This window comes from Lepisma saccharinum, chromosome 1 (assembly GCF_977018435.1).
Source record: "Lepisma saccharinum chromosome 1, izLepSacc3.1, whole genome shotgun sequence".
Lineage (NCBI taxonomy): Eukaryota > Metazoa > Arthropoda > Insecta > Zygentoma > Lepismatidae > Lepisma > Lepisma saccharinum.
This window is the reverse complement of record NC_139229.1, coordinates 95307946-95533464: the sequence shown is the minus strand read 5'-3', so window position 1 is coordinate 95533464 and position 225519 is coordinate 95307946. Positions and strand designations below refer to the sequence as shown.

Genomic DNA, 225519 nt, shown 5'->3' with positions numbered 1-225519 from the left:
AAGATGCCCTTTTTTTTTTTTTTTTGCTTATAATATAGTCCATCCACAATATGATTAACCATTTAGATTAAGTTCATGTTCTACACTAATTTGACGCAGAAAGAAGCAATAATTCGAGCCAACGAAGTAACCTGAAGAAGGGAGCAGTCGACTCCCGAAACATTGTTTTGTAAATGGAACATACTCACATAACGTAAGTAAACTGCATTTGGTATTTTATTAAATACTTATTGTTTCATTTAGATTAAGTTTGATCTGTTATGTTGAAGTTGCTCCAGCGGCTGAGTGGGTTGACTCATGATCTCATCACCAAAGATTCCAGTTCCAGGTTTGAGTCCAATCCTGGCCATAGCTACTTTGGCTATTTGCAATGAAGGTGAGTGATGATTAGACGAAATTGATGAAAGGCCACTTTCAAAGAGACAACCTAAGCCTGGAGTCAAACTGTAACACCGAATCGGCCTCAACATGCTTGACCAAAACTAGCAGTCGGTCATGAATTAGCTAAGAGCAAATGCAACCAGTGTCGAGTACATGAATCTGCTATTGTCTGATATCTCCACCCCTCCCTAATGCAGTGGCATATCTAGGAATTTTGTAAGGACATAGCTTGTTGCTTTTTTTCAGTAGACATTGACAGAATTTCCCAATTTCTGTCTGACTTTTTCTTTAAAATTGGATCAAAGTGAGGAAACATAAGACATACCAACCCTCCAACAAATAAATAGTTTTTGGTGTGGGTAAATTCAACATGTTTCTCATGATCCATAATGTGGAAACACCCATTTCAATCAAATATGGATATGCAGGGACGTTGTTAAGGGAGACGTAGCTCTGGATTTTTTTCTTTCAGTATCTTACGGGAAATTTTACTTTGATGACAAATGAGGCAAAATAGGTCTTCAGTAAAGTTTGCTTACAGTTTGAAACACTGCTCTTGAATTTTGCCTGCCATGAATCTCAAGCAAGACCTGTCTTTCTACTAATTTTAATGGAACTTACTCGTTCAATGCAGAAACAGATGCATTTGCAGGAGATGCCGCTGATGATTTTATGGCCTGTCTTGTTCAGGGAAGTCTCAGACCTATGCACTTTCCCTCCTTGCACAGCAGGTCGAGAATTATCTTGAGATTGCAATCACTCCTTCTGGAGTCCCTTGGAAATTATTCTCATTCCTGTCTCAGGAATGATAATAGTTTCAAAAGTATTTGTTAATGTTGCTGCTTTTCACAGTGGTTGCCTAGGGCAAGGATATTCCCATGCTTTTGAAATGGCAGTAGATGGCCCTCAATGTGTCTTTTCCTGCTCCCAGTAGAATGAACAACACTCTGCCAGGAGGTTCTCTCAGAATTCAGATTCACATGCATCATTGATTGATTGATTTTATTAGCACCAATTCAACTTTTACAAAAGTTTGGAATTGTTACATTGTACATGTACAAGTACATTACATCTATAAAACTGCAGACATAGTACTAATAATATACGAGGGCCATTTTTCTTGTAGTGGCAACACTGTTGGTATGCGCATGTCAGTTGTTGCTGTGACAAAAGACAATCGGGTCTTATTTAGTCTTGTATTACGGATCATGTGTAGGTATTTGGTGCTGAATAGTACTGTTGTGTGGTAGTTAGAAGGCGTTAAAGTGAAGTGTGTGTATAATACCACCCTGAACAATGTTCACGCGTAAAGAATATTCATCAAATTTCAGGTTTCACATGGAAGGAATGCATGGCAAATTCACAAATTCGATTATCACAGTTGGCAATTGGAAGGTAACGCATTTCTTGCTTGCATTATTGCCACTAACGAGACATGGACCAGATCGTATGAGCCAAAATTGGAGAGGCAGTCAAATGAGTGGCATCATCCTGCTTCACCACGTCCAAAAAAAGTCAGACAGGAACCAGTGAATTTGAAGGTGGTGATGATTGTGGCATATGACCATAAAGGGGTTATCCTTGCACATAGTGTTTGACAAGGTGTTACAGTGAATGCAGACTATAATGTCAGTTACCTTTGTGACAATTTGCATCCTGCTTTTAGGCGTAAAAGACCACATCTCCTGAAATCAGGACCCATCATTCTCCACAATAATGCAAGATGTCATACAGTACAAGTGGTGCAGAATGTACTGCAACAATGGGGTTGGGAGGTGTTGGAGCACCCACCTTATTCTCCTGACATGAGTCCCTGCGTTTTTGATTTGTTTCCCAAGATGAAGGAACTGCTGAGGGGGAAACGCTTTCCAGACATCCAGAGCATCATTTAGCCACAGGCCAGTCTCTGCGGGCACTGGCACGAACGGGAGCTATCAATGGCATCCAAGGACTGCCAGATGTTTTGAAAAGTTTTCATGCAGCAGCAGGAGATTACATTGAAGGATTGTAAATGTTTCCAGGTATGTATCTTCTTTCATGTATCTTTCTCATACTTGCCACTACAAGAAAAATGGCCCTCTCAAAATACAAGAGATGAAATAAATGCATGCTGAATGTTTTATTTGCTTTGAGCGACAATTTGGCTAAAATTTAGTTTCTATAGTCAGTGTTTGCCTCATCTATATTATAAATATGTTGAGCATCAAATAGTCACCTATACTTACATCTAGATAAATGGAATCAAACTACAATCAAAGTTACAGAGAAGAAATAAAAATAAATACCTAATGATAGGGCAGGTTAATTTCTTATCTTATTGTTATTTCTGCCACTCAACGGATTTGATGTATTCTTGTACTCTGTAAAAACAAGGTTCTTTTTTAATCTTTATAGATGTAACTTGTACAGGACTGGCAATGAATTTATGTATTTAATGTATTTGGTAACACATTAAATAAACATTTCCAACTATATGTTGGAAACTATAGCTATATATATAACCACCACATATTCCTGGACTTATATAGATGATTATTAAACTTATTTTGTAGCTAATAATAGTTACATGATGTAACCATAAAGAAAATTACTTCCCGAGCTTTTGTGTTGATGTTTGCCTGTGTAAGGGATGAAAATCTCAATCTTTTGAAGTGTTGGTGTACTCTGCTTCTGCCACTTCAAGAGAACATAGGAGGCCTCCCCATCCTTTTGCACACATTTTGGGTGCTATACTTTGCACCTATCTCAGTGTATGGGTGTCTGGGGTTGCAGGCTATTTGAAATTATCTCCAGTGAGAATTACCAACCTCAGAATGTTGAAACATTACATGCATGCAAAGAAATATTTTGCTTGTCTTCTAGATCTTACGCTCAGGGGTGCCCACAGAGGGGGATTATGGTGCAAGATGTGTCATCGAGATTTTTGGGGGAGATTTTTTCCCTTCAAGTAATATAAAATTCAACATTTGTATAATTCTCCAAAATATATGTAAATAATTTTACACCTTAAATGCACCATATTTAACCCATTAGATGAAAAAAATGAAGTGATTGAGGGTATTATCGAAGGAGGGGGGGGGGATATCCAACTCTTACATATTAGGCCTTAATTGCAGCAGCATATACTCTGGGTCATCTAGTTAATCGCAGATGACCCGGCTGTATTTCTTTTTTTTAAAAATATATATATATACATTTCTTCGCAATATTCTTCCAAACCAAATCCCATGCATACATTTATTTGCTTCCAGCGTGCGAATGCTTCCAACCGTTTGCTGCTGAATGACCGGGAACCTTTCTCCAGCTGGTAAAATGACCAGGGAATCTCACCCTGACTACATTCCTCCCGCTTCCCTTACAACCCTTGGTGAGGAGGGAGGAAAGAGGGGGAGGAAACACTTAAGTAGAGGCAAGTATTTTAGGAGATTCTCTTCTCTGGACTTCAGAAAGTTTATTCAGAGGGGAGCTTCTTTATCTGTACCTTCGGGGTGCAAGGGGTGATTATTTCACGTAATACACCCAATTGTCAACCTCACTTCCACGTAGTACACCCTGGACTGCTTTTTGCAGACTAACGAGTCTCTGGCGACTGACCCTATGGCCAGTATAATTCTGTATGTTGTCCCTATATGTGCTCAGTTCCTCTTTACAGCCTCAGCTTTTAACCGGTCAGAATATTTTAAGATTTTAGTTATGCAACGTTGCAACTATGTTATTTGTTATAGTAAGGGGCTGGACTCCGCATAACATGACGGGTGCAAAATAGTCTAAGTGCTGACGCACCCAAAAATTATAAATTTCAAATTCAATCAAATTATCTGTACCTTCCGTTACCCCTGTTGAGACCTCCCATTTATACAGAAATCTGTGACTTTGATGTCATTATGCAAATACCCTCCGCATCTGCATCAAAGGTCAACAGCTCCAAAGTTTTGGAAACAAGGGGAGTTTCATTGTGTCTGCCGGGGAGTGGAATGTACGGTAGGTACTACGATTGAATATTGTCCATCTTTTCTTGTGTAATATAAATATATTAGCATTTGGTAGGTTAGTTGCGTGTTACTCACAAATCCAAAATATAAAAAAGGAAAGTTAAAAATTGTACTTACGTTTGCGAGTATATGTTCCTACTGTAGAACGACGTTTCAGAGATAGACTATCTCCTTCCTCAGGTTCATATAAAAAACTAGGTACTTGGCATAGTACTGCGTCAAAAATGTAATATGAGGATAGTGGTTAAGGGTTGGTTAAGATACATTTAAAAACATTATGTTTTTGCTATTAGAAGTACATAAAAAGCGTGTCGTTCCCTAAAAAGACTTGTACTATAAACCTATTCACAGGTATAAAAGTTAAAAAAGTTAAAAATCTAAAAAACCTGCATGAATCACTATGCTACTTGCAGGTTTGGCCATTCCTACCCAACTGTGCATCCCAATCTGCATGAAGGTCAATTCTCCAGGAATGCCTCCCCTTCCCTTAGCTTTGGAAAAAACGAGAATGGGTATCAAATATTATGGGAGATACGTTGATGATATTTTGATTATAGAGCTTTGGAAAAAACGAGAATGGGTATCAAATATTATGGGAGATACGTTGATGATATTTTGATTATAGGAAAGGGGGTAGCACTGAATAAGGTATTTGAAGAATTAGAAAAAACAAGACGTTGTGGCACAACATACAGCTCCAACATGTCGATGTACGTTCTTGCATTAACTGTAGGCTCCGCAAAGAAAAATGGGCCTAAAACCCTGTCCTTCAACAATCCACACCACACAGTCACTTTCGGAGAGTCACGTTCCCACTCCATCACTACGAGGGTGATCTCACTTCCCCATATGCGGCAATTGTGCATGTTTACCTTGCCGGAAGTGTGAAATGTAGCCTCGTCCGAGAAACAGATGAAATCGAGGAATGCCTCGTTTTCATCAATTTTTGCCAGAATTGTATCCGCAAAGTTCTTCCGTCGTGGCATGTCCTCGGGCTTGATTTTGTGACGAAGCTGCATTTTGTACACCCGTAGGCGCAACCTTTTATGGACGGCATCGTGTACTATCGAACGAGGTAACTGTAACTGCCTACTTGCTTGTCGGATTGACTTACGAGGGTTCTGCTGGAAGGACGCTCGTATTAATTCAACAGTAGCCTCTGGAACTGCATGCTTAGCATGGCGGTCCGACATCAAAAGCAAACTTCCAGTTTCCTTAAGCTGCTTGTCCCACTTCTTGATTGAAATGTAACTGGGAACATCGTCGGTTGGTCGCAGTCCATATTCACGCCGAAAACGACGTTGTACCAGTGCAACAGACTTTAATTCCGCGAGAGAAAGCACACAAAACACCTTCTGCTATGGAGTCCACATAGTGTTGCCAATCTCCGAGTGCAGGATTTCCCTTTTACCAGTGTAACATTTCCCTTTTTCGACCTAAATTTCCCTCGTTTTTCAAAACACATCTGAAGCTGTATCTTTGTATTACTATAACTGTTAATCAGGACCGTATATAAGGGGGTTTAGTGGGTTCAAACCCCCCATTGAATAAAATACTATAAACTGATCATAGTTTCATAATATAATTATCCTAAAATAAACATTTGAATTTTAAAATAAAACACTAATATATTGAAAAAATCCCCAAAACAAAAAAAAATTCGTCTGTGGCGGAATGGTTGTCGGACTTTGAAACCCACTCATTGTCAAAGCTTAGCTAGGGGCCTGCTGTTAATATTTTTCTTTTGACGCCTGTTTTGCCTGAGGAACAAACTTTATTATTATTATTATTAAATGTTTATGAAAATCATAAAAGTTTGAAGTAATACGAATTTTTTTTACATGTTTCCCAGATATCTTTTCATCCGCAGATAAGTCCCCACGACGTTTTCTAACCTTTTTGGGAGTTGCAGGTAGCTTCCTATCAGTCACCTCTTCCATTCTCCTTGCAACGACACAGGACACACAAAGTCACACACACAGCCACTAATACACGTTCTGAAATGATGGATGGAACAAGGAAAGAAGTTGAAAATCCCGTCCCAAATTCTTTCCAGGTGCAGCGCGGCTCGTGCCTTGAAGCCTTCCTAGGAAACGCGACAAATATAAGATTGATTGATTGATTTAGTTTATTTTACTTCGCGTTTTGTGCCTCTTGGCTAATTTGCGAAGATGGGGATGAGTGATGAAATGATGAAATTGGTGAATGGACATTCACAAACAACCAAGCCCGAGCGGGATTCGAACCCGGGACCCCTTGGCGTCGCAGCTCGATGTGCTAACCACTCGACCACAGGGTCCGGCGTGACAAATATAAGACTGACCGGTCAAGGTCATCTATAACAGGGGTAAACAAAGTTTACTGAAAAGTGTCACTGTTGCTAACTATTCATTTGGAAAAGTAAACGCTGAAAAAAATATTTTCGAACTTTTTAAAAGAATGAATCGAAAATGTGAGTTTAAGTTTCCCTGTTTTATTTTTAGCTATTTTTCATTTAATTTCCCTTTTCACCCTCAAATTTCCGTGCCGAGGGAAATTTCCCTGCTTTTGGCGTCACTGCTACTGACGCGCGCGTTTACGTGAAAAAAGCAGTTACGTGCAGTTACGCGCACGCGGTACCAACTGCCGCAAGTTACGTAAAAAAAAACATTTTGAGTTAACATACTTGTAGAAGCAAACCGCCAATAAATATCTCAATTACTTCTCAAGTTATTAATTTTTCTGTTATTATACTTCTAAGATGGACACCCTGTATTTGGATGTTTTTCTTGGATGTGTTGCTATGAACTTTGAATTGCTTAAATTTTTGTTTCCCAAGTCTACCTTTTGGTAATAGTGATTCATGTGGTAGAGAGAGGGAGTGAATATTCGATTTTTCTTTCTTAGCGTTGCTTTTCTGCCACTTCTAATTAGCTAATCGCAACAATGAGTGATGACGTGAAATTGATGAAGAGACACTCGTAAATAGTGCCGCAACCACATGGGGCCAGAGGGCATTGCCCCCCTCCATAGGCGTAGCTAGAACTTTATATTTGGGTGTGCACAAAGAAAAAAAATGAGGTCTTTTACCTTTTTAATAGCATATTTTGCAACACAATCACTTGGCTCTTTAACTGCACTGATGTTTGTAAAGGAATATAAATTCACTAAATTACAGTGTTGAAAATTTCTGAATATATGTAGTAGAAAAAAATCAAATTGCATAGAAATTACACACACACAAAATGTTCATAAATGTTACAAACAAATACATCAAAATACACGTCATCTATAACAAGAGACGTCTGTCAAAAGGTACAATGTTCTTAAACTCATCAATAACTTCATTTACATCAATAGACTAAGCTTTTTCCTGTTCCACAAATAGCAAGAGCAGGGCTTCCAATCTATCCTGCTTCTGAGTTGCTCTTAATTTTGTTTTAACTTGGATAAGATTGGAGAAAGCTCTCTCACACGTGCAGCTTGTGACAGGTATAGAAGAAAAGCGCTGTAGTACAGAGTAGAATGCAGTAAATATCTTCTTTCTCCAATGACATAAAAAAATCGAAAAACTATAGACACTCGTTTCATCAGCGATAATGCACACGTTTGTACCAAGTAATGATATTTTCAACTTCTTACAAACTGCCGCTTATTTTCTCTCTTATTGAAATATCTGTATTTAATTCTCTTTGATAAAGCAGCCCATTAGGGTGTGCCTAGGCACACCCGGCACACCCCGTAGCTACGCCTATACCCCCCCCCCCACACACACACACCGACCTTGGACGGATGTCCATTCTAGGGGAAGCAAACATTGAAGTAAAAAGACAAAGACTAGGAGAATCTAAGAATAGCAGAACAATTGGATACTCATGATGGAATTAGTTTCTACGTGTTCCTTGCATTTTTCTTTCAGACGGCGAAGGGGACTTGTAAGGGGCACAGAGGGGGAATTGCCCCCTTCGATTTCAAATTTTATACAAATAAAAATACATTTCGTAAAATTTTCTTGCTCGTTTCGCTCGCAATGTCTGCTGTTCTTCTAGTCCAAGTTCAGAGTTATAGCTATGGGGCGGCGGGAATCAGCCCTGGGAGCTAAACGATCTATATGAAAAAAAAATGTCAAAGAGAATGCCATGGCGCCCCGTAAAATTATTTGCGCCATATTAAAACAATTTCTTTCTATGAAATTTAATATGAAATATTAATGATGACACTGCAATCCAAGAAGTCATTGATCAATCAAGGGATTCCTATTTGTTTGTCAGGTGTCAAAACATGTATTTCAACTATAATATAATATGCAATTCGCACAATATTTTGCAAAATTGTTAACGTAACCAGTAGGCAAACATTGTCTGTAGTGATGCAAGAGTCTCCCCTTTGAAGGAAATAAGAGTCCGTGGTGGACTAAGGGACCCATGTTATAATGTCTTAGCAAGTACAAAAAAATGTATTACAATTTTTTAGACAATTAATCAAAGTGTAGATAATTTGTAATCATTATTATTTAATTAATTCCATTTTTCTTGCATAACACAACACAATTGTGTTGTTGGATTCTCGTTAGATTCCTATGAGCATAAAAATCTTGCATACTGGAAACTAGAGGGAAACATTATTAAGCATGATTTATAAAGGACTTCCTTAATCAGTTCTGCAGAGAAGCCCAAAGCTGTTGGTACATATTAATCGTCTATTAACATTATCGACCTGTAAATATTAAGTATATACAGTCGCTATTAGCCTATTTATGTTAAACTTTATATTCTTTGGCAATCTGAAAAGGTCATTATCGAAATATTGCTATTTGATGTTGCTCGAAGTTTTTTTTGTTTGTTGTTGTTTCTGTTACTTATCTTTTTTTGGGGGGGCAAGTGCCTCTGTGTACCCTGCTATATCTGCCAATGCGACACGATATATAAAAAATTTGCCCCCTCTAGGATTGACTTCGCACCCCCTACAAAGAATTCCTGTCTATGGGCCTGGCTGGCGGCGAGTTCTTTGAAACAGGAACCGTATTATATTATCGCCCTGAGTTTAAGATTTTCTAGCTAGGGTTCTGTAATGTCTCCAAAAACAATAATTCAATCGGTCATACGACTGGAACATGTATGTTATTTCGTTTGTCTAGGTTGTATTTTCTATCTTTATCTTAAGTTGTGTAACGATTTGTGTTAAATACTCAAACTGTGAGCATTATAAACCCACTTACAAACATTATTTATATGCATATTCACATATATTAATTCACTACATTTAACCAAACAATGTGCTAGTTTAAATTTTTCGAAAATCAAAAAATTAAAAAATATGGAAAGTTTAACATGGTATTTCATTCAAATAGACATCAATTATTACGTATTCAATCAAAATTATTTTGGGGAGATTATGATGACCGATTTTAGGGGCGGTCTTGAGTGATGGGCACCCCTGTTTAGGGAGGACGAAAGGATCAAGTATTGTGTTCAGTAAAGCTAAGAAAAAAATTACTTTCGGTAGACACGTAATTAATTACTTTGTGGGGATTACGGTATGGTTTGAGGGCGCGAAAGATATGATTTGGGGGGTGGGGATGGCCACTCCTGCTTACGCTTTATATAGATGTAACTTTGCAGGCATAACTCCCAAGCATGTTTATTTGAATTGTTTCCTAGCAATGAACTGTTCAGATAACTCCTTATGATCATTCGTTTCCTAGCAACAGACTCCAAATTTGTTTACTTGAATTGTTTACTAGCAATGAACTGTAAATATAACTCCTCATGATCATTTGTTTCCTAGCAACAGACTCCCACAACAATGAACCGTTAAGATAACTCCTTATGATCATTCGTTTCCTAGCAACAGACTCCCAATTTATTTACTTGAGTCGTTTCCCAGCAATGGACTGTTAAGATAACTCCTTATGATCATTCGTTTCCTAGCAACAGACTCCCAACTTGTTTATTTGAATTGTTTCCTAGCAATGAACTGTTAAGATAACGCCTTATAATGATTCGTTTCCTAGCAACAGACTCCAAATATATTTACTTTGGAGTTTGTTGCTAGGAAGCGAATGATTAGCCATGGGAAGCGCGCATGCTTGATTAAGGTAATTTTTAAGTTGTTTTCTTCAACATAAATAACTTTTTCGAAATCCAAACAGTGCTCATTACTTTAAGGGAGGTTCAAATTTCGTGTGACAATGATTGCCAAAATTCTACGATAATTAGTCTTCATGCTAGGAGAATTTGAAAATAAAAATCCTAAAACAATCGGAACAATTACCCTCGTTAGGGTGTACCTCCTGCAACAATTCATATACCTTCTTATTTCGTTTCTTGTTATTTTTGTAATTTGGCAATTTCTCCAGTGAGCTTGTTACGGCCAAATACGTATGACTTTATTTTATTTTTGTTATTTAACTTCCCTTTTCTGCCACTTGTGGCTAATCGCGACGAAGAGGATAAGTGATGATATGATGAAACTGATGAAGAGGCACTCACAAAGGACACTCATGCTCAAGCCGGGATTCGAACCCAGGACCCCTGGCATCGGAGCGCGTTGCGATAACCACTGTCACTGAGTAGGCTCAAATACAGTGCGTTCGTTTTGGCTTTGGGCCGAGATAGCGCGTGAGATGGCGCAGATGCCCGCATTTTCGTCAGCTTGTTTACGCACATATCTTTAGCAGTAGACAATTATATTTACATTGCATAACGAGTAATAACCTGTGTTATAAGAATTGGTCATAGTTGTTCACGCGTTTTCTGGGCCCAGAGCAAAAACGAACGCACCGTACTTCTGGTTTCACGTGATGGGAAAATATAATGTTGAGAAGGGGAGACTGAGTGTATGACCACATGATACGGTCAGCATTGTATCTCTATAATTTGACTAATAGCCTATAATAATTTTGTAGAAATACACACAATGTGTGCATTAGCCGACCGTTTAGCATACCGTGCTACGATGCCAGGGGTTCTGGGTTCGATTGCCGGCATGAGTGTTCTTTAAGTGTTTCTTTATCAATTTCATCATATCATTACTCATTCTCATCATCGCGATTAGTGAAAAGTGGCAGAACAGCGATGCTAAATAACAAAAATCAAATCAAATGTGTATTGATTCCCCATTATGCATAGTAAGGCTAATCGGGACTGGACCTACAGTTTAAAGTGGGATCCGAGCCACAATGTGCTTCCACCGGGTATCGAACCCGGCAGGGCCGCATTTACGTGCAGGATATCTAGGCTGCAGCCTATGGGCCCGCACCACAAAATAAAAAAAACTTTACAAATTTTAATTTTGAATAAACAAAATTAAAAATGTATTTGTTTTAATACTGTTGTGCGTCATAAAAGACGTTTTTGACTTTTTGGAAGCACTTTACAACTTCAACTAACAAACCCATTCGCGTGTCAAAAAGGACAACTACAACACGTTGGTCATGCCGAGTAGATGCTACAAGAGCCCTCTTGCGAGGCTATTAAGACAAAAAATTCACTTTTTGAAATTTCGGAGGACAAAGAAGATTCAAGACAATCACGTGTTACTGCCCTAAGTTTGCAAAATGTCAAAGATGGAAACTGGCCTCTACACAGCATTTTGGGATGATATCTTGGGACACGTAAACAAAACTAGTGAAATTCTGCAGAATCCTAGATTGGACGTGAACACGTCCGCCTCAGCACTGACATCGCTAACAAGCTTCATAGGAACAAAAAACGGGATAGCTTTGAAGAATATGAAGTGAAAGCTGCTGAGTTAGCTGATTGCACTGAGTATGAGAGTGAAAGTGAAACACAGAGCAAGAGCAAAATAAACGTGCGTTTGGCACCTCTTGACTGTGTCCAAGCACCAGAAGTTGAGCTAACCCCATCAGAAAAATTTCGAACCCAAAGTGTCCTTCCTGTCATACATCAATTTGAATCTTCATTGCGGCAGAGGCTGGAGGCATACAAACTGGTTGATACCCGTTTTGGGTTTCTCAATAAGTTGGATACACTTACTAATGAAGAGATGATTGCAGCAGCTCAAAACTTAGTAGAAACATAAAACAATGACTTTAGACGATCAATTGGGAAATGAACTGATTCAGTTCAAGGCTTTTCGTGACGAGTTTCAAAAAGATGAGGAAAATGAAAAAGTCATTAGTCAGGAGAGGTGGATGTATAAACTCTTTCTAGAAAAAAAAAACATCAAAGATTGTTTTCCTAATATCGAGGTCGCTCTAAGAATGTACCTGTCACTTATGGTCACAAGCAGCAGTAGAGAAAGGTCATTTTGAAAATTGAAGTTGATCAAAAACAGGCTTCGAACCTCCATGTTAGAAGACAGGCTCAACGTTTTGGCTTTGCTCAGCACTGAAAGTGATATTTTAAGACAACTAAGTTATGAAGATATTATAAGTAGCTTCATTATTATGAAGAGCAGGCGCAAACCAATTAGCCACTAAGATTATTTGACACTTTCATTTTAAGTCTGATTTTTTGGGAAAGTATACTGTATTTGAATTAAATATAAGTAAAATTTCCTTGTTTGTTACATTCCTTGTTTTTATCTTGCATTTGCCTTAACATATTTACTTAAAATTACAATACGTTATTTTTTTAAATTAAAATATTGTTTTCAATTTAAATATTAATTTCAAAAAAATCCCCCGGTAGGTTCCCCCCACAGGTTCAGTCTAGGGGACTACAGATCCTAAATACGGCCCTGGAACCCGGGACCTCTTGAAATCAAATATGTATCTTAGCACAATTTTGCTAACTTGGTTAGTCTTTTTGTGCATATCTTGAGTAATATGAGATCGAAATGTACTGTAAACATGGCCTCTACTTAACGTTTCATGAAACTTAACGTAGCCCTATAGTGTGTGAGAATTTTGGGCCTACAGCACTGGGATTAATGCTTAAAGAAATTAACGCTGACATTGTATATTTTTGAAAGTCTTACTTTATATTAATATTTTTGAAAGTCTTACTTTATATTAATATTTTTGAAAGTCTTACTTTATATTAATCTGAATGGCATGAACAGGGAGGCGGGAAATTTTGCCACTAGGCTATAGTCTAGGGGGCGCAAGCCGGAGCCTCGCCGCACAAAAATGAGACGCTAAAGGAGCAGAATTGACAAAAGTCCAGTGGCGTGCCCAGGATTTTCGAAGGGGAGGGGGTTATGTATACTTTCTCTTGGGGGTCAGCCCTCATTTTGTCATATTTTCCTACCTTTGACGGTTTTTTTAGGAATACTGGGCGAAATTGGGGGGTTATAACCCCCATCAACCCCCCTTGGGCACGTCACTGCAAAAGTCCAACTATTAAAATCCCTTAATATTGTGCTAATAGCAAAATAAAATAACATGACGTCTTTTTACTTCCTTATTTCATGAAAGAAGAAAGAAGTTTCTTTTTAGCGTTTACGTAACTTCTTACATCACAATCCTATTTTCAGAGGTCACCTAACAATGCTCGAATATAAACAAATATTCTAGGAAGAGACGAATGTAAAGAAAACATTTTGAATGCCAACAATTTAAAGTGAAGTGGAAGGCTATTGAAGGTTAAAATGAGCTTCCGTCTTTCTCAGTTAGCGGGCAGTGTGGCTACCGTAATGTAGTGTCGGTTTCTTTCCTTTGGTGCGTGTGCGGTATTAGTGTTGTGTGGCGAAATTAATAGTGTAAGTGGAGCTTATAAACAAAAACTAAGTTTAATGAATAATTTTCAATCAGATGTGTTTATATTTTAAAGTTTACAAGTGTTATTCATACAGAGCATACAATTAGTGGAAGTGAAGTAACATGATAACAAAACTGTTGTTCATAATAATAATAATAATAATAATAGTAATAATGTTGGCAGGGGGCCCAAAACATAGCCCAAATTTCATAACCCCCCCCCCTCTCATGAAGGAAAAAGTAATGTATTAGGCTACTGCTGTCGTTGATTTAAGTCCACTTTATGCACAGTAAGGCTAATCGGAGACTGGACCTATAGTTTAAAGTGTGATCCGAACCACTATGTGCCTCCACAGGGCATCGAATCCGGGAGTAATGTATTAGGCATTACGGCAGTAAGATATAAATAATATCGAAAGGTGATTATGCTTGAATATAAATATTCAAGCTCAGGATGTACGTATATATAAAAAGTTAAATTAAATAAACATAATGCTTATCTGTAAATCACATAATTTAATTTATCATTCTACACGGATCGAGTTTTCAAATTTTCCCTCGCAAATTCAAAACCCTCTTACTTCTGAAGGATGAAAAATTATTGGTTAACAAATATTGTGCTAAATGCTAGATTCGTAACATTCCGCGAAAAAAAAAATGAAATGCATTACGCTGAACACTACAATTAGCTTCACTGGTCAACATGAGAGACAAAACCTAAATTCCAGACAAACAAGAAAGGGAAGCTTGAAAGCAACGAACCAACACCCAAAAGGCTTGTTGTGTTCTGCGAAGACCGCAGCCTATTTTCTCCCTGTATCCCAAGACACCAGGAAGCAAACGCAGTTATGGTAGGCATAGTATGAATAATACGTGGAGTGAAATGGGGGCGGTGCAGGGTCCGAAATCCTGGGGGTCAGGGGGGATTTCCCCCCGGCCTCCACCAACAATCTTGGCCTTAAAAATTCCCCCCACCAAAAATTTTCGGGGGCAGAGTTTTTGTTATAAGAAACAAGAGATAAGCAATTACTTTTGACTTCAAATATACTTTACTAAGAATAATATCGAAAACACACAAAAAGTAGTGTGGTTTAGAGTTTTGAATGCTCTCTCTCTTTCTCATTACCAGATTTACATCAATACGCATAATAAAAGTAATACAATAACAACTATGGAATCTAATTAATTCATATTAACATAAAGCAAAAACTAAATTAAAGCTTAGAAAAAAACACTTCAACTATTTCCTAATGTAAACAGTTAGTGAAGGATTAGTTTGGTACTTTATAAATATCTGCTATGTATAAAAGAAACAAATTAATTTCTTTATATGCATTTAATAATAATAATAATAATAATAATAAATTTTAATTATTTATTATTATTATTATTCTTACATTTAATAACAAATATGCATATCGTATAATTTATAAATATGGGTGGGGGTGAGTTTGTACATTAAGATCCCCCCCCCTCAAACCAATCTTCAATGATTTCACATTCTGGGGCGGTGGATCAAGATTTCGGGGCAGTTTATGTATTTGGCTGATTATATTATCTATACGTTCATCCTTTCACCAGATACAGTGATTCACCAGATTTAGAAAAAGGGTCCAGTGAGGTCCCCCTCTCCCTGTGCTTTTCTACCACGTTTGGCTGAGGGTGACTGATAAGCTGAAATGACAATCACAAACGCACAAGAACATGTAACAACCTAAATCTCTCAGAGATTATTACTTGCTGAGATTCCAGACGCCATAGTCTCGCCAGTCTGCAACAATGCACTTTTGAGATTTTGTTAAAAGTTCACTTTATGCACAGAAAGCCTAATCGGGACTGGATTTACAGTTTAAAGTGGGATCCGATCAACTGTGGAATGTGCCTCCACCGAGAATCGGACCCTGGACCCATTGATTACAAGGCGGTGACGTTACCACTACGCCATCGGACAACAATGCTGTTGTACAGGGTGTACTGCGTGGAGGGGAGGTTGACATTTGGGTACGTCTCAGTCGCTACAATTCTCGAAGGGATCTATTCTCTTATTCTATTTGTTCTTATTTCACGCCGGTTTTCTATATCTTGGGTTAATCGCGACAATGATAAACTGATAAAATGGATGACGGGACAAATGCATGCCTTCTCAAGGGTTCGAACCCAGGACCTCTGACTTCGCAGCACTGGTCATTTCGACATTGGCTGGTCCCATTCTCGTATAGATTTTTAAACTCTGATTAAAAAGCTCTGTCTCTAGAGCATAGGGCTCCACACATTCTCGATCTCTGTCATATTAGGAATATTATCTACGGTAAGGTAAGTGCGAAGGCGAAAGGGGGCGCCGAACGAACCAAAACGAGAAAAATTTGGGAGAGACTAAACACTCCGTCCTATTCGAGGGCGGCGGAAAATGCAAAAGGAAAATTTCGTGAGAAAAATAAAATGAATGTAATTTAAACTATAAAGAGAGGTACATATTATTACATAACATGAATTATATTAAATTTAATTACACTTGGAAACGGTCACGGACACTTCTGGCCTGTAACACCTCCATTTACTTTCAATGGTGTCATTACAAGCCAGGAGTGTACGTGACTGTACTTGGTAATGATGAATATGAGGAGAAACTTTAGAAGATTTGAACCCAGATTCTCTGGTTTCGGAGCTCGCTTGTTCACCCCAGGATTATGGAGGTCAATCTAATATTTAACATTTTTGCAATGCAACATTGGAATTTGTATAATTTGTATTTACTCCCATATTTTAATTTCCAATTTTGTCGTGTGCAACGTAATAACAACGTGAATCCATCCAGTGGCCTACCCGCACCAGAAAGTCTGGTACCGCCACTATGCAATATTAGATTCATACTATTGTCAATTTGCAAAGAGACAATTGAAAAAAACGTGTTCCTATTCGCAATGTTAGTGTTTCTGCAACACTTGCATCAGGTAATTGAGTATGATTTGTTCATAATGATATGAAAGCCAGGAAGTGTGTGTTCTTGATTGATGAAATTACGCTCATTACGAAGCATAAAAAATACTCTCAGTATTGATGAGTAATATCAGTTATTAAATAATAGTTAGTTTTTGTGTTTTATTATACTTGAAGCAGTTGAATCATTGGTGCCCTGTTTGAAATTGTATTAACGGTTCACTGTGTACCGTAATATTCAACCCCGTTCTTTGAAAAATTCCTATTTATAAAAAAATACATATGCAGAATTACCAATGGATGGAACAAAAATTTCTTAATTAATGAATGTGATACGAAGCCAATAACTTTAACTCCACCACGACCTGCAGAGAGAGACCACGGGTTCTTTATTGTCGCCACTGATAAGTGATAATAACATGTATATTTCGCAAGCACAGTTGCACTGGAATACGTGGATCGACTTTTAAAAACGCATAAAAGAGAACAGCAGTAACCTTGCCCATTCGTTTCCTAGCAACATACTCCCAATTTGTTTACTTGAGCAGTTTCCCAGCAATGAATTGTTAAGATAACTCCTTATGATCATTCGGGTAACAGTTCGTTATATCGGAGAGACAGTTCTTCATTTTTACACAAGAAACTACTTACGGAAATGAGTTTCTCGAAGATTTCTAACGTTCGTCGAGTATTTTCTTTCATCGTGGAATCTATTTGACCGGGAAATCATGTATTTTGCAAGAGAAATGTCTCACCGACGCACAATTGCCATTGCTTTCCTACGTGAACTGGATGCTCCATACGTTTGATGACGGAACCCCCTGTCAGTGTCTCCAACCCCCCTTTTTTTTAACTATGCTTGCCTAACATAACCTAACCTTATCGGGAATGGTTCGTGGGGCTATCCATCAGCTACCCGTGCATAATGTGCAATTTGCACACGTGACGAACACGGTAGTCGGTATTTTTCTGTGAATAAGGTTGGAAACACTGCATACCGACAACGCTAGTCAACGTGTGCCAGCCATATTGTGTGTTAGGGAAGCGAAAAAAAGGAATATCAAAAACTACTCTCTATGTGAAAAATTGTGTTTGTTTTAGTGTAAAAAGCATAATGGCACCTTCAACTATGTTCCGCAATACAAAATTCGTGTCTCCGATATAACGTACTGTTATCATATCATTCGTTTCCTAGCAACAGGCTCCCAACTTGTTTATTGGAATTGTTTCCCAACAATGAACTGTGAAGATGTATATTTATTTAACTCCTAGGACCCGAGGAAGAAAGAAATAAGAAAGATTTTTTATAATTCTTCAAGTGTAACAGTTTTTTTTTTAGCAAAATACGTCTGGACGCTCTTTTATGGGGTAGACATTAGACCCACTAATGTGTCTCACATTGGAAATGAATATTTTTTTTTAGTTTTAACCCAACCCCCCTACCTCGTGGTCATCTATAAAAATTAAATTATCGGATGGTCAACTTTTCGATTCTGTCCCCCAAAGCTCGGCCCCAAGTTTCACCCATCTCCCCTTTCGTATGTGTTTTATGCAGCTGTTCCACATTTATGGACCATCCTGTATATTTTTTTGTATATTACACATGGAACATTCGGTCCCGTGTGTGTTCAATAACTTAATCATTCATGTGCACTAAGATGAACAACAGCAAGGAATTTTGAAAAATATTCGAAAGACTTTAGTTTTGTAAGCACACTCAAGAAGATTAATGCCCCAGTGGCCATCTCGAACAATATGCTTTTCGTATTCTTCATGCATGGGTCAATTATTAGAAATCTGCAATATGCCACAGCGCGATAAAGGCTAAATGTCCTAATAGCACATGATCATAATTTTGGATTTCAGAATTAAAAATACTTTCAGATTTTTAGAATTAAAAATACATTCAGATTTCATAATTCAACCTCAAATGCATTTCAGCTACCTCTCTGAAGGTAACATGCCTACAACGGTCACAAATAAGGGTATAATTTTCGAATGCGGATCATCTAAATAACATGTATTCAAAATATATTCCTGACGACGTTAGTCCCAGTCCATAGCTATGTCTCACATTTTAATGAATAGAAATTTTGGGAATTTTAAATAAATTCAATTCCGGTCCAGGAGAGAAAATCGGCAAGCGTAAATGGGTTCTTGTGGGAATATCAAACTTCCGATGGAATAGGAAAAAATATCAACGGGAAGAGGGCAGTTTGAAGATGCATTTGACCAGCGGAAAAATCGGAACTTACATTTGATTAGCCGTAAATAGATGTTGAAGTTCATTCCCCATAAGGAATACGCTTCCACTTGCTACATGGGAAGAAATTCATACTCTTGCATACACCCAGCTTTTTTTTGTTTTTTTTTAGTGGCAGTGCCCATTCGGGAGATATTGAAATAAATGCACAACTGGAGCGTAACTAACTCCTCATCTTAAATATGATAATTTGCTAACGTATACCTGAAGATTTTGTATAGATTCACATAGAGATTTCAAATTTTAAAAAAATGGATGGGGCCTCGGATTCGAATCTCGCCCAGGGCCTCGTGATATGTTGATACGCCACTGTCGGCAAGTATGTTATGTCTGTGGGACTTAGTTATTGCCTGTCCAAGTGATTGTCATTTCTGCTGATCAGCTTTCATCCTCATCTTTGATACTAGCCAAACATGGTATAAAAGCACAATATAAAACAATCACATCATTCAATCAATCCAGACCTAGAAGAAAAAGGAACTTGCTCTGTGACTGTTTAGTCTTCATTTGAGATTTTTTTAAGTCCGCTTGTAAGCACAGATCGGGACTGGACCTGCAGTTTAAAGTAGGATCCGAACCACTATGTGCCCGGGACCTCTTGATTACAAGGCGAAGACGACGACGTTACCATTACAGCATCGTCTCGTTGAAGATAAGATAGCCAGTGGCGTGCCCAGGATATTGGAAAGGAGGGGGATACGTATATGTTTTTAGCAGTTCACCTTCATTTTTTTCCATCTTCTTGTGCCTTTGACGTTCTTTTTCTTAAGGAATATTGGGCCAAAGGGAGAGGGGTTATGACCCCCGCCAACCCCTTTTCCCTTGAGCACGCCACTGAAGATAGCAAATGTGAAAACTAGCGCTAAAATTGAAATTGGTTGCCCATGGGACTTATTCAGACATGTCAAAGGAATATCTGTCTATTTGTAGATGCATTTGTGCGCAGCGTCACCGAAAACACGTTTTTTTTTAAAAAAAGTGAGAATCATTGAACTTAAGACCTTCTGTAAACAAAAGCACGTGTACCCTAACAGTGTTGCAAACTTATGGAAAAAAAATAATCCACATAGCCTACAAGGTGTAAAAACATTCCATTTGTCAACAGATGCGGAATAAGCAGTGTATCACTGAGTGATGACCTGTTGTTGAAAGTTATTGAATGTATGTTAAAAAAAAAGTTAAAAAAATGTACATCTTGCCTGGTGGCCGATTTTCAGACTCATTACCGAAGTTCCCTGTCTCGAATCCCGGCATGGGTGTTATTTGTGAGTATCCCTTCATCAATTTCATCTGACGAGCACTCATTCTCATCGTCGGGATTAGCCAAAAGTGGAAGAAAAGCAACGGTAAATTAAAATAAAAAAATGTACATCTTATCCCCCAGAGGTAAGACGATTCCGTACCAAAGGATTAATTTTCTCTCATATTTTACTAAAAAAAACCCTTGCTAGAAGAATGTGACACATGAGATAAATTACGTTTTGAAACCGGGGTTTCTTCATTAAATTTATTTGATGTTGGAAAGTGTTATGATTTATTATTATAGATAATGAAAGTAAGCCAATACATATGATTTGATTGACTAAATTAATAATTATGCAGCAATGACACCAAGGGAAACTAAAACGGCAACTTAGAGAAGCATAAAAGTGGGGAAAGAAGACTGTAGAATACAGAAATATTTTGAGGCAGTCACATTTTATTGTGTGGCCGCGGTGGCTCAGTCGGTGTCGACCTCCGTGGCGGAGTGGTTAGCACAGCGCGCTACAACGCCAGGGGTTCCGGGTTCGATCCCCGGCCGGTTCAAATCCGGTAACTTTTCTAACGTTGGAAGCGGTTCCGGTGCCCACCCAGCGTCGAATGACATGGGTACCTGAGGGAAACCCTGGGGGGGTAAAGGCGGTCAGGGGCGTGATGCTGATCACATCACCCCCACTCACGACCGGATCAAAAAAGTGTGGGGGCGTTACCCCCACACTCCCTATACGCCTTCATGGCGTGGTGCCAAGCACAGGGGAGCACTTTACCTTTGTTTTTTATCACATTTTATTGTACGCTACATATAAAATAAAATGCATATTTGGGGGTGAATTTTTAAATATTGTCACATTTTTCTTCTCTCTTGTTGTGAGGTGTTCATTTTACATCAACCTCCCTCACCCTACGGCCTGCCCTCCTTCACCCGCAAAAGTATTCTGGAGTGTGAGGATGTCACCATCCTGATGGTAAACACCTCTGGATTATAGATCGACTCCTGTGTCCCACCCCCTTCCCCATCCCCGGAGGATCGTCACTGACAATGTGAAATCACACTATCATATGCCGACAATCGACATACCACTTCCGTTTCTGTACTTAGTGAGAAGTATTGTAGTTGGCAACAGCCTAATAACGGATTTCTTCCGCATCATGTAGTCCGTCCTATGAAAGTACGGTAATGGAAGAAAAACGTGTAAATTACATTGGATTATACATTTTAAAATATATTTTCATTAAAGGTTTCTGTTTATAATAATAATACGTGATTATTGTATAAATTACAATCGATCACGTGAACAGCAAGAAAATAGCGCCAGTTTCGAACATGGCGACTTCCATGCGTGCAGGAAGGTCTCCCGTGTTTTCAGAGTAGTCTTTCAGAGTAGTCTTTCGGAAATACAGCCGTTTGAAAAGTGGCAAGAAGCAGGTTGTTCTTAACGTTTATGTGACGTTGTGTCGGTGCTATCCTGAGCAAGCAGTGAAGTTTGTGTCCAAGTGTAATTGTGTGTCTGCGTCTTTGTGTTTTCGGTGTGGTGAAAGAAAGGAAAACGACCGGTCAAGTTGTGAGTCCCGCGAAAAAAACACGTTGTTGCTCGTATAAGCAAGTACACCGATTTTGAGATAAGCGCAATACAATGCGAGGTGCTTTCGTATTCTTTCAATCAAAGAGCCGTCCTGTCCACTGTGGAGAAGATGTTGATAGTGATGATTGATGACGATCTCCCCAATTTTAGCAGTCGACGTTAAATCGCCTCTTGTGCCACGTTGAGTTCCTTTTTGGCAAACAAATTTGACAGACCGTACTTTGACAGGATGATGTCTAGCGCCGAAAATGCCTCAAGTTCAAAAAGGAAGTACTGAATGAAGGTAAGAAAATACATTACTTGCATGAGACGTGCGTAAATAATGTGCTTATTATCGTCTTCTTGTTTTGTAGTGTACAAGAAACCGAGAGAAAGATAAACAATCTATTTTTATTCCCCGGCTTATCTTTGTTTAGCTTCTGCTAAAACTGGCGGTATATTTGTTGCACAAAGGAGAAAACAATACTCTACATGTCAACAATGTTGGGCAATAATTTGGTGGAAATAAAACCAAAAGGCTTGAATTACTGAAACGAATCTCTCTCTCTCTCTCTCTTGTATAACTTTGGCACTGTCATACTGAGAGAGAGGAGGGGGGAAGGGGGATCTGTTAACCCATGTCAGCTAAATATAACTTTTGGCTTAGAAAAATATGTTCATTCTTGAACAAGATCACGTATTTAAACACTTGTAGAAAATGTATTATACTTCAATGTGTAGATTATCAGTTAAAATAAGAATACGTTTTTCCATGTTACGTAAAATTAAAGGTTGCGAGTGAGCAGCATATGATGGCCGCACCATTCACGAACAGCTGGCGCGGAGTGATACGTTACTCAAAGTGAGACGGTTGTTTACAGAAGGTCGGAAGGTTCGTGATTCTTACTTTAGTTTGTTTTTAAACGTTTTTTGCTTTATAAGTCTGTATATTAGACGGGAACGAGACAGGAGACCGAGGACGAGAAGGGATTCCTCGTTCAAGATTTGATTGAATTTTTGTTATTTAGCGTCGCTTTTCTTCCACTTGTGGCTAATCGCGACGACGAGGATGATGAAACTGATGAAGGGACACTCACAAAGAACACCCATGCCCATACTGGGATTCCAACCCGGGACCCTTGGCATCGTAGCACGCTGTGCTAACCACTCCGCCACGGATATGCTTTTTCGTTCAGGAAACGAGACATTGGGCCCGTTCCGAAAGTCGCACGAGTTTAACGCGTTAAACGAGTTACGGTAACTGGCTGTCCCATAAGTGCTTCCGTGGGTTTCGTGAATTTCATTATGCTGTCCCAAAAGTCGTATTCCTTGCGTATCGTGCAAGAACGAGATTCGCCAAACGCACGGGCCAGGAAGCTGGTTTGTTCGGTGAGAATCGTCTGCTGCCTGCAGACAACGCGCGCGCTGATGGATTCAAACTGCACTAGTTCGGAAAATGTATTATAATTTTAACAGATAGCGATATGAAGCAACATGCACAAGATGAGTAGGCTATGTCTTAACTGTTGTTAGAATGTGATTAAAATGAGTAACAGTGTCCACAGTAGTTTATTTTTGCGATAAGGACATTCCTGCCGCTGGATACCATGTGGAAACTTTCTCTAAACAAAACGCTGCGCTTGCGCTTTCGCCTAGCATAAGTCTGTAGGATAACTGGTTTCACCAGATTCACGAGCCCTGTTATTTTCGTTGAATGCGTTCGTTTCGTTAAGATTTCAGAACGCACCCATGGTCTTTGTCTTTTCGTTCTTGCGTCATTTGAAAAGGCTTCAGCATCCAGAGGAGGAGGGAGTAGAATCTGTTTCACCCCCCCCCCCACACACACACACGCACAGATAATTACTTCACACAAGAAAATCTCAACTGCATCCAGGCATGCGTCTAGAACTCTAGAACTATATTTCGGGAGAGGTCCGAACCAATTTATCTCCTCATAATAACGTTTATAATTAATATGTTCATAAGATTCATATTTCTATTAATAATTATTATTATTACATGAACATGTAAAAAGATGGTTTCAGAATAGAGACATCAACAGCACTCATTTTGTAGCTTATGCCTAGTTAAGATCATTAAAAATCTAAAACAGCTGTCCTAGCAAATAAATCAATGTCATGAATTATTATTTATTGCATACCAAAAATGGTTGTGCCCGCCTCCGTGGTCGAGTGGTAACTAAGCACAGCGCACTACGACGCCAGGGTTCCTGGGTTCGAATACCGGCCTAGGCATGGGAGTTCTTTGTGAGTGTCCCTCGTCCCAATTATCATATTATCACTCATCTTCGCGATTAGCCAAAAGTGGCAGAAGAGCGAAGTAAAGTAAACGAAATAAATCAATCAAATCACCAGAGGTAGTTACCCTCTAGAGGACGACCCTGACGAGGGAAGACCTCACCCTCCAACGACTTGTGAGGGTGAGAGAGGTTAAACGAAAATGACCACCTTCTTCCCATCGTAACGATTAACCAAAATACGCAGAAAAGCGACGCCAAACAACAAAAATACATAATGGTTGTTAGGTCCAGAAGTACATAAAAATTTTCGTAGACACTAGTCAACGCAAAGCCGTATGATCACAATCTCGTCCTTGTCTTTATGTAAGTTCTGCGGAAATAATGAATGAACTTCATATTACACAAGAATTTTGCTTATTAAACTTTAGACTCGGTAAGTCTTTCGGGGGAGGGGAGACCCCACTGCACTCTTCTTCTAAATACGGCCTTCATTTAACTGTATCTGGTAAAAGGATGAACGCATTGATAAGAGGCCAAACATAGATATCGCCCTGAAATCTTGAACCACAGTCCCAATTTCACGCATTATTCATAGGTCTCTCGATGACAACCGCGTTTGCTTCCTGGCGTCTTGGGATGCCGGGAGAGAATAGACCGCGCAAAGGCGAGTTTCGAATCGGTCTTCTCAGAACGAAACAAATCTGTCTGGCGTTGGGGGTTCATTGCTTGAAATGAATTCATTTCAAGCTTCCCTTTCTTGTTTGCCTGGAATTTAGGTTGTGTGTTCAGCGTAATGAATTTGATATTTTTTTGTTTCGCAGAATGTTACGAATTAGCACAATGTTTGTTAAACAATTATTCAAGGGCGCCCGCAGGATTTTTTCTCGGGGGGGGGGGGGGGCAGAGTCAACTTTTATCATTATTATTACTCCTATTACTTTTGTTGTTGTTATTATTATTATTATTACTGCTTTTACTTTTGTTGTTATTATTGTTATTACTACAACTACTGTTTTTTTTAAAATTGCATAATTTGAAATTTCTATATTCTGTATATCTGCATAACTTATGCATAACTGTACACTTAACATGAATTCTTGCAGGACAAAAAGCTTTTTTTATAGTTAAATCAGTGTAAAATATACTAAGCTTAAATGTAATCCTACTTCAATAATAATAATAATAATAATAACAATTGCTGTAACTTGTAAGTCTCAAAAACAATATATTTTGTTGTAAAATATCGCTACAATTTCACTATTCGAATTTCATTAACAATTTCCATAAATCTCTGGGGAGGCAAGTACTCCCCCTGCACCCCTCCCCTGCGGGTGCCCTTGCAACAATTTTTCATCCTTCAGTACGAAAACGTTTCAAATTTATATCTTTAATATTTCTATTCAAGCACAATCAATCACCTTTCGATATTATTCATATCTTACTGCTGTAATGCCTAATACATTATTTTCTCCTTCTCATTCACATAATAGAGTAGGAGTTTATTCCTGTGCTGTAGTGCAAAAAAAATTCACAGACTATACTTAAAAGTTTCATGAAACGTTAAGTATAAACCATGTTTGCGGCAACATTAGATCCCATAATACTAAAGACGTGCACAAAAACACCAAACAGACTAGTAAAATTCTGCTATAATGCACATTTGATTTAATTTTTATTATTAGCGTAGCTAATAATCTGTGATCGGCTAATATACGCATTGTGTGCATTTCTAAAAATTATTATAATACTGAAACTTGCCGACTCGTATCATTTACTCACACCCTCTGTCTCCCTTTCTCAACATTATTTCCCATCACCTGAAACCAGAAGTATTTGAGGCGAGTTATCACAGCGTGCTACGACACCATGGGTCCCGGGTTCGAACCCCGGCTTGAGCATGAGTGTACTTTGCGAGTGTCCCTTCATCAGTTTCATCATATCATCACTCATACTCGTCGTCTCGATTAGCCACAAGTGTCAGAAAAGGGACGCTAAGTAACAAAAATCAAATCGGAAGTATTTAGCCGTAATAAGCTCACTGGAGAAATGGCCAAACTACAAAAATAAAATAAATAAAATAAGAATGTATGCAAATTTTAGCAGAAAGTACATTATAATGAGTAAGCTTAACCAAAGGGTATACGGCGTCTACACCGTAAATACCCACGACTACAGCATTTATTATTATATGTACCTAGGTATTTATCTCTCTCTGTGCGCGCGAGCATATTATCAGACAGGTGTTTCAACGGAAAATATTTCACAGAATCGTATTTTCTTAAATCAAATTGAAGGAGGCGTCTATAGCACTTTGTTTTGGCTACCGCGACAGTCGAATGAGAATGGCAAACCACCAACTTGCAGCTGGGTAAGAAAATCACACGGTTCCTACACGGCCGATAGGAAGTCAAACTTGGCATTCAGTTTGCTTCAGGCGGAAAACCACATCGGCTACTCTCAGTGGCGTAGCGCAGTTCTCAGAGGCCCCCCCCCTTGCAAGTAATATATATATATATATATATATATATATATATATATATATATAAAGCGATGATGTCACGTACAATAGTCAGTTAATCCCCTTCACTTGTACAGTGGGATCCTTAAGTATTACCAAGCAAATTGTTCATCACCACGTTTACTTCCTTTGTTTTATGTAATGAGAGCTTCAAGAACTGACACAAAACACCAAACAATCTGCTTAGAACCTCTGAACCAGTATACGTAAAAATACAGTTCTTAAAAATACGTAGGGTGAAGATAATAACCAACGAAAATAGTCATGGACAATTTGCTGAACAATACTTATGGATCCGACTGTACAGTCACTGACACTTCTGGGTTGTAACAATCCCATTAACATCCAAACTCAGAAGTGTCCATGACTGTACAAGAAATTAACTTTTAGCCCAAATACCCTGCCTTTCCATTTTTTGTTATCGACTTATACGAGTATATCAGTGTAGTAAGTAGCTTCTCGAAATTTAATCAGGATGGGCTGAATCTCTGAGAATAACTTTAAGAAGAAATTGGAAATATTTTCAACGCAGTGGCTCGTCCAGGATTCTCTTTTGGACGAGGGAAGAAGCTTCACGCAGCCAAATATATTTTGTTCGTGATCCTTTGTATTTTTTGCTTGAAACATTTTTTAAACAATAGGTTAGGCATAATGCACAGACATTAGAAAAAAATACTGGGCCTCTTCGATGGCGTAGTGGTAACATCTTAGTCTTTTAACCAAGGGGTCCCAGGTTCGAAAGCCGGTAGAGGCACATAGTATTTCGTATCCTACTTTAAATTATAGGTTCAGTCCCGATTAGTCTATCTGTGCATAAAGTGGACTTAAAACAACAATTCAAACAAAACTTAAAAAGAATGCTGTTTAAAGGATAGTAAACACTCTCTTTTGGACTTTGAGGTGTATGCGCCTTCCAGCCCCAAAAGCAACCCCCTGACTGCGCCAGGCCAATTTTCAACGTAAGAGTCGTTCACATTAGCCTTCTAATAATCATACTAATAAGCCATAATATACTCAAGCAAACTTATCATTTCAGTTATGGGTTTTTAACTGGACCTCTAAATTGTCAGTGGTGACCTAACATCACAAGGTCAATTGCAATCTGCTACGAAGCAATAGCAACGGACTCCAGTCTTGAAAGAGTCTGTCTCTGTGGTGGAGTGGTTAGCATAGCGCGCCACGACGCCGGGGGTCCCGGGTTCGAATCCCAGCCTGGGCATGGGTGTTATTTGTGAGTGTCCTTTCATCAATTTCATCTTATCATCAGTCTTATCTTCGAGATTAGCCAAAAAGTGGCAGAAATGCGAAGTAAAATAAACCAAATCAAAATTTAAAAAATCATAATCAAATCAAATCCAGTCTTGAGAGATAGATAATAAAGTGGCGATGGGGTTCTATTCACTGAAAAAAATTCACTCAATGAAATGCCGATTGGAAGGACTGGGCGCTCAAAAAGGTTGTTGCCACGCGGACACAAGTGTTTAATTTGGTGTTAGTGGACCTCAATATTTCGTGTCATTTCTTTTAGATAGACCACTGAACATAATATTTATTAGATATGTTTTCATGAAACAAGTACAGTGTTATTAATAGATCAGTGCTCGAAGTGTGTATGTGAAGGGGGAAGAACGCAGGGGGATGCTATTCCCAGCTAAGAAAAATTTCATAAACCATCCCCCAACAGCTAGGATAATTTGCATAAGCGTCCTCCTTCACCTACTGCATTGTCTTCAAGTTGATCTCAAATTTGAACAAGGAAATTCACAGCTAGGAATTTTCACTTCGAACTCTGCAGATCACAGAATCTTAACACATTGGGAAAGAACTGGTTCGACAGAAGTGTCCAGAAAAATGAACTTCACAAAACCCTCCAAAATAATGGTGACATTTAACTCATACGCTGTATACGTTACGTGACAGAAGAGGGGAAACTGGCCCTTTGGACAAAGAGATAATTGTCCATGGACTCTACCTCCTATACTCAGTTTTTAAGCCCCTTTCAAGTAAAACGTAACAAGTGTGGACAATGTGGGAAAATTTATCTCGATACTTATTTCCATATGAAAAGGCTTGGGGCACTCTTGAAAATATTTGGTGCGAAGTTACATTTTAAATATCACGTCTAAAAACTAATATATTAGTGGTAGAAAATCATGAATTACCAAGTTTGATTGTTATTGCACTGTACAGCAATTAAGGCATCGACTTGTTGAGCAACTGAATCTTTATACTGGATTCATAGACAATTGACACACTACACTAGTTTACGATAGCGTTACGTAGGGTAGCTATAAAGGTACGAGATGAGTGATTTTTCCTATCGATGGCCATCTGCGAGCAAGGAAGTTATTCTGCATTTCGGAGGGGACCCATGTGTCAAGTTGTCTGGGCCCCTCTGGGTTGTACAATACGATGCTTATTATAGCAGACGTCATGTGATACGTTACTGGGAACCCGATTTCTCTCTCGTATATAGATTTTTTCTAAGCGACACTTCTGTTTAATTACCGGGAGTACTTACATAAAATTTCGGAGAACAGGGAGAGAACATCGCGGGGCCCGTATACCTCAGGGCATTGCTGGACGCGCTGCTACGCCACTGGCTACTCTAGAACTTCTACCTGGCTGGTTGCACCCTAACTCGAACAATTCTTAGTAAAGGTGTAAGAAATAATAGCTATACACGAATCCCACAATTCTTAGTAAAGGTGTAAGAAATAATAGCTATACACGAATTCCGTCTATCACATGCAAGAAAACAAAATATAACTACATTATACATTTTACGTATAGCCTAACCTTTATCTTCGTCAAAGCCAGTTTCTTCGTGTATGTACGTACGCTATCACTATAACTTGAATAAAAACTTAAAATTATTTCAGATTAAACTACAAAAAACAACATGCCTTTGATCATTTGCCATTCGTAGATGCAGAGATTGAAAACATTTTTTTCACGTCTTTGTCAATTATGAAATTAATGCAGTCTTCATCCATCCGTGTGTTATCACCACATATCACAAAGGAAACGGTACTGCATCATACCTTGTCCATGAACATTTCACTGTTCCACGTCGATCTGATGTTGCTTGTAGCGGCGCAAGGGCTAGCAGTATGACGTAATCACGTGCAAATCGTGCAGTGTTGCTAACCGTAAACTGTCTTTCTGTCTAAATGGATTTTTTTTTGGATTTGATTTATTTTATTTTACTTCGCGTTTTGTGCCTCTTGGCTAATTTGCGAAGATGGGGATGAGTGATGAAAATGATAAATGGACATTCACACACAACCATGCCCGAGCGGGATTCGAACCCGGGACCCTTGCCGTCGCAGCGCGATGTGCTAACCACTCAGCCACAGGGTCCGGAATCTGTCTAAATGGATTGTTCACGTCATTCTCTAGAGATAGTATGTTAGGACAAGTACTTCGACAAATTGTTCATCACTGTTTCACCGCATTGCGACCGAACGAGTTGAGTGGTCGATTCACGATCTCACCACCGAAGGTTACAAGTTCGAGTCCGAGTTTGGTCATGGGCATTCATTTGTAAGTGTCGCTTCTTCAATGCCATCTAATTACCATTCATCCTTATCGCCGCGACTAGCCCGAAGTGGCAGAGAGGCAACGCAAAATAAAAATGCAATATATTTTTATTTTTTCACTCTTACGTCGTTGAACGAATGATGGAATTAGGTTATTGTATGTACATCGCTTTTCTGCAACTTTTGGCTAATTGCGAAGATTGAATTGTTGTTTTAAGCCCACTTTATGCACAGAAAGGCTAATCGGGACTGCGCCATCGGGGAGGCCCCTAATTGCGAAGATGAAGGTGAGTGATGATGTGATTAAAGTGATGAACGGACACTCACAAAGAACACCTATGCCCAGGCCGGGATTCGAACCCGAAAGCCCTGGCATCCTACCTCGCTGTCATAACCACTCCGCAACGGAGATGGGCTTTTTAACGTCGTATATGCGCTTCTAAGAAATTGAACTTCTACTGGTACAGGGGTACAACTTATGGGCCGTTTTGTTTCAAATAATTAATCTCATACTGCAGACAAATGAAAAAAATGTTTTCAATATTTTTCTTGGGGTTAAAGCCACATTTAGCATCGAAATTATTAAACTTATATGCGAAATTTTACGAATTTGTTGCATATATTTAGTCTGGAACAGGCTAAAAATCATCAAAGCATTAGCATTATGAATCAGATGGACTTGAATATTCAAATATTTTGAATTCAAGGTGAGAATTTAAACGGAAATATGTGTCAAGTTCGTAAAATGTTTGAAATGCATTACGTCATAACTAGAGCCCGGAAGTTTGGCAAAATGCCTCTTTTTATCTACTGCATATATTGATAATTTTTTTCTGGATATACGTTTCTTATGTTGTTTCGAATGTTTTGGAAGCCTTTTCATTTTGCCTATTTTGCCTATTTGGTACCCCACTGCCTATTTTTAATTATAATGCCTTTTTTTGCCTTTTTCAATGAAATATGACAATTTTTTTATAAAATGTGTATATAAATTATTTTTCTCCGAAAAAACGTTGTCGGCATTTATTTTTCTTCCGTTTATTATGTGAATAATTTTCGCTTTATTTAAGTAATATTGAACTCACGCATGTTTCAACATTGCTGAAGGAGAAAAGTGTGAGAAAAAAGTATTTCATGTTGAGTTAGGATATTGCCTTTCGGTTAACATTTCTTGTGCATGATTGACTGCTGAAGTGGACAGGTTGATTTCGAACACAAAGAAGATATTTCTGAAATCTCCCTCTCAAACCAGAAAATTTCAGGAAGTTGCGATTGAGCTTAGTTTACCTCCACAACCAGTCTTGACGAGATGGGCAGCTATATATTATGCTAACAACCTTCAAAAAATCAGTGAGGTGATCGATGCTCTTCCAGAAAATGAAGCGGCTTCAATTCGTGAAAGATAATTTTCTATTATGAAAAACATTCTCTCTGACAGACGACTAGCAATGAATGTTGAGAACTTAAAACGCACCTTGTAGTTATGTGCAATCAAGACGGGAAAAATTGAAATGCTCTTCCCAATTTTGATTTTAACATTTTGCCAGAAATTATGGATAAAAGTAAGCGACTTCCAAATGTGCCTTTTTTCGGTTTATTTTGCATTTTTTTCATTTTTAGTGCCTATTTTCCACATTATAAATGCCTTTTTGCCTGCCTATTTTAACGAAAATAAATGCCTGAACTTCCGGGCTCTAGTCATAACTAATTGTCAACATTCATTTCATTTCATTTTTGTTATCGAGAGTCGCTTTTCTGCAACTTTAGGCTAATCGCAACGATGAGGATGAGTGACGATATGATTAAATTGATGAAGAGACACAAAGAACAGTTATTTCCAGACCGGAATTCGAACCCGTTTCCCTTGGCTCGTAGGTCATAGCGCGCTTTGTTAACCACTCCCCAAGGATGTCGGCGTGAGTGATGTATTTAATTTTTGTGGCTGTGAATTCTCGTAATATTCTTAGACGTGTGTCTAAATTAACCGCTGTCTACATACACGACAAGATGATCCTGCAATCACTGGCTAATATTTCCTCTACAAATCCTAGATAATCCAGTGCACTAACGGTCTCCACGCGCGCGCGAGCACACACACACACGAGCTACCACAGGTAAAGCTAACTTTTCGATTTCGACCTCCCTTTTTAAACATTTTCCGTTGGGCCCCATGTATGTAACCTATATGTGTGGGTATATACATATCCCAATGGCAGTGGTAAAATCGTCTCTTGTAATCAAGGGTTCCGGATTCAATACCCAGTGGAGGTGTTCAGATCCCACGTTACACTGCAGAAATTTCCATATGGGGGTGTAAGTTCGTATTTAGGGGGTGAAAGTGTAAATTTAGTCAAAACAAACATAAATTGGGCTTTTGTGAAAATTTTAGGGGGGGGGTTGTTGGGGGCGTGTGCATAAATCACTGTTCTGTAGGTCCTGTCCAGATCAGCATATCTATGCATAAAAGTGGGCTTAAAACAAAACTCAACTCCAAACTAAACAAATCGTTGAAAATAGTTCTCTAAAACGATTAATCTTTGTGTGAGAAAAAAATCATACTCCTCTCGAAAACGATAGACTAATAATAAATCTCGCATATGGTTGCTCATGCACCTGGTGCAGTTGTGCTTTTATAACTTTAGACTAATCACGGTGATGAAAATGATCAATTAATGATTGGATGAAATTGATGGAGAGACACTGATACACACACAAAGAAATAGGAATGCCATAGCAGGGACTCGAACCTGGAACGTTCCAAAAAAGATTCTGGGTCTGTTCCTCAACTGTTGAGGTGGCATTTGATAAACTTGACAGTTCCTTCGTGAGGCATAGTCTCACGCAAGAAAACGTTCTCTCTTCTTAAGTCAGTACGTCGATAATAATGTAACAATGCCGGACGTTAAGAAGAAATATTATAAACTAGACATTACACATGCAGTTAGTTCATATTGATTTTTTACACCAATGCGTGCCACTCTATGAAGAAAGACCAGATCAATTCTGTAACCTTGAAGTAAATTGAACTTTCTCGAAACTATAAACATATAAAAAAATACAAAACAGTATGTTACGGGGCGTGTCGAAATGAATAATGTTCAGTCGCGAAGTGCGGTTGAAATAAGGAGACAAAAACATGGCACTGAAACATTACCTTCTCTACTGAATATCCTTACATTTTGGAAAAATAATTTGATCATCATTCTCTGTTTCAGGACCGTACCCAAAGGGGGGCATAGGGTCATTGCCCCCCCCTCGAGCCATGAAATGTTATAATGTGAACTTAAAAACCTACAAAAAAAAATTGACAAATTTTAACATTTTGTAAGAATATCGATTTTGTCCTTGAATGAATGGGTTGTTTGTGGAGAGAGGCCAGCTCCAGAAGATTGCAGTCTGCAACATTTGGTAGACGACTATATTTTTTTGTGACAATCCATTCTTTTTAATTCTATACCGACTTCTTTCGAACTGCAGTTGTGATACCAAAATGCCTCGGGGGTTTTTGAGGTTAACTTACATTCAAGCATGTTCTTCATTGTAAGAATTGTAAGAATCATTGCTAATACATATAATTTACTTTTACATAATTTTCTAAGCATAGAACTATAATGGCAGTGGCAGTTCAGAACAACTTAGGTGGGTGCGAGGCGTGGGGCATACAATATGCATGGGGCCGGTTCCTTAGTCTGAAGTGCAGGTGTCCTATATAATCACAACATCCACATTACTACAATTAATAAACAAATCATTTATATATTTCGTTGAACATGTTGAAGCAGGGACGTAGCTAGGTTGATCAGTTCGGGGGGGCCAAATCTGAAATTTGTTCCTATGTAAATATTTTCAGACAGTAAAGGTAAATAACTCTGTGTGTGTAATGTACACACACACACACACACATACATACACACACACACACACACACACACACACACATATATATATATATATATATAATATTATATTACATTATAATATTGCTACATATATAGTGCATTGGTATATTAAACTACTAAGAAGTGTATATAATATACGTATATGTGAATACTGGAGGTCAAATAAAAATTAGAGTTCAACAATTTTCAGGAAGCAAATCAATTTATGTAATTACTATTAAACTATTACTTTACAGTTTTCCTTAATATATTTTACTTTCTGCTTGTCTCAATGACAACCTCTTCTTTTTTATCGAAACTATATCCCCTGTGGAAGTGCTAAACTGATAAATTATTCTGTGTAGGATCTTTCCTATTCATTCTGGAGGATACCGGGATTTTTATTCACCTGTTCGAGCGACTCCGGTGCCCACCCAGCGTCGTACGTATAAAGTGGGTACATGGAGGAAACTCTGGCAGGTAAACGAGGCCAGGGACGTGGTGCTGATTGATCACATCACCTCCACCTTCGGCCGTGATCAAGAAAGTGTGGAGCCCTAACTACACACCCCTATACGCTTTCATGGCATAACGAAAAGCACAGGGGAGCACATTACTTTACTTTTTTCATTATTTGGTATCCAGTACGTCATCATTAACAAATCATATTACATACACGCACACGCCAACATATACACAGTTTTTTGGGGTAACAATTATAACTTGTTACTTAAGAGAAACGCTTATATTGAAAGCGAAGTGAACAAGAAAAATATTACTAATTTCATACCTTTCATTCTTTCAAACAGGCAATAACAAATACTTTCACGAGTCATCATGTAAGTAAACTGCTACATTTTCTTCGTCCTCTTGCATCTGCCCCTCCTCCCTCCCCAAGCCCTCCTACCTCCTCACTAAAGTTATTGCTTGCACCCTGGATAGAAGCAAAATCTAGCAGAATGAATCGAAAACAAAGGTTTACTGGGGAAGGGAAAATTTAACCGTATTTGCGTATTGCCTTACAGAAACGGTGCACTGAAATAGCAGGGGTACAATAACTCAACCCAGGGATAAGTCTTCCCTGCCATTTGGCAAGAAAGACCGCTCCCTGCAATTTGTCAGGTTCGACACAAAGGGGTCTAGTCATACAGTGACGACCACAGATTAGAAATAGGTCTCGCAGGAACATTTTATGAGGGCAGTTCAGAGAGTATTTGGGACGCAGTGCCGCCTTTGGTTGTCCGCAACCATCTCGCCAACATTTGTTGAACAAGCTTGTATTGTCTCCATTCAAGCTTTGTGCTGGTCTTAGGGCCGCCTGTCAAGATGTTGCTTTCCTGAAGAAAGAAGATCGCGTTTTATTCTAATTTCTTGGCCTTCCCGATGGCGCAGTGGTACCGTCGTTCCCTTGTAATTAAGGGGTCCCGGGTTCGATACCCGGTGGAGGCACATGATGGTTCGGATCCCACTTGAAACTGTAGGTCCAGTCCCGATTAACCTTACTGTGCACAAAGTGGTCTTAAAACAACTCAATCAATCAATCTTATTTCTGGCTGTGAATTTAGGCAGGGACGTAATTATAAGAATAATAGGACGTTATAAAAACATTAATAATAATAATAATAATAATGACGCTTTTAACATTGAAATTATTGTCAAATTTAAATTCTAGCACATTTAGTAGTATTCCAGCGCAAACAGCACTTTAAATTATGCGATTGATTTGTAACTCTCCTCTAGACACTAACGTGTGCAGGTTTTTTTTTAGAGGGGAGGGGGAGAGACAGTATAACATATTTCATAATTAACCACTTTTAAGCTTCCGTTTGAAAGTTGTTCAAAGACAGAAATTTCGGGAGAGTTATAGCCGCATCAGCTCCCCCATGTGTACACCAGTGCCTCGAGATGTAGTAGGAAAAATAGATGCGTGCCACTTTTTTTGCGGCAATTTCGAAAATTGTGCACCTCTTAACTTGCACCCTGCATTCTCGCAAAACGACGTTGATGGTTTGTGCAAGTATCATGCACAAAGACACTGAAGTAGGTGTTTTCACACTTTGTTTATTTCTGTCTTGAGTTCGTGTTATCAGTAGGGAGCGGGTTTATAATAGCCACAAAGCATGCTAAATAGACAGGTAATTTGGCGCCAAAAATGACAAAATTTGACAACTTCAAAAAGCACAAAAAATAGGTAGTAAATATCAACTTGTTATTACCTTTCTTTTTCAGTTTCACACCTATTTTTTTTATTCTACGTATATTATATTTTTTTAAATGTTGTGCCGATTTTCTGTTACTTTTAGTTAATCGCAATGTTGACGATCATGAATGGAAATTAATGAAGGAAAACTCACAAATCGCCATCACAATTATGATATGTAATATGCAGAATATTATTGGCGACTCAAATGTTCTGTTTCTTGTTGATGTTGTTTTTTAACATTCTCAAGAATAAATTCATGTTTTTGCTTTATATTGCATATTTATTATAACGTCACGTTTACCACGGCGGACCTCCTCGGTGTGGTTTACCACGTTGCCTTGTAACCAAAGAGTGTCAGGTTCAAGTCCCGATGGAGACACATTGCACAATGGGTCGGAGTCAAATTTAAATTCTAAATCCAGTTCCAATTAATCTATTTGAGCATAAAATGGACATTAAACTATTTTTGATTACGACGACAATGGGATCAGTTATTGTAATAGTGAAAGAAAATAATATCTCCTTCAGGATTCAAACCTCGGACTCAGTTTTACAGAAATTGTAATCTCTAGACCAGTGGTTCCCAAAGTGTGCGGCGCGGCGCCCTGGGGCGCCCTGGTAGGCGTACGGGGCCGCCGCGAGATGTTCCAATATTTTCACTAAAATTCAGTCATTGATATGATTGTTCCAAATACATGTTCTTGTTTAGAACATTTTACATAAAAAATGTTTCTGAATTTGAAAATAATGTTTATTTTTTAACTTAAGGAAAGCAACCTATGCACACTAACAGAGCGTTACAAGTGTTAGATAGGGCCTCCCCGGTGGCGTAGTGTTAGAGTTGCCACCTTGTAATAAAGGGGTCACGGGTTCGTTACCCGGTGCAGGCACATAGTGGTTCGGATCCCACTTTAAACTGTAGGTCCAGTTCCGATTAGTAAAGTAGTGTTTCATTTCCGATGTGCCACTGGTGCGACGATCATTATACAGTAAAACCTGTCTATCCCGGAACATGATGGTTCCGAGCAAAATTTTCCGTCTTAACAGTTTTCCTTCGTTTACAGGGTTGACTTTAAATACAGCATAGAGCGCTGCAGGAAATAATGGAAAGACAGATTTACATTTCGCATTACTTATAATGTAGAGTACTAGTGCATGTACGTACATGAATAAAATGCGATACAGCCGCAATAAGCATAGCAGAGATTACAATTATGTAACTACACAACATGTTGGTACACTTTTTACAGTATTGTAAGAACGTACAGTACGTACTTATGTATCTTTTCGAACCCGGGACCCCTGGCGTCGTAGCGCGATGTGCATAGAGGGAAAGAGAAAGATGGAATAAGAGAGGTGAAGAAAGATTGAGATAAAAGTGAAGAAAAAAGAAAGAAACAAAGAGAGATAACAAGAAAAATAGAAACATGCCGAAAGAACAGAGGAGAAATAGACAAAGAAAGGTAGAGAAAGAGGGTAAGAGATGAAAGAAAGAAACGGAATCGTAACAGCTATGAGTATTGTAGCGAATTCTTTCATATCGACAATGTTTCCGATAAGTGAGTGGCAACAGAGGCGTGTTCCACTTACAGTATTGTTTTCTTGCGAGCGAAAAAATAAAGGAAGAAATTTCCGTCTTACTGAGAATAAAAACATCTCGTTAGTCTTTAGTCTGTGTTCCGTTTCCCCGTTAAGGAGGTTTCCGCCTCAAGCAGGTCATTTTCAGGTATAAACTCGGTCCGTTCTGGGGACTTCTTTCTTTCTTTTTTCGTATTTACAGGTTTCCTTCTTATAGAGGTTCCGGGATATGCAGTTTTTACTATATATATTTCATTACAAAACTACAATATCTATCAAAGTGTCAACTTATAATAATAATGTCCAATAATGTTCTCTATCACAATTCTCCCGGTGTTTCTTGCTAGTGTTCCTTCATCAGGCCCATCATATCATCACTCATCCTCATCTTCGCGATTAGCTGGATGTGGTAGAAAATCGAAGTAAAATAAATCAAATCAAAATCATAATTCTCTTTTGTTTATTTTACACTGAAATTTGACTCTCTAGTGAATTTACATTGTTTCATTTGAAATGATATTTTCACTTCATGCTTTCATTCTATAATTAAAAGAATATTGTATTTTAACTATTCTTGCTCGGAAAAAAATTAACGTGATATTTATGTAGTGTTTTGTTTAGAAAATATCATTTCGGTATTTCTTTATATTTTTAAGAATGTCAAAACAATAAGTCAATGAAAATCAGATTAGTTGCTTTCTGGAAACACCAGTGTCCTTACATGCACAATAAACCACACACCCTTGCCCTGATGCGCGGTGCCTCGGGCACGTGCCCGAGTTGCCCCTTCTCCGTAGGGCAGCCTCTAGTTCGGAGGTACTGGTAAAAGAAAATTAAAGGAAATTTGAAAATATCGTTCATTTGAATGGACAGATCTACAGCAATAACAATATTATCACAATAAAAGTAAAGCAAGAAAGTATGAAATACTTGATTTATATTAATGAAAAGCAAAATTTAAAAATTTAAATAAAAACTTAAACATAATAAATGTATATTATAATAATTTTATACACACACACATACTATGTGTGTGTGTAAATTCATATCCCACCCTCCCCGAGTCTTCAATGATTTCCTACCCTGCATGAAAGCTAAGTAAAACAGCGGAAAGGAGACTCAATGCACTGACCACGTGTCACCTGGTGAAAAATCTCTGGCAGGCTGTTCTGCCCTGGTTTTTAGTATAGAAATAAAATTTCTCAAAAGTTGAGGTTAAATTCTTAAATAGATTGCGGAGAGCAGGGCCGGATCTAGTCATTTTGCCGCCCTGGTCGGTGGTGGCAGATGCCGCTCCCTTTCGACCCCCCCCCCTGTTATTACGCAGAAACGGGAAATTGAAAATCAATATATTCCTAAGTAAAACATCAAACTATAAAATAAATATTGAGACTTGTTATGCTATTTCAATACTATTAAGCACAAAAGGATATCTCGCTCGACCACACTTAAACTTTAAAAAATGCGACACTAATTTTGTATCATCTATTAATTATATTTTATGAAAATTCTCTCTCTCTCTCTCTCTTAAACGTATCTTAAATGTAACAAGTATTAGGAAAGAAATGAAGGCTTGACTTCATATGGTTACCGTTGTAGGTCTGTGATATATGATTGGATTTTAAAAATAATTACATGTAATATTCTCGGATCTCCCGCGTGGGTGATCTAAGGTCTGAATTCTTCCCTGCGTTGTTCCCGCATAAAGCGGCTCTGGGGTTCACCCAGTCTCAAATTAATGGGTACCTGTGGCAACCCTGGGAGGTAAAGGTGGCCCAAGAGTGGTGCTGATCACATCACCTCCAAATTGACGAGATCGAGAATGTGTGTGGCCCTACCCCTAAATGTGCCTTCACGACATGGTGCTAAATGCACAGGGAACTTTACTTTTGCATGTAATATTCTTTTTCGTACAATGTTGTCTTGTGTAAAATGGAAACAAGCGTGTTTCAGACATGATTGACCGAAGAAATAGTATTTTTATTACCCTTAATTTTTTTTGTTTTTTTTTTAAAAAAAAACTTTCTTTGCCACTTCCCTGGGTTACCGGCAAAGTTCATAAATTTCGAAGTGCAACATTCACATTAGGGATTCTTGTTGGGAAACCTGATGGTAAGAGACCTGTAGGAAGGCCAAGACGAAGATGGAGGGACAACGTTGAGATGGACCTAAAGGAAATCGGTAGGTATGGAAAAGAGTATATAGATCTTGCTCACGATAGGGACAGATGGAAGGCCTGTGTTGCTGCAGCCATGAACCTTCGGGTTTAAGAAGGGTAGAGAGTTAGTTAACATTCACATTGGGTGCAAAATCATGACCCTTTATCAGTTTAAGGTCTCCTTTGGTGTAATTGTTTTATTATAGCCGAAAGCACTTTTAGTTCATCTTTTAATTCAGTACTCAGTAGCCTTCATGTGTTAACATTCCGGCAAGTTTTCTACACTTTTCAGGCAAAAGATCAGATGACATGCCTTTATGCTTACTAATATCATAACACAAATTGAAAAATTCACTATGGTGTTGAAATTCATCAAATCTTTCTCTTAGAGCTAAAATAATCGTCTAGGACCTGGTAATAAAAATCCCCAGTCAACAAGGTAATGTTACCACAACGTTAGCCCCTAACATACCTAACGTTGTTACAACGTTGAATGTATGTTGATACAACGTTGTGAAAATGTTGCGTCAACTTTTAAGGGTCATTTATTTCAACGTTGCTGCAACGTTGGTTGACAACGTTGTCCCAACATATACTGAACATTATGTAGCAATGTTAGGTGTGTAAGGGGTTAACGTTGCCACAACTTTTTTGCAACTTTACCTTGCTGCCTGTGTAATTTATGAATATAACAATGCACATTTAAAATATGGTTATTTCACATGGTAAGCTATTAGCAATCTTGCCAAGCCATTTTTGTATATACTACATGTTTGCAACGTCACAGTTTCTCTTTACATATTATAGAACCTTTTCCTGCTCCACCAAAATAGACAATTGTTAGTCTGGAGATTTTCATGAATTAACAAATCTCTAACTACACCTGGTAATAGGTTTCTTTTTGCAGCACTTAGCTCCTGAATATATAGTCTGGGATAAAAATATTTATCATGGGAGTTTCACTTGTATTCAACATACTTCATTTTCTGATCTTCCTTACAACTTCAATATTCACACATCTTTCGAAGGATAATAAAACACATTTATTTCACTAATTACAATTGAAGTTATCCTTATTTGTGTTACTAAAAGTTATGTTTGTTTTGCATTTGAGTCGCACTGCCATCTAGTGTACGCTGTAGGAAATATAAGGTTTGGTGGTCAGTGCACATACAAATTCAGATTAAACAAAACACTCCGATCTGACGTTTGTGGCGCTTATGGTGGTGACCATCCAAACTAAAGCATATTCAGTGGAATGTTTTTTTTGTAACGTTGATGCAACGTTATCCCCTACATACAACATTCATCATAAATACAACAAGCATACAACGTTGTGGCAACGTTATCACAACATTGTTCCCCTACATACAACATTCATCATAAATACAACATACATACAATGTTGTGGCAACGTTATCACAACGTTGTTCCCTTACATACAACATTCATCATAAATACAACATACCTACAACGTTGTGGCAACTTTAGTGTGTTGACTGGGTCACCTTTGTACCGTTTTTGTAGATCCTCATGAGTTTCATCATACTGAAACTGATACTTCTTTCGATTTCGGCCCTGTACAGTGTTACCTATCTTTGGATCATCTAATCTAAATTCGATGCCAATTCTCTCTCATGAAACGGGGCTCACAGGTCGCCGCACCCAGATGCCTCCACAAGTGGAGGGAGGGAAGCCCTGCCAGGCTGCCAAGTGCAGTCTAAGAAACTGAAATTTCTCATCACTCCTGCTTTTTTCAAAGTGCTGATATGTTTCAAGAAATCATCTAACACATTGTATATTAATGTTTGGAAGACACTTGCTCATTACATTACGTGGATAACTAGTGAGCAAAAGAATGTAAAGCCACACAACTGGTTTACAATTACACTGTGCCTCATGTGCGACCATTTGGACAGTTTTTATTGTCACCAATTATTTGAAGGAGTGCATCATAGACCTCTCCCACTTGATATCTCAATGGAGTTAAGGCATCGAATTTGCTTTCCCAATTTGTGGCACTTGGTTTTAAAGTGAGACTACTGATAATAAACTGCTTGCCATTAAAAATGCAACACCCAGAAGGAGTAATCGGAATCGGACGAAATGTGCACAGTGTGTAGAGGAGAGGTGCAGAAGGAAATGATTAGGTGTTCAAGGCCGTCATGCATCATGTGCGCCTGCCATGCCATCTGGAAAGTGGTACCTGTAGCAGGTCAGATAGGTGAAGAAGAGCAGTGAAAGTGCATGGTCGTGAGTGTAGTGTGTTAAAATCGGTCAGCAATGCCACGTCGTCGAATACGGCAGCGATTCCAACAGGTTTCCCAGTTCAATCGCGGCCGAATTGTTGCATACCGTGAATGCGGATTATCCTACCGTGAGATCGGTGACCGTGTAGGACGGAATGCATCCACAGTGATCCGTGTATGGAACCAGTGGGTCCAGGAAGGCACTGTAGAGCGACATAGAGGTTCACAACTTCCACGTCGGACGACGGAAAGAGAGGACAGACGTCTGATACGCATGGCCCTTACAGACAGAACGGCCACGTCAACGAAGATTGCGCATGAAGTACGGGATGTTTTACAACATCCAGTGTCCCCACGAACCGTGCTTCATTGTTTGGCGAACCGGGGAATTTTTTCCCGGCGCCCACTGTTGCGGATTCCTCTGACGCTAGAGCATAGGCGTTAGCGTCTGAGATGGTACCAAGACCGTCGTGCATGGATGGCAGAGTGGAATGCTGTAGTGTTCTCTGATGAATCCCGCTTCTGTATACAACATCATGATGGACGTACACGCGTGTGGCGGCACCGTGGCACTAGGCTTCATGACGCCTGCATCATGCATCATCACACAGGGCCTTCATTGGGTATCATGGTATGGGGTGCCATCGGCATAGGTGTTTGTTCGCGTCTCGTACGCATTCAAGGGACATTGAACAGCCAACGGTACATCACACAGGTTCTCACCCCTGTTGCTGTCCCATTAATCCATGCACTGCATAATGCCACTTTTCAACAGGATAACGCGCGCCCCCATGTTGCAAGGAATGTCCTCGCATTTATGGAAGCTAACCACGTGCCCCTGCTTCCTTGGCCAGCACATTCGCCGGTTATGTCGCCAATTGAACATGTCTGGTCCATGGTGGGTCGCCGGCTGGCCCAACTCAGGTTTCCGGCACGTAATGTTGAAGACCTCTGGCATCGTGTGGAAGCCACTTGGGACGCCATACCGCAAGCAGACATCGATAGACTCATTCTGTCCATGCCTCGCCGTGTTGCAGCAGTTATTGCCGCCCGTGGAGGCTGTACATGCTACTAGCTCCTTGGGGTTATGCAACCATGTTCTACGTGTCACATGTCACACCACCGAGCTCTAACTGTAATCATTTTCTTATCTTATTATGAGCTACATATTTGCCAAGTTTCGTGTTTCTATCTCATTTCCTTCTGGGTGTTGCAATTTTAATGGCGAGCAGTGTATGTTCCTTCAAAACTGTGGGTTGGCATATATTAACTTCCAAGATATAATATAATATTGTAACTTTCAAGTTTTCAATAGGCTTACTTTTTTCCTCTTGAAATTTTGCTGCTCTGGGCAGTTTGCCCCCCCCCCTTCCCTCTTTCTGCCGGCCCTGGTGGAGAGCACCAAACATTATATTTTAGCTGTGACATACAAGGAGCGATACTTCTCTCCGACAGCAGATCCTCATTGAAGTAAATATAGACTGCACAATACCGGGCAAAATCTCCAGTTTTCATTCATTCATATATTGCCATCTTTTTTTTTTTTTTGACAATGTAGGGCACCACTTGACTTAAATAATAATACTGTTTACCCAGGGGTTCTGGGTTCGAATCCCAGTCTGGCTATTGGTGTTCTTTGTGAGTGTCCCATATTCTCATCTTCATGATTAGCTAAAAGTGGCAGAAGAGAGAAGTAACATAAACCAAATCAGCGAACAGTAACGATACTGATTACGAGCTAGTAAAAAGACTCTTGTGGATGCAGCTGTCGATTGTTGCAAACATCTTTCATAACAGGGATATTTCCTAGAAATCACTATTCATTCCTTTATTGGACCATATTCTGACTGGAATCCAATAACGTTTTCTGAAGAACATGCTTCACACTTTCAGCTTCAACTTCCCCACTATAGCAGTTCAATATTATAATGATGAGTTCTCAAAAGGAAGTGAAGACACTTACACAGAATGTCAATGATCCTTCCTTGGAGACAAGACAGACTGAGAATGTAGTGGTGACTGTTCTGAAAGAAGTGGTTAATACTCTTCCCTGCCCAAGACAGCTCTGGTTGCAGTGAGAAAATTTGATGTTCTCCATGTTCCTAATATTCCCCACCTTCAGGGCTGTAGTCGAGGGTATACAGCGATATACACCATATACCCTCTGGATAACCTTGCTCGTTAAGACAGGGTGGCTACTCTAGGAGCATAATAAAATTCAAGTATAATTCCCGGTTTTCAAGGCGAACTTTACAAAACTTCAAGGGCACAAGCAGGTGTTTTCTATAATTTCAAACTAAGGTTTTACCATCTCTCACCACACACATACACACACAAATACTTATATTAACAATATAAATGTTCTGTGAATCCAAAAATTCTAATTGAATTCAATTGAACGGTACAGTGGGATCCATGAGTATTACCGTGCAAATTGTCCACGACTATTTTCATTAATATTTCTCTTACATCCTGTGTGTTTTTAAGCGATGGATTTTATGTATGATGGTGCAGAAGTTCTGAACAGCTTGTATTGAGTTTTCTTTTAATTTTTGAAGCTCTTATTGAGTCAAATAAAGTGCACGAACATGGCAATGGACAATTTGCATGGTAATACTCATGGATCCCACTGTACATATATATAATTTAAGGTGCGGAGTTTACATTTGTCATTTCACATAGCTACCGAGATTATAAATACATCTACAAACACAAGTCACAAATGTTACAGGAAAAAGTAATCTACGAAAAATTGTTTATCCTATAAGAATTTCAAATTTACCTAATCAACTTCAAAATATTTATTTTGCAATAATCTTCCGTCCATCAGATAAATTGTTCGGCAAAGGACACTAACAAAGCAAAGGGATTGAGAGAATTCTGTTTTATTTTCCTTGATAAAAATAAAATCTCAACTGTGAAAAACTTGTCTCAGGTCGTTAATAAATAATGTATAAATTCAGTGGAATTGGAATTTTAAAAAGTTGCAAAACTTCACGTCTACAGAGAAAAATTCAAGCAGAATTCACGCACTTCATGCACAATTCCCAGAATTCATGGAATTCCCGGTGTGTAGCCACCCTGTTAGAGTATATCTTCTGCTACAATGTGTATATAACTTCTACTTTGATTTCGGTTATACTTTTATGTAGTTTGACCATTGCTACAGTGAGCTTATTCCGGTCACATACTTCTGGTTTCACGTGTCGAGAAGGCACACCAGTTGATCATTTTATGCCTGAGAAACATGCGAAGATATGACTGCAAAACCACCATGCTGCAAATGACACTAATTCAAGAGTTTGTGCAAAACATTCTAGTGACAAGTGTGGTGTATCAAAAGGGGCACTTTGGAATATTGTGGACAGGTAGAAACTAGCTTGAGAAGAAGACTTTATTGGTCACAATGTATGTAGTCTTCAAAGTATTTTTTTCATTATTAGTTTTATTAACAGTATACAAAGTGACATTTCACAAAGGCAATATCAACAAGAAAATCAAATACAATAACATGTTGTACTGTAGCCTATAAAATACTACTGAAGCCTTTATTACAGTCACACAATCATTAAATTACATGTTTCATATTTCTTATTTTATAAATGCCTTCCCTATTGTAATATGCCTCTCTATATGAATTTGAGTATATCATCATAGGTAGTCTGCCATCAATGGCATTTTATTTTGTACATGTTAATTGATTTCATCCATATATTTAATGGAAAAATTCCATTCGTTTTACAAAACTCAAGAGTATATAGGTTTTGAAATTTTTGGGACTACAGTGCCGACCACCTTTGACTGTTGACCACACGCCCTCCTGTGAGTGTTCCCACAGTAGAAAGGAGCTTTTCCACCCTCAGATATCTCAAACCCTGCTTAAGCTCATGCATGGGTGAAGAGCGGTTAACAGGCCTGGCTCTAGAATATATTTTGACATAATTCCAAGTGTTTTGCCAAAATACACAGAGGTTTACAAAGGCAAAGAAGAGATTGGACCATCTCTAGATGTAAGGCATTTCTTTTTTGTCTAGGACCTGAAATGTCATCTTTAAGTTGCATAGGCTCCACTAGCTTCTAATTATTGGGGGGAGCAATAATTAGGAGTTTCCTATTTTTTTTATTTTTGGGGATAAAGCAATGCTTCTTTAAGCAACATTGAAAACACACGTAAGTTAACCTAAACTGTTATTATCAGCATTTTCGTTATCATTATTACTATTAAAATCATAACAATATGCAATACCAACTGATACACTGAGTGTATAGAATCAAATATCACTTAAATGTGACAATGATCATAGAAATATACGTGTAAAAATCCGCCCTCGTAGTTTCAGCCCATAACCATCCATTTTATTATCATATGTCCCTATGTATTGGTAAGATAGATGCTTCAAAACTGTAATAATTAAGTTGTTCAAAATATATTTTAATCTTAGTGAGCAAGTATTCCACTCGATAATTATAATTATATGCTTCAATTCAAGATTTTCGATTTACAATATTTCAGAATTACATCAGAATAATAAATTACATATTTTATCACAAAATTAAGTTTTTTTTATGCAACCGGTGAAAAATTAAAACTCGAATTTTGCATAATTACACCACCTACTACACACACACTGCAAGTGCTCAATGTTGGCACCTTTTGTTACATGGCACACAGCCTGTACAATTCTGCATCTCAAGTTGATGGGGGGATCACTTCCAAATTCAAACAAAACAAAAGGTAGTAAAAAGTGTGAAACTACCCACTAAACTGGATAACCACCATGACTTCATTTTTATGTTTTACCTCCAGTAGGGGCATGCAAGCATTGACCCCTCTTTCAAGGGTGAGGCAGGTTCATTTGTAAACAATAACAATTGATATAACATTAAAAAAACTTTAATTTGTATTTTAGCATCAAATTAAAGACAATACAAGCAAAATTTCACGTGCCATATACGACTTTACCCAGTTCATATGTAGCATTTTTTATGTGGCTAGGTAGTTCCTTATGAAAATCGTAGCCAGTAATGTATCACGAAGAACATTTTCTTACAAAGAGAACTAGTTAATTTTATGCGATATATTCTTGCATCACCTTACACACTTTTCTGGTTCACTTACGAACATTTTACCGATTCAATATATCTATAAATATCTTACAATGTAGTGCAATATTGTGCCATATATATATACTAGGGCTGAACCGATACTCTCACAGATTCCTATCGGTAGGAATCTGTGCGATAGGAATCTGTGAGAGTATAGGTTCAGCCCTAGTTTATATCCATAAAAATTATAACCATATGGCACAATATTGCACTACATTGTAAGATATTTACAGATATATTGAACTGGTAAAATTATGAGTAATTTTACTGATATGCCTGTATAGGCCGATACTGATAGAGCACCAATTAATCTATTTATCTATTATCTACTAATTTATTTAACATCCGATCTCTCATTTCCCAAAATATGATTCAGTGTGGTACTTCAAGACATAAAAAAAAAGCTGTTGCGGCGACATGCCCCAATTTGCAGTGGAATGTTAATAACTCAGTAATGTAAAAGCTACATTAACTTCAAGGCCGATTAAGTAGTTTCCTATTGGTGCATAAAGTCATATTGTTGCTTTTATCTGGATACTATTTCTGAAGCTTTTTTACGTCCTCATTATGATGTATGCACTTTAGAGAATGAAACAGAAATTGCTCACACCAATGCAATAGCACTTAGCTGCTTCTACTATTAATAAAAAGAAGAGGAAAAAGAAAAAGGAAATTACTGCCTCTCTCGTGCATAACAAACGTGTGACTCTCGTGCATAACACACATGTGACAAGAATTGACACACTCCTGCCCGTAAACGACCATGATCGTTTTAAAGTATGTGCTTGTATTTGCCCATAAACGACTAAGGGAGACTTCACACCGAAGAAACATGCGATATGCAACACGCGACACGAGTGTTTCACACCGAAGAGACAAGATGCAAGTGGCAAGCGACACTTGGTTACTTTGCTCATGATGGTACCGATATAATTGCATTAATCAGTTTATTAGTCACCCGAAAATAACGTAACAAGAGACATTGTTACATGTAAATTGCGTTGTAAAATTTGTGCAAGTTATTGAAACTTGGGAGAGGCATGTTGTACACGAGAAAACTGAGAAATAATATGCACTGACCTCAAAATGTATATGCAAGAATTTTCAGCCTGAATAAAGCGAATACCTAAACACTCGAGAAATGGTTCTTAACCTTTGTGAAACCATGTCACGGTATTTTTTTTAAGTCAATGCCCTTAGGTGAAGAATTTTCCTAGTGAAGCTTTACAGTATTGAAGATTTTATGCATGAATTAACATGTACCTATGAAATTAAATATTGATAAATAAATTCTAGCATAATCATAAGAGTAATAATAGTTTGATTACGTGTGTAAGATTGTTGACAAATATAAAAATATTGAAGACAAAGTGGTAACGTCGTCTCCTTGTAATTAAGTGATCCCAGGTTCGATAACCGGGGAGGCACCGGGCAGATCCAGTTCTGATTAGTCTATTTGTGCATAAAATGGACTTAAAAAAACAAAAACTCACAACTCAAATATGATATTGGGATTATGATAGTCATCAAGTTTCAGCAGAATATTTTACAGGTCAGTATAGTTGATACGAGAGCATGGTATTGGGTCGCGGCCCGGTACTTTACCACGTTGACTAATATATTTTGGACTAAAGTGTCTCCATAAGCTAACTTTTTCAAATAAAAGCAGTCAGGTAAATGGCCAAAACACTGCCTCTTTTCACGATGTTGAAGGCAAATTACAGCCGATAGATAACTGCATCAAAAAAATTGATAAAGCGAAATGAACGTTGTGTTTAATCTTAAAACATTGTACATATCGATACTTTATTATATCAACAAATTAGAGGATCAAACATAATGCAGGTTGGGCTCTCTTCTAGAGTCTAAATACAGCTCATTGGAATGAAACATTCGCTGCGCATGCGCGAACAACAAACTGAAGCAACACAATGCACGGTATTGAGAAAACGGCACAGTCCGAGAGGCACGTAAAGCGACACGCGACACATGCATCTTGCCGTGTCTCTTCGGTTCGAAAGGTTGCATTGAATACCGAGTGTTGGCTTCCAAGCAACATGCATTTCGTGTTGCATGTCACATGTTTCTTCGGTGTGAATTCTCCCTAAGATTGTTTAGCTGTGGTGTCCATTTCTTCATTCCCCCCTCCTCCTGTGTTTATTGATTGGCAAATGAAAAGGGGTGCACCACGTGACTTTGGAGAGGAGATGCAATGCAATACCCAAGAGCATGTCCGGGGTACCAAATTACCAGGGGCTCCAGGGGGCCCAATTTGTTCCGATCCTTGGAGGACCCATGGGGTGTCATCAGTGGGGGACACCAGCAGGAACCCTGAAAGAGGTCAGGTTCCTATCCGCCAGGCTGAAAAAGTCAACAAGAAAATGCCATTTGCAGCCTCCAGGGTGTCATTTTGAAAATCTCAAAAATTTAAGATGGTGGCCTTGGATTCAGAAAATGCCTGGGCTGGCCATTTAAATTAACCTCCCAGAGCATGGCATGAATGTGTTATGAGCAGGGAAGAATGCTGCCTAAGGAAATAATTCATTATCAAATATAAATACTGGTTCCCATTAACATTTTACAAGCTAAAATAAAAATTACTCAATTTTTACTCAATTTCTAGAAAAAACTATACTACTGGTTCTAAAAATAAAGATCACATCCTTACAATCACATATAAAATTTATTTTCAAAAATTGAGCTGGTTATTCTTCAAATCACCCAAAGACAATTGCTCTTTGATTTCATGTATACTGAAGTACATATGCTGAAGACATGGTAATGCAAATCGTACCTCCATTGAGGTCAAAAAGGAAGTAAGAAAAAATATGATAGAAAACATAGATATCAAAAAGTAACATTGCAACTTTTCTATGTAAATGAATTATAGGACAGAGTTCAGCTTCATTTGAAATAACAGACTAACAACTTTTTTCTAGCAGAATCAGTTAGTGTTTTAATAATGAGACCAACAAAAAAAACCAAAATCACACAAAAAGACTAGATTGCGGTAAAAAATCATCATAGTTGCACAACAAGTAGATTCAACTTTATTTATTTCTCAGTTTCTTGTAGAAGTGCTATTGAATACCTTCATTTGGATATCAGTATACCAAAATTCATTAATTTATTTACTCCTATTAATGCAACTTAATTAATAATAGATACAGCTTAAGGAAAAAGAGATACAGTAAAACCTCGTTAGTCCAGACTAATGGGAGGATAAGTTGACCAGTTTAACGAAAGTCCAGATTAACTGAAATAACCTAAAAGAACAGTAGAAAGTGTGAGTTTATAGCAACAAAACACGTTTATTATGGTGTATTTAACCCTTTTGAGGTGGAGCCTCCAAATGACAAAAGTAACTGAAGGACGGTTGACGAATATTTCGGCAAACACATATCTTCATAATAAATGTTCGATAAACAGGAAACCGAATAATAAAAAAAAACTCTGAATCTTTTTGGCTTTAATCTCCAAGCATCCACCTCACATCTGCCGTAATCGCCGGGTAGACTCTGACATCACTGTCGTGTCGCCAGGCAGATTGTTAAAAGACACAACAAAAGCCCACGTGCTTTCAAGGCTTTAAAGGACTCAGTCTTTCAAGTTCTAAACAAGCGTCATTTCTATGCAGTAAATTTGGCTCTGGAAGGAAGAAAGGGATTAGAGCTTTCTTTGTCCTGTTTTTTCCATTTAGCAACAGGTGGGGAAGTGGGAGGGGGAGGAAGCCTTTCTGTATAGCATTATTCAAGAGTGCTTTTCGCAGCATCAGTGCCGCACAGGTGGCTACGGTCTTCCAGGGACGAGAGAGGTGTGGGTGAAATGTAATACACACTTGCAGGCAAGGAGTTTGGCTGCACAAATCATTCTCTTGTTATCGGGCTATGAACGTGAGTGCTTTTGAAACCTTGTCCTTAGAAGAAAGTCTTTTGTGATAGCATCTCTTCGGCCAGGATAAATTCGTGACTTGTTGGAGGAGGGGTTTGACATGGGGGATGAAACAGAAGTTGAAGATATACAGTGTGGTTCAGAAGATGATTGAGAAGAACCAGAAGAGGAAGGGGGGGGAAGATGAAGAATAATTAGAGAAGAATGAAGATAGTGGTGATGCGAGTGCAGTGCAGTGGAAAGAAGTGAAGAGGGGGGATAGACATCAGGGGGGAGGGGGGCAAATGTTCCTCCTTTCTCTGGACAGCCAGGTGTAAGAGTTCATGCCCTTGCGAACAATCCTACTCCTTTTCAAGCTTTCAGTTCGGATCGATGGGCAAATTTCTGATGAAGTTTCCGGTCAGTTGTGATAAACATTCTCCTTGACCTTGAGTTTTCTTCTTTTCTTTTTTTAAAAAAAATACTATTTGTATTATCATTCTGATACTATATATTCGCCATTACATAACTTGGGGCAATCAGCAACAAGTGGTGGTTTGCCCAGATCGATGAGTGCTACCGGATGGGAGCTAGCCAAACTTTGAAGAAAAATCAATTGAATTCCTCTTGCTTGTTGCTTCCAAAAATGGGTACACATAGACATGTTTACCTTACCAAACGAAAGCCTTGGAAATTCTGAATAAAACAAGCCCTCATTGGCATTTATCGTGTTATTAAACCTTTTAAAAAAAAACATTTTCCAACATGTTACATTTTGCTTAAAATGAGCCCCATCCTTGGGGAATTTCCATGCATGACGAATATTTCGTCATCCGCCTCGAAAGGGTTAAAGGGCATAGGCCTAAATACACTATACAGTACAGTACAGTACAGTACAATACAAAGTCTGCGGGAAACGGAATTTCATCAGTGGTTGACTGCCATTTCTTTGGGAAGTTCTCTTGTTGACTTCTAGCCACATTTTAAACCTTGCATTCTGCTTTTTTTTTTTTTGCTTTTTTTCTGTCCGGATTAAGGAAAGTCCGGCTTATCAGGGTCCAGATTAACGAGGTTTTACTTTATGTAAAATTATATATTGTTGAGCACAAGCAACATATCACAATCATTCATAGGACGCGTGCAATTAGAATTATTTTTTTTCTTGTTGAATTATATGTTGGTATGAATATAATCATTCTTTAAGGGAAAATTCACACCCAAGTGACAAGCAACAGACAGCATGTGTTGCTTGAAGATTTTACCAATTGAATGCAGGCTTGTGCAGCCTGCTATGCTACTACAGTGTGAAACCTTGCTGCTGATTGGCTCATTCCCAAGCGACATGCATGGCAGATCACTTCGGTCTGAAATCTCCCTTTATTAATGTTCACATTGCTTTAAATAGTCCAATGAAAGCAGAAAACAAAGTAACAATTTGAAAAAATATAATCAACATATCTATAATTATGAATATATAACAAATAATTTCTATTCATTTATCATTCAAAGTTTACAAATATCACAATATGTACAACATTTTTTGAAAGGTGATTACATGATTGCTAGACACGTACGACTAGAGAAAGATAATTCCCCATACAAACTCTTCTATTACATTTTTAGAAAATATCACACACTACCTACTAAATATACACACTACATTTTTCATATATATAGTAATTTAGTCAAACCCTGTGCTTGAAAACGTAACACAACAGGAGTGTTTATCAATACTTTCATTTTCTGCTAACAAAAATTGATAGGAAATGAGAATACAGTAGATCCAATATTGCTGGATTTTTAGGCCACTTGGGAATTTTGCTTCACCCTTCTTCCTATAAAAGACACTGCCATTCAAAATCAAATTTCTAACTTGATATTAACTTGTGATATGGCAGCCCTTCTAAATTCAAGTAACAATGTGTAACATCACATTTTATCCCTTAAATGCAAGCAGGAACACACGAACACAACTAGTTATTTTTGTCAATGCTGAGACAGGACATATTGTACCGGGACATGACATAATAATTCGTGAATTTGGAAGTATCCTGTACCTCAGTTAATACTCTATAGAGTTTCAAGAGTTTTATAGTGTGTAATAAGTAATTTTATTGTTGACCTAACCACATGATGCAATAGAGGTTAGGGAAGCCCCAAATATTTCAATGTACAGTTCTCTACACAGCTGTTCTTATCTACACCAGTTTTGCAAGTGATAAAACTTAAGTGTAAGAATTCTAATAGTGGCCAATATTTAGGTGCTGTTTGTAATCCTCAAGTGCTAGCTAGCATTGTCTTCAGAAGATGGTGGCAAGTAAAATTTTTCTTGAATAAAAGGTTTTTTGGTAATTTCTTCTCACTGCTTGAGCATATTAGACATTGTATAAGCACAACTTTATAGTTTGGTCTCTGAAGAACAAAACTGTATTCATAACTCTACTGTTCTTAATTTTTTCAAATATTAAATATTATTTAGAGCAATGACATTTACGATATATTGGGCACCCTCTTCTTCTTCTTTTTCTTTAAAAATATTCTCATAAAATAAAAGTGACGTGTGTTCAATTCTTTGTACAAGAGTTAAAAATATAGCAACCAAAATGTTGGTACAGTTTCCCATACTAAAATTGGGGTAATGTCTATTGGGAGAGAGGCAGCAATATTTTACAAAAGTAATTTTGGCCAACTATGAGTATAAACTTATAGCCTTTATCTATCGTGAAGAAAACGAGCCATCATTCATGAATCTACTGTGTTCATATTTTTGAGGTATTAAATTTTTAGATAAAGCAGTTCTTAATTTTAAATTTCATACTGAAAACAGTCCAGACATTGAGGCTAATAACACAGGAAATAACTTCAGCATCTAAGGTTTAAAGCTTCTTTATCTGACTGGGTAAGTTTATATTTATCAGAATTGTAAGTAACCTTTTTAAATTTATATATCACAGTACAAATATCACAATCAAAATCTGAGGCTAGGCGAGTTTCTTCATTAAGGTGGGAATGAAAGTCTGCTCGGGTGGCAGAGGGAACCCCCCCCCCATTTTTATTTTTTTCTCTTGGTAAATAAGGTATCATCCTAAATTATACCCATTAATTTCACATTTCACATGACATGTGCAGCAAGCGTATACACATAATGAATGTGTATGACTTAAGAATACAATTTGCCTAATTAAAATCTACTACACAACTTCACAAGTTGATTCATGAACCAAATAACACTGCACCAAGGAAACTGTTCTGTAGATGATGTTCTACATGGGATTTGCAGTTGGGAAGGGTTTATAGAAGATTGTATATTCAATATATTTGATTGAATTTTTTTAAAAAAAAAACCACTGTAAATTTTTTTTTAAAAAAATATTTACATAGTGATTTTTAAAAAGAACAATTTACATAGTGATTTTTTAAAAAAAGAACAGGTCAGTTGTGATGGAATCCAAATATTTTATCCTATCCACGTAAACCTAATCCTTGCCATCGACGAAGCTTCGTGGGCAACCGTGAAGCCGATAAACCGACCTGAAGAAGGGGACAGTGGTCCTTGAAACGTTGTCAATCACTCAACACATACTCACTGAACATAAGTAAAAATAAGTTATATTTTATTTTATTTATAGTACATAAAGTGAGTAAGTCGCACGTAAGCTGAAAAATTAAATGATTTTCAATTGAGTAATACTACAATCATCAAACCTGTGTTTTTACCCTGTAATCAACATACTGGTAGGCATGCAAGGTTAAACACTGTTTTCAGTCTCTCCTAATCACACTCATATTCAACACTATGCGTTGCTTCATCTTCCTACCACAAGAGATATGCAATAGCTTATTGATTGGGCCTTTCTCCAATTTCCATTTCATTTTACACCATTTTGCATGTAACAACACTGGTGATTTTCTACATAGTTTATTTGTGAAACCCAATAATCATTATGTACTAACGTTACGTACTAACAATATAGTAAAACCTTTGCTATTGAGGAGACTGTGCCTAAAGAATGTAGGGGGAATGCCTAAAAAAAAAAAAAGGACTTAAAAATATTATACCATCCATTACAATTAGGTACAGATGATATGATTCTGAACATCTGAAAGAACAAACTAGAGCTATACTACCCACACAATCCAAAGAAAAGACTGCAATATACAAATAATTGTTACAGATTACCGCTTAAAAGAATACACACAAGAAAAGCAATGCAACAATGAAAATTAAGAACATCATGTCATGTTTGTTTCATAGCTTCATCATTCACTCACAGTGGCTGGTAAGCTATTCCATCACGAGTGCTACTTACTGCAAATTCATATCTGTTCCAGGCCAAGCAGGACGTGTAGCTCCATCCATTTCAGGGCCGGCAAATCTGTTAGTATTCAAGAGCATGTGACTGCCTCCACCAATGACTGCATTACATTCGTTACACCGGGAAGTCACCACTGCTCCTCCGCAATTTCCTATAATATAAAAATGACCATTCGGACACTTGAACCAACGCCCTGCACCTTCCGTCGCACTCATTGCTTGGACAACCATCTGTTTCTCCTGCTCTGTAATGCCAGTTTTTACATCTCTTGCTAGATCTTGAATGAGCCTACTGACTCTGCCATCATTATCATATCTCCTAATGCTGAATATCAAGTCCTTACATTCTTCATACCTTCTCTTTATTCTAAAATCGCCACATGCTCCGATAAAATTAGGCCGACTCTGAATAATATACAGTTGAGAAATTCTGTGCAGACGTTTCAGTTCTTGATTAAAATCATCCAATTCTTGTGCACTTATGTGCGGTTGGTGTTGGTTCATAGTCTTCAATATTTTATTAACATGACAACTTAATTTTATTTCATTTCCTGATGTCAGCTTAGGGCGTGTATCTTCCATTAACTCACTCATTTTTGTCAGAATACTGCAGCGAACAACAAAGGTTTGAATACTCAGGTAGTCATGGAGAGGAATCTTTTTCCCAACACCACAATAAGAAGCCAGCACATCTATTGCCGTAGCATGAATCAAGGTTGACCCTGTAACAAAGAATGGAAGTCTTGAGCTTTGAACAATAGCAGAAGTTAAGATTAATGCAAGGAAATATACCAGACATTAAAAACAACTCAGTGTTTTTCCTGGAAGTTTGAAAAGTTTCGTTTCTTAAAAAGTTGCAGTATTTCACTGCATACTCATCGCAGATTCTATGCAAATTTTCTTTCTTGCTAAGAAAGTGAGCTGACCATCGTGTGAAGTTCTTATTTTTTAAAAAAAACCAGTTACAGGCATCAGAGGCCATCATGCATTGAATTAAATGAAAATAATTTCAAGATGGCATTATTTGTCACATTCTGGGTGACTGAAGGGCATACTCTACAGAAAAAAGATCCACTTTGGATAGGTCGTCATTATATTGGGTGGAAAGTCTGCAGGAGCATTATTCTTTTCAAATTTGGCTCCTCTAAAAAGCTTTCTGAATAAGGTTCCAGCCACTACCACAACCGATATCAATCAGGATAATAACTTTTTCATTAAAGAATAACAACTTATTCCAAGATTTATTCACATAAATAATTCCTAACACCACGTGCTGAACAATACACAGCACATTTATTTCTTGCCGTAAAAGAGGTTCAGTTTCTTTTCTAGCTAAAAACTGTTGGGTCACGTCCAGTGCTCAGTTGATGGGGAGCAATGTAAACGAGTCATTAATTCCTTAACATCGTTACTAGCAAAGGTGTATATTTTTTATGGAAACTAGTCCCTGTAATTGTGGTCTCACTTCTAAAAAGTCATTGACAAGAGTATTTAATTCACTTTTTAGGTCAGTCAATAATTTTAAGATACATGTGCTGTACGGTACTTCTTTTGTTCCTGTTTACAAAGAGATAAAAGAAACATGTGCAAAGATTTATGTACAATTAGTAAAACTGCAACAAAAACAAGTAATAATTATCTGTCCAAACACTATTTACTTTATAATAATGAGAAGTGCAATCATTACACATATAGTGTGCAATTCAGTATTTGTAATATGCTTTCGGTCTACAAGAATGGTAACTCACGAGTATTATTTTTTTTACAATTAACTACAACCACTTTATGCCAACTATACCCTTTGTGTATACACACTTTATTGTAAACACTGAAAAGGACAACCTATCAATATGCATATACCATGTTTCTGTATCAGAGTATAGTACCATCAGAAGTGTTGCTTTGAAAATCCCTCTATTGCAACTCTAACTTGATTTAAAAACAGCAACCCATGTTAGCAACATATAGTGGAACAGGTTCTTAAGGGGCCTATGGCTCAAGACATTAAGAGGCGGCACAAATTTGAACATTTCTTCTTAATTGCTGATAAGTATATTTCCTTTTCTTTATTAGCAAAAAAAAAAAAAGACTGTTACCAGCTTTTCTGGACTGTGAACATATTGGAAATTATAAACAATTCTTCATCTGTGAGTAATGTTCTCATATTCTCAATTGAATTTTGAAATGCTTTAAAGTAACATTCTAGATTGCCTGGTAGCAGTAACAGATAAGGCAATGATGCAGTAACATCTACAGCAGTATTGGGCCATGAAAAATGCACATTTGTGTGAAAATGGATTTAAATTAAAAAAGTGGGGATGAATTTCTCATGGTGTTGTGAATGCCTTACATGGGACTCCCTCATACTGTACTGAAGTCAGCAGAACATGTAAATGAGCTATATAAAATAGCTTATGCCACACATGATGTTCTCAGACCCAGGTTTCATACCTGGTGGAGCCACAATTTTGAAATAACTTTTCAGAAAGTGGAATTTAACACACTTGCAAATCATCCACAGATACTAAACATAAAATCCACAATGTACACCAACTTCTAACATGATCTAATTTAACATACATCAGCAGTTGACTAATTATACTTATAGTCATATGAGAACCAGGAGAAACTTCAAAAATGTAGTTTTCAGTTCAGTTCCTCTGAAAAGCTCTATTTCAAGTCAGATTGACATATCTCCATTTTTAATTCTTAGTAGTTAGGTGGAGTCACATATCTCCAATTTACGGACTCTCTTTAAATTGGAGCTACATCCCTCTGGTTCTCATGTGACTTTATATACAGGGTGAGGCAAAAGTTCGGCACCACCCTTTTAATTTGAAAACTACTTGACGGAGGACAATGAAATTTTGGATATGGGTAATTGAGGTGCGGCACACCAGATTGGGCTAGTGTGTATTATGGCAGTCATCTTGAAAGCCGCCATCTTGGAATTACATCCAGATTTTCAAATGGGAAGGGGGTTATGTAGCATATCATTTTACATGTGCATCTTCTCAGAAATATGAATATGCAGTTATTTTTCCCCTAACTTTATTTGGCGAGATATTTTCACAGTTGAAGTTCACATTTGGCGTAATGTAATGGGTTGGTATTTATTTGTTCCAGGTGATGTAAGATGGCTCTAACCCTCCAAGAATGGATCGAAATTGTTGTTATAAATGGGGAGCGCAGTGCCAGGGTCATTGCAGAAGATTTCAATGACCGGCATCCAGAGAGAGAAGACATCTCACATACCACAGTGTTGCGTGTAATCAGAAGTTTCAGGAAACGGGATCCGTGTGCGACAGAGAACGTAGTGAATGGCCGAGAACAGCTACTGACGAAGAAACAGTAATGGCAATCGTGGCATCCTTGGTCAAGAACCAGAAACGCAGTACCCGGCATTTGGTTTCAGTGTCAGGAGTCAGTCAGAGATCCATACTCCGTGTGTTGCATACTAACAAGTGGCATCCCTACAAAATTCAAATGCAGCAGTTCTTAACTGAGGATGACCCAGACAGGCAGTTACAGATTGCAGACTGGGCTTTGGCTCGTTACAACGAGGATCCCCAGTTCCCGAAAAATGTTCTGTTTAGCAATGAGGCCATATTCTTTGTGAACGGTGAGGTAAATAAGCAGAATCATTATTATTGGTCAGATACCAACCCATCGTGGACAGATCCTCTTAAGGAAGTAGTGTGGTGTGGGATATGGAACACCTGAATTGTGGGACCGGTCTTCACCCATGGCAATCTGATTGGGGACAGATATCTGAGTATTCTACAGGAAGATATGTTCCCCTCACTGATGAACCCAGATGGCAAATTACCAGCCTATTTCCAGCAGGACGGCGCACTACGCGTTGTGTGTCAGGCAGTGGTTGGATGAACAGCTCCCGGGTTACTGGCTTGGTCGGAGAGGGCCCGCTGAGTGGCCACTCCATTCTCCAGACCTTATGCCCCTTGACTTTTACCTTTGGAGTCATCTTAAAACCATAGTTTATCAAGAGAAAATCACTGATCTCGGACATCTCCAGCACCGGATCCAACAAGCATGCGACTCTGTCGACCCTGCAGTGTTATTGTGTGTACATGAGAACTGGTCTTACGTTGTGTGTAGCACAAAATGGGCAACACATAGAGCACACCTTGTAGGATGCCAAATGTGAAATTCAACTGTGAAAATATCCTCACCAAATAAAGTTAGGAGAAAAATAACTGCATATTCTTATTTCTGAGAAAACGCACATGTAAAATGTTATGCTACATAACCCCCTTCCCATTTGAAAATCTGAATGTAATTCCAAGATAGCGGCTTTCAAGATGGCAGTCATGATACACACTAGCCCGATCTGGGGTGCCGCCACCCCAATTACCCATATCTGAAATTTCATCGCCCTCCGTCAAGTAGTTTTCAAATTAAAAGGGTGGTGCCAGACTTTTGCTTGACCCTGTAGAATCAACCACTTGTATGTTTTTATTAGAATAGTGTGGATTTAGTAGTCAGCACAATTTTCACTTTAAAAACAACTCAAATTCATTAGCTCTCTGGGACATTTATATCATAATAATATTACTGATAGTTTCTGTTATCTAAAAGTAAAATTAATGCATGCATAGTTCTTTATACAAACATTAATGCATAGTTATGAGCATAAATAACTTAAGTTCAAATGCAAATCAAATAGAATAAGTTAATGCTGAATTTGAATGAACAACCCAATTCTTGCAGATAGGCAATAAATAAATAATGAAATGATTTTGCACAAATGTCAATGACATGAAATTTCTTTTCCAAATACAGTGGAACCTCGGTTTTTTGTTTTTCAGCCAACAAAGGTGAAAGAACTTAATATCCTGGAACATTTTATATCATTTTGCTCTATTAGGGCCATGTAGATTGAATGTATAACGCAGGAAAATGTAAAACTGTGAATGAAAAATCGGGGACCTACTGTATCAGTATTTTACTGTAGGGGGTTAAGGCAGATTAATCAGTACTCTACTGAATTGATACAGGCATACCAGCATATCAGTAAATTTTACTGATTCCATTTATATAAACAGTCTTAAAATTATTTTAAAACTATCTTATTTTAATTTAATGAATATATACTGGTCAAAAAAAGTTTTGCATATAACAACATTTTTATTTTCTGCATCACAGAAGCCACACATGTCGATACCTCCAACTAGGGCAATGAAAGTACAGAACACGAAACATAGTTAAAGAAAATTCTGAAAGATATAACCAAAGTAAGATGCAACCAAAAGATCACTAATTGCCAAGGTGAGTAAACCTAACAGAACCTCTCACCGTCTAGTCAGTAACGTGTGTGGCCTCCACGAACACTTAGACATTCTCGAACACGATGGGGCATGCTGAAAACTAGGTTATCCAATGCATGATGTGGAAGATTGTCCCATTCCTGAATGGCAGTGTGTATCAGATCACATAGGGTTTCTGGTGGGTGAGGGCGGTTTGTAATGGCACGTTATCGGGGGAGACTGCTGGCCAGTCCATCTGACGGGGATAACATGCCTTCAAAGGAAAAGGTCCATTGAATGGGCACGGTGAGGATGGGCATTATCATCCACCAACGTGAATCCTGCACCAACAACCTGCACAAATGCCCTAACTACGGGTCGAAGAACACTGTCCTCGTATGTCTGTGCATCCATAGTACCCTGAATGTGAACTAATGGCATCCAACGACCCAACACGATTCCTGCCCAGAAGTGCCGAACCACCCTGTTGCTGGAAGCGTTCCACCATGAACGATTCATTGAAACGCTTTCCATTTGCTCTCCAGACACGTATAGTGTTGTCATCGGGGTGCAGACTAATCCGTACTTCATCTGTAAACAGTGTTTGTGACCACAGTTCCCGGGTCTAGTTTTCATGTTGTCTAGCCCATCTTATGCGTAGTACCCTATGTCGTGCAGTGAGTCGATGTGTATGAATCCCTATATCGTGCAGTCGGTCGTTTTACGCCAACCCCTTACCCCACCCCCCAAATTGGGTGCCAGGGGTGTCTTGGAGTTTAACGGGATTAGGAGTGTCCCTATTCATCTTATCCACCCTGAAAACTATGGATTCCACATTAATATCAGTTGTTTTCAATTATTTTTACATGTGATCCCCTTCCCACCCTCACCCCTAGGGTGCCGAAGGTGTCTTGGGAGTTGAAAGGCATTCGGAGTGTCACTATTCATCTTAGCAACTGCAAAAACTATGGATTCCACACTAATCTTGGTTATTTTTGACATTTTAATTTTCACCCCCTCTCAACCCCCATCCCGATAGGTAATGAACTTGGAGTTGAACGGCATTAGGAGTGTCACTATTCATCTTAGCGACCCCGAAAACTATGTATTCCACTCTAATATTGGTAGTTTTTGATTATTTTTACATGTCACCCTCTCCCACACCCACCCATTGGGGTGCCAGGGGTGTCTTACCCCCACAGTATTTCTTTCGAGATTGCAAGTGATACGTGTTCCAAGTTTGGTAGAAATCGCTTCAGGCGTTCGAGAGTTATGCCGGAACAAACATATATGCACACATACATCCATTTTTATACAGGGTGACTTGTAATTAGATGTATTCCCTGAAAGGGGTTAAAGTAGAGACAATTTGCAATAAATTTGACCAAATGATACCCCGTCCGAAAATTAGTAGTTTTCGAGATAATCGAATTTCTATTGTTTTTTTTTAAAAAATGACAATTTTCCACATGAAAAGATGAATTGAGAAAAAGCAGCTCATTGTATGGCACATATTTCAGCATTTTCTGATAGCTTACAAATAAGTGGTTCGTTGAAAAAAAAAGTTTTTCCCAAATAACAATCACATGTAAGTAACGGGTGGGTCAAAACTTACAAGTGGTGATAAAAAAATACACTCTTAGTTTACTAGGTAACGTATTAATAATAAAAATAGTATGACACGAAGCGTACAAATTACTTCCTTGAGTCATCAGCTATCCAACAAGGTACAAATGTTGCTAACATTCACATTTGTGTACAAGAAATAATACTTCATTCATCTTCAAGTGAATGGAATCAATGAACAATACAATTAAAGAACATTATGCGTCCTGCTCAAAGTGGGCACCTCCGTTACAAATGCAGGCATGCAGATTATTACGGACATTTGGTCTCGTAACTCGTGATGTGATGGTGTCCTTAATGAGTTCACCAGTTGTTAAGAACCTCTCCCTGAGATATCCTTGAGAGTTTACCAGTGTCTTGTAAACTAAGTCTTTCATGTGGCTCCAAATGTAAAAGTCGCAAGGCGTCAAATCGATCGGGGGATCGAACTGGGCAGCCATCATGCTGGTAAATCACGTCACGTCTTGTAGCTAGAGGCACATCCTCCAACAACATTTCCATCCCGTTCCTCCATTTAAGATTTGGGGCAGGAAAAATGGCTCAATCAAATGATTGTTGGTGATGCCCATCCATACTTCTGCCTGGGCGTGCGACAGTGGCTGGATGACAATTACCCAAACAAACAGATTGGCCGAGGCAGGCCGATCCCCCGATTTGATGCTTTGAGACTTCTACATTTGGAGCCACATGGAAGACTTAGTTTACAAGACACCGGTAAACTCGCAAGAAGAGCTCAGGGAGAGGATCTTAACAGCTGGTCAACACATCAGGGACACAATCACATCACGAGTTACGAGACCAAATGTCCGTAATAACCTGTGTGCCTGCACTCGTAACGGAGGTGCCCACTTTGAGCAAGACGTATAATGTTCTTTGATTGTATTGTTCATTGATTCCATTCACTTGAAGATGAAGGAAGTATTATTTCTTGTACACAAATGTGAATGTTAGCAACATTTGTACCTTGTTGGATAGCTGATGACTCAAGGAAGTAATTTGTACGCTTCGTGTCATACCATTTTTGTTATTAATACGTTGCCTAGTAAACTAAGAGTGTATTTTTTTATCACCACTTGTAAGTTTTGACCCACCCGTTACTTACATGTGATTGTTATTTAGGAAAAACTTTTTTTTTTTCAACGAACCACTTATTTGTTAGCTATCAGAAAACGCTGAAATATGTGCCATACAATGAGCTGTTTTTTCTCAATTCATCTTTTCATGTGGAAAATTGTAATTTTTTAAAAAAGCTATAGAAATTTGATTATCTCGAAAACTACTAATTTTTGGACGGGGTATCATATGGTCAAATTTATTGCAAATTGTCTCTACTTTAACCCCTTTTAGGGAAAACATCTAATTACAAGTCAGCCTGTATATATAGAGATAATACATATAAAAAGGAGAATTATATACTCAATTAGAGGCTACTTGTAGAACTATCAGATCAATAAAATTATTGCCAATTGTACTGATCAACCATACACAACATGCCCTCACTGGTTGATACTTGTAGCGTATTTTCTTGTCCTACGTATTACCAAAAATCTGCTACATAGCTCTAGTGATGCTTCTCGACACATCTAGTTCATTTATTTTTCAATAGATGGCTCTGTTCTCACTGTCTTCTATTTTGACAGTTACCGCCTCAGACGGTGCTTTCTGTAACTAAAATTCGTGTGTGGTTTGTCTGCCCAATCTGGCCGACGAGAGCGTGAAAAATTGCACACTTGCTGCGGCTTCCCGCTGCATTGAGTTGCTTGGCGTACGTGACCTGTTCGGTCGAAATGTAAGACAAGGAAGAAGGAGGCCATTTTTGCTTTTTACAAAAGCACATGTATTGCAGGAACAATAAGTGGATTACAACTGCAAAATGGCAGGTTTGCTTGTCGTGAGTTTATACCAAAATACGCAGGATAGACTGGCATGTTAGGACTTCTATGTTTTTGGTGAACAGTGCAATCAAAATCCAGGTTAATCTCAGACGCGGCCACAGTTAGAACCTTTTTTTCTATTTGTGAAAGTACGTTAATGCAAAATTTAGTGACAGTATCGAACAGTGAATATTATTTCTCCTTGGACTTAATTATGTTTTCTTGAGATATCGGCAGCATGAGTTACATTGCATTCAATTAATCTTTACGTAACACAATTTTTAGTGCAGCACTTACAAAGAACGATTCGTCGCAACGCAATCAATTTAATAAGGCAGAAACCAGTTATCATCCGTTGAAACTAACGTTGAGAAGCGAGACCTTGTTCGTACCACCTTTGTTAATGGAACAGCCATTTAGCAAATTTGTAAAAATAACAAATGTTCTACAACCAGAAACAAAAAGGCAACCATAACTTCGCAAGGTGCCCACTTTATCCCTCGTAACCTTCCGAAAATACAGTAGCGTTAAAGAAAGCCGTAATACATGCAATAAGGTATGTTTCTAAAAATAAATGAGGTTCTTTAATTAAATATCTTATACGAGCCAAGCTATGTTTTTATGATGTACAGTAATTTAAATGATAATTATGCATGAGATCAAATTCCATTATAGTACAATGCATTTTTAGTATAAGAGGCAGTAACATTTTTGAAACTGAAATTACAGAGTTGTACATAAATTATCCGTTGTTCATTTTTTGTGTAAAGATACCAAAGCTATATGTATGCGTATGCAATTAAATGGGCATGCATTTAATGAATTATATAATGATGTACGAAGTACTGTTAGTTTGCGTGCTAGAATTGAAAGACTGTTATTTATCAATTAGAATTGAAAGACTGTTATTTATCAATCTACTATTGAAACACGATTGAATTGTGAATGAGCAATTGTAACTGTTATTTAACTCACGAATAAAAGAGACGTGTTTTTGTTAAATACTTGTCCGTAATTGAAGAACAATTAAGTTAAGACGGTTCCTAGCTAATGGTGAAGGTAGTATTAGTTGCATGCACTAATTTAGTGTTCATATTTTCAACGAATTCTTGTGCTTATTTAACAGAAGGAACGCACACACCATTCGTTCTCTTATTATTAAATAACGAATGCCAGAAAATATCTGTTATTTAACATTCTGTTTGACGAAGTGAACCAATTATTGTCATGGTGTTCTTGCTTACGCCCTCCGTGGTAGTGCGTCATTAAAATTACGCATGTTTCTAGGAATTGATGATGCATCCTATTTGTTTGCCATCATATTAGATAAATAAGAAGAGTACAGAGATCACCTAAATTAACGTAATTCAATATATCTACGAGTAACAGTTTTTTTGTTTGAAAGTCGACTTTGCGCTTACCTGCATGTCAACATCCTTTTCGTGACTTGACTTTATTTGTAATTTCATTGTCCTTCAAGGAAGTCCAATAATTTGAGATTGTCCAGTTAGGTTTATGAGCGCTATAACATCTTATGCCCTATAACATGTTTCCTTTCCAAATTCCCTGGGTGATACCTCAGGGTAGCTACGATTTTTTGATTATGAAATTCCCTGACTTTTCCAGGTTTTCCAGACCAGAAATGAAATTTTTCCAGACATGTTTGTTGTTATGATTTTTGCTTTTGAACCTCATGTTTTTCAATAAAATATGCAGGCACGTTAATTATTATGAATATGAATATACACAGTTATTAGCTGAAAATTTAATGTGATTAATACAATGCTATTCAATGAAAAAATAAAAACTATTGTACTTCCGCATTTTCACTAAGTCATTACAATTAAAGTCGTGTAAAAAAATCAATAAAAAAATGTGGCATATTTCAAAGCTGTACAATGTAACCTGTATACAACCTCAATTATATCAATAGAAATGAGAAACAACAGAAAATTAGGTCATATACCTTTAGAAAATATGCAACAAGTTTAATGATTATATTTTTAAATTTATTGAAAATAGTACATATTTCGGAAATTCAGAACATGAATGGGGCTGGTGACCAACCATACACCTAAAAAAAATATATACGTGGGCCATACTTTGGAATCAAATATCTGCATTATTTGAGTTTTCCACATGCTGGAACCAATTTTATATTACGGAAAACAAAGAAATCTGTCTATTAAAAGGTAACAGTTCCGAATGTTTTATGATTTTTCAAATTTTCCTAGCAGGAAGACTAATTATCATAGAATTTTGGCAATCATTGCGACACAAAATTTGAACCTTCCTTAAAATAAGGAGCACTGTTTGGATTCGAAAAAGTTATTTATGTTGAAAAAAAAACTTCAAAATGACCTTACGCAATCATACACACTTCCCACGGACAAGGTATTCTCCGGTTGACAAGCGACAGTAAGTATCGTAAACTAGTGGGAATGAATGTAGAAATAAATCGGAACCTTAGTAGAGTGCATTCAGGGTCTTTATTTTAATTCTAAGACAACCAAACCTGACCTTCCTAACCTAACCACAAAAGCATAACAGTTGGGCTGAAAAGTTCGTAGGCTAACATAGTAAAAAATATTTTTTTGACAAAATTCGATTTTATTATTCAATATAGTTGCCTTCGAGGGCGATACAACGATTATAGCGGTCATACAATTTTTCGATGCCATTTTTATAGTACGATTTCTCTTTAGCCTCAAAATAGGCCTCAGTTTCGGCGATTACCTCTTCATCAGTGCTAAATTTCTTTCCAGCGAGCATTCTTTTAAGGTCTGCAAACAGGAAAAAGTCACTGGGGGCCAGATCTGGAGAATATGGTGGATGGGGAAGCAATTCGAAGTCTAATTCATATAATTTTGCCATCGTTTTCATTGATTTGTGACATGGTGCATTGTCTTGATGAAACAGCACTTTTTTCTTCTTCAAATGGGGCCGTTTTTTTTCGTGATTTCATCCTTTAAACGCCACAACAACGCTATGTAATAATCGCTGTTGATGGCCTGGCCCTTTTTGAGGTAATCGATGAATATAATACCATGCGCATCCAAGAATACTGATGCCATAACCTTGCCAGCCGACTGTTGCGTCTTTCCACGCTTTGGATTCGGTTCATCACGTGCAGTCCACTCGGCTGACTGTCGATTGGACTCTGGAGTGTAGTTATGGAGCCATGTTTCATCCATTGTAATATATCGACGGAAAAATTCGTGTTTATTATGGTTGAATACCACTAAACAATGCTCCGAATCATCAAAACGTTGTTGCTTTTGATCGATTGTGAGCACGCGCGGCACCCATTTTGCACACAGCTTTCGCATGTTCAAATATTCATGCACAATATGTCCAACACGTTCCTTTGATATTTTTAAAGTCTCAGCTATCTCGATCAACTTCACTTTACGATCATTTAAAATTATTTTGTGGACTTTTGTAATGTTTTCGTCGGTAACAGCCTCTTTGGGGCGTCCACTGCGTACATCGTCTTCGATGCTCATTTCGCCTCGTTTAAATTTAGCAAACCACTTCTCAACGGTTGATTTTCCTTGTGCAGAGTCCGAATAATGTTTATCAAGCCAAGCCTTGGCTTCAACAGTATTTTTTTTCGCCAAAAAACAATGCTTTATTAACACACGAAATTCTTTTTTATCCATTTTTTCACAATAACAAAAGCTGCTTCGCTCACAATGCTATATCTCACGAACTAATTATCCGGCAGCTGTGAAATTTATACACGTATCTTTTGAAGGTTAGTACTAAGTAAGAATCACATGGATTTAATTCTAGTAACGCCATCTATGAGTCAGCCTATGAACTTTTCAGCCCAACTGTTATATTGACAAAATCTTAAGTAATCGCTAAAACTCTGCAGTATGTGTTAACAGACATACTAAATCGAAAACGAACCATGTAAAAGTTTAATTTGTAGCATGATGAAATCGTAATAAAACGAAAGGAGCTTGGGCCCATTTTCACCACTTTTCAGGATAATTTCATTCTACACGCAAAAAATACGTAAAATTACCATCGGCATCAAACCAACATTCCTAACCTAACAACGATGTGTGACCACTGTACGTTTAATTCCTCCAGTTTGCACTAGTTTTTTAAAAAATAAATTCGTTCTACATGCACAAAACACGTGCATATTCAAATAATGACGTCACTGATACTGCATAAAATCACTAATTTCTCGAGTGTAACACATCTCTACCATGTAAAAACTACGACAACGAGCAAATGAACTAGTTGATCAGGTTGCTTCTGAACGAGTCGCAAACGAAGAACTCAAATTCACAGAATGGGTTCATGGCGGGAACGAAGTAGTGAGTCCCTTTGTTTTTACTAGGTATCCGCACCCGTCCAGTGTGACGTCAACCACAGCCAGTTTACGTGAAATTCTGCTCTTCGAGGCAGAAAGTATTACATTGTGTTTGGTTCAAGGAGTATACAGTTATTGCAGATCCAAAACCAATGAACTGTCTGAACACCAACCTGCTCCGCTTCACGTATCAAAAGAGCCGAGTTCCGAACGGGTGTGTTCTTGCAGAAAGGAAATTTAATCACCACACACAAAGCTTAAGCAACATTTTCTCCGCAAGAAATTCTGAGGATGGCTGGTGCGTAGGATTCGTCTTGAGTAGCTTGTTCTCTAAGGAAAAATCTCACACCTCTCCAAATTCCGATCTTGAACAGGTTCACAAGAACAAGTCGCAAAATGAACGGATCCAAGATTCGAGAGTAATAAATATAGAATTGAAATGCAAAGGAACCATAATTTTGTAGGTAACAGACTAGAAGTCATAATGACGAGAGGAACAAGTTTCTGAACTGAATCTTTTGGGAGAACTGGAATCACAAGAACCAAATTCGGAAGTATAAATGAACCGTTCATTCATTTTGTAACTGGTTCTCCTGCAACTCCAAAATGCACGTAAATTCCAGAAAATATGCAAAATTCCCTGACTATTCCCTGACCAACCAAATTCCCTGACTTTTCCCTGTTTTCCAGTCGCGTAGCAACCCTGCACCTATGCTGCAACCTACCTGGATGTCACATACTGATAAAGAGTACCGATAAACCTATCCCATCCTTAAATAACAAGACTAAGAGATATCTTTATTTTTTGGTTGAAACATACTTTCCACCATGGCTATAAAATGTGATTTGCACTGAGGGTGTTTAGCAAATACTTATATCAGCTGGTCTCCCAACTGATTTCTCCTCATTACCATACAATATTTTCCACACAGTTCTACCAGAATTTAACATTATGAGCTGACCTTTCCAACTTTCCAACATGAGCAGGGACATTTTAATAGTAGTTCATATGCTGGAATGTTCCACGGTTTCCAGTCATCTCATGGTTAGCAGGTGTATTATCAGACTGAAGGCTATATCCTTGTCCGCCTATCACTGCATTGCATTCAAAACATCGAGCACGTACAACTGCCCCACCACAATTTCCTATCACATACAAATGACCATTTGGGCATTTGTACCACTGTCCTGTGCGTTCTGTAGCACTAATTGCCTCCACAATCATTCTTCTTTCTTGATCAACTCCTGAAGCTTGGATGCTCTTTGCTAGATCTTGTATCAGTGCACGTATTCTGTCATCATTTCCATATCTGTTAATACCAAATAGCAAGTCCTTACACTCCTCATACTTTGCATTCACGGTAGAAGCTAAGCGTGCATGGCTAAAAGCAGGCTTACTCAGAACAACATACAACTGGCTTATTCTCTGCATACGAGATAACTCTAGGTTAATATCATCCAGTTCTTGTGTGCTTATGTGTGGTTGGTGTTGGTTTATTATGGTCAAAATTCTGTTAATATGGCTCTTCAACTTCGTACTATATTCCAATGTTAATTTCAAAGCTGTATCCTTCATTAAATCATTTATATTTCTCAGAATAGTGCAACGGATAATAAAAGTCTCAATTGCCATGAAATCGTGCATAGGTTTCTTCTTTCCGACACCACAGTAAGAAGTCAAAAGATTTGCTGCAGTATTGTGTAGTAAGGTTGATCCTGGAACACAGAGTAAATTAGGAATTACATGGTTGGACAGTTGCACAATTGGCATAACTGAAGTTTGCATGCAATGTCAATTTCGCATTACTATTTGCCTAGATCTTACACTTATTCTAATACCACGTTTCGAGAGAGCACCTCTAATCTCATCTTCAGGTGAACAATTTATTTTTGCCAGTCGTGGGGATCAAACTAATCACAGACCTGATTTAACAATAATTCTGGTGCGCTAACCAACTACTTTATGGTGTGCCCAGATTTCTAAGAAGTAGTAAAATCACAGGTCTGTCCTTGGTTTGATCCTCACCACTGATGAAAAGAAATTGTTTATCTGAAGACATGAGAAGAGGTGCTCTCTCGATATGTAGTGTTAGAGTAAGTATAAGCAAAAAGGTACTAAACAATTGTCACTGACATTCAGAGAATAACTGAAATTTATCAAAAAATGAAATATAGTGTCTTGCTAAATTGGTTTAGATTAAAAAAAAATAGAGTGCAGGTATACATGCAGGTATTTGAGGTGACAATCACAATTGAAAATTTATAGTAGTACAAAAGAAGATTCTAGCCTCTTGAGAAAAGTCACTGGGAAAGAACGATGCTTTGAAGCCTGTAGTTCTTTCTCCTGCCAGCAGGTTTGATGACACTAGTTGGCATGAGCTTTCTTCCTTCAGATTATTTGGTGTGGGAGTGCAAGTTCCTCCATTGGCTACAGAAGGAACAACGATCACTTCAACTATAGGTTTTTTCTACTGTTACGGCAGCTGGTCCTTGTTCTGGCAAGGGAAGTGGGGAACGGGGATTATGGCTCAGACAACAGCAGTGGTGCTGAGAGACATGACGCGGCAGGAAGAAGTGAACCTCGTTCTACAGTCTGCTGCTTTTCTTATTGTGCTGGATAGGTTGCTTTTCCGCTCCCAACTTCCCTTCCAGATTAGGATCGGCTGCCGTAAGAGTAGAAAATACCTTTAGTGCCTGAGGAAGTTGCCAGAAATGCAGTGAAACTGATTATGCATCAAAATTCTATGTCAAACAATGAATAAGAAAATGTTGCGTAGAATAGATTATCTTCTTCCATGAACCTGCCAAACCGATATAACGCTATAATAATGCATAATGTAATTTTATGTACTGTAATTAAACCTGAAATTCAGTGCATTTTCTGCACAGAAATTGATTTCATTTTCCCTTTCAATTGCAATGACATGACTCCGGGAAGGAATAGGAGGAAAGGGAAAGGAGAGAAACAGTTTGCATTCATATACCCCTGGATATCACAAGCAAAAGCTCCAACTTAAATCAAACTACAAAATATATAAATAAATTGATTTGTATAAGGTTTAAACAAAGCATTAAACCAATGACAATAATCGCAATATGTTACACTTACTATTAAATCAGAGAGTCCAGCATGCAAGTGAACTCGAAAGTTTGAAATTTAAGCATAAGCTTTCTCTGGACATAGAATTAGGTATGATGACATCAACAAACAAGCATAAAGCAGCAATTTAACAATAACCTGACTGATTTCCTTGTACAGTCATCATTTGTCGTGTGAGAACCGAAAAGCCACAACTCCAATTTATCAAATTTACAGTGGAGTGGAAATAATGTACTCTTAGAAATATGTCAGATAAACAATATGGTAAATTGGAGATACATGACTTTAATGCTAAGGAGACGAAATGGATATACATCGATCAGACTCCAAATAGTTCTGCAAAAGAGATATGTTTAACAAAACCGAAAACCACATTTTTGGAATTACGTTTCTCTGGTTCTCACACTACAGGGCATACACAAAAGAATGGTGTGGTTATGAAAGTTAATTAAAATATAATTTCTCACTATATACAGGTACAACATACAGGGTGGCTCAATAAGTCACTTAACACCCTCCAGTACAAGTCCACTGCGGCATGGAACGTGAAAATGGCGATGACCAATCGTTGCCTGGCCAAGGGGGAACCACACTGATGTCACCCGCATGGTCGGCAGCCATCTTGAAATCAACTTCAGAAATTTAAATGGGAAGGGGGTCGTGCGACATATCAAAATGGGCTAGAATTTCACCAGGAAAACAACTGCCGACCATGCGGGTGACGTCAATGTGGTTCCCTCACGGCCAGGCAACGATTGGTCATAGCCATTTTCATGTTCCATGCTGCAGTGGCCTTGTACTGGGGGTGTTAAGTGGCTTATTGAGCCATAACTTTGTGGTAGTGTTAACTCTGCAACAATTAAAGTTAGGTGTAAACAAATGTCACAGTTGTTTTCCTGGTGAATTCTAGCCCACTTTGATATGTTGCACGACCCCCTTCCCATTTAAATTTCTGACGTTGATTTCAAGATGGCTGCCGACCATGCGGGTGACGTCAATGTGGTTCCCCCTTGGCCAGGCAACGATTGGTCATCGCCATTTTCACGTTCTATGCCGCAGTGGACTTGTACTGGGAGGTGTTAAGTGACTTATTGAGCCCCCCTGTACACTCAATGGAGGCAAGTTTCCAAGTTTCTCATGCGCTACCAAGAGTTTGCTTTTCATGCTTACTGAAGGGCCACGGGGGCAGTTTCCAAGATGGCATCGAAATTTGAGAAACAGGATGCTTGTGTAAAGGTGCTTATCAATCATGTTCTTCCACAACACTGGATAGGACGTGCTGCAAATGAACACAACCACCTTCTTCCTCAGCTACCCAGTTCGCGGGATATTATACCATGCCGTTTCTTTCTTTGGGGGTTCTTTAAAGACAGATTTTATGTATCACCATTGCCCACGTCCATCCATGAGCTTTGTGATCAGATAACGCATGCACTGCAGGCCATTGCAATGGATATGCTACACAGAGTCTGGGATGAATTTGTTTACTGTGTGAATGTGTTTTGTATGACCACCTGTGCACACATTGAAGGATTGTAATTAACGCATAAGGAACTTGGACAGTTGCCGCTGCTGATGGTGTATGTTGTGCCTGTGTAACGTGAGAAAAGTTTTTTATATTAACATTTGAAACCACCATTCTTTTGTGTACACCCTATATGATCTACAGTACTGGTTTGGCAAACAAAAAACTTATTATCAATCCACACCATTTTCTAATAGATAGTGGAAGCTACACCGCAAATATATAGATAAATAGTGCACACCAAGCAACAATGCAAAAATCCAAAAACTTTCCAAGTGTAAGAATAATGTACAGTGTCTAGTGTCACATATTTTCAGAGATCACAATACAGTAAACCCTCGTTAACACAAACTCGCTTAAGACGAACACTCAGTTAACATGAACAAAATGTTGGTCCCAGCAGGGATGTATTATATCTTGTAGAAAGTTTTATTGGTTAACTCGAATTTCGGTTACCACAAATTACGAACTGTTTTTTAGTCCGTTGTGACATTAGATCTCATTTAACATGAACTTTCAAAGTTTTTCATAATTTTTTTATGTTGTTCCTCTGTCGTTCCTCTGCTAGGTATGTAAGAAATTGCTCAACAATCTCTATCATCTTCTTATCAACAATCAACTTACACAGTATTGTAACCAACTGATTCAGATCAACAACGTGTTCAAATGTGTTTTTCTATTCATTAATACATAGCCAGTACGAGTAACATCAAGATTAAAACTTGGGTGCAATTGCTCTACAATCGCGATCATCACGCAACAATGAGCTTATATGTATTTAACCAACAAATTCAGTTGTGTGATCAGATGTGTTTTCTATTCTTTAAAACGTAGAAGACGGAAGCCCCAAGTAGGTGTGTGCTTGACGCGGTAAAAGCTATCACCGCATCCTGGGAATCTGTGTCATCACAACACATACAAAACTGTTTTTCCACAGGAAATGATCTGCGAGTACTTTTTTTAATAGTTAATTACTGTAGTACTGTGTTTTCTATGAAGACATACATAATACGTATTGTAAATGGTTAATGTGTAGAAAGAACTGTAGTGCAACAATATAATTTGAGTACCCGGTTAGCACGATTTTTTTTTAACACGAACTCTTTATTTTCTCGGTCCCTTGGGATTCATGTTAACGAGAGTTTACTGTATTGTGCAAATTGATGTTTACTCAGTGTCAGGTTTTCCAGCTATTAACTTTTATATATTGGTTGATTATCAATACCAGTAATATCAATATCAATGATAACACATCTAAATCTTCCCATCTGATGTTTCAGTTGTAGTTTTAGCTAGGAGAACAGAGAATCTTGTACTCTGGAGGAAGTGAAAATAGGAGTCCCATAATACAATGGAGATCTTCACTCTGCAGTCTGTAATTCTCAACCACACTCTCTTATTGTGAAGGTGGAACTTGGGAGGTGAATGCAAGATCTTACGAGGGTCACTATTTATATTTTGAGCCTTGGCAACACTGATTGAAGTTAGGCGCAATTTGACGTTTGCACGGAATCGTCTGGCATTATTTAACATAACATACTTCAAATGTTTTGTCAATAGCTTCATTTGTGTTGTTTATGTTGCCTTGGAGATTGCGCGACAACAATAAAATGGAATTAACTCGTACACATTTTCGTGCGATGATTTTTTACGATTTTCGACGTGGATTATCAAGACAAGATTGCATCGATCAACTTACTTCCACATTTGGCGATGAAGCCCCATCCTTTGCCACTGTGAAACGCTGGTATAACGAATTTAATCGTGGCCGCCATTCGCTCACTGACAAGATTCGCGAAGGTCGTCCAAAATCAGTTGTTGTTCAAGAAAACATTGATGCTGTGCAAAACCTAATACTGCAAGATCGTCATGTGACATACTGTGAGATTGAGGCAACCATAGGCATTAGTTCCACCAGCATATATAAAATATTACATGATCATTTAGCTGTGAGAAAGGTATGTTCTCGTTGGATCCCACACAATTTGACAAAAACTCAAAAAGACGCTCGCCTCAAATGGTGCAAACAAATGCTCAATAAATACAATCGTGGTGCTTCAAAAGACGTATATAAGATTGTAACAGGTGACGAATCATGGATATATGCATATGAGCCGGAACGTAAACAGCAGTCGACTGTATGGGTGTTTCAAGATGAACCCAATCCAACAAAAGTTGTTCGTGCTCGAAGCACATCGAAAACAAATGGTCGCCTGTTTTTTCGGGAAAACTGGTCATGTGGCAACTGTGCCTTTAGAGGAACGTAGAACGGTCAACTCTGAATGGTACACAACAATTTGTTTGCCAGAGGTCTTCGGTCAAATACGGAAAACAAACAATTGCCGTCGGATCATTCTTCATCAAGACAATGCCAGCTGTCACACATCTCGTCTAACAACCGACTTTATGAACAGTCAAAAAATCGAATTGATGGGTCATCCGCCGTACAGTACTGATTTCGCACCCAATGACTTCTTCTTGTTCCCGAATGTCAAGAATAAATTGCGTGGACAACGATTTTCGTCGGCGGAAGACGCCGTTGATGGGTTCAAAAACCATATTATGGAGGTGTCTCAAGATTGGAAAAACTGCTTTGACAAATGGTTCGAACGAATGCAAAAGTGTATTGACCATAAAGGAGAATACTTCGTAAAACAATAAAGCAGTTTTCAATGCCAAATTCCTGTTTTTTCATTGTTAGGCTCAAAATATAAATAGTGACCCTCGTATTACATGAACAATAAATACGTGGAACAACTAAAAATAAAGTAATCTTCCTGCCTTATACAACTTGCTGGTTAACAGTGTAGCGATGGTATAGAGATGATATGAGATAAGATGGCAGTGTCTCTGTTTTGTCTTGAGTTGGAAATGAGACTCTCATTCTCAGTTTTGTCTTAGACTTGAAGGGCAAGTGTAGATCTTGTCTCCTGTATAAATTTTGTAACGTTTTGCACCTTTTGGAACCAAGAACAGTTAGACAATGTAAAAGATGTGAAGTACAATTTGAGTTCGACTGTATTTAGATACATATACAAAAACAGGGCACATGTAATTATAAATAAGATTCCATCAACAGATTTTACAATGCAGTTTGAAATCACATTTCTGTTCTGTAGTAGAGTGGGATCCATAAGAATTACCAGGCATCACCATGTCTATTCTCTCCGCTTTATTCAATGAGAGTTTCAAGAATTGTAACAAAATGTCAAACGAACTGTTGACATCAGCATACATAAAAATCCATTCTTTAAAAACATGTAGGGTGCAAGAGGAAAAATAATGAAAACCAGCCGGGGCTCGTAACGGCCACTTGCGATCCTTTAGTTATTTTAACACAACTGTGGAGTATTTTTACGAAGTTTTTAACAGGCTGAGATTTTTAAGTTTGAATATGGCAGAGTTTTAGTAAGTGTTTTTAACCTTAACCCTTAACCAGATCCTCATTCAACACTTCTTTTATGCGGCACTATGCTCTGTGCCTGCAAACATCCACGAACCTGATGAAGGAGGCAGTCTGACCTCCGGAACGTTGTCCTAATAAGACTCCATACTCACTCACATAAGTAGTTAACCTTTAGTTGAAATTTGTCCCAGATATGGGACGAAAAAAGTAAGTGCCTTGTCGTAATTTGGTGCAGATATGCACCATGCAGCTTTAGATACAATTATCGAGGGTTTGCCACACTTATATTTGTATATTGAGGTGGGAACACTGACAGTGCTTTCCAGAACATATTTTGCAATCGTGTTTTCCAAACTTCCCCCTTCCAACATGACCATGTCACATGTTCCGAGTCCTGAGTTGACAGAGAAGCAATAAATGCTTCGTATTTATGACACTGTTTCCATTCAAGCTTAGATGCTGTGACTCACCACAGATAAGGCACACGGTCCTCTTTGTTCTTGAATTTTTGGAGCTTGCTTGCAACACGAAGTCCTGCTAAAGTGGGTGGGGGTAGGAGGGGGGTCAGATTTCTGTTACCTCTATGCTATAAATGGAATGCAGCTGGAAACTAGGAAGAAGCATGGACAAAACAAAGCCGGATTGAAAAGGCTCCCTCTGCACTTTTAGGAGAGGCCTCACCAGAATCGGTCTGAGCAGTGAATGTGGAAGACTGTGTTTTGTGTTTTTCTCATTTTGTGCTTCTTGGGCTGTATTGAACTTGTGTTCCCTGTGATTGTTTTTCATATGTGCTTCTGATTTTTTCGTCCGCACTTGCATCTTGTGTACTGTGCATCCATTTCTTTCCTGTTGACTCGGCTCTTTGTAGAAATATGTCCAGAAGGAAACGATTGTGCATTAGTGGGATCGGTGAGATCTTATATGATACGGACAATGAATGTGAGAGCATGGGATCAGATGTTGATGAAGATAATGACTTTGATGACGATGTTGATTTGGAGGCTGTATCTGATTCTTCTTCGGATGAAAATGAGGCTCCTCTCCCAACAGCATCATCATCGTCATCATCAACTTCGTCAACCTGGGGCCCGCGCACCGCTCATGTTCAGGGTCCAACCCCCTTACCCTTTACTGGCCAGCCCGGACCCAAGACATCAGATTTGACACCTGAATCTTCACCTTTTGATTCCTTCCGCCTATTATGGATGGATGCTCTTTTCAACATTCTTCTGGTAGAATCTAACAGATATTACCAGCAGTTTGTGGATAAGAATAATCCATCCAGGGTAGAGCCCCCCCATCACCCTTGGAGAATTATTCCTTTTCCTTGCCCTATGGATCTATTTTGGACACAACAAGCACGACTACATGGACTCTTACTGGCAAACAAATTCCTTTCACACACCTTGGGTCAGGCATGTTATGTCACGCAACCGTTTCCGACACATCCTTACTTTTTTGCACTTCACCAACAATTCTTCTACTCCTCAAGACAACACCGATTGCCTTTGGAAACTGCGACGTGTTCTGGAACATCTAAGACAACTTTACTTCGACTTGTATCATCCGACGGAACACGTAGCCATTGACGAGGCTATTGTTCTTTACAAGGGAAAGGTGCTCTTCAAGCAATATATCCCAAAGAAGCACAAGCGATTTGGCATAAAGCTGTACTTGCTTTGTGATGCTTTGCGATATACTGTTGGTTTGTTAGTTTACCTTGGAAAAGACAGAGCTAGACAGACACCAACCGTGACAGCCAGCCAGCCATGCCCTGGTCATGGAACTAAGTAAGAGAGTACAAGGAATTGGTCATACAATTTTTATGGACAATTACTTTACCTCTCCCGAACTTTTTGATGATCTCGCAACAAAGGGCACCCAATGTTGCGGGACTATCAATAAGAATCGGCGTTCCATGCCCAATGACTTGAAGACGGGCAAAACCAAACGTGGTGACCTGACAGCTCTACGTTGGCGCGACAAACGTGACGTCCTTGTGTTGACAAATTTCCACCCCCCCCCCTCCCCCACAAGGAAACTTCACTGACAACCACGGCAACCCGTTGAAGCCCCACATCATAATAGACTACAACAAACATATGGGTTACGTGGATAAGGCAGACAGAATGACATGTACATACCTGACTGACAGAAGGATGATAAAGTGGATCAACAAACTGTTTTTCTATCTCCTGAACCAAAGTATCCTCAATGCACATATCCTCCTCAACCAGGTCTCCCGGAGTCGCAGACATAGAGACTTCCGGATAGCTTTGTACAAAGAGCTGGTTTAGCGGGGATTTATGGAGCAGGCTGGTCCTTCTAGACCTTTGCTTGCTGATCATCCACCTCCCCAGATGGTAAGATTGGAAGCTTCTGCTAACAAACATTGGCCTAGAAAGACTAGTAACCGCATGAGATGCAAAGTGTGTTATAAGAAAAAAGTTCACCACCAGTCATACATTCAGTGCGAGGAGTGTAGAGTGCACCTGTGCCTTGATCCCTGTTTCAAGGAGTTCCACACGACACAATAGATGGTGAGTTCCTATTTATATAACCCTAATTATTTTCCTGTGTTATATCTAACTAACTACCTCTCGATCATGTCTCTTTTTCGAACGGTTTGAAAAATTTTGTAAACCACCATAGTATTTTAGTCATTGCATTGTTCCACATATTGCGACTTATTTCATTTTGTATGGCAGCTAGGAACATGAAACAAGTTTCATTCTGTTGCAAAAGGTCCATTCGACGAAAAAAAGGCAAAAGTTCGGGTTTTCTTACCAAAATAGCAGGAGAAGAGGGGGCAAACTCCATATTTTTATGTTTTTTTCAATGACATTTGGGGGATGCCGCCCTCGCCCATAACCCCTACCCCCCGCCCACAGTTGGGGCTTCCAAATTTTACATGGTTGCATGCGCTGATGTTCTAGCTGCAAAACAAAAGTTATCCGAAGTAAATTGGTCCCATAGTGTCAGAGTTATAACAATTTTATGAGTAATATGCAAATTGGCTATTTTTTGTAAAAAAACAGAGATTTACATTTTGGCTCATTATTCAAATTGTATTGCACCCACAAACATGACACAAGTTTCATTCTGTTGCAAAAGGTCCATTCGTTGAAAAAAGGCAAAAGTTCGGGTTTTCTTAAAAAAAATTACTGGAGAAGAGGGGGCAAATTCCACATTTTTATGTTTTATTTCATTGACATTCGGGCGATGCAAACCCCACCCATAACCCTCGCATGGTTGGGGCTTCAAATTTTACAAGGTTGCACATGCGCTGATGTTCTAGCTGCAAAACAAAAGTTATCCAAAGTAGATTGGTCTCCTAGTGCCAGAGTTATTACGATTTTTCTCCATTAAGTATACAAATTTAAATTTCGTGCTAAAAAGCCTCGGCAACACTGGGCTTACTTTCGTCAGACCCGCGCGGCGTACTAAAAGTTAAATTAATCAATACTATTTAACGTATTTATTTCCTTTAATAGTGAGTAACACAAACAAATCTACAATATGTTAATGAAAATAGTAATGGACAATTTGAATTTGAAACTGATTTTTTTGGGTGCATCAGCACTTGAAGGCTATTTTGCACCCGTCATGATATACAGGATCCAGCCCCTTATCTTACCTAAATTAACTGTAATGTAGTTTACTAAAATATTAAAACAGACTTTGGTTAAAAGCTGAGGCACATATGGACAAAACTAGTGTGCTGCAATGAGCATTTTTCACTCGAGCGGCAAATAGTTTGCACGGGTAATGCTGGATGGCACACACAATTGACAGTTGATCCACTTGAGCGAAAAATTACCACACGAATGAAATACATTCAAACTCTCGAACCCTATTAGTAAACGTATTTCCGTAATTTGTCTATGATATTGGGCCCTCAAATATGGATCGTATTCTTATTGGATTGGGTGTGTATTACTCACAATATAAAATATTAAAAAAAATATTTCTATTAAGGACACAATAAAAATATCACATAAAAGCTATTTTACTTACGTATTTGTGAGTCTACTCCTTGAGTTGGCTATGTTTCGGGGAAGCGACTGCCCCCTTCTTCAGGCGTTCTTTAAGCATGCAATACTGCCCCAAGATAATAGTATGAGCTTTGACGTTCTTAATTTATACCCCAGTGTTCCAAGAAATAAGGCAGCAGATTGTCTCCACCATTGGCTTATGGAAAAAGGTGTGGATGTTGTAACCTCATGGGATTTGTAAGATGGGCACAGTTAGTTACAGGGTACAACTATTTTAGTTTCAATAATAACATTTATTTACAGAGGGAAGGGTTAGCCATGAGGAATCCAGTTTCTGGGATCATTTCCAGTCTCTTTCTGCACTACATAGAAAGAGCAGCCTTGAATCAAATGGAAAATTAAATAAAGTTCTTTGGAAGGTATGTAGATGACATATTGGTAATAGGGGAAGAGAAAGGGCTAGAAAGATTATTTAACATCCTAGGCGAACAAGAAGACCGTATTAAATATACTAAAGAAGAAATGCATAATGGGGAAATTAGCTTTTTAGACCTAAAGATTGTTAATGAAAATAGCAAAATTAAAACTGGGGTATTCCACAAAGCACTTGCGGGAGAAATCTACATTAAAAAAGAATCAAAACGTGCAGGGAGAACAAAGAAAAATGTTTATCTGAATTTCTACATAAGAGCGAATAGATTGTGTAACCAGAAAGACACTTTGGCTTAAGAAGAAGAATGGATTTTTGAACATTGGCAAAAAGAATGGATATAACAATAATGAAATTAGGAAAATAAGAAAGAATGCCTACAAATTTTGCGAAAGGGAAAAAAGAGTAACATCTAAAGATGGGAAAATTGCAGTCAAAGAAAATGAAGCAGGGGAAGAAAACAAGAAACCTAAGTTCATAGGAATTCCTTACCTTAAAGATGTCTCAGAAAAAAATGAAAAAGTCTTAAAGGATTATAATATTAAAAGTGGAATGAAGCCCCTGAGAAATATTGAAAAGCACTTTTCAGAATATAAGAGGGCTGAAAAGGAAAAAGACGAAGATGCGAAAGGAGTGTACAGTATTAAATGTAACTGCGATAAGGAATACATCAGACAGATGGGGAGAAGCATGAAAATTCGATGGAAAGAACACGACAAAGACATCAAAGACAGGAATCCCAAAACTGAGCATGTCCTTGAAAACTCCCATAAAATCAAAGAAAAAGTTGTTATTAGAAGGGAAAATCACGCTATCAAAAGAAATGTGTATGAAGTAGCTAACATATGTAATGATAGGGACAATAAACTCAATCGGGAAGATGGAAATCTTGACGAAATTTGAATAAACCTATTTAAAAAATGGGAAAAAGGCCAAAAGAGGGAAGAAATAGGATTTCAGGTTACCCCGGAAGTGATTAGTGCCGTGCAGGAAGTGTGTAAATTTGACCCGGAAATAACGTAGTTAGAACAGAGGTGGAGACATGCTGTAGGGATATACACTGTGCTTCCTGCATTTCACACGGAACATCAGCTGATCAACACGCAGATGGGAGAGAGCACAGTTCCTGGATTTTTAACTTGTTTTTACTGCTTTTAATTAATTTTAAGGGAATTTATAGTGAACATGACAAGTTTTAAGGAAATGCAGGGTGAAAGGGATATAGTTTTTTCTGATATCTTTTCCCCAACCTTTCCTTGTATGATACAACGATGCGGCATGGCAGTATTGCATGCTTAAAGAACGCCTGAAGAAGGGGGCAGTCGCTTCCCCGAAACGTAGCTAACTCAAGGAGTAGACTCACAAATACATACGTAAAATAGCTTTTATATGATATTTTTATTGTCTGCTTAATAGAAATATTTTTTTAAAATATGGATCATGAAGTGAAATACGAAGTCAAATTAAAAAATAAGTGAACATAATCATCGTCTCCATGTTAAAATGCAGTTTTGTGTATCTTACCGAGATATGTGAAAATGAAATAGATGATTATGGGCTGAAACTACCAAGACTGACATTTTATGTTTCTACGATTATTGTCACATTGAAACGATGTTCGATTGAATGCTATAACTGCATTTTATTATTTCGCAGAATAATATTAGCCATTTCGGTATGTGAACAATGTTGTACACATACTTCTTGCACTGTGATACAATATTTGTAATTGCTGTCAGCAGTCCGTCAGCAAGTGTATCCATTTTACGTTTCGGTCTGTAGATATTGCATACTTTCATACGTGCTGTATTTGAGTCTTACATAATATACAAAATTATTATTTAGAATTGTAATTACATAGAGTGGTTTCCTTCCATGTATGGGCTTCAGGTTGACAGTGCTGCTTATTAGGCTTATTAGCCAATCATTCCACTACCGAGTGTGTTATGATCGAGTATAGCACGCTCGAGCGTGGGAGATTCGAACGAGTTTGAGCGAGCGAAAGTGATCTGATGCAGTACTCTAGACAAAACACAGATGCCAGTGTCTCGTTAGTCTGCACAATGCAGTCCAGGGTGTACTTTGTGGAAGTGAGGTTGACAATTGGGCATAGGTACTATGTGGAAATATAGCCCCTTACACCCCTAATGGACAATTCACGGAGCAATATTTACGCATCCCACTGTACAACAGAGTTATTTAGTTTCAGAATGCATTTCTTGAGACCTTTGTATCCAACTTTACTGAATCTCTCTAAGAGTGATACTTCCTGAAATAGTTTCGTAAATGTATCAATTGTTAACTTATGTAACAATATTCTGCAATGCACTTTTAAGAGTTGACAGCTGCAGTGAATGTGTAGAGCATCTGACTACCACATTGGGAGACCTGGGTTTGATTCTCAGCGTGAATGATCTTACGTGCAAATCTTTCTGACCAAGTCCTGCATAAAGCAGCTCTGGAGATTGTCCCGTCAGTAATCAAGGGGTACTGGGTAGAGCAAGAATGGTTAATTTGATTTGACTATTGTTAGCCTCAATTTTGTGCCACTTTTGATGAATCTAGGCAATGAGGATGAGTGTTGATATGATGAAATTGATGAAGAGACACTCGCAAAGAACATCAATGCCCAAGCCGGGATTTGAGCCTGGGACTCATGGCATCATAGCATGCTGTGCTAACCACTCATCCAAAGAGGTCAGCAAATTCACGTAGGTGTAGAATGCTACCCTCCAGCCCCTATATGTCTTCCTGCCTTGGTACAATGCACGAATGGTAATTAAACGTGAACATGTCATGTATATTTTGAACTGCTATATCTGCTGATATAACAATTAGTCTAATGTTATGCTAAAGCTAACTAGGTGAATATGTCCACCAAATTTATGTTACATTTCTTGCTCCACATGGAGGAATCTGAGCTACTGACCATTTGATTTTTTTTATTTGATTTGTTGCTTTAAGTCCACTTTATGCACAGAAAGTCTAATCGGGACTGGACCTACAGTTTAAAGTGGAATCCGAACCACTATGTGCCTCCACCAACTACTCACCATGCTTTATGCATTAATCTTAATGTGCAAAATGCAATTATATACAGTGCGTTTCTCTGTCCCTTGTGTGCCCGACGGCAGCCCGCTTCCAGCTGCTCAGACGGCAACACCCGTCAAATCGCGTGTGATATCTCCGCTATGGAAACCGCTAGCTTCAAAATGACTTCAAGTTCTCAGAATTACAGTTACAATAACATTCAAAATAAGCACATTAATTGTCACGGGGGATGTTGGAAATGTTGTCTTCATGCATCCACACATTTCTAGTATGGTTTTAGGAAATTTCGCGTAACTTTGGTAACAAGTGCTAAAAGGGCACTTTAGTTTCCTAACAGCTGCCAGAAAGGCAACTGAAAGACACAGCTTTGCACATAACCTGTGAATTTATTTCTTAACTCCATTCCATTTCAGTAACTTCGCGATCTCAGTTTCATCGTATTTTTAAAATGGTTACGTGTTACAAGTGTTCTTGTGATTTTCTATTGTTTTGTAAAGTGTTTGTTAAGTGTTTAGTCTTCCAAGTGTTATTTGTGTTTTGCTATAGTTTTATTAATGGCACATACGTACACATTACAACAAAAAAAATTATGTACGATTCGTATGTGATTACAAATTCTTGCAGGGACATTCGTAGACAATTTTCAACAGAATTCTCAGGTGTATCTGTTCCACACAGAAATACCGTGCGAAAACTTGTGAATAAATTCAGGGAAAAGCTAGAGCTGACCACGAAGTTGATTAGCATATAGGATTTGTAGTGATTCATGTCATAGGTTCGATCCCCACCATTGGCTAAAAGAACCTTGTTGGCCTTAAGATAAGAGAAGTGTTCTATTGAAACATACTGTTAGAATAAGCCTAAGTAGAAGCACTAGGACATGGATAATGTCCAATTAACATGGCATGTTAATGCTTCATCGGTCGCACCTGGAAAAGTAACATGATCAGTGTTACTGTGAGATACAAGTATGGCTTTACTAACATATACATGATTTACTTTTTAATTTTCACCTTATTTTATTTTAGTACTATATATAATGGTTCTTAAGCACCTTAAAAATATTTCTTTAGCACTACATATGCTCTTTATTGTCACCTTACAAACATTTATTTGTATTTATTTGTATGCAACACTCTGGCGTTCATCGCAATCGTCATCACATTCAAGTTCAGACCTGAATTACCTTCTCTTACCTCTGCATTAACATTATGACTGATGATATCGATCGTATTCATTGCATTCACCATCACTGATACAGAGCATGAAATGAAGGAGTTCAGCATTTTTTGGATCCTAACAGTAAATTCTACAACCTGAATGAAATCAGTTGCTCTGTTATCTCAGAGATACAAACAGCCTACTAAGCCCAGACACGAAGGGGCACCAGGAGGAGGCTGTGGTCATCTGTATTCAGACAAGGGGTGAAGAAGCCACTGAGAAGCTAAAACCTGCAAGCCTAATTGTTTGCAACAAAATAAACAATTTTAGTCGCATGTATCTCACAGATACGTAAGCAATGGAGGATTAATAAAGAACCACTTTCATTCATTCAGAGAATTGTTAAATAACTTCCTGATGAGAGAGAAGTTCTAACGTGAACAACCACCAAAAATATCCCAGTTTGTATTTATATCCACGTCCATGATCTCTAGCTCCATAGCACCAATCAATATGTGTTCCTTGTATTGTCAAACATTGTGTTTTAACGGCACAATAAGTGTCACCTTACAAGAACTGCTTTAATGTGAAAAAAGGATATTGTGTAGTCTGAAACGGTACCAATGTACCAGCCAATACCAGCAGTAACAGTTGGATTTTATTTACTGATACCAGCTCATAGGCAAACTCCATGGGGCTTGGGGGGGGGCTTCAGCCCCCCCCCCAAAGTTAACGATGTGGGGCAGAGACCCCCAAATTATTTTGCTTAAGAGGATTTAATGTATTATTTAATTCTCTTGTAAAGTTTACTCTTGCCTAATAAGAAAATAGCATTTAAATTTTTAGGTAACACAAAATATGATTAATAAGGTTAAAAATGTCCTACCTGTATCCTGAGGAATATCCACCAACATGCGTTGCAATTCCTTCTCCTTTTCTTCAATTCTACGCATCTCACCAAATATTTTCCTCTTGATTTTGTGCAAGTCTGAATATCCAGTTTTGATTATATTTCCGTAACGGAAGTTTCTGGTGATAATGGTATTACATTTTGGGCATCTTTTCATTGTTATTTCTTGGTCCCCTTCCCCAGTCTGTTGCAACCATTGTTCAAGTCCATTTGCTTCTATTGTATGTTCACAGTCTTCTAGGTACACAAATCTGTTAAAAAAATCAGATACATCATATAAAATATTAAATAGCAATAAGAAGTCAAATACTTTGCTCTCAAGTTTGAATATGTAGACAGACTAATATTAAATTTTTGCAATTATCAGATAAAATAAGGAGCCGCAGTGGTCCAGTTGGTAGGGCATAAGACTGCAACATGGGAGACACGGGTTCAATTCCTGGGGTGGGTGATCTAAGGTTGGAATTTTTCTGGCCTTGTCCAAGCTGCTCTGGGGCTCACCCAGCCTCAAATCAATGGGTAACTGGGGGGGGGGGGCAACCCTGGGGTGGGGGGGGGGTGAGGGCAGTCTGAGTGTGGTGCTGATTACATCACCTCATGGCCAAGATAAAGAATGTTGGGACCCACATCCCCTAAATGTGCCTTCATGGTATGGTGCTACATGCACGGGAAACTTTACCTTTACCTCTTTACCAGATAAAATATATCAATAACTGGTACTTTACCGATTCATTACAAAATTGCGAAATGTCCTATAAACAAGCATATTTGGGGCAGACACTTGTAAGGTGGTATAGAAGGGTGCAATATTTAACCCTCATTTGCAGGAGACCACAGATTGCAGGGACTCAACAATGGTCCTACAGTCATTGTAAATAATGTAAAGTGAGGGACTATTACTGGCAACAGTGCACCGATTCAGGTGCAAAGCATTTGTTGTTTCAGTCGCCTCTACAACAAAATTTATGCAAGAGAGGGAAAAAATATGAGTTTCATATGGTATGCTTGCAACACATGTGAATTATTCACGTTACAGGGCTTTAGATGGGGTTAGATGTTCATATTGTAGACTGTAGGGCAAGAGTGATGTCAACACGATCTTTGCTCAGTATGATACACATCAGTTCCAACTTGGCAGGAGGATTGCATCAACTCAGGTCTCCTTTTTAGTAACACTCTTCATCAACTGTAATTGTGTAGTGAACTGTATCAACCTGGAGCCAATAGAGTGGAACCAAAGTTTCTGTAATCCCTCGTATCTATCCTGTGCATCATTAAAAAAGTGTGGACCAAGACTTCGGCCATTTCTGTAATGGTATACCTATCTCCTGTTGACCACGTGAGTTATCCCTCCTTTTTCTTGCTTTCCAAGCTGTTTCGTTCACCACGCAAACTTGAACTTCCAGATGTTAGGCTTTCATGCGAGAGCAGGGAGCGAAGAGGCATGGTTCAGTGAAAGGTGGGGGAGGAGGCAGGGTACAGCTTGCATTTGTCGCACCTTCCTTGACGGACAGGAAGGAAAAACAGCACTTCTTGCATTCCCGGTAAAGATACAATGGGCTGATTCTTCTGCTTCAGGATCAGACAACAAGCGCACTGTTGCCAAACCGATTCTCGCTAAATAGTGCCTGCCATAGAATTTGGACAACGAAAGTTCGCCCTCCCCATTCCGAGTGGAAAATTGACAGGACTCGATCATCATTCGCTTCTTTGTCCACACAACTTCCTAGTTGACGGGAATGAAAAAGAAAAGTGAGAAGGGTGTTTGTTTGTGAAAAGTTTTCCTTTCTTCTTGTCTGCAGCAGTGGAATAGAAAAAAAAATTAGAAGGGTTTGCCAACCTCCATCCGATACTGAATAAGACCTGCACTTCTGTAATGGGAAGCCGTTTAGATTCCTACGGAAATAAGATTGGATCTAGTCAATTTCCCTGTAAATTATTTTTAATCTAAAGTTTTTCACGAATGCTAATGTCATTTGATCATCAGAATGAAGATGAAGCTAACTTGATTCTTTTTTCTATGGGTAGATGAGCGATATTTTACTCACTGACGGAAAAGACTGCCCCAAGCATGGTGCCGATTACGTTACCTCCAAATTGGCAGAGATCGAAGACTATGTGGGGATACCATAGGGGAGTTTGCTTTCTCATGCCCCCTATGGTATCATCACTAGTGTTGTAATTACTGAAAAGTGCCAAGCATTGCTGCCCCGATTTTCTTGCTCGTGTGGAAGTGAGCCCCCTTACACGAGTCATCTTAACCAATTAACATAAAGGTGAAAAGCAATGTCTCGTCTCTTTTCCTCTGACGTCTAAAATTACGCAGTTGCTCTTGAACCTGAATACACGCATTCAACGAACATAGCGTGCTGCAAGTAAAAAAGAAAAAAAGACTTGAGCCAGTTTCTCATTCTTTAATGCCATGCCTCGGAAATCTTGCTCCTATGTCTGAAGCATTGACATGACAACATGGGAGTGTGTCAAGCAGTGACCCTTCCTCCCCCCTCCCCCCATTCCTTTCTGCAACTTGGCCGGGCGGGAATGAGCCCACTTCTGATAAGATGGCATTCAGCTCCACCATCTGTCCGTCTCCCCCTTAACCTCCTGCCATTACAAACTGGTCGGAGGGGTGTCTGCGAGCAGCGGGCAGCTGGCAATTGGCGCCAATGTTTCGTCTCCTGGCTCCAGAGTTATGACTCATTCAGTATGGAGGGAAGAAAAATGGCAGTGTTTTGAATCTCGTCTCAGACGGTTGTTTTGCTTTGACGATTAGAAACACGAGCAGCAGACAAAATGCGAAAGTTAAAAAAAAGGACGAGATCATTTTATTTTTCTTGTTCTGCCTTCTGATAAAGGCCTTGAACACACAGAGCAGTGCAGGAAGGAAATGCACATGATGCTAAGAATGATATAATCGCCGTTGAACATTCATGTGCTGAAAATAAATCACGCAATATTAAAACGTTGACAAAAAATGTTATTTACAGGGTGGAAGGGGTGTTTGGCCTCCACAAGACTTCTAAATCCAATACTAAATCATCGATTAATATGGATGTAAATAACATTTAGTGGCATGCCCAAGAAGGGCATGATGGGGTCATAAACCCCCCCCCCCTGCCCTTGGCCAGTATTTCTGGAAAAAAAAAAAAGGAGAACGTCATAGGTAGGGAAAGATGGCAAAGTGAGGGCTGACTACTATAAAAAGTATATGTAACGCCATCACCCCTTTCGAAAATCCTGCATCCATCACAAAGATAAATTCTTGTGATGTCTAAAAATGCGTAAGTTTGACAAAGCTTGTTTTGTTCACTTCATGCTGTTGGGCTGATCGGGACTGGATACATACATATACAGCTCAAAGTGGAATCTGAACAATTCTGTATGTCTTCAGGACACTTTGATTACAGTATATAAAGATGATTGGCAGCCAGCAATACATGATCACCTACCCCTCCAATTACCCGGGACTTCTAAAAATAGCAACTAATTACCAGTTTACAGAGTAAATGGAGATCCCACACAATCAAATGCATAAACGGAACCTAATAGGCGGCATTTAGAAGCAGTCATCCACCGTTCCTACCCTACGAAAGTGGTCCCGTTAATCCGTCACTGACTTTCACAGTAGGTCCTGCTTTTTTTCTTAGAAATTCATAATCATACTTCTATCCTGTTGTTAAACAATTTTGGACATAATATAGCCCTAAAGAGTTGATTGTGTAGTCATTTCTTACTGACACTTGAGTATCACCCCTCCCACATGCTTTCCTGCTTTTTAAGTTTCCCACATTTTATGTTTTTTATTTACGGGCCCCTGAAAAATGTAAAATCGAGGTTTGACTGTAATAATAATAATAATAATAACTCCAAGCAGAGATCGATTGTTTCCTATTTTTGAAACAACCCTCTGATACAATACTGGAACGTAAGAGAACTGTACCACACTCTCCTAAATGAAGAACCTCAAATTAGAAACATTGTGCCACTTTTACTCCCTATGAACATGTTATTACTCATCTTACCCTTCATTCATTTCACAATCTTACCCCCAATACCCAGTCTGCATGCAAAGTCCTCCCACCTGCTAGGGAAATACATCATTAGTACAAAGGATAAACCATGCAACACTGATATATTTATGAGTCGAATGTTGTGAAAGGCAACAACGTCGTAAATTAAAAGGTTTATTACACAATATTACCAGTGTAAAACAATTAAAGAAAGTCAACCTGACCAACTTCAGTGGTCTTATTATGCACACGCGAGTTTAGCATAATGGTTGTCATTTAACGATACAAACTGGTATAGAGATTTTCTCACATAAACAGTGTAAGCATAAAAGGCTTAAACTCCAGCATTCTGTTACTGTTTAACAAATGTGTATAATTTAAAGAAAATATTAAAATAATGTTCTTATGCAATATTCGTCTACATTATTTTTTACAACAAATAATTTGTACTCGGATAAGTTTATTTCAAGAGTAACTTCTCTACTTCTTCGTACGTTGACAAAAAGATATCCACTTCCAGAAATGAGACAGCGACGAAATGCAGCATGTGGTGTTTATGTGGCAATTTCACATATTATACTTAAATGACATCATCATCTTGTCATGCACTGCTATTTTAGCAGACACCAAACTATAAGATTCTATGTGTGTATTGTTTAACGTTATGAATCAAAGATTATGTTGTAGCATGCTTAACGGCTACGTGTGGAGGAAATTCACTATAGCAGCCAGTTAGATACACTTGATTTCAATGGGTTGCATTGTAGAAAACGTAAACAGTACGTGACATCCGCCTTCAAACAAACATTCACATCATCTATACTTTTACCATGATAGACTGGATACTACTACATTTAGTTTCGCTTCAGATCGATGAATATGGATCGATACTTCCTCTCGATACTCCAAACACTGTAGTCCTTCGCCAAAAGCATTTACGTGATGTACCTTCCTCTTGGGAATCTGTACAGTCACCCATCCATTCAGGATCAACTCAACGGGAAATCATCTACTAACAATCTGCAATGTGTCGTAATCAACCCCTGCACACACATGCATCAGTTCTTTAACCCATTCGCATCATATGACGAGCAGGACTCTCATGAACCTGTTATGGCACATAAGTCGTATGACGAGCTCAGCTCACAATGTAACACTGCTTGATAGAAATGCACGTAGTTCAGTGTGTAGCTCATAGATGTCACTTGTATTCATTCTAAAACGAAGTCCAGATATGTGATGTTTGAAATTCCCTCAGTTTGGCGCCACTCAATGTGTTTGTGTGAAGAAAAAAAATGTTTCTTTATCCTATGCCGCTCTCCTCAGCTGCCATTATGGCATCAAAACAATCGTTTGTTGGTGATGAAGAGGGACTTAGAAATCTTCTACACAGTGTTTTAGATAGTTGTTCGGAGGACAGTGATGTGTGTGATGATGGAACAGGAGTCTGAAGTCAGTTTTGGTGCTACATCTAATAATTCTGATGGTGAAAGTAGTGGAGAATGTGACGTGAATAGTTGTGAATTGCCCGGCCCTTCATCAAAACGTGTTCGTGCTACAACACAGAAAACACAGAGCGACTGGAGTTGGGCAAAAACTGATAATAATCCTGTTGTCTACTTATTTAGTTCATATGTTGGTGTTTGTGAAGACTTGTTGCAGAAATATGAGACAGAGTTGCCAAATGAACTTTCAATATTTTTGGAATACATGGAACCTTTATTTGAGAATATTGCCAACAAGACAAATACTTACACAAGAAAACAATTGAACAATCCCATCAGAAAAAGTATCACACTTCAGAAGATGAAATAAAGACATATTTTGCATTAGTTATTCTCATGTCCCAGATGAGAAAATCAAATATTCAGTTGTTATTGATTTAGTTTATTTTACTTCGCGTTTTGTGCCTCTTGGCTAATTTGCGAAGATGGGGATGAGTGATGAAATTGATGAATGGACAGTCACAAACAACCAAGCCTGAGCGGGATTCGAACCCGGGACCCTTGCATCGCAGCCCGATGTGCTAACCACTCGGCCACAGGGTTTGTCAAATATTCAGTTGTACTGGAGCAAAAATAGGTGTATTGACATGCCCATTTTTCAGGAAACAATGAGTACGGAGAGGTTCAAACTAATTTCACGATTCTTACATTTCACCGATGATGCTGAATAAAATGACAAAGTAAAAAAAAATAGGCCTATAATACAACACTTTTCTGCCAAATTTTCTGAGTTACATTTTCCCTTCTCAGGACATAGCTCTCGATGAAAGTCTCATGAAATTCAGGGGTCGTCTTTCGTATGTACAGTGCAATAGGTCTAAACGTTCAAGTTTGGAATCAAATTTTAAAAAAATTGTAAATACAATTCAGGCTATTGCCTGTACTTCAAAATTTATGTGGGTTATGATGTGACAGATCCAAGTCTTCCAGCAAGTACCAATGTAGTATTCAACATGTGTGAACCATTGTTATGCTGAGGTCACACACTGTTTTTGGATAATGCGTATTCTTCTCCTGATCTATTTATAAGACTGACTGATAGGCAGACAAATGTAATCGGAACTGTTAGATACAATAGAAAAGATATGCTTCCTGATATCAATAATACTAAATTGAAACGTGGGGAGCATGAAGTATGGTCTGCCAAGAATATCTTGTGTGTGAAGCGTAGAGATAACAAGGATGTTTATTTTCTTTCCACTACACACAAATCAGCTGACATCACAGCCCCAGGCAAGTTGAGAAGGAAAAAGGGTCAAACACCAAGAGAAGAGGTCAAAAAACCCAAGTGTGCCCTTGAATACCAGAAAGGGATGGGAGGTGTTGATTTGCAAGACCTTGTTTCCCATCATGAGAAGGACAGTGAAGGGTATAGAAAGATATTTTTCTACCTTCTAGATATGTGTCTTTTCAATTCCTTCAATGTGTACCACAAAATTACTTCAAAGAAGACAGGCTACAGTCAAGGGCGCCGACTTGTCAAAATTATTGGGGGTGCTCTGATCACTGAAATAAATGAATGATGACTCACTCCCTCTCTTTTCTAAAATATAAAAAATACGCCTTCGTATAGCAGTTTTTAATCAGCTATTACATTCCTCATGCAAATGAAATGTAACATGAAAAACGTTTAGAAAATGTTTCAAAGTCTCTTTATGTCTATTGTGTCTGCTCATTTGTTTTTTAGATAACAATTAACATTTTTATTGAAAAGTATGTATTTACATTAAGAGACCAACCTAAAAGTTTTATGCCAACCTCGGTGGTCGAGCGTGTTGGGTGGTACTCAACCCGCTTTGATCCAGAGGTCTCGGGTTCGAGTCCCGGCGAGGGCATGGGCGTGTTTTAATGTCCGCAACAGACATGTGATGGGTTGCAAATAACCCATAAAATAAACAATATTTACAATATTTAACAGTTTTATTTAATTATTTACATAAATGCTAACACAAATCGCAGGAAAATGGTTTTACTTTTTTGTTCTTGCTACAATATTTTACTTTTTAAATTTAATTTTGCAATAATAAAAACAAATAGCATGTACACTAAGATATAAATTGACATACACAACAAAAACATATGAACATGATCTAAAAATAAAGCAAAAGTTGCTCTAGGCAGTGGGTTATTTTTTATGAACTCATTAACGAGCGGTCTCAGGTCCAAATTATCAAGCACAGTTTGATGTATGTGAAGTACCGCTAAGCTGCTTAGTCTCTTCTACCTTATTGTAGATCTCAAATATGTCTTTAGTCGTCTAATAACACTGAATGACCTTTCGGCTGTGGCTGTCGTCACTGGCACAGTGCGGAGGAGCATCATGAATTTGGCTCCTGGAGGGTGCTGTCTTCCAAAAGAATCTTCCTTATGTCACGCATGGTAGTTAGAACAACTTTCTTCTGTTTGTCGATATCACCAAGCATGGACATGTGTAAGGAGAGCCTATCGGCATCCAAATCTTGGCGAAAGAATTCTCGCGTTTGCTGAAACTTTGTTGTGCAACTGTTCACAGCTGAGATGCATTCTTTCTCTACGGCTGTTACTTTTTGTAGTCCTGTAGATTCATGTCCTTGTTTAACACATGATTTTGCTGTGTCACACACGTCAGTGTATATTGATTTATAATACTATTTTGGAGTGTAGAACTTGTGATGTTTGGCAGCATCAGGATTTTCAAGTCTCTTAGGGACCTGACGTTGCCGGGGCAATTCTGGCTCAACGAGGCTCGGTTTGCCCTCCGTGCATTTCAGCCAGAACTGCTCAAAACACATTCGCTTTTCTTGAAAGATGTCAGTCAAGTATTTTAGTTTTGATTCTACTTCTGTAGAACCAATGCATTGAGACTGAATCTTACAGTTTACCTCTTCTACAAGGCGCATCCAGAAAGTAAGTTTCCCTATTTTTTTAAAAAAAAAACAACAGCACAGTTTCAGGAAACCATTTATTGGCAACAGATACAGCAAAGGTTCAGCTATTTTTCAACATAGCAACCACCAGAATTGAGACACTTGTCGTATTGTGGTATCAACTTTTGGATCCCACTGTCGTAGAACTCTGCCGCCTGTGAATGGAACCAGCGTGTGACAGACGTCTTCAGCTCTTCGTCGTTGCCAAAATGCTCACCGGAGGACAGGAATTTCTTGAGGTGCAAGAAAACGTGAAAATCGCTGGGAGCCAGATCAGGACTGTAAGGTGGATGATCAAACAACTCCCAGCCAAATTCCGTCAAAACAGCTGCTGTGCGCCGAGCCGTATGTGGACGAGCATTGTCATGGAGGAGCACAACATCTGCAGTAAGCATGCCACGCCTCTTGTTTTGAATGGCACGTCGCAATTTCCTTAGTGTTTCACAGTAAAGGTCAGGGTTCACCGTTTCACCTCTGGGGAGGAAGTCAATGAACAAAATGCCCTTCCTGTCCCAAAACACGGTGCACATCACTTTCTGTACCGACAGCGTCTGTTTGAATTTCTTCTTGACCGGAGATCCACTATGCCGCCAATGCATTGACTGCTGCTTGGTTTCCGGGGTGAAGTGCGAAATCCACGTCTCATCGTCCGTGACGATCCTGTCGAGGAAATCATCGCCGTCATCATGGTACCATTGCAGGAATGTCAGTGCTGCTCCTGAACGTTTCATTTTGTGTTCGGGTGCCGACACCAGCGACGCACCATCTGCTTACTCATAATGTTCGGCCCATAGACCTCACAGAGCTGACGATGAAAGTCAATTGGCGCAATGCTTTGTGCATTCAGGAACTTTATCACCGACCGAACCTCGCATGCGGCGGGAGAAGGAATACGAGCTTCCATTTCGGACCACTGCTGCCTCGCTACTGGCATTCGGCGGGAGAAGGAATACGAGCTTCCACTTCGGACCACTGCTGCCTCGCTACTGGCGCCGGGCGGGATCTGTCCGCCTGGCATATGATTGATACGTCTTAGCTCTGCTGCGCATGCGCAATTTACACGGCTCATTATGTTTACTTTCACGGGAAAAAAATAGGGAAACTTACTTTCTGGATGCGCCTCGTATTTAACCCATCACATGGCAGTAGAGGGAGAGAAAGAAAATGTCTTGAAGTGAAGCATTGTCTCCAGATATCCAGCACATTTTAATGTTGCGTCAGTAGAATCCTCTTCAGAAAAATTCTCAAGAAAATTGAAGTTTTCATAGTTCCTTAAGATCTGTTGCATACTGGAGGCTCTCAACGTCCACCGACGAGGGAAAAGTGGTCGCAGTCCAGTATGGCCAGCCTTCTCATTCACATCAATATTATTCCTAAATATTTGCATTATTTTAGGGGATTCCCAAACAGTCTTTAACAAGTCGTTGGCTAAATTCATTATGTCTCTGATTAATATATGTATAATAGTAAATAATAATTATATACATACTTAGTATATAGTTATAAGTTATGTGTTTTGCTGTTTCCGGTCATAGCCCCCCAAAGTTGATGGTTTATCGGTCTCAGCCCCCACCCCCCCAAAGTTGATGGTATAGAACATTTCAAATGTGTATTTAAAGTTAAGTTCATGTGGCAAAATTCAGAGTAAACTTTACAAGTGAAGAAAAATAATACATTAGATCCTCTTAAGCAAAATTATTGGGGGGCTCTGCCCCCACATCATTAACATTGGGGGGGCTCGAGCCCCCCTAAGCCCCATGGAGTCGGCGCCTATGGCTACAGTGAATTCAGAATCAGCATTGAAAAGCAGCTCTTGTAGAATGTACATTTGCATTGTACGCTCTTCGAGGTCGACCTTCAGCCAGCAACACCCCCATGAGACTGCAAGCAAAAGCATGGGCCCACTTTCCAATGCATATTCCCCATACAGAGAAAAAAAAACCAAATGTAACCAGAAGGTGTTGTGTGCTACAGTAGGGGTAAAAGGAGCGAAAGTGTTTGGCAGTGCAAAACGTGTGGTGTTGATCTTCATTTAGAAGAATGTTTTGAGGTTTACCTCACTCAACAATCCTATTAGGAATAACAAGTTGGTAAGATCATGCTTTCAATACCATGAATGAAACATTTTAACTAACTAACTAACTCTCTAGCCTTCTTAAACCCGAAGGTTCATGGCTGCAGCAACACAGGCCTTCCATCTGTCCCTATCTTGAGCAAGATCTATACACTCTTTTCAATCCCTACCGATTTCCTTCAAATCCATCTCAACGTTTACCCTCCATCTTCGTCTTGGCCTTCTTACCATCAGGTTTCCCAACAAGAATCCTGTAAACTCCTCTTTCCTCTCCCATTCGTGCCACATGGCCTGCCCACCTAAGTCTTCTTGATTTAATTATTCTAATAATATCTGGACATGAGTACAAATTATGTAGTTCTAAATTATGTAACCTTCTCCACTCACCTGTCTCCTCATCCCTTTTAGGTCCAAATATGAAATGAAACATTTTAAAAAAGTAAAAATAATAATCAGTTGATTTTATATGATTTTATGTAGGTAATTTATTTTTGCACTCCAAACTGCTGCACTACGGAATTTAAATACAACTTCTTTGTCAACTCTGAAGGTATTTAAACATGATGTCAGTGGGTTAAAAACAGTAAAAATATGTTGTTACTCTCGATCACTCACAAAGTCATCCATTACTGGGAACCCTTTTCTTCGGACGTGCTTTACCTCACAAGTGTCACTCACAAAATTGTAACAACCAACAGAAAGGCCATAAACTTTCATGCATTATGTGAGCGTGTTGATGTAGAATTTCACAATTATACTTGAAAGAAACAAGCACACAAACTATTTTGTGGATCTGGATGCACTAAATTCTTGTAATCATCCGCCGAACTTGTCCCCCCCCCCCTTTCTTTTCCGCAGTAAGCATGGTTCAGCAACCAATGCACAGAAGAGTAGGCTGACTCTGTTACGAGTCAACCCCCCTTCTAAAAACTTTTTGCTAAAACTAGCAATGCACAGTGCACATAGTTTTGAAGAATAAACCAATAATGGCCAAAAGTGCACAGTGTTGCATCCTGCACAGATTAAATACTACAAAATTACTTTTCCATGCCGAATTCTCACACGAATAGGGATTTCTAAATTAGCCCCCGGAACGAGCATAAAATCTCCCGCACCATTCACGTGCTCCTAATAGCACAGAAATGTGCACTCGCAGCAAGCATTAACAATGCACGTCAGGGTCAATGATGATTTTGTCATACAAGTATGGCTGTTTATTAGCTTACAAAAGTTAGCATAGGAATTTATCAACTAAAAGTAGTCAGAAATTGCACTTAAGTGAAACAGTCAAAATTTGCATATTCGTGGTTTTGGTATTGATGCAATGATATATCTTCTTAAAAATCATATTTTCCGTTAAATTTTTTTCCTGACTTGAATTTTTTCTCAGTCCTGCCAAAAATGTTGGATTGGAAATTTAATGAACATGGTTTATTATTTCTGTACTTACTACAGACTTAAAATCTATTAAAAAGAACTCACCTGGCACCTTCTTCACCTTCATCTCCAAGTAGTTGAAATTCTGTAAGTTCTTCATTATCACACTCTCTACACAGAGGGGGGCAAGGTTCTCCACAAAAACCGACACAATCATGCTTGCATCTGAGCTTCTTTTTACATGGTTCATTGCATGGTGGCCTGTCACACTGCTCATAGCAGAATTTGGTGCATTCATGATGATTGCACTTCCACTCACACTTTTCCTGAAAGCAGTAATAAATGTATTTGCAGTAACTCTGTGTATGTTGTCATGGAAACAAACAAGCATCAAAACAATTGCTCCCTTCATCAAAAGACATTTATTTCTAGTTTAGTTTGATTAACTGTAGTTGATTAAAGATACAGTTATAACTAAAAATAATGTCTGATGAAGGGAGTATGTGTTCTCCTGAAACATCACAATGAAAAACTGTGTTTTTAAGCTTGCAATAACCTTAGATTTCAAGAGAAATAATTATATAATGCAAGCAATGCATACATACAAGAAAAATTAAAGATATAACTCTTGCACCTGTTAAAAGTTTCTTTTCATACAACAATTCATTTCTGCAATGGCCTCTCTACTAGGGGTGATCAAAAATATCAATTCCGGATAGTAAAAAATCTGGATTTGGCCATCCCTAGTCTCTAGGATATATGATACACTACAAGAAAATAGATTGTGGTAATTTGTGGAGCAATGATTGAAAAATTCACCTACCAAGTCAACTTCTTGAGATGTAAAGTCAAAAACTTATTAATCTTCCGTCCTCCACATCCTCATATTAACACAAATGTCCCGCATGCAGCACTTAGTGCCACTCCATCAAAACCAATGTTATTTACGTGAATTATTGATGCAAATCGATATTGATTTATACTGGAAATCAGGCGAAATATATATGAACGCAATCATGCACATTTCGGACATTTTTATTAGCTGTTTTAATAAAATTAAAAAAATGAGAAAAGTGTCTCAGAATTACAAGCTTACACTCTTGAACCAAACGCATCAAAATTTTATTCTATAAATAATAAAAAATTACCATTTAATGAAGGGACTAAAATATGAACTCACCATTCAAAAAATTTGCTGGGCTCAGAAAGGAATTATTTGTTCCAAAATTTTCAGTCAATATCTTACTGACTCGCAGTAAAGACAATCAAATGTTTTACAACTCAAGGAAACTTACAAAATATTTTTAAAATGTTCAAATCTCAACTCAATGTTTCTCCTACTTTTACGAGATATACATAAAAAAAGACATACTGACTAAAACCAATGGAACTGAACATTGTCACTTTAATACTGTTATTTTGACAACTCTTACATTTTGTATGGGTACTGCAATGGTTTCTGCATACAAATAATTTGTATATCGAACTTCGTACCGTTGTTCTATTCTTCTTATACCTGCCCAATTCATGGCTGGCGTGCTATGATTTAAGGTAGGAAACATTCCTCTGCATGGTACTGAGTGCTGCCAAAGGGGGACCGTTCCAGTACTATGTGGCAGCAATTAAAATGCTATTTCTTGGAAACTACATGTGAGATTTCAGTTCTGTCCTTTTGGTTCATTTGTGTGTGTATATATATGAAGGTATGTAATGACATACTTGAATTACAAAACAATATATCCACTGTTACTATTAACTTGGGGATGTTTGAAAAAGTCCTTTGTTTTCCTCTGAATATTATGGGATAGATCAAATGAAATGGGCTGTAACTCCTTAAACATGGTTTTTTGCTTATGTATTTTACTTTTGCATGTAATAATGAGAACAAAAGAACACTTTAACAACATGTGGCAATTAGGGATCCATTTTAAAAGGCCCAATTTTCAATCTTTTCTGAAAATGAAGACTTTCGAAAATGTTGTGTAATTTCCACTCCCCCCCAAAAAAAAATGGAAACAAGTATCATGCTTGCCTGCAAATTTGATCCATCTAGCACCCATAGAAGCGAAATTCTGGATTTTTTTCTGTAAGCTGGCAACACTGCCGCTTTTATACAATTACAGTATCAGGCTTTTTTTAATGCAACTCTATTGTTGTAGAAATGTACCATTGCTACATACTACAGTTTTCATTTACTTTGATCTTTTGTGGTAGCCACAGGGGTGTGTCGAACATCAAGTTTTGTATAAAAGTTTTATTTTTCTTCATCTTTTTCTTCCTTTCATTACCAGGATATACAATGTATAAATGTCACCTATGTTAGAAGTAATGTCAATCTAGAGGGACGATTATTTCATCTCCCAACGACAATTTCTTCTTGAGCAAGGTTTTTTTTTCTTTCCAGCAAGTTTTGAAAAGCACACACTTGAAAAGTTTCCATCCAATTAGGCTTTACAGATACACAAGAGTCTCTCTGCCAAAGGTTAATTCTAGATTTGCATTAGAAGTCTTTGATTCAGCATGATATGAAATATGGTCCTGTATTTTGAAGTCTCTAACTGGTGAACTTATTCCCTGCAGTATTATTCTATCCAAAAGGGCCAGAAGTGATATTGCTATCATAACCAGTGCACTTGTTATATATGTCCAAAATTTTGCGTTTGCACACAAAACATTTCTGATGCCCATTATCTCACTACAAGACCCATTTACCCTTGAATATGAGCAGTATAAAAGAAATAAAAATCTTGGAGTAAATACCAGGTGGTTATAATTAAACTGACGGTGTTCAGAGTGGTACAGCATGGGGTGTAATGAGCGTAGGAGTCTGAAACTTCATAGAATGCTAATGAAGCAATATATATATATATATATATATATTACTTCCAATTTCCACCACCAGGTTAACATATGGTGCTGTAACCAGTCAGAACATGGACATTTCCATAACTCTGACGTCAGTATGTTATTCCGACATCAGTGGCATTGCATAACCATTGTCTGAGCTCCCTGGTTGTTGTTCGTGACACTTGTGATGATTCCTTTTGTGATGTGAATGTTTGTTGAAATTTAAAAAGGTTGAATTTGTTCGTGTAAAACACAATCGCTATTCAGGGTGGCTACAAACAAGCAGAAATGAAATTCCCTGACTTTTCCAGGTTTTCCAGGACAAAATTTACATTTTTCCCTGACAATTACAAACTAAACAAAATCGATGTTTTTGCAAATGGAAATAATAAACTCATACAGATCCACGTATGGTTTTGTTAAGTACCAATATTATCTTCTACGAAATTGACTTAATTTCTCTAGTCTCTATGATTTGAATTCAAACTGCAAAATAGTGAAGTTGGAAAATTATTACAATTCACAAGCTACGGAAGGATTATGGAATTTTGTCATACGCAGTAAGTTTAAAATAAAATACTTGATTATTTTTAAAGTTACTACTAAATGAGATTAGAGTGAAGAGAGATTGATTAAGAAATACAATTTGTAATTTATCAGTCTCCTTATACATTCTCGGTATTATATGTTGATATTTTCACTGAGGTTTGGAACCCTCTGCTTTCAAGAATCATGAGTGCGGACTCTCTTTTCTCTGTAAAGCAAACAACTTAACTCTTGCATATAAGTGAAACAATTGAATGGAACAAAATAAAGTGTCATATTTCCTTACATTATCAATGGGATTTCTGCTTCAGTACAGTATATCCAAGTGAAGTACTCTGAAACTGACAACATGCAGTTATACCATTAATGCTGACGAAAAGGGTATGTAAGTATTAGAAATTTAACGCTAGGAATTTATAGAATTGCATTGTATAGGTACCTGATTTAGCTAACTACACTTAAAACAGGAAAACACTAATAATAAAAGCTTCTGAAAGTTCATATACGAGGGGCATCCTGAAAAAGAGCTCCAATGGTGCCTATACACAGCACTAGTGGTCGGAGAGTGACACACACACATGCAGGCAGGAAGAAGTGGCATGTAGCTGTAATCTGGTACAGTTGCAATGTAGCCGTTTTAGGACAGTTCTAGGTTAAAGATTGCAGCTCTCACACAGTCTCCCACCGACTGCGATGTAGCCTACATTGCATGCTCAGAATTTGGCACAGAGCCATGAGCAATTGTGTGAGGCGTGCTAACCGGGCGTCGTGAGTGATAGTATGGTCAGATGATGGTGCAGACAATTTACGGAAAGCCAATCGAATGTGCACAACCCCATACAGCTGAGTACACATGGGCCCTTTGCATCACTTCAGGTGAGAGATCTTGGACCACTCCCTGAACAGCCCTGGCCTTGAATGTACCGACTTTCATCTCTTTGCTTAACTGAAGAGGTTTCTGGCAGGGCAAGGATTTGACAGCTACACTGCGGTAGAGATAGTTCCAGTCTTTGCTGTCAGACACATATACCATGGACATACAAAATTTAGTGCCATGCTACGACAAATGCCAGAACAACGGTGGTGATTATGCCGAAAATTAGGTTAGGACTCACTGTTACGAATGCAATAAATTACAACTGATATAATTGTTTTATTTATACCTAATCGGCAGACTCTTTGATATTTTGTTATTTTTTTTTCAAATTGGTGTATTTTCTTATTTTTTATTTTTTACTATACGGTGTTATTTTTCCCAAAATTCACATTTTCATTTTAGCGCATTTTCTGGCAAATATCTGAATTATACCTTCATGGTGTTTTAAAGCTACTGTTTCAAATTGTAAGTCACATGGCTTACGCCTCTTCGTGAGAGTTTGATATCTTGAAAGTTATTTTGGGAAAGTTATTTTCCATACCCCTTTTTTTAATTTTAAGGTAAGAGTTTTAGATAATGGAATTTTCCCCGTATATACTGAAGGGTGGATAACGACCATAAGTGGCGACGCACCCAAAAAATTGAAATCAAACAATCTCACGTGACAGATACCGATATATTATGGCACCAAAAATTGGCATTATCTTTCTTTGACTTGTTAGTGTTACGTTTCCCAAAATTCGCATTTTTGTTTTAGAACATTTACCTGCCACATATACTGAAACTTAATACTCCATTGTGCTTTTAAACTATTATTTTAAATTGTAGGTCACATGGTCTTACGTATTTTCGTGACAGTTTGATATGTTGGAACAGGTTTTTGAGGAAGTAAAAGTAAAGTGCTCCCCTGCACTTTGCCATGAAGGTGTATAGGGGTGTGGAGTTAGGGTCCCACACTTTCTTGAACACGGCTGAAGGTGGGGGTGATGTGATCAGCATCACGCTCCTGGCTACATTTATCCCTCAAAGTTTCCTCAAGGTACTAGCTTCATATGATGCTGGGTGGGTGCCGGAGCAGTTTGAATAGGTGGAAAACATCCAGGTTCTCCCCTGCAGGGGATAAACTCCGGGTCTCTCGCATAGTAGTCAGATGCCCTAACGACTGAGCTCCATTATTTCTCGCTCAACAAATGCCGATGATGCGCACTTAGCTTGGTAATTCAAAACATATCTCGTGCGACAAATACGAAGATGTGGCTCTCGTGTGACAGTAGATACGCACTCGATCTCCTGTTAGAACCCTGCCACTTTGCTCTGTGATGCAAATGGTTTCGATAGAAGTTGAAAAAATCGTGGGAAATACATGATTTAATGTGGCTGTCGGAATTATTTCATGTACGTATAACTCTATAGTTTACTCTTGAGTAAAATGTTGGAAAACTTGCATGTTCTATGTACACAAACATGGCCTAGAAAAGACAAGAATGTTGGATTTCATGGAATTTGTCATTGTTTTAGGACATTTCTTTAAAAAACATCGCTAAAAATGCCAACAATTCGCATTTTATGCCAAATTCGCATTATTTCGATATTTCGAACGGGCAAAAAATGTGTCCAGACATCACTGCACATTCCTAAACATAACTTCGCAGCAATTATCAGTTTTCACGGTTTTGGCGTTTGCGGTTCCCTACTAATCGGAAATTACTTTCTGGCCACCCCTTGTATAAATCAGTAGATGGAAAGTGAAAATTTAGCAGGCTGGCAGAGAAAAGTTAATTCTTGAAGAAAGTGGTTTGCTTTTATGATTGAATGATTCTAGTAAATATGATATTAAAATATTTACGTATTTATTGTTAGTATTTTATTTCATAATATTGGACATGAACTTCACTCAGTGAGAGATTAATGACCATCTCTCAGGAGTTTAAACAGACAGGACAGAGAGTGGCGTTAATTTCATTGCAATACTAGTGTTGCAGTATATTTGAGGTTGCGAGCATGCACTTGCCAATTTTTATAACGTTCACCAATGCAGATTTATGTTTCACTTTTTCGTGATAGTATTCAATATATATCCCGTTTGGTTGGATTCTTCTTGATATCTAAAAATAGTGCAATGTCATTGTAAACGTATGTTAACTTGTGCGAAACCAGTAATACGTCAGGATGATGATGCTTACCTTCGTAAGCACTGCTACATTAAATAAGGTGAAGTGAGCCAGAAGAGTAATAACATTAATAACATTCCAGCAGCATATTTTCAGTCTAACGCTCTTCTTGTTTATGCATGCGATTTTTGTTAGATGTTGCAGTCCATGCAATTTCTGTTGCATGTTGTAGTGAGATACTTTGTCGGGTGGCGATATTCGACAAAAATACTATGTATCACTAGAACCTATTTTCTTTCCATGTTCCTTCAGTTTGCCCAACAAAATGCCTTACTATCGGACGGCGCCACCCGCTCTTATCCCCTCCATCTGTTGACAAGTCCCCCTTACTACTCCCATACAGACAAGAAAAAATGATAATTCAATGCATTTTCCACGTAATATTTAGAGGCTAAAATAAACCTTTACTCCCCCGATGATACTATATGGTATCATCAGAGTAAGGTCGTACTGCCTCGATGATACCATATGGTATCATCGTGCTGATTACGAAATGAATGTGCTTCTTGGACCTTTGTACTCTTATGTTTGGGTGGAAACTTTGACACAGGTCTGGAGAAACCCTGGGAAATTCATATTGATGACCAACCTCGCCCCTCTCCGCAACATATCAATGCCACATTTCCGAACAGAGTTTCACATTTTGGCTCATTATTCAACTTGTATGGCACCCAGGAACATGAAACATGTTTCAATCAATCTCTTTGGAAACGTCCATTCCTTGAAGAGAACACTAAGGTTTGCGCCTTCTCCCCAAAATAGCGGGAGAAGAGGGGCAAACTCCAGATTTTTATGTTGTTTTTTTTTTCATTGAAATTCGGTGGTCGCGCCCCCAGACCCCCTTCCTCGGTTCGGCGTTCTGAATAGTACACGGTTGCATGCTCTGATGTTTTAGCTGCAAAACAAAACTTATCCGAAGTAGATTGCTCCGATAGTGCCCAAGTTGTAACAATTTTCCTCCAAAAATGCAAATTACCAATTTTTCGTAAAAAAAACAATATCACATTTTGGTTTATTATTCAACTTGTATGGCACCCAAGAACATGAAATATGTTTCATTCTCTTGTGAAATGTCCATTCTTTGAAAAAAAATACAAAGTTCGCGCCTTCTCCCCAAAATAGTAGGAGAAGAGGGGGCAAAGTCCAGATTCTTATTTTTTTTTCCATTGAAATTCGGAGGTCGCGACTCCCAAACCCCCTTCCTCGGTTCGGCGTTCTGAGTTGTAGACGGTTGCATGTTATGATGTTTTAGCTGCAAAACAAAACTTATCCGAAGTAGATTGCTCACATAGTGACCGAGTTATAACAATTTTCCTTCAAAAATGCAAATTAACTATTTCGTAAAAAAAAAAATCACATCACACACAACCATTCTCATGCAAGATGGGGCAACACCACATGTTGCTCCCCAAGTGAAAGATTTGCTGCAAGAAACCTAAACTGATGGCCACATCATCTCTAGGCAATTTCCAGATGCGTGGCTTTCCAGGTCCCCCGACCTAAATTCATGTGACTTCTGGTTGTCTATCAGGGACATATTCAGTCTCTGCCTGATCTGAAGGCTAGCATACAATGATGTCGCTCAGATTTCACCAGACATGATGCGAGCAACTGTCGACCATGCAGTGTTACTGATGCAGCATGTTGGGAGGCCATATTGAACAGTTCTTGTAACCATAGTTCCTAATAAACGTGCTAGAACCACTGTTATCATGTGTTTGATCATTCCTGTCTTTTTCCTGTACCCATACCACATTCTGACTGCTTACAGCACCATATTTTAACCAGGTGGCGAGAATTGATTTTTTTTTTTTTTTTTGCATAATTCGCAATTGCATTGCTTCATTAGAATATCTACGAAGTTTCAGACTCATACACTCATTACAGCCCATGCTGTACCACTCTGAACATCGCCAGTTTAATTATAACCACCCAGTGTTTGTTAGTACCATTTTGAGTGTTTTAGTGTCAATAGTTCTTCAGATTGAACTGTATACATTAAGAGAGCTGAAATATTTATTCTGCATTTGGAAAAGCCATCAGTACCTTATCCTAAGGGCCACAGTCACATAGATTGATTGATTTAGTGTACTTTATTTTGCATTCTGGCCACATTTGGCGAATCATGAAGATGAGGATGAATGGTGATTTGCTAGATTGATTTCCTTTATTTTACTTCCCTTCTTGTGCCACTTTTGGCTAATTTGCAAAAATGGGAATGAGAGATGACATGGTGAAATTGATTGGTTGATTTGGTGTTTTAAGTCCACTTTATGCACAGTAAGGCTAATTGGGAATGGACCTACAGTTTAAAGTGTGATCCGAACCACTATGAGCCTCCACCGGGTATCGACCTGGGACCTCTTGATTACAAGGCAATGACGCTACCACTGCACCATGATGAATGGTCACTCACAAACATCCATGCACAGGCCAGGATTCGAACCCGGGACCCCTGGCGGCGTAACGTGATGTGATGGGATGGATGAAGGGACAATCACAAACATACATGGATGCAACACAAACCCCACAGACCTAGGTACAAGTCCAGGTGCAGAGCCTTGTTAGTCTGCAAAATGCAGTCCAGGATGTATCTACATGTACTATGAGGAAGAGAGGTTGACCTTTGGGTGTGACAGAGGGTCACCATTAGCACCCTGCCACAGGTCAAGTGGTCTTCTAACCAAGACTATCTAAATGGATTTCTTATACTAAACATGATAAATGTCACAATTGGCTGAAATTAAAGCATAGTTAGCTAATGTGAGTATACCTAGTTGTTGCTAATTATAAGTATCTGGTATTTTACCTTATAAAACAAATAACTGAAGTTTTTGCTTAAAAAGGTAAAGGTAAAGTGTTCCCCTGTGCTTAGCACCACGCCGTGAAGGCGTATAGGAGGTGTGGGGGTAACGCCCCACACTTTCTTGATCCGGTCGTGAGTAGGGGTGATGTGATCAGCACCACGCCCCTGACCGCCTTTACCCCCCAGGGTTTCCCCCAGGTACCCATGTTATTCGACGCTGGGTGGGCGCCGGGGCCGCTTCCAACCGTTAGATAAGTTCCCGGATTTGAACCGGCCGGGGATCGAACCCGGGACCTTGAGCATGGTAGTCATGCTTAATAAACTTATTGAGCAGTAGGAACTTGTAAACCATTGATAGCCAAGAATCAGGTACTTCGTGCAAATTAAAACTAGTAGTAAATATATTCGAGATGGGCCGATATTAAATTTTGGTCCAATACTGATAAAGTACTGATATAAAATTTACCGATGCCGATAACCGATATTCTACCGGTCCCATATAAAATTAGAAATGGTCCTTGAAGAACCTAAAAAGTTCATTTACCTAATTAATAAAGGTGACTGCAATGCAAAAGAAATTGCATATTTAGACATTTACTTTTTTAGAAAGTAGGGCATGGATATTATCCATAAAATTTACAACAAAATGGCAGAATTTTGCACTAAATTATCACATACTTATCGATATATCAGATCAGTAACATAATCGGTAATTTTACCGATAAACCGATATGCCTATATTGTCCGACACTGAAAGAGTACCGATTAATTGGTCCCATACCTAAAATATATAAAAGAAATAAAGATTGTAAAAAGAAAGGATGCTTGTAAACAGAAATCTCCTAATATGCAACAGAAGAAAATTATATAGTAAAAAAAGGTAAACTTAAAAATCATGCTCCATGGAATTTACTTTTTTAAGTGCAGTCAAGACTTGACCCTACAATCTTAAACCAATGAATTCCATGTACAACACTTGGAGTGTGTTATTTTTGTTATCTAAAATCCCTGATACGGTACTTACTTTGCATTCAACACAAGGTTGACCACACTTTCTTGGACAGCGTATGATTCTGTACTCATGCTGGCATGGTGATGGTTGCTTACATTTCCAATCTCTGCATCTTTTACGTCCATTGTAATGCCTGCATCTGTACTCACACTTTCTGTTGCATGGAGGACACACTTTTGCACATGGAACATTGCAACTGTAACAAAAGGATAGTTATATCTTCAACTTGAGAAATCAACAGAAAGGAAACCACATATGCAAATAATATTAGGAATGGGTCGATATGAAATTTTGGCGAATACCGATAAAGTTTTGATATAAAATTTGCTGATACCGATAACTGATATTCTACTAATCCGATACAAAGTTCCAAATGGTCCTGAAGACCACCTCCTTAATAATGCATGTTTGAGGTGACTGCAGTGCAAAAGATGTTTCATATTTAGACATTTACTTTTTCACAAGTAGGGCATGGAGATTATCCATAAAAATTAGGACAAAATGGCATAATTTTGCACTAAATTATAAGATATTTATAGATATATTGGATCGGTAAAATAACCAGAAATCTTACCAGTACACCAATATGCCTATATTGGCCAATACCAATAGTGTGTCGATTAATCTGTCCCATCCCTAAATAATATGAAAGGCTGAAGAATTTGGAACAATGGCAGACATGTATGTTCATGCTCCATGCTCATATTTTCTCTCTCTCTCTCTCTCTCTCTCTCTCTCTCTCTCTCACTCACTCACTCACTCACTCACTCACTCACTCATGCACTCTCATGATTTAACATGGTCTCTAGGGTACAAGCCAGTGAGTAGGGGATGAAATTTCAGCCCATTACTCTTTTGCCTTATTACCCATTCTAGAACTATATTAAAGCCAGACCAATCCCTCAACTTCAGTCCTTGAATTACTGCTACTTTATCTGTTAGTTCCTTCTGTATTTTAACTTGGCTTTTTGTTCCGGTTTGTAACGTATTACGATATTCTTAGTAAATATCTTTAATTTGTTACAACCTTTCCTTGTGTTGCATCTCAGATACATCTAGTTGCAGCCATGACAACTAGATGGCACTGATTCGAATCTCTTGTTTTGGTACTTGCTGCCGCCTAACGGTATTCCCGTAACTAAAAGTCTGCACATTGAAACAGCTGGATTTGCAATACCAGTAACATTCCTTCTTCAGACACGATCAGAACGGGAACAACGGGCTGCAAACGCTATGCCTCCGTGTTGCTTAAGTCATCCAGCAATAACAAAGCACAACTGCCACAGCATTAACTCGTAGTGGAAACCACGCCATATGCAATCTACATGCAATCTAAAGAAGCCACATGTGGAAGCGGTATTACGTCTACAATACGATAATACCAGTTGTGATTTGTGTGGCAACTTATTGTAATTGTACAGGTACGTCAAAACTTTGTATTTGAACAGTGCTACGATAAGACAAAATTCCTTCTTGTGAACAGTGAATTTTTGTGTGGCCAGTAACTTTATACTCGTTCGCATAAGATGAGAATCTGCTTAGTAAACAGGGAACTACGTTTATTAGCACCCGTATGAACAGTACTTTTGCGTTCCCATTAACTCGTGGTATATTACAATTATCAGCAAGACAAACTGATTTAACTTATTTCGCGATAAACTTTTAGTAGTTGGCGATATCGCCGGAGTCACGTTTGAAATAATACTGCAACTTTAATGATAAAAAGTGGAGACGAGAAAAAGAAAATTGAATTTATTATTTCCATTGAACTTTTGTTACGTGATCTGAAGTAATAGTAAACGGACAGACGACTTGAATCATTAGTGCTCGATTGCATTATAAAATTGTCTCATGTGTTGAAAATTCATTACCAAAAGCAACAACGTAATAAAGGTTTTTTTCTCTATCCTATGTTTTCCTACACTAGTAGCATTAAGAGTTTAGATGAAATTAAATGTTTGAAATGAGCAACAAATAGTTGCAGGAGTAAAGTCTCAAGGCAAGCCTAGATACATTAAGATAATAGTATTTACAAGATAAAAGACTTAAATTGCATTTTCTATTACGCATTCTAGTCATTCCAAGAAGTGTTATGAAACTAATGTCAATTTGTAGTGTCGTTATCACGTGTAGACCCTTTGTACATAAATTTTGTCCACGTGAACGCATATGAACCAAAGAATATTGTGTATTAAACAAACGTGATTTTTGACACACACACACACACACACACACACACACACACACACACACACACACACACACACACACACACACACACACACACACACACACACACACACACACACCCAGCCCCCCCCCTGTTTTCCCACCCTCCATTAAGAGGAAGCTGGACTTTTCACGCCAAAGCGAGGAAGTTTTAAAAGTGCTCTGATTGGACTGAGATTTTTACACGTAATAGAGCTACTCCCGAGGATAGCGGGAATCTGGGTGTGGCTGCTATACACTCCATGGAAGTTGAGATATTGACAAAGAATGGGCGGACAAGCACAGCACCCCCAAGAGAGGAAGGTGCAAACTTAAGAGTATTGCGAGGAATCGTTATTCATTTGTTATTTCTTAGGTCACACACTGCGTTGACGAAACGTTATGTAAGAGGAAGCCACAAGCACCAAACCCCGAAGCGAGGAACCAACTAAACACAATAGTGTTCGTAAAACGTGAATAGAGAGGAACTACATGATGATTGGCGGTTGATTCGAAGCGCGCGCTGGTGTTTGACGGTCATAACTCGGCCCCCATTGGCTGCGCCAGCTGTCAGTAATCTGCCGTCGATCACGCCGCAACCCAAGCACTGCCCTCCATACCAAATCATATGGGAATAAATGTTGCAACAATGTGCGAGAGCGTCTCCGCGCCAAAAGGGGTGGAACAAGCTGGTTTCGGATGGCTTAGTAACGGTGCAAGCGGTACGACAGGCGAGGAACGTACGGTGGCCATTTTATACCTCGCGCAATTAGTCGACGTAAGGTGAAAGGAAATAAATGCAGGCCCGTAGCTAGAGGGGGGCAGGGGGGCAACTGCTCCCCCTGCGAAATGTACAGAACACATTCCTACCTGGTATTCTCACTAATCTTTACAATTATATCCTGTATTACTCTAGAAACATAACAAAGACACTTATTGATTTTGTGATTTAATGAGGTGTGTGGGAAATAAAAGGAAATAAATGGGGAGCTGTATCTTAGGGAGATAGACTAAATTGTGGTAGAATGAAAAATTACTTTTATAAAAACAATATATTTGAATTTTCATCACATGGACTTGTTACTTGTTTGGGTTAGTTCTTAACACCGCTTTATGCACAGAAAGGCTAATCGGGACTGGACCTACAGTTTAAAGTGGAAATCGAACCACCTTGCAATGTGCATCTACCACCACCATTGCATGGCATCAGATACTATTATTTCGATGGATATTGTGATGCGTTGGAGGCTGATCGCTGTTAGTATTGTCAGTTGGGATGTCTAGATAAAACTGTTTTAAAATATATCTTAATTCTGGACATTTAAGCCATGGTTGAATTTTCTTCACTTCCATTGGAACAGCGTTAAGTCATGTTGATATTTACTTATATTGATTTATTTAACATAAAATATGTGTACCGTCACGTTGACCTAGAAGATGATCAGATGAGAGAATGAATGAAATGTATATATGAAATACAGGGTGTTCCATTCGGTCTCGGCCCAGGAGAATCCTGATTTCGGACAGAAACCTAATTTCGAATTTCTCTTTTTCTGCATAACCACTAACCATTTGTAAGCTGCCACTTAGAGCGATTTGATTCAAGATAGTTTTCAAATCCGAACCTGTGCATGTGAGCAATATTTTCAAGGGTTCGAGACAGTATAGCCCTGTGTCTGGGTATTACACAAACTCTTGTCGAACGATGGAGAGGTGGTCTCGACACATTGATTGATTGATTTGCTTCATTTTACTTCGTTTCTTGTGCCACTTTTGGCTCATTTGAGAATATAGGGATGAGTGATGATATGATGAAATTAATAAAAGTAAAACATTCTCCTAAAGCCGACGCCACCAAAATAATCCAGTCAAGGTCACACCATCTACCTACAGTTTTTTAATAAGCAACAATTTCAACTGAAAGATTTATACGCGATCAAATAGAACGTAAATTATAGCTGTTGTCTACTCTTACGGCGGACGATCTATATGCTGGCAAGAAAGGTGGGAAGCGAGGAAAATTCAGCAGACCAACCCGGCCACAGTGTATGCGCCTAGACTTACGACGTCGCGGAAGGAGGTGCTTCACGCACCTCATACTACAGCAGCTTAACACAAGGCTGCTGCGCAGTGTTGCCAACAACTTGAACGTAAAGTCGCTAAAAGTCCTTAGAAAATCCGCTAGAAAGTCGCTAAATGAAATGTAAATGCTCTAGAAAAAGTCGCTAAATCAAATGTACTTTTAAAAAATAGCAAAAAGGTGAAAAAATCTAGTACTTGCCTATAAAAATATTTCCTCGTTGCAAGAACGTTGTTTATTATTTATGTGCACTTGGTTTTATGCAGACGAATGCATGCTGCACTGCAGCTGTCACCAAACCTTTTCATACATAATTCGGACAAGTGATTCACGGTTAGCAAAGAACAGTGTTCGGCAACGAATAAAGCTAAACCAGCTTCAGCACTAGAAGTATTTAAATTTTCCGGTTTGAACTGTTTTTCTGCTGTTTTGCAGAACAGAAGTAACCAGATCTGACTTTATGTTTCTGTGTTTCCGAAAGTTTTTTTTCAGATCAGTAGCTTTGGCATACAGATAGTTCTACTTTGAAGTACTTACAGTACGCTTTCGCCGTGTCACTATCGACAGGGGCCAACCATTTGTAGAGTTTTCCCCATTCCTTCCGGTAATGTTGCTTGTATTGCAGTTTTCCCATACTGGACACTACCCTGTCCTGGCCTGCGCACAAATCCACACACGAACTTTATAATTTACACTAGCACTTCCTTTGTCACCATACACTACACAAAAAACTACAATCTGAACCCACGCACGACGCGACCGCGAAGTCAAACGTTCTGTTTTATAATAACTGAGCCACAACGGAGCCAGGAGGAGTATCGGATAACAATGAGCTGTGAGCAGTGATGTTTACAAACATCACAAACCTTACTGGAAAAGGGGATAGGCTTTGCTTCGGTTTCTCTTTGCGCATCAGAAGCGAATTGCGAGGGTGTTTATTTATTTAATAACTATGAAACGTATTTAGACGTACCTACGCATATATTTTGCGAATTCTCCAGATTAGTTGCTACAGAGCACACGAAGTAGCCAGAAAAGTCGCTCGTCACTTTTTCACGTCTTTTGTCGCCAACTAGCATTACAAATCCGCCAGGTTTAGCGACTTCTCGCTAGAGTTGACAACACTGCTGCTGCGTTTCTTATCGCGCTGGGTTGGTCGCTTCCCCGATCCCCACTTCTCTTGGCAGAATGTAGAGCGCCCGCCGTAACATTAGACAAGAACTATAACTTGCATTCTAATTGATCACCTATACACTTTCATTGACAAAAGTTTGTAATAAAATATTCAAATTAATTTTGAAAACAAATAGGCTACAACGTTATTAGCGTAAAATGTCAGCTATATTTTATGGTTCATTTCAACGAATTTTGCTGCGCATTGATCTTGCGCGCTCGCTACTTGTGGCTTTTGCCAGGCTTCATTTACTTACTGCGGATGCAAATATTTCCCGTAATTCTACAAAACATTATATTCGTCTCTTCCACAGTAATAATCAACACACTCACTCTCTCTCTATCTCGGTAACAACGGCGGCAGACGATTAGTCATCTAGGAGTGCGGAAGGGGTACGGAATGAAATGTATGGAGTACGATGTTAAAAATATAGAATGCATGAAACCTTTAGCCACTACATCAAATACTAATCAACTTTTAGTATGTTTCTATGAAAATATGTCAATGAAAGTGAAGACTTCTGTAGGAACTAACTTAATTTTTGTATATATGTGTTATTTAGCATCGCTTTTCTGCCACTTTAGACCAAACAGGAAGATGAGGATGAATGATGATTAGATGACATTGATGAAGGGGAACTCAAAGCCGGGGCTCTAACCATTAAACTTCAGTGACAATATCAAAAGTCCACCACTTATTGGACTGTGCCATCGAGGAGGCACTTAATTTTTGCAAGTTTTTTTTTGCTTTTTACCACAGCCAAAAACCACATGCTATGAAATTCGAAACGAACAAAGCTTGTTCAAGGCTGGCCATGGTATACTATATTGTGTACAACGCTATAAGTTACAATCATAAAGAACTAAGTGTTGTTTTTATCAACAATACTCAAAAAAGAAAATATACTCACACTAAGCTACAGGTAATTATCGAAAGCGACAAAAAAAGAAGAAACAATTCTTAACAACAATGCTGACGGAAAAGATACAGCAGCCGCTGATCTTTGTAGAGACCGCATTGAAGCAAATGTAGCTTTCTAAATTTTTCGTTGTCTGCAAGATTCTTGAAAATCTTATTAACCTTTGCAATGATTATTTTATTTTGCTTCCTAGTGTCCTTTCGGGACGCTTCACTTCCACCTGCTAATGTTCCACACGTAAGATGCTGCTCCTCAATCCTCAATACTCAGTGGCGACGACTGGGTTCCAAAACCAGGGGGCAAGATACCAAAACTGGGGGGGGGGGGCAAAAACAGTATATTTCCTTTTGTAGATAAGATTTAGCATAGTGTGAGGGCAAGATTGCGAGAAGTGAGGGGGCAACTGCCCCCCCTCGCCCCCTCCTAATCGCAGCTACTGTACTAATACTAAATAGATAACCAAATAGCGCTTTCACAAAACAACATCGAAAACGAAACCAACCGCAAACGTACGGTCACGGACACTTTATGATTTATTTGAAAGTCAATGGTATTGTTATAATCCAGAAGTGTCCCTGACTGTACAAGGTGCAAAGTGTCAACTGAGCAGCTTAGAACAAGCGAGGCAACCCTAGAGGGCCAGGGGTGTGGAGGAGGCAAGGGGATACTCTGAAAGCGAGTGTCCTTGACTAGACTATAATTGGCGTCAGCTTTAGTAAAGTGTAATATCACTCATTTAGAATTCATGAATACCTAAAAAAATAGTTGTTCAAACAATGATGAAGTAACTCTCTTTGTAAACAAGAATTACAGGCTGTATTATCGATGTATATAAATGCCTGAATTATTGACAATTCATTTATATTTTGCATGAAAAGTGTTCACAATTTAGATTCCCTGCTGTCAAAAACTCTTCGCCACAAAAAGGTAAAAAAGGTAAAGTGCTCCCCTGTGCTTAGCACCACGCCATGAAGGCGTATAGGGGGTGTGGGGGTAACGCCCCACACTTTCTTGATCCGGTCGTGAGTGGGGGTGATGTGATCAGCATTACGCCCCTGACCGCCTTTACCCCCAGGGTTTCCCCCAGGTTCCCATGTTATTCGACGCTGGGTGGGCGCCGGGGCCGCTTCCATCGTTAGAAAAGTTCCCGGATTTGAACCGGCAGGGGATCGAACCCGGGACCTTTAGCATGGTTGTCAGATGCGTTACCGACTGAGCCACCGCGCCACAAATAGGCACAACAAAAATGTTAATTAAATGAATTTCACTGTTTTAATGCGACGTAATACCCAGAAAAGAATATTCCCTCTTGTTTCTCTGCACCTGATTTTTATTTCACTAGCGTAATTGCTGCATATATCAGAGAAGTAGCCTCTTGATTTTTTTTCCAGAATAATACACGAGCTTAATACATCCCGTGGCGTAACAATTCTGCACATGGTCTACAAAGATGTCAACGGAAAGTTTAAAGCTTGATGAAAACCTTTTATAGGAGTGTCTTCTCGACATCTGCGACATCAAAGCGTTAAAAATGATAAATAGAAAAAAAAATCGACTTTGGTAGTTTTTGTTCCTTTTGTGCGGTCCTGGAAGACAATATGTGTAGTCATACTTAAAGCCCGCTTATTTCTCTTTCGGTGGAGCCCTATTTCAAAGCCGCGGGTTTAGCTGCTTGCACATAACGTCCATTCCAGTGATAACTTGCACTTCTCCAGCATTCAGCATCCCAAGTTGACCACCGCCTGGAATTTCAGGATGGGCTTCAGGACTGTTGATATGTTGTTTTGACATCAAATAGAACAGATGTATAAATTTTCAGATTCACACAATTTTTGCAAGATTAAAACCTAAATTGACGGTCTAAAATGGAAAGTTAGTCTCCTTGGATGCCCCAGTCGTTACAAAGCTATCAAGGAGCACTTATTGGCGCGAAAGAAGAATCCCTTTAATTTTATTTTTTATTTTGTGCGAGACATGAGAGTGTATACGTAGTTGTGTTTGTACCATTGTACACTCGTAAATGCATTCTCATCGTCACCCCAAGAGATAAAAAACAACGAAAATAACTGAAGAAAAAGAGAGTGAGTGTCGAGAAGTTTCGACCTTTACAATCGTTGAGGACACGGTGCAACCTAAAAAGATCAATATTGTTAATTGTGTACATTACCTTGTTTTTGCTGATCGCTGATTAAATTGTTTTTTACATACTTGTAAAATATTCATTGCATATTGAAAACACTTGTTTTGTAAAAATAAAACCAATCGAACGCAGGCTTAGGGTTGTCCGACCTGTGATTGCATGCTGTAACTGCTGTTGGCGTAAGTGAAGAGATTCCTTCCTAGAGTTTTCTCACTAGCCACTGGACTAACTGTGATCCTATATATTTTATACCCTTAGTCCCTTACCGTTGGAAAGAAGTATGCACACAAAATTACAAAGCAATTCGAACTTTCAGGATTCGTGATTTTGTTTATTTCCCTTCGCTCTTGTGCCAGGATGAGTGGCGATACAATTAAATTGATGAAGGGACACTCCTCACACACCCATGACGAGGCCGCGGGATTCGAAAGCCGAGACCCATGGCGACGTAGCGTGCTGTGCTAACCATCATCCGCCACGAAGGCCAGCCTTTCAGGATACGTCCATTACAGTGTGGCGAAGGGGTTTAAACTTTCACGTTTAAAGGTAGGTTCCTGTCGCCAGGAAAGAGATGAGCATTTAAGAAATGTTTTCTTTCACCCATCCTACTGGTATATATCATTGTTGCAGTTTAGTGTTGCTATGCGAAGGCAAACTTCCCTCAGGGCAGAAGAATTCAGACAAGATTTTAGGTGAAAAGGGGGCGGCGCCAGGGGTGCGCGAGTGAGTGCTTGCGCACCCTTTAATTTTCTTCCGCACCCCCTTCAGCACACCCTACGTTCAACTGATAACACTAACATTAATATGTAATATTATGTCATGTCATATTGAACGCCGAATGATAGGTTATTATTGTATGCAACAGGCAAGCACTGAAAGAGGTACCAATACTTTTCTGTACTTGCGGCAGAATTTGTAAAGATCAGCGGTCGTTTTTCTTCTTTCGTCAGCATTGTTGTTATCAATTTTTTCTTCTTTTGTTTCTTAAGTGGTCTGTTAGTGGTTTTTGATAATTGCCTATAGCTTAATGTGAGTTATGTTTTTTTTCTTTTTTGCATTGTTCATAAACTGTTTGTTTTCCGCCTACTTGTTCTTCCTTCCACTGGAGCAAAAAATTCAGGTGCTTTTAAAATATCACCTCACCAGGTCGTGCTCTGGAAATTATTTAATGCGAGTTGTAACATGAAGGGTAGTTTTCTTCTTAATACGTTCTATGTATTTGTTCCACGAAAAATGTCCAGTAAACGTACCATTTCAAGCTTTTTCAAAGACTGTTACGAAGAGGCCCAATGTTCACGAAGAAATTTTACAGTTCGTTGTTGGGGATAGTGCTGCGGATGGGATTTTAAAGATGACACAGTTCCTGTGCCCTTCGCGTTTTGTCTTGTGGCAGACGGTGCCTTCATTGGTTACATTGAGAAGGTTCAAAAATTGTCTTTTTAAGGGCAGGATGGATTTATTTTGTATTTCACTACTTTGTTCAACGTGTATCTGAATGTTTACACTGCATGGTATGACCACTTTCTTGGAGTAGAAGACTTAATACATATCATCATGGACGTCCAGGGGGAGGGCACAGGGTGGGGGGTAGCATCCCTGGAAAATGAATGTCAGTCTTAAGTTATATACTTCACACATATATTTTAATTTCACTCAGTAATTTATGTTAATCAGTAGCGGCGATTAGGGATGCAGTTGCCCTCCGCTTTTTGCTATTTTTGCCCCTGAACTGTGCTAAACCTTTATCTACCAAGGGAAAGTAAACTGTCCTTATCCCTCCCCTCCCCTCCACAGTATTGGCAACGGGCTCCCTCAGTTTTGACAGGTTGCATGCGTGTTTCATGTTTTCCTTATTTTCAGAATCGCACCCCCTAACTTTATTTCTGCAACCCTTCAGCAACCCTAGATGAATCATTCTGGCGCCGCCGTTGGTGAAAAGGAATCGAAACTGCAGAGATATTTGAAGATACAGTCGTTGCATATTAAAATCAAGCTGAATGGAGGCATGAATTATCAGTTTTTCATAATTACATATTTCAAACTTCTTACTTGGGAAAACCGTATTTTCTTCATAAAGTTTTGTGATCGTGTTTTAGTTTTTCCTTGGATAAATGGAAATTTTTCATAATGCAAAGGGAAATTATACTTTCCACTTTTTAAAACATTTGTTTGTTTTCTAAGTAACAATTTACGGAGTTCCGTGATTAATAATGTAATGAAATCCGATTGCTCGTGTTCCCATCATCGCGGTTATCAGCTTAAAATGAGTTTGAGTTTTTGTTTTCAGTCCACTTTATGCACAGAAAGTCTAATCAGGTCTAGTCTTACAGTTTAAAGTGGTATCCGAAACAGCATGTATCGAACTCAGAACCTCCTGATTACAAGGTGACGACGTTACCACTGCGCCATCGGGAGAGGTCTTGGCTTAAAATTCGAAAGATTCTTTGGTAAAGGAAACATTCTCTCTTTCAATTTTTCATGTCCATGCCTATGTGCGCAATTTAAATGTAAGTACAGAGAAGTTCCCAATGTTTCCTTTTCTCTCTACAAGCTACTCGTGAAGAAAAATATAAAAACCATTAACGTAAATAGTCATTTACAATTTTGAGAACGCTTTTACATGACTAATTGCATGATATGCTTACAAAATTTCAAGGTTGTATAAATCAGTTTGATTTATGTTAATTGTGTGATTGACAAAAATCAGTGTTTCATGTCAGTTTTAAAATAAAAGAAATATACAATAATGCACATAAGTAATTTGTGGATATCAGAATCACTTTTGGTGAAAATACATTAATTTCTTAATTTCAATAGTTTTTTACTTAAAGTAGGCTTAAAATCAAACTTAAACAAAGAAACAATTTCGAGGGAAAATTAAGTGGACAAATTATATGTACTCATGGAGTTAAATTCGTAAGAGTTATGAATGCAGCACTAGCCCCCCTCCCCCCCGCCTTCTCAACAGATGCATAAAATCAGCTTAAATGTGAACTCCTTGGCGTTGCAAGGTGTTTTTTCGTGAAACGTCCTCTCCCTAATTAATTAACTGCCATATTAATGCTAAACTTCGTCACACCTTTTGCACTACTCAAATACTCTGGGTTTTGAGATATTGCATGAAATAGAAAGACGCAAACATTTGCACCGCACCACAGTGACAATGATTCATGGCTTCCTTTGTAACTAGATTTCTCGGAGACATTAGCTGCCACACAACAATCGTAATATAACCCCCCACCTATGCTGTTATTGAAGAGTTTGGCTGGTTGTTTCCATCGCGGCTTCTCACCTTTGATCAAAGCCTTGCCGCCTGAAAGTCCCCCTCCCTTGTTTTATCTGATCAAGCTACAGCCAGGGCATTTGAAGCAGTGTTTGTTTTTCGTTACGTGTACTTCGTCTGTGGGCTGCATAGGAGTGCGCAGACACTCCGATTAAGGGGGAGGGGGGGCAAAAGCCTTGATGAAAATCCAGTCGGGGAAATTAAAACCTCATTCTATATCAAGGGTCCATAACCAGGTTTTTTAAGGGGTGGGGGAGATCCTAAAATGTGGAACAAAGAGAAGGGCCGAAAATGCAGTTGGATTAGTTGAGTTGGATTATTTTACGTCATTTTTCTGCCACTTTTGGCTAATCATGTAATCGTGACGATGCGGATGATTGATGATATGATGAAATTGATGAAAAACACTTACAAAGAACACTCATGTCCAGACCGGGATTCGAACCTGGCGTCAGAGCGTGATACGCTAGCCACTCTGCCACGGTGGTAGGCGAAAAGCTGTTGGAGTATTATAGCTCTTTTCAGTTCTTACGTCGTCCGCTCTAGAAGCTGGCAGGGGAAGTGGGGAGCGGGGAACGTGCCGCTGACCAACCAGAGAACAGACCACCTAGCGGTGGAGCCGAGAGTTACGCAGTTTCGGGAGGAAACTGCAGCGCTAACTTCGTTCTGCACGTTGCTGTGTTGCCAATTCACCGCGTTGCTGATGATATTTTGCCCCAGTGTTGATTCCTGTTTGTTATGAGCGGGATGTAGGAATAACATACGTCGGAGTAATTGTTGTCGCGTCGTGTGTTACCTAACTGCATTGTTTCTTCGATAAACGTGTATGTGGCATGTGATGTGACGTTTATTTGTACTCTCGTTGTTCCATAGGGAGCTTTGTGCTTATTAACGCAGTAAGCATAGGCGCCGACTTCATGGGGCTTTGGGGGCTTGAGACCCGCCAATGTTAACGATGGGGGGGGGGGGGCAGAGCCCCCCAAATAATTTTGCTTAAGAGTTCTAATGTATTATTTTGCTTCTCTTGTCAAGTTTACTCTGAATTGTGCCACATGAACTTAACTTAAAATACACATTTGAAATGTTCTAGACTAGACCATCACCTTTGGAGGGCTGAGACCGCTAAACCATCAACTTAGGGCGGGCTGTGACCAGAGAAAACAAAAACACATGACTTATTACTATATACTAAGTATATAATTATGAGTATTGTTAAAATTTTTACTAAAAAAAAGTTTCAAAAGACGATGTGCATGAACTAGGGTAGTGGATGGGACGTTCGGGCTACATGACATTCAGAACGAGATCATTGATATATTAGGAAGATCTGTTTTGCGCTCCTTGGTAGCAGATATTAAAAGTCGAGAATATTTTGCTATTATGGTTGACGAAACTTGTGACATATCCATCCGTTGACAATCAATATTCTGCATTCGAACTGTGAATAAAAATTTTGATATTTTTGAGGAATTCATGGGCTTTTATGAGATTCCGAACACTGAGGGCAAAACTTAAAAAAGGGAGAGAGTGAGTCATTGATTAATTTATTTCAGTGATCAGAGCCCCCCTAATAATTTTGACAAGTCGGCGCCCTGGCAGTAAGTATCGTACGATGGTGAACAGGAAAGAGGGTAGTTTATAGCCAAGGCAGGAAAATAATCAGTAGGGTTCATGGATATTATCAAAAGGAAGCAGAAAACAGTGGTCCCTTGGTAAGTGTGCACAAAGTGCAACAGAGTGTGTTGGAAGCTTTTGGAGTGAGTACGCGAACTGTGCAGCGTATTGTTAGGGAAGGCAAAGACAGTCTTGAGGCGTCGGGTTCCACGTCATTTGAATCACCGCACAAACGAATCAAAAGGAACAGTATCACAAAGACAATCGACGGTTGCGATAAAGATATAACAAGAAGAATTATCCTCGGGTATTATGTAAAGGGCGAATATCCAACACTGAACAAGTTTTCGTTGATTTGCATACACAAATAAGCTTTCAGTGGGGAGTTTCGTCGTTATGGAGGATACTGAAGTATATGGGGTTAAAGTACAAAAAGAGCAATGACGGTAGACGATTTCTGATGGAGAGAGCCGATATAGTTACAGCCAGAGTAACGTTTTTGCGAAAAATGGATCTTCTAAACAATAAGGAACCTTTGCCCTATATAGGTATTTCATTTAGATGAAACGTACATACATCAGAATTACGCTCCAACGAGAAACTGGCAAAATAAAGAGGGTACATGGGGTTTAATAGTGCCCGTGGGTAAAGGTGGGCGCATTATTGTTTGTCACGTAGGTTCCAGTCACACTGGTTTTCTACAGTAATGTAAATTAGTTTTCAGTGGTTTTTGCAGTTTTTAGATCCGCTTGACGAAAGGAACATCAAAGACGCAGTGATTGTAATGGACAATGCTAGCTACCATTCGGTACAGTTGGAAAGAATTCCTACAACGTATACACTTGATATCCCACACTTAACGGTATTCTACTGACCACAAGATGGGGATAATATGCATTCTCAGGCCATACGCGAACAATGGGACGTCTGTATTTCATGTTTCTTTCGATTTCAACTCCCTTTCCCGCTACTCTGGCAACGCTGCAGTCTCCCTCTCTAACCGGCCTGTCTCGTTGCGCTGGATAGGTCGTTTCCCCGCTCTCCACTTCCCCTGCCAGCTTCTTGAGCGCACGCCGTAACAACTGAAAAGAGCTATAGATGTGACCAGCAATGCTATGGTGGTATTGCAAGGAGATATATAATTGTAGAGTTGCAATTATGATCCAAAGTAACGGGAAAAAATTAAGTCATCTCCCAACCTGACAATAAACAGCACAGTCGCTCACATTCAAAGTCTGTCACACAGCGTACAACTGAGTGATTATTTTTGCACTCAATTCTCAGAAGTATTCTTATAGTACGTTCCTCCGCAAACTGTGTTTTCAATTTTCCATTAATTTTCTTACATCAGCACCATTGAACAACCATGATAATTCTAGGTTTTGATAATAATATATTTATAAATTTAATTATGCGCATTATAGTGGAACCACAAGCAAAAAAACCTGCGCAGAAGCACATCGCGCCGGCGGGTGCAAGAAAGAGCAGGGGGAAGCAACATTCGCGCTAGCTCACGTCAGCGTTGCCAGGCCTTTTGATTTCTCGGGAGAATTCCTTAATAAACTATTGCTATGGAACCTCCAACGGCCAGCTTAAAAACACGTTTCCTGCTCATCTTACTTGAACATGAAGGGGAGATGTGGAGTGGAACTCCACTTAGCCGTGAAAAGTGCTGTTTGAACTGTGAAATTATGTCAAACGCTACTCAATTGTGGTAGGACATTATTTTATTACTTGTAGTATATTACTATTTTAGATGGCTGTATTTTATCCCACCCTAAACTCTATTTCTATTTTAGTTATTTTACGTCGCTTTTGTGCCTCTACGGGTAAGTACGACAATATGGATGAATGAAAAACTAATATAATAGATGATGTGATACAAACACAGTGAAAGGTCCTTGCCTTACGAGGTAGAAACACTGACTTCTTAGCGTGGGCAAATTATGTTATACATGTATGTGTTTGTGGGTGTGTGTGTGTGTATATATCTAGGATGGTGGTACCCTAGCATAAGCGTTGATATCTTGAATTATTGAGGAAGACATGCTGTCTAATTCACCAAATATATTTCACATACGTAATGCATTTTCTCATTATGGTGCAGGACGCGTGCCCACCCCTATCGATAGCTGTACACCGAACACCAGCAGAAGGCAAACTGATTTGTTATTGTTAGCATTCGACTTGAAAGATTGTGGAAAATCGCCGACAACGAAAGGCGGCACGTTAGCTTCATCTGTGAACACAACTTTCTAACATTTCCTGTCATAAAAATTCCTCGCGATAATAGAGGCATCGCAAACCCCTTGTGTCGGTGCTGAGAAAGGGCAAATTTGAGGGTCTTTCCAGGCACCCTCTAACCGGAAAATGCGGAAGAGATGAAAGATGTTGGTCGGTTCACTCGGGCGGTTTACTTTCTTTTGTTTGAAACATGTCCACTCCTGAAATGGAGATCTTCGGTATATTTTCGCCAAACACAGGGTGCTGGGTTTAGCACCATTGTTACAAAAGTATCTGTGACGTTTACACCGTAAACAATGCGCGCCACTCGCCTTCACCCCCCCCCCCCCCCAGTGTGCACGACTATGCCGCCCCTCCGCCCCCAAGAACGTCCTTCATCCGCTACTATTAGATCAACGGATTTTGTAGCAGATCTTCTGGTTTCCCAAGGAACAATCTCCCAAATTTTTCAAATCTTACCTGGCAACACTGCGCCGAACACCGATAACGGCAGGGAAGTTGCGCGAACGCTTTGGACGGAAGGTTTTTTTCCTTGTGGTCGAGCTATAGCAATGATTCTTCAATGCCCTTATAATAATTAACAAAAATCAGTGTGTCTGAATGAAATTATGTGTGAAATACATATAATATAAGGTGGACAATCATTTTACAGTGGGGCGTTGGCCTGCCTTGCTCCTCTTTCCGGACGTCAATGGTGCCGGTGATTGGATGCCAAAACTTGGGGGTGCAAGGAAAGTTTACTTTCTCTTAGTAGACAAGGCTTAGCTCCAAGAGGCAATGTTCCGGGTGCAAAAAGTAGAGGGGCAACTGCCCCCTTGTCCACTAATCGTTGCCACTGATCTGCAGAATTTTAGAAAAAATAATGTACATGTCGCATTTGACGTAGTATCAGAATCATTCAACCACCTAAGTATGAAGGAGTGCTAAAAACAAGATATTTTCCGGAATGTTAATGACAATAAATTTGTTAGAGGATAAAGTGGGAAAGTCCAATTACATAGTAAATAACGTAATTGCTTGGAACTCTCATTGACATGAAGATATTTCATTTTTCTTTAGTAGTATAATATTGTCGATAAGATTCCTCTACACTAAATTTCTAATTGGCAGTATTAAGGGACAACTGCCCCTCCTATGGTGGGCTGTATTCTTGAGATTTGTTTTACAAATTTATACCACACATAACTAGGGCCCGGGACTTTATTGTTATAAGTTATAACATATTTTTTATTTGGCATCGAATCGAATACTCATCTACGCTTATCTGATGAAAATCAGCCGAAATAGACAAACTTGACAAGGCATATTTTAACATATTTTACCAATTTCGCGTCTTTACAACGTATTTCTTCAATTTTCTCATAAGAAGACATATTTCTGTATAATTTCGTAATTGTCTTGCACATAATCGGTTATTTTATAATTTATTCTTCGTACCTTTAACGCAACGGATAGTTTATATTATCGATGGAAGTATAATTAAATTAAGGACAAAGAAATTAAAAGAAGATGCGGTTTTTTTCTTTCCAACTAATACAGAACAATAATACCCCCACCCCGATTTTTTTTATCCTCGGCAGTTGATAGCCGTGCGAACATTATTGAGGAAAGAATGTACTCTGTCATTGTTGTGCATGCACAAGACTCACAGTAAACAAGTGTCAATTGTTCTCGTTTGTTTACCTTTTTCTCGCTTCTCACAACAATCAGTCAAAAGCAAAAATAGCATTCTGTACATTACAGCCCCTTCTCTATCGGCAATCGAGTACAGGAGTTTCAAGATATTTTTCGTTGGAGCCAGTGTGTATACCAGTGTCCTGCGTTGATATAGACAATTGGGGTAGCAATCAGTGGCGTGCCCAGGGAGGTTGTTGTGGGTCATAATCCCCCTCCCCCCTTTAGGGTCCAGTATTCCTAAAACTAGAACGTCAAAGAAAAGAAAGGATTGCAAAATGAGGAAGGACTACTGAAAAGAAGCGCGTGTTAATCCCACCCACTTTCGAAAATCCACATGTTGATTTGACTATTAAGCCAGAGATCCCGGGTTCGAACCCTTACTTTGCCATGGGTGTTATTTGTGTTTGTTCCATCATCAATTTTATCGTACCATCTTGACGATTAGCCAAAAGTGTAGGAAAAGCGAAGTAAAACAAACCAAATTAAACAATCAATCAATGATTTGATTTATGCTACTTAGCGTGGCTGTCACATTGGGTTAATCGCGAAGATGGTACAATACAATTAATGAAGAGACAAACACAAAAACCACACATGCCGATGTAGGGGTTCGAACCCGCCACTCCTGGTGTCATAGCGTGCAGTGATAACCACTCCCCCGCGGTTGGTTGATTTGGTGTTTAAGTCCACTTTATGTACATAAAAGCTAATCGGGACTGGACCCACAGTTTAAAGTGGGATCCGAACCACTATGTTCCTCCACCTGGTACCGATCCGGGGCACTTGCACTCCTCCACGGAGGTCCGCCGACAACAAGGATGAGTGGAAAGCTCTAACTATTCGGATACTTGGGTATCGGTAAAGCAAACTGTATATTTACTCAGTGGTACGTAAATTTCAATTGGATTTTTGAAACACCGTATTTGTATATGATTAACGTTTTTCCAAAAAAAATTGCATTGTTTGATTTCCCTAATTTCTCCATCTCACGATCTCGTCACTGAAGGATCCGGGCTCGAGCCCTGGCCTGTGCATGAGTGTTCCTTTGTAACCACTTCTCATCCGTTTAATTTAATCAACATTCATCGTCATGGCAGAAGTTAGGCAAAGTGATGGAAAACCAACGCTAAAGAAAGGAAAAGAAAATACAAATAATTTCCTCCCAGTGCATCTGCAGGGCACTGTGAAATCAGGAGTCCAGAGTTCTCTGTTTATGATTGTCCCTCGTGCAATCACTTCCATAAGCTCGTTAGCTACTTATCGCCATTAAATCTATACAGCTAGAAAAAATGATGGAAGGTGGCAAAAATTAAATATATTAGAGGGGATGAACAGTTAACAAAACATACTTTTTTGTAGTTTCTTCAAAAATATTCATTTATCTTTTTTAGTTCTGGGATACATTTTTCATTCCAAATTATTTCAGTATTCACTGCAGAGTACAACATCTACGAACAAGAATGCGCGCTCGTCACGGGTTCGAATCCCGGCCTGAATTGTTCTTTGTGAGGTCCCTTCATCAATTTCATTATATCATCACTCATCCTCATTTTCGCGATAACGAAATGTGGCAGAAAGGTGAAGTAAAATAAACCAAACCAACAACAACAATTAGAATGCAAGTTTACTTGCCCAAATTAATACATTCGTATTTATGATTGTTTAGCTTACCCATTTTTTATTGTAGGCCAAATTATTTGTATATTTAAATAAAACTCTACTAAAACGAAAGCGAGAGAGAGCGTGAGCAAATATTTGTTATTTAATCATTCTATATTCCATATTTGAAAAAAAGAAAAGAAACCATAACACTTTTGTCTTCACATAATACAAGTACGTTCCCATTCATATACAAATAAAACTACGTACATCCCATATTATACATAATACTAATACATATTGAACAACGTTTAAAAGGTTGTGTAAATACAGAGAACATAAGTACTGCAGAAAATTTTCCCGTGAGTTCTTTAGAGGATTTACAAAGGAATCGAAGGGAAACCAATCCCCTATCTGTCCTATAGGAGATAGACTAGAGGACCTGAAACCACGGACTTTCAACCATTGGAGAGGGCGGCGAGGGGGCAAGGGAGGTACAGGCAGAAATCTTGTCTTTCCCTTCGGCCGGTTGTCTATACCTGGATCTGGTAAGGCGGAAGAAGAGCCAGCTAGGGTATCCAGCCTTGCCAGCTGATCACAACGAGGGACTAGAAGCGCGTGTAAAGAAGTGTTGCATATGAACTGAGGCTTCAAGATAATAAATATTGTGATTTGAAAATAATTAGAGACGTGAGATTGATTGATCTATCTCTGCTAGACTAGCTACACCTCAGTGCACGTCACTGGTGTATACTCTGTCCTGGCTTAGAATAATTGTAGTGATCCTCACGATATTTCCTATATTTTCCCACCACATTCTTCGGTTAAAGGAATTCTGTCTTTATTTAATACCCCACCTTAATCCATCTTCTCCGAATTATGAGAAATTTAAAAGTACTGTTGTGCATATATTTAGTTTTACAGGGAATATTTCTGCATTTTCTAACATTTTACATTTTTTATGACATAATTACATACATATTTTACAGTATTATAGGACGTAAAGTCCTGGACCCTACACATAACACATGCCCTAAGCTCTTGTTCTCCCTTATTTGCATAATGACGATATGACCACGAGCAGTGTTAATAATATAGAACACTGACAAGTATCAAATTGAAAATCTAATAGATTATTATGAGCAGTAATTAAGTTGTGAGAATTCTTTAAGGGTATGCTGTAATTATGAAAATCTTTGTTTTGTTAAATGCTGGGACTTTATTTCTAAAATATAATATCAATACGAGACAAATTGCTGAGTGGTCTTGAGCTCCACAGTTGGCGCCACTGAGGTAAATCGTACCTGGGCAATTCCGTTGAAGATTTTTCACCTATTTGATGTTCTTACGTACGAGCAACACTCCAGTACAAAACAAATTTTCGTACATGTACGTTCAAAGGAAATAAAATCAGCTACTCAAAATTCATGGTAATGTAGTAAAAAGTCCTGGAAATATAGAAACTTTTTTTTTCATCTATCCTTTCATATCATATTTATCGAGAAGTTACCTCAAAGACACTGGGGTCACCTATCCAGAGGTAGCTTCTCTCACAGACCCCTTACAAAAGCACTGAACGGATCAATGCTCTTCTTCTTTTCATTTTCATATTATTTCCTAATTCCATCTACAAGAAAGAATGCTTTTAATCTTCTAGTGTCATTAGTGTGCCAGAGCAGGTGTTGGTTGGGCCATCCATACCTCTCATCCCTTTGCCACAGCATTCCTTTAAAATGAAGGCATCAGCCTCCCTTATGAAAATCCTTGACATACCACTCTATGGGGTACAGAAAAAGTTTGACAAGCAAACCCGTGAATTGCTTTAAAGAAAATGCAAGGGGGTGGGGGTCGAGATACATGTACATTTGATTCCAAAGTGAAGTTATTTATATTCAGACAGAAACACGTATATTGCTGGGTGGTTTATGCTTGATTGTTGTAATTTGTATTCTTCCGAGTTGCTGTTTTCCCTTTTTTAGCTTAATAGCGATGATTGGATGGAATTTATGATGAGGCATGCCGGAATTAGTACTAGACTCCTGTGTAATAGGTCGTGAGTTGATTACTGAAAATACTTCTCCACCAGAAGCGGTAAATCTACTATTGGAAAGGTTGACGTATCTTCATAAAAATACATTCACAGTACCATTTATACACGATTTGTATGTTATGAAACGAGTGAATTATGGACAAATAATGATTGCTTATTTAAATCATAGCTTAATCTTATGTACTCGAGGTGGACCAATCGTGAGGCTGTTACGCTGCCACGCGGGGCACACGGATTTGATTTCCAAGTTGGGCGATCTCCAAGTCAATGTTTGTGTCCGTTATATGCACAAATGGGTTATTCGAGACGGGGTTACAGTTTAAAGTGCTATCCCAACCACTGTGTGGCTCTATGGAGAATCGAGACGTATTTGTTCTGCTTGCAATTTTTAACCTGGCAGGACGCACGCTGTGTAATTTTAATTGTTTTAAAGCTTGTACTTAGTAATACCTTTATTGAGTAATTTAATTTTATTAATTTTGAACATTTGAATGGAATCACACAATTGATAAAAACGAGAAAAAAATAACATGTTGAAACACCAAACTGAAACGTGTGAGCATGCGTTGGGTTAAATTTATCCAGGCAGTTTCTAAGATCCTGCTAACTAACGAAGTAACTCAATGGGCCATATTATCGGTTAAGTCACTGGCAGACTGCTGCATTTGGAACGCTTTTTCTCCTTATGCTATACCATTCGAGCTAGATCGCAAGGCAGGGTCGGCTTTAGGGCGGTGCAAACGGTGCCACCGCACCGAGGAGGTATAGCTGTGGTGGCGCGTCAGTTAAGATTAATTTGAATATTGTGTTGCCTCTGCACTAAAACCATCCTTTCTGATATATTTTGCGATATGACGGAATACTTCCTAATTTCGCATGTCATATTTGTAGGAGACAGAGACAGACGCAAGGGGCTGATGGTATTGCAGCATCCCTAAATCCATGAACGAAAAAATAAAAATGTGGGAAATGTTTGAGAGATCATACGTATTTTTTTTGCTCACTACACTCGCAATACAAATGTTTCCAGACGGATCATACCAAGTTTATACTTAGGCCTATTACTTTGAAAATATTGGTGCATTATCAAACTAATGTTGTTTTTGGTTTGCAAATAAACATATTTGCCAAAAGAAAAAATCGTTCTTTTAGACATCATCAAATGTTTCTGCTTGGGGTCTCGGGTTTGATACGCGGTGGAGGCATAAAATGGCTCGAATCCCACTTCAAGCTGTAGGTCCAGTCCCAATTAGCCATACTGGTATAAAGTGGACTTAAAACACCAACTCAATAAATCAATCAAATGTTTCTTCTCTTAAAACTAATTCCGACAGAACTGGAAGATTTTTCTTCCTAAAATTGATGTGTGGCGCCGAATTCTTTTCTGATCGGGGCCCAGGAGTGCTCACAAGGGAGATTCATGGCGTGCCTGAGTCATGGGGATATTTAGGGGGACAAGATTCTATAGTTTAGCTACCAATTATACATATCTTCACACAAAAATGTGGGGATCGTTTCGTTTGATTCACTTGTTATTGATTTTTAGTTATGGTTGTTATTATGTACAGTTTTTCTACCTACCTGTGGGTGATCACGGCGATGGGATAGAAATGAAACACCCCCTCTTATGCCTTTAGAATCGGTTTGCAAGGGTGGGGGACATGCTGTTCTCATTAATACAAGGTTAGTGAAGCAAACAAACTAACAATGGCAGTGAGACTCAGCAGTTTTGTACGTTTTATGTTAGCAAACATGAAAGTGAGCCGTGCCTTTTCTTTCTTGTGTCTTTTAATTTCAACTGGATCCTGATATCCGGTTCTGATTTTCGGTTCCGGATACCCGATTTTTATTTTCATACCAGATCCGAATCAACAGTTCTAAATTCAGATGTAGATAATTATGCATCTCCCATTTTTTGTTGTATTTTCTTTATACTACTTACGATACTCGTACGTTATGCTTCTAAATTGAGCATAGAAATGAGAGAAGAGAAAATAGAGTTGTCATGGTTTTCTCTTCGTCCTATTGTTCGCAAAGTTAGCATATAATTACCGGGAAAAGCAACTTTAGAAGTAAATAATAAACCTGTTACATTTACGTACCTAAAAAGTAACAGAGTTGCAGTTATTCCCTTTGGAAGGTAACTTCGTTACAGTTAGGTACTCGATGAATGTAAGTATTAGTTGCAAACGGCGGCATTAGAAGTAACGAATGGAATTACTTTGAAGCACTGACCCATCTCCTATTATTTACTTACGTACATAGTCTAATCTTCACCTTCCCGTTGCAAATTTCAAACACTTCTGCCTTATAGTGTAAACTAACTAACTAACTCTCTAGCCTTCTTAAACCCGAAGGTTCATGGCTGCAGCAACACAGGCCTTCCATCTGTCCTCATCTTGAGCAAGATCTATATACTCTTTTCCATCCCTACCGATTTCCTTTAGGTCTATCTCAACGTTCTCCCTCCATCTTCGTCTTGGCCTTCCTACAGGTCTCTTACCATCAGGTTTCCCAACAAGAATCCAATAAACTCCTCTTTCCTCTCTTATAGTGTAAAAAATATAATAAAATTAAAGTTAAATTGTAAGCAAGAAATGCCATCTATCCCCACGTGAAATCACACATTCCAGTTTGGTACCTTTCTTGAGGTTACTTTTTAAAAATTGTAAATAAGCGAACATTACACAAGAATGAACCCACCACGACAACTAGCGCCCCCCCAATCTTACGACCCTTTGCCTCACAGAGGGTGGTATTGATTATTTTGGGCATCACTACTCGAGCAATATGGTTTACCATTGGATCTGATCCCAACAGATACATGATGCTACCATTGACGGAAGTTGAAAAACAAAATGGTTATGCAGTTAAACCTGAGTTATATGTATGTCAAGGTGAAGAGAAAATAATACGTATAACCATAGGCGCCGACTCCATAGGGCTTGTGGGGGGGGGCTTTAAGCCCCCCAATATTAACTATGTAGGGCAGAGCCCCCAAATAATTTTGCTTAAGAGGATCTAATGTATTATTTTGCTTCTCTTGTAAAGTTTACTCTGAATTGTGCCACATGAACTTAACTTCAAATAAACATTTAAAATTTTCTAGACCATCAACTTTGGGGGGGCTGAGACCGCTAAACCATCAACTCTGGGGAGGCTATGACCAGAGACAATCTGAGTATTGTTAAAATCTTTACTAAAAAGAGTTTCAAAAGACGATGTGCATGAACTAGGGTAGTGGATGGGACGTTCGGGCTACAAATGGCTCTCACATGACATTCAGAACGAGATCATTGATATATTAGGGAGATCTGTTTTGCGCTCCGTGGTAGCAGATATTAAAAGTCGGGAATATTTTGCTATTATCGTTGACGAAACTTGTGACATGTCCATCCGTGGTATATTAATATTCTGCAAAAAATTGATATTATTGAGGAATTCATGGGCTTTTATTAGGGGTGTGCGGGACGGGATCGGGACGGGAAAAAATTTCTATTTCCCGACTAGGTCGGGAAATTTTCGGGACAGGAAATGTTCGAAATTTCCGGAAGCTCTGAAAATCTCGAATTCTACACGTCATTTTCACTTTAAGTGATTTGTGGATTAAATACTAACAATTTACGATAAGTTCCAGAAATTGACAATGCAGAAAACGTTGAGAAATAACGACATTTTAAAATGAGCATTCGGTATTTCCCGACTGCTCGGGATCGGGACGAGAATTTTTTTCCCCGATCCCGGTCCCGACTTTTCAGAATCCCACACACCCCTAGCTTTTACGAGATTCCGAACGCTGAGGCCAAAACTTAAAAAAGGGAGAAAGTGAGTCATTCATTAATTTTTTTCAGTGATCAGAGCCCCTGCGTATAACTGAGAATTACATTCAAATCAGATTTACATAACACGCCATTATTAAAATAAGTGCATATATTTTGAGTTACAACATACAGTATAATACAGGTCATTTCTGTCATAAAGTGCTAAATTAACGAATTTAAAAGTTAACAGTTTGATTCTTAAGTACATTACATTTGCCACTTTAATAGTTTTATGTCGATTAGCGTCCACTTCCCGTATACAACTTACTTTCTGGTGAAGCATGTAACTTTTCCTCTCTCATGAATTTAATCATATCATCATTCATATTCATTGCTGCAATTAGCCAAAAGTGACAATAAGACGGTGTTAAATAACAAAAATAAAATAAAATCAAAACGAAAATAGATTAAAGAGAATTATGTAATATTTCAGGAAACATATAAGCAGCATGACTTTTTCTTTGCCAAAGAGGGGGGCGGGGTGTACTGGACCCTGTGCTCTTTTAGTTATAACTACAACCTTCCCCCCGTACGCATTCAAGGATGTCCTGATTTTCTGTTCAGAAAACCTGGTCAACCTAGTGTACGTACAAAATAAAATTGGTATCTTGTTCTGAACAACTGCGTCAAATCTCCTCTGATTTCATGCCGCGTGCCGCCTCTGTTTGTTGTCTTCTCTGTGACACCGCCGCGCCGCACTCCCCTTTCTCGCAATTCCAGACCGACCGCCGCCATATCCACCTATCCTGTTGGGTATTTGTGTTTTTGTGTGACATTGTTGTAGCTTGGTTAAGTACAAATCAACTGTATTTTATGTTATAGGTATAACACAGAATTACCTATAAATGCATTACGTACAAGTAAAGGTTAATTAACACGTTTTAACATTATATTTTCCCGAGACCTACAGTAATTGACGTATAAAACCGAATTACGCAGAACTGAGTTACGTATGAAGGAATGTGGATCGTGACGATACGTTCAGATTGGGTTCGATTGTTGGGCAGAGTAAAACACCCAAACAAACAGGCTGATGTAGAATAGGATATCATATTGTATCAACTTGATAATTAATAGTTAATTCAAATCACCAAATTTCGTACTTGTAACTAATAGTTTCGAAAATATCGCAACACCAAATATACCATGTGATATCGGTTTGGTGTTTGATTTCTTTTTTACTTAAACCTATCCAATCATTAATTTTACCTTTACACCAAGCACCATTAAAGTGTTTATCGAACCTATTGGTAAACAGCTAATAAACACAAGAAACCAACGAACACAATAAACAGCGTCTAAAATAGAGGAGTAGCATAACCAAAATCTCTCTCTTTTCTGTCCGGTTTAATTGATTGATTTGGTGTTTTAAGTCCACTTTATGCACAGTAAGGCTAATCGGGACTGAACCTACAGTTTAAAGTGGGATCCGAACCACTATGTGCCTTCACCGGGTATCGAACCCGGAACCCCTTGATTACAAGGCGACGACGTTTCTGTCCGGTTTAAGTACTAGGGTATAATAATCGAAGGTTGAAATATTCAGCTAATGAAGATTTTTCTTCTAATCTGGTAATTCGCTTTCTACTTTTCTAGTGATTAACATTTTATGTTGCAGTTGCAGGTGCATAAAAATACATGTTTGGTTGAAAATATATTTTAACGCCAAAAAGAAAACTTGTGAACTATCGGTCATTCGTAATGCGCCCCCATGGCCTCCCCGATGGTGCAGTGGTAGCGTCGTCGCCTTGTAATCAAGGGGTTCGGGGTTCGATACCCGGTGGAGGCACATAGTGGTTCGGATTCCACTTTAAACTGTAGGTCCAGTCCAGATTAGCCTTACTGTGCATAAAGTGGACTTAAAACACCAAATCAACCAACCAACGATTTGTGAAAGCTTTGATGAATTTACTTACTTTTATAGCTCGTAATGCAAGATAGTACAGTTATTCAAAATTTTCTTGTGAAGTAATACATTTCAAGCCCGATGAGACGCGGCAAGAAATTTAATAAAATTCCAGATTGTTTCTTGCAGACAACAGGAGCCTACTAGGCGTATGTCCACAATTTAGATGCGAAGAAAATCGTAAACATCAAGAAGTTTTAACTTGCATTTTGCTATTTATGGTCAAAATTATATGTATACTGGTTAATTGCGGCGATGAGGATGAACTATTAAATATGTGATAAAAGAAACACAATCTAAAGGCAGCCACACCCTGCCTGACCAAGATGAATATCATGACTCATTGAATTTGCTGTCAGAATTAGTAGGTCACTCCACTAGACACTAAATAACAAAAGGGGAAGTGAGTTACATTTTCCTTCAAAATTCTATTACTTTAAACAAGAAGAGTAAAGTTATATACACCTGTTTCTTCAATCTATTAATATTTCCAATATCAATTTTCAGAATTTTATGGAGTTGATTGTATCAATATATATTTCAATGCATAATAATTAGGATTATTAAAGTATAATGAAAGCGTTCGTTATAATTGAATTGAATTACATTTTAAAGTGGAATCCGAACAACTATGTGTTTCCACAGGGTATCGAACCCTGGACCCCCGATTACAAGGTGACGACGCTGCCACTACACCATCAGGGAGGCCCACACAGACCTATTATAAGTCTTGAAGTAAAAATCATATGTTGCAACAAAAGGAAAGAAGTTAATGACGAACTATGCATGCAAAAACAATAGTAATTTCTCATACGCACATTCTTCGTTTGGCAACTTCACTCATTGCCATACCATTTCTTCCCTCTAATCTCTTCAACGCTGTCACTTACATTGTACTTAATTCCTAGCCATACAAGCGATTACAGGATTATTGTGTTTCTGCACAGCAACAACAAGAGATGAGGGCCTTGGGGAATACTGCATACACTCAAAATGCCAAAACATAGATATCAACTGAGCAGACGGTCCCACGAATCACAACTGTTGCCACTTTCAGGTGAATGTGGAGGAGGGGATACAAATTATATACGTATACATACGTATATAAACACAACTGTTTATTATTATTATTATTTTATTTATTTGCTTACTTAAACGTCCTCGTTGTCTCCAACGGAGAGAAAACCACAACCGTAAATCTTGGTGCGTTGCCAGAATTAATTATATACAGAGCATTCCCTTATATTCGCTACGAGACTCGGCGGCAAGCGGCCCGGTAGCAGCGCTTGTCTTTCTCTGTGAACGGGGTCCGCGACAGTCGCTAGAGTCGGCTTTTAAAATTACAGTTTTCATATTGTGTACTAACCTTGACTACAGAAGGTGTTGAAAATGATGTCCCTCTGCTACAACACATTCCTGGCATCTCCGAAAGAAATTGGCATTTACACGTGCAAGTTCGTTTACTACTGTAATTCTCCCGATTTCTCGTACAATACTCTCTTTTAACTCACGGATGGTGTGCGGATTGTCTTTGTATACTTTATTTTTCAGATTTCCCAATTTTTCTTTCCACTTTTATTCAGAACTGACCCTGTTACTCTAAACTTTTTTACGAGGTTTAATATAGTGGTCCTATGTGGAAGGGGAACACCAGGAAATTTCGTTGCAAAACGTCGTCGCACTTCTCCACAATTCCTCTTTCCGAAGTAACACTCGACAACGTAAATTCTTTGTTGCAATGTAAATTTTGTTGTGCCATATTAAGCCACAATCTTCAACACACGGACACGACACAACACAACTTCCGAGGGAAGATTATACTGGCGTCAGTCTGCAACGTCAACAGAAAGGGAAGGAGAGCGAAGGCAGGGAGAGCGAAAAAAAACAGACTGTAGCGTGCGACTGTCGTGGACCCGTTCACTGGGAAAGACAAGCGCTGACGCCGGGCCGCTTGCCGCCGAGTCTCGTAGCGAATGTCGGGGAATGAATGCTCTGTAGAAGTGCTGAGATGGTGTGGAATGAAATTAAGGGGCGCGGTGTTGAAAATAAAGAAAACACGAAACATGCATGAATGTTTTAGCCACTAATTAAAATTCCAATAATATGCCAATGAAAGTGGATAAAACTAGCGAAAGGTGTCCCGGGTTCGATACCCGATGGAGGCACACAGTGGTTTGGATCCCACTTTAAACTATAGGTCCAGACTTACTGTGCATAAAGCGGACTTTAAAACTCCAACTGCTTCACTCTTGCTCGGTTTTAGTACAAGACATGTTTAGAAATTTGATTGATTGAGTTGGTGTTTAAGTTCACTTTGTGCACAGGAAGGCTAATCGTGACTGGACCTACAGTTTAAAGTGGGATCCGAACCACTATATGCCTCCACCGGGAATCGAACCCGGAACCCCTTGATTACAAGGCGACGATGCTACCACTGCGCCACCGGAGAGGCCAAAAATTTGAAAAGAACAGCTTGTTGAAGGGACGCCAATGTCACATGAAAAATTGGAAGATTTTTTCCAAGGAAGGGCAAGCAAGGTATTTTCCCACAGGATGGGAGGGAATATGTTTCAGAAAATTGATGACACATTTGACTTTTAAGCCCATAAAAAAATTGAAAATTAAGAATTATATTTACAACCTTTCTACCTGCATATTTAAATTTGATCACGATCGGACGATTTTTTAAAATTTATTGATTTCTTGTTTGGAAAAAGCAAAAAAACGGTAGTTTTTTTATTCTCAAGACGACTAAAAATCGAAAATAATTGGTTACTATAGCTTAACACAGAATTGAAACAGTCAAATTTTGATGTAACTCGTTTTTATTTAGGTCTACTGATTAATTTTTAATTGGAGTCCAAAACTCGAGTATACATAGCTTTTGATCCGATAGTAGGCAGACAACAAAAACGGTGTATCAACAATGTAAAGGATAACACAAAGCACCTGACATTGAGCTATAGGCATTTATCGACAAACACAGACTACTTGAAACATAAGAAGAAACAATTCTTAACAACAATGCTGACGAAAGAAAGACAGTGGCGGCTTGCCTTTATAAACTGCTGACAGTACAGGAAAGAAATCGGGGATCAGTGTTTGCCTGATGTAAACAATAACAGCGGTCTCACTTTAGAACGTAACATTCGGCGCTGAATATGACATGAGACAGCATGGCACTCGAAGAGTTGTTGTTGTTGAGTTGGTGTTTTAAGTCCACTTTATGCACAGTAACGCTAATCGGGACTGGACCTACAGTTTAAAGTGGGATCCGAAGCACTATGTGCCTCCACCGGGTATGGCACTCTAAGAGTTGGTGTTATTGGTTGAAAAATGGGTGCGGAAGAAAATTAAAGGGTGCGCAAACACTTCTTCGCACCTACCCCTGGCACTGACAAAGAAAGGGTAGTTCAGAATTGCCAAGCGTCTGGTCTGAACGTCTGACCACTCTCCCCCCACTTAAACAGGACAGGGAGGGGAAGGCGGGCGGCGTTTTCCTTTGGTTCGTTTTTTTTCAAGGGTAGCAAAATACTCATTGCAGTTCATTCCATCAATACTTGCCTCAGTAACATCTCTACAAGCAAAGGACAATCAAATCTCATACTCTATTAATTAAAGTAGTTAATATTATTATTATTAATATTAATATACATATTCAAACTTGCAAGCAAAAACGTAATTTCAATCAAGTTCAACGTAAGATTCTTTTTAAGTACACTTTATTCCTAGAAAGGGTAATCGGGATTGAACCTACAGTTTAAAGTGGGATCGGAACCACAAAGTGCCTCAACCGGGTAACGAAGTCTGGACCTCTTGATTACACTACGTCCTGGAGAGAGAGATTCTAAAATGGCAAACTTAGGTTTCTCAATGGGTTAACACTTGTATTGTAACTGTGAATAGTACAGAGTATACAGAATATGAGAATCGCCTTGTAAACTGGCGATATGCAGTGGAGGTGCACTATACACTGGTTCGAATATTATATTATATATATATTATATATTACATCTTATATATTATATGAATAACTTACTTTCTGTCCTCCAAAATCTGGGGGAGAGGTTAGTTCAGTGTAATACGACGCCAGGGTTTCCGGGTTTGATTCCCAGCCTGGGCATGAGTGTCCCTTCCTAAATTTCTTCTAATCACCACACATCCGCACCGTCGCGGTTAAATAAAATGGCAGAAAAGCGCCTCCTAATAAAATTATTGAACACTGTGAAAAAGTAATTCGCGGACTGTAATTTCTTTCTTAAAATGTGTCAGCCATAATTCTGTTTAATTACGTTGGTTTTATGAATAATTTTAAAAATATATTTTTTAAAAATTTATAAAGTGCTTATTTTTATTACAAAGCGAAATGAAATAGAATGTTTATGGATGAATGAGGAAAGAATCTGATTCCAATATTTCAACTGATTTCACAGTCGAATAATCATTACTGACTGAGGGAGCGTAGGGTGGCAGTTGTCCCTCACTTTTAGCCACTTTTGCTCCGCCCCTATGCTAAAGCTTATCTATAAAGGAAAAGTAAAGTTCCTTTGCCCAATCCAGTTTTGGAACCCAATCGCCGCCACTGTCGACAGCACGCCTTGCAACACACACCACCATCCTGAGCCCAAAGGAAATTTCCCCTCCTGGCCACCTTTAGTTTTCTTTGTTAGGCTGTGAAGTGGAAATGGAGACTTGCTACTCCTTGCCGCAGGCCTGTCTCTCATCCTTCCCTCATGTATATGCCAGTGGGCGATGCACTGACCATACGTAGGGGACGATTCGTTGCTGCCACTCGAGAAGAGGGAAAAAAAATGCCATATACTAAGTTAAATACAATTGAGTCGCCGTAGTTTTCTGGTTTTCGATATCATAGTCTGCTCCAATTGTTCTCACGGTGCCACTGGCGTAAGCAGGATTTTTGTTCTGGAGGGGCTGAAATTGTAAAGGTGTATAGTATATAGCTTTGTTCTAGAATTGTGGGATACCGAATAAAATATATAGGCTATCATACATTTTCAACTTTTCACTATTAAAACTGTACTCGAAGACAGAAATGGTTATCGGGTGTCATTTTAACTTTAAGGGAGGTTTGCGTTTACATCTTTCCTTTCTGTGAGTTCTTACAAATTTTCATTTAAAATTTGGATTTTCTTAAAATTTCTGGAGGGCAGTAGCCCCATCAGCGCCCCCTGCGTACGCCAGTGCAAGGTGCTATGCCCCACAGGAAATCGAAACCTTTATTGCTCGCACAAAGTCATGCGTGTCGTGTCGTTTCAGTTTGAAATCCCCATGTAACGTGCTTCTTGAAAACAAAAATTTTGAACTGAAGCGACACAAGCTGCATTTGTAGCTTGGACTGGACTATGTTCTCAATACGGTGCATCGTGTCACCTGTTTCTGTTGTTCCCGCATACGCAATGAATCTTTTGCATTAGATTGAAGGGTCTCGTGTCGCTTGTCGCTTGGGTGTGAAATCACCATGTCGCTCGGGCCGTGCATCAAATTGACTTGGTCTGTTCACTTGTGCGCGGTGTATGTGTTGCTTTAGTGAGCTTTTGCATGTCGCTCGAACTGGGCTCTTCTCTCATTGAGAGATTTCACATTGAAGAGACACGTGGTGCTTGAGAATCTCACCAGTCGAACTCAGTCTTCTGGGGCTACCGGTAAGGTGTGAAACGTTGATATTGATTGACTAGTTCCGAAGCGACATGTGTTGTGTGTCGCTTTGGTCTGAAAGCTGCTTGGCATCTTCGTGTTGCTTGTCGCCTGTAACTTTCAGACCGAAAGGTCAAGCAACACGTGGATTTCACTCCAAACTGCAAGTGCAAATGACATATATCGATTGGAAACGCGTCAATCCGCAGCAACGTTTCATAACGTAGCGGCAGGCATAATAGGGCTCAGAAACTTACGTTGGATTGGTGAAATCCTCAAACAACACCTGTCGCCTGTAGTGTTGCCCACGAGACGAGACTTTGGCCTGTCTCGTCTCGTTGAAGTCTCGTGGAAATGCTGTCTCGTCTCGAAAATATTCGTTTGCCTCGGGACACATGATCAATCTCGTCTCGTCTCGAATTTTTAAAAGCCTGTCCCGTCTCGTCCCGTGGGCAACACTAGTCGCCTGTAAGTTCGGTGTGAATTCTACCTTACTTTAGAGACATGTATTAAGAAAAATATTGAAATGTTAGTGAAGAACCTATTCTTATTAATGTTTAACTACGTATTTTGCCATTTTTGAACATATGCATCTGCATTCTAGTGACGAAAGAAACATTTTAAGGGTGGAAGGTATTTCGGGAAGGAGATTGAAGTCGTACTCTTAAATACGCCACTGTCACCACAGAGAAGGAGATGCAAATTTTTAACGAGTGGAGTAGACGGAGAAAACGAATAGTTAGATCACAATTAAGAACGTAAATATGTATGTTGTTTTTGTACTATACTGTCCTGTATCTGGCTTTTGTGCTTTAGTTAGATTAAGCGCAATCATTTCCAGTATTCTAGCATAGGAACTCTGGTTGAATATTTTGTTAATTAATACAAGAATAAATCCTACTAGTTTGCTTTCTTGATGAGGAAATACACAAGAATTTCCTACAATATTCTTTGCTCGCTCACACGCGCCCTCCGGCAGATTGCTACAATTCTTCGTTGATATATATCTTTTTCGAGAAATACGAGACATAATTGCCCAAGCTCAAACCGATATATTAAATACGGCTACTATCACACAACGAACCCTCTCAGAACGCAATCGTGAAGCGCCGTTAACATTTCTCATGTAGGCAATGATGTAGCAACGCTGCATTCTCCAGCGTTGCAACTTATGCAGCACTGCGAACAATGCAACGTTCAGAGCCGTCAGTGAAAAATGCTGAGTCATGTAAGTTGAGGGGGAGATCCGACAACGCTGTTCTCTGCAACCGCAGGCCCCACCCCCTACGATCTTCCTCGCTCCGCCTTGACGTCACCGCTGATGTAGTTCCGCAATTTTTCACACACTGCAGATGTCTCTGGCGTCGCACAAACGACACACACGTTGTGTGTAGGTGATAAGCACAGAGCCCCGTTGAGAGGAACCGATAAACACCTGATACACACGTACAGGCACAATGCCCCGAAAAGAGGAACCAGAAAAATGCACTGTTTTGTAGCATAACTCCGAGTACAATTGTCGGACATTGTTCTATCTTTTATCAAAATATAGATCTTGGTCCCCTTCGTCGATTAATTCCACGACATTAAATTTTCCTTTGCCGGTTCGGCCATAATATTAAATAATGTGCTTTCTCGTTCCGAGGAACCACCAAAATTACCTCGCAATAAAAAAGTCCCTCTTAATGCTGGTAATTTTTCTGATCTTGTTCCTCCTAATGACGGGTATACCAACGCGTGCGCGCGCACACACACACACACACACACACACACACACACACACACACACACACACACACACACACACACACACACACACACACACACACACACACACACACACACACACACACACACACACACGTGTGTGTATATATACACACACACACAGTGGAACCCCAATTTTACGTTTCCGGATTATACATTTTCCCGTTTAATATGTTCATCCAGTCAGGCCCCGGCAAAAGGCCATGTTAAATAATAGGACATTCACCTCGATTTTAAGTTCACTCTAACTCCCGTTTCCCGCTTTATATGTTTTCTGAGCCGTGACGATGTCTTAAAATTTGGCAGAAACCTGTTCTGTTGACTACGCGACTTCTCCCTTCTTTTTCTTGCTTTTGTAGCTGTTTAATTGACCACGCGACCTTGAACTTCCAGATGTTAGGCTTTCATGCGAGAGAAGGGAGCGAAGATGCATGGTCAATGGAAGGTGGGGGGGAGGCAGGGTACAACTTGCATTTGTCATACCTCCCTTGAGGGACATGAAGGGAAAACAGCACTTCATGCATTCCGCATTCCCTGTGAGGATGAAATGGGCCGATCCTTCTGCCGCAGGTTCAGACAACAAGCGCACTGTTGCCAAACCGATTCTCTCTAAATGCTGCCTTCCCTAGAGTTTGGACACAAGGTACGTGACTGGGGTGTCTTTGTTCTCCCTTCCCCTCCACAAAAACGCAAGTGGAAAATTGACGAGACTCAATCACCATTCGCTTCTTTGCCCACACATTTACTGAATCCTTCCTAGTTGATGGGAACAAAAAAAAAGAGGGGGGACTTGTTTCGTAAAAACAAAAACCGGATAACAACGGCAATTTTTCTTTAATGGAAATTAGTTTAGATTACTCAGGAAATATGATTGGATCTAGTTTGATTATTTTTAATCTGAAGTTTTTTCACAAAGGCTATATTATCTGGTTATCAGAATGAAGCTGAAAACTCACAAGCTAAAGTAATCATTTTTTCTATGGTCAGATAGGGCGATATTTTACTCACTGACGGAAAAATATTCATGTCAAATCATTTGTGTGTGGGGGGGGGGGGGGAGCGGGGCAAGGTTGGGATAAATGATTATTCTACGTGAGGCAGAGAATGTTTTCTCTATGCATAATAAACGAGGGGTGCGGCAATATTTTCTGGGAGCAGCCACATTTATTGCACATCTAAATGTCATTAAAATGTGTATTTGGGCCAAAAGAGCGATGGGGCTGCCCAAGCGTGGTGCTCATCACATCACCTTCAAATTGGCAAAAATAGAATATGTGGGGTAAAGGTGGCTGGAGCATGGTGTGTGAGATGATCACACCATCTCACACACCTACCTCTCTCTCTCTCTCTCTCTCTCTCTCTCTATATATATATATATATATATATATATATATATATATATATATATATATATATATATATATATATATATATACAGGGTGTACCAAAATGAATATCATGGTTTCAATGAAGAGGATCTTCTATCACATATACATTACAGAATGTTGCGAAGTGCATGGGAAACTTTACCTTCACCTTTTTCTCATTTGCGGGGATGACGGGGTGGGAGGGAGGCGTTTGCTCTCTCATGTCCCTATGGGATCATCACTAGTAGTGTTGGGCGATATGAGATATCAACTAGACGATATATCGTCATGATATTTTGGCGATATATCACGATATTTAGCTATATATCATCATGATTTTAGCAATATATATTGTTTGCTTTCTCATGCCCCTATGGTATCATCACTAGTAGTGTTGGGCAATATGCGATATCAACTAGACAATATATCGTCACTATATTTTGGTGATATATATAGTGTTGGCGATATATCACAATATTTTAGCGATATATTTCATGTTGGCAATATATCGTCAAGATTTTAGCAATATATATCGTGTCGGTGATACAGGGTGACAATTAATGAACTATATGAAATAAAACAGTCATAATTTCTGAACGGTTCGCGTGATGACGTCCAAACTGCGTGGCTGGCCACAGGGCATGATGGGAATTCGTATGGGTATGCGCACGCAACGTGTTGATGTCGGCCATTTGCAAGTGAAAATATCCTGGAGGAGTATTTTGGGGACCGCATTCTGGCTCTGGGGTACCCAGAGGCCACTGGAAGGGGGCTATGTTAAGGACAAGGTGTACAGAAATAATCCCAAAACCATTGCCGAGCTGAAAACTGCCATTCAGGAGGTCATCGATGTTTCGACACTTCAGCGGGTCATGCAGAATTTTGCTGTCCCTCTGCCCCACATCATCACCAGAGATGGCAGACATATCGAACATGTCATAACCTAAATCCAAATGTCTGTAGTGCCGTTTACATGTGCAATACAGTTTGTGTACTACGTGGTTTGTCACTAATTTCCGTTTTATTTCATATAGTTCATTAATTGTCACCTTGTATATCGTCATGATATTTTGGAAATATATATCATGTTGGAAATATATCATCATGATATTTTAGCAATATATATCGTGTCTGTGATATATCATCATGATATTTTAGCGATATATATATATCTCATGTTGGCGATATATCGTCATGAGATTTTAGCAACATATATCATGTCGGTGATATATTGTCCTGATATTTTGGTGATATATATCGTGTCAGTGATATATCATCATGATATTTGGTGATATATACAATGTCGGCAATATATCATCATATTTGGCGATATACATTCACAATATTTTAGCGATATATATCATATCAGTGATATATCATCACGATATTTTGCAATATATATCATGGAGACAATATATTGCCGATATAACGATATTTTCTTGAAGATATATCGCGATATCAAACTTCCGTTATCGTCCATCCCTAATCACTAGTCTTGTAATTACTGAAAAATGTCAAGTATTTCTGCCCAGATTTTCTTGCTCGTGTGGAAGTGAGCACCCTTACACGAGACATCTTAACCAATTACACGAGACATCTTAACCAATTAAAATAAAGGCGAATAGACTTTCCTCTTGCGACTAAAATTACGTAGTTGCTTTTCAACCTGAATACGCTCATTCAAAGAACATATTGTACTGCAAGTGGGAAGAAAAAAAAAAGATGCCCATCTTCCCCCCCATACGAGTTCATTACTCTGGCACTGTGCAGAGCTATGCAGTAATTGAAGGATTTAGCTCCTTTCTCATTCTTTAATGCCCCACGTCGGAAATCTTGCTCATATGTCAGAAGCATTGACATGACAACATGGGAGAGCTTCAATCAGTGATCCTTCTCCCCTCCCCCTCCCCCTCCTTCCATCTTTCTTCCTGCCTCCCTTTACAAACCGGTTCGACGGTGTGCCTGTGAGCAAAGTGCAGCTGCCAGAGCGACGACTCATCCACTCTGAAGGAAAGAAAAAGGTTGTTCTCCTTTGACGATAGGAAACAAGAGCACCAGATCAAAGCCAGGAGTTAAAAAAAAGAAACTTATTTTTTGCTTCTTGTTCTTCAATTTGATAAACACCTTGAACAGAGCAGTGCAGGAAGGAAATGCACATCATGCTAAGAATAATATAATCGTCGCTTATTATCGGAACGATTCATGTGCTGAAAATAAATCACACAATATTAAACATTGACGGGAAGACAAAAGAAAAAAAATGAAACACGTTATTTACGAGCAAACTATTGGTGGAAGAGGTGTTTGCCATCTCCAAGACTTCTAAATCCAATAATAAATTGTCCATTAACATGGATGTAAATAACAGTCAGTGGCGTGCCCAAAGGGGGTTGATGGGGGTCATAAACCCCCTCCATTTGGGCAGTATTTCTTAAAGAAAAACTTCCCCCTTTCGAAAATCTGCACGCGTCACTGATAATTTATTGCGACGTCTAAACATGAGTAAGTTTGACAAAGCTTGTTTTGTTCACTTCATGCTGTTGGGCTGATCGGGACTGGATACATCTACAGCTCAAAGTGGAATCTGAACCATTCTGCATGTCTTCAGGACACTTCGACTACAGTGTATAAAGATGATTGGCATCCAGCTATAAATGATCACCCCCCCCTCCAATTACCCGGGACTTCTAAAAATAGCAACTAATTACCAGTTTACAGAGTAAACGGAGATCTCACACAATCAAATGCATAAACTGAACCTAATAGGCGGCAGTTAGAAGCAGTCATCCACCGTTCCTACCCTCAAAAGTGGGTCCCGTTAATCAGTCATTGACTTTCACAGCACGTCTTGCTTTTTTCCTTAGAAATTCATTATTATACTTCTTTCCCGTTGTTAAATAATTTTTGATACAATATACCTCCTAAAAAGTAGATTGTGTAGTCCTTTCTTACTGACACTTGAGTTTCACCCCTCCCTTATGTTTTTCCGCTTTTTACGTATCCAGCATTTTACGTTTTTTTATTTACAGGCCCCTGAAAAACATATAATCAGGGTTTGACTGTATTTCATTTTGTTGAACCAAGATAATTCTAATTAGTCGATTGTTTGTTACTTGGGCACGTGCTGTGAAAAGGACTGATTTTATATTGAAGGAAGCTTAAATAAAAATGGCCCTATTATTGTCAAACGATTGTTGATTCCTTTGAACGAAATAACAAAAAGGAAATTTCTATAGTCGTTTTCACGTTCAGAAGACACAATGGGCTCTTATGGGCAATGCTTTTCTTAAGGGAAATACTAGCGCGCTGTTGTCAAATTTCTGGATTTACAAATTTAGCTTAAGTAAAATCGGTACCTGCAGTTTTGCAGGAAATTTTGTAGAGAATACGATGGTGAACACAAAAAACTGGTAACTTGCTTACATAATTTTAGATAAATTAAAAACGCAAATTTTCTGTGAAAACACAATTTTTACATTGTTTTCATTCCTAACGTTGAAACATGCCGTAAAATTGAAGCATTCATTATTAAAAAAATTGACACTGTTTTTTAATTGTCATAGGTGACGGTGGTACTCAGAATTTATCAATACTTTAAAGCATATTTGCATTAAAAAATATTCAAATAAAGTATGTGGAGATTTTTTATATTTGTGCAGTAGAAAATGTCGTCGCTGGCCATTTTTTGTTCTGTAATTCCAAGTAAAAACTTCCAGCGACAAAGTTGTGGAGAAAATAATGAAATTATTTTTTATAACCACTCAAAGGTTCCCAGAAATATTACTTCCATGCATTTGGAGTTTCTTTTTAACCCGAACCGCGCGCGAAGTAAGGAGACGTTGTCTGGCCATCTTGAGCTGACACCGCAGCATTCCGGCTAATCAACACCAAGTTTTCCAGTTATTTTATTTCTATTCAGTAAAAATATGAACTTCATGCAGTTTGTTATAATAGAATTGAAATTACTTAAATTTAATAATTGACAATTATTTCCAATGCTGCTGTTGTGAGCAACATTAGTGCTGTCGCAAATACACGTTGTTTTCGTTTACTGTCGACATTAATACTGAAATGAAGATCACCTTTCAGTTTCCAACGTACACATAAATTCATAGACACCATATTAACCTTTGAAAGGCTTTCCAACACGTGACAAAATATGGGGCTTCAAGATAGAAATATGACATGCCTTGCTTGAGTCATTCACGTCTTATCAGTTCACGTGGGCCATAACTCATTTGTTTGTTTTGGGTTGCAACTTGAATCTAACCCATGTGCCAGGTTCCCCTTACTTGAGTGAGAGATCTGCTTTGGTCTGTTTAAGACTTTTTCCCTCTCCCGAAAAAGTGTTTTCAGTTGTGTGAGCTCTGTGATTTTTACTTTTTTAAGTGATTTCTGAAGTGTCCTATTCGTGCATTACACTCGCGTGTGGATCATAGTAAAAAGGGTAACTGTAACGTTCACAGTATAATATTAATAATTACATATAATTATCATTATATATACAAAATATGTAACACCTTCATTGTGAAGGAAGGTCATCATTTCCCGGCGACATGAGCTAGCGCTGTATTGGCAACGGTGCGGTTTCTCCATAAGCGCCGTTGTCTCTTCTGAACGTGAAAACGACTCTAGATTAAGAATCTTAGTTCGGTTGAGGGCGTAGCTTGCATGCAGTATTGCTAGATCTATATTGTTCGGCTCACCTGAAAAATAAAGGAACGCACGCCCCATGTTAACCTAATTTTGGAGTGTAAATTCTAAATTAATGGTTCTTCAGTCCCTTGACTTAGGATATAAGTTGGATACTACTACATGTTTATTGATCACTAAGAAGATGTATGTAAACAAATGAATGTTAAAATCGTTAAGCTTGCTGCATTGTTATCTGTTATCTTGACGAGCAAGAAAAGCATTAACTACTCTTTGCGATTACACGTCCTTCCAATTAAATACATAAGTGAATGGCCAATCCCTGGGTTTACTTTGTTTATCCTTTTATGACTCGACTCATTTCTAGTTACGTGGTTATATGAAAGGAAGAAATATAATTTCTGAATGCACGATATTGGGTTCGGGTATCACCTAAAAACCCCTTTTGGCCCCTACGTCCGCTTCCTGTAACATCTTCCTCTGGGAAAAGATACTTGAACTTGGTCAGACGTTACCGTTATACCCATCTGATATATCTAAACACTTAATAGTCTGTAGTTTAGTGCAATTTTGTTATTATTTTTAGCATATAAACACCATGTACTATAGGAAATAAAGTACATGTCGAAATATAGAGGCAAAGGCCAAAAAAGAAAAAAAAACACTTATCACCCGGTTACATAAATTAATTATGTATTAATTATCCAAGTTACTTAAGGAGGTTAATAAATCAATAATGTTCTTCCAGGAACTTTACATTGGATCAGTAGATTATCAGTTATCAATTTCAGTCAATTTTATGTACCGTCATATTTCGGACTCTTTTTACAGTTTTTTTGTTACTGTTCACTAATGATGAGGGAATTGTACATAATTTTATTTTATTCGGATAGCTACATGTTTAAGGAGCATATTGAACATTGGAAAATGTACAGAGTAATTCACTATATGGTGTTAAAAAATGTTAAATTGTGTCCAAAGTTACTCCAGTAGGTGGGGTAATTTCGGACAGTTATTTGTTTCAGGAGTTTGTCCAAATTTATCCCGCGTATGAGGTTATTTTGGACTCAAAATTAGGAAAAAAAATATTATTCAACACTTTTCTTAAGGGTGAAATTTTTAATTTTGGGAATTTTATAACTCTTTACTATTTTTTTATTTGTTTCAAAACTGATCTTACAAAAATTTACATAAGAACAAAATGATAATACAATACATTTCTGTGTAGTTCAGTCTATATAGGAACAGTTAGATAACATCTTCATCAAAAATTAAAACTCCCTGTTTCTCCTTTGGTGCTGGTAGAATCTTGACAATCTGGTCCTTTGTTACTGTGTCCTCGTCCTCAACATTCGGAAACACAAACATTCTTCTACTTCCACTGTTCGATCACTAGAATTTTACAGTCATATCCCGTGCTCCTATGTCAACAGCAACGCCAACATACTGTCTTGTCTGTTACCTGTTTCCATGGTCATAATTGTAGTTCACTACAACAAAATTTTCTAAGTCAAGCACCGGTCCAGAAATTCCAGAATCTTCATTTAGTTCTCTCTCTTGATTTTCTGCCTCAATTTCCACAGGGTCATATTCTTGCTGCTTTTCTGTAGAAACTGCTTAATTTTCTGCCTGGTTCCTGGCAACTTGATTGTTATTGAAGTGGCAACCAAGGAGAGATATTGCCCCGCAGAAACGTTCAATTTGCGACGGCAAACTGTTGTCCTCTTACCAGAGCCGTAGCGTGCTTCAGATAGTAAAGCCTGGAAACTGGACGACCAGGATGTTTCTTTTTCACTTTTACCAGACGTTTCTGGAAATCTTTTGAGGATCCTCTGTGAGTCAAAAGGAATTTACCCAGTGCTGCTGAAGCCGCTCCTTACAATATCAGAGTTTTGTGCTTCGATTTTCTGTAGTTTCTTTCAGGTGGGCAGGAAAGGCATATCTAGAGATAGGCCCACATGTCAACATTTTCCAGGTCATCAGTACTTGTCTCCATGCTTTTTTAAGTGGCCCATAATAGCACACATGAATATGTGAAGAATATGTGTTGTTATTTGCTGTTAAAAAAAATGAAACAAATGTTGTCTTTTTAACATTCCTGGACCACTGATAAAGACACATGGCTGGACAAATTGTCTCCAATAATGACTTTATGTCCCTCCAGCTGTTTTAAATATGGCAGTGCTACCGTAAAGAACCAATCTTCAAAAAACGGAAGGTCAAACCACCCACTTTTGATTCTGTTGTATCTTGTACCAGGCTTGCCATGTGTCCCATAAATGTTCGACCTTGTACGAGACATATGGGGGAAGTAGCTTCCCATCGCCACTAACACAGATCATGAGCGAAATACTAGTCTTAGAAGGGTCTATTACCCTCTCTGCATGTTTTATGCCTTTCTTAACAATCACGCGTTTCTCTCCAGGGTCATCACACAGATTCGTTTCATCATAATTGATGACATTTTCAGGTGGGATGTTCTCTAAGGTATGTTGTACATGATTAAAAACTCTTGAACAGTCTCTCCAAACTGACCTCAGCACGAGCTCTCTTGATATTCTCAGACAGACGAACGGAAAGAACATTTGCATGTTCCTTCAAGAATGATCTTGCCCATTCGACGCCTGGCAGATTCTCATGAAATCGTTTCTCTTTTCTTCCCAACCTGTCCAGGTATCCTTTCACAATATAATGTAAATCACTTGAAGTGAGAGGGTAACCCCACTGTGCTGCCTTTAAGATTACCATGTATCAGCATTTCTTCTTCTTCAGGATCAAGAACAGATGGTGCTCCGATGGGTTTTGGGTTTGTTCGATTTACCTTATTTTCTAAGGTGCACCATGGTACATCAAAAACTCTTGAGGCCTTACGGTGACTTTTACTGCCGCATCTACAGTGCGTTCAATTTAAAAGCGGTATGGAGCACAAATATACAATATACACAATATACAAGTAAGATTCTTAAAGCAAATGTTGAAAATGATGACCTTGTTCTTGAATACACATGTTAACACGTTTTTCCATATTTCTTGCAACATTATGGAGGACATCTACAGTTATACTCCTAATTTCCTCAGTGATGTGGTGCCTCAGCTCTTCTAAGGTGCGTGGATTCTGCCTGTAGACTTTTTGCTTCAAACCCCCCCACAAGAAGTAGTCCGGACTTGAACAATCTGGGGATCTGGCAGGCCACAGTCCCTTTGAAATAATCCTGTGTCCAAAGAAATCTCTTAACACAGCCATAGTCTTATTGGAAGTATGCAGAGTTGCGCCGTCCTGTTGAAACCAGCACCGATGTTCCTCTGGTTCCAACATTGCAACAAACTGCATTATAATGTTTTGGTAAATTGGCCCTACCACTCGCCACCTGGATATGGCACACCAGACACCAACTTTCTGAGGGTGGAGGGGGAACTCCATAAAAAGATGGGGATTTTCAGAGCTCCATGTTCGATAATTTTGCGAAAACACGTAACCATTCAGGTGAAACCATGCTTCATCGGAAAAGAACACGTAGTCCAACACAGTGATGTCATTCCCAATGAAGTCCTTCAACCAATGACAGTAGTGCACACGATTAGGGTAGTCAATTTCTTTTAATTCTTGAAAAACTTGAATTCGATATGGATATAATTTCAACATTTTCCTCACTGCTGTATGGGCTGATCCTACGGACATTTGCATCTCCTGGCTTAGGCGTCGTAAAGGTTCGTGGGGAGATCTTGTCATTATTTCATTAACATTAGTCACTGCCTCTTGTTTTAGTACAGTCCTCCTATGTACCATGTACGTCGGTGTTTCACGTTACATACAGACCCTGTCTCATGGAATTTATTAACCATTTTCTGAATTGAACTTACAGTCGGAGCACACTTACGGAACATTCCGTGAATTTACTGCAGTTTTTTTTGAATGAATTTGTTCTGAAATATTGTTCAACAATAAAGGCACGTTCCTGAACACTAATGGCATCGTAGAGGGCAATTTCTCACTCACTCAACTCAACAAAGAACAAACACAACCCAGCAGTACAGCGGAACACCTGCAACTGACAATGCGTCCGTCCCCTCCCTCCCTCCTCATCACCTCCCCTTCCCTATTTTCCGCTACAATAAACTTTTCCTGTAACAATGGGCATAACGGAACGGACGGAACATAACGGACGACAACAACAAAAACAAGACTCAAATATACCTTACGTAACGCTTTTAAATTGAACGCACTGTACTTTATATTGTGCGTAGTTGCAGTGTATCTGCACTCCTAACTTTCTTTTATATGCACGCGGCATTGTCCGAAGTTACCACTGCATATTACACACTTCAGGAAAACTGTGTGCAGTGTGCGACCTAGAGCGTTGAATTCATCCAACTCTTCACAGTCACTTTTAAAATAAACAGGACAAATAAGAAACAACAATCATCAACACTCTGATTCGTTTGATTGACGTGCAGAAAAAGAAGTTTCCGCAAGAATTCAACAAGCCACAATAGAAACCGCTCTCAACGTGCATTGTTTTTTACTAACAATGGAAACACGTGGAAGCTGGTGAAAACACTCAATTTACATTCGAACAATGCAAGTGCGGTAATTCTAACTTCAAAACTTCAGGAATATCAACATAAAATGAAAAAAATGCCATTTTGTTCGAAATAACCCCCATCTGACGGTACATTATGAGTTATTCGTATCAGTAAATTTTATATTTGAACTTGATCTGGAAAAATTTCATATTGGTTCCTAGCAGGGGTTGAATTTTCAAATTCAGTTCTAAAATTATTCTTTTTTAATATTTCGAGTTCACTTATTGAAAATTCCATTACTTCTTTCTTTTCAAGTAACGAGTAGAATGAGTGTTTTTTAAATGTTTGCGCGTTTTCTGTATCACACGTATTATTAAAGCAGAATAATAAACAAGCAATTATATATTTTTTTCCACTCTTGCTACCAAATTTTAATATCTGAAGCGATATATGATAGTCGGCCATATATTAGAATTCAATGCATAATTTTCCATGCTGTTACGGGCCTCCCCCATGGTGCAGTGGTAGCATCGTCGCCTTGTAATCAAGGGGTCCCGGGGTCGATACCAGGTGGAGGCACATAGTGGTTCGGATCCCACTTTAAACTGTAGGTCCAGTCCCGATTAGCCTTCCTGTGCATAAAGTGGGACTTAAAAACACTAAATCAATCCAATCCAATCCATGCTGTTACGGTTGAGTCTTCTTTAAGAAGGTCACTTCGGGGCAAAAATTAATAATATCGCATTTCAAAATGCGTAGCTTTATCTTAGTTGGGTTCTTGGCTTTCTTAGGCTGTATTTGAAAGAAAGAAAAAAGCTGGGTTCTAAATATTTTTAGATTTGTCTACCCTGGTTCCTAGTATCAATTGAACACATCCACCGCTTTCTCTATTATCAGAGTAGAGAACTACTAAAAATAGAGAACATAGCTTACCTGTGCCCACAAATCAATGTTCTGCCACACTTCTCTTTACATGGCTGGTGTATGCGTCCCTGGAGACACTCGCCACATGTCCCTTGACAGAGATGTTCACATTCTAATTGTTTGTGACATGGAACCCTGCAGTGATCTAGCAATGCATCTGAATTTGGACTTAAACCTGAAAGTGAAGTGAAGAAAAAGAAGAAATTCAAATTGTCATACTTACAAAGAATGAAACAAAAATCTCAAATAAAAGATTGTTTTAAAAAACATATGTTTTAAAACATAGTGGTACTGCTGTCACCTTGTAATCAAGTGGAGACACATAGTGGTTCGGTTACAACTTTAAAACACCAGTTCTGATTAGCCTGTCTGTGCATAAAGTTTTGTTTCACACAAAAAAATCTGATAATATTGAAAGATTTATGTTGCTTTAGTTAGGAAACTACATTACGTCATTTTATATTCTCAAGTATAAGATAAATACAGCAAGTTGAAGTCTTTTCGAAATGCTCATCCACAATAAACATACACATGAAAAAATGTAAGTCAGAAACATGTATGGAATTTCTTACTAATGAAGGTGCTCATTTCTTGCACCTTTTTGAAAAATGAAAGGCTCTTGTTGAAGAACGAAAGCCAAAATCATGAACGTGTATCTTCAATTCATATGTTCTTGCAATTTAATGGCCAAATATTAAAATAAAATAAACTACTTGTGGACTTTGCAATTTTGTTATGTCCTTACTCACAATCTTACTGATGTTGTTTCTTATTTTTCTGTTAAATACTAACATTTTCACTTTTATTATCATCTCTATCTTTTCACCAATTTCTCCCCCTAACATTACCAAACAGGATTAGAAACGTCTAGTATAATAAAAGAAGAAGATACACACTTACCACTGGATACCTCATGGCAAAAGACTTCAACACCATGGCCACAGAGTGGTCGAACAGAGCTTGGTACCATTTCCTTGCACTGCTTTGTACAAGGGTCCCTACATGGTTTACCACATTTGTGACCACATTTTAAAGTTCTTTCACACACTTCCCTACAGTCTCCTCTCTTTGGTTCAAGGAAACACATCAACTCGATGCTGTGTCCACAGTCCGGTATCACTTTTGTAACTTTTACTGGACACCGAACACAGTTTTCATTGCATTTGAGGCGACATTTGTGTCCGCAAACCATGATTCTGTCGCATTTCCTCGTACAAACAATATTTTCCGGATTTACAGAGCACTGTACTTCATGTCGATGACCACAGGAGCGAACCTTTTTCACCTTGAACGTGCACATTCCGCATTGCTCCCAACAACTTTTGCTGCACCTGTGGTTCTCCTGGCATTTTGCATTGCTGCGGGCACACGGTTTGAGGCACTTGTAATTCAAATGATCAGGATCATCCTGGACGTGGCAGTTGTTCTCGCACGAGTGTCCACAAGGTAAGCGAAACTCGCACGGTACGGAACAGGGATACCTACGTGGATCCTCAAAGCAAGGCATCATGATCTTGTGTTCGCAATGTGGGATCTGCCTCTCAACCAACTCGCGGCACTCGTACGTATACGGGTCCACATGGCAAGGTAGAGTAGTCACATGTTGGCATGGAAGTTTCTTCAGCAATGGAACCATGCATTTTCCGCACGGTTGGTGGCAATTTTTCTCACATGTGTGCTCCAGCTCGCACATAATTTTGCCACACTTCTCAAAACACTTGTAGTTATTATGCTGTCGATTCACGACATGGCACGCCCACTTGCACTTGTGCCCGCATTGCAACATCTCGTCACAATTTTTCAAGCACCCACCTTCTGGGGACTTCTTTCTGAAGTCTTCTGCCGTCGCTACGTTGGTGAAAGTTGTCTGGTGGACTTGGCATTTCAGTGTCAAGTGCGTTCCAACAGCATTCTGAGCTTCCAGAGTTTCGTTTATTTTTTGCCACAGCTTGCTCTCTCTTACCAGCATGTTCATGCTTCCAATGATATAAAAACCTTTCCTTGCCCTAGAGAGTGCTACGCACACTCTATTCTCAATACTCAGGAAACCTATCCTTCCTTCCTCGTTGTTCCGCACCAAAGACAGAAGAATTATATCATTCTCCTCCCCCTGAAAGTTATCAACCACTATGATGCGAACACCTTCCAGTGAGGGATTTTTCTTCCTCAACTACAATTAGAAGAAAAGGAAGTCTTAACAATAAAAACAATTAAAAAACAAATCATGTAAGAAGTTAAAATAGAGAAGTTTAAATCAGACATGCTTGAATTAAACCTGATCCACGTCATTGTATTATTTATATTTCAGGATTCTAGTTCATTTTCGAAATGACTGTTCAATTGATTTTCATATTATGGGCATATTAATGTTAACACTCTTGACTATTTTTGCACATCAAACAATACGGGGATAAGCCCTTAAGGAGAAAAATAACATGTCTAATCAAATGTCCTCACTCAATTTTTAAAACTCTTTATTTCATGCCATTTCCAAGGATAAAATCCTCATACATATTAAAAAAAATACCCAGCACATACAAGGACAATATGCAACCCTATAGAGGATTATTCTGGTCATTGATCTAGGCATCAGAGCCTCGTTGACCTTCAAGAAGCAGTTATAGGGGTGTACTACAGGGAAACGAGGCTGAATTTTGGATGTCCTTAGAAAGAGTTACCCCTTACACCCTGCTTATTTTGGAAAAACAAATTGCCACCCTTTTTTAAGTTTTAAGGGCATGCGATACAATTTCCACGGGAGTCTTCCCAAGCCCTTCCGTCCATGGCAGTGTGCCAACTTAGCTCTCTTGGAGCCAGATCTGGTTCTTTCATACACTTTAGCCGGATCCTGTGGCCGAGTGGTTACCACATCGCGCTGCAATGCCAAGGGTCCCGGGTTAGAATCCCGCTCGGGCTTGGTTGTTTGCGAATGTCCATTCATCAATTTCATCACTCATCCCCATCTTCGCAAATTAGCCAAGAGGCACAAAACGCGAAGTAAAATAAACTAAATCAATCAATCAATCTTTCGCGCACTCGTTCGGCTGTAAACTGGGACGCCCACCCCCATGCCCAACTATGATGACATCTCTGGTTCCGACTCACATAGACCACCTTTCGTCATAATTACACATTTTGCACGTGACGTGATATTGTTATATTGGCCGCGTCGCCCCACTCTCTCTTATCTCCCCAGCTACTTCTTTATAGTGCAATGTTAGACGTGAAATTGACATAATATTGTCGTCAGGGAATTCCTTACTTTCGATTTCATACCACCATCGGTGGATTATTGAGATGGGCGATTCCGCCGGATCTAGATGTTGAAAAGTAAGAATAAATTGTCATCAATTTAGAGTTAACGATAATAGCAGTGCCCCACCCCTTTGACAACTAACATTACCCTAGAAGGCACTTTATCCAGCCATCGTAAATCTAGCTCCATGAGAGTCAGTTTTAACTCCATTTAAGGTGAAATTTAGTTATTTTATGCCCATCAGGTTTGGCAACACTGCGAGGAGGCAAGGGAAAAAGCATTGATCATATGGGAGTATGATTTGATTCATTCTCTTGTGAATATAAAACTTCCGATGGAATAGAAACAAATGTCAACGGGAAAAGGGCAGTTTGAAGATGAATTTCACCAGCGGAAAAGTCGAAACTTCCATTTCATTAGCCGTAACTTGATGTTGAAGTTGATTCCCCATAAGGAATACATGGGATTCCGAATATTATTATTAATCATATTTTTCAAACATCGTGTCCAGCTTAATAATCAACATAACAAAATGTTTGCACTTGCAACATGGAGAGAAATTCATACTCTTGGATACACCCAGGGTTTGTTTTAATAGCAGTGCCCATTCGGGCGATACTGAAATAAATGCACAATTGGTGTGTAATTGTATCTCCTCGCCTTAAAGGTAATTTTAATGAAAGTTGCCTGATAAAATGCACTTGCCATTCAAAGGAAAAAAAATTATAGTTTTGTCAACATTGGTGCAAAAAAACACAAAGACAAATAAACTGTAAACACATTTTTACACACAGCAATATCAAGATAAAGTGAAAATTAAGGCTGAGCCAACACCAATAGCAGCCAATATTTTTCCAAACTCTGCGAGTCTCATGGAGTTTGTCAAACTGGTGGGCAAAACTTCCACTGAGTCTCAAAATCCCGTGAAATTGTGCATTTTTCATTATTTTATACTAAATTGTGAGATTATATATAGATCTTGAGATTAAATGATTATCTTAGTAAAACAAAAGTAAAGTGCTCCCCTGTGCTTTGCACCACGCCATGAAGGCCCCACACTTTTTTGATCTCGGCTGAAGATGGGGGTGATGTGATCAGCACCATGCCCCTGGCTGCCTTTGCCCACCCCCCCACCAGTTTCCTTTAGGTACCCACTTTATACGATGCTGGGTGGGCACCGGAGCCGCTGGAACAGGTGGAAAAAGTCCCGGTTCTCCCCTGCTGGGGATCGAACCTGGGCATCTCGCATGATAGTCAGACATCCTAACGACTGAGCTACCGTGGCCCTAAATGTGTTTGAATGACTCACAGATGACTTTTGTCCCTGAATAATTTCAGTATGCTGATTCCAAAAAAGAAATCCATTTTTTCCCCATCACATCCACAGAAGAGTGCGCGTCTAATCTCCTGCATATGGCCTTGAAAGGCTGAACAGCACCAGCGAATCACAGACGTGCGGCGTTGCCTAGTTCCGTGCTCTCCGTGACAAGGAGTTTCGCTCAAACACGCTGTCTCTTTTCCGTGTAAGACATGGCACCGCTGCAGTGCGCTGCTATTGGCGATCGCCATATGCAGGAGATTTGATGCGCACTCTAATGCCCAAAATTAAAGCAACAAACAGAAATTCTTTCCCGTGTGTCCATTTGACCACATAATACGATCAGGTGATAGTAATATTTATGATGTTATAGACAACTGGTTTAAGATAGAAAATGAACAAACCTTAATGTGCCAGGATTCAGGGGTGCCAATCCCCCCCCCCAGGGCATCCCCCTCAAAATCATGTCATGCGTTCCCCCAAATCACATCATTCACGCCCATAAACCATATCATAATCCCCACAAAATATTTAATCACGACAGCGTGTCTACCGAAAGTAACTTTTTCCTTAGCTTTACTGAACATTATAATTGATCTGCCCCTCCTCCCTAAACAGTGGTGCCATCACTCAAGACCACCCCTAAAATCATTCATGATAATCGAGAATATCGCGTGGATCCCACTTTAAACTGTAAGTTCAGTCCCGATTAACCTTAGAGTGCATAAAGTGGACTTAAAACACCAAATCAATCAATCAATCAATCGAGAATATCGCTTGTCTTGTTATGCAGCTTTAGTATAAAAACTTCATATACATCTCATTAAAGTGCCAAACACACATTGTAGCAACAAATTATTGCGAGCAAAGAAAATTTTTACATCCATTTCTTTGCAGGCTTTGAAGAATATTAATTTAATGGGGTTTCAATACTTTCTTAAGATCCCGAGATATTTAGTCTTTTCCATTTCCAGCTTTTACTTTCGCACATTCGGGGTCGAAAACGTGTGGATGCCTTGTCGCTAAATACAAGTCACCAAAATGTAATATTCGAACTCTCTCTCCACTACAGAAATCCCTGATTTCACACTTTATCAAGAGCTTTCTATCTCCCGCTTTAAATTCCATACTCAATCCTACCACCAAAATTTCCATGCCAATTTTAGACTTACTGTTAATATTTAAGAGTAGATATTGCCTCCTCCAAAAAATTAATTCTCAGTCTCCACACCAGAATTTCCGCAACAGTCTAAGACAATAGTAATACACAAGAATTGGATACCACCCTCAATTTAATGCTCAATCCCCCTCTAACTAAAGTACTCGCCATAATCTACGACCTAGAGTTGGATACTGCCCCCCCCCCCAAGTTGAATTCAGAATCCCCCCTCAGAACCCACGTGTCTGAGTTGGGTTTGAGTTGGTGTTTTAAGTCCACTTTATGCACAGTAAGGCTAATCGGGACTGGACCTACAGTTTAAAGTGGGATCCGAACCACTTGTGCCTCCACCGGGTATCGAACCCGGGACCCCTTGATTACAAGGCAATGATGCTACCACTGCGCCATGGGGGAGGCCCGTGAACCCACGTGTCAATTAAGGCCTAACATATAGGAGTTTGATACCCCCCCCCCTCTTCGGTAATGCCCTAAACACTTTCATTTCTTCATCTAATGGATTAAATATGGTGCATTTAAGGTATAAAATTTTTACATATATTTTGGAAAAGATATAAATGTTGAATTTTATATTATTTGAAGGGAAAAAAATCCCCCCAAAAATATCGATGGCGCAACCTGCGCCATAAAACCCCCTGTGGGCACTCCTGCCAGGATTTATCAACAAAAAAATCACGATAGCAACAGGTTAAACTTGGCAAATTTATCAACCAAAAAAAATCACCTGTTTGTTGCTTCAATTTTGGACACTAGTGTAGTTTTTCAGAAAATAACAATATATTAAGTGCCTTTATATCACAATAAAATGTGTAGTTCCATGATTTGCTCTATAGATGGCTCTGTTTATTAATGATAGGATATCATATGCAGTTTCACAGGGTAGGTGGTGTAAAATTATTTTAATAAACATACATGCACCAACGGAAGATAAAGATGATAATAATAAAGATGATTTTTATACAGAGTTAGAACAGGTCTTTGATACATTTTCTCAGTATGATATGAAAATTCTGTTAGGTGACTGTAATGCACAGATTGGCAAAGAAGAGACATTTAAACCCACGATTGGTAAAGAAAGTCTTCATGAATTAAGTAATGATAATGGTATAAGATTGATTACTTTTGCAACCTCAAAGAATTTAATTGTGAAAAGTACCACTTTTAAACATAAAGATATCCATAAATATACCTGGTCTTCTCCAGATGGTAAAACTCATAATCAGATAGATCATATTCTCATTGATAAGAGAAAGCATGCTAGTATAATTGACGTTCGTACACATAGAGGTGCTGACTGTGCCAGTGACCATTATTTAGTAATTGCTAAATTAAGAGAAAGACTCTCAGTGATAAATCATAAGCAACAAAATCTAAAAGTTCTAAAATTTGATACAGGAAAGTTTACTGATGAAAGAATTAAGAAAGATTACCAAATTAAACTGTCAAATAGATTTGATGTTTTGCAGGATTTAAATGATGATGAAAATATAAATGAAACAGACGTAAATAAGAATTGGGAGCACATATGTAATGCAATAGAATCAGCAGCTAAAGAAAGTATAGGATACCATAAACCGAGAAAAAGAAAGCCATGGTTTGATAATGAATGTCATAATCTAATAGAAATAAGAAATCAGGCTAGACTTAGATGGTTAAATAACTCTGATGATACAAATCTAAACAATTATAATAGAATAAAGCGAGAAGTTAATCGCACGTTTAGAAGTAAAAAAAGAGATTACTTGAAAAGCAAAATTAATGAAATTGAAACAAACAGCAAAAATAAAAATATCAGAGATTTATATAAAGGTGTAAATGAGTTTAGAAAGGGGTGGCAGCCTAAAGTAAACTTGATAAAAGATAAAGACGGTGATTTTCTAGCTGACCAAAGCGATATTCTAAATAGATGGAAGAACTACTTTAATGACCTTTTAAATGTCCATGTAGGAGATAAATCAGAAGTAAAGGAAGTACACACAGCAGAACCTTTAGTTCCAGAACCTAACTTGACTGAAGTTAAAGATGCTATTAAAAGGCTAAAGAATAACAAAGCACCTGGCATTGATTTAATACCAGCTGAGTTAATTAAATATGGTGGAAATTCATTCATATGTCAAATTCATAAATTAATTTGTTTAATATGGAATAAAGAAGAAATCCCTCAACAGTGGAAAGAATCCATAATTGTTCCTGTGTTTAAAAAAGGTGATAAAATGAACAGCAATAATTACCGTGGAATTTCTCTACTCTCAACAACATATAAAATATTATCTAACATTCTTTTAACAAGACTAACCCCATATGCTAATGAAATTATAGGTGATTATCAATGTGGATTTAAACGTAACAGATCAACTACAGATCAAATTTTTCACATCAGACAGACACTTGAAAAAAAGTGGGAATATAATCAAAATGTCCATCAGCTATTCATTGATTTCAAAAAAGCATATGATTCGGTCAAAAGAGATAAATTATATAATATATTAGTAGAGTTTGGAATACCTAAGAAGCTTGTTAGTATGATAAAAGTATGCACCAGTGAAACAGAAAGTAAAATTCGTGTGGGTATTAATATGTCTGACAAATTTACAATTCATGATGGGTTAAAACAAGGAGATGCATTATCTCCATTGCTCTTTAATTTTGCCTTAGAATATGCTGTTAGGAAGGTAAAAGAAACTAAAGAAGGACTAAAATTAAATGGTGTGACTCAGTTGTTAGCATATGCAGATGATGTAGACTTACTGGGGGATGATGTGGATACAATTAAGAATAATGCTAAAATATTTTTCAAAACTGCTAAAGAGATAGGTTTGGAAGTTAACAAAGAGAAAAATAAATATATGCTTACAGGCTGAAACCAAGTGTTAGGTAATAATCAAAATCTAATTATTGATAACAACTCGTTTGAACCCGTTTCAAATTCAAATACTTAGGAGTAATATTAACAAATGAAAATTATATTAAAGAGGAAATAAAAAGTAGGCTTAATTCAGGAAATGCATGTTACTTCTCTCTTCATAAACTTTTGTCTGCTCGTTTAATATCTAAGAAACTAAAAGTTAAAATATACAAAACAGTAATTTTGCCTGTAGTATTATATGGATGTGAAACTTGGTCCCTTACATTGAAAGAGGAACATAAATTGATTGTATTTGAAAACAAGATCCTTAGGAAAATATTTGGACCTAAAAGGGATGAGGAGACAGGTGAGTGGAGAAGGTTACATAATTTAGAACTACATAATTTGTATTCATGTCCAGATATTACTAGAATAATTAATTCCATTTTCAAAATCCCTCATAAAAATTTCCCTCACAAAATGTCCAAAACTCAATGTTATAATGTAGTGGGTTCATTGAATTTAATGACGTGGAGAAAAATCCTGACGTAATGGGAAAAAAATTGTCATATCCGTCATCAGCATTCAAAATACTTCCATAATCGCCTATTTGTTTGTAAACATTCGAAATTGCCTTTGTCTAAATTTATTTTATTGCATTCTGTAATAGGCATAATGGAATGGCAAATATGATAATTTTGATTGTGAAATTGTGAAAAATCTTGACGTGATTGGTGAAAATTGATATTATGTGCATGATTAGCATTTAAAATACTTCCAGAATCACCTAATGGTTTGTAAACATTCGAAATTTCCTTTGTCTAAATTTATTTTATTGCGTTCTGTAATAGGCTTAACGGAATGGCAAATATGATAATTTTGATTGTGAAATTGTGAAAAATCCTGAAGTGATTGGAGAAAATTGATATCATGTCCATGATTAGCATGATTAGAATCACCTATTGGTTTGTAAACTTACGAAATTTTGCTTGCTTACATTTATTTGGTTGCGTTCTGTAATAGGCGTAATGGAATGGCAAATATGATAATTTTGATTGTGAAATTGTGAAAAATCCTGACGTGATGGGAAAAAGTGGATGTCATTTCCGTGATGAGCATTCCAAATACTTCCAGAATAACCTATTGATTTGAAATAATCTGATTTTTTTTTCAAAAATGCAGGGTGGTATCATCTTTGGCATTATACCATGGGAATATACCAGATGTAAATGTTCATAATTTCACATAAAATGATTATCTTATGTGAAATTATGAACATTTACAACTGGTATATTCCCATGGAATAATGCCAAAGGAAAAACTTCTACATTAGAATTTATAAATATTTTGAATTACTTTTGAATGGTTATAATTTTCAAGCACCAGTATCGGTGGAAGTTAGTCCAAGTATCAGGACTAGTACCGGTTCAAAATGGTATCAGCTAAGCCCCAATGGAATTCATTTTCATTTCGTAACGTACTCTGAGTACGTGGGATCGAACCAAGAACCTTCACCATTGAGGGGGGTGATGTAGCTCGCTTAATCATTCATCCTCCTCATTTGAGCACTCGCCCTTCAAGGTAAGCCTAATGGTAATGGGCGAGAGGTACTAACTACACACTTGGAAATGGCAAAACACAAGCTTTCGGATTTATACCTTCAAGTCTAGATCAACATGGTTGGAAGTAACAATACCTGTCTGTCTCTGATGATACAATTCCCCGCTGATAGCTGTTCATATCGAAACGTGTTCGATCGCTCAATCTCCTCAGTTCCTTCTTGTTCGGCGATTCCAGGCAAAAGACCCCACACCACACGTTGCTCTCTGTTTTGTTCTCCTTCCTCCTTCCCTGGTCGTTGCCCTGAAATACCAGCTGATCAGCACCTTAACTCCAATAGACCAGGAAGGATTTGTAAATTACTGATGTGACATTCTTTGAATGCCTGAGAGAGCAACGGCTGGCGACAGGGGTTATGAATTCAGGCTAGCTATAAATCTCAATTTAGAAGAGATTGATACGATTACCCCCTCTGGAAAAAATTTCCAGAATTGAAATTTATATTTAAGGTATCCATGTTGATCTATCCTTATAAATCGAAGTTTTTATTAAAAACATAGAAAAAATAAAAATGAAATAAAAACCATAGTTTCCGCCAAAACCGAAAAGAAAAAAAATAATGATAACAGAATAGTAATTGAGTAAAAACTTGGCGATACTTCAGACGCGAGAACTGGCCATAGGCATAAATGTACTGTCTGGTGTAACTGGCCGTAAGAAAAACAAATAACAAGCTCGCATCTTTGCTTAGTAAAAAAAAATAGCACAGTGCTTAACTTGCACTTTGATACTTGCTCACATAATCATGCATGGAATGAGCGTACCGTCAATTTTGTAATAGATGTGGAAGATTGACATGTGATGATCACTGACATAACTGACGTAATATGTTAAAGGTGTGGCCAAGCAACAATGATGACTGCTTATGACCTGAGGTCGCCAAAAGGGGGCGTGAACACACGTGTGCGTTAGTAGTCAACACAAGTGGACTCACACGACACATATTTTCACTTGAGTTAAAAAGTACCGTAAATTCGCGGATACACTACGTAGTGTTTGTATGTGTGTATAATAAATATATTTCCACTTGGGTTCTTCTTGTTTTATATTGCGATGCACACGCATTCACTGGAAGTGTTTGGAGTTGTCACGATAGTTCAGTGGATTGTTATCACTCTCGGCACTACTGGAATTACGGATGTAAGTATGAATTAATATTTGGAATCCATGAAGCACACATGTACACTTGGGGGAAACATGCCGTCGAGTTACTGTGAGACTTCCCTTTGTAGGCTGATGCACTTAGCAATTTTGCTTCGATGTTTTCTTTAAAGCTGGTAAGAAAACGATCGACAAGGGCATGTGTTAAAAGCACTGTTGATTAGTATTGTTCGGTGTACTTAATGATGAATAAACGACTTTTAAATATTTTCACATGGTACACTCCCGTGCAAAAGTTGCACAACTGGTTGCACACAGATTTTCATTTCAACGTTTCTTTCAAGGAACTAAGTGAGAAACGGTCGACAAAATTGTAGACACTGGCGAAACACGATTTTGTCATGCAGCATATTCACTTAAACCATGTAAAATTGCACCGTTGATAAGCATAGTTTGTGCATTTATGGAAAAGTGAATGAGACATGGGACGTTGAAACTCACTGAGTACACTCCTGTGCATGACGTTAAAGTAAAGTAAAGAGTACTTGCCATGTGCGTACTGCAGTAGAACGTTGACCGACACTGAAAAAAGATTGAGTGTTATTGAGCAAGAATTAACAGCAATTTTATATGCTTTCAAATCATTTAGATTTTATCTTGTTGGGCGCCATTTTGATTTATACACAGACAACACAGCAATTACGTACATTAGGACATCCCGTAATTTGAGCTCAAAGCTTCTTCGATGGAGCAACCTTTTGGAGGATTTTTCATTCACTCCTATCCATGTTAGAACTACGGAAAACATCGCCGATCCCCTCAGCAGAGAATGTGGAGAAAACGTAGAGGATGTCAACACTGAAGAGGACATTCCCGAACCCAGGACACTTACTTTATTTGATGCAACCACAGATGTCGCGGAACATCAGAGACAGGATTCATTTTTTGGCCCAATTATTAAAGTTTTGGAGGACCCAGACAGGGACGATGGAACATTACCTCTATACATGCAGAGGCAGGTCTATCATCATGTGTTGGAAGATGGATTATTATATAGACAGCAGAAATTAGGGGCTACTACCAAGAAATTATTATGCATTCCAATGACGTTACGTGATTCTGTGATTGAGACACTCCACGCTTCACCCATAGGAGGTTCTCATCTTGGATTTACCAAGTGTTACAATGTGGCCTTACCAAGAATTTATTTTCCAAATATGAAGTTATTTATACAGAGGAAAATTAGGGAATGTATAACATGCCAGCAGAATAAACGCCGTCCAGGTCTACCAGCAGGGGAACTGTGCACTTTTCCCGCACAGAAGCCATTTCAGCGGATTTGTCTAGATTTTTCAGGTCCATATCCTCCTTCATCCAATCTTCGTCATCGATACATAATCGCTGCAACAGATTTTGGGACGCGCTATTTAATAGCCAAACCAGTTGCAGATTGCACGGCCAGTACAGCAGCAGAATTTGTGTATGAAGAGATCGTGTTACGCTACGGAGCCCCACAGGATATCTACACGGATCGCGGATCAGCATTTAAATCTAAGCTTTTCCAGGAACTTGGCAATAAATTGGGAATCACCATTAAGTTTTCACCAGTCGGTCTCCATAATTCTATAGGTCTTTCTGAGCGCAACCATGGGGTATTGCAGAGTATAATGAAGTGCTATGTTAATTCAAAACATACAGATTGGGTCCAATATTTACAGCCAAGTGTATTCAGTTATAACACCACCAGGAATCAGAATTTGCGATATAGCCCATTCTTTTTAGTACATGGATACCAACCTACTTTGCCCTGGGAGCTTGCATTACACACACCAAGCTGTGAAAATGTGGAGAATGATGTACGGTTCCGAGTATTGGAAAAAGCAAGAACCAATGCTACGGATAACTTAGCAAAACGTCATGTTGAAGTGAAGAAATATTATGATCAGAAGAGGAAACAGATCAAGTTTCAACCAGGCGATAAAGTATTAATTTTTGACAGCACCCAGAAAATTGGAACCGCACGGTGCTTTTCAGGTATTTATAAAGGCCCAGCCACAGTTATTCGAGAAGAGAATCCCAATACATACCTGGTGGAATTCCAAAACAAGCGCGGAAAGACAGTAGTGGACTCTATTGCCGTCCAGAGACTCAAAAAATATTATGCGCCAGATGACGGTGAAGGCGAAGAGAATTTGGCAGGTGAAGATGAAGATCAGCAAGAGGACAACGCGGACTCACGCGCGGACAATGGTCACTAAAATTGAAAATTTATATAAGTAACAGATTTAACATTTTAATTTCACTTGCGTGACATAATAATAATTTATAATAAAATAGCACTAATAATATTAAAGATTAAAAGCAGACTTATTATTTAATAATGTGCTTTTGGCACAAAAGGTTTTTTTTGCAGTATGTAATAATACTAGCTCAGCGAATACATCACTAGAATTTTATAGTTACTCTTCAGAAGAAGGTATATGATTATATTAGCAAAGTTTATTTTTAAGCGCCAGTTATGAGAATATTTATATTATATGAATATGTAGACGTCGACGTCAAGATTTTTTTGCGCTCTTATAACAAGTATTTTCCTTCGGATATTGGATAGCTACCGATAATCCTGGAAATCCATTCTGCCATCGCAGAATGATAATGATTAAACCACAACGGTTTTAGTTTAAAGCTTTGCCACAATAATATGCTAAGCATATTTTAGAATGAGTAGAGAGAATTAAAGATTCTTCAAGTTTTAGTGATGTTAGTATTTTAATGCATTTAAAGATCGCATAAATAATAGTTATTATTTTATTTCAGGTAGTCAGGAGTAAATCAGTCTCAATTTTTCCTTACCTTGTACCTCAGTACGGTTCGATTGATTTCAAAGTATTTAAGAATAAAGTTAACACCTGAAATTAAATAAGATAAGTTTGCAGTAAAATTCAAAATAAGATAAGTTAAACAGTGCTAATAAATTTAGAGAATAAAGAAATTATATTAAATAAATAAATTACGCAGATAAATTGAGCCTAGAGTCAGAAATAATTAAAAGTTGAGTTAAAATATTTACTAATTAGACTAGGCAGGCTTAAAGTACGTATTAGTTTTGAAGAACTGTTTGTTTTGATTGCCTAAGCAACATGAAAATCATCGCGATTTTAGTTATTTTAAACGGATTTCTTCCATACGTAAAAGCTTCTAATTTTATTTATCTGTTGAACAAATCCTTTGACTATCCTTATAATATAATTACAATTTTATTATTAACAACATTTATTATTAGTATCTTTATAATTTTCATAATCTGTTATTTTCAATGTCACCGCAAGAAATTTATTACTTATGACCATGAGTGTACCAACGAATTACAGTTAAGCAAACTTAATAATGATCCACCGTCCATTGATCAGATTTACGACGATGTTGCACCGATTGTTGAAGTGGTACCATTGAAAACGAGTCACCCGCCAATTCCCCCACCCTTGCCTCAGTCCATTATTATTCAACCTAGGGTACAACAAGAAGTTCAAGATGTATCCAGACATAGTTTAGTCACTAAAGACGACAGTATAGATTTGCCGAAGAATGTTTTATCCGTTAAAGATAGAGTTCAGACATTTGCCGTAAGCAAGGATCCTAATTTCGTTCAAATCAGTCGCAAAATGGAAAGTGAATTGCCTATTTCACACTGTGTTCAGCCAGTTGTGAAAGTTAAAGAGTCATTTGTGAATCAGTCACCAGTAAAAGTCGAGAAAGTTTCAAGTGTTACTTTAAAAACAGAAAGTAAGCCAAATTTTCAGGTTCCCGAACCTGTTGTATCGTTTACAGACCATATTTTTTACGACTTCACGTTCGCCTAGAATTTTATATTAATTACGATTTAAATTTTAAGTATAATTCATTTTTTACGTTTGATTGTACCCTATGCAAGGTTTATTAGCCATTTAGTTTGCTAACAGCTTCCCAACTGTTGTTATTTTACGAGCACGGAAGTGTTCAAGTAAACACGCTGTCGCAAGCGCAACGAAGTTTTTTCTCTTTCCATCCCATTTATTACGTCATTTCAAAGTCCTTGACTTTATTTCGAACTCCCGCAGCGCTTACTAGACTTTGTTCGTAGTAAGTTAAAGTTTTGTATACATTCACGCGTCACTTAGCGCGTCAACGTACGAATCAGCGAATCGGAGCTTGCATTTTCTTCCTCCGCACCTTTGCTTGTTGCCCAAAGCAAGGATTTTTCGTTCGCTATCCCGAACGGAACCCGAACTTCCCCGAAGTCGCCGATCACGCCTGTCGCTGTAGAGAACTCAGTCAGTTAAGTACAAGCAACGTCGGAATGCAACGATAAGCAGAAATACATCGCAGCTGAATTTGCAAATTCCTTTCTTCGCACTGAAGCTCTCTCCTGAGTACTTTGAACACGCTGGAAGCTTAGAAAACACTTAGCATGGAGATTACACCAACCAGGGGCGGTCGTCCATTAAAATTTTATGGGATCACTTTAGTTACGTATATAGCCATTAGAATTTGATTTTTACGATAGAAGTTCATGTAAACAAGGTTAGGGATATTTTGTTCTATATAGATAAATTTTTTCCGTAAAACGTCGCATTTATGCACTTCAGACTAATCACGACCAATAATTTTACAAAGGAACAACAAGATGAATTTTTGCGTTTTTTCTCGCAAAATTTTCCCGTTTTTCATAGAGATATTTATAGTAAGTAAATTTTTGGGAAATTGACGCATTTTTTTTTCGTTAGAATCAGGATAAAGTCAAACGAAATTTCGATAAAATCAGGGAAATTTTACAAAAGGGCAATTTTAGCACTTTATGCACTTAGAGTAATCAAATTTGTCAGCAACATGCCAGGCTAAGCCTCGGTGATTGGCACAGGCATGTGCAGCAAAAGTCGCCATGGCATCGTTAGCCTTTCCAAATTTAAACAGTGTGGTTTGCCACAAATGTTATAATTTGAGAATTATTATTATTATTAATATTGATTATTAGGAAGTTTAGTTTATCTACCCAATTTGCACCTTATTTGACAATGCAGCAATAAATTCATTACTTCTTACTGATTAACTTCGTGTTAATGTTAGTACAGTAGGTAATAACTAGTAATTTCTATTAATATTTTAATATATTGCATAACTATTCTCTATTTATTTTGTTTGAACATACCTAAGGAATTGACACACCATTCTTATATGGGTCAAGTATACCTTTCCGCGGCGGGTCTGTTTACACGACCAAGTGATTTGAGGTATACGGCGGACTCAAGAAGTTTTGAGTGGATACATTTCTTTTGTTTAAAGGAAAATTTGAAATTGAGAAAGTTTTTATTATTTTTATTGTGTTTAAAATTTGAATATCACCTTTTTTAATTCCCTGATGCTATATTTGTTACCATCTGGAGTTTCAACGAAACTCAGAAGTAGCATTTAGAACATGCTTGCAACACTTATCTTTGTTTATTAATTCTACATTTTGTAATTTTGAAGTGAAGTCTATTACTGACAATAAATTATTTCAGTTTATCAGAACACGCAATGGTATTTTAATATCAGGTTCAGGTCACTTTATTGTCATTCAGAATTTGAATAATAATTTGAACACGCACAGATCAGTTCAGCTTACCGAAGGCCAATCTTTATTTTTTAATTATCAGGATTTTTCGCAAATTATTGTGGATCAACAAATTTTACACACAAGAATGTTAGCTTTCGAACAAGTCAAAATGAAGGAAATTGAGTTACTACCTAATATTCCCAAGAATTTATCTGATTTCACTATTCCCCAATGGACTCCGCTTGAACTTGCTTTAAAACAACTTAATCAATCAATTAGTAAGAACATTTCATTTCAGGAATTAGTTCTAAACCCTTTGCCCATGTCTATATTAGTTTTTGTTATTTGGAATGTTTTATTAGCCGCAACCCTAGGATATTATTTGTATAAACATTATCAGCTTTCTAAACAGATTCATTTAGAGCAGCGCAGTAATAATTAATAGGTTAAGGCAACACATTAATCATGGACATTAATATTTTTAATTACGGTTGGATATTTTATTTAAATTTTCCTTATTTATTTTCAAAGAGTTATGGCAATTATTTTTATTTATTTATTTAATTTATTTTATTTTGATGAGACAATTTAATTTGATTTTAAAGAAAAGACAGTGGAAATTAGTTGGTATTGGGTACTTGTATGAACATGAATTATACATTTCCTATCCTTCATTATTTCCTTTCTTTGTCATAATTTTTCCTTTTAACCTAACCTGTCTATACGGAGCACCATGGACAAGCAATGCCTACACCATCCATGGGCATTTTTCATGACGGACATCCGCAGGCAGTCTACTATTACGAGGGAGACATGCAGACATTTTTAAGCACTACTTCAAGGAGAGAATCGTCACCACCAATTTGAGGGAGACATGCAGACATTTCTAATTATTACCACACGGAGACTACCTTTTACAGGAAGGATGTAGTCAACCATACATTTCCCAGTATAGCGGACTATACATTATCAACAACACCTAGTGATGGAGCTAGATAAAATTTCCCTCCACACTGTTTGTAATTTAAACAACAACTTTTCCCCATCTCCCAAGTTCTACGGGTAATTTACCACATTTTTTTTACATTGCCCCATGCAGTCAAGACGACAAGCAATCCAGAAAGAAGAAGAAGCATAGAAAACGTACTTTCTACAAACAGCAGTTCTGGTCACAAACAATAATTACAGAATTGTGCTACAGTGTTTCTACACATACACATGTGAGCTCCTATCATGTGTATTTATTTGGTTATTTAACATGCATTATGGGAAACAATACTTTTCCATAGCCCTTATACACATTTTCAGTTTTATGCCATGCATGAGAACCAGTTTTATATGCATTCAAGTTTATATTATACTACAAGGAAGCGACAAGCGCCAGTGGTGTCAATTGACCAGTGCATGAATTAGTGCATATTTTTGTTTTAAGAAGAAGCTCTTTACAATGGATATCCAATTGCACATGCAAGCTATAACATGCATAGCTACAGTACTTTCAAACATTGCAGACAGTATGCTTTAGTTTTATGCAAATGTTTTTCCCAAACAGTTAATTGTGTTTCACCAATAGGGTACATAGTTAAAAAAAAACAAAAAAAAAAAACAATTGCACATTGGACATTTTCTGATATTTTCAATCAGAGTAGACAGTTGGTAAGATATTGCAAGGTTATTTTTTTTTTTGTGTGTGCAGTCATACAAAGGTATTCACCAAGCCATATATATGTATACAAGTGTAGAGATTAACGTAGAAAAGAAAATTGAATGCTATAGTTATGTTTTACCAGCGACAGTTATCAGTGTAACCAATTATACGCATTGAATATTGTATTATGATATATTGGAATGTGCTTCATAACCGTGCAAGTTCATATATATTCAACGATGTTAGTAGTGCACTGGCTACGTAGTTAGCTCAACCTATTACACAGGCTCTAACACAAGACGAAACATTGAGATATATATATATTGTGTCAATAATTTATAAATACGGAGAAACTAGTACTCACTTTTTTCCGCGAAGCTGTTTTTTCTTCTTTTTCGATTAATTTCAGTGGCCACTGACACCATCCTCGTTGGAACTTGCTGCGCTGTTGCTTGGCGTGCGTCTTTTGTTCGTAGTTCTCTGGCTGCCGTTAGGTGCGCTGTGCATCTTGGTGCGTCGTCTGCTATTTCCGGGCGATAACTGCTGCAGTAGTGGAATCCAAATATGGTGCGCTTGCCCGCTATCGATGTTTAGTTCGTGCGGGAAGTGCATTATGGCGTGCGTTTCCTTGATTTTGGTGTCTATGAGCGTGTGGGCAGTGTGTTTGACTCGAACCTTTTGAATTTTATGGCTATTGTATTTGATATGTCTAGCAAGACCAGTAGTGGGTTGGGCTTTTTTCGCATCTGCTAGGTGTTGTTGGATTCTTTCATTGACAGATCTGATGGACCTGCCCGGAAATAGCAGACGACGCACCAAGATGCACAGCGCACCTAACAGCAGCCAGAGAACTACGAACAAAAGACGCACGCCAAGCAACAGCGCAGCAAGTTCCAACGAGGATGGTGGCAGTGGCCACTGAAATTAATCGAAAAAGAAGAAAAAACAGCTTCGCGGAAAAAAGTGAGTACTAGTTTCTCCGTATTTATATACTACCGCGTCTCTCTTTTCCCAATCATGAATCAATAATTTACATGCTTATTTTGGACGAATGTGACTATTCACATTTTATAGACTTACGTGTGTACCCTTGTCAAGGTTTGTAGTGTATTTTGGACTCCACTCTTAAGAAACAGTGGGAGCTATGTTTTGTTTTTGCAAAGACGCTCCAGCCGTTGGCCTCGCGGGTGACACAGAGTAGACACCGCTTGGCGAGGCATCACAGACTCTTGACTAGGAGCAGGTGGATGAGCGATTCTACATAAAAACATTACGTACGCACAAATGTCGTACATTAAGAGTTTTATCGCTTAACGACACGAACCTTTGTGATTTCTAGTCTTATAATATTATATATTATTGTTTTTACATCGTATAAACATACGAATTTGTTAGTATTAAGGGTATTATTCATTATGAAGTTTAGGGAATAAAAATTTTCTTTCTTTCGGGATATGGCAAACAACAGACAAGTTATGGTGGATTTCTTTTGTATATTTGGTTTTTTAAGAAAATATATGGAATTGGCGAACCTCAGTCATGTCAAGCTTTGCGATTTGACTTTTAAATTTTCAAAAAGGAAAATTTTTCCCGCGCGGGCGAACGTATCAATCCATAGGATTGTATGTTTATTTTATTAAGTCTCTCTGAACGCTTCATGTTGACCAGGGCATTCACTTGTTTTTCTCTCAGCTGTCTCAAGCCTCTTAGGCATGTTTAAAATGCATTGTGTTGTGCCATGCAAACCTCCTGAGCATTCAGGAACAGGTAACACTTCTGGTTTTAGAGTCAGCGGTTTGCATGGTAGCAATTATGATAATCACACGATTCGGCGATTCGGCATCGAGGAAGAGCTCGATGGCCAGGGGATATAGAGGTGAGGCAAGCTGGGAGGTGACTGACTTTGGAGATTGAGCGGGAGAGTGAAGGTGGTCAGCAAGTCAGTAGGTGAGGAGTACTACAACGCTCTGGTCAACAAATAGGAGAGAAGCTTACAGAGGACTTCGCTATTTTCATTCAGCTAAAGACTTCAGATAGACAGGTAATTATCCTACACCCAGCCATGATACAGGTTCAACGGTTCACAAAACACAACGAGTGTCCATTGTCTTTTCAGTAGTTTAATTCCTTTGTGTAATTTGTACCTTTCGCACGCCAAGCAATAACTCGTCATGTCAATGACGAGTGGTCTCATCAAGAGGATGAATGATGAGTAGTTTACATCACCCCATCAATTAACTGGTTCAGATCCCTTCATTCTATAGAATGACACGATTTTCAAATCCGGGCAAATACAAAAACACTCGATCTTTCCAGACTTCCCCAGTTTTTGGTTTTGTTTAAATATCTCCCCTGATCAGTCAGATCAACATATCTCTACTTCTAATCTTTAACAGTAAGCTGGAATCACGTAACTCTAATGTACCAACACTTTTTAAGAGTCTGACATATTCGTAAGAATACATTATTTCCTCTCTCCTGAAAAATTGATAAATTGGAGCTAGTCTCTCTAGTTCTCACACAATGAATGAGGAACACTCACACCGACCAAATTGTGCTGTCACCAAGGTGCATTTAATATATCAATACCGACTCATATGAATTATTTCTCTTGTAGTCTACGGTTATTACAAGCATAAAAACCCAGTTTTTCATTGCGAAGTTTCAGAACACACACTCCCTTCATCAGACATTTATTTTTAGTTTGATTAAAGATACAGTTATAACAATGGTTACAAATCTTTAAAAAAGAATCAGTTATACAATTGATCTTGTTGTAACTTTCCTTTAAATTCACAAGTGTAGGTATTACGAGTTTAATTTGTATGCTTGTAATAACCGTAGGCTACAAGAGAAATAATTCTACAATGCAAGTAATGCGTACATACAGGAAAAAACTACTCATATAATTTTGAGTAATCATAAAATTTCAAATCTAATAATCAACACCATTCAATACTTTTCCAGAATCCCACTGAGTAACCAAAATACCAAATGAACCTTTAAAGACCTTTTCAAAGTACAAATAAACTATAAATTATACAAAAAGTGCTAAATCAGTGCCAATATTTTGTGAGAAAGATAAATTTCTTTATAAAATTGGAAGATAAAAGTACAGTATAAGGTTCCTGAAATTGTTACAATTTATATCACACACTGGTAGAGAACATTGAATAGAAGATTACCCCTAACTTTGAGTTGTCGTATGAACATTTTATCAGCCATAATAATAATATAATAACAAGGCTAAACATCTCCCGACTGTACTATATGAGAGCAGAAAATTCATAACTTAGCCTATGTATAATAAGCATGCAAAAATTATAATGAATACACACAAAATATAAAGTACTTACACTTTTCATTAAGAACATCTGGCCTGCATAAGCAGCTAGTATTGTAATTTTGGATGACTCATAACCCTGAAGAATAAGGTGTCTACAGAAGGCCATCATAAACTCTGCTTCGTGCAAATTCTGACGACTGGATGTGTCTTCCACCTAAAACAATGTGTAAACACAATTATCATTAAACACTTCACTACAGACATCATTGATTTTGACTAATATGTGTAATTTAATCAGTCAATTAAATTTAAAAATACACATGGGCTATCAAAATAAATGCAATTTCAGATAACAAAAATAAATTTAATGTCAATTTTTCATGACTGGAGTGTAAAGATAATTACAAGTTTTTGAAAGCATATGTACTGCTAATGAATGTTAAAAAGTAAGTTTGAAATTTTGGAGAAATTAAGATGTGTTACGGACATCGTGAAATACTCAGTTATAGCCCAAGCACAATTACAATGAGACATCACACAAGCATATATCAAAATCACACAATCATAACTTTGGCAACAGATATGCATACCAGTACTAACAGGGTGGCCACTCTAAGACTATGATAAAATTCAAGTATAATTCCCGGTTTTCAAGGCAAATCTTCCAAAAATTCAAAGGTACAAGCACATGTTTTCTCTATTTGAACCTTACGTATTACCACCTCTCACCACTCGCACACATACATGCACAAATATATTAACAATGTAAAGGCTCTACGGATTCCAGTGTATCCAAAAACTCTTATTCATATATACTTAATTGAAGGTGCGGAGTTTACATTTGGTCAGATAGATTGTTCTGCAGAGGGCACTAACACAGTAAACGGATTGAGAGAATTCTGTTTTATTTTCTCAATAAAAATGAATGGTAAAAGCTACACAGAACAAGAAAAACTTGCCTCAGGGCATTTATAAACGTGTATAAATTCAATGGGACATGAATTAATAAAAACTGTAATTTTTCACATCTATGGAGAAAATTCAAGCAGAAATCACGCATAATTCCCAGAGCCAATAATTAACACAGAATTCCCAGAATTCCTTCCCGGTGAGTAACCAACCTAAGAAAAACACACACAAACAAACAAAATATCTGTAAATGAACTAATGAATTATTGTTGAAACCAATGAAGTACCAATATTAAATTTATTGACACGAATAATCAATATTCTACTCAACTGATATAAATTTCAGTGACCACGTTATGCTACTCATCATAGCTCTCCAATTTCCTCACTATGGTGGCTGGCCGAAATTTCAGGAGAAAAGTTGTTACGCTTCCCCCAGGAGATTCAAACCAGCCTGCATCTCATAGCCAGAGCCCAAAGCATGTCACCTTAGACCACATGGGCATGGTGCGGAATGGTGACTACAATAGGTTATACCTTTTGAAAAACTACACATTTACTTCACAAAACCTGGCCAAATGATGAATTAGATGTTTCAATTCATAAAAATATTAACAAAATGGAAGAATATTGCACAAAATTATAGCCTATATATGCAGTGGAATTTTGATTTAATGCTTTTCAGACGACCAAGCTGAAAAAACTTAAATGCAGGAAACTTTTATAACAATTTGCTATATTGGGACCATCAAAAATAAATGTATAATGCAAGAAAATGTAAATGGTATACAACATGCCTCACAAATACAAATGTGATTATTGTGAAGGATATGGCAGGATGCTGTCTGTTAACTGAAGATACACTAAACATGGCATAGTTGAAAATTATTTAATGAAAAGGAATTAAATGAAAATCAAACCTACCGGTTCCTCCAGAAATTCATGTGTTATAAAGAAAAGGTTCTTTGTGACTCCAAGTATTTCGTCAAAATTCAGAACTGATTCATGGTTTTCCAGTACAGGGTATATTGATGGAACAATAAGTTGAGCAATTTGTGGTCTCATTCGATGCTGCACCTTCAACTGGTCACAGTTCATACCATTGTTGATCATTCTTTCAAACAGAGAGATGTCCATTTTGAAGTCCTTTGCCAACTTATAAACAGCAGTCGAAGGCCTTAATTGCTTGTGATCACCTATGGGAAAGCACATAAATAATATCAGTATATTATGGATAACATATACCTGAACAAATGTAAATACATTCCAATATTCACAATTTTCTAATAGACATTGCAATGTATGTGTTTTAATCTTAATGCTACGGACACAATAAATGCCATCTTGGCTGTTAAGTGGTCGTCACCTTGTGGTTTCACCACCAAATGTTCTGAGTTTTGGGTCCTGGTATGGGCATTGTAAGTGGACCTTCATCACTTTCATCATCATTAATTCTCATGATCGCAATTGACCAGTAGGGCAGAAACAGGAAATGGAAATTAAGGGCAATGCAAAGAAGAATACAGCACAAATTTTCCATGTCCCATCAAAAACAACTATGCTGTAAAACAAAAGCTAACTAGCTAGCTCTAGCTCTCTCTCTCTCTCTTTCCCTCCCTCCTATTCACTTCTCCACATTCCTTTCCTCTCCTTTTTTACAAGCTCATCCACCTATCGTAAACACAGAATTTATAAAAACTCAACTTCATGGTGTGACAGCAAAGCTCTGCCATGTGACCCTTTCCACATCAAATTATATCACTGTTGTTGCCCCAACGCCACCAGTGATGGATTAACAACCTTCTCTTGAGTGGGGGAGGGGAGGAGGGTTGAAAGCTTTTTTTCAGCTGTGATATGCTACCTTCATTGAAACTTCTATGGCGACGACTGCTTAATTTTACCCCACACGACGGAGGGAGGGTTAACTTTTACCTCATGTTAACTTATCATTGTTGTTAGTTTTGAGTACAATTGACTAATTTTACATGTCAAGAGAAAACAACCACGACCTGATGTCAGTGGGCAATCATCATTTGCTCGAATGCTAACTGACAACTTCCTATAATAACACAAGCTCAGCACATGTATGTTTGTTTTGCAATGCTAATATGACGATCTTTGTCATAAGTGTCTTTATGTGTCTATATTTTGATTTTGTTTGGGGGCTAAAACTATATATTTGTCAAAAGGATTGTTCTTAGACGATAAAGCCTATTGAGTACTTTGTTTGCTCACAGGTGGCAGCTGTATATGGTACAGCTGACTGAGTTCCTCTTTGGTACAAAGAATACTCAATAGATGTCATCAGTTCACGTTTAACATCGTATCAGCATAATTAAGTTGTGTTTGTTCAACTGCTTATAAATGTTATTTTAATTCAAGGATTATTAATGTCTAACTAAAATAACACATCTGAAAAATACGAACTTAATTACAATTTCAACATGTATCTGGACAAGAGCGAAGGAAAACATTGAAGGTTGGGAGAATTGAATCATCTTCAATGAACGGATCGAGGAACTCATGGGTGTATCAGAAAAACAATGGATGTTGGGAGAATAGAATCGTGTCCCAGGAATCGGGTAGATGGAACGGATTCAGGAGCTGGTCATGAGGAAGCATGGAGAATGGGCGTTGAAATTTAGCGAGCCAGAAGAATCCATGGAAATCGCAATTATTCCTGGATTATAAGTTAATCAGATTAGCTCGTAATGTATGCTAAAGATTGCTAAAGTGTGATATCCTATGAACATTGATGTGAATGTTTCTGTGACAATGGATAATTGAGCTGAAAACTGTCGTTACGGACTTTGGTGGGAAACAGTTGTGATATGTAAGTACACTTTATTATCTTCCATCCGAGTGACAATCATGAGAATGCACCTGAAATCTGGATAAAGTAATATATCAACACTTCAATTAATATGCTAGCATCCGTGTGACATTAATCATGGCCATGATTAGCGAACTTGGGGAAAATTTGTTGACTAGTAAAAAATAACGTAAAAGAACAGTAATTGCAATTTACTCCAAGAACAGTATTAATGCAGGGTGCATTTGCATTCAATGTATAATTCTGTAAAAGGTATTCAGTACAAAATGAAGCCAAGTTAATGTGGAATATTTTATATGAAAATGTCAGCTTTGTAAAGGGAATAAAATTCCTCACCTGCTAAAATCAGTTTTATTTGCGTAATATTGGTGTTACGGAAATTTCTTAAGGGTGTCAAAATTGATATCCTACTAGGTTCTCCTTGGTGTCATGCTCCATTGATAACCAATGCATGTATGTAGTTATATGTTTTAGTAGGTATGACACTTTATTATGAGTTCTATTCTCACACAGCAACAACGTGCTTTGATTTATAATTTCTGTAAGCTATTGCTCATCGTTTAGGTGAATGTAATGGTACTGATTGGATAATGTCGCAATTGGCCTAAGCGACGGCTGTAGACTTGTAATTAATACACTGCTCAAAATAATTAGGGGATCAGGCAAAAATAAGTAGGGGATCAGACCAGATATGTTGTCAACACCTGTATGAGCTACAATCAGCTGATAAAGCCCCATAAACGAAAGTTCCAGTGCCTTAAACATGATGTAACCTTTGCACTGGTGATATCAAGGGATAGAGTGGAGGAGTGTGTGCGTGCTGGTGTTGTATGCTAGTCATCTCTGGTTAGCGATACAGTTCAGTTGGGGAAGGCAAAGGTTCAGGTGAGAAAGGCAATGCCGCACCAATGTGATTTACCGGAAGCTATGGCTTGGAGAGCCATAGGAAGGATTGAAGCTGGGCAGTCACAATGCCAGGTAGCACACGCCATTGAGTGTCGCAAAGTGTAATTTCCAGACTATGGAATCGTTTTGAAATGACAGGAAGTATTCGCAGAAGACAAGGCCAAGTTCGTCCACCACCAACAACATCGAGCGAGGACCGTTATCTCTTAATCACAGCCTGTCGGAACAGGAGGCAGAATGCAACACTACTGCAATGTGCCTGGCAAACAGCAACGGGATGCAGAGTGTCATCGCAAACTATCCGGAATCGTTTTCATGAAAGTGGCCTCTATGCACGTAGGCCCATGGTGTGTGTTCCAGTAACGTTACAACACCGTAGAGCCCGTAGAAACTGGGTGGAGGAACATCGTGGTTGGGGACATGCAGAATGGAGGTCCGTTCTGTTATCTGATGAGTCGCGATTCAGTTTGGAACCTGATAATCGACGTGTTCTCATCTGGTGGGAACGCGGAACACGAAACAACCCAGCTTTTGTGCACGAAGGCTCCCGATGTGGCGGCGGTGGACTGATGGTGTGGGCAGGAATCAGTATTGGTGGACATTCGGACCTGCACATCATCCGCGATGGCACTTTGACAGCTCGAAGGTATAGAGACAAGATCCTCCGACCTTATGTCGTGCCTTATGCTATTGCCATTGGTGATTCTTTCTGTTTCATGGATGATAATGCTCGTCCACACCGAACTGGGTTGGTGGACGACATGTTGGACAAGTAGGGTATCAAGTGTCTGCCCTGGCCAGCTTGCTCTCCAGACTTAAATCCAATCGAGCACATCTGGAATGCACTAGGCCGACAAGTTGCAGCTCGATCAGCACCTCCCACAACTCGTGGAGGGCTGGAAATTGCCCTTCCGGCAGAGTGGCGACGTATCCCCCAACAGCTCATTGACCAACTCATTGATTCCATGCCACGCAGGTGTGCAGCAATATTGGCCGCTAGGGGAAACATACACCGTACTAGAGGAGAGTTGCTGTAGTGTTTGTGTCTATTTTTGTGCTTTTTTGTGTGCTGTTCTACTGATGCTCTAATTGTCATATCTCGTCAGATGTCATTAATGTCATTAACATCAGGTATCATGGCAGCATATCTTGCTGTAACTTATCTCAGAATGAAATAAAGGATCTGGTATTAGTATGCCTACATGAGCTTTGATATCTGGTCTGATCCCCTAATTATTTTGAGCAGTGTATATACACACGTTCTTGATGCTGAATAAAAATATATAGTTTGAATCTATGATTTTGCGTTTCAGCCCAAAAAGTTTATGCAGTGTGTAGTTGATTAGTTATATGTGTATTAATGTCAACACTCTTTTCCAGAAAGGGGGGGAATAGTCATCTCTCACTGGTCAATATGGGCAATCTTTGTGCTCATGTAAATGTGGAAATAAATAGGGGAATACTGTAAAAGTAAGGAATTTATGAGGGTCTGTCTTTTCGATTCACTTGGAATGATAAAGGGGCTCGGAGGGAAGAGGCTTGGTGGATGAGTTTATATTACATATAGTTTGTCCCTATCTATTAAGAGTGAGTGTCTTATGGAAAGTATTGTGTATATATCAGGGCGTGTCTTAGGTTCCTGGAACAGTAATTTTGGGGTATGGTAGGTAGTATATTTAGAAAATTTGTCATTGCAGTCTACCTGTCATCGCTACCAGTGTTACCGATATAATGGGTCGCATTGGGGTTTGTGTTTAGGTTAATGATCCCATCATCGACATAGGTCAGATTCCTTGAGCCCGTTACACTAAATTTTGGATGACCTTGATCCTTCCTGCAGTATGCAAGATTCATGGCAAGACATTTCAAATTCAAATTCAAATTCAAATTCTTCATTTGAGTGAGCGAGGTTCAGCCTGAGGCTGTTCTGCCACCTAACTATTAAAGCATGTTTAAAAAATGCTTACAATAGGTTGCACACAGTCTCTTGTTCCGGGTGTGTGATGTTAATGTCATTATTTATCAGTGACTGTTTGTCAACCCCCTCCCTCTGTCTACCTTAGTTTCTAACCTTCCTCTTTAACACTCGATTTTGTTCTCATGTTAGAAAGATCTTTGAGGTGCTAGGGAGGGTTCATTGAGGCCCCTTGTTGTCGGAGTCTATGAACGACCATAGGCGTACCTACTATTTACTGAAAATCCAGTCTGCCGTTCCATGCCCGACTAATGAAGGGTGCCTTTTTATAATTTTATAAAATTTCAACTTTTATACTCTTGCATAATTTCAAATGTTCAAAGGAAAGATCTAATCGTGATAATTAAGAATCTAGCATTTTAAACCATTAATTTAGCATATTTTAAAAACCTGGTCCCTGGTACCATGCGCATCCATCGACGTAACTTTTCTAACATGACCCATGAAGGGTTAAGAAGAGTTGAGGTGGATCCAAAAATTAGAACTTTAAAAGATACTTGTTGGTGTTTATAATTTTTACATTACACACTGAGAAATATCACATTTTTGATAGTTGTAGATATATCTGAGAGGTAAGGTAAAGCTCCGCAAGCATATAGCCATGAAGGCACATTTAGGGGATGTGGGAGTAGGGGCCCACACATTGTCAATCTTGGCCCTTTTGGAGTTGATGTGATCAGCACCATGCTCCAGCTGCCTTTACCCATTGATATAAGGTTGGGTGAGCCCCAGAGTCACTTTATGTGGGGACAAAGCCAGAACAATTCCAACCTTAGTTCAGCCACCCTGGAAATTGAACACAGATCTCCGACGTGGCAGTCAGATGCCCTACCGACTAGACCACCATGGCTCTTGATATGTCTGGGAGTGATTAATTAATCTTAGATGTCAAGGGGAGCACGATCATCATTTACTCATACGTTAATTTTTTATTCCTTGTTAATTTTAGATGGGTGAGGAAATTTTCACTACAGCCACATTTTCTCTTGGCATATTGAGGTAAATTTTGTGTTGCAACAGTGTCAAAAAAATGTCAACGACACTTAGTTGTGCAGGAGGTTCACAATAGCAATACGGATAATCCACATGATAGATATCCTGGTATCCCAGATTATAGATACCCACATACATTTTGGTGGCCGCGGTGGCTCAGTCGGTAACGCGTCTGACTACCATGCTAAAGGTCCCGGGTTCGATCCCCGGCCGGTTCAAATCCGGGAACTTTTCTAACGGTGGAAGCGGCCCCGGCGCCCACCCAGCGTCGAATAACATGGGTACCTGGGGGAAACCCTGGGGGGTAAAGGCGGTCAGGGGCGTGATGCTGATCACATCACCCCCACTCACGACCGGATCAAGAAAGTGTGGGGCGTTACCCCCACACCCCCTATACGCCTTCATGGCGTGGTGCTATGCACAGGGGAACACTTTACCTTTTTTTTTTTTCACATCCATTTTGATTACTATGTGAATGATTCTTATATCCTAATGTCAGATATCAGTTTTCAAATATCAAATTTAAATAGATATGCCTCTTGCATAGGCACATTATCGTTCCCCAACATTATATGGTAGTAAAAATAACTCATGAAGATAATACTGTTGACAAAATATATTGAATGACTGGTATCATAATAAATAACGGACTCTATTATCTACAGTAAACAGCTGGTAAGGGTTTTGAATATCCACATGGATGTTAATTTTTTGTTTATACAAAAGTAGCGAGTAGAGAACAGTAGTAGTGTAGCGAGCTACTTTTGGGTAAATGTAGCTGTAGCTGTAGCGAAGCTAGATTTTGGAAGAGTAGCTATAGCTGTAGTGAAGCTACTTTTAAAATTTAGCATTCTGATCACTGCATATACATATCTATACATAATAACAATTAATAGGGAAATTGATTAATATGCTATTCTTATTATTACATGAATAGGCAAAAAGATGGTAGAAGAATACGGATATCACAGCTTGTGTTCATTACATAGTTCACGTTTTGTAAAGATAGCTAACTTTGTATTAAAACAACTGCCTGGCAAGAATATTAATGTAAAAAAAAATATGGTAATGAATATTTGTTGAATAAAAAAAAGGATATTATGTCCAGTTCATGAAATTCCCCAATTAATATTTCATGTATATTTTTATAGTCAGTAGTATGCATACATTTTCTTATGCATTAAACCAGTTCAATGCTGGATCCCAATCTAATCCTTGAATTCATATAAGTTTGGCAGAAAAAAATAAATCTCGATTATACAACAAATGCTAAACAAGTATAAATACAGAGAAACTAGTACTCTAAACAAGTATATTTTCATCATTTAATTTGAGTACTAGGTAAGTCCTTCAGGGAGAGAGGGGGTGTTTCCTGAACCTCCTGGACCCCATCCTCTAAATACATTGTTAGTCTTAAGATATCCTAGGGAACGGACAATTACCTCTAAAATTCTCCCATGTTGTACAATAGAAAGTGTACATGGAAATACAAAGTTCTTTCTATTCTTTATTTTAGTTTCAACTGTACAACTAAAGACGAACATACAAACCTTAAAACGGTCCGCCACTAGTGTGGGAGACCACCCCATTGGGTAGTGTGAAAATCCCAAACATCCTACTCATCCCTCTCACTTTCTACAAGCCTTTCAAATTTACATCTACCCCCCATTCCTCGATCGAACCTCACACAACGACCGTACGGTATTGCAGTATTCGCATGTGAAATCTATGTAGCCAAGAACTAGCCAACGTGATAGAAAAACTTCTAAAAAAAAAATCATCTCACAGCAAAATAAATGTCAGAGTTTATGTTAGTTCTTTAATATCTCCCTTTTATTTCGTTGTCTTCCTTTATTTTTCCTTTCAGAAGACCACCCTTATAACAACATTCTCTCAGTATTGTGACGACAGTGATACTATTCAACCAGACAGAATTTACAACATATACTCCAGAGTGCAATTGGAATCCTTTTGTTTACCAATTTTGCCTAGTCCCCTTAAGGATTATGCAACTGACTAACAACATTGGTGGGGTTACTTCAAAGGATTGAATTATCAACCATATGCACTACATTGTCGCCACCCAAGAATTTATCCTACTACTAAAAACCTCAAAAATTTGTTATATTATTACTTCCTCTGTTAGGTTTTACTAAACAAGAAGCAAATACGCTGATCAAGCAATATTAGGTATTGTGCACAGTAAGCACACAAATCCACTTCCTGTAACAGAATAATAACATTATAACATGGACATGGTGCATGCACCCTGTGTATGTGGGAATTTGAGGTTAAATACTTTTGAGCAAGAGTGTATCAGAAACAACTTTGAATATTTATTATCTTTGCCTTAAACAAATGACATGTAAGAAAATTGTTTACTTTTTTGGACAAATAAACATGACATTAAAGTTACTTTCTTTCTTTTGTTTATGAAATTTCTGTAAATATACCCTTGTTGATATACCACTACCAGATCACGTGATTGGTTGAATATTGTTATTATTATTTCAGCAAATAACCAATTGGCTAGCCATTCTTATATATTTATAAACAGCTCAAGTATCGAAACTTGTTACTTAAAATTACCAAGACAAAAGTCGAACAAGACTTTATGACACAAGTGTACTTGTTTGCAAAATTACACAAACGTCAATCCAAGTTGCACAATATTTACATTCATTGACTTGTCATAGTCAATATTGCCAATTATTGTTCATGATAAATAATTAATCACTTCTTGAAATTCTTGCTGTCGTTAACGAATTTCAATAACGGCACAAAAGAGTATAATATTTACATGAATATGCATGCCTTTTAACAAGTCACCAGTTTTTATGAACAGTCATGCATTTGCATTATGCTAGCATAGTGACTCCTACATGCAATCATAAAGGCATATTATTTACGAGCTGATATTATTATGAACTGCATTACAACTTTATTCTTTCTTGTACTTCGATTGCTCTTTTTCCTGTGTCAGTTTTGACTTAAGCACAATTACGTTTGCATAACTTGCCTTGCAAATCTTCGCACACGAAATGGCATCGCGGCTATTCAGACCACACCACTCGGTACAAGTGCACCGAAGAATTTAAAAAGCATTTTTAGTTCTTTCACTATAACTTGTAGTGCTTTTCCCGAAACAAATAACAGTGAATGTTGCACCATCAAACAAGATGAGATTCAGCAAAGTGTTCAGGTGTTTCGAATAAGAACAACTGATTTCTTACTTACAGGGTGAATAGATCGCTGGGAATGGAGGGAGTTGGCGAGCGACTTTTCTTGTCATTACTCCAACCACAACACCTACCTCATTTGATCTCATTGGTTGAAGGTAACCACAATCCTTCACGAACCTGAATCAAACGATATTTTAGGTCTGGCTATCCTATGCCATCCTAAAATTGATTTTCATCACTGTTTCAAAACACACCATTACAGCTGTTTTTCCTTCTCCCCTAGAGTGTCCTTTTTTTTCGCTTCTTGCCTCGGTTAAAACATCCATGGCGAGAGTACATTCCGGTCGGATTTTTAACTTACATACCAGTATCGTAAATATTTTTTGTCAAAACTAAGGGTCGGTATTGGTACTTAACAACAATGTATGTGTTGAAATAACGCCACTTTACATAATAATATCTTTAATATTATCTGGAAGCAGTATTAGTCTTAATTAGAAAATTCCCTGCCAACAATGGCACTCGAGACACCTCTCGGAACTTCTAACAACTACCACAAATTTTCAACAAAGCGATGGCCAGTAAACATACGCCATCTATCTTTCACATTAACATCTAAATGGTCGAGTACATCATGAGTAAGTATTTTTGACTTGAATTTACGCACGTAAGATCAAATACGTTAATTCTTTCATTTTGAAATTACTTTAATTATGAACATATGATCTGTCATAACCTTACTTGGTGACACTCGTTGTATCTTATTTAAGGTGTAAATTAAAACTGAGTTAATCTAACCAAAATTACAAACTGACTTACCTATCAAAATCAAGTGTTGGCAATGTGATGTCAGTGAAACTACAATATGCGATTCCAGCACCTCGGCAGCCTCTTCAACAATCACTGTGGTAAAAGTAAATATTTATGGTCATTTAAATACAAAGGGAAATAGAAGAAACATGAATTTTCACTTGCAATAGTAACAAGTAATTTGAATAGGGTATTTGGCCATATCTTGAACAAAATATACAGTTTTTAAGAAACAACAGATATAGGCACCATGAGCACTGTGTACTACTTAGACAACGGCACTGTAACGAGTATGTTTCCCCATGCTGTGAGGTTGCTGAACACTGTATGAAATATATGAGTTAATCATGTAATAATGAAAGTTTATTACAAGATTGTTGCATTTCTCTAACTAGACAGGTTTATATGCACATTCAGTCTGAATAATGCCATGTAACAAAGGTGTTCTATTCTTTGTTGCAAAAGTTGTTTCCTGAAAACTGATTTTTCCCACAATTCTGAGCACCACTAATACAGGAATGAACCACTCAAGTTTCTTTAAGCTGGGAGTCAGAGTCACTTTATGCTGAGACAAGGTTTGGAAAAGTTCAACCTTAGATTGACCACTCTGGGAATTGAACGAAGGTCACTCATGCAGCAGTGAACTACAGCAGCTCCTCTCAGCATAACACATACTTTATTTAACATGTTTACGTTGTTGAATTACTGTGAAACACATAATGAGAAATTGTAAAATTGTAAGCACACTGAAGAATACATTTGCATTTATTGGTAAGACTCAAAATAGTTGTACATTTTATTCCTTCAACACAAATATAATGTAACATTTGTACATAAAAAATACAATTAATAAATCAATAACATACTGCATTAAGGCTAGAAAATGTACAGCTGTCCCAGAAGTCCGAACCCGGTGTTTAAGACCATATAACTGACAAGCTAAACGGAATGAGAAGAAACGCTACTATTTTTTGTTTCTACTACAGCTAGAACTATCTCACCAAATGTCTGTGTAACTATATACACCACAGTAAATCAAATATAGTTGAAACAAACATAAAGCATATATATATATACACACCTTCCGCAGTACAGCAGCACAATGGGGATGGTGTATATATATGCCATCCACACTTAAGTGATTAAGCTTCAAGGTTTATTTCCCATGCATGCGCTCCCCAATGTTGCACCTTTACTTCTAGCCGGGTTTCCAGTCTTGTTTTATTTTTTTGAAACCAGACCTCCTAATTAGAATTAAAATTTCTGTTTAAACCCCTATTCCCAAAAAAATGGTTAAAACATAAGGAAATTGGTTTAAACAACAACAAAAAAGGTCCCTAGTTCTACCATTTTTTTCCCCCAACTCTGAAATACTGACAGAACTCATATTCACTTCTGCATAATCAGAGAAAGAGGTACCACATTTAATCAGGGCCCTCCCCGATGAGTGTTTTAACGTTGTCGCCTTGTAATCAACGTGCACATTGCACTTTGGTTCGGATCCTACTTTAAACTGTAGGTCGTTCTGATTAGCGCATGAAGTGGACGTAACAATTCAATTCATAATTAATCACATACAAAGCACATATAGTAGTTTAACACTAGTCTAATTAAATATTATTAATAACAACCCGCGGTGCAAGGCCAACCTACTGACTGCCTCAGCAGACGTGCATGATTATCCAACCAGTTACAGGGTGTCATGTGGTCAGCACAATGAACCTCCAGTCATTGTTGTTGGTTTGCATGACCAGGTTATGCTTCTCATCTGTAACACCTCAAATTCTTCATGATTGTGAGTGGCCACTGGTCCCATATACTAGCCAAAATCTCAAGATGAAAGTTGTTAAGGGCACGTCCCATAGTCCGAGCCCAAAGCCTGATGCCTTACACTGCATGGCCATGGTGCAGCACTAATTAAGAATTAACATAAAACTAAATGCCTAATATTATTATAAAGTTGAAATGTAAACATGCATCAAATTAAGCTCTAACTCTAAAGAAGGAAAAAAAAGTACACTTACCAATACTTGGTTTCAATGCTTGTAGCATTGTTTGCAGTCTAGCTGCTGCTGTGGTAGTCATCCCAACTATCTTGCTCTGCTTCAGCACTGTAAGATCTTCCATGTGTTGAAGCTCAATGTACTGTCTCCATTCAGTCTGATACTGCTCTTCCAGCCTCCGCAGTTTTGCCTGAAACACTCCTTTCAGTCTCAGTGTCCAGTAGAAGTACAGGTTCCACCTCTCATCAGGCGAAAGCCTCCACAGATCTCCCTGCAGCAAGAGTCTCCTCACTGCATTCTCGCTTATCTGAATTCCTTGAACAAGCTTATCCTTGAAGTAAGCAAACTTAAACTGGAGTCCGTACAGCTTGTCCTCCAAAGACCACACCTGGGTGTAGACTGCATCCTGACCAACCTCATCTTGCAGCAGACCAAGTTGGGTCTCAACACGGGCTATTTCTCGCAACAACTGGTTGAAAGTTATCTCGAAACACACTTCAAATCGACCGACGAGTAATCCATCCTGTATCTCAAATGCAAGGTCGTGGAAATCAAACAGTGCATCTTCTTCCAGCCTGTCTCCTGCTTCTTCACCCTCTTCTTCTAATAATGCATCATCTTCGGCTACCTGCTCTTGAGGTTCTGGATTCTGATCAGGCGCTGCAATACCGTTTCTGAATTTTGCAGCGTCAATGTCGTAATTTGATTCCGTATTTTGCAACCACTCAACAAGGCAAACCTCGTCACCCTTTCCTTTCATAAGAGACTCATAGTGTTCGTCACTGATCACATTCATTGCTTTCAGAGTGAATAATGTAATGATTCCCTTATTTTCATCGATCTCCTCCAAGCTCTTCTGTATGGTCTTAATTTGAGTAAGACAATCTCCTATTCTGTAGCGAATATCCCTGAGCGCTGCAGAATTTGGTCCATGGCGTGATACATGTTTCCTTCGCTCCTTTAAATTATATGCTTCCATTGTCTCGCTTCGAGAGCGACTGCCAACTCGGACCATGTTCTGCGTAAATTTAACCATGCCTTCCAAGAACTGATCCAGTGCGTGATTTGTGAAGCAGACTACCAAAATTGGGTCATCCTGCTTCATCATAGAGACATTTTTATGCAAAACCTCTGCAATTTTTAGCCCCAAGTACGTTTTCCCAGTACCAGGGGGGCCCTGTATCACAACAAATTCCTTGGTTAATGCAGATTTAAATGCAGCATACTGAGAAGGGTCCAAGCCCAACTGGCCTGCGCTTGGCCATCTGGCTCTGGCTATCTGGCCATCTGGCTCTAAAACTCGAACATGATATGCATCTATCTCATAGATTGGAACTAATCTCTCCTGCAGATATCTGGGAGGCGTGGCTTCACTCTGTGCTTGAACAATATACTGTTGCATTGGAAAGTGATCTATGGTCATGTGCTGCAGTGCAGTCAAGACATGCTTGTATGGTTCAAAATAGGCATTCGATTCAACCATGACAAAATCGTCATTCATAGCTTTCAAATCAGCCTGTTGGTACAATTCAACTAGGATGATACCCTTATTAAGATTTTTCAACTCCCTGTCGAGGACAGTTCCGAAGAAAATTGTCTGGAAATTATCATTGGAGAAACACAAGAGTGAGCCGAAAATCAGTCTTCTCGAATATTCCCACTTCACTCGTGCCAGCTTACGCTTAGGATCAAAATGAACGGCATATCCAACTTTGCTTTTCACAGCCTGCGGTTGAAGGAACTTTACTTCCCTGTAGATTTTGACAGTCTTTACTTTCTTGTAGTTTGAATTTTCAGCACCAATGTTATCAATGAAGTCACGTATACCTTCTCTCAAAGGACCAACAAAATCTTCACGAAGAAGACGAAACTGTACATCCAAGTAATGATCAACATCCGAGTAGGAACCCTTAACAATATTGCGCCTTATGAATACTAGCTCTGTGGATAATATGTCGTCTCTAGAAGGAAATATGTCAATATCTCTGAAGTCATTAGGAGGCAGGAGAACATCCATTTCATCTGTTTTGCTTCGTCTTTCTTTCTCTCTTTTCTCCTTGGCAACAAATTCATCCAAGTACGAATGCAATGACATGAATTGTACCTTTACACTGTCATCTATAACTGAAACGTTAAATGTTCTTATTCCATCTATCGCCATTGTACAGAACACGAGAAAGTTTCCAAGCATCTCACAGGCTGTTAGAGGTAGATGATCTATTACATTTTGGCAGAATTTCAATGTATTGTCAAGAAATTCTGGTATCTCTTGCTTCCTCATATGATGCCTTTCCTGTGGAAGAGAAATAATGTATTTTTGTAACTGATCCACAAAGGCAGCACAACAAGCCTCAGAAAGAATGGCAGTTTTATTCTCTTGGAAGGTTGATTTGCACACATTTGCCAGTATTTTCATAATCAGGGTGATCCAATCTGGCTTCAAGTCTGTCTGCAGTAGCTCTCCAAAGCCAATTTTCTTGTTCGCCAGTACTGCTATTACTTCTGAAGGATCTTTCTCGGACAGTTCGGTGAGACGTCTGAATCCCATCAAGCGCCTTTCTTGAAACTTATTTTTGTACTGATCATCGTTTGGTTTCTGGTGATTCCTATTTCCAACTTCATTTAGAGGGTACCTCCTACGTTGCTCGCCTTTCTCCAAATGTGCTGGTTTCTTTTGAGCAGCTTGATTTGAGGCTTCTGTTTGTTTTCCACGCACAGGAGCATCATTTCGTGTCTGGATTTGTGGCTTCTTCACATCCTCACGGTTCTCTGTGTACACGACATGATTATGTTGTCCTCTTGTTCCGTTAGGAAACTTTCTCCGGGCTCCCGTATTTCTCTCTGGATCCTCAACTCCATTATGTTGCACATCACCACCACCCGAGTTACCTAGTTTCCTTTCAGAATTTCTTCTGCCCCACCTTGATGCCGAATGGTCTCTAAAATTTTCATTTCTCTGTGGTTGGTCACCGGGAAATCTATTTCGACCACCGGCAGATGCACTCCTGTTCTGCTGCTTTCGAATAGCCCCTGTGTTGGGCTGGTAATTTCTTTCAGTCGGTCTTGCCCCTTTATTTCCTTGAGCATTGTGGTACTTTGGTTGATCATCTTCTTTACCTTGTTCAGATTCACGCAATGCTCTGTGAAACTTATCAGCCAAACTACCGAAGCGTGCCATATTGTTGTCCTACGTTACTCCATTTCTGCAAAAAAGAAAGTACAACAAATGTAAAGAGCAACTAAGGAAATGATTTAAATCAAGATCACTTTTGGTGAAAGCATATTACAGAATTAGGTGATAGAGCAGCCTAAGGGTGAACCTTGCTTTGTAGTAAATAAAAATACATTTCTATTCTGATCTCATAACCATTCAATGGTGTCTATTAGGGTTTTAAATACTATATTATTAGGCTCATAAATACTCTTAACGCAGTGGCGGCGATTGGGGGGGGGGTGGCAGTTGCAACCCCCCAATTTTCGGCAATTTTGCCCCCACACTATGCTAAACCTTATGTACAAAGGGAAAGAAACTGGCTTTGCTCCCCCAGTTTTGGCACCTTGTCCCACACCCCCCTTGTTTTGGAACCCAATCACCGCCACTGATCTAACATTTTCAGTAGTAAAGCATGGAAACAAAATATTTGTACTGATGGAGTGAAGCTCATACAAATAAAAATGTAATATGTAAACAAACTAAATTTATGTTGCTTTAAAAGTCAATAAATTTCATAAGCAAAAATAGCATATATTTTGTGTATTTTGTGTAGAATAATATACAATGTACTAATCATGTTAAAAATGTAAACAGTGACATTGCCGTTAAGCCATGAATAAACAAGGCAGCTGATATTTAGCAAACTATCATTCAAAATTGCCAAAATTCAGCTACAAAGACTAAAAAAAAATTCAAGTTACAATTAAATAGTACATCCAAAATGTTTTATTTTCACTGGAAGAAAAGTCACTAAAATTATTATGTAGTTTCATTAACCTTCGAGTACCACGTCTTACGAAATTATGTTGGTAGCTCTGAAACAAGAAAGTGTTGTGAAATATACGATCCTCCAATCAGAGTGAAGTTCGATTCGGAGGAGCAGGAGGCGTGACTCACGGTCTTGTCCACAGGAAGTTCAACCAATGCAGCATTTTCAAGCATGAGATACCGTCCCCATTGGTTAAATATTGTTTCAATAACGCAAATCAGCAGAAAGATTGCGCAAAAGTTTACTTTGTCCCTTTAATTGCCTTTAATAGTTTCAAATTAGTATTAAATTGTCCCAATTATAATTCACGAACTTAATATATGTATTCATGTATGTGTTTGACAATCATATATCAATCATTAGAACAATTTTCAAATTGTTTTCACTACGTGAGATGACATTTCATTTACATTTACAATAAAATAGTGGTTTGGGTGTAATAACAGTTTTCATTAATTAATTTAGAGATGCATTTTTGTTTGTTGAGTTAATGATTAGGTTAATTCGTTATTTTTCGCAGAAAGAGGGAACCACAGCTAAAAGAAAATACACAAATTGCATTATTGAGGTCAAGAGTTCGTTTTAACATCACTTTTTGTACACATAGCCTAATCACGACTCGGGATACATTTAAATTGAAATCTGAAACATTATGCGACCTGACTGGAACTTGGAAAAAGACACACTGATTACAAGATGTCGATAAATTACCATTATGGTCTGGCGAACACCAATAATAATGAGGGGTTGTGGGAGTGAGAGAGGGGTGACGGAAAGTAGAAAATAAATAGTACTTTTGGGGGTATTTAATGTTATATTTATACACATACAAACCTAGAAAATATTTATTTTGATACATGTGTGTGTGGGGGGAGGGGAAAAGAGAGCAACAGAAATATATTGGGAGAGATGGGACGAAGAGGTGATTGTAGAAAATGTTTTATTTGACGTTCAGTAATAAAACAATCAAATCAATAATGATTATCTTATAAATATCATATTTCACGTACATTTGTTTTAGAAATAGGGGCAGGGAGTTGTTTGTTTAAGTTCAGTGCAGGATAACAAGTGGAGACACATAGGGGTTCGTATATCACTTTAAACTGTAGGTCTAGGCCCGATTAGCCTATCTGTGCATAAAGTGGACTTAGAATTCAGTAGGAAAATAACGTCGATCTAGTATTTTGGATTTTAGATGCGTTGAGACCACTAAAATTACCAATTCTTATAATAAGAAACCTGTCCTCATATTACCATTTTGAAAGAAAGAGAGTTAATTGTATAATCTTTCGTTGTTAATTTCAAAGAAGACTAATTCAAATAGTAACAATGGGAACGAATAAAGCTTACAAAAAGTTTTTGCCACTGTGGGGATTTGAACCTACAACCATTAGAGTGACAACCCAGTGCGATAACCACTATCCCACGAGTTCGTTCCTATTAATAGCAGTTTTCTTTCAAACAATACTTGAAATATAATAATTCAAAGTTAAAAATATAAACATACAAATAAATAAGTCTCTTTTAGAAGAAACTGACATCACATATTCTATTATGATTACACTTGACAGTCCTTGCAGAGCGGTTCGCTGATATAGTGTGCTTTGCATACTTGTGGCAGATTGCATACTTTTGGTATTTTATATACCAACTTTAGTTAAATGATGGGCAAAAGTAAAAATGCAAGTTGAATGAGGAATACCTATAATAATATGCCACTATGGCTTTTTAAAATAGTGAAATTCCTACAAAAAAAATCTCATCTGGGTCAAATTGACCCAGTCTTGGTACTCAAAAACATGCACATGCAATACAGGTGAAATAACACAGCATATTCAGGAAATTCCCCAATATTTGGGATAAACAAGGCATGTCCTAAATTGAAAGTCAGGAACAAGATTGTTAACCTTTTGACTCAACATTACATCAAGAAAACCACCTAACTTCTATGAAACTATGCATGCAGTCTTTTGGGCAGTTCTCTTGATATGCCACATAGCATTCTACCTGTAGACTATAGAAACTAAAAGTTGATCAGGAAACATCTTTCACATATTCAAAAAAAAAGACACATATGTACTGTACTGAAAACATACAAGCAATTTAAGCATGTTTTTTTTTTTAAATATAAACTGTGATTTAAATTCAAAACTCAGATTTAAATAGAAATTGCAATTTACATAAAAACATAAAATCAAAAATATTTAAAAAAAATAAAAACCACGATTTTTATCCACACTGATATATTATTAACATACCAAAAGCAAGTACTTACTTAATCAACACATCTGAAATTAATAGGACGAAATGAAACCAGATTTGCAGATAAGTGAACACTTGTTTTGAGCCTCATTTCCTGTTCATATACATGAGAATGTATAAACTATATTGATAAGTAAAGGTACAGTCATAAAATTTTAGTGGTCCTTGAAAAGGTTTGTTAATGTTTAGTAAGAATTTTAAATTAACAAAATTTACCACAGTAAATTTATATACAGTCGAAAAAAAATTACTACAATAACAATAATCATACAGAGGAAATATAACTATTCCATCATTTAATTCTTCAGTCACAAAGGAGAATTTCAAATAAAAATACTATGAATGAGACCGATTAATAGGTACTCTATCGGTATCGACTGATATAGGCATATCGGTTTATCGGTAAAATTACCGATCGGATATATCGATAAATATGTGATAATTTAGTGTGCCATTTTGTTGTAATTTTATGTATAATCTCCATGCCCTTCTTTCTAAAAAAGTAAATGTCTAAATATGCAATTTCTTTTGCACTGCAGTCACCTTGAAACACACATTTATTAACGAGGTCAATGAACCTTTCAGGTTCTTCAAGGACCATTTCTAATTTTATACCAGATCGATAGAATATCGGTAAATTTTATATCTGTACTTTATCGGTATTTGCCAAAATTTCATATTGGTCCATCCTTAAAAAATACTCATAATTATTGCTGTGTTATATTGGTCCTATTGCCTATGATTGAAAGCTTCGGCTTAAAGTGTTTCCATTTTTTCAATCTTTGGTGGATTCTTACACCACAACTGTCAATTTTGACCAGAGATTTATTTTCTACTGCCAACAACAGACGTCCCTCTGATATTGATCACTACGTTATCTGCATACAAGAAATGGTTTACATGAATACAGATGGTTTGGCATTGTTATCATAGACTACAGAAATCACTACTGCAGTCTCTTTGGCACAAATATCATATATACAGGGTGTCTGATACGTTAAAACCTATTTTTAAGTTGATAATACATAATGTAGAAACAAATGAACATGCCATCAACACTTAGAAGAGCGAGCAAGAATATCTGAATGGTGATAGGTATGGTAATCGGTAGATTATTTATTATTTTCTCTCCATTTGACCATGACTTCTGCAAATTCCATGTGGTGGTCACAGTCATCAGAAAAGATTTGCTGGACATAATGAGGCTTCCAGGAATGGAAATTTAATTCTTTTTTCAAAATAGTCTCAATGGTATAGCGTATTAGCCCACTCTCTCTCTGCTGGCCTGACGGATGGATTTCTTAGGATTACTTTCAAACATTCCCCACATGTGTGCAATATTCTCTTCTGATCATGACGGTTGACCAGTACCTCACACATCCAACACATAAATTGTTCTGATCAATTAAACCCGTGGCTCGACAGCCCTTGAAGGACCTAGGCCGATCTCATCAATTTACTGTAACATTTTTTTGAAGATTATTGTAGTTTTGACAACAGTGATGGGAGGATAACGTGCTTGGTGGGGTCCCACAGCACAGAAGATGCCATCTTAGTGCCATTTCAGCAGCTAGGTAGCAGTGCAACATTCAGCATCATTCTTTTGTAATAGAGATGTTTCTTCTAAGAGTGGTGATCCTGCTGCTTGAATGCATCAGTTTCATTTGCATTTTAATGTAATGAGTCATGGAAAAGACCTACTCTGACAATCTTTGGATAGAAAACTTAAGATCAACTGGTCTGAGGTTAAAAAAGAATAGCTATTAGGTGTCACAACTCTCCGAACACTGGAGAAGAATCAGGTAGGCAGTAATGAACAGCATGCGTTATTTCATATCAAACTATGGCACTGTGCAAGGCATTTCGGATCAGTGTGTGAAGAATATTACACATGAAATTGAATTTTCATCCCAATACGATGATGGTTGTGCAAAGATTAAATGAACATGATGCAAAGAAATATTTCCTGGCTACATCATTTTCCAGAGTAGTGACTTGCCATGGCCTGCACACTTGCCAGACCTTTCAGGTTTGATCCAAAATCATCTGCCCGAATCCCATTTTCAATACGAATTTTCCTGATTGGAATTCAAAAAGTTGTTAACATTCATATTACTTGTTCTTTGAAATTTACTTTGGGAATACCTCAATGGAAAAATGTTCATCAATAAACCACACACACCAAATTTAATGAAAACTGCTATTCATCATGAAATTACAGCAATACCTTGACATCATGTAATATGCAATGCAAAGCTTCCAAGTTAGAATAATGTGCATGAAAAAATGGAAGCATTTGGATGACATTATTTTCAAGACAATGGAGTGTTACTTACATGTTAAGAAATGGTACACATTGTTCAGTAGATATGCCAAATAAAATATATTAATGAGCAACAATCATCTACATGCTAATTCTTTACAAACCACCAGGTTTCCCTCCAGAACCCTGTACAACTGGAATGCTATCTTTTGAGTACGTGAATGGGAAGGAAATGTCAATTACCATCACTAAAAGAAAGCGACATAAAATAAAATCAGAAATATGCTACGTGGCCAGGAGATAACCATGGAACAGGGAGGATAAAAATCATGATTTTTATTTAAAAAATCATGTTTGATGATTTTCTTATTTAAATAGATTTTTTGATTAAAAAGAATACTTGAAATTGCTTGTATTGTTTATGTCACCATACATATAGATGTGTGTTTTGTACAGGATCAAGGAAAATTTAAATATTTGGATAGTTTACACATTACATTTCCTTTTGTATGAGCTTCACCTTATCAACATTACATATATTTTGTTTCCTTCCTTAGTTTAATAAACATGGACATCCAGATAATTTTTTCCAGGGAGAGGCAAGCAAGATATTTTTTTACTGGGAGGGGGAGAAAGAATGCACTTTTCTCGCCGTAATAGTGATGCCATCTCAAAAAACACTATTTCAGTCACAAATGATCATGTTTCTTCAATGAATTTATAATAATTAACATAAATTACTGTGACTGAAATGAAATTATGTGTGAAATATATAATTTGTAAATGGACATTCATTTTCCAAGGGGGCATGACCCATCCCTTGCCCCCCTTATGGACTTCTATGCTAGTAAACACCATTAAATTATTACAAGATTAATGTACTACCACAAAAAGTGATTCTGATCTCTACAAAATCCTTATGTACATTATTCTATAAATTATTCATTTAAAGTTATTTAAATGTGATTTAAATCACCTTGACATGGAGTAAATAAGTGATAAATTTGTGATACTTTAATAAATTACAAATAAACTGTAGACTCATAAGCGAGATAATTTTCCAAAAATTTATTTGGTTAGAGTTAATCCATCATTGAATTTACGAAAATCTAATTTCATGGACTCGCAACACTTGTTTTTCACTTCATGAGCAGAACTTCTCTCTGGAAATTGTTTGCAAAGAAACCGTAAGTTATTTGCGATAATTATTACCACTTAAAAAAATTGTAAAGAAACAACATAACACTCTCCTACACATATGTTGAGTATATTCTTCCTTTTTTAAAAAACAAACAAAAAACAACCCAACTTTAAGTACAACTGAGTTTACACTAAGCAAATTATGATAATGATGCTTTCTGCAAGTATGCATTTCTGACAGAGTAAGTGGACAAGCCAAAAGGAAAAAAAAGTTATTAACATGCCAAACGAACCTGTAACATGTTAATATTATACTGGTGTTTAGCAAATACAAAGCATTGTATGTCATGAATACCTTCCTTTTAATTATCATTGTATTTTGTTTTCTTTCTTTGTTTTCTGATCCAATGCAAAAGACAGCATGAAGGCTTGATCACAAAATTATTTTTAAATTATTACCTATATTTTTGGTTTGGTTGAAGATATCACTCCCTACCCAAGAAAATCAACTAAGGCAGCGGTTCTTCAACTGTGGTCCGCGAAACCCTCCCAGTGTTCCACAAAGGTTCGGAAAAATACTAAGACAAGAATATTTACTCTTTAATGCTAAGAATGAGAGAACGAAAATTATACAAATTTACGGTGTCTATTTACTAAAGTAAAAGAAATTGAAATAGATAAGCCGAAAACGTAAACATGACTAAGCATCGCCAGTTCCCACAGCAACAGCACACATGTTTTGGTTTGGAATTGCCTGGACTGGTGCTTGTGGGGGGGGAGCTTGATTGTTTGGCACGTGACCCTGCTCCACAGCATGAACAAACAAAAGCTGCCTTCGCAGCTGTACAGAATCTTGCGATGTTTGAGTCCTTGGAAAGTCTTGTATTACTTCTAAGAATTTTTCTCGTCCTTTGGAGTATGTTCTCGAAGAAAGCCACACATAAAAGAATTGTGGCATTCACATCTGAGTCAGTCTACGATTGTTACCGAAGACTTCTCAGCAATCGCAAGTTGTTTCTGTTCGGGCCTTTGCATATTGTCGGGTAATGGTAAAGTTACTTCTCGATATTTCCATGGTGAATTTTTTGCTTGTGACTTCTGACCTAAGATGGACCGCTGGCTGAATTTGAAATGAAAAAGTGGAGATTCCGATGATGAGGGTGTGTCGAGTTCGAAGCAATGTGAACCTACCAGTCTTCTTAGAAAGTGCTGCCGTTATAGCAGGGAATGGGTTTCACGTGTTCAGGTCCAGAAGACAAGCAACTTCCACAGTGTGTGTTAAGTTATGATGTATTGTCCAATGAAGCCATGAAACCATCAAAACTGCGAAGGCATCTTCAAACTAAACACAAAGAGCATTGACTTTTTTGGAAGTAAGGAGCAGGAGCTTCGCGAAAGCAAGAAAATTGTGAAAAGGTCTACAAGTGGGTGCAACAACGAGAATGCCGTGAGGCTGTTATTTGAAGATTCTCACCTGATAGCAAAAACTGGAAAACCTCACACAACTGCTGAAGAACTTGTATTACCAGCTGCAAAAATCATGGATTCTGCATTGATCAGTGAAAAAGCTGCCAAAGATCTCTCTGATACCACTGTCAAATGATATCGTTAAGAAGTGAATCATCAGTTTGTCCGAAAATATTAAGGAGCAGTTATAGAAAGAGTTCGCATGTCCCCCACTATTTTGCTTTGCAACTGGATGAAAGCACAGACATTACATACAAAGCATGCTGATGTGCTACGTTAGGTATGAACATCTCAAAAGTGTTTACGGAGAATTACTCTTCATCTCCTATTTGACGCACACTACAGCTGAAGAAGTATTTGTCAGCTTAAACGAGTTTATAATATCTCATAATATGGGCTGGTTGAAATGCATTGGAGTTAGCACAAATGGAGCACGAGCAATGTCGGGAAGACTTGCTGGACGTGCAGCACGAATAAAAGAAAGAGTTCCATTGCTGCTTACACAGAGATGCACTAGTGGCCAAGAAGATACCAGAAGAGCTCCAACAGACCTTAAATGAATCAGTGTGAATTGTCACTTTCATAAAAAGCAAGTCACTGCATTCAACTTTTTGAGCAGCTCTGCAAAGAAATGAACAGTGAATATCATCAACTTTTGCTTCACTGTGAAGTTCGCTGGCTGTCACGAGGTAAAGTTTTGTCTCGATTCTGGGAATTGAGACGAAATAAGAATATTCTCTTGGATAAGCAATTTCAGTCAAGTTAGCATACTTATCAGATATCTTTATCCATTTAAATAATCTGAACTTAAATCTTCAAGGAGAAAACAGTCTTTTTAGTTGCAGAAAAGATCGAAGCAATGATCAAAAAGTTGGGAGCTGTAGCGTCAGCGTATACTGAATGCAAAATATGAGGAGACCTTTCCAAACTTCTCAAATTTTCTTCGTTGCACAGAAGAAGAGTTGTTACAGAACGACAAGTCACTCTTTGCACAACATTTGAAACACTTGCAGCAGTCGTTCAGAGAATATTTTCCTGTGCCTGATGCAAGCAAAAATTGGATTAAGGATTCATTTTCAGTTGCCATGCATGAATTTATTGATTTAGTTTCTTTTACTTCGCGTTTTGTGCCTCTTGGCTAATTTGCGAAGATGGGGATGAGTGATGAAATTGATGAATGGCCATTCACAAACAACCAAGCCTGAGCCGTGCATGAAGTAGAAGGGCCTACAGAAACAGAAGACCAACTCATGGAGGTAACAACGGACGGTGCTCTGAAAATGCAGTTCAAAGAAATGACACTTGCGAACTTTTGGGCATACTTACAGGATGATTTTCCTGGACTATCAAAGAAGGCCATGAAAGTATTAATGCCTTTCATAATAAGCTACTTATGTGAAAAATCATTCTCTGCTCTCATCTATTTTAAAAAGAAGTACAGAAACCGTTTGGAAAATGTAGAATCAGAACAGGTTTCTACCATTAAGCCCAATATATCACGACTTGTCAGTGAAATGTAGCATCATCCCTCTCACAGGAAATAAGATTAACAAGTAGAGTTGTTTCATCTCTTGTTAGTATTCATTATTAATACAAAAATTGTATTTTATATACTTTTGTTTGATTAATTGAATGTAATTGCTACAATTAACATTACAATAAAATGCAAATAAAAATAAAATTTGTGCGTTAATTTAATTTTACCTTCCTCAAATGGTGAAAATCAGTGATGAAACACTAGAAATAAATAGTATGTATGATGCAAATTCCAGGCTTTGAATTTCAGTTAATTCTTGGGGGTTTGCAAGGGCGAATGACCTCTGAAGGAGGCCTGCAATCTAGGAAAGTTCAAGAACTGCTGAACTAAGGCAATATGATGACAATTCATTCAATTTGTATTTTTGTTATTGTTTCACATTTCGGCACTTTTGGATAATCATAATGATGAGGATGAAATTGATGAAGGGACACCTACAAAGAACATTGATCCCGAGGCTGGGACTGTAACCCAGGAATTTCGGTCATGAGATTGAAAGTGGACTACTTAATGCATTCAGCCACCAATCATATACATGCATACATTTTCAAGGTATGCACATATATTTGTTGATGATAGTTTTATCTTGAATGCAATTGGTGTTATTTGATTAGGAGTGTTAGATTAATTGTGTTAGTAATATTATGTTTTTGGGTTAGGAGTAGGGTGACCAGACACATACATTCAAAAAAGAGGACAGAGCATGGTGAAAAATGAGGACAAAGTCATAAAAAAGAGGACACAGCAAAAAATGGCAAATCATTTTTTGTTTTCCATTACTCATAATTTAATATAAAAAGAAACTACCAACACTCGATTGCATATAATTCTGACGATTTTTTCAATAATTTCCTCTTACCTTTAAGCAACGAAAGCAATCTCCTAATCTATAATTTAACACATGACAATCATAACTAACAATATATATTGTTTGAGGCACAGAATTTTACCCTTTTTTCAATTCTTGGGTATTGGAATGCAATATCCCCATAAGTGAATGCAAATATAACAAGTAAGCTTCGCTTTAACTTATATTTACAAAAATGGAATTTAAATTTTATGAAGTTTAGATTGGGTCAAGGAATATGATTTTAATTACAGTAACCTTTCAAGCACACTTTCAACAGCAGGGTTAAGTGACAGCCACCTTACAAGTTACCTCATATTAGTTTCTTCCATCCTTCAAAAGCTGGATATTTTCTTGCAAGATCATTGTTGAATTTACATTTTCGCTTCGTTATTTCATGAAGTAAATATGACTAAATAATCAACATTCTCACTATGCGTTTCTGTATCGCGTATTATATGACTTGAAAATGAACTGGCCGACCGACCTCTGTTGTGGAGTGGTTAGCCAGCCATGCCACAATGCCTAAGGTCCCTGGTTGGCATGGGTGTTCTTTGGGAGTGTCCTCATCAAAATCATCATATCATAGCTTATCCTCATCTTTGCGATTAGCCAAAAGTAGCAGAAAAGCGAATTAAAATAAAAATAAACAAAATCAATCGATCGAAAAGGATCTGCTCAGATTACATGTGTTTTAACAAGTCTCAGATTGTGAAGCAACGAGTTAGAATAATACGTACTAATGACTAGGGGTGTGCGGAACAGAATTTTTTTTGGTCGGAACGGGAAATTATTTTAAATCCCCACGTTCGGGATGAGAAAAATTCACAATTTTCCGACCAATCCGGGAAATTTTCAGGACGAAAAATGTTAAAAATTTCCCGATGCTATTTCTTTTATTTTTTATGAGTCATTAGTTCCTACTTATGTTCTTGATTTGTCTCACGAAGAGATACTCTTGCTAAAAAGCCAATTACTGCTACATTTGTGCCAATCCATAAAGCGATTTGCGTGGAAATCACAAATTTTACATGTCATTTTCCCTTAAGTTCTTTTTTCTGAAAAAAAAAAAGCTAACAATTTTTGAGAAGCAGCAAGACACAACACAGAAAACATCACAAGTTAACTTCTTTTAAAAATGACCATTTGGAGGTTCCGGACTGCTCGGGATCTTGAAGTCTGGAAATCTCTTCCTGCAGTCTGGATTTCTTTTTTTAATAACCAGCCCGGTACCAACTTTTCTGGATCCCACACACCCCTACTAATGACTCAGTCAGGAAAGTGAACCTGCTCAGCTCCCAGATGCTAGGTGAGCATTGCTCAAATACTTATCACGCCCCAAGTGATATGCCTTACATGACGATCGTTGTGTGTGGAAGCATTCTCTATGCAGCACATTTCCTACGGTCGATGCTTGTACGCTTTCCAAAAAAAAGAGGACTTTACAGATTTCTAAAAAATCTGCCCGAATGCCAGTCAGACACCTAAAAAGCAGGACGTCTGGTCACCCTAGTTAGGAGTATTTCTTCATGTTTTTCTTAGGTTTAAAACTGTTAGAATTTCCGTGTGATTTTTGAGATATGTGTGTGTTCCTATAACAATAAATGTATATTTCCTAAACTGGTGAAACGCAAAATGGAAATCGAACCATGTAAAAATTGCATTTGTGGCATGATGAAATCACAATAAAACAAAAGGAACTTGGACCTATTGAGATTCCATCATGCTACTAATGAAATTTTAACATGGTTCAATTTCGATTGACTTCTGTTAACACGTAACTACTGCTGCGTTTTAGCGATTACTTAAGATTTTGTTCAATATATGCTTTTGTAGTTAGGTTAGGCAGGACACGTTTGATTCTCTTAGCACTAAAATAAAGTCCCAATTTACTTCTACGTTAATTCCCACTAGTCTACGATACTTACAGTTGCTTGTCAATGGAAAATATATTGTCACTGGGAAACACACATGCTTGCGTAAGGTAATTTTGAAGTTGCTTGTTTTTCAACATAAATAACTTTTTTCGAAGTTCAAACATTGCTCATTACTTTAAGGAAGATTCAAATTTTGTGACAATTATTGCCAAAATTCTACGATAATTAGTCTTCCTGCTAGGAGAATATGAAAAAAAATCATAAAACAATCTGAACCGTTACCCAACATATAAAAAGAGATGTTTAATTCCAAAGTATGGCCCTCATAAGTAAAATACCTCCTATCTCTGAGTACTTTCATAATATTTTTGGCCCACGTTCCTTTAGCTTTATTGTGATTTCATCATGCCAAACAATCGTAACCGTTACCTTGCTTTTTTTAATGTTACCTAACTTGGTAACTTGTAAAGCCTATACAATAAAAAAAAAAAAAGTTCGAAAAATCTAGGGTGGACCGAGGTATCGTCCACCTAACGAAACGCTTCCAGCATGCATTGTACAATACAGTCATTTCGAAAAAGATGCTTGAAATGCTTCAAAGGTGAAGCAAATTATATTGGTAACAGTTTGTTATATCGGAGACACATTTCTTCATTTTTACAGAAGAAACTACAGTACTAGTTTACTATCCTTCAGACGGATTTCTTCATTTCTACAGAAGAAACTACTTACCGTAATAAGTTCCTGTAGTATTGTCTAACATCGGGAAGGTGTTTTGTGTGAAATTCAGGTAAGTTTTCCGTATCCTGGAAACGGATTTATTCAAATTTAAAAGTTTGGGGCTCATTTGGGGGCAGGTGACTCCGGCAAATTTCTAACATGCCTTTAACAGGGAGTCTATAGAGAAAGCCGTGGAGCCGGAGAGGAGGCAGGGCCGCGTTAGCAGTTGGGGGCGGTAGGTAAACTACCCGAGGGGCGGAGCCCGGAATCAGTAGGAAATTTGGACTCAAAAATTTCAAACGAAAATAATTTTTTAGTTTAAATTTCCCACCGATTCTGGGATGGATAGCCCCAAAAACCATTCACGGAATGGTCCGCAAAGCAGATAGGTAAGTACGAATGTCAAAAATTGACGAAACTAAGAATTTATAGGTGTCTGAAGGATAGTAAATATTTACCGAAACTACTTACAGAAATGAATTTCTCCATGCTTTCCACCATTCGTGGAGGTATTTTCTTTCATTGTGGAATCTAGTTGACTGGCAAATCATATATTTTTCAAGAGAAATATCCCACCGACGCACAATTGGCATGCTTCCTGTACGTGAACTGCATGCTCCGCACATTCGATGACGTAACCCACTGTCAGTGTTTCAAACTCCTTGTTCTTACTATGCTTGCCTAATCCAACCAAACCCAGCATAACCTTATGTAAATGGTTTGTGGGGCTATCCGTGAATGGTCCGTGGGGCTATCTGTCAGCTACCGTGCATAATGATTCGTGGAGCTTTCCGTGAATGGTTCGTGGGGCTATCTGTGAATGGTTCGTGGAGCTATCCGTCAATGGCCCATGGGGCTATCTGTCAGCGGTAACGGTTCCGATTGTTTTATGATTTCTCCTAGCACAAAGACTAATTATCGTAGAATTTTGGAAATCATTGTCACACGAAATTTGAACCTTCCTTAAAGTAATGAGTAATGTTTGGACTCGAAAAAGTTATTTAAGTCGAAAAAAAACAACTTTATAATTACCTTACGAACTTCTCATGGACAAGATATTCTCCATCGACAAGCGACAGTAAATATCGTAGAAGCATGGGAATGAATGTAGAAGTTAATCGGAACCTTAGTAGAATGCATTTAGGGACTTTATTTTAATGCTAACGGAATCAAACCCAACCTGCCTAACCTAACCACGAAAGCATATATTGAAAAAAAACCTTAAGTAATCGCTAAAACTCTGCAGTATGTGTTAACAGACGTACATCGAAATTGAACCATGTAAAAATTGTGGTACTTATCCGATAAGGCCCGAACACCTCTCACTCGTTTATTTTCTTAATTTTAGCATTGATACTTACCTATTCTGCATTGCGGAAGATTCTTTAAGGTGTAGTTATGCCTTTTACCATAAAATAGTGTCAACTTTTCATATTACGAGTCATTATTTGTCTTCCATGTTATGTTTGGGTAACAGACAATATGGCGTGCACTCGTCATGGATCACCGAAAAATACCTACTTTCGTGTTCATTATGTCATCACAAACCATTGACGGATAGCCCCAAAAACCATCCACGATAGCCCCACGAACCATTGACGGATAGCCCCAAAAACAATTCACGATAGCCCCACGGACCATTTCCGGCAAGGTTAGGTTAGGTAAGCATAGTTAAAAAAAAAATTCTCGTAAAAAACGGCACGTTTGGAAACACTGGCGAGACCGCATGACCTTTGACGCTCGCGCCATCTGCATGTACATAATGGAAACAACGGCCTAATGTTACAGAAGATGCAAGTTCCTTACGTAACAAGTGATTATTTCTTGTTCTGCAGCATTCTATGGTGACGTTTTCAGTTTCTGCGAAAGAAAATACCTCCAAGAACTTCGACAATGCTACAGAAACTGATTTCAGTAAGTAGTTTCTCCTGTAAATTTGAAGAAATCTGTTTGGGCGATATCAGATAATTACCAAAATTGCATTTGTAGCTTGATGAAATCCCAATAAAACAAAAGTAACTTGGGCCAGTTGAAACACTGCATACCCACGTGAGTCAAGATGAAAGCGAAGAAAGGAAAAAAAAAATCACACTATATGTGAAAAAATGTGTTTGTTTTCATGTAAAAAGCATAATGGCACCTTGAACTATGTTCCGCAATACACTATTGAAACACAAAATATCCGATTTAAATGTGTCTCCAACATAACAAACTGGGTAAGAATTGACAATGTAGAGAAAGTCTCCAATTTTGTTAATTTTCGGTATACTAACTAATTTTGGCCTCCTAATCACGAATCTGTTGTAAAAAACCAGGGGTCACGTCTGGAAATTGTACATTTTGATGAAACATTGTTCGTTAGTCCCAAAAGCCATCCACGGATAGCCCCACAACCCATTGACGTTAGCCCCACAAACCATTCATGTTAGCCCCAAAAACCATCCACGGGTAGCCCCACAAACCATTCACACAAGGTTAGGTTAGGCCTGTTAGGTTAGGTTCCATTAGCACTTATTTCACCCCTAAATTCATTGAAAAAATAGGTTTCGTAGTAGAATTGAACATCATAAATCATTTTCGGTAACACTTTAGTATACCAGAGACGGATATCTTCAAATTTACAGGAGAAAGTACTTACGAAAATCATTTTCTGTAGCGTTGTTGATGGCGTGGCCGCAGTGGCTCAGTCGGTAACGCGTCTGACTACCATGCTAAAGGTCCCGGGTTCGATCCCCGGCCGGTTCAAATCCGGGAACTTTTCTAACGGTGTAAGCGGCCCAGGTGCCCACCCAGCGTCGAATAACATGGGTACCTGGGGGAAACCCTGGGGGGGGGGGTAAAGGCGGTCAGGGGCCTGATGCTGATCACATCACCCCCACTCACGACTGGATCAAGAAAGTGTGGGGCGTTACCCTCACACCCCCTATATGCCTTCATGGCGTGATGCTATGTACAGGGGAGCACTTTACTTTTACTTTACTTTGTTGTTGATGTTTGGGAATGTAGTTTTGATCCATTTTAATGCAAATGCATGTGGTTTTCTACGAAAATCTATTTCCGACGTGCTATTGCTGCTGACGCCATTTGCTTTCTGCACGTCATCGAGAAAAACTGATGTTGTCCGTAAATGCTAAATTGAACGAAAGGAGTGCTAATGGAACCTAACCTAACAGGCCTAACCTAACCTAGTAGGCATACCTCATCCCCGTGATGCTTTGTGGGGCTATCGTGAATTTTTGGGCTAACCTCAATGGTTTTTGGGGCAACCCGTGGATGGTTTGTGGGGCTAACGTCAATGGTTTTTGGGGCTAACGTCAATGGTTTAATAATTACTCTTTGTCAAAAAATCAACTTTTATTGGTTAAAAAATCTCGTGAAATGTTTTTAATTTTTTTTTAAATTTAGGTATTTTTCGTTAGAAATTCATATTTCACCTAAACAAATGTTCCGCAATACAGAATAGTACGTTAGCAACGTAAAAATTGCGAAATAAATCATTGATAGGTGTATCCGATACAGTAAAGTAGTACCCAGATTTGTGATTAGGAGACCAAAATTAGTTAGTATACCGAAAATTAGTTAGTATACCGAAAATTAACAAAATTGGAGACTTCCTCTATATTGTTAATTCGCTCCACGAACGGTTACTGTTATTTTAAAAAATAAGTACTACTGTCAACATCAGTAGGCTGACAAAACATGTTACGAAGTTTAACGACACACATATTGACAATGGAAATTGTTACCTTCATATAATCAGTTTATGACAACCGATAGCAATGCAGGACTTCCAAGTGATTTGTAGTTTTCGATTCATCGAACAAAAATTCCTCACTCTTGTATGTTTTGTTTTCCAATTCCGTTTTAGGCCAAGCTTTTTATAATTCAGAATGTACAGTGTATTCTCCCTCGACATGCATTTCACTACACCTATACACTAACAAAGATACGCTGATTCACAAAAGATGTACATTAAAATTAACAAATTTGCAAAAATTCTTCCCGTTCACACATTGACGATCACAGATCAGGAACAGCACAGAAGATTACAAAAAAAAAGTGTTCAGTGTTGCCAACTAAGATTGCGAAACGTACCCACTATAGTGACAAATGACAACCAAGATGGTTATTAGCCGCTGATGGTAATCACGCACGGATAATCCATGAAATGGAAGAATTCAAAATTACCTAACACTAGGTCAACAATATTTCAATAACAAAGCCAATATCAATCATATGATCCAGTCTGGAATAATTATATGGCAACAAATTAGAGATACTTAAAAGCAAGTAGCATACCTGTGCCAAAAAAAAATAAATAAAAAAAATAATACTGTAAAAGAAGGAGAAAACGTTTCTATTACTAAGATGATAACACCTACGAGAACTAAACTTACTTAGGTAAAGAGAATAGGATTTCCCCATGGTGCATTTCCCTGCCCTGTATCTTTTTTTGCATCTAGGCACAAATAAATGTGGTGAGAAACACTGCTTCATGTCACGAGACACCACGTCAGGCTTCGTAATAAAACCCATTTCATTGATCTACAAAGGTTTAAAACCTTTTATATACATTGCCAACTCCTTCTACAGATACTGCAAAAACCACACTCATCCTGACGATTTACTGAAATTAGTTTTTCGTATCTAAAGAAAATCGGGAAATTCCCGTTCAAAGTCGCGGCGCCACTTCATCTTCACAAACAATTGTTCGTTAGTGTTGCAGACTGTACATAAACTTCACTATTACAGGGTGTGCTTTACGAGCAAATAACTTGACATATTGACTACAGTGACGTGCACTGAGGAGTAGCTAGTCTAGCAGAGATAGATCAATCAATCTCACATCTCGAATTATATTCAAATCACAATATTTATTGTCTTGTTAAAGCCACCACAGCTCGTACGCAACACTTTCTTTTCCACGCGCCTCTCGTCCATCGGTGTTCTCCGCGGGCGAAGCTGGCTGGATACCCTAGCTCGCTCTTCTTGCGCCAGACCAGTTTTCAGGTAGAAACGGCCGGCCCAAGGAAAAGAAAGATTTCTACCTCTCTTGTCCCCTCGCCCCCCGCTGCAATGGTTGAAAGCCCAGGCTTTCAGGTCCCCCAGTCTATCTCCTAAAGGACAGATAGGGGATTGGTTTCTCATAGATTTTTTTGTAAATCCTGTAAAGAACTCAGGGTAAAATTTTCTGCAGTACTTATGTTCTCTATATTTACACAACCTTTTACACGTTGTACAATATGTGCGTATGTATAATATGGGATGTAGTTTTATTATTTATGAAATGGGAACGTGTTATATGCAGACAATGATGTTATGCTTTCTTTCTTTTACAAATATGGAATATATAATGATTAAATTACAAATATATGCTCAGGCTCTATCTGACTCTCGTTTTAGTAGCGTTTTATTTAAATATACTACTCTTGGTCTCTAACAGTCATAAATACGGATGTATTTATTTGGGCAAGAGAACGCGTGTTCATATTGAAGTTGGTTTGGTTTATTTTACTTCGCTTTTCTGCCACATTTGGTTATCGCGAAAATGAGGATTGAGTGATAATATGATGAAATTGGTTAAGGGACCTCATATGAACAATCCAGGCCAGGATTCGAACCCGTGATGAGTGCGCATTCTTGTCCTATGTGTTGCAGTGAATAATGAAATAATTTGGAATAAAAAATGTATCTCAGAACTCAAAAAGTCAAATGAATATCATTGAAGAAACTACAAAAAAGTGTGTTGTGTTTTGTTACCTGTCACCAAATCAACCAAGCGTGGGGGACTGGTTATCATAGCGCGCTACGACACCAGGATTTCCGGGTTCGAACCCCGACCCAGGCATGGGCGTTCCCTGTGCTCGTCCCTTCATCAATTTCATCGTATCTTCGTAATTAACCAAATGTGACAAAAAAGCGACGCTAAGTAACAAAAATGAAATCAAATCATTGATTGATTGCTCAATTTGGTTCATTTTACTTCGCTTTTCCGCCACCTTTGGTACAACAAAATAGATGAAGGAACACACACAAAGAACACAAATGGCCAATCCGAGATTCGAACCCAGGATCTCTGGCTTAGAGTCCAATCAAATAGTTTTTTACTTTCGAATGTGGGTGGGGTTACGTGTACTTTTTTCTAGTACTCATTCATAATTTTGCAATCTTTTCCTGTTATTGACATTCTCCTTTTTTTGTAGGAATACTGGCCCTAAAAGGGGGGGTTACCCACACCAACCCCCCTCCCCTTGAGCACGCCACTGACTGCTACCCCAAGTGTCGACGTCACCGCACGTCACTGATTGACTACAATATAAAATAAGTTTTAAACACATCATTTTACGGAGGAGGGTATAGAAATGAGGTGTGCAAAATATCTAGGTGATATTTGTCTTGTCCTGCATATTGAGAAGCCTTCAAACATTGTTTAAATTCATGTTGTATGTCGTTGCCTTGGTGTTCATGGGTGTCGCCAGAAATATTGAATAGTAGAAATAATAACAATAATAAATATTACCGCAGTTATAAATGTAATTATACAATAATATTATAACTAATAAAAAATAAACCAATTTTATTCGAAAAGTATTATTATTAAATGTTAATGATTACATAAATATGGAGACTTTGCTACTCGATCCACCAGACGAGTGAATATCCAGCACCACTAATTTCCATGATTTCTCCTACATTTCACACAGTTAGTTTCATGAAATGTTAGTGGCGGCGATTAGGGGTCAGTTGCTCCTTCCCGACACTTCGTTTTTACCCGTACTATGGGCTCGTAACGCTAAGCCTTGTGTAGCAAGGGAAAGTAAACTGTCCTTGACACCCTCTGTATTTTGTTATTAACTGTTGCAAGTCTCGTTGTAAGAAAGGCTTTAAAACAGAAAATTTTACTCATAAAGTTTATATTGTGTGACCTTTCACATAAAACCACAATGTTAGAAATTTTGTAAACTGTCGAACCATATGATATGGTAGATAGAATATAAAAATTAATAACATGGTTCCTGTATTTTTTACTCACTTTTTTTTCGATTTAATACATTTTTTTACTTTGATTATTCTGTTCCAGTACTAAGTAAATAAACTTTATTTCTGTTATTAACAATAAAAATGCCAAACTTTCTGTTTTCTTGTAATTTGAAATGAACGATGCCAATTATCAGGGGTGGTCGACGGACCCGTTCGACCCCCTCAAGACGTCCACATGTTTGTGTTGGAACTTTATCTGTATGGTGTGACGTAGTGACGCAGGAACAGAGGGTATAGGTGTACATTGTAATCGGCAGATCATAAAATTTGAAGTTGTCGGACTTTTGTTCTTGTTTTACTTGCATGTCTACACTGATGTTTCATTTATATTATAAATTTAATTAATCTAGATGGGGTTTATAATACGTAGATACAATCTATATATACAGGGTGTCATTTTAATGGCGCCCACGGACCACACATTCGTATAGAGGACGTCAAAACAAGCAACTTTTCTCAGTAACACTTTTCTCGTTGGTGCGTCGTTTCGACACTACAGCCGTTCAAAAAGGACCGTTTTGCCGCCTGGATGCTGGCAACCCAACACAACATTTGATCGTATTTGTGACGTCATTTCCTGTGGCGAAACAGCGCACGGCAGAGTTGCAAGGAACACACAAATTTTGTGAAAAATGACAAACTATCAACCACATTATTAGCTGTAAAACGAAGCGAGAAACTCGTCCACTAGACCGAACATCGTAGCCTATCAGCTTGAAGATCAGCAGTCATCTCAGGGGAAGGGGGAAGTGAACCAACGATATGAGAAATGGTAAAAACGTATTCAAAATGAAGAGTCAATATCGGATTTTGTCTCAGCCTACATGTCAAATATCAACAACAATAAATTTTATTGGACTTACAGCTTACATGTGGCTGTTTACGCCCAGCTACATGTCAAATATTTGCATATCTTGTTGCAAGGTTGATATCTACAGGTGTCCAGATGCCTTGTGGTACTTTTGTGCATACAACGGAAGTATCCGAGGTTCACGTTGTTACATTACGGCTAAAACACGTACAACCACAGTAACAATCTAATGATGAATCAGAAGTGAATATAATGAATGCCCTGTTAACAGTTGCAAACTATTACATTTGAATCCGGTGCATAGATAAACACAGTCGGCGGAGAGCTTGTATTACTACCACTTATATTACTGTATTTTCAACCATTTTTGTCACTTACCTCATAATGCCCTGAATAAACATTATATTATGTGTTACTTACTTTTGGAATTTTGAGTTCTTTCATTTCTATTTTGTCATCTGTTCAGTGTGTCACAGACAACTAGTATCAGAAGGACGAAGTGGATGGACTAAATTGTAGATGCTAACTTTGTAACTAGATTTGCAAATGTAAGCTGAGACAAAATTCGATATGACTTCCATTTGAATTCTATTTTCTTTCTACCATTTTTCGTATCGTTTGTTTACTTCCTGTTAGGTTACAGAACGTGTTTTCTCATTATATTTTACGGTACATAATGTGTGTGATTGTAGCTATGTCATTTTTCACAGAATATGTGTGTTCCTGGCAACCCTGGAACGCATCGCTTCACGACGGGATATGACGTCACAAATGCAATCAAATGTTGTGTGTGGTTGCCAGCATTCAGGCAGCAAAACGGGCTTTTTTGAACGATTGTAGCGGCGAAACGATGAGCCAACGAGGAAAATGTTACTGAGAAAAGTTGTTTGTTTTGATGTCCTCTATACGATTCCGTGGTCCGTGGGCGCCATTAAAATGACACCCTGTATATAAAAATGGATCAGAAGTAAATGAAGTGCACACAGCAGAACCTTTAGTTCCAGAGCCTAACTTGACTGAAGTTAAAGATGCTATTAAAAGGCTAAAGAATAACTAAGCACCTGGCATTGATTTAATACCAGCTGAGTTAATTAAATATGGTGGAAATTCGTTAATATGTCAAATTCATAAATTAATTTGTTTAATATGGAATAAAGAAGAAATCCATCAACAGTGGAAAGAATCCATAATTGTTAATGTGTTTTAAAAAGGTGATAAAATGAACTGCAATAATTACCATGGAATTTCTCTACTCTCAACAACATATAAAATATTATCTAACATTCTTTTAATAAGACTTACCCCATATGCTAATGAAATTATAGGTGATTATGAATGTGAATTTAAACGTAACAGATCAACTACAGATCAAAATTTTCACATTAGACAGACACTTGAAAAAAAGTGGGAACATAATCAAAATGTCCATCAGCTATTCATTGATTTAAAAAAAAAATATGATTCGGTCAAAAGGCCATGTGGCACGAATGGGAGAGGAAAGAGGAGTTTACAGGATTCTTGTTGGGAAACCTGATGGTAAGAGACCTGTAGGAAGACCAAGACGAAGATGGAGGGACAACGTTGAGATAGACCTAAAGGAAATCGGTAGGGATGGAAAAGAGTATATAGATCTTGCTCAAGATAGGGACAGATAGAAAGCCTGTGTTGCTGCAGCCATGAACTTTCGGGTTTAAGAAGGCTAGAGAGTTAGTTAGTTAGTTTATGTATGTGTGTATGTTTGTACCGGCATAACTCTCGAACGCCTGGAGCGATTTCAACCAAACTTGGAACACGTATCACTTGCAATCTCGAAAGAAATACCGTAGCGGTAAGACACCTCTGGTACCCCTAGGGTCGGGGGTGGGAGGGGCTGACATGTAAAAATAATCGAAAACGACTGATATTAGTGGTAATCCACAGTTTTTGGGGTCCCTAAGATGAATAGTGACTCTCCCAATGTCTTTCAACTCCGAAACACCCCTGGCACCCCTATGGGTGGGGGTGGGATGAGGTGACGTAAAAATAATCGAAAACGACCGATATTAGTGTGGAATCCATAGTTTCGGGGTCGCTAAGATGAATAGTGACACTCGCAATGCCATTCAACTCCAAGACACCTCTCGCAGGCACTACTAGGAGTGGGGGTGACAAGGGCGTGGCATGTAAAACGACCGACATTAGTGTGGAATCCATAGTTTTCGGGGTCGATAAAATGAATAGGGACAGTCCCAATGCCGTTCAACTCCAAGATACCTCTGGCACCCCCTAGGGATGTGGGTGACAAGGGGGTGTCATGTAAAACGACCGATATTAGTGTGGCATCCGTAGTTTTCGGGGTCACTAAGATGAATAGTGACACTCCCAATGCCGTTCAATTGATTTATTCTTGCTCTTGGAGGTGGAACTAAAAATGTTGTTCTCAAATTGTTGTTAAATTTATATTATAGTGAATTTGTAAAATATATTACGTTATAATTTGTATACTGTACTTATACTTTTAAATACCTGTAAATAAAATTAGTTGAATTTTACGCTATAGTTAGAATTCATTAAACACCCTTGTAACGCCGGGTAATCCGCTAGTAAATAATAATTGTTGCGGTAAACCAGATCGAATTTCCAGAATACTGTAAACCACTGATGAAAGTGAAAATACAGACATCTTCGATAGCTCGTCAAATTCTACATTAAAAGCAGTGATGTAGCGCAGTTTTCTGTGCTGCTGCAAGTGGGCCCTTGGTGGAAAATATAATGGAGAATATTATCATTAGACCTCGGATTTTAGGTTTTTAACCTATTTTTTCCTCGGCAGGTAAATAAGAAATAATAAGTTACGTCTGCGTTTTACTAAAAAACGCAACAGCTGATGAAGTTTTATAGTACCTAAAATAACCTATTTGCTTGTTAGAACCTATTTAAGGTATATGCACCTAAAGCAAACCTTTCTTTAGATTTTTATATATTTTTTTTTAGGTTTTGCCGGATTTTTATATTACGCAGAGGTATTTGCTCTGTACGGTGATGAAAAAAAATTAATGACTAACATGCTTGAAACATATTTTCTGTCGATTTTCCTCCAAGTCCATGATATTTTTCAAAGCTTTAAACAAATCAAATCTGGCGCTACTGTTACTTGCACAGTCCAAAGTGGAAACTTCTGATCAGTGCGGTCTTCTTGTTCACTTTCGTACAAGTTCGGGCTTCCCCGATGGCTCATTGGTAGCATTGTCGCCTTGTAATCAAGGGGTCCCGGGTTCGATACCCGGTGGAGGCACATGGCACAGTGGTTCGGATCCCACTTTAAACTGTAGGTCCAGTCCCGATTATCTTTACTGTACATAAAGCGGGCTTAAAACTGGAATTAATCACATTCCCGGTCCCCGGGTGACATATCTTTCATACCCCGGCACGGGGCCAGACGTCACAATAGGTAGGGGATGCCGGTCGTGTCATTGCAAACGATCCAGGTTTTTAGTTCGGGTACTGAGACGGTCATTGTTTTCGCACTAGTGCGATGCGGAGATAAAATACCTTGAAAATATTACACTTTTGGCTTTACCTTAGTTGTGTCGACTCGAACAATAACAAAACACAAATAGCATTATACCTGATACCTGAAAACATCAAATGATAACTCGGACGAACGGTAAAATATGAACATATTGTATCAAAGAAAATATTGGAATAACAAACATCTTACAGGACTGGGCGGTTAGGTACACAAGAAATGGAGCACACTTTGACAAGTTACACGGAAAATTAACGTAATAGAAAGGAGCTTCTAACTCTAAATTCAGACAATCATATTATTACATATTGGCCTAAACATGAAATGTTTTTTTATATAACATTACGCAAAAATATCAGATACGGAAGTTAGGTTCGGAGTTCCTGAGTCACTATGCAAATCAATTAGACTTCGGCTTTTATGGTACGGCGTTGATACAAACAATACATGCGTACATGGACATGAACCAGCTGAAGAATACTCTACCTAGACTCTGCTACATTGTGGGATCGTTCATCTTTCCTTGATGCAGGGATTTGCACAAGGTTCCTTTGCGGCGAACATATTCCTTTGAGGTCGACCGCGACGAAGGGTGGTTGCGACGATATCGGGCGCTTTCACTTTCACAGGACGTCGCTTATCCCTTCTTCTCACAAGCGTCGGCTGTACGTTCTCACGCGTCGGTTCGGAATCTTTCTTGTGTGTCCTGGAATCATCTCTCTCTCTCTCTCTCTCTCTCTCTCTCGGGTATCGGGCTTCTGTCGGGCGTAGATCTGGAATCATCCTTCTTGGCGTCGGGCGTTGGTTGGCTTCGCTTCATTGTGCGTCGGTGGTGTTGGCGTTGGCGTCGGCTGGCTTTGCCAGATGGTGGTGGCGCAGCGTCGTTGCGGGTTTCGGAGAAGGAGGGCGGCCCCTTTTCTCTATCGTCTTAGCCGCCCATGGTTATGATAGTTCTTGTTTCATAAAAACAAATCACCGCGAATGACTTCACAGGACAAAGTACACACTGTGGTCACTTGCTGAAAACAAAACAATAAGTGCACGGGAGTCTAGCGTGGAGATGCTCTCTCTACAAAAATCGTGATAAACTGTGTGGCCTCGAAGTCCTGCAGATTTATATGAGATTCAAAAATGTCAGTTGAAAAGACGTTAAGATGGCTTGGCTTCGGTTTTTGGGCGAGGTGCAACAACATCGGTCCTATTGTCTTGAAACGCGGTCTTCAGGTTGGTGCGGGGAATTAAGTTCTCGCCTGCCTGGCGCTTATCCGGGAATCTGTGGTCTGCCGTGCAGCTCTGATGAAAAGCAGCTTGCCCTCCCGCGGCGAATTCTCTGTTGGTCCTGACGAAAAGAAGTCCATCTTTCCTCCGTGACGAGCCGCTTCGGTTGCAAAAATGTCATGTACTTTACCGTGTTGACGGTTCGTGCTGTGACTCAGAAAACCTGTCCCCCAAATCCCGACGTTTTGCTCGAATATCAATTTTACCATATATGTATTGGAAATATTCAGATTACATAAACCAAACTTCACACTTTACACAAGTCATAATATGATTAAATAAGCAAAATGATAAATATCGAACTGTGATTTTATACGTAACTGGATACCGTGACAAAACAACAAATCAATCAATCAAACGTGCAATCAGTGATTTATCCACACACCCCTAACAGCCCCCAACACTCCCCCCAGCAGAAAAGTAGAACACCCCCCTTGTATATGGATTTCTATATCAACAATAGAATGACAATATGTACTTCAACATTAACAGAAAGGAACAATTTGTAGCTCTACAAGAAGCGTAGTCCAATGAACCTTTCCAGGTGTGCCCACAGGGGGGGGGGGGGGTTATGGCGCAGGCTGCGCCATCGAGATTTTTGGGGGGATATTTTCCCTTCAAATAATATAAAATTCAACATTTATATATTTTCCAAAATATATGTAAAAATGTTACACTTGAAATGTACCATATTTAACCCATTAGATAAAGAAATGAAAGTGTTTAGGGCATTATCGAAGGGGGAATATCTAACTCGTACATATTTGGCCTTAATTGACACGTGGCTTCTGAGGGGGATTTTGAATAAAAATTGGGGGGGACAGTATCCAACTCTATGTCTTAGATTATGGCGAGTACTTTAGTTAGAGGGGGATTGCGCATTAAATTGAAGGGGGTATCCAATTCTTGTGTATTACTATCAGGGACGGCGACAGAGGTCCTGTGCCCACCCAATCAAATTCAATAAGTACATATACTCGGGGATATATGAATGATTAAATATTTAAGTGTAACCTGGAGTTCATAACATGTATATTTTACTTGTGAATATTATCTATGCTGGAAATGTTCACATATTATCAACCCATAAAAAGCAACTTTTGTGGGTTGCTGAAACAAAAACTGTGATCAAATCAATACTTCCATGTTTAAAGCAGCTAGTAGGCTTAGGAGGCTCAAAATTATGCAGAGTATGATCAAGATTAAATCAGAATTGAGGGTGAACTTGAGGGCTGCAGCTCCCGGCCTCCACTACATATATATATTCCGGCCTGGCTATGGTTAAAATAATCTCCAAATAAACAAATCTAAACATCATCTTAGCGTTACTTCCACCAGCAACACAATAAATTATTTCGACTTTTTAATTAATATTAGAATAATTTAATCAAGAAGACTTAGTTAGATGGGCAGGCCATGTGACACGAATGGCAGAGGAAAGAATAGTTTACAGGATTCTTGTTGGGAAACCTGATGGTAAGGGACCAGTAGGAAGGCTAAGCCGAGGATGGAGGAATAACGTTGAGATGGACCTAAAATAAATTGGTAAGGATGGGAAAGATTGGATTGATCTTGCCCAGGATAGGGACAAATGGAAGGCTTGTGTTGCTGCAGCCATAAACCTTCGGGTTTAAGTATGATATAGAGCAAGAATGTCCAACGCGTCGATCGCAATTGACCGGTCGATCGCGGGGCGTTTGTTGGTCGATCGCAGTTATCTATTGTAATTATACGAATATACGTTATTTGAATTCAACTTCTATAATGTATAATGGCTGAGTAGGTACAAATTTTTGCAAAGATTAACGATTAATAGTAGCTCACTGCCTGTTGTGACAATAAAAAGTAGATCACTGCTTGATTGAAGTTGGACATGCCTGCTATAGAGTATAATATAATTTTAATTAGCTCTGCATTGAAATTCCAGAAGTGTCCCTTTTCTTTTCATTACAATTTTTATATACCTGTCATCTTCAAATATCAATGTGGTATACGAAATATCAACTTTATATTCGTTCTACTAATAAGAAGGAATCACAACAATCACTACAATACCGAAGTGAATAAATTTCAATAAATCAGTTATATATGGCAAAACCTACAGAATTATCCAATTGCCAATGAGTGGCTTATCCTATTTAGAAATCCTCGTTCCACACATAAATTTTGTCACATGTATCAGCCGAAAATGACAACAGAATCTGTAGATGCAGCTGAAGTAAAGAAAAAAAGTTATGTCACGAAGTATATAGAAGACGATTTTGTTAGTTTGTTTCTAAGCCCACTTTTATGCTCAGATAGGCTAATCGGGACTAAACCTACAGTTTAACGTGTAGTCCGAACCCGTGTGCATTGTGCTTCCACCAGAGGAGGGGGAGTCGAACACAGGACCTCTTCATTATAATGCGACAGCGTTATGCCATTGGGGGAATAATATACAGAAAGAACTCGCGCCAAACGTGGCATTTTATCACCACAGAAGATGCGTCTATTTTAAGAGGGTGATTGCCTGAGACAAATATTTGAGACTTTCGGAAAACAACGTCATTGTTCACGGAATTAGCTGCCTTGATCCACTAATGAAACGCTGTGCGATTGAAATTACCACCTCACCTTTCTAAGAGGTAGAAACTAATGAAACTCCATTTTTGGAAGAGTAAGTTCTGGTTGATTTGTTTTATTGTAAGTCATTTTTCTGCTAATTTTAATAATGACGACGTTATAAGGTTCAATGGTGATTAGATGAAAATAACGAAGGGGCGAAAACAAACACACGCTGACACTCAAAATACAAACCCTCATAACTTATTACTTTTACAGTGGTTCCAGGCGCCAGGGACTCGTTGCCCTGAAATAATAAAGTTTCCAGGGTATGCTGCATAGGATAGAGGTTGACATTCTAGTGTGTTCGAAATGGTCACGCCATACAACCCAATAAAAAATAGATGAAGTATTACTGGTACGATGATCAACTTCGATGAATTTCTTGTGTCCTAAGTCATTTTGTTACCTCAAAAAATATGTTCATTTAACCATACGTGTACTGCTTCACCCGCATTAGTAATATGACAGTTCTTCAGAAAACGAAGATCAACTTAGCTAATAATTTCAAATTCTGAACAGATTTCTCAACCTTACTTGTTTATTACCTACTTATGACGAGTGATATTTTGTCGAAATAGCCTTTCATTAGCCTAGGAATACATAATGGACAATGAACAAATAATTTGTTTTCCGTGTGTGTTTTAAATCATCCCTAATAAGACCTTCATTTTAATCCAAGCATTCAGTGGCGGCGATTAGGAGGAGCGGGAAGTGGGGGATGCAGTTCCCCAGCCACATTTTGCCACTTTTTGCTCCCGCACTATGGCCTCTTTATGCTAAGCTTTTTCTACCAAGAAAACGTATATTCAGGGGTGCCCTCAGGGGGGATTATGGCGCAGGCTGCGCCATCGAGATTCTTTGAGGGATTTTTTTCCTTCAAATAATGTAAAATTGAACATTTATATATTTTTCTAAAATACAGGTAAAAATTTTACACCTTAAATTCGCCATATTTAATCCATTAGATGAAGAAAAGAAAACGTTTAAGGTCATTATTGAAGGTGCGAGGGGGGATAAATATCCAACTCTCATATATTAGGCCTTAATTGACACGTGGGTTCTGGGGGAAATTCTGAATTAAACGTTGGCGGGGACAGTATTTAACTGTAAGTCTTAGATTATGGCGGGTATTTTAATTAGAGGGGCATTGAGCATTAAGGCATCCAATTCTTGTGTATTACTATTGTCTCAGAATGTTGCAGAAATTCTGGTGTGGAGACTGAGAATTAATTTTTTGGAGGAGGCAATATCCACTCTTCAATATCAACAGTAAGTCTAAAATTGGCATGGACATTTTTGTGGTAGGATTGAGTATGAAATTTAAAGGGGGAGATAGGAAGCTCTTGATAAAGTGTTAAATCTTAGATTGTCAAGGGATTTCTGTAGTGAAGAGAGAGTTTGAACATTAAATTTTGGAGACTGTATTTAGCGATATGGTATCCATACGTTTTCGACCCCGAAAGTGCCAAAACAGAAGTTGGAAAAGACTAAATATCCCGGGATCCTAAGAAAGTATTGACACCCCGTTAAATTAATATTATTCAAAGCCTGCAAAGAAATGGTTGTAAAAATGTTTTTGCTTGCTTCGCTGGCAATAATGTGTTTGTTACAACAATGCGTGTTTGGCGCTTTACTGAGGTGGATGTGATTTTTTATGCTATAGCTGAATTACAAGACATTATCGATATTCTCCATATTCATGAGTAACATCACTTCTTAAAATACTGCTTATTTTAAAACAGGTGCATCATTTGTAACAAGAAGCTAAGAAAAAAGTTACTTTCGATGTAGGGATTACAATATAGTTTCAGGGCGCAAATGATATGATTTGGGGGGAGTAGATGACATGGACATGATGTTTGTGGGGATGCGCCATTGGCCTGGGGGGGGGGATGGGCACCCCTGCGTATATTGTCCTTGCCCCTCAAATGTTGGCACCCAATCGCCGCTACTACAAACATTCAGATAGATTTGTCAGTTGTACAAACCTTGTAAGCTAAGAAAAGTAACCCCCAAGGAGTAAGAAAACTCTTTCAGTCAAAAACTTATACGATGAAAATACTATGCTCAGGAACATGCATTTAAATTACGAGAAACTTCACGATTGTCTACCATCGCACTTTCTATCATTGTCGCCGAATACATAAAATCAAGTATGTGCCTTGTATTTGCAACACAAGCTTAAACCTAATTCACATTTATTTCACTGTATTAACATGCATGAAAGAATGTGATTAGAATGTATGGCTGGTGTATGGCTGCGCATGTGTAAACACTTCCTTGAAATAATTGTGTCCATCAGAGACAAAACGAAAGGAACTGGAACAAGATGCGAGAATATATTAGAAAAGAATATAGAGGAAAACAAGGAAAGGGAAAAGAAGTAAGAGGAAAGTCGGGAGTGTAACAGAGAGGGGGATACACACGTCTTACATATACATACATGGTTTTACATTTATACTGCCCACCCTAATCTATCACTATGGAGCTTCTGCCCACCCGGTCGAAAATTTCTGGCGCCGCTTCTGACAGGGACGGCGACAGGGGTGGGCACGGGTGGGCAAGCGCCCACCCAAAAAATTCTGTGCCCACCCGATTGCCCACCCAATCAAATTCAATAAGTACATTTGTACTTGGGGATATATGAATGATTCAATAAATACGTGTATTCTGGTGTTCATAACATGTACATTTTACTTGTGAATATTATCTATGCTAGAAATGTTCACATATTATCATCCCATAAAAAGCCAATTTTGTCATTAGAAAGTGAAAGTAATTACTAGACCTATTGAAACAAAAACTGTGATCATGATTAGAAGCAGCTAGTAGGCTTAGGAGGCTCAAAATTATGCAGGGTATGATCAAGATTAGATCAGAATTTAGGGTGAACTTGAGGACTGCACTCCGGGCCTTCACTGGGAAAGACTGCTTTGAAAAGTACCATATAATGAAAAAATTAGGTACTTTGGATGTGGTAAAAAATATAATAACAAACCACACCATATAACGTGGCGAGAAGTTCTAACTGAATCTGTGTAGAGGGGATTGGAGCGAGGTCTTGGTGCCTCCACATACGTATATGTAAATCCCGGCCTGGGAAAGGTTAAAATAATCTCCAAATAAACAAATAAAAACATCATCTTAGCGTTACTTCCTTCAGCAACACAATAAATTATTTCGACTTTTTAATTATTATTATTAGAATAATTTAATCAAGAAGACTTAGATGGGAAGGCCATGCGACACGAATGCAGAGGAAAGAATAGTTTACAGGAGTCTCGTTGGGAAACCTGATGGTAAGAGACCTGTAGGAAGGCCAAGACGAAGATGGAGGGATAACCTTGAGATGGACTTCAAGGAAATCGGTAAGGATGGAAATGATTGGATTTATCTTGCCCAGAATAGGGACAATGGAAAGCTTGTGTTCATGCAGCCATAAACCTTCGGGTTTAAGTATGCTAGAGAGTATAGTATAATTTTAATTAACTCTGCATTGAAATTCCAGAAGTGTCCTTTTTTATTTCATTACAATTTTTATATACCTGTCATCTTCAAATATCAATATTGGATGCGAAATATCAACGTTATATTCGTTCTACTAATAAGAAGGAATCACAATAATCACTACAATACCGAAGTGAATAAATTTTAATAAACCAGTTGTGTATGAAAAAAGCTACAGAATTATTCAATTGCTAATGACTGGCTTATCATATTTAGAAATCCTCGTTCGACACATAAATTTTGCCACACGAATCAGCCGAAAACGTCGACAGAATCTGTAGATGCAGCTGAATTAAAGAAAAAAGTTATGTCACGAAGTATCCAGAATACGATTTTGTTAGTTTGTTTCTAAGCCCACTTTTATGCTCAGATGGGCTAATCGGGACTAAACATACAGTTTAACTTGTATTACAAACCAGTGTGCATTGTGCTTCCACCAGAGAAGGGGGGAGGGAGTCCAACACATGACCTCTTCATTATAATGCGACAGCGTTATGCCATTTGGGGAAAAAATATACAGAAAGAACTCGCACCAAGCCTGTCATTTTATCACCACAGAAGATGAGTCCATTTTAAGAGGGTGATTGCATGAGAAAAATTGAGACTTTCGGAAAACAACGTCAATGTTCACGGAATTAGCTGCCTTGATCCACTAATGAAACGCTGTTCAATTGAAACTACCACATCAACTTTCTAAGAGGTATGAGCTAATGAAACTCAATTTTTGGTGCTTTGATCACTGAAATAAATGAATGAATGACTCACTCCCTCCCTTTTTTTATAAATAAAAAAATTCGTCTTCGTATAGTAGTTTTTAAGCAGCTATTATATTCCTAATGCAAATGAAATGTAACATGAAAAACGTTTAGAAAATGTTTCAAAGTCTTTTCATGTCTTTTGTGTCTGCTCATTTATTTTTTTAGATAACAATTAACATTTTTATTGAAAAGTAGGCTATGTATTTATATTAAGAAGCCAAGCTAACAGTTTTATGCCGGACTCGGTAGCCAAGGTTGGGTGGTCGACTCAACTCGCTTTGATCCGGAGGTCTCAGGTTCGAGTCCCGGCGAGGGCATGGGTGTGTTTTAACCCTCCGTCATCCGCGCCCTCATAG

The 225519-nt window shown here is 38.3% G+C and overlaps 1 protein-coding gene across 3 annotated transcripts; it reads right to left on the bottom strand.

Moving 5' to 3' along the window:
• Window positions 1-54515: 54515 nt before the first annotated feature.
• On the bottom strand, window positions 54516-210253 carry LOC145998403 (NFX1-type zinc finger-containing protein 1-like). Of its 3 annotated transcripts, XM_083134822.1 has the most exons (12): window positions 209403-209695; window positions 189582-192763; window positions 187567-187650; window positions 177783-178054; window positions 176020-176163; window positions 155027-156296; window positions 154136-154301; window positions 108534-108717; window positions 98368-98588; window positions 86367-86641; window positions 69775-70528; window positions 56352-56437 (listed from the first exon to the last, which is right to left on the bottom strand). In XM_083134822.1, the coding sequence occupies exons 2-11, from the start codon at window positions 192736-192738 to the stop codon at window positions 69807-69809; spliced, it is 6495 nt and encodes a 2164-aa protein (XP_082990948.1). In that variant the 5' UTR covers window positions 192739-192763; window positions 209403-209695; the 3' UTR covers window positions 56352-56437; window positions 69775-69806. The 3 variants fall into 3 exon arrangements, with proteins under 3 accessions (XP_082990942.1, XP_082990937.1, XP_082990948.1); XM_083134816.1 differs by lacking the exons at window positions 69775-70528; window positions 209403-209695 and adding an exon at window positions 210054-210253 and having other exon boundaries at window positions 54516-56437; XM_083134811.1 differs by lacking the exon at window positions 69775-70528 and having other exon boundaries at window positions 54516-56437.
• Window positions 210254-225519: the final 15266 nt, after the last annotated feature.

What these genes read in the sequence shown, in the direction of transcription:
- LOC145998403 (XM_083134816.1), bottom strand. Translation starts at nt 192,738, where the DNA reads ATGGCACGCTTCGGTAGTTTGGCTGATAAGTTTCACAGAGCATTGCGT. An exon ending in AGATGTTCTTAATGAAAAGT is followed by an intron (nt 156,297 to 176,019) that starts GTAAGTACTTTA and finishes TTCTAATTGTAG; the next exon opens with TTGAGGAAGAAAAATCCCTC. An exon ending in TTGCCATGAGGTATCCAGTG is followed by an intron (nt 154,302 to 155,026) that starts GTAAGTGTGTAT and finishes CTTCACTTTCAG; the next exon opens with GTTTAAGTCCAAATTCAGAT.